Source organism: Trichomycterus rosablanca, chromosome 6, assembly GCF_030014385.1.
Source record: "Trichomycterus rosablanca isolate fTriRos1 chromosome 6, fTriRos1.hap1, whole genome shotgun sequence".
Classification (NCBI taxonomy): domain Eukaryota; kingdom Metazoa; phylum Chordata; class Actinopteri; order Siluriformes; family Trichomycteridae; genus Trichomycterus; species Trichomycterus rosablanca.
In genome coordinates, this window is record NC_085993.1 from 33,314,180 (window position 1) to 33,559,694 (window position 245,515).

The 245,515-nt window shown below is 37.8% G+C and overlaps 7 protein-coding genes and 1 long non-coding RNA gene across 17 annotated transcripts; 2 read left to right on the forward strand and 6 right to left on the reverse strand.

Moving 5' to 3' along the window:
• Nucleotides 1–1,628: 1,628 nt before the first annotated feature.
• Nucleotides 1,629–36,150, reverse strand: calcrlb (calcitonin receptor-like b). Its single transcript, XM_062996864.1, has 13 exons — nt 36,061–36,150; nt 18,040–18,145; nt 16,632–16,779; nt 14,791–14,904; nt 13,879–13,991; nt 12,891–12,982; nt 12,679–12,805; nt 11,547–11,700; nt 10,414–10,474; nt 10,194–10,260; nt 6,863–7,081; nt 3,228–3,269; nt 1,629–2,588 (listed from the first exon to the last, which is right to left on the reverse strand). Exons 2-13 carry the CDS (start codon nt 18,088–18,090, stop codon nt 2,388–2,390), a joined length of 1,389 nt encoding a protein of 462 aa, XP_062852934.1. The 5' UTR covers nt 18,091–18,145; nt 36,061–36,150; the 3' UTR covers nt 1,629–2,387.
• A 46,064-nt stretch (nt 36,151–82,214) lies between these two features.
• gulp1b (GULP PTB domain containing engulfment adaptor 1b) lies at nt 82,215–171,365 on the forward strand. 8 transcript variants are annotated; one of them, XM_062997709.1, is made up of 13 exons: nt 82,215–82,240; nt 129,278–129,342; nt 137,116–137,177; nt 139,712–139,783; nt 141,747–141,845; nt 142,537–142,674; nt 143,057–143,173; nt 151,657–151,743; nt 151,864–152,058; nt 152,246–152,381; nt 152,987–153,081; nt 168,035–168,146; nt 171,310–171,365. In XM_062997709.1, the coding sequence occupies exons 2-12, from the start codon at nt 129,321–129,323 to the stop codon at nt 168,143–168,145; spliced, it is 1,134 nt and encodes a 377-aa protein (XP_062853779.1). In that variant the 5' UTR covers nt 82,215–82,240; nt 129,278–129,320; the 3' UTR covers nt 168,146; nt 171,310–171,365. The 8 variants fall into 8 exon arrangements, with proteins under 8 accessions (XP_062853779.1, XP_062853777.1, XP_062853778.1 ...); XM_062997707.1 differs by lacking the exon at nt 82,215–82,240 and adding an exon at nt 127,173–127,207; XM_062997708.1 differs by lacking the exons at nt 82,215–82,240; nt 171,310–171,365 and adding exons at nt 127,173–127,207; nt 169,772–169,841.
• A 1,357-nt stretch (nt 171,366–172,722) lies between these two features.
• Nucleotides 172,723–178,861, reverse strand: LOC134317287 (collagen alpha-2(V) chain-like). The gene is made up of 14 exons (XM_062998103.1): nt 178,856–178,861; nt 178,719–178,763; nt 178,503–178,601; nt 178,122–178,175; nt 176,542–176,649; nt 176,343–176,396; nt 176,137–176,235; nt 176,012–176,065; nt 175,545–175,643; nt 175,411–175,464; nt 174,225–174,278; nt 174,073–174,126; nt 172,887–172,940; nt 172,723–172,782 (listed from the first exon to the last, which is right to left on the reverse strand). Exons 1-14 carry the CDS (start codon nt 178,859–178,861, stop codon nt 172,723–172,725), a joined length of 894 nt encoding a protein of 297 aa, XP_062854173.1.
• A 92-nt stretch (nt 178,862–178,953) lies between these two features.
• On the reverse strand, nt 178,954–180,007 carry LOC134317049 (uncharacterized). Its single transcript, XR_010013167.1, has 4 exons — nt 179,954–180,007; nt 179,291–179,335; nt 179,130–179,183; nt 178,954–178,999 (listed from the first exon to the last, which is right to left on the reverse strand). It is a non-coding gene; the product is annotated as an uncharacterized LOC134317049 (long non-coding RNA).
• A 248-nt stretch (nt 180,008–180,255) lies between these two features.
• Nucleotides 180,256–199,418, reverse strand: col5a2b (collagen, type V, alpha 2b). The gene is made up of 14 exons (XM_062998104.1): nt 199,272–199,418; nt 185,253–185,465; nt 184,422–184,438; nt 184,279–184,311; nt 184,116–184,148; nt 183,964–184,017; nt 183,758–183,850; nt 182,464–182,541; nt 181,726–181,770; nt 181,552–181,605; nt 181,412–181,465; nt 180,864–180,917; nt 180,719–180,772; nt 180,256–180,321 (listed from the first exon to the last, which is right to left on the reverse strand). The coding sequence occupies exons 1-14, from the start codon at nt 199,360–199,362 to the stop codon at nt 180,256–180,258; spliced, it is 939 nt and encodes a 312-aa protein (XP_062854174.1). The 5' UTR covers nt 199,363–199,418.
• A 6,761-nt stretch (nt 199,419–206,179) lies between these two features.
• Nucleotides 206,180–212,388, forward strand: pjvk (pejvakin). Of its 3 annotated transcripts, XM_062996866.1 has the most exons (7): nt 206,180–206,390; nt 208,444–208,639; nt 209,387–209,528; nt 209,614–209,731; nt 211,291–211,353; nt 212,012–212,038; nt 212,081–212,388. In XM_062996866.1, the coding sequence occupies exons 1-7, from the start codon at nt 206,180–206,182 to the stop codon at nt 212,386–212,388; spliced, it is 1,065 nt and encodes a 354-aa protein (XP_062852936.1). The 3 variants fall into 3 exon arrangements, with proteins under 3 accessions (XP_062852936.1, XP_062852935.1, XP_062852937.1); XM_062996865.1 differs by lacking the exon at nt 212,012–212,038 and having other exon boundaries at nt 211,291–211,434; nt 212,090–212,388; XM_062996867.1 differs by lacking the exons at nt 211,291–211,353; nt 212,012–212,038 and having other exon boundaries at nt 212,090–212,388.
• Nucleotides 212,389–215,826: 3,438 nt separating this feature from the next.
• senp2 (SUMO specific peptidase 2) lies at nt 215,827–229,590 on the reverse strand. Its single transcript, XM_062997715.1, has 17 exons — nt 229,164–229,590; nt 225,048–225,103; nt 224,614–224,726; nt 224,443–224,527; nt 224,267–224,354; nt 223,386–223,533; nt 223,190–223,293; nt 222,942–223,015; nt 222,805–222,862; nt 222,598–222,673; nt 222,334–222,492; nt 221,066–221,197; nt 220,468–220,674; nt 219,999–220,078; nt 219,809–219,893; nt 219,591–219,686; nt 215,827–218,185 (listed from the first exon to the last, which is right to left on the reverse strand). The coding sequence occupies exons 1-17, from the start codon at nt 229,355–229,357 to the stop codon at nt 218,120–218,122; spliced, it is 1,821 nt and encodes a 606-aa protein (XP_062853785.1). The 5' UTR covers nt 229,358–229,590; the 3' UTR covers nt 215,827–218,119.
• Nucleotides 229,591–232,635: 3,045 nt separating this feature from the next.
• On the reverse strand, nt 232,636–243,369 carry gpr155b (G protein-coupled receptor 155b). The gene is made up of 16 exons (XM_062996868.1): nt 242,949–243,369; nt 242,623–242,801; nt 241,909–242,126; nt 241,601–241,769; nt 240,850–241,005; nt 239,728–239,811; nt 239,517–239,637; nt 238,423–238,507; nt 238,229–238,319; nt 237,134–237,344; nt 235,860–235,925; nt 235,654–235,757; nt 235,175–235,270; nt 235,002–235,066; nt 234,255–234,392; nt 232,636–232,791 (listed from the first exon to the last, which is right to left on the reverse strand). The coding sequence occupies exons 1-16, from the start codon at nt 243,367–243,369 to the stop codon at nt 232,743–232,745; spliced, it is 2,253 nt and encodes a 750-aa protein (XP_062852938.1). The 3' UTR covers nt 232,636–232,742.
• Between the last annotated feature and the right edge of the window lie 2,146 nt (nt 243,370–245,515).

Genomic DNA, 245,515 nt, shown 5'->3' on the forward strand with positions numbered 1-245,515 from the left:
GGAGAGTTGAGGTGCACATTTAATTCTGCCGTGATTTGGGCAGCCGTGGTTTTATGTTTTTTGGATACAATCCGGGTTAGCACCCGAACATCCCTTTCAGACAGCTTCCTCTTGCGTCCACAGTTAATCCTGTTGGATGTGGTTTGTCCTTCTTGGTGGTATGCTGACATTACCCTGGATACCGTGGCTCTTGATACATCACAAAGACTTGCTGTCTTGGTCACAGATGCGCCAGCAAGACGTGCACCAACAATTTGTCCTCTTTTGAACTCTGGTATGTCACCCATAATGTTGTGTGCATTGCAATATTTTGAGCAAAACTGTGCTCTTACCCTGCTAATTGAACCTTCACACTCTGCTCTTACTGGTGCAATGTGCAATTAATGAAGATTGGCCACCAGACTGGTCCAATTTAGCCATGAAACCTCCCACACTAAAATGACAGGTGTTTCAGTTATTTTGTCCAACCCCTGTATATGACTATTCAACAAGGGAATTCATTTCATTTATCAATTAATTAGGATTTTAACGTCATGTTTTACACTTTGGTTACATTCATGACAGAACTGGTAGTTACTCGTTACACAAGATTCATCAATTCAAGTCTGAATCTCAAACAGTCATGGACAATTTTGTATTTTCAGTTCACCTCACTTGCATGTCTTTGGACTGTGGCAGGAAACCGGAGCTCCCGGAGGAAACCCAAGCAGACACTGGGAGAACATGCAAACTCCACAAAGAAAGGACCCAGACCGCTCCACCTGGGAATCAAACCCAGGACCTTCTTGCTTTGAGGCGACAGTGCTACCCACCGAGTCACTGTGCCTTCCCCAGGTAATCACCTCTTATATTAAAGTTTAAAAGACCTTACAACAAACGTCACATTGTAATCTATAGGCAATAATATTAAAGTGTTAATTCTTTTGGAAAGGCTTTTCAACAAATTTCAAAATATGACACTGTGGATTCACTGCCGTTCAGGCACAGGAGCTTTACTTACGTCAAAAAAGTGGCTGCTGAAAATAAATGACAAAGAATAAATAAATGACCAGCACTAGTTCTACAATGACTGATTGTAGTTTCTCTGCATACTTTGTTAGCCCCCTTTCATGCTGTTCTTCAATGGTCAGGACTCTCCCAGGACCACTACAGAGCAGGTATTATTTGGGTGGTGGATGATTCTCAGCACTGCAGTGACACTGACATGGTGGTGGTGTGTTAGTGTGTGTTGTGCTGGTATGAGTGGATAAGACACAGCAGTGCTGATGGAGTTTTTAAACACCTCGGTGTCACTGCTGGACTGAGAATATAGTCCACCAACCAAAAATATCCAGCCAACAGCGCCCCATAGGCAGCGTCCTGTGACCACTGATGAAGGTCTAGAAGATGACCAACTCAAACAGCAGCAATAGATGAGTGATCGTCTCTGACTTTACATCTACAAGGTGCAATAACTAGGTAGGAGTGGACAGTGAGTGGTATTTAAAAACTCCAGTGGGGGTCCTGACCATTGAAGAACAGGTTGAAAGCAGGCTAAAAAGGTATGTAGAGAAACAGATGGACTACAGTCAGTATTTGTAGAACTACAAAGTGCTTCTATATGGTAAGTGGAGCTGATAAAATGGACAGTAAGTGTAGAAACAAGGAGGTGGTTTTAATGTTATGGCTGATCGGTGTGTATATATATATTCCAATTCTTGATTGACAAAAAAGAATATCTGCCCTAAGTCTGCCATGGCAAATATCCCTTGGGTGTATGTAAACCTATGACCTAAATTATATTATGGCCATGTAGTGTAAGACACAGACTTTGCACAATATTAACATAGATTATTCTAGATATCCACTTTAAAGCAGTACATTCGATGAATAAAAATGCCATTGTTTCTCCATATTGCGTTCTGACCTTGACTCTGAGTCCCAGTTACAGAATCACTGCATTTCAAACATCAAGTGTAGATTCACAACAAAGAACAGATGGAGTTTCACAATCAACACACCCAGTATAGGAACCAGAAAGTTTTTCTTTCTCCTGAATCTCACAGCACGTCTGTCGAGCGCCAGAGGGAACATAATCCAGATCATAGCTCTTGTAAAGTCTCTTGCGCGTTGCTAATCCCACATGTTGTCCTTTTTAAGATTTGAAACATGGCCAACGGATAGTACTTTCATCAGCGTCTGCTCATTAGTCATGTTGCTTCAAGCCTCCCTCTGGGTTACGCGTTTTTCTTTGTCCTTCTTAGCAAATCATGGAGAAAATGTTTTTGACGTCAAGCAGTTTTTAAAACACCTCTTTGTGCCAAAGTACTTTTAGATACAGTTAGATCCCAGTAGGAAACCATTAAGTAGGAGGCATGAAGTCGAGTGGCTGTTTTCACATGTAAATGTTATCTGAGGATGGTTGCATCCATGTTGTGAAAGCTTTTTCCGTTCAGTGTGTCCATGTGGCTGTCTATGCTGTAGCAGCGGTGCACCTCCGTCATGGAGGAGGTGTTGTAGGATGTTGACCGCAGAGCTTCTGTGTTGGTGAAAGTGCTGCCAAACTGGATGCGGTACTGGTTCCAGTGACGACGTAAAACACCCTGGACCTACAGGACACAGGAATATACAGGTTCATTCTGGGACTAATGTGGTTCAGTCTAGTTTAAACATTGTTGCACTGTTTATGTTGCATTGTCCCTTATTTAACTTTTCATTCACAGCTCAAAACTGTATGTGTGTCCACTATATATAGTCAAATGATGTTGACACATGTAAGCTTGTTGAACTATCCAAAACCATATACATTTATATGGACTTGCCACATGAACATGCAAACTCCACACAGAAAGGACCCGGACCGCCCCACCTGGGAATCGAACCCACTGAGCCACCAGTTTCTTTTCAGCAGACCTTCTCTTTGTGCGCAGGGGCACAATAATGATTGAACAGGTAAGGACTTTCCCCAAATTGTTGTCAATTGTCAATATTATTTTATTAGTCTAATAGGTGAAGTGTTAACAGACTTGTTTTGCTATAGAGTGCACATGTATGTAGCCAAGTTAAAATGTTGAGAACCAATGCTTTAGTGTGTCCAGGCTTAAGGTATCAGTGAGATTTGGTATATGGCAAAATGCACCACCCTGATGACAAAAGTAACTCCTAAAATGGATTGGCTACTTAAATAAGTTTGCCTTGAATTTAGCTTTGCTTTGAATGGGTGGAAGTGGGTTATAGCATTGACTCACCTCTCCGTTGAAGAAACAGAAGATTGTGGCCACCAGGAGACCCTAAAAGTGCCAGAAAAAGAAGTGAGATATCTCAACATCAAAGTGTTTATTACACAGTTTTACAGGCAAGCAACAAACAGATGGCTTTGTACATATAAACTGTGCTTTTTCAATGGGTACATTGGAGGAAGACCAGTGTAACCACTTTTTAACCACTTTTGTTTTTATTATTTCTAGTGCATGCATCTACTTAAAATTTACACACAGAATTTTACTGGACAAAATGTTCGTTAGTTAAACCTATTTTTCCCATAAGAAATACTGTCAATAGAATTAATCTGTGCCAGACCTTCCAAACCATCCCCTTACCTAACCTTTCTAATGTCTTAAATGCTCTTTTTTGTTATAAATACAACTATATTTTCCCTTAAATTATAGAATAGACATTATTGTAATAAACAATAATGAACAACAATACACAGTAGTACTGTACATAAAAAACACACATCACATTTCAGTGCAGTACATGTGCTGTACCATACACCATAATAAATTTCCTTTTTTTATAAAATGTTTCTACCGGAAACAACAATAACTCTCATATTTCTCTATTACTTCTTTCTTTAATTCAATAGTGTTGTATTTTGTAGGTGTAATAGCACGAAAGAATACTTTACTCAGCGGACTTCCTTCTTCTCTCTCACTAACTGTCTCCTCTGTCTGATACACAGTGACAGCTACTGGCAGGAGTAATTATACAACAACAAATGTAATAGATTTGTTCATTTTCTCAAAACTACGCTTTCTTTGCACCAGGAACTATACAGTAGACCTTTGAGTTACGAACGGTTTACCATACAAACATTTTGGGTTACGAACAATCTTTTTCAACTTAACGTACGAACAAATTTCGGATTATGAACCGAAATTTGCAAAACATGTGACATCACGAACAAGTTGACTCCGAGCGTCTCTCTCTCTCTCTCTCTCTCTATATATATATATATATATATATATATATATATATATATATATATACAGTATATATACTGTATATATATATATATATATATATATACAGTATATATACTGTATATATATATATATATATATATACACAGTATATACAGTGAGCGAACATTTGGACAGAGGACAGTGTTTTTTTCGGTGTTTTCTTTATATTTTGTAAAATTCAATATTCGGTTCGTAATCCGAAATTTGTTCGTAATCCGAAATTTGTTCGTACGTTAAGTTGAAAAAGATTGTTCGTAACCCAAAATCTTCGTATGGTAAACCGTTCGTAACTCAAGGGTCTACTGTACAGTTCTGTGAAAAAGTGGCCATCACCTGATTTCTTCTGTTTTTGCTAATTTGGCAACATTAGAGGGTTTTTGAGTATGAACTACCCATTTAAGATCTTGCCACAGCATCTCAATCAGATTTAAGTCAGGGCTTTTACTCAGCCACTCCAAGACCTTTGTTTGGTCCTTTTATTCATTTAGAGGTGGACTTGCTTGTGAGCCTTGGATCATTGTTCTGCTGCATAACCCAACTGCACTTTAGCTACGGGTCACAAACTGACATGTGCACATACTCCTTCAGGATTTTCTGATTGAGAGCAGAATTCATGGTTTCATCAATTATGATGAGTTACCCAGGTCATCCAGAGCATCACACTAGCATCACCATGTTTGACTGTTGGTATAATGTTCCTATGGTGAAATGTGATGTTAGCTTTACATCAGATGTAACACGACCCCTGTCTTTCAAAAACTTCCACTTTTGACTCATCATTTCACAGAATATTAACCTAGAAGTCTTGGGAGTCATCTAGATGTTTTTTGGCAAATGCGTGAGAGGCTTTTATGTTCTTTGTGTTTGTGTCAGTGGTTGTTTGAGCCTTGAAGCTCTACCATGGATGCCATTTTTGTCCAGTGTTTTACTTATTGTGGAATTGTGTACAGTGACCTTAACCGAGGAACGTGACTCCTGCAGTAATTCAGCTGTTCGTCAGTGTTCTTTGTGACCTCCTGAATGAGTTGTCAGTGAGTTCTTGGTGAAATTTTGGTATGCTGGTCACTGCTGGGAAAGCTCACCATTGTTCCAAGTTTTCTTCATTTGTGGACAATGGCTCATACTGTGGTTTGTGGTCCCAGAGCCTCAGCAATGGCTTTGTAACTTTTTACAGACTGGTTGAGTTTAATTACTTTTGTCACATCTTTATGTGGCATCATGTGCTGCTTTTTGAAACTTTTTAGCCTGCCTCACAATGCCAGACATGCCAGTGATGTTTAGATTCAACATGTCTGACAGTAATCATGCCTTGGTGTGACTAGTGAAATTTAACTTAGTTGTTAATTGAATTTGGTTAACTGGTTGATTTATACTTTTCCCACATAAGCAGCAATGTCCGGCTTTATGTGGCCAGATGTGAAGGCTGTTTCTGGATGAGAAAGGCATCAATGCCCCTAACTGGTTCTCACAATCCCCAGACCTGAATCCAACTGTGACCTTATGGACATATCAGTGCATACGATGCCATCAAGTAGCGCCACAGACTGTCCAGGGACTCACTGATACCCTAATACAGGTCTGGGAGGAGATCCCCAGACACCATCCGCTATCACCATCTGCTAACTCATAACATTATGAGTTGCCGTAATGAAATTTGCGCAAAATGCATCAACCTTGAATTGTAACTTTTTACTTTGATTTTCGGTGTAATTCTGAATACAGGTCTCAATGAGTTGATGATTTTGGTTTCAATCTACCATTATCATTACATTATTTTGTTCTCAACAAATTACACAATTTATATCATTAAATTTTTTTACTTTAATCTGTCATTCATCGAGATCCGATGTGTGATTTAAGTGTTACAAATTTTTTGAACAGTATAAATTTGGAAAGACGACAGACATTATATTGAGCCCCAACATACAAAGAAATTATACTCTGATTAGGCATAACATTATGACCACCTTCCTTATATTGTGTTGGTCCCCATTTTGCAGCCCCATACACAACAAACTGCAATACACTGTGTATTCTGACACCTTTCTATCAGAACCAGCTTTAACTTCATCAGCAATTTGAGCTACAGTAGCTCGTCTGTTGGATTGGGACCACATGGACCAGCCTTCGCTCCCTACGTGCATCAATAAGCCTTGGCCGACCCTGTCACCAGTTTACCACTGTTCCTTCATGTTCCTTTTGATAGATACTGACCACTGCAGACCGGGAATACCCCACAAGAGCTGCAGTTTTGGAGATGCTGTGACCCAGTCGTCTAGCCATCACAATTTGGCCCTTGTCTAACTCACTCAAATCCTCACACTTGCTCATTTTTCCTGCTTCTAACATCAACTTTGAGGATAAAATGTTCACTTGCTGTTTAATATATCCCACCCACTAACAGGTGCCGTGATGAGAAGATAATCAGTGTTATTCACTTCACTTGTCAGTGGTCATAATGTTATGCCTAGTCGGTGTATGTGTAAACTTGGAAGTAAATATAAAAGTATTTTAAATAACAAAAACAAAAGCGGTTAAACACTCAATACGTCCTGCTTCCCTCTCCCTACATCAGTTACCTAGTTCTCTCTCATGAGTTTCACACTGACATTGTTTTGATGTTGTCTGATGGCTCTTACCTGATAATGCATTAGAATGTTCATCATATACATGTAGATCTCAGAGTAGAGGTGGCCCTCGAGTTTATAGGGCAGCAAAACAAACTGAATACCCAGGAGGGGAACCAGGATCAGGGTGGCTCTGACTGCTTTCATGTAGAGGCTGGACTCAGCTTGGTGGGTCACCTTCAGCTTGGTGATTAACACTCGCACAATGTTCAAGAGGAAAAAAAGATTTACCTGTAGGAAGCAGACAGAGAGAACAAAAGTATGTAAAAAAAAGGAAAGAGGGTTTATAAGTTATTATTTACTATATTTACTCCTTATTCAGCTTTATTAAAAACAATAAACACACACGATTCTGACCTGCACAGCTTTCAAACACTAACATAACAATGAGTTTAAAATTGTGTCAAAGGTGTAGTGATACTTTATGCCTAACAAAAGTCGAATGATGCAACAAGACAATGAGTGTTAAAGCACACAAAAACAGAATACTTCAAAAACGATCGGCCAACTGGGATCAGACATAAACCAAGTTGATTTGACACAAGAAGTTTATGTCAGAAATCCCAGAACTGTCTAGTTTTATTATAAATATTTTATAAATCATCATCTACAGGAAATGTTATTGCTGTTCTTTCCAACTTGGACAGTTAACGTGTTAAATAAAGTCATGGAAGGTATATTTGTGTGTGTTTTAGTAAAGACAGAATTTGTTTGTCTACTTTTAATGCCCAAACAAAGTTCAAAACTTTTTTTAACAGTTTTTAAACACTTTTAGTGCACCCAGGTGGTGCAACGGGATATTCTGCTAGCACACCAGTGCCAAGATTCTAAAATCCTCAGTTCGAAACTCGGCATTGCCACCGATCAGCTGGGCGCTATCTAGCGGGCATAACTAGCAGTGCCTGCAGGGGGGGATGACCAGAATATGTGGGTGGGGTCTTCAAACGCTGTGTAGGGACCCTGATTGCTGATCCTGCTGGATGTGACGGGCCCTGGCGTGTTTGCACCAAGTATGTCAAGAACTCACTACAGACTTTATTACAGACTGGACTGAATAATAACTCTATTATTTATTTATTTATTATTGCTAGTTATAACTTTTAGTTTAATTTAATTTTGGGTTTGTATGATTTGTGTAAATCTTATTCATTTAAAATATCCTCCCGACCACCCAAGAAGGATGGGCCCTGCTGAGTCTGGTTCCTCTCAAGGTTTCTTCCTGTAATTTTAAGGGAGATTTTCCTTGCCACAGTCGCCCTCGGCTTGCTCAACAGGGGTTTTTGTATCTGTTAGTCCTGGATTTTGTAAAGTTGCTTTGAGACAATGTCTATTGTAAAAAGTGCTATATAAATAAATTTGACTTGACTTGATTGGTGGATAGAGGCACCTGTGCAGAGTGCATGGGTGGAAAAAAGCTCCGTTAAGGGCTGCGTGTGGGTCGGAGGAGGCGTGAGCAGCAATAAACCCTCTTCAACTGCAAAAAATTGGGGATCCCCAGCAGCGGAAGACAAATTCACTACGCTAAATTGGGAGAAAAAGGCATAATATATATATTATGACCACCTCCACCTCCTTGACCACTCGTCCATCTGTTTCTCTACATGCTTTGTTAGCCCCCTTTCATACTGTTCCTTTATAATTATTATTTATTATTTAGGTTGTGGATCATTCTCAGCACTGCAGTGACACTGACATGGTGGTGGTGTGTTAGTGTGTGTTGTGCTGGTATGAGTGGATAAGACACAGCAGCGCTGATGGAGTTTTTAAACACCTCACTGTCACTGCTAGACTGAGAATAGTCCACCAACCAAAAATATCCAGCCAACAGCGCTCTGTAGGCAGCGTCCTGTAACCACTGATGAAGGTCTAGAAGATGATCAACTCAAACAGCAGCAATAGATGAGTGATTGTCTCTGACTTTTCATCTACAAAGTGGACCAACTAGGTAGGAGTGTCTAATAAAGTGGACAGTGAGTGGACACGGTATTTAAAAACTCCAGCAGCGCTTTTGTGTCTGATCTACTCATACCAGCACAACACACACTAACACCATGTCATCGTCACTGCAGTGCTGAGAATGATCCACCACCTAAATAATACCTGCTTTGTGGTGGTCCTGTGGGGGTCCTGACCATTGAAGAACAGGGTGAAAGCAGGCTAAAAAAGTATGTAGAGAAATAGACTGACTACAGTCAGTAATTGTAGAACTACAAAGTGCTCCTATATAGTAAGTGGAGCTGATAAAATGGACAATGTGTGTAGAAACCAGGAGGTGGTTTTAATGTTATGGCTGATCGGTATATATATATATATATATATATATATATATATATATATATATATATATATGCCTGTTATTTCCAAGAAACTGAGCATGTCTAGTTTTACAATGCACCTCACTTACAACACTCACCTAGCAAAATTAAATGTAAAAAACTAGAAGTTACTGTGATTTTGATGGTAAATGATGCTGTAAAAATAGCCCATAGGTATGTGTAGGTCTTTAAAAACACTGCACAGAAGGTAAAAATGGTACAACACAAAGTATCACTAGCTGGTCACTGAGCCTCTTTATGATAATGCAAAGCTTCCTGGGTATTTAGACTACACAGGGGTCTTACTGACAACACATTTAAAGCAGCACAATCTTACAGCAGGAAGTGTTGCTGCGTATCTTAACACTGGAAGTTACATTGTGTTTGGTGTTTAATGAGTTCTGGCCTGTGTTTGGTAATTTTATCCAGGTACTCAGGTTTCCTCCTACATAAGAAAGCATGCCAGTGGGTGGACTGGATTCTCTAAATGACCAACTAATGTGAATAAGTATTTATGAGTGCAGGCCACACATTCAGTTGCAGTGTATGAAGAGTGTTTATGAGACTGTAAGGGAAGGAAGGGGAACTCTAAGAATGTTGGGCTGAAACTTAGGGTGGCTCTTTGTGCTGGGCAGCCAAACTACTCACTCAGTGAATAAATATTTAGGGAAAAAACAACAACATGACAGTTTGTGGTACTGTTTAATTACCGGCACTACAATATGCTTTTGTATTGTATTCAGGCTTTGTACGATGACATGCTTTATTGTGTTTTCTTCTCTAAAATGGTAGGTGGAAAATAGTGACCGTTTTGCAAAAGCTATGGCATTTTATAACATTTTCCACTATTAAAAATAACCAAGGTTTGGTTCCACTATAAATAAATTGTCCATATATTTAAAAGACTTTATCAAAACTGGGAGTAGTATTATCATAAGAAAACATTTCCACTCAGAGGAACAAAGGAAAATAACACATGCTGGTGAAAAGGGCAAAGAAGAAAGGGAAAAAAGAGAGAGGGAACTCACCAGTAAAGCAGCACAAATGGGCCCATGGATAATATAAAGCAGAGATGTATTTGAACTGATCCAGCAACTGCAGCAGAGAGAAAATAAGATACAGATTTTCACCACGTTACCCACCTTGTCCTACTTATCCTACATATAACAACTGTACATTAACAGCTTTAACTGTTTTGGTTTATCGTGCTCTAGGTTCCATTTGTCTTTGCTGTACGTTTGCACTTACTTGTCGTTGTAGTAGTAGCTTCTGGCTATAGCATGTATCATTGCTGGGATGATAGGAAAGCCTAAAAATCATGAACCAAAACAAACACTTTGTTGTGATTCCTAGTTTACTCTATGGAACACAATGTTAAATCTGGCTAGTCAGAAACTGAAGTTTAGAAAATACACAGTGGGTAAGTGGGTAAGGATGTCTGATGATGGCTGAGCATACATGCAGCCTAATACTCAGAATAGAATATGTTTTCAATAAAAAAAGCTGAGATGAATCCAAATAATATTTGTACCCAATTGTGCAAGATTGATATTCCCATACATTAATGTTTCTCGCACTATTTAGACCAAGTAACTATTTAGACCCTTAATTTTCTTTGGGATTAATAAAGTATTTATCTATCAATCAATCCATCCATCCATCCATCCATGTTGATCAACCCAAAACCTCCAATTGATACCCATAGCACAAACACAAAATAAGCCTGTGAATAGGTACTAAATACCATTTAAGTACAAGTTCTTGGTCCTTGTGCCATTACATTATACATTTTTAACTTAGATACATTTTGTTGTGCCACCTTATAATACTTTTTCGAAACCGGCAGTGAGGTCTGTTTTAAGATTAATATCAGAAATCACATGCTCCTCATCGTCAACAGGCAAGTCTGATCTATCATTGGTATTATTCTTCCTCGCATCTGTTACCTGAGGTTTTTATTTTTACTGGCAAACGTGACAAGTACTGAAAAAAAGTGGCAGGAAAGATTTTCTCTTAGGTGTTTGCTTAGTCTTCACAGATTTTTATCAAAATATAGCAATTTTTTTGTTGTGTAGTCATGGTCAAAAATATAGGCACCCATTCACCAGAAAATAGTTACTATTATGTTTATTTCTTTTGTTTGCAATGGATTATGACAAACAACCTGAGAAAAAATTTAATGGTATAATTTCACACAGGACTCCAGAAATTGACTGGATAAAATCTTTCTATTATCTTACTATATTCTATACACACTGAACGTCAATATTCTATACTAAACTTTTCACTCTAATTTTGCCACAATATGCCCATTGCAGATTTAAGAATTCAGGTCAAATAAGTAGTAAATTAGTAAATTATGAGATGTGTGATGTGCTCACCCCAGCCCAGCAGGTAATACCACATGAGATGTTGCTTCTCAGCAAACACAGCCACAACGATCAGTGTGTGTAGGTAGATTCCTTCACACAGCATCCAGAAATACATACAGCCCAAAATATACAGGTGGATAAACATGACCACCTTACAGCTCACCTGTGTATATATGCACAAAAGTACTCAAGATTAGCAACATAGCTTAAAGAAAATATTCATTTAAACAATTATGGTATCATTTGTAATTGAATTTCTAGCAGTTACAGAAAACATACAGAAAATACTTGAGTATATATCATAAGACCACACTAAGACCATGATTTTCGTAAGGTGTATGAGTTTATACACACGTGCAAATTGCATAATCTCCACAAAAATAGTAAACATCAGCCTTTAAAAAATGACTGTCTTTAAAATGAGATAACTATAAAACACATCGTTTCTGGTTATCAGATCTGCCTCTTGTCTGTCTTGACTGACTCCTTAGTTCACTATTACAGCAAATGTGTAAGTCTAGTTTAATAAATGAGGATTTACATACACTCATTTATTGATTTTTAATAATCACTTAATTTTGGTCAGGGTCGCAGTGTGTCTGCCACCATCTGAGAACACCAACCGTGTTTGGCTATTTTATAATGCAATTACTTTAAAATGAAACTGGCATTATTTACCACAAAAATCATTCCACATAACAACTCAAGAAAAATGTGAGCTAATTATAACATGGCATCTATATCATGATTACTTCATCCTCTTATCTTCTATATTCCACTGTAGTAGCTTAAACAGCGTAGAGCGTTTCCTATACTGGCTAGTAAAGCCAGAAGTACAGGACCAAAGAACAGCCTGACATAAAGCGTCAACATTTATATGAAAAATGTAATACACCATTGCAGAATAAAATGAAATCAATGCCTTAAAGCAGCTGAAGGGTGAATCTCTTAACAAGTACTGTGTTTAACTACTTTTTAGATAAATCTTTATGGCATGTTTTATAACTTCCACAATTATTCATATTTAAATAATAAGAACACATTATAAGGTTGCACAAGCAAACCAGCTCAATTTATTTGTAGTCGTACTAAATTCTGGCCAAAGTGTTTATCTAATTACACAAAAATATGACCTACTCACCGGATTAGCTTGTACTAATTCCTGATTGTTGACCACAGCGGTAAACCAAATGATAGTTATAATAGAATTTAGGACAAAGGAAAAGAAGAGGTTTTTATGAAGTGTGATCCTCTGGCAACTTAAACTCCTGGAGTAAAACAAAAAAATGAAATCAGTAAAATGCAGTCCAAAACCTCATAGCAACTGCTGAGTAAAATTATCATCATACTTACTTAAAATGAAAAAATATTGCCAGAGAAGCAAGTAAAGATATCAATGACAATCCATGACCAATCAGGTCCAGATAGTAGAGGTTAACTGTTGTCTAAAAATGAAAAAAAAAAAAAAGTACAAACACAATATTATAGTATCAATTTTAAATGTGACTTGTATATAGTACTTAAGTTTTTATGTAAAAGCAGTGACTGACTAAAAACAAATTGTGCATTAGACTAATGAAATGGAATTTTGTGACTATATAGAATCCTGCAGCATTCTACAGATGTGTTGTTTTTAAACCATGGATTGGTATTAGGGCTTTAAAACAAAAAAATCCATATGTGAGTAGATTTGATGCTTTTCAAAGTTAATCCATGAGATGATGGGAAGAGTGGCACAGCTAGCAACATAGAAACCTGAGCCTTTGGTCAATATCTGTGTGAACTTTTACCCATGTCTACATGTATTTTACCCATGTTTAATATATTTTGATGAGAATGTATTGGTATTACTATGTGATCTGACGTTCAGCCACAATTGTTTTATGTAGAAAGACAACAAGCAAGTCCACCTTTAAAAAGCTCAAAATAAACAAAACTAGCTTTTTAGAGTGGCACAATATGCTTAAACAGGCAGTTCATGCTCCAACGCCCGTTAATGTGCTTAAATAAAAAGAAATCCTACAAAGTTGGCCAAAGTGCTTCCACAGGGAAGTGGAAAACTAATCCCCAGTTATCAGAAGCATTTAGTTGCAGCTGTTGCAGCTAAAGATGGCATCACAAGTTATTACAAGGAATTACATTTCCACACAGTGCAAAGTGGTGTTATCATTTTTAATAAACTGCTTCAATACATTAAATAACTACTTTAAACTGTATTTTGTTCAATCAGGCTGCCTTTGTCATATTAAAATGATTAAAGATCTGAAACAATAAAATGTGACATGCAAAAATATGAGAAAAGGCTGATGTTGCTCAAATAATCTTTCTAATATATACTTACTAGTCTGCGTTCGTTAGTTGCTTGTTTACACCTTGTATAATTAGTCCAGGTTCTGTTGCTTTCAGGGTGGACAAACCAGTGGCCAGAGTCAGTACAGATTTTTGATGCAACCTCTGAACAAACAACAACAACAAATACCTTACTTAACACTTAGACATACAATAATGAAATAAATAAGTGAAAAACCATAACGAGTGCTGGTAAGTTTAACCGACAGTCTCTGCGCCTCTTTTAGCATTAATTTGCTCCAAGTGGAGGAGTGTCTTTATAATCACCGCCTCTTTGGTAAATTGTCACAGGTTTCCCTGTTTTAACCTCAGGTTGTGATGTGTGGCTTGGTCTGGCCTGGATTTTCCACCGGTGCATATGCCCGCATTCTTTATACACTTTTCAGTAAACTCATTTGGCATTGCACCATTTTTCGGCATCTTAGCAGTCACCACGTATGGATCTACGCTGGACATGGGCTGTGTCATTTGGTAGAGTGACTACTATGCCTTTTGTTGTAGCCATGGCCAGTTTTCAAAATTCCTTCTCTTTTTGAGAACTTGGGTTATCACACACTGGTACACTGTGTAGCTAAAAAAAATTTTTATCGTCTCTCCCCACTTTCGGACTGGATTTTTGATTTGGATTTATTTGATACTTTTATTACTCTGACCATTTCGTATATTTTAGTTTTCCACTTTGTTTGTGACTCTTTAGCTTCAGTATTCTTCTGCCTTGGTTGAGCCTCCTGCCATTAGGGTTAATCTTTTAAATCTCGCAGGTGCAGGGCTCCATCTGGCCCCATCATAGTGATGTGTGACATGCCTTGTTACAAAAAGTATTTCTAAGTACTACTACTAATATTGTTGGTTCTATTTTACAATACTTTTTATGCTATGCCTCCATGATCATTAAAGAAAATACCTGAGGTGTCAAAGTCATGGTAGTAATCAGGACAGTGTTGAGTTGCAGTGAGTCCAACCTCAACATCGTCCCAGCACATCCAGCCATCCCATGTACGGTTACACATCAGCCCATCTGTACAACATAGTCAAAAAAAAGTATTTATAGAATGACCTTCTAAAATAATGTATAGAATCAACAGATAACACTAAAAGTTCATAAGGTCATGACAAAAAATTGTATCCCTGCTCTTCTTTCAGAAGATGCACCACTAGATAACTGTTGCACATTATCTTTCATAGGTATGATCCTATATATTAGTATGGAAATCCTTACACAATTGTTGAATATAATAAATATAATCCTGACAGTTTATGGAAATGCAATTGTATGTTATAAAGATTAATAAACAATTACACTGGAAAGTGGCCACAACTCCTAGTTTATTACAAATTCTTTAAGATAATCAGATAATCCACAGTCATTTGTGATAAATGGCCAGTCAGTAAAATAAATTGTAATGCCATGGCAGCAGTCCAAGTGCTCCTTTACATTAGGAGTCATGTCCCTCTGCCCTGCCTAGTTTGGCTGGCAGATGGGGCACAAGGCTAAGTTGTATGTGATCTGTCAAACTTTCTTGATTGACAGTCATCTGTACCTCATAAGTGTTAGGCTGCTTCAAGTGGAAGGTTTCCTATATATCACGGCTTCTCTCTGTCCTATTTGCCAGCTCCTTTGTTGCACACTTGCATTTCTCTGAGGCCGTGGTGCCAGTAAACTTGGTAGGGCTTGACGTTCCACTGATGAGGATTGTCAGATTTCTGGGATCTTGCCCCAGTGTCGCCATGTGTTAGACCTTATGAGGATACCGCCCTGGGAGTCCACTGTGCGCAGAGGCGCACAAATTGGCGTGGCAGGGGTTCTGCTCGTGTGTTGCCAGAACCGGCAGGTTCAGACAGTTTTCTGTCTTTCTTTTTTTAGAGAACTTTAGAGAATTACACATGGCTGGAAAAGTCATATTGTGACATCCAGTTCTCGTTTCTGCACTATCCCCTTTCTATCCACGTTCTCTCTTGAGGGTTTTCATGTCTTTCAACTTTTACTTTTTAATACTAATTTGACCACCACTTTTATTTGCAGCTGCTTCCTTTTTGTTAGTGGCTTTTTGTCACAGTATTGTTCTACCTTGATTAAATATCTGCACATGGGTTCTATTTTCATTCTTGCATGTGTGAGGGGATCCGCCTTGCGCTCTCTGTAGTGAGGCGCATTCCAGCCCTGTTACATAGATAACCTTCAAACATACATTAAAAAAATTTATCTAATTTGATCTGATTTATGAGATTAGTCCAGTCTTCTATAAGTCAAATCTGCTTAATTAAAATATTTATGACTGATACTGACAGGTTTATGTTTGCTGATATTGTCCAGCTACAAAATTCTATATTAAAAGGTGCTGAAAATGCTCACAGTTGCTGTCAGACAAGTATTTGCATGAAAGTATTTGAAACAAGGCCACATCATGAGAGGATGTTTAAGTGTTTGCAGATGAACAATGCATAGGCAGACACACCCAGCAAAATCAAAATCACATTCCACCGAGTCAGTTGTTTGCTTGTAAAACTTTTGTTTTAATAATATATGTGCATTCCATATTGGACCAATTCATACTATACTTGTCTAGAGTTGTGATGTATGCACATAAAAGGAATTTAAAGCGAAATTTCACAGACATCTGCATCAAACATTTAACTTTAAAATTAAGCACAGCCTCACACGTAACATAAACCTAGTTCAGACAGGGTAGATTTGACTGAAAATCCTATGGTATGAAATCTAAAGACAAGTAATGATTTTATTACCTATTTGATTATGGTTGGTGTCCTTTGTAATCTTTTGGTAGCACTCAAACTGGGCCATCATGATCTTGTTACGTGAGAAGTCATTTTCATGAGAGCTATTCTTGGATTTCTCCTGTGTTTCGTTATTAGAAAAGTTTGCCATTGTTAGCTGAAAAAAACATAAACAATCATTTAAATCCTAGAACAGTGACATATTTGCATTTTCCCACTTAGTATAGCCACAGACTGAGTATAGCCACAGACTAAGTATAGCTACAGACTGAGTATAGCTACAGACTGAGTATAGCCACAGACTAAGTATAGCTACAGACTGAGTATAGCTACAGACTGAGTATAGCCACAGACTAAATATCGCTACAGACTGAGTATAGCTACAGACTGAGTATAGCTACAGATACAGACTGAGTATAGCTACAAATACAGACTGAGTATAGCTACAGACTGAGTATAGCCACAGACTGAGTGTAGCCACAGACTGAGTATAGCCACAGACTGAGTATAGCTACAGATTAAGTATAGCCACAGACTGAGTATTGCTACAGACTGAGTATAGCTACAGACTGAGTATAGCTACAGATAAAGACTGAGTATAGCTACAGACTGAGTATAGCTACAGACTGAGTATAGCCACAGACTGAGTATAGCTACAGACTGAGTATTGCTACAGACTGAGTATAGCTACAGATACAGACTGAGTATAGCCACAGACTGAGTATAGCTACAGACTGAGTATAGCTACAGACTGAGTATAGCTACAGATACAGACTGAGTATAGCCACAGACTGAGTATTGCTACAGACTGAGTATAGCTACAGATACAGACTGAGTATAGCCACAGACTGAGTATAGCTACAGACTGGGTATAGCTACAGACTGAGTATAGCTACAGACTGAGTATAGCTACAGATACAGACTGAGTATAGCCACAGACTGAGTATAGCTACGGACTGAGTGTAGCCACAGACTGAGTATAGCCACAGACTGAGTATAGCTACAGACTGAGTATAGCTACAGACTGAGTATAGCTACGGACTGAGTGTAGCCACAGACTGAGTATAGCTACAGACTGAGTATAGCTACGGACTGAGTGTAGCCACAGACTGACTATAGCTACAGACTGAGTATAGCTACGGACTGAGTGTAGCCACAGACTTGAATGCTTCCCCTTTCACAAGTATGCAGCATTATCTCCTACAGTGAGACCCACTATACTGCTTCATGAGTAACCCACCCCTCGTGTGGGCGCCTCAGTTAGCCAGCCTGTTCAATGCCCAGCCAGGTTGTTATTTTTACTGATTTAGATTGATAAGAAATTTTATTGTGAGGGGAGTGGTAAAATCCATAATAGTATCTTTGAGTTCTGCACGAAGAGTGATTATTAAACAAAATTAACTGAGCATTACTGTACCTGACAGGTTGTGAATAATATCGAGAATGAGGTAATCCAATATCGAAACATGGTTCCTTTATTCTGGCTGAGAAACACAAAGTTCCTGGTGTCGGTCCTGAAAATACTAGAGCACAAAGAACAGAAAATAGTAAATCGATCCACCACAGGATAATCCATAATAATCTGTATCTTGCAAAATGTATAATAAGAATATTAGGGTTTTTTGTCTATCTTGATGTAACCAGTTTATTGTATCAGTTATGTGAGCTGCACTAATACAGTTCTAAGGCAATTGTGACTTAGTTAAGGTACTGGACTATTGATCAGAAGGTTAAGGGTTAAATACCCACCACTACTACCACAGATTTTCTTTTGACCAAGCTCTTAATCATCAGTTGCTACTAAAATCACAGGAAAATGTGCTTAATTTCACAGATGTTTTTTCAAAAATTACAGATTTCACGGATTTTAAAACAAAAGTGCCACATTTCACAGCAGTCATTAAATAACACTTAAAAACTGAATGACAGAATTAACAGAAGGGCGGCACGGTGGCTAGCACTGTCACTTCACAGCAAGAAGGTCCTGGGTTCAATCCCCAGGTGTTCTCCCCGTGTCTGCGAGGGTTTCCTCCCACAGTCCAAAACATGCAGTCAGATTAATTGGAGCCACTGAATTGCCCTATGGGTGAATGGGTGTGTGTATGTGTGTGTGTGTCTGCCCTGCAATGGACTGGCGCCCCGTCCAGGGTGTTACCGTGTGCCTTGCGCCCATTGAAAAGCTGTGATAGGCTCCAGCACCCCCCCGCCACATCCCGCGACCCTGATTGGATAAGCGGTTAAGAAAGTGAGTGAGTGAGTGGTGAGAATTAATAGAAGCTACAATACACAGCACAGCCTACCTTAATAGTTCCCTCTCAAAGACCACGCCCTGCGCATGATTTCCACAGAATCGGTTCAGAGTTTTCCAAACCTAGTTTTGTCTAGCCGATTGCTAATGTAAACTAGCGTCTTTAGAGTTTGCTGAGTTTATAAAGAAAAAAAGAAACTGTATGCAAATTTAAAATGTTAAATCGCTAAACACAAACCTTAAATTTTGAATTTCATGGCAAATTGCATATTTTATGGGAAACGGTTCGTGGCGCGACTTTTATGACCGTGAATTTGGTAGTGCCTTACTCATAAGTCACATTAGCTAAAAGCATCTGCCCAGTGTTGTAAATATACAGCAATAATATTTGTATGGTATACTTCTATGGACTTCTGGTTACTAAATAGTACGCCTAGAGAACTTCATGGTTCAAAACACTTTTCTTTTGTCTCAGATATTGCTTGTTTACTATACTATATTTTAGTCAGTCTCTGTCCTGGTCATTGGCCTGGCCAGATATTGTTTTAGTTTCACTGGAAACAAGCTGTTGTTTTATATCCTTTCCCCCCACACACAACTTATCTATTGCACAATCACTAAATACTAACAGTTGCAACTGCTTAATTCAACTGAATAAAAAGGGGAGGCATTGGGGAATTAATTATAATCTGGTGTTGAAACTGACTATTTACAAGAAAAACACTCTGTTTTCTGTTTACCATGAAATTTCTGCTTTTATTATAATGATGATGATGACAATAATAATTGTAATAATAATAACAACAATACAGAAGGAACTTCTTACTGCTTTGATGACAGTCAAAAAAGGTTTTAAAGCAAAAACATTAAGAAACTACATCTATTTCTGTAAGATACCTTTTAAGACTTCAGTTGGTTGAGGTATTTAAAATATTGAGACCTTATTAGAAAACATCAAATATCCAGGACCTCAGGCTAACGCACACCCTTACTGACATATGTGAGTTTATCAACCTCTTTTAAATGGCGGCAACACACACAATGCTTTTAAAATTCCTCCATTGCTTGTGCCTTAAATAGACAGCAGACAATACTGCTGCAGCATCCCTTTTTCAGACAAAGCCAACTATGTCAGTAGAGTGCTCGCTGTGGTCCAGTGACGCTGATGAGACTCAAACTCTGGTCTAGTGCATTAGATGGCTGCACTACACAAGTGCTTAATATTAGGCTTTAAGATGTACAGTAGACCCTTGACTTACGAATTTAATTGGTTCTGAAGGGCTGTTCTTAAGTCAAAATGTTCGTTAGTTAAACCGATTTTTCCCATAAGAAATAATGTAAATAGAATTCATCTGTGCCAGACCTCCCAAACCACCCCCTTACCTAACCTTTCTAATGTCTTAAATTGTCTTTTTTGTTATAAATACAAGTATATTTTCCCTTAATCCTAAATTATAGAATAGACATTACTGTAATAAACAATAATAAACAACAATACACAGTAGTACTGTACATAAAACACACACCACATTTCATTACAGTACGTGTGCTTTACTATACACCATAATAAATTTCCTTCTTTTTTTTTATAAAATGTATCTACCAGGAATAACAATAACTCTCATATTTTTTCTATTATTTCCTTCTTTATTTCAATAGTGTTGTATTTTGTAGGTGTAAGAATACTTTACTGAGCCGAATTCCTTCTTCTCTCTCACTCACTGTCCTCTCTGTCTGATACACAGTGACAGGTACTGGCAGGAGAAATTATACAACAACAAATGTAATAGATTTGTTCATTTTCTCTGTACTGCACTTCAGCTGCACATTCTTTGAGGCCATTTTAATATTGAATTTTACAAAATATAAAGAAAACATCGAAAAAACACCATCCGCTGTTCGCTCACTGTATATATATAGAGAGAGAGAGAGAGAGAGAGACGGTCGGAGTTAACTTGTTCGTGACGTCACGTGTTTTGCGAATTTCGGTTTGTAATACGAAATTTGTTCGTACGTTAAGTTGAAAAAGATCGTTCGTAACCCAAAATGTTCGTATGGTAAACCGCTCGTAACGCAAGGGTCCACTGTATATATGAATAATAATAAAGGAGTTTTAGTGATTACATTGCAGTGGAGTATACTTCAGGTGCATTTCCAAATGAAATAAAAAGTGACAGGAACAAGTTTGTCTCCTGGATGAATTTTTCATAAATGTAGCACATTTATAGTAAACTGTAATTCATCCAGAGCAACAGCTGGTGTTTGGCTGACCTACTGTTCAAACCAGGATTGTAACAGCAGGGCTATAATGAAGCCAAAGGCTAATGGAAAGATTCCAAGCCTAATGGACATAGCAGTCCCATCTATCAATGGGCCTCAGTGGAACAGTGGAAGCAAGAATATCCTGAGATCTAAACTATGAGTTTCACTTATGCCCAAGTTGGCAGTGGAAAAGTAGACCAGGGCAAAGTTTCTTACACACAATGTCTTACAGACAATGATGAACTTTATCATGAAGGAGAAAGGCTATGATGTCCTGGGGAAACACCTCGGTGGCTTTTATAAGTAACCTTACTGTAAGATGTTACTCATTGAAGTCTGTGTTAACAGACATGTGTTGTAATCTTGAAGGCTCATTTCCAGGGCTTTCACCAGTTCATGGAAATCATCAAGGATTACATCCCATGAGAATAAAGGCTAGCATCCAGTAATGACCACAGTTACTACCAGCTACTTTTTATACAGTATACAGTTGTGTAAAAAGTAATCACCAAATTTCCAACTTGTCACAATAAATTATTTCAGATCATTAAACAAAACATTGAAAACACAGCAAAACACAAAAACGGTACATTGTAAACTTCACAAAGTTGGAATTCCATTCACAAATGCCATTCACAAATGTTTTATATTAAAGACCATTAAGAGAAGACACACACATTTGTAGAATGAGCACAAAACAAGACTTTTGAGCACTGAAAGAAAAGTAAAATGATCTAAAATTTTACTCTTATCGCATTTCCTACATCTGGGTGAATTTTCATTTGGAGAAACCCAAAGGATGCCTTTAACCTACAATGTCTGCTGTCAATTATTAATTACGATGAGGGATTGATTGGTTGTAGGGTCTGGTGAATATCAATCGAAAAAGCATTCATTACTACTGTGTAATAAAATCAAATAAAAAAAAACATTCAGAAATTCATGGATTTCAAAAACCAACCAAAAATCTTAAAAGTGCATATTATTTTCCTGAAATATTTTAATCTAATATGTTCAAATTATTAAATCACAGTATCATGCAAATTATAATATCAACTTGTTAACCGAAAAATTAAGATGATGAAGATTTGGTAGACCCTGTGCTAAAATGTTACAAGCACCAGTTGGGATGTTGTGTACAATGCAGTAAAAAAGAGGAATCTGTGATTGTTAATTCTTTTGAATCTTTAACTTCAAAAAAATTCTAATATTTTTATTGATCATCTTCATTATATTTTGTAAACATAAACACATTTTGAATGTTATGCCGGTAATACACTACAAAAAGGTTGGTGTTAAGGTAGACTTTCAGGATTTCAGTTGGGACAGAGGCATGTTTAGCTCTGTGTTCCATCACCTTTTCTATTAATGAGGGATAGAAACTGAGGTTTGGGAACTAAGGACACTAATTGTGTGATTCTTGCTTGATCCAAGACTTCAGCTGCTCAACAGTCTGGGGTCACCATTGTCTGATTGATCTGTTCATGATGCATCATACATTTTCAATAGGAGACAGATCTGGACTGCTGGCAGACCAGTCAAGCACACATGCTCTGTGTCTACGAAGCCACGCTGTTGTAGCACATGCAGATTGAGACCTGGTGGATCCTCCTTTTATACCCAATCATGATTTCCTCACTCGTTACCAATTCACCTGTGTATTGTACAATGTAACCTGAATATTTTATTTAACTTTTTTAATTAATTAATTTATTTAATTTATTTAACTTTTTTCTCTTATTTTGCCTATGTTCAAACTTTTTGGAGTGTGTTGGAGGCATCAATTTCCAGTTGTGTTTACAAAATACAGTGATGCTGATCAGTGAAAACATTGGGGATCTTTTCTTTCTACTTTTGCCTCAAGTTTTTGCAAAAGAAGTTCTTGGAAGAAACCATGTTCACAAAAATGGGGAAAATGTAAGTTTAAAAAAAAAGTAAGGTAAAAAATATCTATTAGGTTCTAGTAAGCAAGATATTCTGTGGTACCCACTTTACCAGCTGTGCCATGATGGCGCCCTGTCGTTTAATAGTTTGCTAAAATAGGTTCTTTGATCTCATGTCATCACATTACTTTGGAAACTTACTCTCAATGTATCACCAGTCAACACCTTTGTAAAAATAGGTAAATGTACTCTTTCCATTTACTTCACAGTGTTAAAAAAATCTTTCTGAGTTCCAGTAAGGTTGCTGCTGTTCACAAAACAAATCAAAATAAAGTCAGAAAAGCAATAAATCATTCATTTACAAGTTAATTCAAAATAAAGTAGAGATCTTAAAAAGATGAATTGTAAGAGCCATGAAAAGTATTCATTCTGGTCTTTTTTTTTTTTTATAAGAGTCACAACCTGCGATCTGTATAAATGACACTAAAACCTTTTAGCTTGGGTCTAATCATTTTAACAATATGTTAATCAAGTCTCTCCAATAGTCAGACAAACATTTAGACACAAACTGCACATTTAAAGGGTGTGGGTCTAAAGGTGGCATGGTGGCTAAATGGGTAGTACTGTCGCCTCACAGCAAGAAGGTCCTGGGTTCGATCCCCAGGTGGGGTGGTCCTCAGCCTGATTGGATGAGTGGTTAAGAAAGTGAGTGAGCTTTCCTAAATATAGCAGCTTTTTTTCTGTCAAATTACCTTTTCAAACACACAGTTCACATACAATTATTGAAAATTATTACAGAATATCATAAATGCATTCTAAACCTTTATAACACGAATTTTCTTGATGCAGTGGTAGACTGTGTTAAGTGACAATGGTTTTCTGAAGTACTCCTGAGTCCACATGTCTATATTTATTACAGTAGGACAGTTTCTCATGTACTGTCATCTGAGAGCTCAAATTAAGCACATTCAACAGTTGTTTCCAGCTTTGCCCCACACGGAATAAGACTCCAGATTCCCTGAACCCTTTTCAGATTATTATGTGTGGTAGATGGTGAAAGACAAAATTAGTGCAATCTTGCATTGAGAAATGTTCTTTTTGAACTGATTGGCAATTCTCCCCTAAAGTTTGGCACAAAGTGGTGAGCCATGACCCATCATTGCTTGTAAAAACTGATCTTTTGGTGTATCCCAATTATCCAATTATGATTCCCTCACCTGTTACCAATTCACCTGCTTAGTATGGAACACTGTAACTTAAATATTCTATAAACTTTTTACTTTTATGTTGCCTCTGTCCTAGCTTTTTTGGGATATATTGCAGGCATCAAATTCTAAATTTGTTTCTGTTAAGAAAATATAATAAAGATGGAAACCCTAAATAAAGTCAAGTCAAATGTAATTATATAGCGCTTTTTACAATGGACACTGGAAATCTTTTCTTTCTACTTTTGTCAGTTAAATAAAGATTCAAGAGAATTAACAAATCACAGACTTTTATAATTGCATGTTACAAAATGTCCCATCTTTTTTGGAAATGGGGTTTGTGGATGATTTCAAGAAAATGTTAATATTCATACACACTGTACATTACTAGACTCTTACGCAATGATACTTAAATAGTACAATATTTATAAGGTTAATAAAGTAAAAGCTGAAATTTGTCAAAAAGAGGAGATTCTTAGCTTTAAATCTGTACCCCTATCCATGTGTAACCTATTCCTTTAGTTTATTTTGGACCCAATAGCATGTCAATAGACCTTAAAAAGATCAGAAAGAATGATTTCTCTGTAAGATGAATATCAGCAGTGTGTTAAGAAAACACAAGGTAGGCTGGCTCTTCTAAAACTCTAAATTTTAACTGCCTCAATGCATCTTGGACATGTTCATGGCTTTGTTGTTGTTTTCCTTTTTTAATCAAGACTTGTCGGTCTTGTCGTGGCCAAGTGTACACAATGCTATGTGATTCTTTTGTTCGGCCTCCAAACATTTCCTGCCTGGACCTGAGAACAAAACCACATGATTTGACTCATATGTGGAAAATTATCCACTGGCTTTTTTGCCTTTGTGGAATGGTAAGGGACATGTTTCCCAGAACTTCAGACAGACATACTGAATTAATAAGAGTGCTTTTATCCTAACATTCATTGGTGTGTGACTCTATTTTATTAGGAAAAGCTTCTCACGGTTTTAAAGAGAACTCAGTCAAGGTACAGATTTACAAAGTAAAGACACCTGAGATAAATCCAGATGCTGAATTGAATAATGATTTTACAGCTGGTTAGAGAATAACTTGGATGTAAAATCAAGGACATATTATTGAAGAGTAGGTGATATTTGATGTAGCTGGGCTAATTATAAATGCTGCTAAAAAAAAAATAGCCACATGTGGTGTCCATTCTTTTAAACCTTCCTTCCTGCTTTCCTTCCCTTATTCCTTTCTCAGAAGCGCTTGCTGACAGCTGGAGAGGAGCATCCAAACAACAATACCAAAAGACTGATTATGATCTAACCTGAATAGCTTTAATGCCTATCTCTGAGCCTTTTGTTACGATAATTTATTATTATATGAAAATATCTTAATACTTAATCTTTGAAAATGTCTTTTTCTGACACCTTGCAATAACAATGTACATCCTACCTGTTGTAACATGACAGGAAAGCAGCATAGCTAGCATAAACCAAATTGCTGATTTAAAGCTTGTCTATTGAACAAATAAATATACGAGGGCTATCAAAAAGTTCCGCTCTTATATGTTTTCGTTGGAAACGATGAGGGCGGGAGGAGTAGTAATTGGTTGTGTCTGAGAGACTGAGATAGCTTATAGTCCGGATTTGGCACCATCTGATTTCCACCTTTTTGGACGCTCAAAGAAGCTTTAAGGGAAAGAAGATTTTCATGTGATAATGATGTGAAAGCAGTGGTGCATCAGTGGCTACATGCTCAACCAAAACATTATTTTCTGATGGCATTAAAAAGTTGGTACGATGCTGGGAAAATGTATCCGAAGGTTGTTTAGGAAATTCTTAATAAACAGATTTTTTTTAAAGAGTGCGGAAACTTTTTGAAGAACCCTCGTATTTAACAGGCCTATACTACATTATTGGATTATAATACTAACACTTTAAGACTAAAACAATGTGGACACCTGACCATGACCTTTTTGAACATGTCATTATAAAACCAGGGGGAACTAATATAGAGTTTATTACATCCCCATTTGAGGATGAAATAGCCTGTGTGGGTGTGTCTGTGTGAATTGGTGCCCATTTTGTCAAAAGAGCATTTCAAGCAACGAGGTCACACGCTGATGTTGGACCAAAAGGTCTGGCTTACAATCGACTCTTCAAGAAAGTAAGGCGGTTGAGGTCAAGGATCAGTGCAGGCCACTGGAGAGTGGAGTTCCTCAACACATCTTGTGGAAATCATGTCTTTATTAAACCTGGTTTGTGCACAGGGACACAGTCAGGCTGGAATAGAAAAGGGCATTTTCCTAACTGTCCCTACAAAGTTGCAGGCATTTTATTTATTGTTACTAGGGATGTAACAATACACTTCACGATACGATTTTTTCCTGATTTTTTTAAAACAAAATAAAATTGAAGACAAAATATGACAAAGTTTCCTTTTATTATTTCTCTTTAAAAAATAAAAAATAAAATACTGTATTTGTGATGATCTTTTATTGATCTAAATAATGAATGCCCTTTTATTTCTGAGGTAGGTACAAACTATGCTTATTGTGTACAAAAAAACTGAAATGACATTTAAAACAAATCCAACATTATATAAATAAATGAATAATACAAATAAAGAAAGTATCCTCACATATATACATTTGGCTGGAAAATCCCCCTACCTGGCAACTTTGTAAAGTGCCGTAAACCAGGCAAGGTGAATAGCGCCAGTGCGAAGTGAATATCGATTAATCTTAAATTAATAACCGATTTGAATCGTAGCACATGTGCATCGATTTTTAACTGTCTTGTGGTGCATCGTTACATCCATAATTGTTATTAATTTTATCCACTTGTTAGTAAGAGGTGTGGTTGAAACATCTAAACTTAAGAATTATGAGGTTTGTCCACTTACTTTTGGCCATACAGCATATATGGATTGACCAGATGGTGAAAAAAAATGGAAGTGTGTTCCTTTGCAAAGGACAAATGTTAAGCAATAATGCTTGTTAATGATATAATATTTGGGGGGGAAAGCCCGGCTAAAATCAAAAAGTTTTTCTTGACATAAATTGACATTTCCATTTATGGTGAGCTAAGCAGATAATCCACATGTCTGACATGTGTCTATTTGTGTAAAATATGAGCCGGTTAACAGGTCACATAAGCCAGGCTGCAAACCTGGTTGCATCCCAAATTAAATATTACTAACTATAATTGCCTGCACACAAGAATTTCACTGTCAGCTGTACTGTGTATGACTATGTATGTGACAAATAAACTTGGATTTTGATTTTTGATTTGACAATATCTTAGAACAACAATGATATTACAAAAATTACAAATATTATTTAGTCCAGTTCTGCAGTTTGGATTGTAGCAGTGGATGCAGATTAAAGCTAAATTAGTTAACTGCCAATGTTAATGGGACATTTTTAAGCACACTGTGCTGTGGCAGCCCTTCAACTTGTCAACCAAAGCAGTGTCTCTCCTATGCTACATGTGCAGCCTGATTCACATAGGTTTTTGGACATTTTATCTTTTATGGTGAACAATTACGTGAACCTAACATAAAAGTCGTATTGTTAGCATGATCACATGTGCCTACATATTGCAGCCCTAATTATGAGAAGTATTAAACAGCTTGTTTTTCCTGCCTCCCTTATCTTTTACTTGAGTTTTTCAGGGAAGGCACAAATTTGTGATTAGGTGATCTGTGTCAGTGATCATGTATTGTAATGTGCATTCTCCTGCCGTGCAGTCTTCATTTAGCAAACATTTTGTGTTAAAATCCTATTATGAACTGGGCTTAGACTGTCACTTATGTGCAAGTACACAAAAATGTAAAAAAATTTATTTACATTCATGAAATTTACCAGATGCTTTTATCCAAAGCAACTTACAGTTGTGAATTAATATATCTCAAGCATTTGCTCAGGAACTTAACAATGGTGACTTTATGGTGGTCATGGTGCTTGAAAGAGCAATCGTTAAATTACTAGGCCAGTACTTTAGGCACGGAGCTGCCACTGCCCTCTATTTCTTTTGATACTTTTGAAAGCTAAAGTAACAGTAATTTTTTTCTAAAATCTATTAATCATTCTAATACAGTGATGATATCTCTTCCTAATGCCTAACATAAAAGCTGAGGAAATGGTTAATAATGAGGGAAAAGTTTTAACTAATTATTCCTTATTGTTATTGTTTTGAAGTTACACTTGCTGACCAGTAATATGCAAGTCTTTCCATATCTATATTGGGATTTCCTTAGGTGTGCTAGGGGTCACAACAGGAAGCTCGAAAGACTGTGACTTATTTGTTTTTCTCTCAGCAACATAGTGTCTCCAGAACAAACAATAGCCATGTTTGCAACTTAATACTCTAAAACTCTAGTCTATTAATAAACACATATTTAATAAATATATTTTTATAATTTTATTATAAATATATGTGTATATATACACCGATCAGCAATAACATTAAAACCTGCTTCTTGTTTCTACACTCACTGTCCATTTTATCAGCTCCACTAACCATATAGAAGCACTTTGTAGTTCTACAATTACTGACTGTAGTCCATCTGTTTCTCTACATACTTTTTAAGCCTGCTTAAGCCCTGTTCTTCAATGTTCAGGACCCCCACAGGACCACCACAGAGCAGGTATTATTTAGGTGGTGGATCATTCTCAGCACTGCAGTGACACTGACATGGTGGTGGTGTGTTAGTGTGTGTTGTGCTGGTATGAGTGGATCAGACACAGCAGCGCTGATGGAGTTTTTAAATACCGTGTCCACTCACTGTCCACTCCATTAGACACTCCTACCTAGTTGCTCCACCGTGTAGATGTAAAGTCAGAGATGATCGCTCATCTATTGCTGCTGTTTGAGTTGGTCGTCTTCTAGACCTTCATCAGTGATCACAGGACGCTGCCCATGGGAGCTTTTGTCTACATATAATTTTGGTTGGTGGACTATTCTCAGTCCAGCAGTGACAGTGAGGTGTTTAAAAACTCCATTAGCGTTACTGTGTCTGCTCCACTCATACCAGCACAACACACACTAACACACCACCACCATGTCAGTGTCACTGCTGAGAATGATCCACCACCACCATTCTGGGAGAGTCCTGACCATTGAAGAACAGCATGAAAGGGGGCTAACAAAGCATGCAGAGAAACAGATGGACTACAGTCAGTAATTGTAGAACTACAAAGTGCTTCTATATGGTAAGTGGAGCTGATAAAATGGACAGTGAGTGTAGAAACAAGAAGGTGGTTTTAATGTTATTGCTGATTGATGTATATATATATATATATATATATATTTATATATACTGTATATATATATATTTATATATATATATAAACACACACTGGTGGGAAACTGTGAGGGCGGGAGGAGTAGTAATTGGTCGTGTCTGAGAAACTGAGAGAGCTTATATTTCGGATTTACGGCCATCTGATTTCCACTTTTTTAAACTGCTCAATGAAGCTTTAAAGGGACGAAGATTTTCATGTGATGATGATGTGAAAGCAGTAGTGCATCAGTGGCTGTGCGCTCAACCAAAAACATTTTTTGCTGATGGCATTAAAAAGGTGGTACGACGCTGGGAAAAATGCATTGGAAAGTGACTATGTAGAAATGTAAAGTATTTTTTTTTTGACATTCTTAATAAATTGAGTTGAAAAAAGTGTGGAAACTTTTTGAAGAACCCTTGTATATATATTTCATGTATCTTGTCATTGCTGCGATCCCAACGCCTTACTAAGAAAGGCCATGCCTCTCGGACATGATGCACAACTGCCAATTACTTCTTTTCACCTGTTAGGGGTGGGGTCTTACTCGGCGCAGTATCACGTGCAGAGACTGTTTTTAAGTTTGCTATATTTGTAAATAATGGTTCCCACTGTGAAGTTTTACAAACCCGAGCCTTAGCGATATTTTTGTAACCTTACCAGACTGGTACATTTTAAAGATTTGTATTTGAATCTCTTTAGAACGTAGCATCATGTGCTGCTCTCGGAAAGTGTAATCATGATTTTGTACAAAAGCAGTATTTATGAAAGGTTGAGTCTTTGAAAAGCAAAGATGTCCAACATGTTCAAAAACCAGGGTCTGTCATGGTCATGACATCTATCTACAGGGACGTCCATGCAGTTTCAACAAGACAATGCAAAACCACATGCTGCACACATCACAAAGGCATGGCTGCAGAAAAAGAGGGTACGAATACTGGATTGGCCCGCCTGCAGTCTTGACCTGTCCCCAATAGAGAATGCGTGAAAAAAATTTAAACGTGTCAATGACAACTCCGTACTGTTTGCACAAAGAATGGGATAAAATAACACCTAAAACACTTAATCTCTTGGTATCCTCGGTGCCAAAACGTCTTTTAAGTGCTGTGAGAAGGAATGACAACTTAAAGTAAAGCTTTACCATCCCAAGTATGAGTAAGTGGGAGTATTCATGAACCCATAAAACTGATTGATTACATGGAGGAACAAAGCATAGTAAGTACAAGGCTAAAGAGTTTCAATTTTATTCTATATATTGTCCAAAATCTCCAAAGTTCCTTAAAAAAATAATTTGAATTAGACACTGATTTCTAAGTAAATAACAAAAAAATGAATCCCCATGTTTAGTACCAGTTTTGGCAATTATTGCAAGTATTATTCACTTGACATCAAGACTCTCACCAAGCAACTCTAGGTCATCAGTTTTCTTAGTTTTAAGTCACTTTAGTGGTGCGTTGGCAACTTTGTTGTGAATTTAAGTATGCCAGCAGAGGGAAGCAGGCTTTTATACAAGATCTTTGCACTGTGCACTAATTTTTTAAATCCTGAAATGCTTCCATCAATCCTGTCCAGTACCTGCTGCTAAAAACAACTTTACAATATGGTGCTACCACCATCATATTTTAAAGGAGAAATAGTGTTACACAGTGTAATAGGTAATTTATTTACATTACAAATATACTGTTATACACTGTTTTTTGTAAGGCCATTTCTCTGGCTGAACAAGACAGTGTTGCCATATTTAATATACAGTATTCACCACTTTAAGACAGACCAAGCTGAGCTCTGATGTGTTTTGGTGTACAGTATTTGAGCTCTCTCTCCATGTGCTTCTCCATAATATCTTTTATCAAAAATTCTTCAAATACTTGTTTTAATGCTTTCTTGACTTCCTTTTGATTTATTTTTTGGAGAGTATATTCTAATAGATCTCACAAAGAGATGTATCTATGTATAGTACTCAAAACTGCTAGTACACAAATTGACTGGGCCAGAAATTAAAGCTAGACTTTGATCTAAGACAATTAAATATGAATATAGTTGCTAAATACTTTTTAAGAGAATTTACTTCATTAAAGAATGTAAAGAAGGACTGGATAAACTTCTAGTAGAAAAACAAAGGGCCGAAACATGCTAACCTGTTGCCCTTCCTGAAGAGCCTAAGGAGGGTTTTATGGGACATTTCTCACACCCAACCTCTCTTGCCCTCTCTGTCTCTTGCCTGGCCCCTGGCTGCTTACCCCTCCAGCCCTTAAATCAGGAAGCTGCCGTCAGTGCTGACAGTTTGTTTAACTTGTGTCCATTTGGGAAACACCCATAGATATCACACCGAAATTTTCCACTTAGTACAAGAGAGCTTGAGATTAAAGGCAACCAGCACCTCATATATTCCATAACCTAATGCTCCAGTGATCTAATGCATTTACTTGGCCCAGAACTGAAGTCTTTGTGAGATTTACACATGACCAAAAATATGTGGACACCCAAACATCACATTATTGTGTGCTTGTAACATCACAATCAAAACAATGTATTATAATATGAAGTTTCCCTTACTGATGTTACAACAGCCTCCATTCTTCTACAAAAGCTTTTCTACTAGACTTTGGAACATTACTATGGAGACTTGCTTATACTAAAGAGCTTGGACTTTTATTTTTTAATTTTACTGATTACATTTGGTGTTCCAACACATCCTAGACATCATAGACTTGTATGAGGTTGAGGTCAGAGATCTATGCAGGCCAGTCCAGATCGCCCATATAAAACAGGCCAAACTGTTCATGTTGTGCACAATGGCAAAGTCATGCTACATCTTAAGATGTTCGTAGTCAAATAATTTTCACAACTGCATGCAATGAAAGCACACAATTCTCTAGAATGCTACTGGATGCTATAGCATTGCTTGAACCGGCAACCTTGAGTTCAGAAATCAAAAACCGTAACCACCGAGCTACCACCTGTGTGTAACACTTAGCATGCACTGTCTGTGGTTCATCAATCCATGCAGCTTATAACAGTTCTATAACATGTGTTATCTATGTCATCTGTCCTTTTCAGATCCCTAACAATAAGTCTAGTTCTGTGGCTTCTGTGGCCTACCACTTTTAGGCTGGGCTGTTATTTTTCCAGACAATTAGGAAGCTCTATATGGGCTGAAACTTGACAAACTGAATTGTGGCAGTGGCACATTTAATAGCTGCAAGCTTGATTTAATGCTTCAGTTTGAAAGAGGTTTGGCTGAAGACAAAACTGCTAGTGCCAAGGGTGTGTACATACTTGTAGTGCATGTTTTACATCTTACAGACTTTTTTGCAGGGTAAATGTCCCCTTAATAATAATTAGAATATTAATAATGAATATTATTATTAATATTATATAATGACTTAATAAATATAAATCTAAAAATGATACATGTAATAAAATTAAATGATGTATTATTTTCTCCTACTGGTAGAAAATGTTAATGCTAACTGGGTTCAAATTTAACACACTACTACAACCTTATTACTAAGAAAACTAATAGCTTCTTAACTTATACTGTATAAATGTTGATGCCCAACTAAGGACACACAACACACACTGTTTTGAACTTGTTGTATATTCCATTTCAAAACCATGAGCATTAATAAATACTTTCCAGCTCCACCCACACGTCCTCCACCTTTTACAGCAATTATAGCCTGCACTCTCTGTAAAAGCTTTCCACAAAACTTTGAAGTGTGCCTGAGGGATTTTGTGCCTATTACGTCAAGGTACTTTATTCTGAACAACAATAGCATTCCGGGCAGCACGGTGGCTAAGTGGGTAGCACTGTCGCCTCACAGCAAGAAGGTCCTGGGTTTGATCCCTAGGTGGGGCGGTCCGGGTCCTTTCTGTGTGGAGTTTGCATGTTCTCCCCGTGTCCGCGTGGGTTTCCTCCGGGTGCTCTGGTTTCCTCCCACAGTCCAAAGACATGCAAGTGAGGTAAATTGGAGATACTAAATTGTCCATGACTGTTCGATATAACCTTGCGAACTGATTAATCTTGTGTAATGAGTAACTACAGTGTCTGTCATGAATGTAACCAAAGTGTAAAACATGACGTTAAAATCCTAATAAACAAACAAACAGTAGCGTTCCAATTCAGCCCAAAGGTGTTTAATATGATTAAGATCAGGGATCTGTGCAGGACACTGGAATTCCTTCAGCTCAACAATCTTTGTGCTTTGTGCACAAGGGCACAGTCATGCTGGAAGAGGAAATGGCCTTCCCTAAACTGTTGCCATGAAGTTGAAAGAATGTTGGACGTATGGGACATGTACACCACTTAGCAACAGAGCTCAAACTAGAAGAAGTGTTCACACCTAAATCTTAAACAGAAGCACTAATCTTCTAAAAGTGAATGTGGCTTAGGCGTTTAAGAGAACCCCCTCTGACAGCATTTGTTTCACATTTGTTGCTTATTTCACAACTTCACATAAAACTTTCTAAAAGTCAAGAAACTTTTACAGCAAGGTCAACAGCCAAAGATGCTGTACAGGGATTACTGAGCCATAGCACTGAGGGTGGCAAAACAGTAGCTGGATTTTACAGATTTTATACGTTTACTGTAAATAACCCTGTAAATGTTAATTAAGCTCTAAACGTGTAAAAACTAAATTCAAAATGTTAACACGTAAACAAATACTACAAACCATACTTTACATTTTACATTTTCAGCATACGCTTTTATCCACATTATACAGTCTAAGCAATTGAGGGTTGAGGGCCTTGCTTAAGGGCCAAACAGTGGCAACCTGGCAGTGGTGGGGTTTGAACCAGCAACTTTCTGCTTGCTAGTCCAGTATCTTAACTGCTAGGCTACAACTGTAACTGTATATACAAATGTAAATGTAAGGTTTTAATAATGCAGTTACACTAAATTACCTATAATATGATGACTGTAATAATGCTGTAATAATAACACAACCATAATAACACAAGTTAAATCTAAACAAAAATAAAAAATATATCCTACCCACAGGCAACATCAGAACAATATAAAATAAAAACAGCTCACTTTAATTACACACTAAATGTTTTCTTAAACAATTTTACAGGTAAAAGGGTACAGTGAGTGGAAAACAAGCATTCAACCACTTTCAAAAATGTCCCTGTGCAAAGTGCAACTGGTTTCATTAAAAAGAAGGTTACCACAAGGTTTCATGCAATAGGTAGCAATTTCACTGGGAGTGATGGAGCTTCTAGGTCCTAAAGTTCTTACTCGTTACACTAGATTCATCAGTTCACTGTCAATGTCAAACACAGTCATGGACAATTTTGTATCTCCAGTTTACCTAACTGCATGTCTTTGGACTGTGGGAGGAAACTGGAGCTCCCAGAGGAAACCCACACAGACACGTGGAGAACATGCAAACTCCACACAGAAAGGACCTGGACCACCCCACCTGGGGATCGAACCCAGGACCTTCTTGCTGTGAGGCGACAGTGCTACCACCTGAGCCACCGTGCCACCCTCCAATCATTTTATTACAGAATAAGAAGAGATGCAGAAATTATTGAACATCTAAGACTGCCATGATATACATGTTCAATCAATTATGGGATTTTAATTTAGACAAATTTAAAGTATTCATACAAATTACAAAATACAAATGACATATTAAAATGTGTACAGAACATAGCTATAATAAAAGAAATATGTTTCACAGTGTCGGAGTGGGTAGCGCTGTCACATCACAGCAAGTAAAGGGCCTGGGTTCAATTTCTGACAGGGTCCTTTCTATGTGGAGTTTGCATGTTCTCCCCGTGTCCATTTGGGTTTTCTCTATGTGCCCCGGTTTCCCCCGGTCCAAAGACATGCAGTCTGGCCAATTGGAGCTACTAAAAGTGTGAGTGTATGTCTGTGAATGTGTGTGGGTGTGTGTGCCCTGTGATGGACTGGCAAGCTGTCCGGGGTGTTTCCTGCCTTTCGCCCAGTGAATCAGACCCAACGTGACCCTGACCAGGATAAAGCGGTGGTAAAATGCACAGTGAATGAATGAATGTGTTATTTTAATTAAAGTACTAGCCTATGTTCAAAGGAAATTAAGTATAAAAAGGTATTCCACAGTATAACAGTGTGCATGTGGAGGTTTAAATAGGGGTCATGCATCCTGTTTTTTGGTGTTTCTTGTTTTTGTTTTTTTTACTTTTGACTTATGTGTAAATAAGATATTAATGTTATAGAAAGGTATTAAGTTAGATAACATGACATGAAATCCTACTTTAGTATTATTTATTCATCATCTTTGAACTTGGGCAATTAGGTAGGAACATTGTGAGTATTATCACCATCATTACTAAACTTATCATAATTAACATACTAGTAAGAAGACAGATGTTGTGTGTACTCACTGTTGACCATTCTCAATGCCTACTCAATTTTGACTAGACTCGACCACCAAACGACAAGGTGCATTTTAATGTGCTTTTCCTTTGAATATGGCAGATAACGTGAAGGCGAACACACTGTTTGCAATAAGGTCAGCATCCCTAAATGTTCATCCGCTATGTTTAACACGGTACAAATAAAAGAATAATGAAACTTACCGGCAACAACGAGTCGATCCAAAAACTCTCCTGATGTGTTTTATTAAAGCCAACAACAGCAACAGCGTTTCAAACAGTCCCAACTTCACTCTCTCACACTCATCCGTTCAACACCTCAACCACTGCTCTTACTGCTCTTACTAATGATAGCTCACTCTCACTCCTTTGTACACACACTCCCTCCACTACACTTCACGTAACACACACACACACACACACACGAACACACACACACACACACACACACACCATCTCACTGTGCAACGGGCGCCCCCGTGAGACCACTACTAGATCATTCCACCTAATGGGTGCCATCTGCGTGTAGTAACTCAACTAAATTAAACTTCATGTTCAACACTGAATCTACAGTAGTAACACGCAGCAGATACAGTACACTCAGAGTATGTATTGGTCAATCTCAGTCAACTTTATTTAATTTTAACAAGGTTTCTGAGGAAGATGGTTGTATATTAATAACAGGACTGAAAATAACATAGAGTTTTTAACATAGAATTTAGTAAATGGGTGATTCTTCAATTGGGGGAACTTTTACGTCCCTAAGTTATACATTTGTGTTGAAAATACTTTATTACAAAACAAATATTTTAGGTATTGAAAGATGATTTTCATTTTTTATGATGATTTAAACATCAATATTTTGCTACTTTGGCCTTGTCCCCAACCCAGACTTTAAAACTTCTCTGCTCTAATAAAATGCTAAAAAGTGATCAATTCATTATAAAAATCACAATATGAGTTTTATAATAACTTATAACTTATAATAACTTCATATTTGTACAACCTATGCATATTTTTGAGCAATATATTACTGTCCCCAGCGTTATCATCATTACCGCGACAGTGTATGGTTTCTGTAGGGAATCATTTGAAGGTAACACTTGTTTATGTTGTAACCATGGAAACAAAGACTTGCAAGGAAGCACATGCCAGCCATGAGAGAAGGTTAACATTTGAATGTCTGGAAATGTGAGTAATTTAATCGTGTATTCCTCCTGATCATAGAGTATATTTATTCAGCGTCATTACCATTTACATCAGTATGGCAGTACTTAACCAAAAAAAAAGAAATTTACACATTATTTATATGTATTTAAAGTGCATCTTGTACTAGCTGTTGACTAGCTTTAGCAAATCCATGGCCTATCTAGTTTTTTTTCTTTAAAAAAAATAAAAATTGTCATTACCGCAACACGTCATTACCAACACATAATGACATTTTGCTATGCATTATCTTTGCTCTAGCATTATCTTGGCATAATTAAAACTAAATTATTCCAAATTTTATTTTTCAAAAGTTAAGATGGTCAAAAGAGCCCGCAATTGAAGAATCACCCAAATACATAAAATACATGAGCATGGAGCTCATTCTAGAAGCCTAAGAACACAGTCTAGTGATTTATCAAATTTTTTTTTTAAATAAATAACAACTAAGAAAAAATGTAGGTAACAGGAATGTACTGTACATTGAGATTAGTCTTTTTAGTCAGAGTTTGTTTGTTTATTGGGATTTTAACATCACGTTTTACACTTTGGTTACATTCATGACACTCATTACACAAGATTCATCAGTTCACAAGGTTTTATCAATCACAGTCATGGACAATTTTGTATCTCCAATTCACCTCACTTGCATGTCTTTGGACTGTGGGAGGAAACCGGAGCTTCCGGAGGAAACTCACGCAGACACGGGGAGAACATGCAAACTCCGCACAGAAAGGATCCGGACTGCCCCACCTGGGGATCGAGCCCAGGACCTTCTTGCCGTGAGGCGACAATGCTACCCACTTAGCCACCGTGCCGCTCAGGGAGAACTTACTTTTGGTCTTCCTGTGGCCCTCAGTATAGACAGATCCTGTACATTTCTGTTTAAAATGTGACTTGTACAATATTTCCAAATATTTCAGAAGGATGAAGATGTAGGGTAACAGGACTGAGTAACCACATTATTATACATTTCTTATAAAAAAAATATATTAAAAACATACAGTAGATGGGATATGGAGTCACCAAACAATGCAAATAAAAAAGGATTGTAAAGTGTAGTGTTTGAGAGTGGGGGCATAAAAAAATACTATTTTTCAGTGATATAGGGAGTTTTTATTTTAATTACGTTTTAAATTATTTATCCTAAATTTGCCATTAGATCAATCTGCAATACACTTTGCTCAGTTCTTCTATGCATATGCACGTCAATTCTTATATACATAATATGTAGAATGTCCTGGGACGGAAATGGCACTGATTCGGTGGAATGGCCCTACTCTGTTTCCATTGTAGCACTAGCATTTTAGTAACTAGAAAACAGGGGTTCTCAGAGTGGGGTCTGGGGTCTGTGACAGGGTGTTTAGGGAATCCGTAACCTTTTTTCCCTAAACTTGACTGAATATTAAAATAAGCCCACACAGAACTTAATGCTTAAGTGCAATTAGCAACAGACTAAATCTAAAACTGCCAAACATAGGAATAATGTGAATTTTATTATATTTGTCATAACTACGCTCTGAAAACAAGCTCATTTCATTTATCAGTACAGGTTAACTGTATCTAGTTGTAATATTAAAACATTGTAGTCAACCTTGCTAAAAAATGTACAATCTTAAATCAGAAAAAGTTGGGACAGTATGGAAAATGCAATTGAAAAAATATATTTTATGTTTTGTCTTGTCAACATAATTTTATTTGTTAATATAAACCTGTTCCTGCATTTCAGGCCTGCAAACATTCCAAAAAGTTGGGACGGTAAAGCATTTACCACTTTGTAAAGTTGCCATTTCTTCTCACAACACCAACAAGACATTTTGGCACTGAAGATTTTAAGTGATTAGGTGTTAGTTTGTCCCATTCTTCCTGCAAACACATATTAAGGAGAGCAACAATACAGGGTTGTCGTTGTCGCATATTTCATTTCAAAATATCCATCTTTGCTTAAAGTCTTAAAGACTCAGCCTTTCATTGATACTGCTTTTGTACCATATTATGACTGCAATAACCTTATGACATCACCTGTTTGAAATCACGTCATTATTTCTTTTATTTATTACTTTATTACTAGTTCTAAACTGCCCCTGTCCCAACTTTTTTGGAAGTGCTGCAGGCCTGACATTAAGAATTGATGTAAAATAACGAATGAAAGCTGTTGTTGTCAAGTAAATGAAACCTGTGCTAGCATCTCCCTCTTGTGGACGAACTTCCACGTGATCAATATGAATAGCTGAGTGGTTTACAAGTCGTGAGGTGCTTTATATCAACAGGGTTAAAACAGTTTAGATAATAAAAAAGTATATGTTTATAAAATGCATCTTTAGTGTATTACCTGCATGAATGTTGAACTTGCTTTACGTACTTTTAGCACAAGTTTTGTTAAATACAATGATTAACTATTATTATAATTATTATTATAAGTAATATAAGTAGTAATATTAATAGTGGTTACTATCTGTGATGTTTTTCCTGCTCATGCAGATGGTGGATTGGCTGCTCTAAATTATTTCCAAGTGTGAGTGACTGACTAATATTGTTGAGTGGATTAGCGTGTTGTCCTGCAATGGATTGGCTCTCTTTTAAGTGTGGGTTAGTGTCCTGAACTGATAAAAGGTCAAATAATAATAATAACAACAACAACATCAATAATAATAATAATAATAATAATAATAACAATAGAAAAAAACTAATATTCTTTAATATCTTCCATGTTTAATTTGGTGGAACAACTGGTAGAGTGTGTTTCACCCAGCATTTATGAGTTCAAGTCTCACTCCTGGTCACTGTCTCCAAAAATTTGTACAGTATGTTTTATTTTTTTATGACTGGCACTTTTTCTATGTCTGTGGCTTATTCTACTGTCATAAGTACATAAAATATAAATTGTTTTAATTTCACCTTGTACATAATGAAGGTTTTGAGTACTTTAAGCTTTGCTTAGCCCCACAGAATGACACAATATATTATGGAATCAGTACGTGTGAAACAGGTGCAAGATATAAAATTTTTATTGTTTATTTAATATTTAAGTATTGTACAATTACCCTTAGCTCCCCCTTTAGCAAATAAAACGATGTTTGCAAACTCCACTGTACAACTTGACCACAGTTCTGTAGTAGAAAAGTGGACGACTTTAAATATCTCTGCTTCCAGTTCGCTTATAATGTTGGTTTAGCAACTGACCTGAAGTATTTTCGCCCCTTTAGACATACCTGGAATCCACTGTTGTAAATATTGCTCTGAAATCTTCTTTCTCAACTGTCTATAGAGGAATATTACAACCCAAAATCAGAAAAAGTTGGGACAGTATGGAAAATGCTAATAAAATATAAATGCAGTGTTCCTTACATTTACTTTGACTTTTATTTGATTGCAGACAGTTTGAACCCATGTTTTTTTATGCTCAACTTCATTTCATTTGTTAATATACCTCCATTCCTGCATTTTAGACCCGCAACACATTCCAAAAAAAGTTGGGACAGGGGCAGTTTAGGGGTGAGGTGAAAAAACGAAATAATGATGTGATTCCAAACAGGTGATTGTACTCATGGTTTGGTACAAAAGCAGCATCCAGGAAAGGCTGAGTCTTTGATGAGCAAAGATGATCAGAGGATCTCCAATGCCAATGTCAACAATGCATGGGAAAATGATTGAAATGTTTAAAAACAATGAACCCTAAGAAAAGATTGGAAGGGATTTGCATATTTCTGCCTCTACAGTGCATAATATCATTAAATTATTCAAGGATTTAGGAGGAATTTCAGTGCGTAAAGGCCAAGGGTGCAAGCTTAATCTGAACGGCTGTGATCTTCGATCCCTCAGACAGCACTGCATCAAGAACAGCCACTCAACAATAGCTGATATAACCACATGGGTGAGGGATTACTTTGGCAAACCTTTGTCAAGCACTACAATACAGAGTTACATGCACAAATGCCACTTAAAACTTTACTGTGCAAAACAAAAGCCTTATGTTAACCATGTCCAGAAGCGGCGTTGACTTCTCTGGGCTCTGAGGCATCTACGATGGACCATCACACAGTGGAAACGTGTATTGTGGTCAGATGAATCAGCATTGACAGAATGGTCTTCTGCCTTCATAGTCTTAATGGCCTTCTGTCTTAAAGTTCTTGTTTTTCTGAGATGTTTTTGGTTTTCGCACTATTCTGTACGCAATGATAGAGACTGCATAAATAAATTGATGTACAGCATATTCACTTCTCCTACAGATATAAAAAAAAAAAAGACCACTGTCCCAGCCAAATCAGGTCTCATCTTTTTTGTAAGGCCTTTGATGTTGATATGTGCTTTCACCTAATGAAAGATTTTAAGATGTGTTGTCAGAAAAACATCTTGAATCAAATTTACTTTATTAGATTGCAATTACAAAGGCAATTAAAGAAATCTCATTCAGCAAAAGCAGTTTAGATTTTATGATTGCTTTTTCGATTCTTAAAAAGCTTTCTTACATTACCGTCTGGCACAACAGAGGAATCCATTAAAAGTTTTTAGAGATTTTAAATTAGGAGGAATGTTTAGGGTGCTGGAAAGTAATTGATGCCTGAAACAATACTACATTGTACAATCTTGCCTGTGAAAATGGGTTCATGGTCTGGTGATGCATATTGAGAAAGCAATTTCCTCAGACAAGTGAGTGTTTTTATGTCATTTAGCTTAAAGGAATGCAACAGTTTATTTCTGTTACTCACATCACTGACTGGAATTGAAACATTACTCCTAGAGTGGAGATGAAGGCTAGGAGAAGTCAAGTAGTTTTAGGACTGCAAAATGACCTGATAGCTGTCACGGTGGGACAGCGGGTAATATGATGGCCACACGACTTTAGGTTCCTTAGTTCAATCCTCACTCATAGTTGTGGGTTTAATCCCACCTCCAAAAAACATACAGACAGAACTACAAAAAAAGATTTTTCATGTTTGATTGTATTTTGTAAATATAAACAAATTGTATGTTATTTTGATGCCATTAATACACTCAAAAATTGGAAAATAAAAAGTGTAATAAATATGTAAGTTTGTAAGCCATTTGTAACCTTTCACAGTAAGCAGGTGGATTGGTAACAGGTGGAGGTATCATGACTGGATCTTTGCAAGCAAGTAAAGTCTGTGGCAAACTTCATGAGAGAATCGTCGGTTCAAAAAGAACATTGAAAGGCAATTTAGGGCTGTCACCATGCAGTGTACACTATCTTGTGAAAAGATTCAGGGAATATGAAGAAATGTCAGTTTATGAAGAAAAGTCCGGTTAGGCAAAGCTGAACATCACTGTAGAATGTGCCTGACCATCAAGCTCTTCATCACTTCTTTGCAAAAATGCTGCAAAGTTCTCTGGGCCTGAGCTCCTCTTAGATGGACCACAGGACAGTGGAAATGTGTGCTCTAATCAGATTAGTCCATGTTTCTAATTGTTTTTAAGGAAAAGCAGACATGAACTTCTCTGTGCTAAAGATACAAGGGACCAGACTGCATTTGCAAAACTGCATTTGTCATGGTATGATTTGCATCAGTGTCCCAAGGCATGGGTGACTTGCATAAGTTACCATTGTCGAGAATGCATTGGGAAAGTATTGGGATTTTAGACAGATATATGCTGCTTTTAAGGCGACAACAAGCTGGGCCTTATCTTGCATATAATACAACAGCTGGGCTTTATAGACATAGAGTGCGTGTGCTTGACTAGTCTGCTTGCAGTTTGGATCTTTCTCATCTTGAAATGATATAGTGTATAATGAAGCAGAGAATCAGACTATGGCGACCACAGACTGGTGAGTAGCTAAAGTCATATATCAAGCAAGAATGAGCAAAAATTCCACTTGCAAAACTGCAATAATTAATATGTTCAGTTTCTAAATGATTAAAAACCTGTAATTAATTGATCTGTAAAATCATGAGGTGATGTAACACAGTGGAAAACATGACTTAGTCCCAGCTTTTTGAGTATGTTACAGGCATCCAATTCTGAATGTGTTTGTAGTAAAAAAATTTAACTCAGACGAAGCCCTTTCCATGAACTCCTCAATAATTTGAAATAAATCATTGAACCTTTAGGGCAGATGTGTCAAACTCAAGGCCTGCGGGCCAAATCCGGCACACCACATCATTTTATGAACTTAAAAGACGTATAATTGTCTTAAAATACACTGTAAAATTGTACATAAACTGCATCTCCCACAATGCATACCGATTTTGTGACCTGCAAAGTGACCGCATCCTACTTCTCCTTCCACATCAGCATTTAACTGGGGCGGTTTTCCAACAAGTGATGTTGAGAGATAATTAAAGCAGAAGGAAGGTAATTGAATGATGGGAAAGTGAATACAAGTTTGTGCTTCAAGAAGAAAAACCGGTACGTCTCTTGTGTTATGAGGCCGTGTCTGTGGTAAAGGAGTACAATATAAATGTAGATATACATTATAAATATACAGTATACATTTGGCATTTTGACACCAAACACAGAATGTAGCCTCCAAGAAAAACAACAAATTGTCCAAGACTTAAAAGGCAGACTGCAATCACAGCAGGATACGTTACAATCTGCCCTTTGACGGCCACCATAATGCAGATGTGGCACTCGTGAAAATGAGTTTGACACCCCTGCTTTGGGGCAAGTTCTGGAGAGCATACTGTAAAGTACTTCTCCAGTTACCCATGGGTGGTGTGTTTGGTCACTAGATGGAGACAAACCTGCACAGTACTGCCTTATGTGCCCTAATTCTGTCAGCTACACCTGATGTCCAAGTATCCCCTCTGTAAAACCTTCCTTATTATTCAACGTCCAGCTTAATATTAATGCCCATGATGAGATGGGTCCTGATGACCAGGGTTTGCTTCGTGCCTTCACTGTCTGTGAAAAACTGGCATGTTTTATGTGTTTTAATGGGTTTCATTGGGCACTCCCATCTTCCAAAAACACGCAAACATTGAATTGGTTACGATTAAATTGACATTAGATTTGAGATAGTGGGTAAATGTGTCAGTGTATGTTTTCCTGGGACGGATTAGGTGCACTGTCAATATAAGTATACCTTACTGCATTTAGTGTGCTTGGATAACATAATTAAATATTAGCTGAGGAAATATACAGTATAATTCAAACAGAAGTGCAAGGATGTTAAAGCTTAAAATGTTGAAGATGTGGCAAATTTTATGACTGTTACATCCACAACCCAGGCTGCTTTTTACAGAGCTTCAGCCAGCAGTTTAAAGAGAGTTAAAGAAGAACAGAATATGTACAATGAAAAGTTATTTTCAAGTTATGTGTGTGTGTGTGTGTGTGTGTGTGTGTGTGTGTGTGTGTGTAAAGCTTTGTGTGTGAACAGATTTTAAATCAGCTTGAGAGTAATCATAAGCCATCATTCTATCTGTCATTTCAATCAAATATTAAACTAAATTCCCATAATTTCTAAGAATCTACATTTATGTCTTGCAGGAGATCAGCTATTTGAACAGCAATGATGAGGTGATAATTTGGGTGATAATCTGGTGACCTTTATAATGAAAATGTTAGTGTTCTTTAAAGATATAACCTTCTGAAGCACATCTCAGTCATTATTATGCTGCGTAGATACCTGCAGAAGACTACCATAACACACTAAAAAGCAAAACGTATGTAGACATTTTATAGTCACATCTATTGCTAGCAGATGTATTAAATCAATTATATAAAACAATATAAAATAAAATAACATATTTACTTTCAACTTTGTGGCAACAGTTTGAGAAGATATATTCCTGTTTCATCATAACTGTGCCCCAGTAGCCTGCACGGAGCTCTGACCTCAACCCATGACCTTGGGATAAATTGGAACATTGATTGCAAGCCCACAGATACACTTCAATTACATTACTTTGCAAAGCACTCATTTTAATCAGAAAACATAAGAATGAAATCTCCTTGTCCTAGAGAACTGGATAAACGAAAAGGTGTACCTAATGATGATGTGCATGGATACAGACTGGAAAACAGGTTCAGGGTCACTGATACAGGACAGGGCATCATATTTTCCCAGGTCCAGGTATATAAGAGATTAAGTGAAAGTGGCTTGGCAAGGAGATTGATAAGAGGCCGGTAAGAGGTCACAACGGTACTAAAATCAGTAGTAGCTGGCAAATCCTAGTTATGGCCATAGTCAAAGACTTCCATCCTTTTTTAATTTCAAGGGTTGGATGAACTCCTGGGCAGCGTCCTGTGACCACTGATGAAGGTCTAGAAGATGACCAACTCTAACAGCAGCAATAGATAAGCGATCGTCTCTGACTTTACATCTACAAAGTGGACCAACTAGGTAGCAGTATCTAATAGAGTGGACAATGAGTGGACACCGTATTTAATAACTCCAGCAGCACTGCTGTGTCTTATCCACTCATACCAGCACAACACACACTAACACACCACCACCATGTCATTGTCACTACAGTGCTGAGAATGATCCACCACTTAAATAATACCTGCTCTGTGGTGGTCCTGTGGGGGTCCTGACCATTGAAGAACAGGGTGAAAATATTATTATATACAGTGTATCACAAAAGTGAGTACACCCCTCACATTTCTGCAGATATTTAAGTATATCTTTTCATTGGACAACACTGACAAAATGACACTTTCACACAATGAAAAGTAGTCTGTGTGCAGCTTATATAACAGTGTACATTTATTCTTCCCTCAAAATAACTCAATATACAGCCATTAATGTCTAAACCACCGGCAACAAAAGTGAGTACACCCCTAAGAGACTACACCCCTAAATGTCCAAATTGAGCACTGCTTGTCATTTTCCCTCCAAAATGTCATGTGATTTGTTAGTGTTACTAGATCTCAGGTGTGCATAGGGAGCAGGTGTGTTCAATTTAGTAGTACAGCTCTCACACTCTCTCATACTGGTCACTGAAAGTTCCAACATGGCACCTCATGGCAAAGAACTCTCTGAGGATCTTAAAAGACGAATTGTTGTGCTACATGAAGATGGCCAAGGCTACAAGAAGATTGCCAACACCCTGAAACTGAGCTGCAGCACAGTGGCCAAGATCATCCAGCATTTTAAAAGAGCAGGGTCCACTCAGAACAGACGACGCGTTCGTCGTCCAAAGAAGCTGAGTGCACGTGCTCAGCGTCACATCCAACTGCTGTCTTTGAAAGATAGGCGCAGGAGTGCTGTCAGCATTGCTGCAGAGATTGAAAAGGTGGGGGGTCAGCCTGTCAGTGCTCAGACCATACGCCGCACACTACATCAAATTGGTCTGCATGGCTGTCACCCCAGAAGGAAGCCTCTTCTGAAGTCTCTACACAAGAAAGCCCGCAAACAGTTTGCTGAAGACATGTCAACAAAGGACATGGATTACTGGAACCATGTCCTATGGTCTGATGAGACCAAGATTAATTTGTTTGGTTCAGATGGTCTCAAGCATGTTTGGCGGCAATCAGGTGAGGAGTACAAAGATAAGTGTGTCATGCCTACAGTCAAGCATGGTGGTGGGAATGCCATGGTCTGGGGCTGCATGAGTGCAGCAGGTGTTGGGGAGTTACATTTCATTGAGGGACACATGAACTCCAATATGTACTGTGAAATACTGAAGCAGAGCATGATCCCCTCCCTCCGGAAACTGGGTCGCAGGGCAGTGTTCCAGCATGATAATGACCCCAAACACACCTCTAAGACGACCACTGCTTTATTGAAGAGGCTGAGGGTAAAGGTGATGGACTGGCCAAGCATGTCTCCAGACCTAAACCCAATAGAACATCTTTGGGGCATCCTCAAGCGGAAGGTGGAGGAGCGCAAAGTCTCGAATATCCGCCAGCTCCGTGATGTCGTCATGGAGGAGTGGAAAAGCATTCCAGTGGCAACCTGTGAAGCTCTGGTAAACTCCATGCCCAGGAGAGTTAAGGCAGTTCTGGGAAATAATGGTGGCCACACAAAATATTGACACTTCAGGAACTTTCACTAAGGGGTGTACTCACTTTTGTTGCCGGTGGTTTAGACATTAATGGCTGTATATTGAGTTATTTTGAGGGAAGAATAAATTTACACTGTTATATAAGCTGCACACAGACTACTTTTCATTGTGTCAAAGTGTCATTTTGTCAGTGTTGTCCCATGAAAAGATATACTTAAATATCTGCAGAAATGTGAGGGGTGTACTCACTTTTGTGATACACTGTATATATATATAGCACTGCACCAACTTTAATCCCTGATCAGGATAAAACAGTTACTAAAATACATAAATACATACTTATTTGGCCATGATACAAGACCAAGAATGTATAAGAAAACTTGTGAACCAGAACCAGAGGAGGCTAGAACAGGTTATATTGGGTCACAGGTTTTGAGATCTGTCAGAAACAAACACGAAATATATACGAAGTCAGTGAAGCAAAGCACCTGAGATAACTTCTATTGATTTTCTTTTCCCTTAGTGCTTTTTCTTCATACTGAGAATTACTCCATTTTCCATTGTACAGGAAGCTGGATTTGTTTCTCTATGTCCTGTCCTAGCTGTCAATCCAAAACACTAAGCAAAGCACGTCTGTATCTTTACAACCGGCTTTAATACATTTATTTTTAACCATCTGAAGAAAAAAGAGGTCTGAGACCTTTTGAGTCCATGACTCATTCTCCTGTCTTACCGTCAGCAATGTTCAAGAGGTTGAAGTCTTTTAGAAAAGAGCTTTAAGAGCTCATTAAAATAGGTAGCATGCTTAAAAGTCCGTGACTCATTCTCCTGTCCTACCTTCAGCAGTGTGAAATAGGTTCAAGTCTTCTAGAAAAGAGCTTTAAGAGCTCGTTAAATAAGTAGCATACTCCAATGTAGCACTGAAGTCTAAAGTTCACATACACCTAGGACATATAGGTACAGTGTATGTAAATATAAGTGCATCCTAATCATTAAGTTTAAGTGTTAGCCAATGACATTACTAAATAAATTATGCTTCCAACTTTTTGACAATACAGTGGTATCTTGAAACTCGACGTCAGTTGGTGGTGGGAGTGGCGTTGAATTTAAAAGGAATCGAGTTTCAAGGTATTTTTTCCCATAAGGATGTATGGGAAACCTGTGCGTTTCCTGGTCCCGTGGAACTGCATATGTTTTAGGCTAATGTAAAATAATGGGGTTGTTTTTGACACTGTTTTTTATACACTAAAAATAACACAAATATAATCTAAAATACAATTAAAAAACAGAAATCAATAAAAAATACAATAAAACATGCACTTTACTTTTACTTCTTTATTGTTTCCTTATGCTTCTTAATCGTGGAGATGCTTGATTTTGGAATACCGTATTTCTTAGAGAGTTCAGTAAGTGCATGAGAAGCGGCAAAACTGTTTTTGCGCTGGCTGTGCTGTTATTTTCAATGGAGTGTGCCGGTGCACAAAGCTTAACGTGACTTATTGTACTAAAACGAGTGAGGAATTTCATGAGTGAAGAGAACTTATGAGCAGCAATAATTAAGAGAGGTTTAGTGTTCCTGTGTACATTAGGTTTAGTGTTCTTTTAGTACATTAAGTCACATTAAGCTTTTTTTTAATGATAAGCCTTTTAGACTCTCTCGGAAAAGCTGATTCTTACAATTTCTTAGAACCCCAAGCTGTAACACAAGTTTAAAAGTAAACAGTGAGGAAAATCCAGCTAAACACAGATACATGTGGAGACTTTCAGAGAGAATTTGATGTTTATTCCACACAAATGCAGATTCGTCTCTTTGATGACGTCTTACCCCACCGCTCAAGCTAAGTGCTAAACAAAACGTCAGCCGAGCACACGTCGAGTTTAAGGGTACAAAGTTCTCGACAAAGGGCGCTGAGTTTCAAAGATTTCAAGTTTAGGGGACATAAAGTTAAGAGGTACCACTGTATTTTGGGAAAGGCCTGTTACTGTGCATGGCTTTTCCCATGTGTAAATATCCAAAAAGACAATGTTTAAAATTTAAGTTTGTTGTGGTGAAACACCAATGACCTGCACAGAGCCCTGACCCTAACCCTGTTAAACACTTTTGTGTTGTATTGAAACATTGATTCCCAATCAACATCAGTGCCTGATCTCACAAATACTCTTTTGACTAAATAGGTAAAATTTCCACAGACACAGTGCATAATATTGTGGAACAATCTCAAAAAAAGAGTGGAGGCTGTTATAGCCATGAAGGAGAAGCCAAATTCATATGTGTATGGTTTTAGAATGGGATGTTCAGAAATCTCATGGTGTCTTTAAGGTTTGTTCTGATTGCGTTACGCTTCACCTCTACTGATACAACCCTCCACCGCTGACTGAGGAGCTTTGCAACTGACACACGCCCCCTCCGACACGTGTGCGGTACCGACTGCATCTTTTCTCCTGCACAAGACGAGTTCATATGCGGATCAGCCGTGTGCACGGAGAGCCACACCCTGATAAGCATTATTCCTCAACTCTGCACAGGCGCCATCAATCAGCCAGCAGTGGTCGTAATTGCACCAGTTATGAGAAACCCTTGTCCGGCTTGTCCCACCCTGTGAACAACAGCCAATCGTTGTTCATGTAGCTGCCCAGCCCAGCCCAGCCGGATGTATTCAAAATCTCAGCTCTGGTGTGCTAGCGTATTTTACTGCTGCGCCACCTGAGTGGCCTAACACATACATCTTTGTCCAAAAAACATATGGGTACCATGCAGTGCATCTGGTACTGTGGATGCCACACAGCAAAAAGGTTTTTAAGGTCCTGGTTCAGTCTTAGCCTCTGGCTGCCATCTGTCGTCTCACAGCAAGAAGGTCCTGGGTTCAATTCCCAGGTGGAGCGGTCCGAGTCCTTTCAGAGTGGAGTTTGCATGTTCTCCCAATGTCTCTGTGAGTTTCCTCCCTCAGTCCGAAGACATGCAAGTGAGGTGAATTGGAGATACAAAATTATATTATATTTACACTTCCAGCAGCAAGAAGGTGACTGCCCACCCAAGCTTTCTTTCCTTCTTCACCTAGAGTAGAGTGCCCAACCAGGTTGATGACACTGTGAAGCATGTCCATGCATGCAGTTTGTTCGGATAACTTACATTTGAGATCATATTTCTTTCTTTTTATTGAACAAAAAGTACGTTCCTGTCATTTAGCTACAAAAAAAAAACATAATATGCATGTTTCTTAAAAATGTATCCACACCTTTTACTTAAAGTGTAATGAGAATCAGCAGTTCTAGAGCCCATATACACTGATCAGCCATAAGATTAAAACCACCTCCTTGTTTCTACACTTACCGTCCATTTTATCAGCTCCATTTACCATACAGAAGCACTTTGTAGTTCTACAATTACTGACTGTAGTCCATCTGTTTTTCTGCATGCTTTGTTAGCCCCCTTTCATGCTGTTCTTCAATGGTCAGGATCCCCACAAGACCACCATTTGGGTGGTGGATCATTTTAAATACTGCATTGACTAACAAAGTATGTAGAGAAACTGATGGACTACAGTCAGTAATTGTAAAACTACAAAGTGTTTCTATATGGTAAGTGGAGCTGATAAAATGGACGGTGAGTGTAGAAACAAGGAGGTGTTAATAATGTCATGGCTGATCAGTGTGTAAAGCAATTTACAAGCCATGTTATTGGGAACTTAAAATATGTAGATCTGTGGTGGTACACAAAACTTTTTTAAAACTTATTCATTGTCTTCTCTAAGCCAAGTGTGTGTGTGTGTGTGTGTGTGTGTGTGTGTATGTGTGTGCGCGCATCTGTTTTTGAACCATTTTCCATATGGCATGTGTCTAACTCTGTAATAGAGCTGCTGGTGCTAGGTTTGTGTGCCAGCCCTCAGCTCCACCTACCACATGACACACAGCAGTTGGCATGATTTCAAATCAATAAAACATGTCAAATCCTGAAGAATAGTGCTAGAACATCAGCAAACATCAGTCATTTCAACTTTTCTTAAATGACTATCAGAAGAGGCCGGGAAATATGCTCCACCCGAAGACGAATGAAAATCTGCGGAGAAAGAAGGACGAATCGTTGGAGTTATAAAGTCTGGCAGTTTGGATGAATCTGACTGACGGGGTGTGAAATTCCCAGGTGAATTGGAACGAGTCTCACTATCATGCTACATCTTACCTTGCCATGACAGACAGTGATGCCTGCTGAAAGGGTCTTTTTCATGAATAGTGAGCACAAGACCATCACAATAGAGACTCATGAGACGTGCGGAGTCGCAGAAAAAAAGAATTCCTCTACCCACTTGACATTGCTGCATGCATAATGCATGATAGCAGGTGTGTAATGATCTTTTTAGTGCACTCAAAGGCGTCAGACTGCTGAAGAAGGGCTCTTCAAATCACATAAGTGCATACTGACGTATAGACAATCTTAATAATTGAATGACATGAGGCATAAAGTAATCAGCTGCAGTTGGTTTGGCTTTTGCTTTCACTTAATTAGCATAATTATTTAAGAGTATAATTAACATATACTGTTTATAGACATGCCAAATAATAAATAATGTTCAATGTTTCTCAGATTTCTTCTAGGTAACAGCAGTCACAGTCTTGTAAGGCTTTGTAAAGATGAAGAAGAATTTCAGTAGGAGATGAGGTATACACCGATGAGGCATAACATTATGACCACCTCCTTGTTTTTACACTCACTGTCCAATTTATCAGCTCCACTTACCATATAGAAGCACTTTGTAGTTCTACAATTACTGACTGTAGTCCATCTGTTTCTCTGTATCATTTTTTAGCCTGCTTTCACCCTGTTCTTCAATGGTCAGGACCCCCAGAACCACCACAGAGCAGGTATTATTTAGGTGGTGGATCATTCTCAGCACTGCAGTGACACTGACATGGTGGTGGTGTGTTAGTGTGTGTTGTGCTGGTATGAGTGGATAAGACACAGCAGCGCTGATGGAGTTTTTAAAGACCTCACTGTCACTGCTGGACTGAGAATAGTCCACCAACCAAAAATATCCAGCCAACAGCTCCCTGTGGGCAGCGTCCTGTGACCACTGATGAAGGTCTAGAAGATGACCAACTCAAATAGCAGCAATAGATGAGCGATCGTCTCTGACTTTACATCTACAAGGTGGACCAACTAGGTAGGAGTGTCTAATAGAGTGGACAGTAATTGGACTCGGTATTTAAAAACTCCAGCAGTGCTGCTGTGTCTGATCCACTCATACCAGCACAACACACACTAACACACCACCACCATGTCATTGTCACTGCAGTGTTGAGAATGATCCACCACCTAAATAATACCTGCTCTGTAGTGGTCCTGTGGGGTCCTGACCATTGAAGAAGAGGGTGAAAGTAGGCTAAAAAGCTATGTAGAGAAACAGATGGACTTCAGTCAGTAATTGTAGAACTACAAAGTGTTTCTATATGGTAAGTGGAGCTGATAAAATGGACAATGTGTGTAGAAATCATGTCATGGCTGATCAGTGTACAAATAAGCAAAGCTTGTTTGTATTTTTCAGATCTGGAGGACTTAGAAGTAAGGTCATGCTTATGCTTATGCTCTGCTGTAGTTAATTAAACAGTGAATATTTCTGTTAGGGAGATAATTAGAAAAATGGGATTTGTTGCACCATATGCACTTTCAACATTTCTGCAGCCTGCTGTTGTATAAGAGCTTTGTTATTAACTGACAAACCAAAGGATCTTTATTGTGTCTTGAAAAAATCTTTAGCACCTAAAAATTATTTATTATTATTATATTTAAAAATTATTATTATAATTTTTATAAATAAAATAAAAAACCAAAGCAATTTAACAGTTTACTGAAATTAAAAACTATTAAAAGTATTAATACCCTAGCTCGCTCGAGTGGTGTACCCATAAAAACACGGGAGCACACTAGAGATGACATCTCAAACTCACCAGTTCGAATCCTAGCTCTGCTACCAGCAGGCTGTGCACCTATACGGACAATGATTGGCTCGTGCACAGGTAGGATTGCTGACGGGATCCCTCATAACTGCTGCAATTATGACCTCTGCTGGCTGATCAGTTGTGTTTGTACAAACGGTTGGGATAATGAAGATGGGTGTGTGATTTTCTGTATGTAAACTGAGCTTCATCTAAACTCGCATTGACAGGTAAAAAGAAGCAGTTGGCTACTGCACAAGTGTCGGAGGGGGCATGTGTTAGTCACGGCTCTCCTCGGTCAGGAGTGGAGGTCAGCAACAGTAGAGAAAGCTAAATGCGACCAGGTAATTGGATACCACTAGATAAAAAAAAAGGGGGAATAATGCATAAAAAGTATACCTCCTTTGCAACAATATACCGTTTGAACTCAACAAATCTGCCCCCACTCAAATTATGTGTGAATTATACTTTTTTTTTTGGGTAGAAATGGCCTAAAAACAAAGACAATTTGTCATAAAAGCATTTAAAACTTCAGGATTTAAGACTAAAAGAGTCGTGCATCTAATGAAAAGAAGGATCTGAAAAAGTGTATTACTAAGACACTGAATATATCCTGGAGCTTCAATTTGGTTCATTTTCCATGCGTGGAGAGCATATGAAACTACAGCCACAGCCCTAGGCCAGGCCAAAACCTTGAAAATTATAAGTTTGACTACAGTAACATGAACAGTTATTCTATAGATATTACTGTAAAAATATGCTAACCAAAATTTTGGTTGCTTGATGAAGGGCTAATGAGAGTGGAACAGTTCTGCTGAAATTATTAGCAGAATGTGCTGCTAACACATCAGCAAGATAAAATCATCCCCACTGTGTAATACAGACAGGCAATCTGGTCAGGGTTGTTAGAGGAAAATAAATCCTGCTCTTTGGCAAAAGCCTATTACTAGAAAAAAAAGTTCAGCATGACAATGATCATTGACCTCTTTGGCAGGTATCTTGTTATAGATAACTGCTCTTTAATTGAAGCGAAACCCCAGCAAATCTTAACAGCTATGTGTTCCAGTAGATTCATCCCCAAGATCAAGGGTAGTGGACATCAACCCAGCCCTAATGTTATTTTGGGTCAAAATAGCCTACTTTTAATTTTTTTGCTATGAATATTATTGCATTGCATTTAGTTAACTGTCTCTAACTGTATTAATCATTGTTCTTTTCTAAAACTCCTTTTGTTTAAACAATCCAACCTAAAACAATAATGTTACAATGAGCTCCTGTGTGCCACGCCCCCCTCTCCTGCCATGCCTCTCACCTGATTGGTTTCCCAGGACTAATTAGCTCCAGCTGCCCTCTATGTAAGAGGACAGCTGGAGACTAGACATTGGGAACTATTTTGGCTCGGTATGGATTCTGTTCCTAGTCATGTTTATAGCTCTTGTTCCTAGTCATGTTTATAGCTCTTGTTCCTAGTCATGCGTCTAGCTCTTATTCCTAGCCATGCTTCTAACTCTTGTTACTACCTATGTTTCTAGTTCTTGTTACTAGTCATGCTTCTAGCTCTTGTTACTACCTATGTTTCTAGTTCTTGTTACTAGTCATGTTTCTAGCTCTTGTTACTAGTCATGTTCCTAGCTCTTGTTTCTAGTCATGTCACTAGTCATGTTTCTAGCTCGTTACTAGTCCTGTTACTAGCTCTTGTTACTAGCCATGTTCCTAGCTCTTGTTACTAGCCATGTTCCTAGCTCTTGTTACTAGCCATGTTCCTAGCTCTAGTTATTAGCCTTAGTTAGCTGTGTTTAGTTTTGTTTAGCATTGTTTTGTTCTGGTTTCGTCTTTTGTTATTAATAAATCCTTGGTTTGTTTACATCTCTGCGTGTGTGTCCGCCCCTTCTGTCTCGTCCTAGCCCCGCGTTACAAATAACAGTTCATTTTTTGGCCTTGTTTGTATTCCTGCCTTAGTGTATATATATATATAAATGCTATTAGTGCTAACATATAAAATGAAACTAAATTATAATAGATAGTTAAACAAATTGTACAGCAATAACAAAAAAGACCTGAGGTGGTGCAATATCTATTGCTATGCAGTAAACAAAACCAGCATTAGGTCTACTCATGCCATTTGCTCAACCACTCTGTCTTGTCTGCACTTTTAATGTCCAATTTATATTTGCATCCTTCCATTCTGATGACAGAGCTAATTTGACATCCCCCTTTTTTCTACTTTGTAGTTAGCTGCATTCATAACTCAGTACTAACTGATGACAGGCTAGTATTGTCCTGCAAGAATCTGAGAGCTTCTTCAAATGAAGAGTCACAACTGAAGACAGAATTGATGTTCTTGCCAAAAGCACATCACTGCAGGACTTTATGAAATGCTTGTAAAGAAAGCTGCACTCATAAATTCAGCCTGCCTATAAGGAGGCCAGTCTAAGACTCCATCCTTTAGCTGCCAGCATTACAGGCCACAGTTTAGTGCATTGAACAGTACAATTAACTGGCAGTTATTCAATAGGAACTAATATGCAATTGTGGCTGGCGGGGGACTATAATTGATGCCGTAAGGTTAACACTGATGATCGAAACAGCTCAGACACTGGAACGCATGAAAACACTCGAACAATGGCTGATTGTTTCTAAAACTAGAGTGAAGTTATACTTTTATAGATTACAATGCAACACTGTTTTGTTAATTCCTTTTTTGTTTCATTCATTCAGCTTCATCATAATTGGGGTAGTTGAGCATCTGTCACCACCTGCAAACGCTGGGTGCCTGTTCTTATATTTACACCTTAGTAACTGTATCATGTCTAAACACTTGAGTAAAATTACAAGAAGGAAAATATTGGTGACATTATAGAATAGATGTGAATCTGTCATTGATGTGCTGTTATGTCTGATAACTGCATGGTTATTTTACCAAACCTACAGTGTATCACAAAAGTGAGTACACCCCTCACATTTCTGCAGATATTTAAGTGTATCTTTTCATGGGACAACACTGACAAAATGACACTTTGACACAATGAAAAGTAGTCTGTGTGCAGCTTATATAACAGTGTAAATTTATTCTTCCCTCAAAATAACTCAATATACAGCCATTAATGTCTAAACCACCGGCAACAAAAGTGAGTACACCCCTAAGAGACTACACCCCTAAATGTCCAAATTGAGCACTGCTTGTCATTTTCCCTCCAAAATGTCATGTGATTTGTTAGTGTTACTAGGTCTCAGGTGTGCATAGGGAGCAGGTGTGTTCAATTTAGTAGTACAGCTCTCACACTCTCTCATACTGGTCACTGAAAGTTCCAACATGGCACCTCATGGCAAAGAACTCTCTGAGGATCTTAAAAGATGAATTGTTGCGCTACATGAAGATGGCCAAGGCTACAAGAAGATTGCCAACACCCTGAAACTGAGCTGCAGCACAGTGGCCAAGATCATCCAGCGTTTTAAAAGAGCAGGGTCCACTCAGAACAGACCTCGCGTTGGTCGTCCAAAGAAGCTGAGTGCACGTGCTCAGCGTCACATCCAACTGCTGTCTTTGAAAGATAGGCGCAGGAGTGCTGTCAGCATTGCTGCAGAGATTGAAAAGGTGGGGGGTCAGCCTGTCAGTGCTCAGACCATACGCCGCACACTACATCAAATTGGTCTGCATGGCTGTCACCCCAGAAGGAAGCCTCTTCTGAAGTCTCTACACAAGAAAGCCCGCAAACAGTTTGCTGAAGACATGTCAACAAAGGACATGGATTACTGGAACCATGTCCTACGGTCTGATGAGACCAAGATTAATTTGTTTGGTTCAGATGGTCTCAAGCATGTGTGGCGGCAATCAGGTGAGGAGTACAAAGATAAGTGTGTCATGCCTACAGTCAAGCATGGTGGTGGGAATGCCATGGTCTGGGGCTGCATGAGTGCAGCAGGTGTTGGGGAGTTACATTTCATTGAGGGACACATGAACTCCAATATGTACTGTGAAATACTGAAGCAGAGCATGATCCCCTCCCTCTGGAAACTGGGTCGCAGGGCAGTGTTCCAGCATGATAATGACTCCAAACACACCTCTAAGACGACCACTGCTTTATTGAAGAGGCTGAGGGTAAAGGTGATGGACTGGCCAAGCATGTCTCCAGACCTAAACCCAATAGAACATCTTCGCGCTCCTCCACCTTCCGCTTGAGGATGCCCCAAAGTCTCGAATATCCGCCAGCTCCGTGATGTCGTCATGGAGGAGTGGAAAAGCATTCCAGTGGCAACCTGTGAAGCTCTGGTAAACTCCATGCCCAGGAGTGTTAAGGCAGTTCTGGGAAATAATGGTGGCCACACAAAATATTGACACTTCAGGAACTTTCACTAAGGGGTGTACTCACTTTTGTTGCCGGTGGTTTAGACATTAATGGCTGTATATTGAGTTATTTTGAGGGAAGAATAAATTTACACTGTTATATAAGCTGCACACAGACTACTTTTCATTGTGTCAAAGTGTCATTTTGTCAGTGTTGTCCCATGAAAAGATATACTTAAATATCTGCAGAAATGTGAGGGGTGTACTCACTTTTGTGATACACTGTATGTTCCTTTATGTCTGGTTCCTAAGTAACAGGTATGGCCCTTTTAGCTTTTGCAAAAAGTTTGTCACTTTTGGTCAGACTGTGAAGAAGAATGGAACATTAGTAGGGTCAATTCTGGACTTTTTATCCAACAATTAGGAAATGTCATGCAAACGATGAACTGATAACTCTTTAATTGCATAATACAAATACATGTTGGGAAAAGGCATATCAACAGAATTATTTCTAGCTAACCACACCTAATTCAGTTGCTTTATTAGTAGTGTACAACACTGAATAGAAGATACCATTCAGCCTCAAAACAATATGTATAATATGTAAAAATGTATTAAAGTGAAATGAAAAGGTAGGGTATCAGTGTGACTGACACTGAAAGATTGGGTGCAAAATGGGTCTTTGGGCCCTAGGTTCAATTTTCTGGTTACCTTCCACATTCTAAAACATTTTCACTCTAAATTACCCCTTTGGTGAGTAAGTAAGTGGATGTCTGGTGCCTTGTGATGGATTGGCATCCTGTCTAAGGTGTCTACCTGCCTTAAGGATTTTAACTGGCTGTCCAGATCCACCAATGGACTTTAAATGTGGGATCTCTGACTTCTGTGCTGCCTGTAATTCTGCTGACATGGTACCAGGTGGGTTTCCTGAATTTACAGACTTGATGACATGGGGTTTTGTAACTACATTATTAATGCCCAGGATCACTGGTAGGCAGATTTCCAGACCTCATCAAGGCCTGTCTTGGACTTCCTGATGTCATCCACCATAATTTAACATGTGGATGTGATTTGGACATGTGGATAATTCAGGACTGAAATGTTTACTATAAACACCTTTAAATATGTTAAATTAACAATATATAAAAGTACAACCCCAAATCAGAAAAAGTTGGGACAGCATGGAAAATGCAAATAATTAAAAAAAAAAAAACACACACACAAAGGGAAGTTTCCTAAGTTTCTTACATTTACTTTGACTTTTATTTCATTGCAGACAGGATGAACCTGAGAAATGTTATGTTTTATCTGCTCAACTTCATTTCATTTGTTAATATACCTCCATTCCTGCGTTTCAGACCTGGAACACATTCCAAAAAAAGTTGGGACAGTAAAACATTTACCACTTTGTAATGTTGCAATTCCTTTTCACCACACTTAAAAGACATTTTGGCACCGAGGATAACAAGTGATTTAGTGTTTCAGCTTTTATTTTGTCCAATTCTTCCTGCAAACACTTCTTAGGATGTGTAACAGTACGGGGTCGTCATTGTCACATTTTCATTTCAAAATTCTCCACACATTCTCTATTGGGGGCAGGTCATGACTGCAGGCAGGCCAGTCCAGTACCTGTACCCTCTTCTTCCGCAGCCATGACTTTGTAATGTGTGCAGCATGTGGTTTTGCATTGTCTTGTTGAAAAATGCATGAACGTCCCTGGAAAAGATCTTGAAGGCAGCATATGTTGCTCTAAGATCTCAATGTACTTTTCTGCATTAATGCTGCCATCACAGAAGTGTAAATGACCTTTGCCAAGTGTACTGACACAGCCCAAGACCAAAGACGAAAAGACCTGGAATGCTGATTCATCTGACCATTACACATTTCCACTGTGTGATGGTCCATCCTAGATGCCTCCGAGACCAGGCAAGAAAGGCTTCTTTTTTGCACAGTAAAGTTTTATGTGGCATTTGTGCATGTAACTCTGTATTGTAGAGCTTAACAAAGGTTTGCCAAAGTAATCCCTCACCCATGTGGTTATATCAGTTATTGTTGAGTGGCGGTTCTTGATGCAGTGCCGTCTGAGGGATCGAAGATCACAGCGTTCAGCTTAAGCTTGTGCCCTTGGCTTTTACGCACTGAAATTCATCCTAATTCCTTGAATCGTTTGATTTTATGTACTGTAGAGGGAGAAATATGAAAATCCCTTCCAATCTTTCTTTGAGGTACATTGTAAACATTTCAATCATTTTCTCACACATTTGTTGACAAACTGGAGATCCTCTGATTATCTTTGCTCATCAAAGACTCAGCCTTTCCCGTCCCAACTTTTTTTGGAATGTGTTCCAGGCCTGAAATGCAGGAATGGATGTTTATTAATAAATGAAATGAAGTTGAGCAGACAAAACATGAAATATCTTGGGTTCAAACTGTCTGCAATCAAATAAAAGTAAATGTAAGAAACTCTGTGTTTTCATTTTATTTGCATTGTCTATACTGTGCCAACTTTTTCTGATTTGGGGTTGTACCTTAGACCATTAATTCCTAATCCAGGTACCTTTACATTTACATTTACTTTTTCAGCATTTAGCAGACGCTTTTCTCCAAAGCGACTTTACCCTCTCCAGAAATCCCTGAATCAGCTAGCCTAAAAAACTAAAGCAAAGCTGGCATTAAACACACTGAGATATGTGATGGGAGAAATAATAGGGCACTGTCAAAATCTTTGTGCATTCGTCGTTTGTGCATTCAAACGATCCTTTAACCTTACCTGTACTGCACTTATGAGGTGACTCACGACATCTGCCAAATATTTCTCATACCGTATCAGTCATCCATAATACGATTGAGAAGTTGATTGCAGTCATTTATAAATCAGGTTTCTGTTTGTACCAGCACTGCTGTTTGTCACAGAAAATTTTTAAATGACAGTAATTACAATGAATGATGATCATTATAATGACTATTATAACAGCAATATCATTTGTAGTAAACTTGCATTTAAAACTGTAGCCGCCCACATCCATTATGGTTAAATTCTAGTCCCTTATATTAAAATACTAATAGGCAAGTTGGGTAAAAAAGGTCAAAAATACAAGACATTTTAATCTATCCATTAGTTTGTGGCTGGAGCCACACGGCTAAAAATCATTATGTATGAGGATAAAAACACTTGGACCATCTAATGGTGTGTGTGCCCTGAGGTTACCATTACAAGCAACAAAATTATCCACATCCATTTAAGAGAAGTAAAAGAAACACTTAGAAGTAATTTGTTGACTAAAAGGGTTCTTACTTCACCTCTGTAAAACTGGTGCTCATTTAAGTTAATAAATTAATAAAACTCAAAAGCTCATTTAAGTTAATAGATTGGCTGTAATTGTCTACCTTTTATTAATATCAAATCTACTTTAAAAGCATTTACATACACCGATCATCCATAACATTAAAACCACCTCCTTGTTTCTATACTCACTGTCCATTTTATCAGCTCCACTTACCATATAGAAGCACTTTGTAGTTCTAGAATTACTGACTGTAGTCCATCTGTTTCTCTACATGCGTTGTTAGCCTCCTTTCATGCTGTTCTTCAATGGTCAGGACTCTCTCAGGACCACTACAGAGTAGGTATTATTTAGGTGGTGGGTCATTCTCAGCTCTGCAGTGACAATGACATGGTGGTGGTGTGTTAGTGTGTGTTGTGCTGGTATGAGTGGATAAAACACAGCAGCGCTGATGGACTTTTTAAACACCTCACTGTCACTGCTGGACTGAAAATAGTCCACCAATCAAAAACATCCAGCCAACAGCGCCCTGTGGGCAGCGTCCTGTGACCACTGATGAAGGTCTAGAAGATGACCAACTCAAACAGCAGCAATAGATGAGCAATCATCTCTGACTTTACAAGGTGAAGCACCTAGGCATGAGTGTCTAATAGAGTGGACAGTGAGTGGACACGGTATTTAAAAACTCCAGAAGCGCTGCTGTGTCTGATCCACTCATACCAGCACAACACACACTAACACATCAACACCTTGTCATTGTCACTGCAGTGTTGAGAATGATCCACCACCTAAATAATACCTGCTCTGTGGTGGTCCTGTGGGGGTCCTGACCATTGAAGAGAGAAAGCAAGTTAAAAAAGTATGTAGAGAAACAGATGGACTACAGTCAGTAATTGTAGAACTACAAAGTGCTTCTATATGGTAAGTGGAGCTGATAAAATGGACAGTAATTGTAGAAACAAGAAGGTGGTTTTAATGTCATGGCTGATCAGTGTATCTCTTTGTTTGGCTGTATTTTCATCACTGTGTGGTGGTTTCACTTTTAAACTTGTGTTATGCAGCTCAGGGTTTTGTGAAACACTGAGAATTGGCTTCTTCAGGAGAGTCTTTAATGCTTTACATGGCTTAATGTACTGAAAGGACGACACTAAACTCAGTTATTACTGGTTATAAATGCTCTGTTCTGCTAAAATTCCCAGTCGTTGTTTTAATACAATTAGCCACGTTTTTCATGTTAAGCATTGTTTGTACTGCCTTGGTCGCTTTTACCGCGTCATATCAATAAGTTCATCTCAATGGCACAGCAACGCAAAAGTGAAAGCACCCTAACCTCTACAACTTGACACTCCCACAGATGATGTCACGGTTTGTGCTAAAAACCCTAGTTTTCTTTGGATCATTTGGAACGTTTGCAATTCAGAACCTCTATTTTTCTATTTATTCATGGATTTCCCCCCTTTTTCTCCTGATTTACACAGAGGCTCATCACCCACCTCTGCACAGGCGCCTTGGTCTGCTAACCAGGGTCCTTGCACAGCATTTGAAGACCCCACCCACTTATTCTGGCTTTTTCCCACATAGCAGACTCTCAGTGGCGTAACTAGGAGCTCATGGGCCCCAGTGCAAAGAAAAATGTTGGGCCCCCTCAACAAATGTCATACTTATATAGTTATTTTAATATTATTTTACTTTGTTTTTACTTTCGTTATCGCCGCACTTTACCTCTAGCATTAGCCACTTGATACTAGAGGGTCATTTACAAAACTAACTGCAGAACGTCCGAACGCACATGTATAAGTCAGGTGCTGCATTCTGATTGGCTGAACTGAATGTCACTCACATAACGCCGCTACAATATTGTAATATAATAACAACGAGCTGGCGAGTGCAGCCAATAAGTGCGGTGGGGGTTGAGTTCATGCCGTGGAAGGCCCCCTTATGCCATGGGCCTCAGTGCACCTGCACCCCCGGTAGTTACGCCCCTGCAGACTGCTGCAGGCACTGCCAATTGTGCCTGCTAGATAGCGCCCAGCCGACCGGTAGCAGAGCTGAGATTTGAACCAGGGTGTTCAAAACTTCAGTGCTGGTGTGCTAGCAGAATATTCTGCTGCGCCACCTGGGCGCCTAGAACCTCTTTTTTTGGGTGGAAACACGCTGAACCAGTTTAAAATCAAGTTTGCGAACCAGTACAGAGCTTTTTCCTCGTCTGTCAAAATGGGCTATATGTCATCCAACCTTCTCTCTCTCTACTTTTCTTTATTTATCAGCTCCTGAAAATACTCTTTCCACCTTTTTAGTACACATTCCTCATTTGTCAGCACATTCCTATCACTATCTGCATCATTTATTATTCTACACTGCTGTATATTCTTCCCAGCTCTGTTCCTCTGTCTGGCCAATCGGTGCAAGTCCTTTTCACCTTCTCTAGTGTCCAACTAACTATCTAACTACACTTTCACATGCCACCACCTGTCAGTCTCCTATCTCCTTCAGGTTGTGACTCCTGCATAGGAAATAGTCCACCTGTGTGCACTTTCTCTTGCTCTCTAAAATCATCTCATAAATCTTCTATCTCCTCTATCTTACAACCTACTTGTGGGAAATATGAACTGATGACATTCATCAACACTGCATCAATTTTGAGCTTCACACTCATCGCTCTATTAGACACTCTTGTCACCTCCACTATATTCTTGATATACTCTCCTTTCAAGTTTACCCTTACCCCATTTATTCTCCCATCTACATGGTAGAACAGTTTAGACCCACCTTCAATGCTCCTAGACTTACCTTACTTACTTTCCTTTTCTCTCTTTGCTGTAGAACATCCTTTCCCCCTCTCCTTCTCCATGTCTTTCCTCTTCTCCTTCTTTGCCCAACGTGTAGCACAGTTTCCACCAGTACCCTGCTGATTTGGCACAGTTTTAATGCCGTAAGCCTTTTCTGACAAAACCTCCTTATTTACCCAGGCTTAGGACCAGCACTAAGAGTGCACTGATACATGCACCCCCAAAGGCTAGGTTAAACGTTTTAAATGAATGAAATGAATAAATGAATTCTAACTATTTAGGTGCCCCTAGAGCTACAGGGTTAAGGGTCTTGCTCAAGGACTCAACAGTGGCAGCATGACAGAGCCAGGATTCAAACCAGCAATCTATCTCTCTACTCACTAGGCTACCACAGTTTTCACTTTTTGGCTCACTTTTTTGGGTCACACTATATGTAGTTCGTCTGAATAATCAATCTTGTATACATGTATTTTTTATTTAAAAGGTAGCAGTTTACCAACAACTGTATTATAACGTTCAAGAAAGAATTGGGTCCACCTTAGTGCCTGATTTAATATAAAGGCTCGTCTGCCTTCACACGCATATGAACTTGAGTGACATCCCATTCTGAATCCATAGGGTTTAATATGATGTCGGCCCACCCTTTGCAGCTATAACAGCTTCGACTCTTTTGGGAAGGCTTTCCACAAGGTTTAGGGGTGTGTTTATGGGAATCTTTGACCATTCTTCCAGAAGCACATTTGCGAGGTCAGACTCACAGTCTCCGCTCTAATTCATCCCAAAGGTGTTCTATCAGGTTGAGGTCAGAACTCTGTGCAGGCCGGTCAAGTTCTTCCACACCAAACTCGCTCATCCATGTCTTTATGGACCTTGCTTTGTGCACTGGTGCACAGTCATGTTGGAACAGAAAGGGTCCATCCCCAAACTATTTCCACAAAGTTAAGAGCATGAAATTGTCAAAAATCTCTTGGTATGCTGAAGCATTAAGAGTTCCTTTCACTGGAGCTAAGGGGCAGAGCCCAACTCCTGGTAAACAACCCCACACCATAATCCCCCCTTCACCAAACTTTACACTTGGCACAATGCAGTCAGACAAGTACTGTTCTCCTGGCATCAGCCAAACCCAGACTAGTCCATCGGATTTCCAGACGGAGAAGCGTGATTCGTCACTCCCGAGAACACATCTCCACTGCTCTAAAGTCCAGTGGTGGCGTGCTTTACACCACTGCATCCGACGCTTTGCATTGCGCTTGGTGATGTAAGCTTGGATGCAGCTGCTCGGCCAGGGAAACTCATTCCATGAAGCTCTCTACGCTGTTCTTGAGCTAATCTGAAGGCCACATGAAGTTTGTAGGTCTGTAGCAATTGACTGTAGAAAGTTGGCGACCTCTGCGCACTATGCACCTCAGCAACCGCTAACCCGCGCTGTCATTTTACGTGGCCTACCACTTGGTGGCTGAGTTGCTGTTGTTTCCAATCACTTCCACTTTGTTATAATACCACTGACAGTTGACTGTGGAATATTTAGTAGTGAGGAAATTTCACGACTGGACTTGTTGCACAGGTGGCATCCTATCTCGGTACCACGCTGGAATTGACTGAGCTCCTGAGAGCGACCCATTCTTTCACTAATGTTTGTAGAAGCAGTCTGCATGCCTAGGTGCTTGTTTTTATACACCTGTGGCCATGGGAGTGATTGGAACACCTGAATTCAATGATTTGGATGGGTGAGTGAATACTTTTGGCAATTTAGTGTATTTGTTTATGCAATTTCAAATGGAAAAGTGTTAAAACTATTAGCCAAACAGTGCAGTAAATGTGTGTACCCAGCATTGGATGATTGTGCAATCGATCTGGAGCACTTTAGCATCCCTAGACACCTCTCACTGTGTACTACAGACATGTTCGACTGCTGCCCAATATGAAACACTCTGTGGAAAGAATCTGCACTCGATCAATAAAAGCTTTTATCAACTCTCTGTTTTTCACAAGCACAACACAGCATGGGATTAAATCTGCTGTAGGATGGATGCATCAACACAGTTCTAAAGTTACTAAGGTGACAGTTAAAGTCACATTTACTTGCAAAGTGTCGTAATGACTTAGAATTGATGAGACAGTGTTAATATACCTTTGCACCCTGTGCACGTACTCTTTTCAGCACCCATAAGTTGGATATTCAAGTACACTGCCTTGAAAAATAGCTTTTCCAACTTCTTTATTCACACAAACAGTTTTTTCTCCTAATTCAGTCATTTCTAATTTCCTTTTGCAATTACTCTGATGCTTGCACCACCCCTTTGTTGGCTGAGGAAAACCACAGAATAGCAACCATGTGCAGTCAACAGCTGCTTCTCTTCCCACCCAGCAGTAAATTTTCGAAGAGAGACATGCCATATAAAGAGAGTAATGCTGTGCCCCATGTGTATTCTCCACAACTCGTTCTGGCACCTGAACTCAACAGTAGAGATTTTTGTAGCAATTTTGCAGCAGTAATAAGGAAAAACCCAGTGCAACCTGGTTGATTGGGTTGAACCACTAAGATTTTAATACAAGACCTCAAGCTCTCCATGGGGGTGAGTTTCAGACCACCACACTGCATAAGTGCCTCACACCTTGTGATTTTTAACAATGAACTATAAATAAAAACTTTTTTTAATCATACACTTACTGATGACGTTTAGTTAACATTTTATATGTATTTACTAGGGCTGGCACCGATCCGATACTCTGAATCAATGTTAATAACACTTAATGTAAATAAGGCCATTGTTCGTGTTTAAAGCAAATAACACACAAAGATACGCTCCAACAGAGTGTCGCTTATTGCCAGCTCACTCGGCAACTGCCGTAACAAGGTGCGTCTTGATGACATCATTAACATGTGCCACTGATCTACAACTCATCTGCAACAGCCGTTCAGAAATTAAAACACACTTAGTTTTAGCATTTTAAAAAATCATCTACTACTGCCACATCTAAATACAGTTTAAACACAGTAAAAATCATCTACTACTGCCACATCTAAATACAGTTCAAAGACAATGAAAATCATCTACTACTGCCACATCTAAAACAGTTTAAACAGTAAAAATCATCTACTACTGCCTTATCTAAATACACTGTTTAAACACAATAAAAATCATCTACTACTGCCACATCTAAATACAGTTTAAACACAATCAAAATCATCTACTACTGCCACATCTAAACACAGTTTAAACAGTAAAAATCATCTACTACTGCCACATCTAAATACACTGTTAAAACACAATAAAAATCATCTACTACTGCCACATCTAAATACACTGTTAAAACACAATAAAAATCATCTACTACTGCCACATCTAAACACAGTTTAAACAGTAAAAATCATCTACTACTGCCACATCTAAATACACTGTTAAAACACAATAAAAATCATCTACTACTGCCACATCTAAATACACTGTTAAAACACAATAAAAATCATCGACTACTGCTACATCTAAATACAGTTTAAACACAATAAAAATCATCTACTACTGCCACATCTAAACACAGTTTAAACACAGTAAAAATCATCTACTACTGCCACATCTAAATACACTGTTTAAACACAATAAAAATCATCTACTACTGCCACATCTAAACACTGTTTAAACACAATAAAAATCATCTACTACTGCCACATCTAAATACAGTTTAAACACAGTAAAAATCATTTACTACTGCCACATCTAAATACAGTTCAAACACAATGAAAATCATCTACTACTGCCACATCTAAATACACTGTTTAAACACAATAAAAATCATCTACTGCTGCCACATCTAAATACACTGTTTAAACACAATCAAAATCATCTACCACTGCCACATCTGAATACACTGTTTAAACACAATAAAAATCATCTACTACTGCCACATCTAAATACAGTTTAAACACAATAAAAAATATCTACTACTGCCACATCTAAACACAGTTTAAACACAGTAAAAATCATCTACTACTGCCACATCTAAACACTGTTTAAACACAATAAAAATCATCTACTACTGCCACATCTAAATACAGTTTAAACACAATAAAAATCATGTACTACTGCCACATTTAAATACACTGTTTAAACACAATAAAAATCATCTACTACTGCCACATCTAACACCGTTTAAACACAATAAAAATCATCTGCTACTGCCTTATCTAAATACACTGTTTAAACACAATAAAAATCATCTACTACTGCCACATCTAAACACTGTTTAAACACAATAAAAATTATTTACTACTGCCACATCTAAATACACTGTTTAAACACAATAAAAATAATCTACTACTGCCACATCTAAATACACTGTTTAAACACAATAAAAATAATCTATTTCTGCCACATCTAAATACAGTTTAAACACAATAAAAATCATCTACTTCTGCCACATCTAAATACACTGTTTAAACACAATAAAAAAATCTACTACTGCCACATCTAAATACAGTTTAAACACAATAAGAATCATCTACTACTGCTCTATCTAAATACACTGTTTAAACACAATAAAAATAATCCACTACTGCCACATCTAAATACAGTTTAAACACAATAAAAATCATCTACTACTGCCACATCTAAATACAGTTTAAACACAATAAAAATCATCTACTACTGCCACATCTAAATACAGTTTAAACACAATAAAAATCATCTACTACTGCCACATCTAAATACAGTTTAAACACAATAAAAATCATCTACTACTGCCACATCTAAACACTGTTTAAACACAATAAAAATCATCTACTACTGCCACATCTAAACACTGTTTAAACACAATAAAAATCATCTACTACTGCCACATCTAAACACTGTTTAAACACAATAAAAATCATCTACTTGGAGGTATAAATGATAAATCACTCACGCTTGTCCCGGCTTGGAGATTTCACATCCTCAACGATTAATCCATTTGTTTTATGAAATAAAACAAATGACACCGTTTTCTGTTTAGCCACAGATGTCCTCCTCAAAATACAGCAGGGTTTAATAATCTAAAATGAAATTTTAATGGAAAATCTCAACTCTGCATCAATTCTAATTGATCTATCGCATTTGATTGACATTCACATCTTCCAATTGTAGACACTTTGGACAACACTCCGTAAAGCGAGATGTGTTACGTGAACAACAGCTTGATTGTTAGTGGAACCAAAAATGCTGCTAAATGTTCTGTGTGTAAAAGTTAAAATAAAAACAGCAGTTTTGCATAAGTGTGATGTTGTAGGTTCTGTATTTATTCCTTTAGAATATTTGTTTCACAGTGTGAGCATTGTTATTTAGATAGCTAGTTTAACCATGGTGCATTGAGACATGTATTATTACTGCTTAGTTGTTTGAGAGGAGAAATGACGGTATCGGATTGGTATCGGCAGATACTCAATTTGCAGTATCAGTATTGGTATCGGAAATAAAAAAGTGGTATCGAGCCAGCCCTAGTATTTACTCTCCTGATTTAGTACTTGCTTAAGACACCTTTGCCAGTCATTAGTTTTCTTTAAGTTCTAAATAATTTAGTTCCATTTCTCTTGACACATTTTTATAAACTCTTGTTTGGCAGTGGTGGTGTACAGTTATTTTAAGGTCTCTCAAGTATTAACTGGGATAAGGTAAAGGCATCAATTTTCTTAATTTCATTCCACTTTAATGTTACTTCAGGTCATAACATGATGGCACCACCACTGCATGTTCTGCTTCAGCCAAATGCAACCAAATGTTGTTGTTTTTTTTTTCTATTTTATTTATGCATTTTCTACCCAATTTAGCGTAGTCAATTTGTCTTCCGCTGCTGGGTGATCCCCGATTGCAGTCGAGGTGGGTATATTGCTGCTCAAGCCTCCTCTGACCCTCGTGCATCCCTTAGCGGAACCCTTTTGACCTATGCACTCTGCACAGGCGCCTCTCTATCTGCTAATCAGGGTCCTTGCACAGCGTTTTGAAGACCCCACCCACATAGTCCGGTCATCCCGCCCTAGCAGAAATGTGTCCGCTGCAGGCACTGTCAGTTATGCCCACTAGCTGCCGCCCAGCCCACCGGTGGCAACGTCGAGTTTTGAACTGAGGAATGCAGAATCTCGGTGCTGGTGTGCTAGCGGAATATCCCGCTGCTCCACCTGGGCACCACAAATGTTTCTAATAACTGAAGATTAGTATTTTACATTATTCTACATTTATTATGGTCCATTCTCCTTTGCATTACTTTGACAAGACTGGATTGCTTAAAAGCATTAACATTTTGGTGGCACAATTAGATTAGGACAATTACATTAAGGTTAGAACAATTACAATTTGGTTAGGACAATTACATTTTTACGTAGGTTGTATAGGTGTTAAATACCATTTGTTTGATTAACAAATGTATCAATTTAAAACAAGGCTTTGTTTCCTAATATTTTTTTTTCAGCTATGCTCATAGTAATGTAACATCATGACATACCATCATGACACAATATGACAGCAATATTTATAATGCCTTATTAAAAAATGGATAAAATAGTGGCTGTAAAACAAATGTTTTTACATGTCACTGCAGTCCTGTGCTTTACAGCTTGGCTTTTGGCATTCAGATATGAAAGCAGCATAGGATTCATTCCCATTTCTTAGTGATCTGCTTCACTGAACTGCGATGCATTATGACCAAAGGGTACAGTCTGAAGAATTTGAACAATGGTTCACGGTGAAGGGGATAAAGAGAAAAGGGATTTGAAGTACCAAACAGGCGGTTTGTCTTCCTTGGGATTATAGGTGTCTTGCACTGTATTGCATTAACAACACAATCTATTGTAGGTTTTACACAAAACAATTGATAACCAGTAATATAAAAATCACTGTCTACATTTTATGGCCAAAATTTGTGACCACTTGATCATAAACTTGTTGAACATCCTATTACAGCTCTTTATCACTATAAAAGCCTTCACTGTTTTGGGACAGCTTTTCACAAAACTTTAAAATGTGTCTGTGGAAATTTCTGTCCATTTGGTCTGAGGAGCATTTATGAGGTCAGGCACTGATATTGGACAAAAAAGTCCTAGGTCACAATCAGTGTTACAATTTATACCAAAGGTGTTCAGTAGGGTTGAGGTCCGGTCTCTATGCATGTCTCTGAACAAACTCACCAAACCATGTCATGTGCACCTTTCTTTGTGCACAGGGGCACCTTTATACTGACACAGAAAAAAAGTCTTTCCCAAACTGTTGCCAAAAAGTTTAAAGCATACATTTATTAAATATAATTTATACATCTCTTAGTAATGATTGTGGGTAAAACAAACACCTAACTCGCTCTCCTCAATCGGGGCGGGGATCGGCATCAGTAGAGAGGAAGCGTAATGCAATCAGGTAATTGGGAAGAAAATGCATAAACAAAAAAAAAAAGCACAAATATTAAATAAATAAATTAAAAGTGTCCTACTGGGTTCTTACAGCATAACGTTTATGTCTAAATGCACTGTTATTCACTTCAAACCTCTTACTAGGTTAGCTGGTGATATTAATAATACATTCAATGTCTTAGTCACAAAGAACATCCTATGTCCTACATAGGGAGTAACTAAACCAAACAAAGGGGTCTTGTATGCTATTTGTGAAACAGCTATTTCGAATCTGCCTCTAATGGGTATTGATTTGATTATAAAATTCAATCCAATGTAAAAATGGTTTGTTTACCCCTAATAAGTCTTTGTTGAGACTACTGTGACACAGACAGACACACACAGGAATCCACTTAAAAGCAAGCTAAAAGCAAGTCCAAGTTTTATCATTGCCAAAAGTGCACTTGAACTTTAAAAAGGGTCTGTTCAAATAAATAGTGAAGCCACCATCAAGTCCACACAAAATTTACAAAGAAACATGAAAAGGTAAGACAAGACATGAAATAAAAAAGATTTTTGGACAAAAGAATGTGTTAAAAACACAATGGCACTTTTGATTTCAAATTTGATTTGTATGTACAAAAAAACAAAACCTCTTATACAGGAGGTATTCTACCTTATTTGCTTTTGTTTGTTTGTTTATTAGGATTTTAATGTCATGTATTCAACTTCATATCTTCAATTCATCTCACTTGCATGTCTTTGGACTGTGGGAGAAAACCCGAGCTCCCGGAGGAAACCCACACAGACACACAGGAAGGACCAAGACCACTCCACCTGGGAACTGAACTGGGTACCATCTTGGCAGCAGTGCTACCCACTGAGCCACAATGCCACACAAGATTTGCTTTTGTGATTTACTGCTGGTGCATATATCTACTTTCAACTGACACAAAAGGAACATAAAATTAATTGGGGGAAAAAGAATTCAGACATGACAGATTAATACAATTAATACTTGTAATTGTTGCCCATTAAGTCAAGTGTCTGCGGTATAAAATTATTAAAATTTTCCATAATTTTGTATCATTTGGGCTTATCATTTTGGCAAGCTGCTTTCAATTTCCCAAGGTTACAAGGGTCCTTTTACTAGACTTGCAATGGATACAATTTCAAATTATGATTTATTTAGGAGAATGGCTAGGTCTAAAGCGCACCTTCACCATCTTTAAAAAAAAAGAGTTATTTACATTTACATTTTTAACATTTAGCAGTCACTTTTATCCAAAGTGACTTACAGTACAGTGTGTGTCTCCCTGTACACAAAGCTGATCCGCATATGAACTTGCCTCGTGCAGGTGAAAAGATGCAGTCAGCTACTGCACACGTGTCAGAGGGGGTGTGTGCCAGTCTCGCTCTCCTCAATCAGGGCGGGGATCGGCATCAGTAGAGAGGAAACATAATGCAATCAGATAATTGGATACACTAAAAGTTGGGAGAAAAAGGGGAAAAAATGCATAAACAAAAATATATTAAAATATAACATAATATTTTATGATATGCAAAATGATGCAAAGTTATGGAAATTGGTAATAAGTTTATACCGCAGACACTTGACTTAATGGGCAACAATTACAAGAATTATTTGTATTAATCTGTCATGTCTGAATTCTTTTTCCCCCAATTAATTTTATGTTCCTATTGTGTCAGTTGAAAGTAGATATATGCACCAGTAGTAAATCACAAAAGCAAATCTTGGGTAGCATCGTGGCTCAGTGGGTAGCACTGCTGCCAACATGGTCCCCAGTTCAATTCCCAGGTGGAGTGGTCTGTGTCTGTGTGTGTTTCCTCTGGGAGCTCGGGTTTTCTCCCACAGTCCAAAGACATGCAAGTGAGGTGAACTGGAGATCTAAAATTGAACACATGACATTAAAATCCTAATAAACAAACAAAAGAAAAAACAAAAGTATACAATCTAGGCAATTGAGGGTTAAGGGCCTTGCTCAAGGGCCCAACAGCAGCAACCTGGCAGTGGTGGGGTTTGAACCAGCGACCTTCTGATTACTAGTCCAGTACCTTAACCGCTAGGCTATGACTGCCCTACATAGTTATTTGTAGCTGTATGATTTGGCTTGTGGGCGGCACGTTGGCTAAGTGGGTAGCACTGTCACCTCACAGTGAAAAAGTCCTGGGTTCGATCCTCAGGTGGGGCGGTTCGGGTCCTTCTGTGTGGAGTTTGCATGTTCTCCACATGTCTGCATCGGTTTCTTCCCACAGTCCAAAAACATGCAGTCAGGTTAATTGAAGACACTGAATTGCCCTATAGGTGAATGGGTGTGTGTATGTGTGTGTGTCTGCCCTGTGACTGGCGCCCTGTCCAGGGTGTTAGTGTGTGCCTTGCGCCCATTAAAAAGCTGGGATAGGCTCCAGTACCACCACCCCCCACGCGACCCTGATTGGATAAGTGGTTAAGAAAGTGAGTGATTTGGCTTGTAGAAATGTCCATCTACTGGAAAAAAGAGTAAACGCTACTCTAATATTTCACGATATAACAATTCTTTTTTAGCTTTGTTGTGTAATTCCAATTTTTTTAAACATGGGGCTGGAATATCACCAAAGGTTTGTCTAATTTGACTAATCCGAGCACATTGTTCCTAAAGTGTTCTGATTTGTTCACCAGCTTGTGAGCTAATTTTAGACCTGCATCCCTGTGCTTCATTTATTTATTTATTTATTTGTTTATGTGTGGGCTGTGGTACCGTTCATTACTTATAGTTTTCTGTGCATGCACTGTTTCTGTTTTGGTTCATTCTGCAACTATTTCCAGATGAGCTCCTGCCTTTTCATATTCTATAATTAATCTAAATCATATTTGCATGGTGTACCTGTCCGGGGACAAATCTGTCATTCAAATAACTTACCATTCTGGGATTATTAAAGAGGTATATTCTTGCTTTGGCTCTGTATATTTCCTGTAGATTTGTTTAATAACTCAAGCTTTGTTTAATAATTCAAGCTTTGTTTAATAATTTGAGCTTAATTAAAGTTTAAGTAAAGAACCCTAAGAATCTTATAAAATTCCTATAACATCATTGTTACTCTACTAGTTACATAAGCTTCAGATCCAATTAAGAAGCCACTTATTGCTATGCATCCTTTAGTGAGTGTTCCTTATTTTTTTGTTGCTGTCTCTCTTCTAATTAGTTTTTCTGGGTAAGTGGAAGAGTGGGTCGAAGTCCGGGCAGCATATTTTTCTGCAATCAAATTAAATTAGAGCCTTTTTTTAAAGATGCACTTGCAAACTCAAAATGGAATGCTCACTAGAGACCAATCAGGCAAAAAAAAGAGTTTTTATATGAACTACAAAAGTTATGGAAACCACCATAAACAGATAGGTGATTGGGAATTAGCTTTGATATTTGAATGTTTTCAGAGGCCCAAATTATTTACCCCTATATACAGCAGAGTGTATTTGCTCAGCTCTCTGTTGCATCCAAATTCTGAAACTACATTTTACAGATTACAGTTTACACATAGTGACTAGAACTAAGAAAAGAATCTAACTCTGCAGCTGTGTGGCACTCATTTTATCAGCTGTGCCACCTTGATGCCCACAAAATACAGCTTGTTGTATTACCAGTTCATGTTTCTTGTTACTTCAAGAGGTGACAGCACTTTCCTGAAATTTAAGCCATGTAAATTAAATAAAGATTTTGTAACAACAGCACAGTTTTAGTTCAGTAGGAATTATTAGCATGATTTTATGCATTTAAAATTACTAAGACTTATTAATCCTTAATACCCAATAATCAGTGCACCTTTTACTGCTAAATAATGTAGATCAGCAAACTGCTAAAAGCTTCAATTAATCATACTTAAAGGTATTTTATGATTACTATGACATTTGCTAACACTAAAATAGAGAATAATTAATATGATAAAAATGATGCATATAGACAGCAAAATAAGAGGAAGTCTCAGTAGTAGATTTCTCTGGCGGACTTGTTCATAAGATAACAAAATAAATACACTTTAGCAGGCATTAACAGACATTAAATATATAGAATTCATCAAATTAACCTAAATCACAGTACAACTCTATATACTTAAGTGCAAAAATGTGTATCTTTTATGGATTTTGAATAGAAAAAATGACATCTATTGAAAAATTTAGTAACAATAAAAGCTATTTCAAAGTATAAAAGTATACTTTATCAATTTTCATCCTACAGCAATTTAAAGGTTTTTATTTCAAGTTACTATAATAATAAACAAAAAAGCTTAATGTTGATCCTCTGTTTTCAAACCTGTGATCTACCATCATGTAACACATATTTCAAGAAGAATAAGCAAACATTGGCCAGGCTATGTTCTGTTCAAGCATGACTGTGTGGTGACTGTACAATTGAGGTCAAACTTAACCTAATATTGTTAATTATGTAATGTACACTGATCAGCCATAACATTAAAACCACCTCCTTGTTTCTGCACTCACTGTTCATTTTATCAGCTCCACTTACCATATAGAAGCACTTTGTATTTCTACAATTACTGACTGTAGTCCATCTGTTTTCCTGCATACTTTTTAGCCTGCTTTCACCCTGTTCTTCAATTGTCAGGACCCCCACAGGACCGGTGGTGGATGATTCTCAGCACTGCAGTGACAATGACATGGTGGTGGTGTGTTAGTGTGTGTTGTGCTGGTATGAGTGGATCAGACACAGCAGCGCTGCTGGAGTTTTTAATTACTGTGTTCACTTACTGTCCACTCTATTAGACACTCCTACCTAGTTGGTCCACCTTGTAGATGTAAAGTCAGAGACGATCGCTCATCTATTGCTGCTGTTTGAGTTGGTCATCTTCTAGACCGTCATCAAAGGTCACAGGACACTGCCTATGGGGCGCTGTTGGCTGGATGTTTTTTGGTTGGTGTACTATTCTCAGTCTTGCAGTGACAGTGAGGTGTTTAAAAACTCAGCATTACTGTGTTTTATCCACTCATACCAGCACAACACACACTAACACACCACCACCATGTCAGTGTCACTGCAGTGCTGAGAATGACCCACCACCTAAATAATACCTACTCTGTAGTGGTCCTGGGAGAGTCCTGACCATTGAAGAACAGCATGAAAGGGGGCTAACAGCGCATGCAGAGAAACAGATGGACTACAGTCAGTAATTGTAGAACTACAAAGTGCTTCTATATGGTAAGTGGAGCTGATAAAATGGACAGTTAGTGTAGAAACAGGGAGGTGGTTTTAATCTTATGGCTGATCTGTGTATGTTGTATAAAGTCCAGTGATGGCATAGTTACCTTGAAAAAGTAATCTGATTACTGATTACTCCTTTAAAAAGTAACTTAGTTACTTTATGGATTACTTGATTTTAAAAGTAACTAAGTTAGATTACAAGTTACTTTATTAGTTATATAATGCGGAATATTTCAAAGATATTCCTTTGCAATACTTTATCATTTGGCTGCCAACTTGTGTGTACTGATGAGACTCAATTGAATCCCAGAACATGCTAGTGTGAATGCATGGAAAACTAATTTTAATTTTCTTTCAAGAATATGATACAGACTGACCAACACTATTATGCTAAATCAGCATTGAAAATTGACTTTACTTTTAATAGCCTTCTACAATTCTTTTAAATAGAAGTGTTATTTACCTGCTATTAAATTGTTTTCCAACAAAATCCGCCCAATTTGGCGGATAATCGCCCAATCTGGCAACACTGGAATGCGCAGAGCCAGCTGGCGCTTTTACTCGTAGCCCGCCACGAATACTACTAAATAGTACTACTGTACTTCTGTAATTGTGTTGGTGGTTGACATTTATGTTGAGTGCATTACTGCACTGTTTTGGTGAAGAACTACTCATCTGAGGTGCGCTGCTCCTGCGTGCAGAAATGCTTCCGCAAAAAAATTGCCGGCAAAGCGGTAGTGGGGGGGCCAGGGGGGTGGCCGAAGATTACTTTATGGTGGCCATGGCAACCACTGGCCACCCCCTGGCTCCGCCCTGCCAAGAAGAAAGCAAAAATATCTTTTCACTAAGGAAAATGACAAAAATAGTAACGCACAGTAAATTGGATAAGTAACTTTAATCTGATTACTGGATTGGAAATAGTAACGCGTTAGATTACTCGTTACTGAAAAATGTGGTCAGATTAGAGTAACGCGTTACTAAGTTACGCGTTACAGACCATCAGTGATAAAGTCACTGTACTTGTGGCATGATCTATAAAATACTTCTTAGCAATTTAAATTTACAGTGCTTAATGACTTATTTCTGCCAATATAAATAGTGGTTAGTTTAACTGTACTCAATAAAAATAACATGAAACAGGAACCAAAAAACAAGCCTGCCATTACTTTGAAGCTACTGAAATGTATCATTGTTCACAGTTAAACAACCTCTAGACTAAGAGGTTGCCTTTGAGGGGTTTTCTATGTTTTTGCCATGCCTGTAAGGGTTTCCACTAGGTTCTTTTCTCTACCCTCTCCAAGAACATACTAAGTGGCTAGTCTCATTTACCCCTTAGTGTAAGTGACTGTGTTAACGCATGAGTGTGAGTTGCCCTGCAATTATCCTGTCCAGACCCACTACAACCCTGACCAAGAAGAAGCAGATTCTGAAAACAGGACTTTACATTCTTATTGTGGTTTATCTAAGAGAATTGGTTCAACAGCTACTCTTTCATTTGTAATTCATTAAAATTCCAGACCACAAACAGTCTTTAATTGTTTCATTATGCTTTTCTTACCTGCATTGCTGTTTAAATGTAGAGTGACAAACTGAAAGAAATTTTACTTCAATCATACAACTAAACAGTAGAACCGACAATTATAAAATGTCAGGCTAAGAATATAAAATAGAACTATTTTCTATATATACAGTACAATCAAACAGGTGATAAATAAAATACCCCCTAGTCAGTATTTTATTCTAAAAAGCTAGTAAAGAATAAAGCCATCATTTGCTCTCAAAACAGTTTTAGTCCTTGAAATGCTGTCATATTAGTACTGAATGTTTTGTATTGTAATGTTGGTGCAGTCTGCACTCCAGAACTGCTTAGGTTTAATGTCTGAGGAGCTCATAAAAGGAGCTTGATTTTCTTGCGGTGTTTATTAACCCATTGTCAAAAGATTAGCAATATGTATAGGGCAAGCTGTAGCCTAGTGGTTAGGGCACAGGACTGGTAATCCAAAGGTTGCTGGTTCAAGCCCCACCACTGCTACAGTGTATCACAAAAGTGAGTACACCCCTCACATTTCTGCAAATATTTCATTATATCTTTTCATGGGACAACACTATAGAAATAAAACTTGGATATAAGTTAGAGTAGTCAGTGTACAACTTGTATAGCAGTGTAGATTTACTGTCTTCTGAAAATAACTCAACACACAGCCATTAATGTCTAAATAGCTGCAACATAAGTGAGTACACCCCACAGTGAACATGTCCAAATTGTGCCCAAAGTGTCAATATTTTGTGTGACCACCATTATTATCCAGCACTGCCTTAACCCTCCTGGGCATGGAATTCACCAGAGCTGCACAGGTTGCTACTGGAATCCTCTTCCACTCCTCCATGATGACATCACGGAGCTGGTGGATGTTAGACACCTTGAACTCCTCCACCTTCCACTTGAGGATGCGCCACAGGTGCTCAATTGGGTTTAGTCCATCACCTTTACCTTCAGCTTCCTCAGCAAGGCAGTTGTCATCTTGGAGGTTGTGTTTGGGGTCGTTATCCTGTTGGAAAACTGCCATGAGGCCCAGTTTTCGAAGGGAGGGGATCATGCTCTGTTTCAGAATGTCACAGTACATGTTGGAATTCATGTTTCCCTCAATGAACCGCAGCTCCCCAGTGCCAGCAACACTCATGCAGCCCAAGACCATGATGCTACCACCACCATGCTTGACTGTAGGCAAGATACAGTTGTCTTGGTACTTCTCACCAGGGCGCCGCCACACATGCTGGACACCATCTGAGCCAAACAAGTTTATCTTGGTCTCGTCAGACCACAGGGCATTCCAGTAATCCATGTTCTTGGACTGCTTGTCTTCAGCAAACTGTTTGCTGGCTTTCTTGTGCGTCAGCTTCCTTCTGGGATGACGACCATGCAGACCGAGTTGATGCAGTGTGCGGCGTATGGTCTGAGCACTGACAGGCTGACCTCCCACGTCTTCAACCTCTGCAGCAATGCTGGCAGCACTCATGTGTCTATTTTTTAAAGCCAACCTCTGGATATGACGCCGAACACGTGGACTCGACTTCTTTGGTCGACCCTGGCGAAGCCTGTTCCGAGTGGAACCTGTCCTGGAAAACCGCTGTATGACCTTGGCCACCATGCTGTAGCTCAGTTTCAGGGTGTTAGCAATCTTCTTATAGCCCAGGCCATCTTTGTGGAGAGCAACAATTCTATTTCTCACAACCTCAGAGAGTTCTTTGCCATGACGTGCCATGTTGAATATCCAGTGGCCAGTATGAGAGAATTGTACCCAAAACACCAAATTTAACAGCCCTGCTCCCCATTTACACCCGGGACCTTGACACATGACACCAGGGAGGGACAACGACACATTTGGGCACAATTTGGACATGTTCACTGTGGGGTGTACTCACTTATGTTGCAGCTATTTAGACATTAATGGCTGTGTGTTGAGTTATTTTCAGAAGACAGTAAATCTACACTGCTATACAAGTTGTACACTGACTACTCTAAGTTATATCCAAGTTTTATTTCTATAGTGTTGTCCCATGAAAAGATATAATGAAATATTTGCAGAAATGTGAGGGGTGTACTCACTTTTGTGATACACTGTAGGTTGCTTCTGTTGGGCCCTTGAGCAAGGCCCTTTACCCTTAGTTGCTCAGACTGTATACAGTACTGTAAGTCGCTTTGGATAGAAGGCGTCTGCTAAATGCCGAAAATGAAAATGTATAGTGACAGTATTATTGTTTAACATGACAACATACTTAAGGAAAAGCATTTGCACCATGGTGTGCACCTAGAAATAGACAGCAGGCATAAATACTTACCACTAAAGTAGATAGTGCTACCCCATGTGTATTTTTGTGTATAGGTTGTCGAACAACAGCTAAACTGTCTTTCCCCTCTTTATGCAGCCTACTATGACAGGATGTGTCCACTTACACTTTTGCCATGCCACATTCTATTATTCTATTAATGGTGAGCTATGACTATACCTGGCATAAAAGAACAGCTGAGTTCAACATTATGTAAATGGACATTATATTCAAAGATTGACTGTCAATTTGCCATGACCAAGCTCAAAGGAACTGTTCCATGTACTTTTATTAAGTTCAGTCAAAGTAGCCTTATGTATATGAGCACAAAGGAATCACTAGGGAAGGAGCAAAAAAATAGCTTGCCACACCAAAAAAAACTTGTATTATTATAGGACATTCTATGCCTCACAGCAAGAAGGTCCTGGGTTCGATCCCCAGGTTGGGCGGTTCGGGTCCTTTCTGTGTGGAGTTTGCATGTTCTCCCCGTGTCTGCCTGTGTTGCCTTCACAGTCCAAACACATGCAAGTAAGGTGAATTAAAGATACAAAATTGTCCGTGACCGTGTTTGAGATTAAAATTGTGAACTGATAAATCTTGTGTAACCAGTAACTACAACCCCAAATAAGAAAAAGTTGGGACAGCATGAAAAATGCAAATAATAAAAAAGTTGCTTACATTTACTTTGACTTTATTTGATTGCAGACAGGATGAACCTGAGATATTTTATGTTTTGTCTGCTCAACTTCATTTCATTTATTAATAAACATCCATTCCTGCATTTCAGACCTGCAACACATTCAAAAAAAAGTTGGGACAGTAAAGCATTTACCACTTTGTAATGTTGCCATTTCTTTTTTACCACACTTAAAAGACGTTTTGGCACTGAGTATACCAAGCGATTTAGTGTTTCAGCTTTTATTTTGTTCTATTCTTCCTGCAAACAGTTTTAAGATGTACAACAGTACGGGGTCGTCATTGTTGCATTTTTGTTTCAAAATTCTCCACACATTCTCTATTGGGGACAGTTCAGGACTGCAGGCGGCCCGGCCAGTACCTGTACCCTCTTCTTCCGCAGCCATGCCTTTGTAATGTGTGCAGCATGTGGTTTTGCATTGTCTTGTTGAAAAATGCATGAATGTCCCTGGAAAAGATGACATCTTAAAGGCAGAATATGTTGCTCTAAGATCTCAATGTACTTTTCTGCATTAATGCTGCCATCACAGAAGTGTAAATGATCTTTACCAAGGGCACTGACACACCCCATACCATGACAGACCCTGGCTTTTGGACTTGTTGCTGATAACAGTCTGGATGGTCTTTTTCATATTTGGTCCGGAGCACACGGCGTCCATTTTGTCTAAAAAAGACCTTGAATGCTGATTCATCTGACCACAATACACGTTTCCACTGTGTGATGGTCCATCCTAGATGCCTTCGAGCCCAGAGAGGTCGACGCCGCTTCTGGACATGGTTAATATAAGGTTTCTTTTTTGCACAGTAACGTTTTAAGTGGCATTTGTGCATGTAACTCTGTATTATAGTGCTTGACAAATGTTTGCCAAAGTAATCCCTCACCCATGTGGTTATATCAGCTATTGTTGAGTGGCGGTTCTTGATGCAGTGCCATCTGAGAGATGGAAGATCACGGGCGTTCAGCTTAAGCTTGCACCCTTGTCCTTTACACACTGAAATTCCTCCTAAATCCTTGAATCATTTAATGATATTATGCACTGTAGAGGGAGAAATATGCAAATCCCTTCCAATCTTTCTTTGAGGTACATTGTTTTTAAACATTTCAATCATTTTCTCATGCATTTGTGGACAAATTGGAGATCATCTGACCATCTTTGCTTATCAAAGAGTCCTGGATGCTGCTTTTGTACCAAACCATGATTACAATCACCTGTTGACATCACCTGTTTGGAATCACATCATTATTTCATTACTATCCCTAAATTGCCCCCGTCCCAACTTTTTTTGGAATGTGTTGCAGGCCTGAAATGCAGTAATGGAGGTTTATTAACAAATGAAATAAAATTGAGCAGACAAAACATGAAATATCTCTGGTTCAAACTGTCTGCCATCAAATGAAAGTTAAAGTAAATGTAAGGAACACTGCATTTTTATTTTATTTGCATTTTCCATACTGTCCCAACTTTTTCTGATTTGGGGCTGTACCTGTCCTGTCATGAATGTGTAAAGACTGATTACACCTTTTATGTTCTAATTTCTTTAAATTCTCATTTGTATTTTTATTTGTTCGATCACTAAAAGCTGATTAAGCCACCAATTTAAATAGCAAAAAGCAGTCATAATAATTCACTGATGTTTTTTCTGTTCCCATTAAGTCTGTATTGTGTGATTTAATCAGCCTCTGTGTACAACACCACGCTTTTACATGCAGGCAGGTCGAGAGCTGTTTTTAGTGCTCTGTGGTAGAAATGCGCTGGTTTAAAAGGCTGCGTGACGTCATTAAACTTTTTAAGCGGATCGAGTCAGCAGAGGAGTAGCGGGAGCGCGCAGTGACGGGAGCGCGCAAATGCCTTCAGAAAGAGGCAGCGTGAACGGAAAACAGCGTCTTTACCTGTGAGTATTGTTTTCATATTTTGCTTTAAAAGTTTAAAATAATACACATGCCTGCTTTTGAGTTTGTTTTTGTCAACTTAATTTGCTTCACAATGTTGCGAAGTTGGGTATTTACCTGAAGAAGTAAGGTGACAGTTACAACTGTTCAGCACATACACTGTAGAGGTTAAAACATGATGATTTTTGTGCTGTGTTCGTAATACCAGACCTGCAAACTAAATACAGTTACTAATTGTTTATAAGGACTCAGCTGCCAAAGTACGAGAGTGTTTAAGCATGTAAAGTTCCGTACTATTTAATAATAATCGCATAAAGGTTGATTATTTTAAAGCAGCTCAGGTGCACTTATAGATGAAGCAGAAAGCAGTTTGGAATTCATCCACTAAATATCAGATTTTTTCTGATGTGATATGGCAGGATTGTTTGCAGTAAAACGAATACTCACAATCAAGGGTGCTGCCAGGTTTTTACTGGGCCCCATGAAAATTAGAAGAACCAGAATCACGTTATTTTGATTCACATACGTTATACATACACTGATAAGGCATAACATTATGACCACCTTGTTTCTACTCTCACTGTCCATTTTATCAGCTCCACCTACCATTTAGAAGCACTATAATATAAGTATTTCTACAATTACTGACTGTAGTCCATCTGGTTTTCTACATACATTTTTAACCTGCTTTCACCCTGTTCTTCAATTGTCAGGGCCCCCACAGGACCACTACAGAGCAGGTATTATTTGGGTGGTGGATGATTCTCAGCACTGCAGTGACACTGACATGGTGGTGGTGTGTTAGTGTGTGTTGTGCCGGTATGAGTGGATCAGACACAGCAATGCTGATGGAGTTTTTTAACACCTCACTGTCACTGCTGGACTGAGAATTGTCCACCAACCAAAAACTTCCAGCCAGCAGCGCCCCGTAGGCAGCGTCCTGTGACCACTGATGAAGGTCTAGAAGATGACCAACTCAAACAGCAGCAATAGATGAGCGATCGTCTCTGACTTTACATCTACAAGGTGGACTAACTAGGTAGGAGTGTCTAATAGAGTGAACAGTGAGTGGACATGATATTTAAAAAAAACCCAGCAGTGCTGCTGTGTCTGATCCACTCATACCAGCACAACACACACTAACACACGCACCTAAATAATACCTGATCTGTGGTGGTCCTGTGGAGGTCCTGACCATTGAAGAACAGGGTATGTAAAGAAACAGATGGACTACAGTCAGTAATTGTAGAACTACAAAGTGCTGATAAAATGGACAGTGAGTGTAGAAACCAGGAGGTGGTTTTAATGTTATGTACATACGTATGTTACACAAACGAGGAATGTGTTTTGGTGGTACACATAATAATACACATATATGACATGTAACATATTTAACAGACCAGGCAGCACGCAGACTGTTAACAAGTATTTAACCAAGGGAACAACTGTGGTTAAGAAGTGTTACAGCTCTGGGGGAAAAGCTGTTAGTATGTCTGGTTGTGTTTGTTTTGATTGCCCTGAGTCTTCTGTCAGATGGAAGTGTTTGAAAAAGGTGACGTCCAGGATGAGAGGGGTCTGCTGTAATTTTGCCAGCGTGCTTCAGCACTCTGCTGTTGTAAATGTCCTGGAGTGTTGGCAGACTACATCCAATGATCCTCTCCGCTGTCCTGATTATACGCTGGAGTTTGGCTCATTCTTGTGATGTGGAGGATCCAAACCAGATGGTAGCAGATGATGTGAAGATGGACTCGATGACTGTTGTGTAAAACTGGATCAGCAGACTCTGTGGCAGGTTGAATTTCCTCAGCTGTCTCAGGAAGAACATTCTCTGTTGAGCCCTCTTGGCAATGGAGAGTGTGTTCCTTTCCCACTTCAGGTCTCTGGATAAGGTGGTGCCCAGGAACTTAAGTGACTCCACCATCGAGACCATAGAGCCATTAATTGTGAGGGAGGGTAAGGAGGGGGGGTTGCACCTGAAGTCCACCACCATCTCTACAGTCTTTTGCTTGTTGATCAGCAGGTGGTTGCTGCTGCTTCTTTCTGTAGGCAGACTCATCACCATTGGCTATGAGGCCCACCAACAGTGGTGTCATCAGCAAACTTAAGGATCTTTACAGCTGGTTCCTTAGAAACACAGATCACACCACCAGCCCAGGCCATGGCAACCCTGAAATTATAACACTGTGCAGACATGCATGCAACATTGTGCATACAGTGAAATTCACTATTTGATGCAAAATGATATCCTCTATTAAAATGCTAAAGTCCATCTTTTACAGTTTAAAGTTAATTTTAATGGTAAAAGTCTTGAATGGAATTTCTTTCTTTATGTTAATAAATAAAATAAAATAAATATAACAAATATACATTCACCTATTTAAGTAAATTAGCATTATTGTCTAAAGAATTGTAAAAATAAAAAATAAAATAAAAACAGTAGCAGATTTTTGGACGAATTATGTATATCCATAGGTTTCTTCCACTGTGGGTCTTGATTGTGCGCAACAAATTTTATGGCAACCCAGCCTTTACTTTGGAATGTATCTCAGTCTTGTTTTCCAAGACTATTGGCTTGTGATCCAATATACAGACTGGAGTCAGCCTAGTTTGTTGATATGGGGATGGGAAGACAGGGCTGCTGAGCCTGAAGCTGCATCTGTTGCGCCTGGCATCAGGAACAACTCATTTAGTATGAATAGCTCGTTAAACTTTGCCTTCATTGATTAATTGTTGGCCAAAAGAACAGCGAAATAAATGCTCTGAATGTTTCTGTTAACAAATGTTAGAGGAGCAATAGTAGCAAAAAAAGACTACATTTCTAATTTCCACCATTCACATAGGTCAATTTCCACCATTCACAGACTACCCCCTCACCCTTAGTTTTCTCTGTCTTAGGTCCCCTTTTTCTATTTTTAGTAGCCAGGTTTTTCTTTAAAGTGAGACATGAGGCTGCTTATTTTCAGTTCACAGCTAGGAAATATTGTTTATGTTTGGTTTGTCTGTAAAATCTTTTGGAAATCTTTTCTTTCCTCATTGGTCAGTTAAATAAAGATTTAAGAGAATTCAAGAAACAATATAATACAATCACATATTCTTTTTAGAGCATTTTACAAAATGCCACTACTTTTTTGGAAATAGGGTTGTATGTATTTTTAAATTACCTAGCTAAATTTAAAGTGATTTTCCCGTCTTTTGACTTATGAAGACAAGCAAAACAAAGTGACAGAGAAAATATCCCAGATTTTTATTGTAGAGCTGTTGTTGACAGTTAAAACTTTTATGCATTTGTAATATAAAATGTTTTCAGTTTCAAAATCCTTTATAAATGATGATTCTGGTGCAGTTTATTGCTTATTGTTTTGTGTAACTGTTGTATTTGCTGCATTTAAGTTGTCTTGCAAGGCTGAAAACAATATAGAATAGCAGTGACCTCCAATCACCCAGATGGCACTGCATGCCTCTGTAATGAATAAAACTGTATGGACTTAAAATACTTCAGAAAATCCTTGTCAGTAAACACAATTTCTTGCTGCATCTGCAAGTGCAATTTAACATTTTTCTATACCAAGCAAAGCTATATATTAACAAGGTCCAGAAATGCCACTGAAGTGAAAACGTTTGCAGTGGTCTGACCAGTCCACCTCTATATTAGTGCCAGTAGTATGGGTAACTTGCACATCTGTGAAGACACCAGTAATGCTGTGGGGCTATCTATGCATTTTCAAGCAATAAATGCTTCCATCTACGTCCCTGCTTGTTTCAGCAAAACAGTGCCAAGCCAGGATTTGCGACTCATTGATGTCTGTTTTATTTTTCATAATTTCCATGGTCCCAACGTCTTAAAAATTGGGGTAGTGTTATTTAATTTAAATTAAAAAGTCTGGTTAGTTGCACTTTGAAGTGAACTTAATTCTGTAAACAATAAAGACAATGATAAAATATATGTTATAGTCAGAATGTTGGTTGTTAGGGTTCATATTATGAAAATCTTACTATTTGTACAAAATAGCTAAATGAATTCATATCTCAGCTCTAGGCTTTAGAGGTCTTATAGTTTATACACAGGTGAAAGTTAAATAAACTTTCTGCTTCCTTCAGCAATTTTACTCCTTTGTAGAAATTTAATGCTTTGACCTAGATTTTGGCTTCCAACCCCCAGCTGTGGTCTAGACAAAATTTTGTCTGTTTGTGTATATTTTTGGTGAGGATGTCCTTGAAAGGGCAAATGTGATGAGAGAAGGGAAGATTTCCGAATCTCAAGTTGGCTTAATGGCCTTAAATTTGGCAGCTAGTGTTGGCAGTGACAATCTTCTCTTTTCCCAAACACACCTTTAATGTCTGTTTTGAGTGTCTTGATGACTTAACAGTAAACAAGAATCAGGATTGATATAATAAATAAATAAAAAGTCTATCAGGGGGTCTATATTATTTATGCTTCTGAAACACTGTAGCGAATCTGATGGTGCTTTTTTCTATTTAGCTCCAGTGCTTAATTACCCATGAATAATTTCTATATGCATACTTGGACTGTGTACTTATCTTAAACTGCCATAAAATTAATTGTACTCTTGAAAATATGTGACTGTTATCTAATGAACAATAATACACAGACGTATTTGCATAGGCTACAATAACAAATCAGAATGAGTAGTTCCAGTGTTGAGTATTACAGTTTTATTAAATCTGTACATACTGTCAGCTTTAAATTTATCTGCCCCAATGGTAAAGATGGTTAAAATGCTTAAATGTACAAATTATTAAAGCACCTCCATATGAAGAACTTTAATGCAGAATGTACTTGCAAACATTATAGCACTTAATATTATATTATATACAGTGTATCACAAAAGTGAGTACACCCCTCACATTTTTGCAAATATTTGATTATATCTTTTCATGGGACAACACTATAGAAATAAAACTTGGATATAACTTAGAGTAGTCAGTGTACAACTTGTATAGCAGTGTAGATTTACTGTCTTCTGAAAATAACTCAACACACAGCCATTAATGTCTAAATGGCTGGCAACATAAGTGAGTACACCCCACAGTGAACATGTCCAAATTGTGCCCAAATGTGTCGTTGTCCCTCTCTGGTGTCATGTGTCAAGGTCCCAGGTGTAAATGGGGAGCAGGGATGTTAAATTTGGTGTTTGGGTACAATTCTCTCATACTGGCCACTGGATATTCAACATGGCACCTCATGGCAAAGAACTCTCTGAGGATGTGAGAAATAGAATTGTTGCTCTCCACAAAGATGGCCTGGGCTATAAGAAGATTGCTAACACCCTGAAACTGAGCTACAGCATGGTGGCCAAGGTCATACAGCGGTTTTCCAGGACAGGTTCCACTCGGAACAGGCTTCGCCAGGGTCGACCAAAGAAGTTGAGTCCACGTGTTCGGCGTCGTATCCAGAGGTTGGCTTTAAAAAATAGACACATGAGTGCTGCCAGCATTGCTGCAGAGGTTGAAGACGTGGGAGGTCAGCCTGTCAGTGCTCAGACCATACGCCGCACACTGCATCAACTCGGTCTGCATGGTCGTCATCCCAGAAGGAAGCTGACGCACAAGAAAGCCAGCAAACAGTTTGCTGAAGACAAGCAGTCCAAGAACATGGATTACTGGAATGCCCTGTGGTCTGACGAGACCAAAATAAACTTGTTTGGCTCAGATGGTGTCCAGCATGTGTGGCGGCGCCCTGGTGAGAAGTACCAAGACAACTGTATCTTGCCTACAGTCAAGCATGGTGGTGGTAGCATCATGGTCTTGGGCTGCATGAGTGTTGCTGGCACTGGGGAGCTGCAGTTCAATGAGGGAAACATGAATTCCAACATGTACTGTGACATTCTGAAACAGAGCATGATCCCCTCCCTTCGAAAACTGGGCCTCATGGCAGTTTTCCAACAGGATAACGACCCCAAACACAACCTCCAAGATGACAACTGCCTTGCTGAGGAAGCTGAAGGTAAAGGTGATGGACTAAACCCAATTGAGCACCTGTGGCGCATCCTCAAGTGGAAGGTGGAGGAGTTCAAGGTGTCTAACATCCACCAGCTCCGTGATGTCATCATGGAGGAGTGGAAGAGGATTCCAGTAGCAACCTGTGCAGCTCTGGTGAATTCCATGCCCAGGAGGGTTAAGGCAGTGCTGGATAATAATGGTGGTCACACAAAATATTGACACTTTGGGCACAATTTGGACATGTTCACTGTGGGGTGTACTCACTTATGTTGCCAGCCATTTAGACATTAATGGCTGTGTGTTGAGTTATTTTCAGAAGACAGTAAATCTACACTGCTATACAAGTTGTACACTGACTACTCTAAGTTATATCCAAGTTTTATTTCTATAGTGTTGTCCCATGAAAAGATATAATAAAATATTTGCAGAAATGTGAGGGGTGTACTCACTTTTGTGATACACTGTATATATTATATTTCTTAATATTTGTCAGTTCATAGGTCCTCTTTTGTGGACTTTTTTAGCTTACTCTACAGCAACAGCAGGGGTGCCCACCTTTTGTGGATTGGGATCTACTATTTCAGTCGACAGGTCATTGCGATCTGCTTTTTAAAAAGGTTCGCCTCATCGCTTCAGTTGCCTATATTGATATTCAGCTTTACAGGGCAAGCGACTGAAAAATCACGCTAACCTTATTCTGATTATTTGCACTGGATGGTGTCAGCCAGGTGTTCATCAGTAAGCGTGGACCGATATTTAGACATTAATTAATATTTAGATATTAAATGTATGTGGGAAAAGGCTGTTTCACATAAGTAGGTTCATCCAAAAAATTCATTTTTATATGTTTGGACATTTTACCTCAGCCAGCAAGTTCCAAAATTGTCAGCAGAGGCCCTTGACTTCATATGAATGTCAGATTGAAGGGTTAAAATTCTCCGTCAGCTTTTTCCAAGTATGAATGAGTCCAAGTCTTTGCAGTGTTATTGCCCGAATAGAAGCGTTTTTGTTTTCTTTGTGCTTGGTTGCGCACTCATCTTCACAAACAGTGTAGGTTACAAGAGGAAAAATGCAACTGGCTACTGATGAATGAAAACTTTCTACAGTAGATTTGCAGTGCTTTAGGTGGGCTGAGGCGTAGCTGTGGTACCAAACCGCAAATTAAAGAAACAGTGGCCACATTTCATGTGAATCACGTTGACCTGTTTGAGGGAGGTGTGATCTACCAGTGTGCACTGTGCGATCGACGTATTGGGCATCCCTGCTCTACAGGTTTGGTCCAGTGTGGTATAGGTCAGAGGACTGAAGTGGTCATAGGAAAGGTTTTATTCCAATAATATATGTGTGGATTTAGACCTCTTCTTTGTGTCAGTATTCTGTTCCAAAAATGAAAAGAAAACTACATAAATTGTCTAAGAAAGGTGTTGGGCCAGCACAAACCAAACACACTGAGTGTTTGTTTCCAAAATGTTTCTATTTACACTCACTAAGCTGTTTATTAGCTGGAACAATCAGATATTCTTAATTCATTGATTATTTTATAAGCTACACCTACCATCCAGATGAACTTGTGGGTTTGCAATTACTGACTGTTCCCCATTTATCAGTGAAAATGAACAAATGTTATTTGGGTGGTGGGACATTTTCAGTACTGCAATAAAAGTGTTTGTTGTACTTGTACTTAGGGCTGTCGCGCTAACCGCAATTTTGAAATATCGCGGTATAGACCAGCCAACCGCAGGGCATGCCAAGCAACCGCAACACCGCGATATTCACATTTTTTCTTTCTTTCTTCTCCTTTTTTTTATTGTTGCAGGTCCATCTTGTTTTATACGCTTACATTCGTGCGTAATAAATGTTAAATAAATTCATAATGAAAATGAGCTAGGAGCGACATTTTCCCGCAACCTGTTCTCATGCGTTGCTGCTGAGTGTCGGGCTTTGTGTTTTAAAATGTAAACAATCGCAACAGGAATTATAGGCAAGTTTATTAATGATTAAATTGAGTTCACACTCAATAAATACTTGTAATTTAGACTATATTTAAACAGCCTTGGCGAACTAAAACACTTAATGACGGTTAATATAGCATTGCAGCCTGCAGATTCTCTCTTGCTGGCTTGCTGGAATGATTTAAATGCATTTTTTCGTTGAATAAAAATTTATTGAAACGAATAATAACTTGAAACGTAGTATATATTGTTATGTTAATTATACCTACTAAATAGATGGTTAATAGTGGCGCGATAACCAGGCTAGACTTTCTCTGATCTCTAAAGTCGCATGCAGGTTCAGTACATCTACAGTGTATTAATGCAACGAGCACCATCAGAGAGGGTTTTAGTGCCGAGGGGAACATCACTACCCCACTCAGATCCTCTCTAAAACACATCAGGTGAACATGTTGGTTCGTCTAGCGCGCATGATAACGCAGGTTTAAACTCTTACAGACTTTATTCTTTATTCTATTTTTTTACCATATTTTGATTAGATGTGCATTTAAAATATTTAGCCTAAACACTTTTTTTTTGTTTCACAGTGTATATCTAACCTAGGCTAGAAGCTTATTTAAACCTTTTTTTAATAGAGAAAAGACGCGCATCCCTGCTCTGTTCTGTATTTAACAATAGCCTAAACACGCATTTCATTGGTCTTAAAGCCGTCTCATCTTTGTCATTATAAAGCAATAATATATCGAATCATAGCCTAACAATAAAGCTTGTTTATATAGCTCTAAAATCCAGATCAATTAAGTAATTTTCAAAAACAACAAAAAAATGGCGATATAACCGCATACCGCGATATTGAGACAGGCTGAATACCGCAAGGGGAAATTCTGTCACCGCGACAGCCCTACTTGTACTTAAGTGTAAAAGTGTTTTTTATTTTATTTTATTCATTCTTAATGCTGGGAGGGGAATAGTACACCAACCAAAAACACAAACCCAGCAGCAGTCTTTGATATAAAGTGTCCACTGATTAAAGACTAAAATCTCAGAAGGGAGTGTAAACAGAGTGTGTTTTTAATAAAAATGCTAGTGCGTTTAAAGAGTTTTAAAAACAGCATTAAAAATATATACCCACAAAAAGCATCTGTATAGTTGATAGCATTTACATACATTTAGGGGCATTTACATTTAGGGGCAGCTGTAGCCTAGTGGTTAAGGTGCTGTGGTCCAGTAAACAGAAGGTTGCTGGTTCAAACCTCACCACTGCCAGGTTGCTGTTGGGCCCTTGAGCAAGGCCCTTTACCCTCAATTGCTTAGATTTTATAGTGTCACAGTACTGTAAGTTGCTTTGGATAAAAGTGTCTGCTAAATGCTGAAAATGTAAAATACATACACCGATGAGGCATAACACTGATTATCTCTTCATCACGGCACCTGTTAGTGGGTGGGATATATTAGGCAGCAAGTGAACATTTCATTCTCAAAGTTGATGTTAGAAACAGGACAAATGGGTGAGCGTAAGGATTTGAGCGAGTTTGACAAGGGCCAAATTGTGATGGCTAGACGACTGGGTCAAAGCATCTCCAAAACTGCAGCTCTTGTGGGGTGTTTCCAAGCTGCAGTGGTCAGTATCTATCAAAAGTGGTCCAAGGAAGGAACAGTGGTCAACCGGCGACAGGGTCCATCCCTACACTTAGAAACATATCCTTAGATTCTGACGCTATTTAAGTCTTTCAAATGACAGGTAGTGAGGGTGAAGTAAACTCCCAAAACTGTTCTTTTGCTCAATTTGCTTGCTACTAGGGTCAATTTGGAACAATTCACTAAGTGTTGCAACCAGGACAGGTTAGGCAGTATTGACTGTGGTACTTGTCAGCCCTTTTTTTTATTTCTGTAGCCTGTTGGTGCTACAACAATGTCTTTAAGTAACCACAGCAGCTTTATATTGCAAGAAAGCTAAGCAATGACAAATGGGAGTTTATGCTAGTGCTTCACAGAAAGTTACAAAGATATTTAGATCATTGTCTGAATACTTTTATGTTCAGTGTTTAACTGATACCTAAAGATAGACCTTTTTTTTTTGGCAAACTTATATCAACCACAAATTTTGTTGTGAGGCTGTTTTCAATTGAAACCCAAAGCCATGTTGCATGAGCAATCCATAGCAAAGTCTTTGTGTTCCCTGCAGTTAAAAGATCAGAAATAACCTAAATGTGTACCTGTTACATTATGTATAACATGCTCTGACTACTGCAAACAGAGAGATTGTTAGGTAAACCCCTCTGTGTGCTATTAAATAATTCTCATTATTTTGTGTGGGGGATGAGATTAGCAGTCAGAGAGATGTGCTTTGTTAAAAAAAAAAAAAGAGTAAAATGTTTAAAGATTTATATTTTGTAACCGAAGGGAGTAGAGTGCTGCATAATCTAAAATTAAATGTTTTCTTATATGGTTATTAAATCCATATAATCTGTAAATAAGAAGATTATCACATACACATTAGTCATTCGATCATTGTAGATATGCCCGTTGAACTTATTGACCGATCAGCCATAACATTAAAACCACCTCCTTGTTTCTACACTCACTGTCCACTTTATCAGCCCCACTTACCATATAGAAGCACTTTGAAGTTCTACAATTACTGACTGTAGTCCATCTGTTTCTCTACATACTTTTTAGCCTGCTTTCACCCTGTTCTTTAATGGTTAGGACCCCCACAGGACCACTACAGAGCAGGTATTTTTTAGGTGGTGGATCATTCTCAGCACTGCAGTGACACTGACATGGTGGTGGTGTGTTAGAGTGTGTTGTGCTGGTATGAGTGGATCAGACACAGCAGCGCTGCTGGAGTTTTTAAATACTGTGTCCACTCACTGTCCACTCTCCTACCTAATTGGTCCACCTTGTAGATGTAAAGTGAGAGACGATCGCTCATCTATTGCTGCTGTTTGAGTTGGCCATCTTCTATACCTTCATCAGTGGTCACAGGACACTGCCTACGAGGTGCTGTTGGCTGGATATATTTTTGGTTGGTGGACTATTCTCAATCCAGCAGTGACAGTGAGGTGTTTAAAAACTGCAGCAGTGCTGCTGTGTCTGATCCACTCATACCAGCACTAACACATCACCACCATGTCAGTGTCACTGCTGTGCTGAGAATGATCCACCACCCAAATAATACCTACTCTGTAGTGGTCCTGTGGGGGTCCTGACCATTGAAGAACAACATGAAAGGGGGCTAAAAAAAGCATGCAGAGAAACAGATGGACTACAGTCAGTAATTGTAGAACTACAAAGTGCTCCTATATGGTAAGTGGAGCTGATAAAGTGGACAGTGAGTGTAGAAACATGGAGGTGGTTTTAATGTTATGGTTGATCGGTGTATATGCCTGCACAAACTTGCCATCAGTAAATGTATTTTTAGAGGTATATGCAAACCCCCCCCCACCACCACAAAACAAACCTTCAAAATATTGAGTATAAACAGTATTAAAAAGTCTGTTATAGGCTGTGGTCCTGTGAGTAGACTTGAAAGAATAGCACTCTGAAATGGAACCACCCACAGCAGCTGTTTGCACTTTTGTTTAAATCTGATTTGAGGTACACTGTGAAAGAACAAATTGTGAGCTGCTTCAAACAGTACTTTGAGAAGCACTCAGGTGTTGCAGCACACTTCTGAGATTTAAAAAGTCTCACTGGCTACTCTTGCTCCTTTTACAACTGGAACCTTGTTCAGGATATACAGTAGCAGTTAATGTAATCATATGACCACCCTTCTAACTTTGACTATGGTTAATTACCAGAAGGTCCTTTGACTTCTATAAATTGTGAGGTGGCTCATCCTACAGTGTATCCTGATGTCATCTTTTTTTGCACCCAATAATGATTAAGCCCTTCCAGGATTACTTTTTATGTGGCTTGATTCATGCATGCCAATCTGACTAACCAGCCTTGATGAAGCACCCCCAGATCATCCCCATTTTTTCACCAAATTTTACAGTAGTTGTGAGACACTTTACTTGTAGGTCTTTCCAGGACTTTGTCTAACTGTAAGATTACTTGGAGTTGGCCCAAGCTGAAAATTAGACTCATTAGAAATAATGACCTTACTCCAGGCTTCTACAGTCAAATTTTTACAGTCTCTTACAAACCTCAGACTGTCTCCTCTTTTGTTTCTTATTGATGAATGGCTTTTTTGCTGCTTTGCGATAGCACCTGGATGCACTGTAGGATGATCCCACATACAGCAGCTGAAGGACCTGCTGGTAATGTCCTGGTACCAGATACCACAGGACTTCTTCAGATGTCTTGTGAAGTTCATGTCTCTGTGGGTCAGAGCTCATTTTAAAAGCATATGAGGCAATTGGTCCTAATATTTTGGCTTAACACAGTTCAGCTTTTAAAACAACAGTCATAAAACGACACTGGCATGGCTTGGTGCAAGTCTCTGAATGCCCTTACCTAAAACCTCTCAAACAGCTGTGGAAAGTTTTAAAGATGACAGCTGAGCGATGATCACTATCGAGTCTGACAGCTTCAAAAAATGTTGTGAAGAATAAACTGCCCAAATCCAGGTGTGCAAAGCCAGAAGTTTCAGAAAATGATGGCTGATCGTTTATTATAGGCAATTTCCGGTATGGCCTAATACACAAGGTGTCTGTGCCAATGTTACTAATTCAGTGATACCTTGTAACTCAACGTCCCCTAAACTCGAAATCTTTAAGACTCCATACCCTGCATCGAGAAATTTGTACCCTTAAATTTGACGTGTGTGCGATGTAAACATGTAGTTACATGCGATATAGTATTTTTTATTGATTTTAATTGTATTTCAGTATTTTTGATATTATATTTGTGTTATTTTCAGAGTATAGGTTTTAAACTAACCTCATATTTTTACATTAACCTAAAATATATGCAGTTCCATGGGACCATGGATTAACAGGTTTCCCATACATCCTTATGGAAAAAAAAACCTTGAAACTCAATGTCTTTTAAACTCGACACCACTCCCAGAACCAAGTGACATCAAGTTTCAAGGTACCACTGTACTCCTGCTTTTTCCTGGTCAGGGTTATTGTGGGTCTTATTTCTTGGGGAAACACTTGGTGCAAAACAGAAAGACCCTGGGATTTGGCCATCCCATAGACCTAGTCAATTTTGCAGATGCCCAGCCAGCCCCACTGTGCCACCCAATTGCCCTCGTACTGATAGGATTTTTAACACTTAAGTTTATCTTTACTCTAGTTTTATATTTTTTCAGTTTGTGTCTTTAGAGTTTTTAACACTTTTGTTTCAGACATTTGTAAGTTTCACTTCTCCCAGTATTGAGGTCATGAGGAGCGTGACTGGCTGGTTCTGAGTTCCCTCTCTAATTCACAGGGTTTTTGCAGATGTTAAAGGTTCACGTTTGCTGCAAGTGTGCCATCTCATGTTTTGCACTTTATATGCTAATGAATGAGAAACTCTCTTTTAGTAGACTTTGCTGCAAATTCAGTTTAACATTACTTCTGCAAGGATGACTATCTTCGAAAGTAGTTCAAGAACTCTCATTTCATCTTAGCCAGATATATTTATTATTGGTGTAGTGTGATGTTCTTCTGTCTCAGATGACATTTTGTGGCTGTTGATAATGATGGCACCACAGCAATTCTGTACTTCTGTTTTTGTTTTATTCCTTAGTGAGTAGTAGGGATGGAGAGGTATTAGTAACAAATATAAATGCAATCATTACAAAAATACGACTTTGCTTTTCCATAGCCACATGCTGAATATGTGCTATAATGAAAACTAAAAGATCCACTGCATGGATTTAATGTCACTCGACCTCTTAAAAGAACAAAGAATACATGTAGTTTTGCATTTAAAAAATGAAATGCTAAAGCATTGAATACAGATCAGCTTGAAATGAAATCAACTCACATCTGTATTACATTTCACTGTGTGATGCTTTGAATGTGCCAAAAGAAAACACTGTGCAATCATTGTATTTCAGTCCAAGCAGTGGGGTACAAAAAGTAATCATTGCCCAAGTTATGTTATTTGGGTTTGTAATGAGTAGGGGCCTACTAAATTCACTGGAAAATGTGCTTAATTTCATGGACCTCATTTTTCAAAAATAATTTTTAAAGAAAAGTGCCACATTTCACATCAGTCATTAAATAACACTCATGAATGTGAACTAGAACATCAGGAGTCATTGCGAGGCTCTGTCTCACTCGTCTGTGTTTTCACACCCCCCCCCCTCTGCGTCCACAGAATTGGTTGTGAGTTTTCCAGACTCAGTTACCTGAGTAGTGTTTTTAGCTGCTTTGACATCTATAGCATTTTGACTAACCGATTGCCAACTGAATTGTCGTAGGATTGCTGGTGTAACAGACTTTTCTGGGGTGTAGTGTACTGACAATGTTTGATGTATGTGTTTATGGATTGAGTGCATTTTGTCCCCTTGAGGATTCCATAATCAGTGGAAAAGTGTACTTCTCGAAACACATGATAATCTCTCTGTAGTCTGTGCTGCGCCTCAAAGAACAAGCCAGTAAAGTATTATGCTCATTATTGTTTGTCTATGTACAGTTTATTTCTTACTTTATGAACTCAGCAAACAATAAAGACGCTCGATTACACCCAGGACTGCCTCATAGTGCAGTTTAAGCAGTAAACGTAAGGCACTTGAACGCTATGCGAATGAAAAAAACGTTAAATTGTTGGGCATTAGTAATGAGGCACCTAAATGACAACATTTAAGACAGTGTTACGAAAGGACATATGGAAGGACTCAGCAGACAACATCACAACATGGATTGCAATATCAGGGACTAGTCTGCTACAAACTAGACTGCTGCCTTAAAGGAAGCTGACCCACCTGTGTAGCCAACCATTGCAAAGCGATGATGGCATAGTGACGTGCCATGAGTGGGTGCAGGTTTGTCTATGGGGAGTAATATTTTGTATTCATAAAAATGTATAATTTAGCGCCCAGGTGGCTAGCACACCAACACAAAGTTTCTGAACTCCTCGGTTCGAAACCCAGTGTTGCCACCGGTCGGCTGGGCGTTATCTGGAGGCCATAATTGGCAATGCCTGCAGCAGATACTAATTGGCCACCTTATCTGCAGAGTGGGGACCGGACTGTGTGTGGTTGGGTGGGTCTTCATACGCTGTGTAAGGACCCTGATTGGCGGAAGAAACGCCTGTGCAGAATGCAGGAGCGAGAAGAGGAGGGCTGTACACGTGTCGGAAGAGGCGTGTAAAGCGACGTGCTCTCCTTGCAATGCAATCTGGTATCTCTCAGCAGCAAAAGAGAAATTGAGTACGCTAAATTGGGAGGAAAATGGGGAGAAAATGCATTTGGATTGGCTGCTCTCTTGATTGCATCTAGGTACAAGTCAGTGAATAAATTAATCGTGTGTGTTAAGTTAATAATGCTTAACTTACAATTTCTGGTTTGAATTCAATAACTACAGTATAGCTTAATTTGTGTATGTTTGCATTGATCTGACTTTAGTATCACACGTGGTGTTTTATGGAGTGTGTCATATTTAAACCTTGCTAGCATGTGTATCTGTCTGTACTCTGTGATGAAGTAATACTTTACTCCAGTCAGGATTAGCAATAGCTTTGAACCTTCAATGTAAGGGGTTTGACAGTGGAATGGTTTGTTTTCCCTCATTTTTCCCTCATCAGCTGACTTTATAAACCTTGTTATGCTGGGAAATCCTTGTGCTTTAGAGACATATGGTAAACCAGTAGGATTTTATAAAGTAATAACTATTTTGTATGCAGTTGGAAGTTACAGCCACATGCTGTGTGTGGAGCAGAATGAAAATTTACAATGCAGATGAGTTGCTGAAATAGTAGAATGAATTAATGTGGGAGTGAGCAATTTTTAAACAATTTATTTTCATGTTTTTTCACTGCTTTACCCTGGTCATGGTTATAATGGGTCCCCCAAACAAGGCAACAGAACAGTAAATAACAGAGTAAGTAACACATAAATTACACTTTTTTGGATACACTTCCAATTGTTTAGTTTTTGGCTCTAAAATGATTGAACCCCAAATGTCTGTTTCTCTGCATGCTTTGTTAGCCCCCTTTTATGCTGTTCTTCAATGGTCAGGACTCTCCCAGGACCACTACAGAGTAGGTATTATTTGGGTGGTGGGTCATTCTCAGCACTGCAGTGATACTGACATGGTGGTGGTGTGTTGTGCTGGTATGAGTGGATCAGACACAGCAATGCTGATGGAGTTTTTAAACACCTCACTGTCCCTGCTGGACTGAGAATAGTCCACCAACCAAAAATTTCCAGCCAACAGTGCTCCATGGGCAACGTCCTGTGACCACTGATGAAGGTCTAGAAAATGACCAACTCAAACAGCAGCAATAGATGAGCGATCGTCTCTGACTTTACATCTACAAGGTGAACCAACTAGGTAGGAGTGTCTAATAGAGTGGACAGTGAGTGGACACAGTATTTAAAAACTCCATCAGCATTGCTGTGTCTGATCCACTCGTACCAGCACAACACACACTAACACACCACCACTATGCCAGTGTCACTGCAGTGTTGAGAATGATCCACCTAAATAATACCTGATTTGTGGGGGTCCTGACCATTGAAGAACAGGGTGAAAGAAGGCTAAAAAGGTATTTAGAGAAATTGATGGACTACAGTCAGTAATTGTAGAACTGCAAAGTGCTCCTATATGGTACGTGGAGCTGATAAAATGGACAGTGAGTGTAGAAACCAGGAGGTGGTCATAATGTTATGCCTGATCAGTGTATACTAAATGGCCAAATGTATATGGACTCCCCTTCTAATTATTAAGTTGAAGTTTTTTATTTATTTATAATTAGCTAACACATGTATAACGATCAAGTATATAAAATACATTCATCCAACTTTGTGGCCATTCCTGTTTCAACATTGCTGTGGTCTCATGCTCAAATCGCCTGACCTCAATCTCATTGAAAACAAATTAAAATGTTGATTGCAGGGCAGGTCTTTTCATTCAGCATCAGTACCTGACCCTACAAATGCTCTTTTTACACCACAGACACACAATGATGATCTTAATTGTTTTTTAAGACTGGACAATTTACTTGTATTTTCAGCATGAACTTCACCACCTCTCGGTCAACTCATTCTGCAGTACCTGGCTGTGATTTTGTAGTCTCCTAATTGGACCCTGGTGTTTGAATGCTTTAAAAATACATCAACTATGCACCTTTCTGAATGAGTCTCATGTCTGATTAAAGTCACCCTTTTATTTCTAGTGAAGCATAAAAATCAGCTGCTCAGCCTTTAAGCTGACTCTGTAAAAATTGTAACCAAGTGACAGTTTGCGCTCAGTGCCAAGATGCTTATGACCGTGCATACAAATTACATTATCTTTAATAATCCAATATCATGATACAGCTATTTAAAACAGCTATTTTATCTTTATAAAATGTTATAATTAGAAACAAATTCAAATCAGTCAAACATAGACCGATTGTGCATTATGCATTTGCATGTTGTGCAGTACCTGTGTATGTGGTGTATGCAACTGTGACATATTGAAATATTTAACCAGGAAACAAAAGAAAGAACAATAGTCACTAACGAAACAAAATAAATTGACAAAACAAAACCAATCCATAAGTCACACCCTGAAACAGAACTCAGCATTTCAGTAAATGCGATTACTTAGAAACACAAGAAAACAGAGGAACAGACATAAGAAGTATCAAAAGAGTGCTTGTGAAGTCTGCCAACTACTAGTCCACCAGTGAGTTATGACCCAACGCGACCCAAACGCTCACCAGGAGAAAACGGAGGACCAGCAAGCTGTGGCAGTGGCTAAAAAACCATGCTGTCTATGGAAAACTAAAGGATGTCTACAGCAGCTACAGTAAACACAAAGCCACTACTGTTTACTAAAAAAAACCTCAGCTGAAGTATGCTAGCAAGGACGTCAGTGGAAAAGATGGGTCGTCAAAGAACACAGCCCAGGAAATGTTTTGAAGTATAGTTCTGAGAGAACTTTACTTTCTGTCAACCTGTGATGGTTTGGCAGGTCATGCATACTGTGTTTTAATGCTTTTATTTGTTTTCTTCTTGCCACAAACATTTCTCAGCACTAGCAACTGGCACACAGTAAAACTGTCAGTTCACCACCAGTATTACTACTGAATTTCTTTTTCAAATGCAGGCTTCTGAACTTTTCAGATGATTGTTTTCCCCCCAATTTTGCTATCATTACTTGTCTATCTTCAAAGTGGATCACAAATGTGAGGGCTGATCATGTTTACAGAGTCCATGGGATGCCCAGTGAGCTGGTGTTGGATAGGTACCAGACATCACTTGTCAGTTCTAAAAAGCCCTCTGCCTGTATATAGGGGAAGTTGAAAGTACCCTTCAGTGTGTCAAGCTTCGGCCAACACACAGTGGATTATTAATCTTGATGAAAATTAAGACACACTATAAAGATTAAAAAATACACGAACAAGGGCTGAAAGCAGACGCTTTTATCCAAAGTGACCCAGTACTGTGACAGTATACAGTCTAAGCAACTGAGGGTTAAGGGCCTTGCTCAATGGCCCACAGTGGCAACCTGGGAGTGGTGGGGTTTGAACCAGCAACCTTATGCTTACTAGTCCAGTACCTTATCCACTGGGATACAACTGCCCTGAATGAATGGTGAATTAACACAAACATGTACCAATTTGAATTGGTATGTGGCTAACACAGCTGAACTCAGTAATTAGAAGGAGTGTCCACATACTTTTGGCCATAGAGTGAGCTTTTGTGGAGTAATGTGTGTCTGAATTTTGGGGGATTAAATCCCACACACAAAACAGATGGCACACAGCGTTACGAGAACCTAGCCAATGGGGGGACACATCAGTGCACCAATGGTGCCGGTCCCAAGCACAGATAAATAGGAGGGTAGCATCAGTAAGTGCGTAAAAACTTTGCTAAATCAAATACGCAGAGAAATGATCCACTGTGGCGACTCCTAATGGGAGCAACCAAAAGGAATCATTCATATTTAGTGTATTAAGTAGGTGAATCATATAAAATGACCAGTTAATGTAGGTGCAACTTAAATGTAAACCTAATTACACTATATTGCCAAAAGTATTCGCTCATCTGCCTTCACACACATATGAACTTGAGTGACATCCCATTCTTAATCCAAAGGGTTTCATTTGATGTCGGCCCACCTTTTGCAGCTATAACAGCTTTAACTCTTCTGGGAAGGCTTTCCACAAGGTTTAGGAGTGTGTTTATAGGAATTTCTGACCATTCTTCCAGAAGCGCATTTGTGAGATCAGACACTGATATTGGACGAGAAGGCCTGGCTCACAGTCTCCACACTAATTAATCCCAAAGGTGTTCTATCAGGTTTAGGTCAGGACTCTATGCCAGTCAAGTTTTTCCACACCGAACTCACTCATCCATGTCTTTATGGACCTTGCTTTGTGCACTGGTGCGCATTCATGTTGGAACAGAAAGGGGCCATCTCCAAACTGTTCCCACAAAGTTGGGAGCATGAAATGATCCAAAATCTCTTGGTATGCTGAAGCATTAGGAGTTCCTTTCACTGGAACTAACTCCTGAAAAACAACCCCACACCATAATCCCCCTACACCAAACTTTACACTTGGCACAATGCAGTCAGACAAGCACCGTTCTCCTGGCAACCGCCAAACTCAGACTCGTCCATCGGATTGCCAGACGGAGAAGCGTGATTCGTCACTCCAGAGAACACGTCTCCACTGCTCTAGAGTCTGCATCCGACGCTTTGCATTGCGCTTGGTGATGTAAGGCTTGGATGCAGCTGCTCGGCCATGGAAACCCATTTCATGAAGCTCTCTACGCTTTGTTCTTGAGCTAATCTGAAGGCCACATGAAGTTTGGAGGTCTGTAGCGATTGACTGCAGAAAGTTGGTTACCTCTGCACACTATGCGCCTCAGCATCCGCTGACCCGCGCTGTCGTTTTCCGTGGCCTACCACTTCATGGCTGTTTTCAGTTGCTGTTGTTTTCAATCGCTTCCACTTTGTTATAATACCACTGACAGTTGACTGGAATATTTAGTAGCGAGGAAATTTCCCGACTGGACTTGTTGCACAGGTGGCATCCTATCACGGTACCACACTGGAATTCACTGGAGCTCCTAGAGTGACCCATTCTTTCACAAATGTTTGTAGAAGCAGTCTGCATGCCTAGGTGCTTGGTTTTATACACATGTGGCCGTGGGAGTGATTGAAACACCTGAACTCAATTATTTGGAGGGGTGAGTGAATACTTTTGGCAATATAGTGTATGTTGCCATTAGATGCATTTACTTAAAAAAGTTTTAAACATTGATGTTAGTGTGATTCAGCACTTGTTTATTCTTGCACATTTCAATCTTACTTAATTGCTGTATAATTTATTGTAATAATACAATCGAATATTTAGCTATATAACTTTTAATGCACTAATATTTTGTTGAACCAGAAGTCTGTTAAGCTGTAATTATCAAACTCATTTTGTGGCAATGAATAAGGGTGCTAAGTGAAATTGCGATTAATGATAAAAATTATTTAATTTGCTTATTGACTCAAATGAGCAGGGTAATTAAAATGTTCTTTTGTGACTTTGCCAAAGATTCTCCTCCCTTAGGATCCTTAGTCTGAGCTAGTCCAACTGAAAGAGAGATAAGGGCTTTTTCTCTGTAGAGACACATGCAATTATTGATATCTAAAGCTGTTGAGATGTGTATTGAATGTTCTGTGCACTGGAACAAAGATAAGTGCCATCATTAAGCCTTATTGTGCTGTCCAATAATCCAGTATCATTTTATATCCCCAAAATTAACTAGAAGTCCTCTGGTTTCAGTATGAACCAAGCCCTCTTGAGCAATCAGGTCAGTTGTGCTTCTTTGTAAGACCTGTTTTTTTTCTGTGGATCAGGCATTGATTCTCTGTAATTACTTGCTATTAACTGAAAGTAGATATGTAGATAGAGTCATCTGGGTGATAGTTCAGAAACTTCTCTTTGTGAAGGCATTCAAAAGGCTTAAATCTTCTCATACCACTCTGTGTTTAAAACTGCATTCATTAGTATCCAGAATGCATTCCTACTCTGGGTGACCAAAGGTATGTGGACAACCCTCTTAATTACCGAGTCTCTGTGTTGCAGTTGTATAAAAGCAGGGTCCACAAAGACATGTTGACAAACTGTGTGGAGTAACTCCAGTGGCCTGCACAAAGCCCTGACCTCATTCAGTAAACACCTTTAGATGAATTAGAATTAAATTGCCAGCCAGGTCTTTTTGTCCAGCATTAATAGTGCCTGATCTCACAAATGCTCTTTTGACTACCACAGATACTCTACAAAATCATGTGGAAAGCTTACCAAGAAAAACAAAGACTACAGTATTATAGCAGCTTCATATTAACTCTTTGGTTACATTCATGACAGGACAGGTAGTTACTAGTTACACAGGATTAATCAGTTCAAGTTCAATATCAAACACAGTCATGGACAATCTAGCATCTCCAGTTCACCTCACTTGCATGTCTTTGGACTGTGGAAGGAAACCGGGGCTACTGGAGAAAACCCACGCAGACATGAGGAGAACAAACTCCACACAGAAAGGACCCGGACCGCTCCACCTGGGAATCGAACGCATGACCTTTTCGCTGTGAGGCGACAGTGCTACCCACCAAGCCACTGTGTCGCCTGCCAATGCTTTATCAAAAAAATGTCTACGCCCATGGTCCAGTGATCACATATTATATTATATTACATAATATTTAGTGTACATCTGAACTTAGCAATTGTATTAGGTCTCAACCCAGGCAAATGCTGTTGATCTACCTGGCATTTTGTCTTTTGGTCTTCCTTTACACGGTTACTACTACATACCTAGGTAAATGTGACTGTGTAAAAGAGGTTAGGGGAGGCACGGTGACTTGGTGGGAGTTTGCATGTTCTACCCGCATGTGTGGGTTTCCACCTAAAGCACTCCTAGGTGTGTGTGTGTGTGTGTGTGTGTTTGCCCTGTGATGGACTGGAAACTTGCCCAGGGTGTTTCCTACCTTTACCAGTAAATCACACCCAATGTGGCCCTGAATAGGATGAAATGGTGGTAAAACAGACAATGATTGATTGAATGAATGAATAAATTAATGATTGACTGATTAAATGAATGAATGAAAGAGGTTATAGCTCAAAATGTATTGTGTGCCATTTGGGTGCACCGGCTTTTCTGGATCATGCTGATGCAACAAGTTTTTCTTTGTGGAGAGCAGACAGTGTAGAACAGGGATTTTCAGCCAAAAGAATGGGTTGCAGAGAAAAATAATAATAAAGTAAACTAAACACGAACACCCCCTTGTGGAGGCTTTAGGTTACCTCTCGTATAACACAGTGGGACCAGATTGTACAGAGAAATAGAAAGTAAGATGCATTGCTTGTGTTGCATGAACAAAATGTGGGTCGCTTGAAAAAAAAAACCCTGGTCTAGAAAACTGTCAGGCCCAAAGGAAATTCACATTACAGGCTGAACAAATGTTTGTTTAATGAGAGCTAGAAGCATATCTAAGCAATTAAAGTAGTTTACTTATTAGACGCCACATAAATATGTATCCATGCAATACTGAGGTCTCCACAACATTTTAATTTTTTTCCACAAATGATAGATAATATCAGCTTTAAAATGTGTCTTGAACAGTGCTGCTTATGAAGAAGTGAAGGCATTAGACCTACATAACCTGCACTACAGATGTGCACAGTGAAGAAGTAGAGAGGCAGCCAAGTCAGACTGGGAGTGTCTGTCTGGCCACATACCAAATTAAATAATCTCCCCCTCCCAGGAAGGGCGCCCATTTTGTGCTCACTTTTCACCAGTTTCCCTCCGGTGTGCTTGACTTCCCTTTTTGGGAGGAGAAAACAGGAAGAGGTATGCAGAAAAACACAATGATAAAACATATCTAAGATTTACAAGGCTATGCTCTGTTTTGTTGTATTGTCTAAGTTTTTTGTAGTTTCTATAGTAATTTTTGTCACAATAAATAAAAGACTATCCAAGTGCTGAAGCTGAAGTGCCAATACTCACAGTTTACGCTTCACAGTTTAAGTTTCAGCTCAACAATTCTTCTTCTTAGATATCACATCTAGGAATGGAGTTTTGGAGAATGGTGAGGTCCTGTGAGCTTGCAAGTATTATTAGTAAGACATTTCTTTTAATTTAGCAAAAAGAATGTCTCAAGCTTTCTATAATAAAGGATTTAACTAATTTCTGGGAGTGTGTTTGGCCTCTACTAAACACTTTGGTTGAGCTTGTAAACTGACTTAACCAACCTTTAAATATAATCATAAGGGGGTTGGAAGGGGTGTAAACTGCATTTCAAAGCATTCCCTGTGCCTTGTTTCGCCACACCTGGGAGCAATGCTGTAAAAGCATAGCTAAGACTCAGCTCTGGGCTGGTCTTCTGACTTCCTGACATACGTCCATGTCTCCTTCTGTAGCTCCTTTGCTAGTGTTTTTCAGTTTTGATATCTAGAAATCAAAGCTGAATGGTATACCATGGCAGCTTTCTGGTTTCTGTAATTGCCAATGGCATCTTTCTGTTCTCAAGTTTTCCCCTGGGTCAAGTAGCAGTTTTAGCTGCTACTGCTTCCGTGTTCCGCCGTCTTTGGGTGTGGACTAAGTAGCTGACCCGAGCGCTCCTTGTGTGGAGTGCAGTTTATGCTCCTTTAACATGGTTGCATAGATTTTTGAGTCCTTCAGGTTGTGGCTTATGGACTGGTTTTACATTTTCATTTACATTTTCGCCATTTAGCAGATGCTCTTATCCAAAGCAGCTTACAAAAGTTCTTCCACAGTAAACATTTCCCTACTCTAGTTTATGTTGACAACAGTCTGAGAACACAAATCTGCTGAAACCATGTTAGAACAAAAAAATGAGTTAGCTTGCAGGCATTATGCACTCTGCTTTCTTAAATGCTAACATTGCTTACATAAAAGCTAAGAATTACATTGAATATACTGTAATTAGAACAATGACACTTCACTGTTGACATTTCACTCATATCTACCTATGACCAATGAAGACTAGCACACGTCTTCTCTTACAGTAAGTAAAAGTGTAGTGTAAGTTGCCCTGTGATGGGTTAGCACCATGTCAAATGTGTATTCCTGCCTTTCCAGTAGGTGTCGGACATAACATGAACCTGACCAGGATAAGGCAATTAATGACAGATATACACTGATCAGCCATAACATTAAAACCACCTCCTTGTTTCTACACTCACTGTCCATTTTATCAGCTCCACTTACCATATAGAAGCCTTGTGTAGTTCAACAGTTACTGCCTGTAGTCCATCTGTTTCTCTGCATGCTTTGTTAGCCCCCTTTCATGCTGTTCTTCAATGGTCAGGACTCTCCCAGGACCACTACAGAGCAGGTATTATTTGGGTGGTGGATCATTCTCAGCACTGCAGTGACACTGACATGGTGGTGGTGTGTTAGTGTGTGTTGTGCTGGTATGAGTGGATCAGACACAGCAGCGCTGATGGAGTTTTTAAACACCTCACTGTCACTGCTGGACTGAGAATTGTCCACCAACTAAAAACATCCAGCCAACATCCAGCGTCCTGTGACCACTGATGAAGGTCTAGAAGATGATCAACTCAAACAGCAGCAATAGATGGGCGATCGTCTCTGACTTTACATCTACAAGGTGGACCAACTAGGTAGAGTGTCTAATAGAGTGGACAGTGAGTGGACACGGTATTTAAAAACTCCAGTAGGGCTGCTGTGTCTGATCCACTCATACCAGCACAACACACCAACACACCACCACCATGTCAGTGTCACTGCAGTGCTGAGAACAATCCACCACCTAAATAATACCTGCTCTGTGGTGGTCCTGTGGGGGTCCTGACCATTAAAGAACAAGGTGAAAGCAAGCTAAAAAGATATGCAGAGAAATAGATGGACTACAGTCAGTAATTGTTGAACTACAAAGTGCAGTATAACCAAACAAAAATGTGGAGCAAAATGAAACAAAATATCTCAAGGTCAGTGCTGGTCACTGCACATCGATTTGTAGGTGCAATTTGTGTAGGTGTTTTTAAGTTGGTAATGTATGTAGCAGACTCTTTCCAAATACACTAAACTGTCACTTGAGGTGAATAATGTTTAGCTGCATCTTCTGTTAGCTATAAAAGTCAGCAAACTTGAGAAGTCATTACCTCAGGTAAATCTAGGACATCTGTGTAGAAGTTTCTGTTGAGGCTATTTCCGTTCCATTATCGGCTGCATATAAATCATTATTAGGATTTGAAACCAGTTTTAAACAAACCATCAGCCGTGCAGCATATGCCACCCATGGTTGGATCAATGAAACATAAGGGATGAGCCCAGACTGAAGACACTGCACTGAAACAGTTTTATGCTTATAGACTGTGTGCCGCACAAATGCATGTGTTCTGGGGATCTGGGTTCAATCCTCATTTTTGGTCACTATCTGTTATGGATTTCACAATGTCTTCCCAGTGTTCCCTTCCAGTACAATGACTTTCTTCTGTGTTTTTTCTCATTTATTACTAATAATAAAAGCCAATTTGCTTTTAACGGGGCAGTGGTTGCCGCAACATGGGTCCTGGCTTCCATTCTTGTCTTTATTCACTGTGTAATGAGATTTACACATTTTCACATCTCTGTGTGGGTCTTCGTCAGGGACTCCATTTTGTTTTTACCCAGCAGATGGATTATCTACTTTACAAATGCCTCTTGGTGTGAGTTAGTAATTATATAAGGGTGTGTTTCACTATATTAGCAGCGATCATGCTGTATAACACTTCACTGGTTCGGGACATTATTGAACACTGAGCCACTATCAGGATAGACTCAGGGAGCATAATTTGGCTCTCTGTTTATGGAGCCTACATTACATTACACAGCTGTTAATATTTACTGCAAAGAACACTTTACAACTGTTTAGTATTTTACATATTATTTTTAAATATTTTAAATATAAATTTTTATATTTATATTTGTAAATATTTTTCATACTATGATTATTCTTTTGTATTGTATATATTAGATATTTTATTGGGTGTAACTGGGACCTTGGGTCATAATTTCGTTCCACCTCATGTACCACATGTGATGTGAATGACAATAAACCCTCCTTGATCCTTGATCCTTGATATTACATATTGCATCTGATATTTACTGCAATTACAAGTTTTCTATATTACATTAGATATTACATTCTATTTATTTAATTACATAGTGTTGTACAATAATACTTGTGTACTTTAATATTGAGCTGCTGTAATAACTGACTTTCCTTATGGGATTAATAAGGTGATCTATCCCTCCATCCATCCATCCACCATCTATCTTTTAGCATTGGTTGTGGCGAAGCACCTAAACTCATAGGAGGGATGTTCACATAGTCATGTCCATATAATAAACATTAAACACTGCATATTCCTAAACAAATAATAATAATAATCCATTTTATGTATGGCACCTTTTAAAACACTCAAGGACACCTTACAAAAGCAATAAAGTAACAGACATCAATAAACCATTAAAATCTAATAGAAAAACCAATAAAGATAAATACAATAAAATCAATACAATCTATACAACAATAATTGTTTTTACTTACATAAGACATGCAGAGACTATCCCTTGTAACTTTGGAGACAGGATTATGGTATTGTCAGAATGTAAAATTGTGATCTAAATTAATGTCACATTTTTGGTCAGATAATTTCCACTCAGTTATGGGAAATGCTTGTTTGGTTCTTTTTTAATTTATTCAGAGCTTTTTTCCAATAAAATGTTTGTGTGTGTCTGTGGGGGTGGAGAAGATAAAAAGGTTAAGTTATTTGAATGGTAAGCATTAAATTAAAAGCATGGTAAAGAAGATGCAAACACAGATGGCCTTACAGAGGCAGATGAAAGGTGGAGATATACAGTGGAACTAGTGCATCCATCACGCCTCAAGCTATTAGTAGAATAAATAGCTGTGTGTGCATTTCAGTGCCTGGTAAAATCCAGCACATAATGTGCATTTTTCACTTGTGATATAAGAACTCCTCTGGCTTGTGATGCTAACCTTAACTATGGTTCATTCAGAGAGACAAATGATACAACAGCCCTTAATGTCATTTACCAATATAAATCATGCATAACCAATTGATTAGGGCATCCACTACAAGCACCATTTTAATGTATCAGCTTGTGTTTGTCTAGTAGAATACACAATATGGACAAAAGTATTGGGACACCCCAGCTAAATTAAATTAATGTGATTAATCCACAACAATTGCTAACAACAAATATGCCCCGTGCTCAAAGCATAGTCTATAAAGCCGTAAAAAAGCTTGGTTTAATGAAACTTCAGTAACCTGCACAGAGCCCTGATCTCAGCCTCACTGAAATAAATTGAAACAGCTCTTTTGACTGAATAGGCACAAATTTCCACAGACATATTTCAAAGTTTTGTGAAAAGCCTTCTCAGAAGGGTGGTTGTTGTTATAGCTAATACGATCGCATTAAAGTCATTCCAATTTTTAAAGTGGGATGTCCAACAAGCTCAAGGTCAGGCGTTCAAATACTGGTCGTATAGTGTAGGTCAAAATGAAAAAATTGGATTAGAGATTTTACTCAGCTAAGCAAGTTTATTGTTTCTAATCCTTTTAACTTACTACAGCTAGACAATATAATTGATAAGGTTGACAGTAATTACTTGTTGCAGTGTGGCATTAGGATTAAGTTACCAGGTCTGCTTTTTTTAATAAGATATAGGTCTAAATTTAGAATTGAGTTTCCTCCATGTGGTGAGGAGAATTGTTCACATTAATATTTCTGGACCTCTTAGCTTTTTGCTAGGAAAAAAAAATGCCTTTTCAGTTTAAGCATTTTTGCAGATGAAAGCAATATGATTATTACAGTAGGATTGTGTTAGCCATACCCACTCCTAATACATGTAAAATAATTTGATGAGTTTAGTGTTGAGGAAATGGCCTCACAGACCCCTGATCTGATGTTATTGTTTGCAAGCCAGGTCAACCTCATTGCCTTCCTTTTTTGACAGGATGTGCACACACACACAGAATTCAGAATCTTGTGTAAGACCTATTTAAAAAATTAGAGGCTGTTAATGGCTGCAAAGATAGGCCAACTTCATTTAAGCAATAGAACACGAGAGGGAGTGTGTTATCGCCTTCGGCTCGTGCCTGCGACCAAATCACAGCCGTGATGTTATTCGCGATAACACACGACCTCAAGTGTTCTATTGCTTTTATACAACAGTTTTTACAAAATAAAGAAAGAAAATAAATCAAAGAAGCCCTGAATTTCATAATAAATATGCTTTAATATTGACAATACCTTCCGCCAAAAAAGTAGTTCCACAACGAATATAAAGTTTAACACTACAAAGCAGACATCCCAAGTTGCAAAAACTCATTTTAGGGAGGTAATAACAAGAAGAAGAAGAAGGCAAGAACCTCCGAAGGGAAAAAAAGAAATAAAAAACCTCTCACACACACCAAAGGATATACGGGTGATAACAGAACTCTTAAGAGCTGTTAACTGGGCTATTAAGCGAACTGTTTGCGTTACAAACACATTAAAGTTCCCTACATAGTGCACTAGATTGTGTATCAGATCGCGGATTTATGTTCCCTACACAGTGCGCTAGATTGTATATCCGATAACGGATTTAAAACGCGATCGGGAATAAGGTCTGTGTCGCCTGCGTGCACGTTTGTGTGCATGAAGCTTGTTATTACTGGCAACGCGTCAGCGGAGTAATACAGTTGTGGTGTGAAAAGGCCGTGCTGTTATTACGAATATCAGCACGGTTAGAACGCTTCTCAGCCAATCAGATTGTAAGGTCGGAACTAACTGTTGTATAAATGTAGACTAATGATTTTGCAGAGGAATGTCTAAAAATCCATAGGTCAGGTGACCTACTTTTTAGCCATATAATGTATGTTCATTTTCATTAAGATAGTCCTGTGTTTCTTTTATATAAATAATTTACTGGCTTGTTTTGAATGCTACATTGACTAAATGTGTTTAATGAAAAGTCATTTTTATACAGATAGTATAACATGACAGCTGGTAATGTAGTTGGGCATTGGACATAGAAGAGTCGTGTCCTTCTGCATTGCCATTTTAGACGGCAGAGGGGGCACTGAGGCGCAGAAGATTCGTGCATCAGATTTTCTTAATTGACTTTAATTTGCTTTAAATGGGAGCTTTTCTGAATATCACGGTTACTCCCTCTCACACTTGCCAGCTTCTTCATTGGCAAACCTGCTATTTTTCTGAAGCTGTGAGATCAGGCTTGCTCTGGCAAAGCCAGCAAACGTATCTCTTTGTGGGAACTTATCCAGAGTCATAGCATTTTGACCTCATGACGGAGCTCCCCTGGGAAAGCGGACTGCCCCACAGTTGTCATGACGTCCCGTTCCCAGGGTGGACACTGCTCATCAATGCATGTTAATGCAAGGATGTACCAGTTGCCGCGTTATTGCAATGCCGCATGTGCATTGCTGGTTTTGGGTGGTTCTGAGCATCCAATATTCTAGCATCCATGTTCTAGACACTTTCCCTAGTCAGATTTTTTTTTTTGTTACTTTGTTTACATTATTTGGCCACCTTATTATACTTTTCCACATTTCACTTCATTTTTATAAACTGCTTTATCTTGGTCAGGGTTGCGGCAGCCCCGGCTCCACTGGGAAACATTGAGCACAATGCAGGATTACCCAGGACAGAGCACCACTTTATTGCAGGGCTTCAGTAGCCCAGATCGTAGTGGTGGTGGGATAGCATAATAGACCACTGTGCCACCCAAGTGCAATTTATTTATTTTCTTTTACTTATTTTTTATTAGTTGTAATAATAAAATAATGTTTGACCTATTATAGATCTGTGGGAGCCTTTATTATATTTTAAATATGCACATTGTGGCCCGCTCAGGTGGCGCAGTGGTAAAAACACACGCTGGAACCAGAGCTGGGATCTCGAATACATCGTATTGAATCCCAGCTCTGCCTGAACAACGATTGGCCTGTTGTTCAGATATGGGTGGGATTAAGCCGGATAGGGTCTCTCTTTTTCATAACTAATGCAGTTACGGCCTCTGCTGGCTGATTGATGGCGCCTGCGCAGACATGAGAAAAGAGTGCTCTCAGGATGTCTCTCCGTACACAACGCTGAGCTGCACTGCACTTGTCAAAGTGTAGGTGATAAGATGCATACGGCATGCTGTGCACGTGTCGGAGGGGGCGTGGGTTATCTTCGTTCTCCTCAATCAGAGCAGGGATCGGCATTGGTGGAGAGGAAGCATGACGCAATCTGGCAATTGGACGCGCTAAAAGGGAGAAAAAGTAAATAAAATAAATTAAAAATATGCACATTGTGGTGGTAAAAGAAAATATAGTTTAGGGCATATTATATAAATATAGTTATAGTAAATATTATAGGAAATATAGTTTAGGGGATATAATACTTTTTCAGGCTCTGTGTTTTAATGGTGTGTTTTTACCATGACTAAATAAAAATGACATTTGTTTATGTGTGTGTGCCTGTGGTTGAGTATTCCTCGGCCTGTGTGTGTGTGTGTGTGTGTGTGTGTGTGTGTGTGTGTGTGTGTGTGTTACAAGGGCAGTGTTTGTTGTTAGCCTGTTTTATTGCAAAAAGGGGTCTTTACTTGGCATGAACTTATAAGTGCAGTTTTGTTTTCAACCAATGAATGCTCCTCTGAATGGAAAATAGTAAAACTGCACCAGCTTAACTGAACGAAAATAAATGTCACAGCATTGTGCAGCATTGTCTTTCATAAGAAACAGAAAACCAATCAGCATAGTACATAAAAGGAGATTAGGACACTGCATGATATATGGACATCCAAACAATAAAGGCGTTGGCTCAGTTTGAATAGGTGCACAAACCTAAGATGAATGGCTGTCATTTATTTCCTATTAAATTCCTGAATTAACTCATTTAGCTTAGCATTAAAGAAGGACAGAGGTGGGTTATATACACTGTTCATTTTTTTACATTATTGCCCTTAAAATATACAAGTGTGCTTTTAGTACTGTACATTATAGTGTACCCTAAGAAAAGCCATTTTAAATTCTTAATATGACATTTCTAAATAAGTAATACTTTATGGCTAATGTTCTAGCACTAATGTTGGCCATTAAGGCCTGGCTTTCATTCAGCATTTCATTTCATATGAAAGGTGCTGGTTGGGGTGATATGGTGGTCAGTCTTCTTGTTTCACACCAGTGTTGGTAAGCCGCTTCTTAATGGAACTTACTTCAGACATCACATTTTCTTTGCTTTATGATGCAATGACTGTGGGAGTTAGGGGTTAGGACTTTGTTGTGTATATAATTATAGCCAGGTCTGGCATTACACATTGTGAAATTAGGCTTGTGTGTGGCTGCTTAGCCTTAGAAGCATAATTTAGGGGGTCCTTTTCTTGTATTTGAGTTCAGATTGTTCCATAGTACATGCTTTTACTCTCAGGGGTAGTTCCTTTATGTGAAGGTTTATGCCTTACCACATCGCTAGCAGTTGTTGCTAGTTTTACTCTGTGTATTAATAAAGCTAGTTTTTGATGCTAATGCCATATATAGAAAACATCTTGTCCAAATTGCACCTGGTTTTATTTTAAATAATTTGGCCATTGCTTGGAAAGGTAACTTGTATAATGGTGAATGTACTTTATGAAGTTCTCAGAGACAACAATAGAAAAAGCAAACAATGGGTGTGTTCGAAAACCTAGTGAGCTCCCTACATAGATGAAAAGATGCAGTCGACTACTGTACACGTGGATTAGTCACAGCTCTCCTCAACCAGGGTGGAGATCAACATCAGTAGATAGGAAGCGTACTGAAAATTGGGAGAAAAATAAAAAAAAAGATTAAAGTGTAATGTAAATTTGAATATATACAAATATAGAATTATAAAGGAACATACAAATAACTAAAGGACTACAGATTAAATGTTGCAATTTAAAAAGTATGGTGTGCAATGGTGCATTGTGCAAATCAAATACTACCATGTGCTGTCATACTATTAAGTGTTTACGTTTGTAGAGCTGAAATACTTTACAATAACTATTTGCATTTGTTCAGGGCAGCTCTTGCAGGGCAGTGAATTCATAAAGTAACTTGTGCCATTACACTGCCACTGTTTGTCTAGGAAAATTACATAAATGCTTGCCTGATTTCATGCACCTGTGTGGCTGAACTAGCAAACACTTAAATTAGAGCAATGTCCCCAAACGTTTGCCCATTTATGTACCATATTTACCTACAGTACTTGTATAGTTTAAAAAACCCAAAAGGGAAAGGAAATGGTGTTTAAACCAAATAAGCTCATTCACAGTCTTATTATTTTGCAGGGTAAATTATAAATTAAGGTGAACTGTTGATTCAGTTAGTGAAGATACAGATCTCTGGGTCTTTAATGAAAGAATCTAACTGTGGCTGATGTTTCATTATCTTTAAATGACCATTTTTATGCCATTTGAGATTTAAATGCACTTTATTTAAAGCTTATTAAACTGCTGAAGACAGACTAATTTTGTATAAGAAGACATAATATACAGAGATAAACCAGGAGGTACACAGATAAACCAGGAGGTACAGAGATAAACCAGGGGCAAAGGCTTCTTCTGGTATTCTAGCAACAGACTGGTGGGGAAGAGAAGCGGAATACAACATTTTAAAATTGTGTTTAGGGGACGCTAGGGAAATAAAAGCTACAGTAAGAGAATTATTTGTTAAAAAGTAAACAAGTAGCTCTGTTTAATCTGAAAATAAAGGAATCGTCTAAACAAAGTGTACCTTAGGTTCGCCTAGATACAGGGGTCTAGAGTGCGACCAATTTGGTCGCATGTGCGACCTAATTTCTCAATGGTGCGACTAAGAGAAATCTGAGGTCGCACCGGTGCGACCAGCCGTTCGAGGGAAAAGTGTCCGCGACTCTGAAAGCCTTCCTGTGGTTCAACAACAGACACACATTAGGGCCATATTGCGGTATAAACCAGGGGTTTTCAACCTTTTTGGACATGCGCCCCGATCCGTTTGCCGACCGCGAACTTGCGCGCGCACGCACACACACATGCACGCGCAAACTTGCCATCCACATCCCATCTGAGCCGATTCTATGAACACATGATATAAACTCGTGGTTCACTTTCGTAAATCGTAAGCGGTTCTTGCTTTTGATGTAGATGAGAGCAGAAAACGTTACAGAGCCAAGCAGAGGCAAAAGTACATCAATGACTAAGTTGGTTGGTTCAGGATCATCTGCTTCGTCTGACTAAACTTTTAGCCCACAGTCAGAACGAGTCTGACTCGGTTACCGCTCTGTGGTAATAGCATTAATTAAATAATTAAATATCATGGTAATTTAGCCTGCGCTTTATACGGTAAGCGAGTCACACATAATGTTCCAGTAACTGGTGTTTATTTAAAACCGCAACATTCATTATAACAGTAAAAGAGTACTAACACACGTACTATAACAGCACTCATTGTTTAGTCACCGATTTATCTTCACAGTTAGCCCTATTTTTAAACTGGATAACATTAAACTTAATATTGCCTATATGGACAGCGATTTAAAAACAAAAACAAACAGTGAACCTGTAAAACTGCAGTGTTAAATGCGCTGTGGTCGAAAATTTTGGTGCACCTAACTTTTGTGCTGGTGCACCTAAAAAAAAGAGTTAGGCGCACCAGTGCAACCAGTGCAAAAAGTTAGTCTAGAGCCCTGCCTAGATAGCCCAGATAATTCTCATTTAAAGCAGTCAGCAAACATTAACGAACTTTGGGCACAAAGGTCTTAAAAGTTGTGACATGTCATGCATTATCATGCCTCAGGCTTGAACGGAAATAACTCTGGACGTGTAATGAAGGTGGTGCACCTGGTGTTGTGTAGCAGTTATAGTTCATCCACAATGTGTGTGCATTAGCTGCACTGCGTTCATGCTACCAACTAGATCACACAGGAGAATAATGATAGTTTAAAACTGTGTTAATACTAGGGCTGTCGAAGTTAACGCGATAATAACGCATTAACGCAATCTCAATTTAACGCGATTATAAAAATTAGTGCCGTTAACGCAAATTCTAGTTCATGTTGAGACTTGACTGGTAGAACAAAAGTTTTAATGTCGGACTTGCCACCGTTTTTCATTTGCGGTTTGTTAACATAATGTTACCGAGCGTCGTAGTGTCGTAGTAATGCACTTGCATAATAAAGAAGCTGCCAGTCCTCCATTCACGTAACGCTAGGACGGACACTTAAAAATCCTCCTTTTGGAGTGAACTGGTTTCATTTTTGATCAATATTATTTACCATTGGCTCAGGTACATGTCAAAACAAATGCTTTGTATTTCATTGGTTTAACAGCCTCATTTCACTGCTTACAGCGCTACCACTGGCCAATCGGAGAAGGTCCGCCCTCTAAATGCTAGTCTGTGATTGGGTGGTTGAATTTCGCCCGCCCTCTCTGTTTTGTAAACACCGCTACCTGAGTCAATCACTCAGCTCTCATGATCAGGAACGCGGTGAAAATGCCAAAAAGTAAACTTTTGAGGCAGCGATGAACGGACCTAAATATGAAAAGACACAACATTTAGTGAGTAAAACAGTCATTTGTTATATAATTCTTGCTTAAATTGGTCAAAAACTCTGTTATATGGGTTCTGGATTCATTCTGTGTTGCAGTAGCATGTCCCCCTGTTCCTAATATGATGTCCGGCTTTTTGGGGTGTTATGTCCTCCTTTTTGTTACTATGAATCTGGCCACCCTAGTCTAAACACACACAGTTCATGTAGAAACGTCCATTAAACCACTGGATAGTATTACTGCCTAGTATGTGAGTGAATAAAACAGTTTTCTCTTGTCCCAGCAGTTTTTAACATCAGTACATTTAGCATAAAATGTGTTCACCATTTTAACTGTAACATTTCACTTAAAAATCCTTGTTTTCTATAACATTTACACAGATTTTTTTTAATGCGATTAATCGCGATTAACTATATGAAATTCTGAGATTAATCGCGATAAAAAATTTTAATCGTTTGACAGCCCTAGTTAATACTGATAAAGATGGATTGCACCAGCTCTAATTATAAGCAGGATTTAAGTGCTTATACAGTAGTACCTTGAAACTCGACGTCAGTTGGTTCTGGGACTGGCGTCAAGTTTTAAAGTCGTTGAGTTTCAAGGTATTTTTTCCCATAAGGATGTATGGGAAACGTGTTAATGCGTTCCATGGTCACGTGAAACTGCATATATTTTAAGCTAATGTAAAATAAAAATATAATATAATATAAAAAACACTGAAATACAATTGAAAAACAGTTAAAAATCTATACAAAAATACAATAAAACCTCAACTTTACCTTTACTTCTTTATTGTTTCCATACGTTTCTTGATCTTGGAATACAGTATTCCATAGCAAGCTCAGTAATTCACATGAGAAGCAACAAAATAGCTTTTTTGCTGGCTGTGCTGTTATTTCCTATGTAGTGTGGCAGTGCACAAAACTTAACGTGACTTATTGTACTAAAACAACAAGTGAGGAATTTCATGAGTGGAGAAAACGTATGAGCAGTAATAATTAAGTTAAGCTTTTTTTAACGATAAGTGTTTTAGACTCTCTCTGAAAAGCTGATTCTTACAATTTCTTTCACCCTGAGCAATAACACAAGTTTAAAAGTGAAACAGGAGGAAAATCCATCTAAACACAGATACATGTGGGTGCTCTCAGAGTGAATTTGATGGTTATTTCACACAAAAGCAAATTTGTCTCATGTTCGCACTTTGATGACGTTTCACTGCACCACTCTGAACAAGCGCTGAACCAAACAGCTGTTCACTATTAATTTGAAATTAAATAAATCTTTTTTTTTTTTTTTTTTAAAGCTAAACACAGAGTTCAAGGGAAAAGTCGAGTTTAAGGGCACAAATTTCTCCATGAAGTGCATCGAGTTTCAAAGAATTTGAATTTAGGCAACGTCGAGTTACAAGGTGCTGTATAAAGTTAGGTGTAATTTAGAAATGATTGCTGTAATTGCTGTGTAAACGCTTAGCGTAGTAGCCTAGATTTGTAATTACTAAAATGATAGCCAGATTAGCTGTGTACTTGTTTCAGCAATTGGTTATTGTTAATAGAATGTGATGTGGTTTTGTTCCTTGAAGCTTTGTCACCCACTGATACCAAAGTTTATCTGTACACTACTCTTTTTTTGGTGAAGGTACGTAGTATAGCATACACATCTGAAAGAAATAGCTAACTGGCTATGTTCTTTACCTGCCCTAGTAAAATATACAGACTGGGTAACAAATATACACCAACAACAGAATACAGAAAAATATCAGATGTAAAAATGAGAGTTTGCCTGTAGCAACAGAGGTCTCACCACCTCTGATCCAGCAAATGTGTATGACATTATACCTACACAATTGGTTTTGTGGTCCGGTCCAGCTATTCTCCACACATTCTGGAGTTCAGTTTGTTCAATTCAAGGTTAAGGCTAAAAAGAAATGTGCCATTCTGGAATGCTTTATTTTGCGCTTGGTTACCTAGCAGTATGATATACCTCAGATCTCTCAAGATCTATCAGGAATGTATAAATTCCTTGCATAAAAAGTGCTAATAAATTCCAAAGTTAGAGCACATATTTATTAGAAATGACTGTTCACAGTGGCAATCCTGCATGATTGGGTTCATAACATCAGAGCCTAGCTTCTCTCAAGAGCATTAACGTTTTAAATTGTACCAAAAGATGTGGTATTGTGCCATTTATAAATGAATTTAATATGCATTGGATTCACTTTGAACTGAGCTTTTTCCTGCTCTATTGAATCAGAATTTCTGTTAGTGCCACCTCACAATGATTTCTTACACAGTCCTGACATTGTTCAGACAATTTGTTTTCAAGTTATTATGCAACGACATTAGAAAAAGGAGACACTGGTTGAGCTTTACATTGATTATTAAATGTGTTTCTTTATTAAGGTGTATTTCATGTTCATCCTTAAAAGTTCATTCAAATCTCATTCTTCCACTGAAGGATTCACACACAGATGTCTGTTTAAATAGCTAACAAATGTTATTCTGTTTACATGCATACTCATCATCTGATTATTAATTTTCATAATTTGCAATTCAATTCTGATATCAAAGCACTAAGTATTGTCACAGCAATACCAATCTAATACTAATATCTTTAGACAAGCCTGGCCTACTTAATGCAAGGACGTTATCTGTGTCATTTCATGTGAGCATTGAAAATGTCAGTGGTTTGGTTCAGATAATACGTCCGGTCTGATTTAATACCAGTCCATCTACTTTAGATCTGCCTTCATGTAAATTCTTGGTAATAAATGAGGACATTTTTGGAACACAGTTTGCTCTTATATCTTAAATCAGATAATAAGCATAATAATCAGATTATTTAGCACATGTATGTCCTTAATTAATTCTGTTTTATTTCTGACACTGGTGAATGACAGAAAACACTGTTTTGAGAAAAGATCTTCCCACAGGCTGTATTAAACATGGTATTTCACATTGTTTCACTAGCATCCCTGAGCACCATATTAAGTTTTTTATGGTTTACAAACATAAAAAGTTTTGTGAATGTGTGAATGCACTCAACAGGAATTTAGCTACCTTGATTCACACACATTAAGATGAAATGTATTTTTAGAATTTGAAAAATAATCATTTAAAAGTTGTCAACATTTTACATGTTATCATCAGCCATATGTTGTTTAATCATGTTGTTTAAGCTAATAAAACCAAGCTGAAAGGTTTTAAAGCATTGAATACACATCACACTGTGTTCAGGTGCATGTGTGTGTGTGTACAATATTCTCAAGTAGTTTCCCATCTAAAGACATCCAGTTTAGGTCTGCTTGGGAGAAAACAGTTTGTAGGTTGGTCTTTAACAGTGTTAAAGCCTGAATAGATTCTTTAATGTCACATGTATTGTAAAAATAGTTTTGACAAAAATTTAATAGTAAAAATAATGAGTGGGGCAAATAGTCTATTGCGCTAGCTATCAGCCAGCGGCGTGTCCACACTGACATGAATGGCTATGTGTATGGCGTGTTGTCTTGTACCTACTGTTTCGCAGTGAAACCGGGAATCTAACCTTTATTTTTTTTACAGTGAGGTAATGCTGCCTGATGTGAAATGGTTGGTAGCAGAGTAAGTAGCTATGTAAACTTAAAAATTAAGTCAATGTAAATATTTATAATAAAAAAAAAACAATAATTATTACAATAATAAACATTTCACATTTTATGTTTAGTTTATGAATGAATTAATCTTTTAAGAACAAATTAATAATCATAATTAATTATTTTAACAGAGCCCATCCATTATACTTTCTAATGAGAAGCACATTATCACTTAATCATCTCAGTAATATAATTTCTGACAGAACCATTTTACACAATAGACACATAAGTGTGTGTAACACTGGCTGATGAAATTAAATATGGTTTCTCCTAATTCTTAGTTCTCTGAACAGGTGGAAAACCAAATGGCACAGATTTGTGTTGCACTAAGCTGCAGGCAAGAATTTTAACTTAACGTGCATGAAGCAATAAATAAATAAATAAAGCGCACACTCATAAATTAATGTCTGACTGTAAAATATGCACACTCCTTAGTGACTCGGGCAAGCACAGTATTCCACCAGGGCGACGACATTATCATGCAGAAACAGGCACAAAGATTAGATGGAAATTATTCAAATTGACTTCAAACAATCTAAGCGGGTGCTTGCAATCACCACTTGGATTTATGAACCTGCATCATTATTTTGGAACACTTTATCTTGGCAAAAGAGTGTCCATTGATGCGCATAAGAACCACAAAAAAGCTGGCATGCGTCTTTGTGCAGGATCATTTGACTGATTTTTAATAGGCTTTTGTCTTCAGGCTGATTTATAAAGCTCTTAATGCTCACTTAATTCTGTTTCTATGCATTACCCGCTTACTATACATGACAGTTTACTCAAAGTCAAATCTGCTGACAACTTGGAAGACAGGAATTTATTTCAACATTTTTTTGAGGTTTTAAGTTCTGTTTAAACAATCGTCTGGAGGTACAAAGTGCTGTTTGTTAATAGAAAATGTTCCAGATGCTCCAGGAACCACCAAAAACAGGTCATAAATCTGTCACCACAAATCTGTGCCATTTGGCTTTCCACCTGTTCAGAGAACTGAGAACCAGTAGAAACCAGATTTAATTTTATCAGCTAGTTTACGCCTCTTTTTATGTGTCAATGTAAAACGTTTCTGTCAGAGGTTATATTGCATATTAAATAGTATAAAAGATATGCTCAGTTAATTTTAATGCTTATTCACAGTTCTTAAAAGATAAATTAATAAATAAACTAAACCCAAAATGTTATTTTTTTTATCACGTAATCTTATTTTTTTATAAATATGTGAAGAGCATTGATACATTGACTTAAAGGTTACATAGCTTTTTTCTCTGGCACCCAACATTTCACATCAGGTAGCACCTCACTGTTTCACAAAGGTTTGAAGGCACAAGGAAGGAATACCCTTGACAGGGTGCCAATCCATTGCAGAACTTCAGCCATCCCACTTTCCTTAGATATAGCTAATCATGTCTGACACCCAGCCAACCGATAGCTAGAGTAAAGGACAGCTGTCAAACCTGAGCGCTATTATTATCTTTACATTTTAATTACAAGATGCTAAAAAACAACTGTCTCAGTCCACAGTGTCAGGTCTGGTCTGTTTTTGGCTTTGTGTGCAATCACCTTTGGCTTAATTCCAGTCAGGGCAGCTACAGGAATCCAGTGAATATCGTTCAGCTGGTTTAGTCACGCTTTTGGATAAAGGATGTGTTAACTATATAAAACATATGCTTTTTACTTTGCAGCAGCAGTGTGGGCAGTGCTCTTTTATGTTCCAGCTTGAGTATGCCCCTGTTCACAGTGCGAGGTCTATAAAGATATGGTTTGACAAGTTTAATGTAATGCAAGTCTAGTTGTCTGTACAGTTCCCTAACCTCTCTAACCTCAATCGCTGAACACATTTGGGTTAAATTGGAACAACAACAGGGCCTGACCTCACAAATAATCTGGTCACAATATTTATTTCATTTCAGTTTAACTAACGCTATTTAAGTCATGCTGGTGTGCTGTGCAGTAAAATGAATTGTTTAAAGACAGAAATATTTCAAAAAGTTATATACTCAGCTTATTGAGTGAGTGAATTGATGGTTAAAGCATCGTCTCACCGTTTACATGTACACTGGACTCAGAAGGTATTTAGACTTTCTGACATTTGATTTTAAATTAATATAAGAGCCATTAAAATTCATAAAAATAAAAACTAAGGTCTCTTATTCACAAAAGTACTTATATCCTTCACTCAGTAATTTGTACAAGTCTTTTTGCCAGGAATTAGACTTTGAATGGCATTGAATGGCACTCGTCTATAAATCGCCATATTCAGGTACCTCCACAGATGTTTGATGGGGTTTAAGTTTGGGCTCTTTCTGTGCCACTTAGGGACATGTAGAGACTTGCCCCAAATCCAATCCAGTATAGTTTTAGCTGTTGCAAGGTGAACTGTCACCTCAGTTGGAGTTTGCAGGAACACAGGAAGAGGTTTTTTGAAGAATGGTCTTATATTGGGCTGAATTCATCCATTCCTTCTATTCCTTAAATCTTACCAATCTCCCTGTTTCTGCTGCTAAGAAACACCCAATGCCATGATGTTGCCACCTGCATTTGTTAGCCATAAAGATTCTGAGATTTCCAGTGACAATTACTGCACTCACCTTTTTCTCTGAATGCCAGAGTTCTTCACATGCTGTTTAGTACAATAGAAACAGGCTGTCATGTGCCTGTTTTAGGTTTACAGTTTCTTGCATCTTGCCATTCTGCCATAAATGCCTGATTTATGGAGTGCTGCAGAGATAGTTATCTGTCCTTAAGGTTTTCCCATCTCTGTACAGTCCATTTGAAGCTCTTTTAAATTAATCGTTGGGTACCTTCATGACCAAGACTCTTTTTGCCCAGATGTCCAATCTGGCTGGATGGCCAATTCTAGGAAGGTTCATAATTACTTTTTCCATATCAGTTTTTTCAGTGGTACTCAAAGCCTAAGATATTGTTTTATATCCTTGCCCTTAACTACATGCTTGGCAGTGCCCTAATTGCTTCCCTTAACTGTTCATATAATTAGATTACATGCACAATGAAGCACATCATGATGTTACCTTTGTGTCTGCTTTGGAAAAGTTTGAATGCTAATTTAATAGCTGCCAAGAATCTTGACTGAGCTGAGATGAAATGTTGCGCTATAAGTCAACGTATATACCTGTTCATTCATCACAAACAGCCGATTATGCCTACTTACATTTACAGACTTTTAAATATTTATACAGTGTGACAACTTTTTACGGTTCATGTTTTGTCAGTGGAAAGAAACTTTAAGAATTAGGTGTGAATGCAGCAGACATGATATTATTTATAACATTGATACTGATGGTAACCCGGGGCAGAAAGTGGTTGTGTTAGAATAATGACATTTTGATGACGATGTTGTCGTGCTGGTAGTTTATCCAATCTAAATAGTTTCTTCTATTTCCAGTCAAAATATAGTGTTTATTGCCAGTTTAGAGCAGGGACATTTTTGTATTAATATTGATGTATTGCTTTCTCTTTGTGTATTAGAGTTTCAGGTTGCATTTGTTGATGCAGCAGCAGACTGCGTCAAGTGACAATGTTTTTCTAAAGTACTCACAAATTCATGTGGCTATATTTATCACAGTAGCATGACGGTTTCTCAAAGGTCTGAGAGCTCAAAAGTCATGCACATTCAGCAGTGGTTTCCTTACTTTGCCCTACACAAGCTGGGATTTGTACCTAAATTATTTTACAATATTAGGAATAGTAGATGGTAAAGGACAAAAAATATTGGCAATCTTGTATTGAGAAGTGTTCTTTTCTAAATAATTGCCAATTCTCTCCAAAATTTTGGTGAGTCACGACCCATCATTGCTCGTAAAGACATTTTATCATTTTATACAATTATTATTCGCTCACCTGTTTCCAGTTCAACCACTTATTGTGTAACACTGTGATTTGTATATTCTATAAACTTTTTACTTTTATTGTGCCTCTGTCCTAACTTTTTAGGAGTGTGTTGCATGCATCAAATTCTAAATGTATTTCTTTTTACAAAACACAACAAAGTTGATCAGTGGAAACAAAGGAAATCTTTAATTTCTACTTTTATCAGTTAAACAAAGATTCAAGATAATTAACAAATCACAGGTTCTTCTGTTAACTGTGTTTTACGTTATGTCCCAACTTATTTAAAAATGTGTTTGTATATTTTTAACTAAGCAAATAAAAAACACAACAGACCTTTAAAATATGCCATAACACAGGCAATCAGTGTATATCTGGTGAATGTCCTACATCACCTTTCACTCTAGCTTTAATGTCCTGGGAAACATGACAAGTAATAACGTGTGTAATGTCCCCTAAAGTTCTCAGTTTCTACCTCTATGTTATAAAAATGGCCTAGAGCTATGCCAGCAACTGTGATGGATAGCTTATTAAAAAACTGACAGCTAGAGTCATCGGGATCTGAAACAAGTCAAGTAGTAGCTTACAGAAAGCTTCCTGAAAAGACCTAGTCTGCCATTTAGACTTATTATAACCACCACCTACATATGACACACACTTACAAAAAAAAAGGTTATTTCCAGTAATGCACAGACCACTAGTTCTTAATTTCATTAATCAACTAATTATATTGTTCTTAAGCACTGGGATTCAATTACAATCCCCAGCTAATGGACATTATATGGACAAAAGTATTGGGGCACACCTCTCATTGCCACATGTGCTCAAAATCAAGCACCTATCCATGCAGTCTGCATTTATTAACATTTGTGAAAGAATGAGTCATTCTAAAGAGCCCACTGAATTCAAGCATGGTGCTTTAATAGGATGCCACTGATGCAACTTTAGTTTATAACATTTCTTCCCTCGTAAATATACCATGATCAACTGTGAGGGGTATCATTGAAAAGTGGAAACATTTAGGAACCACAGCAACTCAGCCGTGAATGAAAGTTGCTGAGGCGCATATTGCATAAAAGTTGCCAACACTCTGCTGGCTTAACAACTGCAAAGTTTCAAATCTTCTTTGGCATTAACATCAGCACAAAAACTGTGTGCCAGGAGCTTCATGGCATGGCCGAACAGCTGCATGCAAGACATCACCAAGCACAATGCCAAGTGTCAAATAAGGTTTTGTAAAGCACTCCACCACTGTACTCAGAAGCAGTGTAAAAGTGTTTTGTAAAGTAATTATTTACTTAGGCTTTAGCCTAGGCGAGGGTAAAGATGTCTTTAAACAGTCTTTTGTGACTTTTAGGATGACATGGGGGGAAAAGTTAGGAGTTGGGGAAAAATCAGCCATGGGTAGCTTTATGATGTTTTACATGGTACACTTTTGCTGTAGAAATGTTGGAATAAGTGCTTGTAACCTTTTTAGTTTTTCTGTAGACCAAACAGATTTTTTAGAACAGATTGGGGCTGGCTTCTTTACATTCCGATTGCTAGTCAGGTTATGACACTCCCCCAGGAGCTCTTTACCCCTACAAAATCCCTAGTGCTTACAAATAAAACATGACAGATTACCTCAGCATTTTTTTACTACAGTATGTTCATGGCAGAAAACATGATCAGTTGTAGTTTATTTACATTGTAACAACTAGGGCTAAAATCTTGCCGCATACTAGGATTCTACCTCATTAAGTCATCTCCATCTCAATACAGAAAACAATTTATTGTTATTTATTAAAATAAAGTTATGCAGGTACAATTAATTTATTAATGATTTTGTAAAAACAAATGTGACCTCATATGTATGTCAGATCACTGCTTGACTTTTATGGTAAATTTCAAGATGGTGAGACATTCTTCTGCAAGGCCAGCTGAAATAAAGACTGGTTATGGTCAATTACAATTATTCCAGTGAATTAGTGGCTGTGACTAAAAACATATTGTCCTTGAAAATTGGCAATTAAAAACCATTACTGTCAGTTAAATAAAGTTTCAGTGGAATTAACAAATCATAAAACATATAAATGCTTATTCAGAGTACATACAGACACACACACACACCTATATACACAATTATATATATGTATATATACACCGATCAGCCATAACATTGAAACTACTTCCTTGTTTCTACACTCACTGTCCATTTTATCAGCTCCACTAACCATATAGAAGCACTTTGTAGTTCTACAATTACTGACTGTAGTCCATCTGTTTCTCTGCATTCTTTGTTAGCCCCCTTTCATGCTGTTCATCAATGGCCAGGACTCTCCCAGGGGCACTACACAGTAGGTATTATTTGGGTGGTGGATCATTCTCAGCACTCCAGTGACAGTAACATGGTGGTGGTGTGTTAGTGTGTGTTGTGCTGGTATGAGTGGATCAGATGCAGCCGTGCTGAAGGAGTCTTTAAATACCTCACTGTTCCTGCTGAACTGAGATTAGCCCACCAACCAAAAATATCTAGCCAACAGTGCCCTGTCTGATCTTATAAAGATCTTAAAGATGACCAACTCAAACAGCAGCAATAGATGAGCAATCGTCTCTGACTTTACATCTACAAGGTGGACCAAGGAGTGTCTAATAGAGTGGACAGTGAGTTGACACGGTATTTAAGAATTCTAGCAGCGCTGCTGTGTCTTATCCACTCATACCAGCACAACACACACTAACACACCACCACCATGTCAGTGTCACTGCAGTGCTGAAAATGATCCACCACCCAAATAATACCTACTCTGTAGTGGTCCTTGGAGAGTCCTGACCATTGAAGAACAGCATGAAAGGGGGCTAACAAAGCATGCAGAGAAACAGATGGACTACAGTCAGTAATTGTAGAACTACAAGTGCTTCTATATGGTGAGTGGAGCTGATAAAATGGACAGTGAGTGTAGAAACAAGGAGGTGGTTTTAATGTTATGGCTGATTAGTGTGTGTATATATATAATTGTGGATTTGTATTTTTTTACTTATACCTTACCTAAGATAAAAACTCAAAAAGTCATAGATCTAAAAGGTGTAAAAACCTAGATAAGGATACAAGACTATCTAAAAGACAAAGATATCTCTGATCTACATTCTAAATATTCTCACAGAAGTTGATAATCAAAAGATATACAACTACATTACTAAAGCAGTAACACTGCACTCTGGGCTACATGATTACCTGGAAACACAGAAAAGTGACAGACTAGAGAAAAAAAAACAAAAGAGTGCCTGGGTTTAACTTTGCCATCTTTGCCACTTGCAAGATATAATCCAAAACAGAGTTTAACATGCAGTCTGACTTCATACTGACACAAAACAGCTTCCATTTGGGATTTTAATGCATAACAGTTCTGTCATTCCTGATTTAAATAATATACATGCATAATAGAGTTTTTGCTGCTCTGATTAGAATTGCAGTGCACGTTCTCTAAAAGAATATGGCACATACGCTATAAAGATGAGCCTCAAATCAGTGGTCAGAGCTCTTGTGTGTGTATAGATCTCTACTTTCACCTACTTCAAATCAAGTGTCAGCTGTTAAAAATGAATTTAAATGACCTTTTAACCGACAACATCAATTGAACAGTGACATGGTTATCAGTTAACCAATTAATCATTGACATTGCTTGCTTAAAAACCCACATCAGAGTTAAAATAAAGTAAAATGTCTTAGTTAGTACTGGTCAGTACAGTTAACTCTCCAGCATGGACTGTGTATGCTCATGTGTATTCACCTCAGTTTTATTCCCCAGACTTTCAGCACAATTTGAATTCCATCTGCCAAGTACGATTTGATCCACTTTCTGTAATGAAAGATGATTTAAATGAGTTTCTGCTCCTCTGCTTCCTCTTCAGTGCACTATATTTTCCACCTCAACTTTAAATGACTGTGTCAAGAGTGCTTTTATTTTGAGGCTGCCAATGTGTCCCTGGCCATGAAAATGTAATTAAACATCCATTACTTTTCATTTCCAGTTTTTCTGCTCTATTTAAATGTATTATACGGGCACATGTCTGGCAGCTCCTGATGAAAATGGTATCTCTAGCTCTTGGTAAAAGGATCCATAATGTCTTCGCCAAAACACTTAAAGTACATTTTAATGGTCTAAAAGTGTGAATGATGGACTTGTTATTCCCCTTTTTGCTAATGACATTGACTTACTATGATTAATTTAATCATGTATCTTTTGTTGGCCAGTCAATTTAACAAGTCACATCACCCTTTAGTGATTAGTAATTCTCGTGTTTTCTTCTTAACAGATATGAAGGTTGTCTTTTAGTTAAATTCCCAAATTTTGCATTAATTTTATTAAACAGTTCACAATTTCCTTAAAAGACAGCAGAGACAGAACCAAAATGAGACACAAACAGGTGGTAAGACATACTATTGACTAGCAATTAACCTCCTTAAAATAACCAAGCAAACACACTTGTATGGTACTTTTAAGCCAAGCTCCTTTTTACTGGAGTTTCAGTTTTTTTGGCCACTTCTGTTTATGCTGTATTACACTTTGTGTTGCTAGTAGGTCTAGTGTGTTAAGTCGATCTGTTCTTGCATGCTATTAAAGCAGGCTTTCTGTAATCTCAGATTTGTCTATTCAACAAATAGTTACCATCGCTCCAGAGTTCAATGTCCTTTCAATAAAGAGTGTTTACATACTTTTGGACATGTACTGTATATAAATCCAATCCACAGCTGTAGATCAGTAATGCACATAATGATAACTAACACAAAAAGAACTTGCACATACAGGGTAGAAATTACATTAGGCCAAGATGCCATCATGTTCATGATGTATCAAATAATTTAAAGATTTAAGAAAATAACAGGACTGAGCAGCTTTAAAGAAGCTTTAACTGGGATCACATTGGGGATGTTGCTCCAAACACTTATTGCAAACACATTAGCATTATTATTTTTTCTTCTGTGTGCTTTTTTAGGTTGATCCACACCAGATCAGTCCAGCCTCTCTCTCGCTTCACAATGAACTTCAGCAGGAGGAAAGGTAGGACACCTGGCAGCACTGATTTGTCAACTGCCAATCGCTCAAAGTCTGATTGATTGTTTTTTGTCCTGTTGTTAATTCCTTGTTTTCAGGGGTTTGTTGATAGGGCATGCATGAAGACTGATATGACAAGGTGCTCTAAAAGTTGCAAGAAGAAACTAAACACTGTGCTGAATACTAGACTTGTTACTGTGTGAGCATAATTTGGCTTTTCAGTGTTTGATCTGCCAGATCGTCCATCCATCCATCCATCCATTCATTAATCCATCCATCCATCCATCCATTCATCCATCCATCCATCCATCCATCCATCCATCCATTCATTTATCCATTCGTTGATCTCATAAACACTTTCTACATCGAGCATCCCTCTCTAAATGTTGATGCTTATGCTTCATTCTAAATTTAAATTACTATAGATTTAAAATACCGTTATAACAGCTGTCAGCCAAGCTATTTGATGAGTTTATGTTGTCTGTCACTTTTTAAAAGGGTTTAGTTGAGAAATTAAACAGAAATGTATTCATATTTTAGTTTTACTCACCTTTAAAACATTAATACCATGTTTTGAACCATTAGAGCTGCCGGCATTCATCTCTTCCAGATTACAGATATCATACCGATATTATTGTTTTTCATTTAATTTTTATCAACCACTTTATCCTCGTTCAGAGTCAGGTGGGTCCCTGTCCAGGGTAATCCCAGTAACATTTCACCACATCACAGATGGTGGTTAAATCCTTTTGGAGTGCTACCTGAAATAATTGCTTTAATACAGCAGCATTAAAGCCGCATTAAATTTTAAATTGGCTATATGTTTCTAAAATCCTTTGTGTTTTGCCTGCTTTGAAGAGTTATGTGTAGTGCCTAAAGAATTCTGCTTTTAAATGAGTTTTGCCTTTATTAAAGCAATAAAGTATATTCCAGACAATATGAAATACTATTTCATTTTAAATTACTTTAGTAAATATCAGGACAGCAAGGTGACTCAGTGGGTAGCACTGTCACCTCACAGCAAGAGAGTCCTGGGTTTCATTCCCAGGTAGAGTGACCCGGGTCCTTTCTGTGTGGAGTTTGCATGTTCTCCCTGTGTCTGTGTGGGTTTGCTCCAGTTTCCTCCCCAGTCCAAAGACATGCATGACAGACATGAATTGTACATGACTGTGTTTTACATTAAAGACTTTAAAGTCTTGTGTAACCAGTAATTACCTGACCTGTCATAAATGTAACCAATTTGTGTAAAACATTAAAATCCTAATAAATAAATTAGTAAAAATCATTTTTTTCAAAAAAACCCTTTGAACAAGCCAAGGGCTACAATGGCAAAAGCCTCAAGTAGCAGTGTAAAACTGAACTAAACAGACAGATCTGTGATCCTGGTTATCCAGTTTCCTGCTGGGGATAAACCTTGCATGTGTGTAAACTACGTACCTAACTGTTTGGTTACATTGCGTATTTAGTAAAGTTTTTCTTGTGTTGCTGCTGCACTTGTAGGTGGTATTGAATATTTTACAGATTCCGTTGGGATTTGCTGGTTGAATGAAAGCATCGAGTCCAAACACATGCTCTTTCTCACATACTCTCTGTTCTTAAGAGGACAATAATGGTACTTTAATGAGGTCGATGTTCTGCAGGAGTGTTTATGAGCTGGTTGTTTACTTTTATGGACCTCCAGCGAGTTAACAGACACTTCAATGCTTTGCTAAATTTAAAGGCTCTGATTTTATAGTAAAGGATTTGTTGAATATATGTAGTCATTAAAGTCTGCATGATTCATCAATTTCCTTTTACATTTATTGGTATGTTTATAGTGATATATTCTAATGAAAATTATAAAACCCTGCATATAAATGAAGTACCTTTAGTGTCCTCAGGACCCCAAAATACAGAGTTCTGGGGGAGGGGGTCATTTTGGTGAAATCAATCGTGATGCCGGGCTCGACCCGGTTTGGTTTTCCTCAGACTAAAGTTTGCTACTGATCACATTGACAAAACAAGACTTTTGAGAAGTTTTCTGGTTATTTTACATAAAAAAATTTATTTGGGCGCCCAGGTGGCGCAGCGGGATATTCCGCTAGCTCACCAGCACAGAGTTTCTGAACTCCCCAGTTCGAGGCTCAGTGTTGCCACCGGCCGGCTGGGCGCCATCTGGCGGGCATGATTGGCAGTGCCTGCAGCAGTTACTAATTGCCCACCGTATCTGCAGGGTGGGGGCCTGACTGTGTGTGGGTGGGTAGGTCTTCATACGCTGTGTAAGGACCCTGATTGGCTGAAGAGACGTCCGTGCAGAAAGCATGGGTGAGAAGAGGAGGGCTGGCATGGGCGGTGACATGCTCTCCTTGGCTGCGATCTGGTGTCTCTCAGCAGCGGAAGACAAGAATTGAGTGCTCTAAATCGGAAGGAAAAATGCATTAAAAAAATGCATTTGGCTACGATTACCAGAAGGGGAAGCAGTTATGCAGTTAAACCCAACACTGCACTACAGTGCTCCGAGAAACTATTTGCCCCCCACCTGATTATTTATATTTTTGCTAATGTCACATTTAATTGTTTCAGACCTTCCAACTAATTTTAATTTAGGATAAAAACTACACAAAATGAAGCTTTTAATGATCATTACATTTATTGAAGATAAATAATTATTTAAAATCTGTATCACCCATGTGAAAAAATACTTGCCACCCTTGGCAGTGACAACTGCTATCAAACATTTGTAATAACTTGCGATGAGTCTTTCTGTACAGGGATTCTTTGCAGAACCTCTTTCAAAAAGTTCTACCTTTGATGGGTTGATGTGTTCTTGGGGTAAATTTTGGTAGGTCGGCTACACCTGGGAAGATTGAGCAACTGTCTCAGAACAATGGCTTTTTAACCCTTTCCAAACTGGTAGATTTCAATAATTTTGCTATGCATCTCTGTTTAAATCTCTTTAGAATGTGGGACAATGTGCTACTTTTTGACATCTTCCAGCCTGCTTCACAGTGCCAGACAGGTTTTATTTAAGCAATGTGTAGAGTCAACAAGTCTGGCAGTTATCATGCCTGGGTATGGCTAGTGAAATTGGCTAGTTTTTAACTGAATTTGGTTAACTAGTGGATTTAGTATCTAAGGGGGAATTAATTTGTCATATAAGGCCATGTAGAAGAGAACACCAATACAGTGCTTTTATCACGAATTCCATTCACAATGAAATCATTATTTAATTAATTATCTAATATTACATGTCATTTGATAATTTAATATGCTAAAATCGAATTTGGAAAGGGAGGAAACATGTTCATAGCACTGTACATAGTGATAAAAGCACTGTATTTGTAATCTGGTTCTGGTGGATAGGCTTTAATTTGCTTTCTGATAGAGGTGTCAAAAAAAAAAAATTGTTCCTACTGACCATGAACTTCATTTTACAAGGAGCCTGATTATAAAAAGTGTTACGGTATTGGTCTTTGGCTCTGGGGCATATTGCCCTCTCCTTCTAAACCCAGTCTGCTGACTAAGGGCTAGATTGGCTCAGGTTGTGATGCTGACCGCTAAAACGTCCATTCATTTCATTTATCAAAGCCTATTTTCTTTTTTTAGACAGAGTTAACAGAGACACAGAGCATACAACCTGTTTATCACCCTGTACACTGGCAACAACCTGATACATCATACATTTTCTCCAGGGAAAAAACAGGTAGATGTTCAAGGTTATATAGAATTTATTGTACTGATGGGCAACATTTGTTCTCAGTAAAACAAGGCTGTTTTTAAAAGGGAGTTTTATAGTCAAGTTTCTTTTTCAGTATACACACACAAGGAGATTAAAAATTCTACAAAAATATAAGCAAAGGTAATAAAAGCACAAACCTGTCTTACTTTATACCATAACATAAACTGGACTTTTTTTTTTAATGTTTCAAGGTGAACCGTGTTTAAGGGCATAGCAGCATATGTCAAACATGGACAACCAGCACTAGCAGAGATGGTTCAACCTGCTGTGGAGTTTAGTAACAGTCCAACCTGCTGTGGAGTTTAGTAACGGACCAACCTGCTGTGGAGTTTAGTTACAGATAAACCTGCTGTGGAGTGTAGTAATGGACACACCTGCTTTGAAGTTTAATAACAGTCCAACCTGCTCTGAAGTTTAGTTACAGTCCAACCTGCTGTGGAGTTTAGTAACAGTCCAACCTGCTCTGAAGTTTAGTAACAGTCCAACCTGCTCTGAAGTTTAGTTACAGTCCAACCTGCTGTGAAGTTTAGTAACAGTCCAACCTGCTGTGGAGTTTAGTTACAGTCCAACCTGCTGTGGAGTTTAGTAACAGTCCAACCTGCTCTGAAGTTTAGTTACAGTCCAACCTGCTGTGAAGTTTGGTAACAGTCCAACCTGCTGTGGAGTTTAGTTACAGTCCAACCTGCTGTGGAGTTTAGTAACGGCCCAACCTGCTGTGAAGTTTAGTAACGAACCAACCTGCTGTGAAGTTTAGTAACGGCCCAACCTGCTGTGAAGTTTAGTAACAGTCCAACCTGCTGTGGAGTTTAGTAACGAACCAACCTGCTGTGAAGTTTAGTAACGAACCAACCTGCTGTGGAGTTTACTAACAGTCCAACCTGCTGTGGAGTTTAGTAACAGTCCAACCTGCTGTGAAGTGTAGTAACAGTCCAACCTGCTGTGGAGTTTAGTAACAGTCCAACCTGCTGTGGAGTTTAGTAACAGTCACACCTGCTGTGGAGTTTAGTAATGGACCAACCTGCTGTGGAGTTTAGTAACAGTCCAACCTGCTGTGGAGTTTAGTAATGGACCAACCTGCTGTGAAGTTTAGTAACAGTCCAACCTGCTGTGGAGTTTAGTAACAGTCCAACCTGCTGTGGAGTTTAGTAACAGTCCAACCTGCTGTGGAGTTTAGTAACAGTCCAACCTGCTGTGGAGTTTAGTAACAGTCCAACCTGCTGTGGAGTTTAGTAACAGTCCAACCTCCTGTGGAGTTTAGTAATGGACCAACCTGCTGTGAAGTTTAGTAACAGTCCAACCTGCTGTGGAGTTTAGTAACAGTCACACCTGCTGTGAAGTGTAGTAACAGTCCAACCAGCTGTGGAGTTTAGTAACATTCCAACCTGCTGTGGAGTTTAGTAACAGTCCAACCTGCTGTGGAGTTTAGTAACGGACCAACCTGCTGTGGAGTTTAGTTACAGATAAACCTGCTGTGGAGTGTAGTAATGGACCAACCTGCTGTGAAGTTTAATAACAGTCCAACCTGCTCTCAAGTTTAGTTACAGTCCAACCTGCTGTGGAGTTTAGTAACAGTCCAACCTGCTCTGAAGTTTAGTTACAGTCCAACCTGCTGTGAAGTTTAGTAACAGTCCAACCTGCTGTGGAGTTTAGTTACAGTCCAACCTGCTGTGGAGTTTAGTAACAGTCCAACCTGCTCTGAAGTTTAGTTACAGTCCAACCTGCTGTGAAGTTTAGTAACAGTCCAACCTGCTGTGGAGTTTAGTTACAGTCCAACCTGCTGTGGAGTTTAGTAACGGCCCAACCTGCTGTGAAGTTTAGTAACGAACCAACCTGCTGTGAAGTTTAGTAACAGTCCAACCTGCTGTGGAGTTTAGTAACGAACCAACCTGCTGTGAAGTTTAGTAACGAACCAACCTGCTGTGGAGTTTAGTAACGGACCAACCTGCTGTGGAGTTTACTAACAGTCCAACCTGCTGTGGAGTTTAGTAACAGTCCAACCTGCTGTGAAGTGTAGTAACAGTCCAACCTGCTGTGGAGTTTAGTAACAGTCCAACCTGCTGTGGAGTTTAGTAACAGTCACACCTGCTGTGGAGTTTAGTAATGGACCAACCTGCTGTGGAGTTTAGTAACAGTCACACCTGCTGTGGAGTTTACTAACAGTCCAACCTGCTGTGGAGTTTAGTAACAGTCCAACCTGCTGTGAAGTGTAGTAACAGTCCAACCTGCTGTGGAGTTTAGTAACAGTCCAACCTGCTGTGGAGTTTAGTAACAGTCACACCTGCTGTGGAGTTTAGTAATGGACCAACCTGCTGTGGAGTTTAGTAACAGTCACACCTGCTGTGGAGTGTAGTAACAGTCCAACCTGCTGTGGGGTTTAGTAACAGTCCAACCTGCTGTGGAGTTTAGTAACAGTCCAACCTGCTGTGGAGTTTAGTAACAGTCCAACCTGCTGTGGAGTTTAGTAACAGTCCAACCTGCTGTGGAGTTTAGTAACAGTCCAACCTGCTGTGGAGTTTAGTAATGGACCAACCTGCTGTGAAGTTTAGTAACAGTCCAACCTGCTGTGGAGTTTAGTAACAGTCCAACCTGCTGTGGAGTTTAGTAACAGTCCAACCTGCTGTGGAGTTTAGTAACAGTCCAACCTGCTGTGGAGTTTAGTAATGGACCAACCTGCTGTGGAGTTTAGTAACAGTCCAACCTGCTGTGGAGTTTAGTAACAGTCACACCTGCTGTGAAGTGTAGTAACAGTCCAACCAGCTGTGGAGTTTAGTAACATTCCAACCTGCTGTGGAGTTTAGTAACAGTCCAACCTGCTGTGGAGTTTAGTAACAGTCCAACCTGCTGTGGAGTTTAGTAACAGTCCAACCTGCTGTGGAGTTTAGTAATGGACCAACCTGCTGTGAAGTTTAGTAACAGTCCAACCTGCTGTGGAGTTTAGTAACAGTCACACCTGCTGTGGAGTTTAGTAACAGTCACACCTGCTGTGGAGTTTAGTAACAGTCCAACCTGCTGTGGAGTTTAGTAACAGTCCAGCCTGCTGTGGAGTTTAGTAATAGACCAACCTGCTGTGAAGTTTAGTAACAGTCCAACCTGCTGTGGAGTTTAGTAACAGTTCAACCTGCTGTGGAGTTTAGTAACAGTCCAACCTGCTGTGGAGTGTAGTAATGGACCAACCTGCTGTGGAGTTTAGTAACGGATCAACCTGCTGTGGAGTTTAGTAACAGTCCAACCTGCTGTGGAGTTTACTAACAGGCCAACCTGCTGTGGAGTATAGCAGTGGGCTAAGATCGCAGAATCATGTCCATCTGGACTGTCAGCACTGGCCAGCAGGGGCCATGGAGGCACAGATGATGTCTGTGCCAGCCTGAGGTTGGCATAGGCTTATGTTACTTGGAGTCAAAGTTAACTGATAATATGGACTTTAACCTAGTCAATAACTATGAATGGTGCTAGTTAGTTTAGTATAGTAAATGTGAAGCTGTACATTTTAACTGTTTTTCCCAGTGTATTGCAACTGGTAGTGAACTCACCTGTTTGCCATTTGCATTTGCTCTATTTGCATAGATCTATCCTTTATTGATACTGATTTGAGAATGAGACAGTACTATTATTCCTGCTGAAAAGTCCAAGAAAAACCTTATATTCAGATTAGATTTGCAAGGAATTGTGTTCTGTCAGCTGTGTAGATTTTAAAACCGGTTATTTTTTAAATGTACTGGGTGTAGGTGAATAGCATCTAGTAAAAGAAGAACTCAGTGAAGTGCCAACATTTAACACTAATTGTACATTCAGTAACAAAGTACTTATTTCATTATTTTCTCTGGAACTGGAAGTGACTTTTCATGAACTCTACACCAAATGAACAGCAAGTGTAAGCAGTATTTCTTGCTAATGTTGAGACAGTAATTGTGAGTCATGTGTTTAGATCTGTGTTATGTGTCATTTTCCACTTCCTGTATTAGAAATGCTTTCCAACATTCAGCATTTAGACTCTAATGCTTTGCCCTATGCTTTGTGTTTCTGTGAACTGTTTATTATAATCAAGTTTTTGCCTTTTGCAGATAAACCTACCATGCACAACCCTGAGGCTCTGGTGAATAATCATATAGCCTACAGTGCTAAGGTAAAGTACAGATTGAAAACTATTTTTTATTTTCTTTATTATGAGCTTTCTGTTGTGTGTGTAGCTCTACAAAATAGCATTTGTTTTGATGAAAGTTTGTACCCAGAATATTTTAATATACTTATTTGAAAGATTCAATCTGCAGTCATTGGAGCAAACCTGAGGAAAGGTTTACTGCACTGCAGACACACACACATAGAGAAAAGCAATTCATCACCCTACCTTTATATAGGCAGTCCAGTTGTGTACTGTAAATTGTTGATACATATTGTCCTTGGCAGTATTTTGATATATACACTTCTGGTCTGTTGCTGAAATGATGGATGTGGCCAGAGAAAGAACAGCTGTAAATGTTTGAAAAAACTAACCGGAGCTTTACTTTCTTTTTATTACCCTCTCTTGTGCAGTCAGCTAACAACCCGCAAACCTCCTTTTATTATCAGATAATCAATTACTGAATATCTCTACTAAGCTCTGCTTGGATTTCTTTTGTTGCTACATCTTTAACCATTTAATGTTCTTACAGATTTTTACAGCAACAGCAAAACCATAAGGACTCTGGCTTATTTTTTATTGCTTAATAGGAATCATATGATTTTCAAAATCCTGTGGACATCTCATGTGTGAGATTTAGTACAATTTAGTCAATTTACACTGCTCAAAAAAATGAAGGGAACACTTAATCATTACAATACAACACAAAGTCAGTTAAACTTCAGGGATATCAATCTGCCCAGTTAGGAAGCATAAGCGATTGTAAATCAAGTGCTTTGGTGCAAATTAAAGTGACAACAGGTGCACCGGAGAGGCAACAGCAAGACAACCCCCAAAAAGAAAATGGTTTTTCAGGTGGTGTCCACAGACAAGTAGTCTTTCCTTATCCTTCCTGACTGATTCTTCTCTAGTTTTGTGTTTTGCTAGTGACCTTGTCACTACTGGTAGCATGAGGCGGTACCTGCAGCCCTTTCAGGTCAGTGATGGTCTGGGGAGGCATATCCTTGAAGGGTCGCACAAACCTCCACAGTATAGCCAACAGAACCCTGAATGCTATTAGGTACCGAGATAAAATCTTCAGAGCCATTGCCAGACCTTACGCTGGTACAGTGGGCTCTGGGTTCCTCCTGGTGTAGGACAATGCCTAGCCTCATGTGGCAAGAGTGTAGTCTGGGAGGACATCCCCCAGGTGACCATCCGCCGTCTCATCAGGAGCATGGCCAGACGTTGCAAGGAGTGCATACAGGCACGTGGGGGTCATACACTCTACTGAGTAACATTATGAGTTGCCGTAATGAAATTCACAGAAATTGGATGAGCCTATGATTTCAATGTTTTACTTAGATTTTTGGTATGAATTTGAGTCCAGCCCTGCATGGGTTGATGATTTTGGTTTCTATTGACTGTTGTTATGTCATTTTGTTCTTAACTCATTACACACTTTATATCAGTAAAGATTTGAATCTTTCGTTCTTCAAGATTCGATGTATGATTTAAGTGTTCCCTTAATTTTTTTGAGCTGTGTAGTACAACAGAATTTTGACGTAATGGAAATGTGTTCTTCATGCCATTCAGAAGGTGCACTCATTTTCATGAAGAACTTCACTGAACTAATTTGTCAGATTGCAGGGATATGGACCATATCAAATATATGATGTAAAGAACACAAAATTAATCTCAGATTTAAAAAATATTATAAAACATGTATTTAAATTTCCCTATGGGATTAATAAAGTAAGATTTTTTTTTAATTGCCAGATTTAATAAACCAGAAGCAGGTCTTCCGTGAATTAGAAGCTGCTGAAACATACTGGACAGTGTCTATAGACCTACTGCTGCCAAAACAATCCACTGGGAGGTTTACTTGTCAGTGCGATCTCAGTGCCAGTCCCAAGTACAAATAAAAATAGAATGGTTGCATCAGGAGGGGCAACCGATGTAAAAACTCTGCCAAGTCTGGTATGTGGACCAGATTCACTGTAGCGACCATTAAATACGGTAGCAACTGAAAGAAAAAATTGTGGAAGATTCTTAAAATGAATAATTGTATTCTTTTTATTCAGTCTTACATGAATATCAGAAGAGTCATTCAAATCTCCAAAATGCCATTAAATGCATGTAAAAAGTCTATGTAAACATTTGACTTGAACTGTATGTGTTGTATTGCCAATATAAATAACATTATATAAAATAATATAAAATATATAATACAGTTTCTATATAGACGGGGTTCTGTGTTTATTTACAGCTTCACTTCTGGGGTATTTAGCAACTATCCTATTAAGCTTTGTCTATCCCTTTCAGTGAGCTTCATCCTGCCACCACTGTGCTCATGCAATTTGTCCATGTTTGACTTTCACGGCCCCGAAATGAGATTTTCTCATTTTTATGACTGATGCACCTAATGATGTGGCTTTTAAATCCCACATATCAAACTGTCAGTTGTCAGAGCTCTTTTTTGGATGAAATATGAAACAGACTGTGTTGTTTACATTTATTAAATTTAACATAAATTTATGTCATGATTTGTACACTTGCAGTTTTTGGGAATCACAGAGGTTGACCAACCAAAAGGCACCGATGTTGTTCGAACAGCTGTGAGGAAACTAAAGGTAAGTGTGTGTGCAAAATAAAGAGCACATCATATACAGAATTTACAGTCCATTCAAATATCCTCACACTTTTTTTTAATTTTCTGAAGAGTTTTTATGGTCTGTAAGCTGTAACCTTGCTACTGATTAAATGGCAATCTGCAGTCATTTAATCTGGAATGTTTACTTGTCATTTGAGTTTTATAGGATTTATGTGTGTTAGAGGAGCAACTGCATTAAGGGTCTGACTTTAATTATCTCAGTGTAATGGCTTTATATTTCAAAACAATGTGTAATAAAATATGTACCAATTCATACATCATTGTCCATTAGTCTCCTACGATAGTGGAAGTTGCTTCATCATTTTTATAGTTCAACTATAAACATTTCTCATTAGGCCACACATTAAAATGACTATTAAGTACAACATTAATAAGACTTAATAAGACGCCCAGGTGGTGCAGCCTGATAATCCACTAGCACACCAGTGCTGTGATTCTGAACTCCCCGAGTTTGAAACTCAGCACTGCTGCCAATCAGCTGGTCGCCCCCTAGCAGCAGACAAAATTGCCAATTTAAGTCTGCAGGGTGTAAAAAGACTGGCCCAAAAAAGTGGTTGCTGTCTTCAACACTGTTCAAGGACCCTGGTTAGACGCCAGAGGTGCCTCAACCAACCAGCAGAGGTCACTTTTGCAGCAGCAATGACGAACCCTGTTGACCTCTCTCCCTGTAGCAGCCGTGCTTGTTAGATACCCGATAGCACAGCAGGGATTCAAACTCAAGCTCTCAAGATCTCAGTGGTGGTGGGCTAGCATTAGATTGCTGCACCACCCAAGTCCTTTTTTTGCCATGTTTTTGTTAATAGTTATTATATCTGCCACATTTTTCTCAGAGCAACTACACTAGGGAACAAGCAAGTTTTGCTTTTTTTTCTATATATAAAGTGACCTTTCACCTTATTTAGAAAACATTCTTAAATATTTAGACTTTATATTTGGGGTTACTTTTTATTTATTTTTACATATACATATTTATCACTATATTCATGTTCCTCAGGACGTCATGTAATGACCCAGCTTTGTTTGCAGGAAAGTAAACCCATATTACCTTCCACCTCCATATTTTACTGTGAATAGGGTGTTCTTGGGATTATATAAGCAACTCCTCACTCTCCAAACAAATACTGAAATGTTGAAAAAAATTATTGTTTTATTTGACTATTGATCTGATCTGGCTGAAGTTTAAATGTGCAAGTTTCATAGGGACTGTAAAAAGGGAGATTATTGTGATGTAGTTCATTGCTTATTGTTCACAGTTTTGTTTTTTGTTTTTTAATTGAGTGCTTTTTTTTCTTGTATTTCCTATAAGTCTTGGAGCCTGTTTTAAAAATCTTGTATAATGCACCAGTTTCAGAAAGATTAAAGGTTCCACTTTTAGAATATTGAGCCAGTTTTGCTGACAAAGATGTTTAGAATGCTTTTTTCAATTAAATGTTGTTTAAGAATTTTGTCCCCAAGAATTTTAGGCAGCTCATTTACCTTTATCGTGGCAAGTCATTGTGTGAAATCCTTCCAACCAATGTTTTCTATGTGCTGCATACCATATGTTTATCATTAGTAAAGTGACTGAACACATGCAATAAATGTTTAACATGTTTGTTAATGGTAATAAGATTTTGGAGTGAGTCTTTGGGAATGTTTGCCCATTTAACCAAAGAGCTCTTGTGAGGTCAGTCATTGATGTTAAATAAGAAGCCTGGCTCATAATCTATCTTCATATTTATTCCAATGGTGACCAGTAAGATTGAGGTCATTTATGCAATCTTACTGGAGTAGGAGTTGATGTTGGCTTTGACACTCTCTGCCACCCTCTTCTGGTTTCATGATATAGTGCTGATCATTTCTACTGACTGTTAAAAGTTAATAATTAATATTATTGAATGTTCAGATTCTACAACTGAAATGCTTGTCTTTGCTTTCTTTAGTTTCAGAGGCATATTAAAAAGTCAGAGGGTGAAAAAGTTCCCAAAGTTGAGCTGCAGATCTCCATATATGGTATAAAAATACTGGATCCAAAAACAAAGGTACTAAGCACTCATCATAGTTGTGGCATGGTGTTTATGAATCATTGAAGACCCAAAAATGCAACACTGCTGTGATAATAAGGGCTAGATGTACTAATCTTTAGCAGAATAAAGTTTGAGCCATTTGCATATGTTAGCTGTATACTTTACATCATTTATGTAAATTATATAGAACAAATGATTCACAAAGGACATCAGTTGGAGACATTACAGTGTAGACTCAGAAACGCCAGGATGTGTTGTGTTTGGGGGTGTTACTTTTTTATTATTATTTTATTTTGTTTATTTATTTATTTTTTTAAACGAGAAACTGTTAAAAACAGATAAAAAACCTAACATGCATATATGGATGTTACATATCAGAAGAGAGTCACTAATAATTTTAGACAGTAGACTAGGTACACTTGTTAGATAGGCTTGTGCTACCACAGTAAATGTACATTATAACTTAGAAATAATTCAAAAAGTTCATAGTTTGTTTCCCATGGATTTTGTCTAAACAATGACATTTACATAAATTTATATAGAAAAAACCCACATATTTAATTGTAATAAAATGCAGCCTTCCAGAAAATCTTAGCAGTGAGTACATTGTTTTTGTCTTTTTGAACACACATTTTTTTTGTCCACCCAGTTCTCAGTTAACGTAAAACACGTAGTAAGCGTGTAATTGTGCCTTTATTTTCTCTAGGATGTTCAACATAACTGCCAGTTGTATAGGATGTCTTTCTGTGCTGATGATAAAACGGACAAGCGAATCTTTGCCTACATCTGCACCGAGCCTGACACCAAGAGGCACTTGTGCTACGTGTTCGACAGTGAGAAATGTGTATGTCTGACATGTCTTTGTATAGGATGCACATATAGTAGTGCTACACAGGTGCTCTTTGTAGGTTGTTGACTGTAGTCATTTGCCATACACACTTTTTTCACATCCTCTTCCCTGTGAACAGTGACTGCCACTGTTGTGCTAACACTGATTCACCACTCAAGTAATACCTGCTCAGTGGTGGGTGCTATAGTGTTCCCTTGTCAGTGAAAGACAGGGTAGAGAGGGCTGACAATTTATGTGTAGCATTAGATGGCTACAGTCAGTAAATGTATACAATTTATCATCATTTGTTATTACCAGTTTTTATTATCATTTTATATTTTTATATTACATTTATATTATAATTTTTTCTTTGTTTTTTTGGGATTGGCTGGTTTAGGCGGAAGAGATTACCCTTGCCATTGGACAGGCATTTGACCTGGCATATAAAAAGTTCCTGGAGTCGGGAGGAAAAGATGTAGAAACAAGAAAACAGATAGGAAACTTACAGAAACGGGTAAGTGCATGAATAAATAGTGCATAAAGGTACTGAAAATCTGAAATAAATTTGGCAAAAAAAAAACTACAAAAAACAAGACAATAAATAACAAACTCTTAGTTGTAACAGACTATATATAACAAACTCTAAATTGTAACAGACTATATATAACAAACTCTAAATTGTAACTGACTATATATAACAAAGTCTAAATTGTAACAGACTATATATAACAAACTCTGAATTGTAACAGACTATATATAACAAACTCTAAATTGTAACACACTATATATAACAAACTCTGAATTGTAACTGACTATATATAACATAGACTATATATAACAAACTCTGAATTGTAACAGACTATATAACAAACTGAATTGTAACTGACTATATATAACAGACTATATATAACAAACTCTGAATTGTAACAGACTATATATAACATAGACTATATATAACAAACTGAATTGTAACAGACTATATATAGCAAACTCTGCATTGTAACTGACTATATATAATACAGACTATATAGCAAACTCTGAATTGTAACTGACTATATATAACATAGACTATATATAACAAACTCTGAATTGTAACAGTCTATATATAACATAGACTATATATATAACAAACTCTGAATTGTAACTGACTATATATAACAGACTATATATAGCAAACTCTGAATTGTAACTGACTATATATAACAAACTCTGAATTGTAACAGACTATATATAACATAGACTATATATAACAAACTCTGAATTGTAACACTATATATAGCAAACTCTGAATTGTAACAGACTATATATAACATAGACTATATATAACAAACTGAATTGTAACAGACTATATATAACAAACTCTGAATTGTAACAGACAATATATAACAGACTATATAAAACAAACTGAATTGTAACAGACTATATATAGCAAACTCTGAATTGTAACTGACTATATATAACATAGACTATATATAACAAACTCTGAATTGTAACAGACTATATATAACAAACTTTGAATTGTAACTGACTATACAGGGGTTGGACAAAATAACTGAAACACCTGGTTTTAGACCACAATAATTTATTAGTATGGTGTAGGGCCTCCTTTTGCGGCCAATACAGCGTCAATTTGTCTTGGAAATTACATATACAAGTCCTGCACAGTGGTCAGAGGGATTTTAAGCCATTCTTCTTGCAGGATAGTGGCCAGGTCACTACGTGATGCTGGTGGAGGAAAATGTTTCCTGACTCACTTCTCCAAAACACCCCAAAGTGGCTCAATAATATTTAGATCTGGTGACTGTGCAGGCCATGGGAGATGTTCAACTTCACTTTCATGTTCATCAAACCAATCTTTCACCAGTCTTGCTGTGTGTATTGGTGCATTGTCATCCTGATACACGGCACCACCATTGGATGCACATGGTCCTCCAGAATGGTTCGGTAGTCCTTGGCAGTGACGCGCCCATCTAGCACAAGTATTGGGCCAAGGGAATGCCATGATATGGCAGCCCAAACCATCACTGATCCACCCCCATACTTCACTCTGGGCATGCAACAGTCTGGGTGGTACGCTTCTTTGGGGCTTCTCCACACCATAACTCTCCCGGATGTGGGGAAAACAGTAAAGGTGGACTCATCAGAGAACAATACATGTTAAACATTGTCCACAGCCCAAGATTTGCGCTCCTTGCACCATTGAAACCGACGTTTGGCATTGGCACGAGTGACCAAAGGTTTGGCTATAGCAGCCCGGCCGTGTATATTGACCCTGTGGAGCTCCCGACGGACAGTTCTGGTGGAAACAGGAGAGTTGAGGTGCACATTTAATTCTGCCGTGATTTGGGCAGCCGTGGTTTGATGTTTTTTGGATACAATCCGGGTTAGCACCCGAACATCCCTTTCAGACAGCTTCCTCTTGCGTCCACAGTTAATCCTGTTGGATGTGGTTTGTCCTTCTTGGTGGTATGCTGACATTACCCTGGATACCGTGGCTCTTGATACATCACAAAGACTTGCTGTCTTGGTCACAGATGCGCCAGCAAGACGTGCACCAACAATTTGTCCTCTTTTGAACTCTGGTATGTCACCCATAATGTTGTGTGCATTGCAATATTTTGAGCAAAACTGTGCTCTTACTCTGCTAATTGAACCTTCACACTCTGCTCTTACTGGTGCAATGTGCAATTAATGAAGATTGGCCACCAGACTGGTCCAATTTAGCCATGAAACCTCCCACACTAAAATGACAGGTGTTTCAGTTATTTTGTCCAACCCCTGTATATAACATATATAACATAGACTATATATAGCAAACTCTGAATTGTAACTGACTATATATAACATAGACTATATATAACAAACTCTGAATTGTAACAGACTATATATAACATAGACTATATATAACAAACTCTGAATTGTAACAGACTATATATAACATAGACTATATATAACAAACTCTGAATTGTAACAGACTATATATAGCAAACTCTGAATTGTAACTGACTAACATAGACTATATATAACAAACTCTGAATTGTAACAGACTATATATAACATAGACTATATATAACAAACTCTGAATTGTAACAGACTATATATAACATAGACTATATATAGCAAACTCTGAATTGTCACTGACTGTATAACATAGACTGTATATAACAAACTCTGAATTGTAACAGACTATATATAACAAACTTTGAATTGTAACAGACTATATATAACAAACTTTGAATTGTGACAGACTATATTTAACATAGGCTATATATAACAAACTGAATTGTAACAGACTATATATAGCAAACTCTGAATTGTAACTGACTATATATAACATAGACTATATATAACAAACTCTGAATTGTAACAGACTATATATAACAAACTTTGAATTGTAACTGACTATATATAACTTAAACTATATATAACAAACTTTGAATTGTAACAGACTACATATAACATAGACTATATATAACAAACTCTGAATTGTAACAGACTACATATAACAAACTCTGAATTGTAACAGACTATATATAGCAAACTCTGAATTGTAACTGACTATATATAACAGACTATATATAACAAACTCTGAATTGTAACAGACTATATATAACATAGACTATATATAACAAACTCTGAATAGTAACAGACTATATATAGCAAACTCTGAATGGTAACAGACTATATATAACAAACTTTGAATTGTAACAGACTATATATAACATAGACTATATATAACAAACTCTGAATTGTAACAGACTATATATAACATAGACTATATATAACAAACTGAATTGTAACTGACTATATATAACATAGACTATATATAACAAACTCTGAATTGTAACAGACTATATATAACAAACTCTGAATTGTAACAGACTATATATAACATAGACTATATATAACAAACTCTGAATTGTAACTGACTATATATAACAGACTATATATATAACAAACTCTGAATTGTAACAGACTATATATAGCAAACTCTGAATTGTAACTGACTATACAGTGTATCACAAAAGTGAGTACACCCCTCACATTTCTGCAGATATTTAAGTATATCTTTTCATGGGACAACACTGACAAAATGACACTTTGACACAATGAAAAGTAGTCTGTGTGCAGCTTATATAACAGTGTAAATTTATTCTTCCCTCAAAATAACTCAATATACAGCCATTAATGTCTAAACCACCGGCAACAAAAGTGAGTACACCCCTAAGAGACTACACCCCTAAATGTCCAAATTGAGCACTGCTTGTCATTTTCCCTCCAAAATGTCATGTGATTTGTTAGTGTTACTAGGTCTCAGGTGTGCGTAGGGAGCAGGTGTGTTCAATTTAGTAGTACAGCTCTCACACTCTCTCATACTGGTCACTGAAAGTTCCAACATGGCACCTCATGGCAAAGAACTCTCTGAGGATCTTAAAAGACGAATTGTTGCACTACATGAAGATGGCCAAGGCTACAAGAAGATTGCCAACACCCTGAAACTGAGCTGCAGCACAGTGGCTAAGATCATCCAGCATTTTAAAAGAGCAGGGTCCACTCAGAACAGACCTCGCGTTGGTCGTCCAAAGAAGCTGAGTGCACGTGCTCAGCGTCACATCCAACTGCTGTTTTTGAAAGATAGGCGCAGGAGTGCTGTCAGCATTGCTGCAGAGATTGAAAAGGTGAGGGGTCAGCCTGTCAGTGCTCAGACCATACGCCGCACACTACATCAAATTGGTCTGCATGGCTGTCACCCCAGAAGGAAGCCTCTTCTGAAGTCTCTACACAAGAAAGCCCGCAAACAGTTTGCTGAAGACATGTCAACAAAGGACATGGATTACTGGAACCATGTCCTATGGTCTGATGAGACCAAGATTAATTTGTTTGGTTCAGATGGTCTCAAGCATGTGTGGCGGCAATCAGGTGAGGAGTACAAAGATAAGTGTGTCATGCCTACAGTCAAGCATGGTGGTGGGAATGCCATGGTCTGGGGCTGCATGAGTGCGGCAGGTGTTGGGGAGTTACATTTCATTGAGGGACACATGAACTCCATTATGTACTGTGAAATACTAAGCAGAGCATGATCCCCTCCCTCCGGAAACTGGGTCGCAGGGCAGTGTTCCAGCATGATAATGACCCCAAACACACCTCTAAGACGACCACTGCTTTATTGAAGAGGCTGAGGGTAAAGGTGATGGACTGGCCAAGCATGTCTCCAGACCTAAACCCAATAGAACATCTTTGGGGCATCCTCAAGTGGAAGGTGGAGGAGCGCAAAGTCTCGAATATCCGCCAGCTCCGTGATGTCGTCATGGAGGAGTGGAAAAGCATTCCAGTGGCAACCTGTGAAGCTCTGGTAAACTCCATGCCCAGGAGAGTTAAGGCACTTCTGTGAAATAATGGTGGCCACACAAAATATTGACACTTCAGGAACTTTCACTAAGGGGTGTACTCACTTTTGTTGCCGGTGGTTTAGACATTAATGGCTGTATATTGAGTTATTTTGAGGGAAGAATAAATTTACACTGTTATATAAGCTGCACACAGACTACTTTTCATTGTGTCAAAGTGTCATTTTGTCAGTGTTGTCCCATGAAAAGTTATACTTAAATATCTGCAGAAATGTGAGGGGTGTACTCACTTTTGTGATACACTGTATATAACAAACTCTGAATTGTAACAGACTATACATAACAGACTTTATATAACAAACTGAATGGTAACAGACTATATATAACAAACTTTGAATTGTAACAGACTATATATAACATAGACTATATATAACAAACTCTGAATTGTAACAGACTATATATAACATAGACTATATATAACAAACTGAATTGTAACAGACTATATATAGCAAACTCTGAATTGTAACTGACTATATATAACATAGACTATATATAACAAACTCTGAATTGTAACAGACTATATATAACAAACTTTGAATTGTAACTACAGGGGTTGGACAAAATAACTGAAACACCTGTCATTTTAGTGTGGGAGGTTTCATGGCTAAATTGGACCAGTCTGGTGGCCAATCTTCATTAATTGCACATTGCACCAGTAAGAGCAGAGTGTGAAGGTTCAATTAGCAGGGTAAGAGCACAGTTTTGCTCAAAATATTGCAATGCACACAACATTATGGGTGACATACCAGAGTTCAAAAGAGGACAAATTGTTGGTGCACGTCTTGCTGGCGCATCTGTGACCAAGACAGCAAGTCTTTGTGATGTATCAAGAGCCACGGTATCCAGGGTAATGTCAGCATACCACCAAGAAGGACAAACCACATCCAACAGGATTAACTGTGGACGCAAGAGGAAGCTGTCTGAAAGGGATGTTCGGGTGCTAACCCGGATTGTATCCAAAAAACATCAAACCACGGCTGCCCAAATCACGGCAGAATTAAATGTGCACCTCAACTCTCCTGTTTCCACCAGAACTGTCCGTCGGGAGCTCCACAGGGTCAATATACACGGCCGGGCTGCTATAGCCAAACCTTTGGTCACTCGTGCCAATGCCAAACGTCGGTTTCAATGGTGCAAGGAGTGCAAATCTTGGGCTGTGGACAATGTGAAACATGTATTGATCTCTGATGAGTCCACCTTTACTGTTTTCCCCACATCCGGGAGAGTTACGGTGTGGAGAAGCCCCAAAGAAGCGTACCACCCAGACTGTTGCATGCCCAGAGTGAAGCATGGGGGTGGATCAGTGATGGTTTGGGCTGCCATATCATGGCCTTCCCTTGGCCCAATACTTGTGCTAGATGGGCGCGTCACTGCCAAGGACTACCGAACCATTCTGGAGGACCATGTGCATCCAATGGCGGTGCCGTGTATCAGGATGACAATGCACCAAAACACACAGCAAGACTGGTGAAAGATTGGTTTGATGAACATGAAAGTGAAGTTGAACATCTCCCATCGCCTGCACAGTCACCAGATCTAAATATTATTGAGCCACTTTGGGGTGTTTTGGAGAAGCGAGTCAGGAAACATTTTCCTCCACCAGCATCACGTAGTGACCTGGCCACTATCCTGCAAGAAGAATGGCTTAAAATCCCTCTGACCACTGTGCAGGACTTGTATATGTCATTTCCAAGACGAATTGACGCTGTATTGGCCGCAAAAGGAGGCCCTACACCATACTAATAAATTATTGTGGTCTAAAACCAGGTGTTTCAGTTATTTTGTCCAACCCCTGTAACTATATATAACATAGACTATATATAACAAACTCTGAATTGTAACAGACTATATATATAACATAGACTATATATAACAAACTCTGAATTGTAACAGACTATATAAAACATAGACTATATATAACAAACTCTGAATTGTAACTGACTATATATAACATAGACTATATATAACAAACTCTGAATTGTAACAGACTATATATAACAATATTTGAATTGTAACTAACTATATATAACATAGACTATATATAACAAACTCTGAATTGTAACAGACTATATATAACATAGACTATATATAACAAACTGAATTGTAACAGACTATATATAGCAAACTCTGAATTGTAACTGACTATATATAACATAGACTATATATAACAAACTCTGAATTGTAACAGACTATATATAACAAACTTTGAATTGTAATTGACTATATATAACAAACTTTGAATTGTAATTGACTATATATAACAAACTTTGAATTGTAACTGACTATATATAACATAGACTATATATAACAAACTTTGAATTGTAATTGACTATATATAACAAACTTTGAATTGTAATTGACTATATATAACAAACTTTGAATTGTAACTGACTATATATAACATAGACTATATATATATATAACAATCTCTGAATTGTAACAGACTATATATAACAAACTAAATTGTAACAGACTATATATAGCAAACTCTGAATTGTAATTGACTATATATAACAAACTTTGAATTGTAATTGACTATATATAACAAACTTTGAATTGTAACTGACTATATATAACATAGACTATATATATATATAACAATCTCTGAATTGTAACAGACTATATATAACAAACTAAATTGTAACAGACTATATATAACAAACTTTGAATTGTAATTGACTATATATAACAAACTTTGAATTGTAATTGACTATATATAACAAACTTTGAATTGTAACTGACTATATATAACATAGACTATATATATATATAACAATCTCTGAATTGTAACAGACTATATATAACAAACTAAATTGTAACAGACTATATATAACAAACTCTGAATTGTAACAGACTATATATAACAAACTTTGAATTGTAATTGACTATATATAACAAACTTTGAATTGTAATTGACTATATATAACAAACTTTGAATTGTAACTGACTATATATAACATAGACTATATATAACAAACTTTGAATTGTAATTGACTATATATAACAAACTTTGAATTGTAATTGACTATATATAACAAACTTTGAATTGTAACTGACTATATATAACATAGACTATATATATATATAACAATCTCTGAATTGTAACAGACTATATATAACAAACTAAATTGTAACAGACTATATATAGCAAACTCTGAATTGTAACTGACTATATATAACATAGACTATATATAACAAACTCTGAATTGTAACAGACTATATATAACAAACTTTGAATTGTAACTGACTATATATAACTTAAACTATAAATAACAAACTTTGAATTTTAACAGAGTATATATAACATAGACTATTTATAACAAATTCTGAATTGGGACAAGAGAAAGAATTTCATTGTACTGTACATGTGTATATGTATATGACTTATTTTCCTGACAATGTTCACTTATAATGTAGTTATAAATAGCTTTCAGTTAAAAGGTTTGCCCTAAAACTGTATGTATTATGTTTTAATAATAATAGAAGGGTACTTGGTTGTGGTCTTAGTTTAAGTTCATCCAAAACGTTTTACACCGCTGCTGTAGAGTATGTTTTTTTGATTACTATGAAAATGTGTTTATTTTGTTAGATTCAGGATTTGGAAACAGAGAATTCAAAGCTCAAAAAGCAACTCCAGGACCTGGAGGAGCAGCTCAGCTGTGCACAGTCATCATCCGTATGTTCAATTATTTATATAGATTGTATTTAATGTACAGCTTTTAAATCTATATGCAATTGCTACAGTTTTTTTCTGTTTTTTGCAGTTTTGCATGTTAATTTCTCTACTTCTCTACAGGCTTACATGTTATCATCCATGCTTTCCTGCTCTGCTGAGAATTTCACCTCACTATCCTCTTTCGAGATTTCTTCCGTCACGCTAACGCCTGTCAGTTCACCTGATTCCAACCAATCAGTAGGCCTGCTCACGCCGCCCACTGCTAAACCGAACCTCCTTCTGCCAATCCCTGGCTCCAGTATTCCTCGACCTTGTGTAAACCTGTTTTTCTGCTTTGCTGTTATACTGTATATGTGCATAGATTCATAGACATGATATAGAGCTGACTGAGTTACATTAAAACATTGTTGATTTAGTGGAGCACACTTACATTTCTAAAACATATTTTATTGCTTATATTTTTGTGAGCAGTAGTAACCTAATGTTTGTGTGCTGTTGATAGGCTGGAAGTTTCCCAGTAAAAATGCCCTCTACAGACCTATTTGACATGGTGCCATTCACTCCCGAATCTTCTGTGTTAGAGATGCCAGTGTGTAATGGTACACCAACTCTAACTTCACTGTCTCCCAAGAACAAATGTGAGTACTAAAATGTATTCATGAGTGTAGATTTAATTAAAAGTAATTAAAAAAGACTGTAATGAAAGGGAGGGAAGTCTGAGAATATTTAGTTAAAGCTGGCAGCCAGACCTTCCTTCTTTATTGTGTAGATAAGAGTTGTGGGTGCCATTATTCATCTTATTCAAGAGATGGGAATGATGGGTAAATTATAGTCAACACACACACAAACCCAATTTCCAGAAAAGGTTAAAAAAAGTCTGTCATTTGTTAATCCCCTTGAATATTTAGAAACTGTCAAAATAGTACAAAGAAAATATTTCCACTGGCCAACTTAATTGTATTTTGTAAATATATTTTTAATTTGATGGCTATTATTGTTATAGTGTAGTGTTGCTTTGTGTTTAGTTATGTGCAGCATGCCCACTTACCATGGAGACTGGTGAGGTGTGGGGATGGTACTCCTCATTATGCATTAATTCACTCCAAATAAAAGTGTTTCTTTCTACCATGCTGCCCCAGAATGTTTGCTTGCTGGCAAGTTGCTATGGTTTAAGTAAAATAAAGGACTTTTGACCTGATGTATAAGAAACAAAGCATGATCTTCCAGTCTGTCTGTCCTGCAGGTATAGATCTGTTTGGAGCTGTTCCTTTTGACCCTTTTACCAGCAGTCCTGCAGACTACTCTCCAGATATCCAGTCCAAACTAGATGAGATGCAGGTGAGTTCATTAGTTTACGCTTAACTGAACATTTTTAAACAAAATGTAATTTTATTATAGGACAGGAGTTTATACTGGTATTACACATAAACACATTTAATGTTAGTAGGTCAGGTTACATGTTCTATGAAATAAAAAAGCACTCACACTTAAGTGGGATTATGACTCAATTTCTAATGTATGCAAGAATTATGATATCTTGTGCCAGTAGCTTTAATTATGAACAGAAAAAAATATCTGTCAACATCAAGTATTATTGGCAGCTAGTATATCAATAGATAAAAGAAAATAACCAGGTTGTTGGCTTGGGTGGATTTGTTAAGATATTGCCAGCATAATTTGAATGTAATATTTAAATTTTTTAATTAATTTATTATTATTTGTAGCGTTGTTTTGTTTTTGACACCAATAAACACCCCAAAAAATATGAGAGACTAAAAGTGGAATATGCAGTGCCCTAAAAAAGTATTTGCCTTTATGTCATTTCTTCAGTTTTTGCATATTTATTACAGGGTTTTGTAACAAATAAAAAAACAGTTTTTAACGATCATTTAATTTATGACAATAAAAAGGTTAACCAACGCTAACATGCCCTGTGTGAAAAAGTAAATGCCAGCTTGGTCACTTAGTAAAGAAATATAATTAATCAGTTGGGTTTACTTATACCAAACACACCTCAGGCTTGAATACTGCCAGCTCTGTTAAATCAAAACATCATTTAAAGAATACTTTCAGAAATGCATTTGACTTTGGGTTAAAAGTTCTTAACAAGCAGCACTTGCAAAGGTCTTTCCAAGGCTCTGAGACTCCAGCAAACCATATTATAACCACAGAAGTAGTATGAATGCAGTGTTATGACACAGACCTATTTAAAGTATTTACTTTTAAAGGTAAAATTTTTTGTCTTTTTTTGAAAAATAAAAAATAATGTTAATAGTGAATATTTGTTTATTTAAATACAGTACAATGTACATCACTAATTTATGATGTATGCCTATTCCCAAAGGAATAACTAAATTACCTTGCTGTTTTTCTCACCCCTGTTTCCCATTACCCTTGCAGCGGCAGAGATGGTTTGTAAAATGTTTGTGTTTTTGTACATCAGCAATGTCATATCCCATTCTCTTTTCCACTCAGAAGCATTTTAGAGTTGAATGTGTTCACAATTGCAATCAAAGCCTTTGTGTTTTTCATTAGTGATGCTGAGCATGAATGATTTCACATGCAGAACACGCAGTCTGTCCTTCACTCAGAGCTGTAGACCTCATCTGAATGTTTAGCATGATGTACCGAAGCATTTAACATAATCATGCTTTAGGGAACCAAAGTGATTGTCAGTGACTGACTATGATATAGAACAATAAGTGGATGTTTAACAAGTGCTAAATTCATTGCCAAGTCTGATCTACACATGCATTCATTTACCTATCCTTGTTTTGTAATGATTCTCTGAAATCTGAGGGACCCTCAGAACTCTGGGGAGGTAAAGACAGTTTGCCAAAAAAAAAACCTCAATTTAATAAACCAGTTTTTGTTTTAATTCTTTTTTTTTTTTTTTTTTTTTTTTTTTTTTTACTTTTACTTTACTTTTTTTTATTACTTTTTCCAAAGTATGAATGCATTGGTAATCTAAAATTGCAATATTAAAAAGTTTTATTTCTCGTATTTTAAAATCTAAGCGATATTTTTTTTTATATGCACTGCTCTAAAAATAAAATTACGCTAAACTCCTTTTTTTTAGATTGGATTGTTTTAAACATGTTAAGCTAAGTTTGTAAGAAATTGTTTTCAGTTAATTTACAAGGGTGACTAGCATATTTGTTTGTTAAAATATCAGAATAATACAGACCATCCACAGAACAATTCATAATTATTATGTTACCCTATACTGGTTTAAACAGTGTGTGCAAACCTCTCAGTCTTAATATTTTGTGTATGTTTTTTAGGAGGGGTTCAAAATGGGTCTGACTTTGGAGGGCACTGTTTTCTCTCTGGATCAAGTGGACAGTCGATGCTAAAGTCGGCAAGCATTTGCGTTGATGTATAAACTCAAACAGAGATTTTACATTAAACTTTGTATAAAGTATAAACTTTAACAAAGCACTAGAACAGCGTGTACAATTTATTTTTATACTGTACAAAACGAGCCTAGTGAGATACATGTACTTTTACTAAACATTAATTGATCTGAAGTGTATGATTGAGGAACTGTTAGGAGAAGTCACATGGGACCAGCCATGACAGAGTTTGACAGAGCTTGAGAGGATCTGCCATAAAATCCTAATTCACGGATGTGAAAATCGCGTCACGGACCATGAAATGAGGCATTTGACGTGATATATGCAATTTGCTGTAAAATTTAGAATGTAAGGTTTATGTTTAGCGATTTAACATTAGCATATGAAATATGAGGTGCAATATGAGGCAGTCCTAGCAATTATACGGTAATTAAGTTAGTGTAACAGACTTTTCTGTGGTGTAGTGCACTAACAATGTTTGTTATTTTGTCACTTTGGGGATTCCACAGTCAGTGAAAAAGTGTGCTTCTCTACACACGTGATCATCTCTCTGTAGTCTGTGCTCAAAAGAACAGGGAGGGGTGTCAAAACAAACACAGTATTTTTGTTTTAAGGTAGGCTGTGCTGTGTATTGTAGCTTCCATTTATTCTATCATTTAATTTATAAATGTTATTTAATGACTGCCATGAAATGTGGCACTTTTGTTTAAAAATCCGTGAATTTGTGATTTTTGAAAAACGAGGTCCGTGAAATTAAGCACATTTTTCTATGAATTTAGTAGAACCCTAGCTGCCCAAATCCAGGTGTGGAAAGCTTGTAGCGACCAATCCAAGAAGACCTGTAGCTGTACTTGATATCAAAAGGGGTTTCAACAAAGTATTAAATGAAGGTTGTAAATTTTTACAAACATTTTAAAAACATTTTCACAACATCATAATAGGTGATTAAGTTAGGCTTGATGGGTAAAATAGCAATTATAACCATTGAAAATCAAACCCACAACACAGTAAAGTGCACAAGGGGTCTAAATGATTTCTGAATCCAGTTTATGGTCATAATTGGTAAGCATTTTAATGCACCACAAGAGAATTCTGAACTGTGTAAGTATGTAGTGTGGAACTATGCTGTTGCACTAATTAGACACACTAGATATACTGGTTATGTTAAGGTGTGTTTTGTATTGAATTTGTGTTTCTTTTAGTTCCAGATTTTTAAAAATATATTGGCTTTTCAAAATTTAAATTTGGGTTTCCACACTCAACTTTAAACCAAAATTCTTAACGAGGATTCTTTCAAGTCTGGTCCCATGATACTACAAGAAGATTATTAACATACCTTCACTGTGTAAATTCTTTTCTGGGCTTCAGGTTAGTCATTGTAGTGTTTGGCAGAACACTGTACTTTAGTTGAAAAAATACCAAGGGATGCAGTATTAGTAGTAGTTTTGATGTAACTGGAGGGTCCATAAACTGTTTTTAGATTAATTTTCCACTTATTTTTTAGTCATGTTTGCATTTTCTACAGTAATGCCTAAGTACACAAAAACATCCTTCTTTAGCATTCCTGCTGTTTGTGTAAATACCTTTTTTGCAGAATGACTGTAATAATATTTACACTGTGGATTTTTCACAATATACTTTTGGTAAATAAAGAATCATTCAGCAAACACATCTTTTGCTGTTGCCTTTGACTTAAGGGTTGGTTTTGGATTTTTTTGGTCAAAACCCATCAGGATATTTGTTCTCATGTTTAGCAGCTTTAAAAATATTTGCTTACAGGTACAAATTCAGTCTCTGTGGCATCTTTTGGTGGACCACAAACATCTAACTAATAAGGACAGAAGGGTGTATCTACTTCAGTTAGGTTACTTGTACTGATGCAACGGAATTTAGATTTCATGTTTATAAAGGTCAACATTTATTGCTGTCCTTGTTTGAGAGATTGTACATGTACTTTTAGTAAACTTTAATTGATCTGAAGTGTATGATTGAGGAACTGTTAGGAGAAGTCACATGGGACCAGCCATGACAGAGTTTGATAGAGCTTGAGACGATCTGTAATAGGACCCTACCTAATTCACGGACGTAAAAATTGCGTCACGGACTGTGAAATTAGCCATTTCACATGATATATGCAGCTTGCTGTGAAATTCAAAATTTAAGGTTTGTGTTTAGCGATTTTACAATTTTTTACTCACGTAGCGTATGAAATATGAGGTGCAATATGAGGCAGTCCTAGCAATCATACGATAATAAAGATTCACTAAATATTAATAGCACCTTAAATAATGGCAGTACCACCAAATGGAAATGAGTTAGAAAGTCTTCTGTAGCCAAAAATTATAGTCAACAGGAATCATGCACTTGAAAGGACATGTATGTCTTGGGATTTACATTCTTCGCAGCTATTTAATTTATGACTGACTGGCATACCAATAGCAGGGAGACAGCTAACCATATGCTTGCTTAGGATCAGGGACCCTCTGGGAGGGCTTTTAATAATGTTTTGGAGCGTGTCTTTAGGAATTTCTTCTTATTCAGTGAAAAGAGCATTTGTGTGGTCAGGAACTGATTTTGGACGTTTTTCCTTGGGGTTTTGAGTTTATTGGACCTGGATGCTGAAATTTTGCTTTGAGACACCTGTTTGAACTCAGTAATTAGGACAATTAGGACATAAAATGCCCAATCATTGTCTCTATTAATGATTAATTAGTGCTGTGTGTGTGTGTGTGTGTGAGTAAACTCCAAGTTGGCTTGGTCATTTAACAGAGAAATGCAGTGTGTTTTGTACACAGCCTCCTGTAGCAATACACAGTGAGAGGTGCACTCAATCTGGCACTGCTGCCACCATCCTGATAATCTTTAAGATCCTCTTTTGCACTTAGCATTCTGCTTATATGCACGCTGATGCCTATACCGTGTCCTATTGATGCTATTCTGGGTGGATTTGGCCAGATGTCAGTTTATGTTTTTATTAAAACAGGGGCATTACAGTTTCCTGAAACACTGATGGAAAAGTCCCATCAGCTAAACATTAGCTTCTGTTGATGCATCAGGATTCTGCCACTACCACATCTGGCAATTTGACAAGGATGTTTTTTCTGTGTAATTTTAACTAATTTGGTTTATGATAAATGTCATTAAAACTTTTCAATTGCCATTGCGAATTGGTAGAATGCTAAATCTCAACATAATTGCTGTGCCACAGTGATTAATCATTTCCAGCTTAAATCTAGCAGTCCCAGGCTACACCAAATGGGTATGGACACACAGACTTGATCTTTTCTATATTGTAGTGATACAGTTGATGTCAAATGTTGGTACACACTTGTTTGTCTTGAAATTTCAATCATTTTGAATCATCTAATGATTTTTAAATTATTTTAAATCAACGGTTATGTGACTAAATCATTTGAAACACCTTTTTTCACATATTAGCTATAATTCCAGTAATAAGCCACTGCTTCAAACTTTGTCGCTGATTACATAGACAAACAAAATCTTTCTTGCATGGCAGCCTTTTAGATTTTAAAGATATAAAGCTCGTCTTGACTGTGGAAAATGTCACACGTTTCAGCAGCTTCTAACTAATGACAGACCCAGCTGTTTTGGTTTTGTTGGATTACTTCCGACCATCCAGTTTACATGGTCTCTTAACATAATGTGACTTTTTTCTGACCTTGGAAACAGGCCGCTGTTCCATGTTCTTTGTATTTAAAGACAATTGTTTGTAATCCTGGGACATAATGTTACTTAGAAATATCTTTAAGTGACATCTCTGACTATGATAAGTCTAGACTTGAAATTAACACAGAGCAGTTACTAGTCATAATCAGTAACCAGATATTTGGAGGCCAAGCCACAATGTTAAATTACATTAGAAAACTGGGCGGCACGGTGGCTAAGTGGGTAGCACTGCCGCCTCACAGCAAGAAGGTCCTGGGTTCCATCCCCAGGTGTGTGGAGTTTGCATGTTCTCCCCGTGTCTGCGTGGGTTTCCTCCGGTGCTCCGGTTTCCTCCCACAGTTCAAAGACATGCAAGTAAGGTGAATTGGAGATACTAAATTGTCCATGATTGTGTTTGATATAACCTTGTGACCTGATGAATCTTGTATAATGAGTAACTACCGTGTCTGTCATGAATGTAACCAAAGTGTAATAGATGATGTTGAAATCCTAATAAACAAACATTAGAAAACTTTGTACACAAAATAAATTATCTAAGTTACTGTGATTATATATTTTACCAAAATAAAAAGAAACTGCCATACATTGACATACATTATAGAGGCCAAAAGTATGTGGACACCTTAAAATCTTTAAGATGTTTTAGCCACACCCACTGCATGTGGATACAATTAATTATATGAAATAAATGACATGTTTCTGACCTTGTGGAGTTTGAGACAGGTTCTTTCTGTTCCTTCTCCATTAAAATTGTGCCCCGTGTGCAAATCTTTTTATGGGTTTGGTGTGGAGGAACTCCACAGGCCTGCACAAAGCCCTAATTCATATTACAAGCCAGACCTTCTTGTCCAACACCACTGCCTGATACATTAAATGGGTAAATTTGCACAGACATTCTTTAAAAAATGATCTGCAAAGAAAGAGGCAGCTCATGGTTTTTAAATAGGATGTCCAACCATCTCATGGTCAGGTGTCCACATATTTCTGGCCATATAGTGTACGTGTTGCCTACAAGTGCATGTTAACTTTTGACTGTTCCACTTGGTGGGATTTTAAAAACATAATTAATTTATTCTGACTTAAAAGTAGGTTTATTGTGTACAAAAATAGTTCAGACCCCTATAGTCATATAGTGTTATAGTAAGCATGCACATATGAATGATTACATCATAGACAAATACAATTATTCTTTATTGAGACACTGTATGGTCATTAACGGGAAGTTAAAAACTATTAATATCAGTTGTTCCAAATGCATACAATGATCCCTTACTGATAAAAGCACCATCTTTCCGAGGTAGTGTCCAATTTGCAGCTTAAATTTCTAATTCAACACAAATAAGTTCTGAGGGGTTTTCTTTGGATATTAAAAAATAGAAATAAGCTTCATAAGCATTCAAATAAAGTAATAATTTACATTGACTCATTGTACCAATCACCATTTCTCAAGCATCACTTCTCTAGCACCTTTGCTCTTTTGTTAAATATGACAAAAACAGACATTAACAGATATTAAAACAAAGTGGCCATAACGTTAAAAACGTATCATACTCATTTTTGACATTACACAGCAGTGTAAGTGGCACATGGATTGTAATAAAAGACCTATAAATTAAAAGTTCCACACAGTCTCTTATAAATTCATACACCCCAAGCTAGTAGAAGTCCTTAGTAAAGTGCTAAGGTAAAAAAATCACTGCTGTGGCTCATCAAGGCACTTATGAACTGTCCTAAAATAAATACTGCACTGGCAGAGTTCTGACGTTAAGCTTTTTGGCTTGCTGCACAGTATCAGCGGGTAGCTGAAGGATCACAGGGTTGTTTCCTTAAAGACTTCATGAGAAGCACACCGGGCCGATATCGATGCCAAACTCCTGGTCTGCTCGGCCCACGTCTACTGGCGCCATGTCCACAATAGGAAGCTTTGATGGATTTTGTGTCCGATACTCAAACACAGTCTTGGCCCACTCGGAGCTGGATTTCTAAGGCACACAAACAGAGAAAGCAGAATTAGGGTAAACTCTGGAGGTGGATGTTCCAAAAACACTGTAATTAAATTACGCACTGCCTGGATTTAAATTGCTTGCCTTTAATATGAAACTGATCAGGCTATAATTAAATAACGTAAAGTGTACTGCTGCTTTACTGTGCTGGACTGAACCTCAAGATATTCAAAACTTTGAAATAAACGTAGGTTATTGCATTTACCTGTCCTATCCTTACAGAACTTCTTGAAAGAGTTATTGCTTAGAAAACTGTAAGAAGCTTGTTTTGTTTTGTTCTGCCACCATTTGTTTGACTGCCAGGCACCATTTACAGTCATTAAGAAATACCCCCTCACCACCACCACCCCTCACTCCGCCTATCCAATCAATCATTTATTCATTATGTGTTTTACCATTACTTTATTCTGGTCAGGGTTACAACAGGTCTGATTCATTGGGTGAAAGGCAGGACTGGTTGTCAGTCCATCACAGGGCACACACACACACACACACACACACACACACACACACAATCACACCCAGGGCAATTTGTAGTAGCTCAAATTGGCCTGACTGCATGTCTGGAGCACCCAAAAGGAAAGAAACACATGGATACTGGGGGAACAGGCAAACTCCACACAAAAAAAACCCTGTCTGCCCTGCTGGAGAATCAAACCCAGGTCCTTATTGCTGTAATACAGTATATGTGGGCCATGAAATGTTTGCAGGAATTATACGGTATATTTATTGTTAAATCTGACTGATAGTTTGAATATTTATTATCATATTTTACAGATGTGTGTGGCTGACTTAACATTTCCTTCTTAAGTCCAGTGTTTAAAGGTTTAACATGCTGTCAAAACAGTTCTGACCTACCGAAACATGGAATGTACAGGACTTTATAATGAGTCCTGTGGTATGTGATTCCTGGTGCCTTATCTTCCATGAATAATCAATGCAAATGCATTTGCTGCATTGTCTGATGTCTGTGTGCATCACCATCTTTAAAAGAGCAAGAGTAGTTCTTCTGCCAGATTCCATAGTCTTCATGTCCTCTGTGAGTCTTAACCGAACAAGAACCTGTCTGCGATTCATGGTTGGTGGGTACTCACCACAACTGCCTATGGGCACCCCCTGCAGTTTCGGAGATACTTTAACCCAGTGATCTTATTTTTCTGAGGTGCTTCAATCCAGCCCTTTTCAAAGTAACTTAAGTCCTAATGGATGATCATATCTGTTGCATTTAACATGTTGAATAGGACTAACAACCATCAGCCCAACATTTAATATATACCCGACTGTCACTATTATAAGTGCTTTTCCACTGATAACACAACAGACCATTCATTTCCTGTGTGATACACTGTGATTGATCATTGCTTTCTTTTTTCATGAAATGATTTTGAAGAAAGCTCTGGCATTACACAGCCCTTTCTAATCTAAAAATAGCCTAAGTGGCTGTTCCCCTTTAAATTTCAAAATTCACCTACCGAGCAGCTGTCCTCAGTTACTTTGTACTTGAGTCTGTTATTTCCAAATGCTTTAATGTCCATCCCATCTGCAGACTTGAGAACAGCAGCTTTTTTCAGATTGTTGTTCTTGTCGTCCCTGTAGGCGACGCTGTTTTTGCAGTGGTATGTGATGGTCTGCACTCCCTCTTTAGAAAGCAGACGCAGGAACCTTAGCTGTACAGTCACTGTGTTGGGGGATTCCTCTTTACTTCCATAGGTAAACTAAACACAGCGATTCAAATAGGAAAGTAAAGCATCAAAACTATAACTTTGATTATGAATGAAAATAAATCTCTTTTGTCTTTACATTGTTTAGAGTAAATTGTGCTGAAGTGTAGGATCATGTATCTGCAGTAGTTGCTGCAATTTAATATTGCAGGGCTAATTAAAATTTGTAATCCAAAAGGTACACTTACCTTCATTCCTTTGTTTATCGTGGCTCCGTACCATACAGGTTTTGGTGTGCTGGAGCGTGTACTCCACCAGTTTTTGCGTGGAATGCTGTTTGGATTGGCAGATATACATGTCTCACCAGTCTCCATATTGCAGAACACCTGGATGGCATCTTTTAAACTGCCCTCATTAGGGTCTATCCAGTAATTACCTGCAACACATTTTTACATATTAGATGAAAAGAAACAGTAAAAACACATTTTGTAAATCAGAACTTTTTTTTATTTAAAAAGTAAATGCTTTGTTAATAACAGGTTAAACTACTTTTTTAAGACAGTGACTCTAACTAAATGCTGTCGATAGTTAGTAATAGTCTCTCACTATTTAGTTCAAGTTATGACCTTTAATACATCAAGCAGATGACCTTACATTTTGCAAGCAGATGATCTTAAACTTTGCTCAAGAGTTTTCTTATGAAATCTGGTATTCTTTGATTCTTTAATAATAGAAGTCGTCCTAGCCCTGACACAAGTAAAGCACCCTCACAACATTACACAACCACCACCATGTTTGTTGGTAGATTGTCCTTACTATGACATGCTATATTTTTCTCAATATATTTTCTCCAAATTAATGAGAACCTTGTTGTCCAAAAGGTCCAGTTTTATTTGTTTGTCATTTGAACATTATCTCAAAAAATGTGCTTCTTGCATATTTTTGCATAAAATAATAACATATTTACTGGGATCTTGTGTGTGTGTGTGTGTGTGTACACAAGGCATATTATGTGTGGAAGGCAAATCTCCCATTAGCTTATAGAAGTACATCCTTGTCTTAATAATTTACTTTATCCAAAACTGTGCAAATCTCAGGCAGACATGACTAATAAACCCAAGCATCATGCAGTGTTAGGATATACACAAAAGTGGACATGACAGTCCCACATTTTAAAAACTAAGCCTAGCACTGCTCCTCACCGCTTTTCTTCATTGGGTAGCACTGCTTCAAGTCCTGACAGGTGCGTGCTGGATGCTCACGGCTACCATCAGGGCTCTTCATGCTGTCCAACTGACTACTCAGAGCCTTTAGTGAGACATGAACACCACTGTCCATGTGAGCAACATCAGGGCTTTTAATAGGCATTGCCTCATCCTTGTTATACTCTGGAAGGGAAGAGTCTGAAGTCTCAGGTTCAAAAAGGCCAAGTTGAAAGTGATCCATGTTACCGCTGGGGGGTCCGGGCGGACCAGGGGGTCCTGAAGGGCCAGGTTCACCTTGAGGGCCCTAAATAGAGTATAGAAAAATAAAGTTTAAATAAAAAGGTTGAGCCTAAACCCATGAGTAAAATATATTTACTAAGCAAAGTGAACATTTTGTTTTGTGCACTACACTGTAAGTGAAAGAAGGAAATTGTCAAACTAAGGAACAAATTCACTAAACATTTAAAACATGGTCAAATATTTCTTCCATTCAAATTTATTTAACCAAAATGTGTATGGTTTTAACTAAAGACTGTTCATAATAGATTTACTTAGACAAAAATAATGTTTTCTTAACCTACTTTTAATTTTAGGCCAGTAGAGGAAAGGGCTTAATTGATAATATATACAGACCTTTAAGCATGCATTGCATTTTATAGATAAACAGCCAATTCCCTATTCTGTCAAGCTTCTCACCTCTGGTCCAATATCTCCAGAAGTGCCCCGAGACCCAGGTGACCCCAATGGTCCAGTAGCACCTGTTTCACCTTCCTTACCAGGGGGTCCGACAGGTCCTTGAGGTCCCTACAAGACAAAGACAAAAACATTAGTTACAGTGTGAATAACAGAGAATTTACTATTTTTATGTACTAAGGTAGACAATAAATGCCTGGTTTATTATTTTGTTGAAATACAATAAACAAATTATTTACAAAGATCTAGAGCTGTATAATCAGTCCTTTAAAATGTGGGACTACTTTTTGAAGCGCTCATAACTTCAAAACCTGAGCTTATCCAATTTCAAAAACATAGGCATTCATTTAAAGATACCCATCTACCCTTAGTGAATAAAACAGACTTTGTTTTATTTGTGCCCATTTAGTGAAAACAGTGTTTGTAAAGTCAGGCACTGCTGTTGGCCTGACTCATAAGTGACATTCCAATTTATCCCAAAGATGGTCAGTGGAGCTGAGGTCAGGGCACTGTGATGGCCACTGGAGTTTTTCCACACCAAACTTGACAAACAATGTCTTAATGTACCTCACTTTGTAGACAGCGGGTTATGCTGAAATAGGAAAAGGACTTCCCTTAACTGTTGCCACAAAGTGAAAGTATTTGGTTTATCTCATTTTAATTTCCATATCTGTTAGCAATGTGGATGTCTACATACTTTTGACCATATAATGTAGATGGATAGATAGATGGATGGGGCCAGTGTGGTTCACATGCATACTGCTTTAATCGATGTTTGTTTTGATGCTAAGAACAATTTCACATTTACAGGAAAGTTTAGAAATTATACTACTTTGGGGGACATTTTCCTAGAAAAACCTGAATGGACAGCATTATACTCTATCCCATAAATAGTTAGAGCAGTGAACTGTCTCTAATGATACTGTCTTTGTAATGAATTACTTTTTTTCCATTTTGCTTGTACTGTTTTGCCCTAGTTGGTTGAAACAGCATAAGGGTAGTCTTTTCTCTCATTAATCTTACAATGATGTTAATTTCTAAATGAAAATAACGTTAAATTAAAGTTAAATTTGTAGTGTTGTATATAGTACTATTATATTAATATTATATATGGTCAAGCATTTTAACTATTTGTTAAAGGCCACAACAATTTCACTTATAACAATCACATATAAATGACAAAATGAGTACCTAAGCTTACAATACAACAAACTTGCATATACTGTACCCAGTAGCCAATAACAACCCAAAGTAGTCTTTTACAGGTAACATATACACAATACTTACTCTTTGACCACTTGGTCCGACAATTCCTCTTTCACCTTCATCTCCAGTAGCTCCCTATGTTAAGAGGAAAAAGTTGATATCTTATAATCAGAACCATCCTTGTTAAACTGCATGTGTAAAATTATGTCATAAGAAATGTTAGGAGTTTTTATTCTACTATCCTATACTTACAGGTGTTCCCTGCACACCTTGCAGTCCACTAAATCCACGGTGACCTTTTTGCCCCCTCTCTCCAGCAAGTCCTTGTCCTCCTTTATCTCCTTGAGGACCTTGAGGTCCCTATGGTCAATTAGATCACAGTAGAAAAATGATTTTATCTGATTCAGTTGATTTCTTACAGTGTTTGAGAAGAACATCTTCTAGTTTGTAAATCCAGCCATTTTAGTCACACCAGTTGCTAACAGTTCTATAAAATTAAAAACGCAGCCATGAAATTCCAATTGGTAAACAATGGCTTGTACTAAATGGTTTAATACTTTTTACATGCTTTTAAAAGAAAAAAATCAGGTAATCAAATTTCTGCAGTTCTTAAGCAGCCCTGGTCAGTTGTAACAGATATAATGTACATCAAGGCTCAACAATAGCTCAGCTACTATAAAGCAGACTCTATATATGCTCACACAATGAGACTACAGAGTGCTGAAATGTGTTGCATGTAAACCAATGATTTAAAACAGATCGTTATAAACAAATGGTTTTCCATGCCAGGACAATTTACTTTGCCCAACCTTTTAATGTTTTGTGGTTAAATGAAAGCAAAGCACCAGCCAGTGTCATGTTCCAATGTCAGTTTCAAAATCTCTTGTTGGTTATTCACATACCCGGGTGGCGGAGCAATGAATTACGATAACCTACTGCGACTGGGATCAAGGGCGTCCTGTCTCGGTGTGTTGCTGCATTGCAGCCAGTGGTTCTGGGAAAACTAGACCCACTATGATTATTTAGGATAAAGCAGTGGTAAAACAATAAAATAAAATTAAAATGGAAAATTTTTAGTTGGCCCTTGTAATAAACTGATGCCTACTGACTGTTTAAAATGTGTATTCTGAATGTTGAACTGGCACTGTCCAGAATGTTTATGCTCATCTTATTGTACTACATTACTATCATGTTCTCTGTGATGTGTTTTATAATTAACAGGACACTATAAGCTTTAAGGTTAAAGCTATAAAGTTAACTGTCAACTAATCACTGTCAGTTATCAGTTAAAAGACATTGGCAAAATGTGCATCCCTTGGCTATAGTGTTTATTTGAATATTTAACCTGTTTGCCCCTGATGCCTGGCTGGCCAGCTGGACCATGTGGACCTCTTGCACCCTGTAATAAACAAAATTACATAATTTGAATTTTAATTCAAATAAAACATGATACATTGGAAATTATAAGTTATATGTAAAATATGGTTTATAGGTCATTACTTTTTCCCCTCTTAATCCAGGACCTCCTGGTGCTCCAACTGGTCCAGGGGTTCCTGGACCCCCCTGGGCTCCTGGCAGACCCTCAGGACCAGCATCTCCCCTATTTCCCTAAAAATAACACATTTAGCAATTTATCCTAATTGTGATTGAATTAGACAAGCTGAATCACCTGCATTACATCATCATATAATAACATTTTTATTAGAAAATAATTGAATTACTTACTTTGACTCCAGCAGCACCATTAGTGCCTGTAACTCCATCTGGTCCTGCAAGACCCTTTTAAAGCAAAGCAAAACACAATGCAAATACAATTCTGTCATTTAAAACAATATAACTAAACAAACTCTGTGTGGTTGACATGACAAACCTGTGGGCCAGGATCTCCTCTATCCCCAAGTGGTCCAGGTAGTCCAACCAGGCCTATGCCACCTTTAACTCCCTGAGGGCCCTTGGTGCCTTGCTTTCCAGGTGGACCCTACAGGATGAGTCAAATTTTTGTACATACTTAGAACTGACACAGTAATCCAGTGAAATATGTATTTGACAGGGGGTGTATAAACTGTTTACAGCTTTTACTCTTTATTATCTTAAAAAATGACCAGCGGAAATTGATACTCTAAATATACCAAGTGAAAACATGTTTATTGGTTTTCTCAGCTGAACTTCTTTACTTGGTATGTATTTTGGATGCAGTAGACTCCAGGTGGTTCAACAGAGCAGGAAAATACATTCCTGAGCAAGAAAGTACATTCATTCCTAGGCGGAGAGTTTTTTTTTGCAATGGATTAAGGATTTACATTCCATAGATTTGAAGTACACACTAATGAGGAGAACCCCAAGTGTAAAGCTATTTCTGACAGACAGCTACATTTACTAAACTGATGATATAAAATGTAAATCTGTGCTAACAGTCTATCTATATTTACTGTTCATTTTACTAAAGCTGTAACATAGTGATTGTCTAATCATACTTACAGCAGGTCCAGGAAGGCCCAGCAATCCACGCTCTCCTCTCATACCAGGCAGACCCACCAGTCCTCTCTGCCCTGCGGTTCCTGCAGGTCCTGGAGGTCCATCAGGTCCCTTGAAGTGAGAAAAACTTAAAATATTTATCCAAGGCTAGGTCCGCAGCAGTAGAGGTAGCGAAATGCAATTGGGTAATTAGATACTACTAGAGTGGGAGAAAAAATGGGCAGGTGGGTCCATCAAAAATATATTAGTACTGTCATGCACCAGCCTAATGCAACTTAATTGACACTAAAGAAATCTGCTTTAATTTAATTGTATTTACATTTATACTAGATTATTATAGGATGTATTTTTGGCACACCAACCAGATATTTGCATCTAGTATGTATTGAATTACTGACTGTAGTCCTCATATAATGTCCAGTCCAAATAATAGGGAGCATCACAAGACCATTGCTGACCATATCTTATTTTGGTGGTGGATCATTTGCAGCAAAGTGCTGGCACTGACCATACTAATGACAGTTTGGTACTAAAAATTGCAGGTTCAAGGACTATTTTCAAAAAATCAGTTGCAGAATCTTGCTTCATCTGCCATGCCAGTTATGGCCTACAGAGGGGACAAGGAGGCACAGGTTATTAATCTGTAAGTTTCTCTTAAATGGAAGATCACCTGCGCCTCATTGAACATTAATTTGCATAAGGTGGGAGTGTTTCTATATATCACAGTTTCTCTCTCACAGAATTGCCAGCATTTCTATACAGAAACTGCTTTTTCTCTGGAGCCATGATACTGGGCTTGGTTTGGTCTGTTTTTTTTGTTGGTGTATAAAGCTGGCATATAAAGCCCCAACCGTTATGCTGACCCCACACAAAGGTTTAGGTATCACTCCTGTATTGCCAGTCTCAGCTTGTTTTGAGGGTTCCCTATCTTTTCTGTTTTTTAACAGAACAGTTTGTGACAAGCAATTCTCAGGTAATTCTCAGTTCTGCACTATCCCTTTTCTTTCCACTTTTTCCTTTGTATGCTGCAGATGTTTTTGTGTCTTTCATTTGTTACTTTATTTCTGTTATATTGGTGACCCCTTTTTATGGCTTTTCAGCCACAGTATTGTTCACACTTGGTTAACATCCTGCACTTGGGTTTATTTTCATTCTTGCAGGTGCGAGGCTACACCTTATGCTTTAGTAGCAAGGCGTGACCCGCCCTGTTACAGACACACAAAATTCTGTCAAAGTTGGTCTTGTGGTTTCTTTTTATTGATAAATGTCTTGTACAAACTGTGTAGCTGATAAAATGCCAAATGAAAGTGGGTGTGGGTGTACCTAAAATGTACAATAAATGCTTTAACAACTTAAAATGATATGAATAAAATTACTAAGGAACTAAAGTACTTGAAACCTGTAGATATCTACCCTCAATGCTTCTTTGCAAAGGACAGCACAGGGAGCCCTGTTGTTCTGAGGACCAACTATATGCTATGTGCCCCAAACAAACAGTAGGAGTTGCTGTTTTGTGGGCAAAAACATAAGTGTCCACTGTGATATGGGAGTGTATTTGTAATTGTAATTGTATTTTATGTTCAGGCTTGTTGTACACTTGATAACAGTGATAAAAAAAATTACGCATACCATAATTTTAGCTATATAGTCCCATTTCCTGTAACAGTCAAAAGCTGGTTAAACTACAAACTGCATCTTGCTTACCGATGGGCCATCTTCTCCAGAATTGCCTTTATCTCCAGGGCTTCCAGCAGGTCCCAGGTTTCCACGCTCTCCTTGACGTCCAGGGCCACCAGGTTCTCCTGGTACTCCAGGTTCACCCTTCTTTCCAGGGGGACCTTGTGGACCAGCCTCTCCAACTGGACCCTGGCAAGAAAGACAGTCAGTTCAAAACCAAAACTCATTATGCCGATAATACAAACCCCATTTCCAGAAAAGTTAAGACACTTTCTAAAATGCAATAAAAACTGCTGTTGTACATTGTAGAATTTAGAATTAGGCCTATTTGTGGATGCTCCTTTTATACTCAATCTTCACGACCTCACCTGTTACCAGTTAAACTGCTACCTGTGGAACCCCCCTCCGCATCAACTTTTTTTGAGTGTGTTGCATTATATTGATTTTATTTTATTTAAAAACAAAATACAGTTAGGTTTGTTAGTGTACTTTTTTATCAGTTAAATAAAAGAACAACAGGATAAGAGAAAGATTAACACATGCTGGGTTGCAAGTGAAACACTGCTTTGGAAGCACTTACAGCAGAGCCAGGTTGACCCACTCCCCCTGGTAATCCTGGAAAACCACTAGAGCCCTACAGACATACAAAAATAGTACTGAGTCCAAGAGAATGACATTTTTGAGCGTATCATGAAAAACCTTCAATGTAAGACTTACAACAGATCCCTGACTTCCTCTGGCTCCTTTCAGTCCAGTTATACCCACACCTCCCTACAAAAAACACATCAACAAATGTTTCAAAGTGCTCTTCCAGTGATGGACAGGAGCTTAAACTTCATTGCTTCACCATTAGGACATTATAAGTTCTGTAGGTCCGCTCAGACCTGTTACATGTCCAATAGAATACATTTAAACATAATTTAATGCCAATTTATAGGTATTTTGTGTGAACAGAAATCAGTTTCAATGATGGGGGCTAAGATCAATGTACAAATCACTGGTATTAAGACATATTAAATCATTAAATGTTTCCCTTGACCAACCTGAGATCCAGGCTTTCCTGACATTCCCCGTGGGCCTGAAGCTCCAGCCTCACCCTTTGCACCTGGCTCTCCTGCTTCACCTTTTGTACCAGGCTGACCATCAGGACCCTGTTAAAATGAACAATAACATAACTCTTCTTGTAGGTAAATATAGCACAGCATTTGCCATATTTCTAAAGGAAGGAAAGGAGCTGTATGGAAGAATGATGAGTTTATATACTCACGGGACTACCAGCAAAGCCAGGTGGACCAGGGGGACCAGGGGAACCAGGAGAGCCCTAACATACACAATGGTGAAATAAGCTCATCAGTGAACCTTTGTTATATTAAAACATTCTATTGTAATAATAAAAAAAAAACATGACACCTACAGCTGATGCTCTGGAACCTGGTGGTCCAGAAGGTCCTTTGGGACCTGTCTCTCCCTAAAAAAAATTTATTCAGTCAAAAATGAGAAACAGAATTTTACAACTCATGGCAATGTACAATGTCATAGGTTAGAATAAACAAATAATAAAATAGCAAGCAGGTTTAGTAGGACTGTGTTACCTTTTCTCCAGGTGGTCCAACAGGTCCAGTGGGTCCAACAGATCCAGTAAGACCCTGCAAAAACGGTAAGGTTGCTTTCATTGTTGAGTAAAATACAATGTGTTAATATTGTAGATATTGACATTACTTACACGTGCACCGTCAGCACCAGCAGCTCCCTCAGCTCCTGCCATACCTGTTCCACCCTGAAACATTCAGACAGGATTTTAAAATAATCAAGATACCAGATCCGGGATGCTTTTAAACATTGTTTAAGCCTTGTATTGCACTTCTTAAAGATGCTTCTTTAGGTCAGCGCAGTGGGGTTGTTTGTGAAGTCAGTGTTTAAATCATGCTTAAACGCTTAGTCATTTACAATTGTAAATTGTGAAAAATAACAAAAAAAACTAAAAAGCCACTAGTAGACTGTAAAATCAAAAATGCTTTAGGCTTTATGAAGTTCATTTTAAATTTTTTAGTTCAAGCTGTTAAGTCACACTTACCCGTTCTCCTTTGGGTCCCCCAGGGCCTGGAGTCCCCCTTTCTCCAGGCATTCCCTGCAGCCCGGGTGGGCCTGGTTCTCCGACTTTTCCTGCCGGTCCTGCACTACCCTGAAAGACATAAAAAACACACATTAACAGGGTAGCCAACATAGCAGAGATGTAGCATTATACCTGTTATAAATAAACAGGTATAAATAAATAAAATACAAGGACAAATAAAAAAACAAAGATAGCCAGACATGTGGTCAAAAAGTCACTTTAGGGAGTATAACAGCAATTGACTTAATAATTAATTATACATGGTCAGCAGTAACAAACTGATGACAGCAGCCAACAGTTTACAGTCAATTCAAATTGCATTTTGATTTTTTAATTGCTTTGTCACACCAGAAATATTATTTCTACAAATTCTACAATATACACAGATTAGTGGAAGATAACTAGCAACTAGCAAAATTAGTCTCTATTAGTGCACCTGATTAGCTAACCAATTTGTGGTGATGTATTCAGGTTTATTTGTGCTACTTTTATTTTTCAATAGCAATTTAATGTGTTCACTTTTACTCCCTTTTGCAATTTTTTTCTTTAAATTTAGACTTCAACAAGTCTAATTTGAAGTCAAAACACCAATGTAGTGGCATTGGTGTGCATCACTGGTTATTGTATCTGTCACTTTAGAGCTATTCCTTTATGCTATCATAGCATATGCATTATCATTATCATTTATCCACTAGTGTTTTCATGTTCTGTTGTAAGTCTTAGTGATTAACCTTAGGTCCATCATGTCCTGGTGCCCCAGGACTTCCCTTAGACCCTGGAAGGCCATTCGGTCCTATTGTTCCTCTCTCTCCTGGGCCCCCACGCTCTCCCTAAGGGGCAAATAATAGGTCTGTAATATTATACAGTATATGCATGGTAATGTTGTAACCAAGAAATGCTGATTTAGTATAAACTTACTCTTGGACCAATCTGACCAACAGGTCCCATTTCTCCACTAAGTCCCTAAAAAGTAACATCACATTGTTATGGCAGTTTACATATCCAATGTATAGAAAACCATATTTTAGCAGAATATGTCGGAAAGACAAAAAAAGTGCTGCACTTACTTCATCACCTGGCTTCCCTGGCTCTCCAGGTGGTCCTAAGGATCCAGGTAAGCCCTAAAAAATTCATTTTAATTTTAAAATGCACCAAAGTGATTGATTGCTTAAAGAATTAAGCTCATGCTTCCATATCAACTGAAAGTTCAAAATTCAGGTCTACTGTGATGCTGTCATGAATGCAATTTGACTGCAAAACAGCTTTATTAAGGTGCTATACTGTAATTAGCCCCTGGTGTATGAAAGAAACACCACAAGTTTGTGAATTTTCTGCATTGCAAATGTAGCTCTCTAACCACTAATTAAAGGGCTGTATTTAAAAATGCATTTGCCTACTCATTGACAATCTTATTAAAATGCAACTGCAGTATACATCTATAACACAGACAAGCACGGCATCAATACACTCAGTAAAAGTTGCAAAAAACACTACAGCATTATTTGTTTCTTTGTATACCTACTAATTTTGTCTACTGGTATATGAATATCTAGTACCGTATTTTCCGCACTATAAGGCGCACCGGATTATAAGGCGCAGTCTCAATTACGGGGTCTATTTCTGTACTTAACACATACATAAGGCGCACCGTATTATAAGGCGCATGCTAAAACATACGGTCTACAAAAAAAAGGTAACGGAAGCAAAGGAGGCGTGGCGGAGGTAAGCGTACGTACGTACGTATTACGTAATGTTCTCTGATTGGTTTATCGCTGCCAGCGTACGTAGTGTACGTATTACGTCCCTGTGTCAGCGGGAAATGGTCCGATAGTCAATCAAACGGAGCGCTTACCAAAGTCGCACAACAACATTTTTACAGATTTTGGAACTCAGTGCACACATAAGGCGCACCGGATTATTAGGCGCACGGCAGATTTTTGAGAAAATTTAAGGCTTTTAGGTGCGCCTTATAGTGCGGAAAATACGGTAGTTATTATTAACAAACCACAGACTGACAAAAAAAACAACAATAATACCCTAGAAAAGGTTCTCAAGAAAACATACAGAACACTAACAAATTGCACCATTAAATAATTTTAGCAGCAGGAGCATCGCAGATCCTGTACCATTTACAAGATCATGTACATGTGCAATAAATTACGTCAGTCATATAAGTTTCAGTACAGTTTCAGTTTTGTTTATTTGCGTGTTTATTGGAAAAGTGGAGCACAGTTCTTGATTTAGTTTACATACCTGAAAGCCTATGAGACCAGGAGCTCCCTGTTCACCTCTTTTTCCAGCAGGACCCTGTAAACATAATCACATATTTAGATCTGTAAGAAAATAGTACAAACAAATAAATACATCTGTAACCTAAAACATCATGACAAACATAACACACTTACAGGTGGTCCATGGGGTCCTGCAGCCCCCTCCTCTCCATCTTTTCCATTGGGACCCTGTGAGAGTAAGACACAATTTCCATAATAGTGATTTTAACTTTTTTTTTTAATAAAATGTATTTATAATTGTCTATATTCATACTATAGTTCTATGCAAACATTTAGGCCCCCCAGTTGGTTAATTTTTAATAACTTGAAGTAGTATCTGTGGAAAACACTTAAAAAAATGCAGTTTATTTGTATAAAAAATTAAGAGACCACAGCTTTTTTTCTTACATTAGTATCTTTACATGTATGGAAGCCATTCCATTCCAGTGTTTATCTCCTAAGGTATGGTTATCCTCTCTGATGAGTTCAATTTTCAGCTTGGCCCAAATATTAGTCTAAATGCTTTCAGTTTGGCCCAACTGTTAGACAGAGACGAGGAGAAGCATAAAGCCACAGTGGTCGAGGATTGAGATAATCTGGGGTGCTTCAGCAAAGCTGGAATCAGGCAGACTTGTGTTTCTTAACTCTGGACTGTGTTTTGACTCTAAGGACAATGCTTCATGCAACAAAGCCAGGTCAATCAAGGTGTGGACGGAAGACCACCAGATCAAGATCCTTTTATGACACCAAAACTCTAGACCTGAACCCCACTAACAAAAGGAAGAGGACAATGGATGGTCACAAGCTATCAAACAAAGCTGAGCTGCTTGAATTTTTATGCCAAGAGTGAAGAAAAAACCGGTGGAAAGCAAATATTGTCTTCTGAGCACTTCTTAAGTTCATCTATAATTATAAAATATAAAATATTCATACCCTTTGCTGTACTCTAAATTGTGGACAGGTGCATCATGTTTGCTTTAATTATCCTTGAGATGTCTTTAGTGATTGTGCCCAAGGAGTTTTTTTTATTAGTGCACAGCTCTTGTTTCTCAATCTACAGTCTTGTATTGCTTTGCATACTGTGAAAAAGACACTCTTTTTCAATTAGTTTAAAGGTAAGGTTCAGTTTTGATGGTTTTTCTATGCAGATTTCATTAAATCATTAAAAATGTAAAACGTTTGCTGCAGAGGTTGTGCTTAATTCTTCTTTTTTATTAATAAAATATTTAATTAGACAGAGATGTCCAAACTTTTGTATACTATTTGGTTAAAGAAAGTGAATAATAAATCATTATAAGCGTTGACATTCGACAATACTCACTCTTTGTCCTGGTCCTCCTGGTGTTCCAGCCTCTCCTGTTTTTCCTGGATCCCCCTAAATTTTAAAACCAATGAATTAGCTAAGAAAAACATATACAGAATACAGATTGTTTTGTAAAGTTGTTGATGAATTACACTGAAGCCTTTTGGACCAGGCAGACCCATTATCCCTGATGAGCCTCTACCTCCGCTGGACCCAGCAGGTCCAGGACTACCATCATCTCCAGCTGCTCCCTGTAAAGGAGAGTCAAAAATGGTAATATTATAGATATAATACACCAGTATTTAAGTACAATTGTGGGACGGCACGGGTAAAAATGGGTAGCACTGTTGCCCTACAGCGAGATGGTCCTGGATTTGATTCCCAGATGGAGCAGTCAGGGTCCTTTCTGTGTGGAGTTTGCATAACCCCCCAACCCCCCCACCCCCAAACACACACACACACACACACACACTTGTCTGTGTGCTTTTATCTTAAGCAACATAGCTTCTTTATTATGCAACTGCCCAAAAAAATGTTTTGTTCTCATGCATTTATTAACAATAATAAAATTCATTTATTAATAATTGTGCCTTTTAAAGTCCTGATGAGCTTATGTTACCTGAGGTCCAATTTTTCCATCTGGTCCATGGGCTCCAGCAACACCACTCAGACCCTGCAGAGGTAAAAATATGAGTGTAATGGCAACATACATTAGGAGAAAAGAGGTTATTGGTCATTTCTTACCCTTGCACCTGGAAGCCCTGGTTCACCTGGCCGACCAAGATCACCCAAAGCGCCTTTACCTCCTGAAGTGCCTCCTATGCCACGATCACCTTGGGCACCCTAGTGGCAAAATAATAGCAAAATCCTTAGGCTATCAAGCAATAATATAAAAGCATGATAAATGTAGTTGGGTAAATTATTTTTATATAAATGATTGAATCTTTTACCTTATGTCCAGGTAAACCATCAGCACCTGGGAAACCACGAATACCTGGGGCTCCCTAAATAACAGAAAACAAATGTGTTTTTTTTGGTTTTACTAAACAATATACCAGATTCAACATCTTGCAAACTGCAATCCTCTGTGATGTACAATAATTAACAATTTATAATGGTTATGGCAAATCAGTTAATAATTTTCCTTACTCTTTCTCCTGGAGAGCCAGGTGGTCCCATGGAACCTGGATCACCTCTTGGGCCCCGTTTACCTTCCTCTCCCATTGAACCCATCTCTCCTTGAATTCCATATTGTCCCTGTGACACAGACAAGCTTTAACAAAACAGCAATTAACTACCTATTAACAATTAAAGTGTAGTTAACGTGTAAATTACTAGATATAGGAAATTCTGGGAGCATTTACACAGTAACTATATAGGTAAAGAAACTGAAAGTAATTTGATCAGCAGGTTTATGTGATTTGAATAATGTGATTATGGAAAAGCTCACAGTCCGCATAAGTCAGTAATTAGATGTTTAAAAATATTGTGTGAAGAGGATGTGTAAAAATTGTTCACAAGCAATAAAGGTTATACTTTCCATTTTAAATTAAGTTGTATATATTAAATGCATGGACTAAGAAGTGCTAGTACATTTAGTTACAACATTTAGTAACTCATTTTAAATCTATATAGTTCATGTACTCCAGTATATTTAATATGAGAAAACATCTGCTCTGTATATTTTTTATTTGCATTTTACCCAATTTTTCTCCCAACCTAGTCATGTCCAATTACACAATTGTATTTCTTGACTGCTGCTGACTTCCACACTTGACCCAGGAGAGCTGTGACTAACACACACCCCCCTCTGACAAGTGTGCAGTAGCCGACTGCATCTTTTTAACTGCACAAGACAAGTTCAAGTGTATGAAGTTGTGAATGAAGTCATGAATGAAGATCTGCATGTGGATCTCTTGTAATTGAATTGTGGCAAGGCATAAAGCCGGACAAAACAATATATAAAACCATATCTGAGTGTTCCACAGTGGCTTTAAAATTTTTGAAATGGAAGAAACTTTGCAGAGCTTTGAACCTTCCAAGATTTGCTGTCAAATAAGGCATTCGAGTAAGAAGGGCCTTGATCATAGACATAAGAAAACCCAACAATCTATTTAGAAGCACTCAAAAAGTTTTGTTCAGGGACAGGAGAACCATCTATGCAGCACTCATAAACCAGTCCTTTATGAGTGGCAAGACAGAGGCCACTGTTAAATAAAAGACATATGACAGCTCACTAGGAGTTTTGCAAACAGCACATAAAGAATTCTTACAGCATAAGGAAAAAGATTAGCCAAAAATTAAGCTCTTTGAGGACTAAGGCAAGTTTTATGCATAATTGTCAGTTGGCATTAATTGTGTACAACTAACAGTGTGTTGGTTAAAACCTCAACCCCCCAACATTGTGCAATGGAAAGATATGGTTTAAAAGGTTTTCATTATGGAAAAAATTACAGCAAGGTTACAGCTAAGATCAGATAAGTTTAACAAAAAATGGTTACCAATAATGCTTGAAATGCAAGAACTGTAATTACCTCTTTTCTTAATTATTTGTTATCACTTTTTTTTCTTTTGTACTTATGAATGCATCTCATACATGTTGGAAGTTGTATGTATTGTTTTGTGTGATTAATAAAAAATCAGTTAAAAAGAACTGTGTACAACTGCAGCACAGTGGACATCAAAAGAAATTTTAATTAATTATTCAAAAATAAATGTTTTAAACTTACAGCTTCTCCTTTACTTCCATGTTCTCCTTTAAATCCGGGAATGCCTGCATCACCCTATGACAACATGAATGCAATATGACTGCATGATCATTACTCAGAATGACTTTGAAATGATTTTTACAATGAAAGTCATGTTTTAACTAATAAAATACCATTAAAATCTACAGAATACAATCTTTTGAATCAAACTCACTAAATGGGTGAACCAAAAAATATTAATTTTAAGAACACTTTAATACTGTAACAGTATGCAACTAAACCACCCCAAATAAACAAAAAATAGGCTTGTTTACTAAAGTACAACACAGACATGATGAATGTAAATGATGCCCCTGTGATAAGATCTAGTGCCTTGGTAAAAAAAATAAAACTTGTCATTACCACTTGACCTTTGGCACCAGCAAGTCCAGTTTTTCCCTGAGGTCCAGGTGGTCCAGGTTGCCCAATCAGTCCAACAAACCCTTGCACGCCGGGTGTACCCTACATCAAGATAATCATAGATGGCACACTTGAGAACAACACATAACTACAGCAATTAAGTTTAATTACCTAAATCAATACATATGCCAGTTTTTTTAATAAATAGCTTAAACTCACTGATGGTCCTTTTGTTCCACGAGAACCATCCAGACCAGCTGGCCCCTGGAAAAAAAAACACATGCATTTGCTCCTGAACATTTATGCATACTAGTAGTAAATGAGTGGGCCCCGAAAGGACAAATGTTGAAAATCACTGGCATAGTTCATAAGGACTGGCCAAACAGGGCAGACAGACAAACCTGTTTTCCTTGAGATCCCTGAAACCCAGGACGTCCTGAGTCCCCTCTTGATCCCTGTGCCCCACTTGCACCTCGAGGACCTGTAGGTCCTGCCTCACCCTACAGAATAAAAGTAATTACAATTACACATATTCATTTCAATTATTCTATAACCTATGATTCTATGATTAAGTGAAATTTACTAGAGTTGATAAAAAAAAAAAAAAAAATTTAAACTAGTCATGCTAACCTTCATGCCAGGACTGCCAGGAAATCCGTGTGCTCCAGGGATTCCAATGGGGCCCTGTAAAAAAATAAAACATTATTAACATCAAAAATAACAACTTTTTCAGAATTATTTTAATGCCAGTCTGTGATTTTCATATGTAAAGTATAAAAGAAATTACTTACAATTGGACCTGTCTTTCCAGGATTTCCTGCCATACCACGTTTTCCCTACAGGAACAGAATAATACATTTACTCTTCATATGTAATAACAGTATAATAATGCGCTTTAGCTTTCGGTTAGTTTTTTATGCCAATACTCTCCTTATTTAGTATTAACAAATTCCAAGCCCAGCTCATGATGCCTATAATTGGTAAGTTTTACCCACCAGCTTCCATAATACCAACCAATCTGAATGGACTGTATGGGCTAGCGTTCATGCAACATCATAGTGCAACTGAATATGTAGTAATACATGATCTATTCTGTACAAGCTCAGACTGCTAGATAGGATAGGTGGAAGATGCACAACATCTTTTTAAGCCAATGAGAAAGGCCATTGTCAGTAATCTTGGTTATGGTTAGTATTAACGAGATTCAAACCAATAATTTTGCACCACTCAGGAACATGGCAAGTCTTACAATGATTGACAGGAAAAAATATTCCAACCCACAAAGCAGGGCCAATTAAAATTTCCTATCAATTAGTTGCCAGCTTGTAAATTTGTGATTTCCTACCAATAAGGTAAACAGTTTACTTAAAAGCTTTATGAAAACCAAGTCTAATTAAAACAACACAAAAGTTGCTAAAAAAGGTTTTTTAAAATGTTTATTAATATCATCTTACTGCAGGTCCACTAGAGCCAATCCGACCCCTATCTCCAGGCAATCCAGGAGGACCCTAAAAAGTCCAAATTGGCATGTTAGTAACACTTCAGATTAAAGTCAATTTGTGTGATAACTTTTTGCATAATTATATTATTATAATTGCATTATTTTACATACCATTGGACCGACAAGTCCTATTGAGCCTTGGGCACCTGATGCTCCCTAATATAAAACAGGTTTCTATTAACACACACAGCACCTAAATATAAAGTATAAAGTGTGTAATGTAACAGCATTGTATTGCTGAAAATACAGTAGGCATTACACCTGTAATATATCTGACCTTTGATCCAACAGCACCTGGCTCTCCTCTTGATCCCTGTGCACCTAAATGTCCCTGAAATTAAAAGCCATATTAATTTTTCATATTAATTTTTTTATCTTTTTACTTTCTTATCAATTCAATAATCAATTCAATGAGTTCATTTCGATCAATAAATTCTTAAATAATTAATTATGTTTTCATGTATACAGTATATTTCACAGTGCAGCGTTCTATCATATATTTGTTTTGTAATGCTTATGAATGTTATTTGGGAATTCTTTAAAGAAAATTGCTAAATGGTCTGTGCCAATCCCTACTTAACTGATAAAGCCAAATAAATGATAGAATACTAACAAAGAGCAGCAAATACAACATTTATATTTTAATTAAGTAAATTATGTAATTTAAGCATTTAATTTATTTGTTTAAAACTTTTGTCAATATGCAGCTCAAGCTCACCCAGTGGCCTTTAAGTCCTGGAAAACCTGGTAAACCTGGAAATCCTCTGGACCCCTTAAAAATATACGTCATTTAGAACATTTACACATCCATAATGCATTGAACTTTATTATTAGAATAATGTGAAATTAAGAGACTGATTTACCTGAGACCCTGGTAATCCATCTTCTCCTTTTTTTCCTGACTCACCAGGTTCACCCTGACACAGAGAGAAGAAACATGTCAAGAGGAAAATAAAGCTACACTGTGCTTCACCCCATTTTACCCCACCTGTTGCTGTGTTTGTGAATGTGTCAATTCTTTGTATACCTTTTCCACCATGGACATTCACAAAACAGGATATTAATAATGTTTGGGTGGTGAATTATTAATATCCCTGCAGTTGCTGGGATTTTTAAATACTGTTTACACTCACTGGTGTCTTTATGGGGAATAAATACCCTGTTAGCCCTTGTTCTAGGTGTACAGTTAATGACTAGACTGTTTATACAACTATAACACACCAAGTCATTATCATGACAGTGTCATTGCAATGCTGAAAGTCCATGACTTAAATAACATCTGATGGGGGCTCTACAAGTGGGGGCTCTATGAGTGTTTAAACAAGTTGACAACTTGTGGTTGAAAATGCACATGATCATAATCATAAAATTAGGGATAATGTTAGGTGTGAAAACTTTTTGGCATACTTACATCTAGGCCAGGTTTTCCAAGTGGACCCTCTGGACCCCTTGGTCCATGTGTACCCTTAAAAATAATAATAATTTACAGTGTTTACCTGTATTAATTTAGTGATATTGCAGTTACTTAATACAATGTAAGTATCCTTTTACCATGGGTCCAGGATCGCCTGGTTCTCCAGGGCTGCCCTGTGCTCCAGTCGGGCCCTGTTGGACACAAAAAGCACAGTTGCATTATAAAGTGTCTGTTCTGGTTATAATATGTACTAATGAGAAGGGGAGATATATAGGTATAAAAGATGTCAGCTATTAATAGTTCAGACTTACAGGTGGACCTGCTGGACCTTGATGTCCTCTTGGTCCTGCTTCACCCTGATTCAGCATAATAGGGGGAAATCAAAAGTGGATTTTTTGCATATATTATCAACAATAACAATAAATAACCAAAAACTAAGTTCGAAATTTTGTTATAATTTTTCTGAACACAATAAAAAGGATTAATTTTATTACAGTGCTGGCGAGATACTGGCTGATGGTCTAATGCGTTAGCCCACCCCGAGTTCTATCTCTCTAGCACTATTTTGGCTTGCTGGCCACCTACATATACATGACTCGCTATGTCTGAGTGGGAGTGCCAAAGGGATTCCTTATTACTGCTGCAATTGCGGCCTCTGCTGGGTGGTTGGGGCATCTGAACAGATATAATAATATATCTGAATAATGAAGAGCAGTGCCTATATCTCTGTACATGAAATGCTCTCTGTCTGAACCCATCTTGGGCAGGTAAAAACAAGCGTTTGGCTACTACACACGTGTCAGAGGGGTGTGTGTGTGAAAAATACAGAAAAACAGTGCATGAGTGTGTGTGTGTGTGTGTGTGTGTGTATATGTCTGCCCTGTGATAGACTGGTGACTTGCCTGGGGTGTTCCCTACATTTTACCCAATAAATGAGACGTTGACCAGGATAAAGTGGTGGTAAAAAAGACAATGAATTAATTAATAATAAAATAGTGTTACATCTGTGGTACAAAATTCTTTATCTGTAATATTTAAATTGGTCTTACAGGTGATCCAGAGACCATTCCTGCCACTCCTGCCTTGCCGTCATGGAATCCTGAGGCCATCTGAGAGGTAAACTGACTCTGTATAAAACATATATTACAACCATTAAAATGAAGTGTATACACTATAGTATCCAAAGGATTTTTTTTTTTTAATAAAGCCCACGAAAAAATCCCATTTCTAACCTTAAGTGTATAACTAATATAGAGCTAATATTTTCAGAGTGGAGTTATGCATGCATTATCAACTACAAAGTGGTCAATACATAATAAAAATAGATTAATAAGCACGCACCATATTTACCAGGCAACAGCTCTGCTATTTGCTTAAGTTTAAAGGCCATTTGAAAGTCTGTTCTTCTTTGATGGGTAATTATTATCTTTATTATTTATAGCATGACATTATGTTAAGTTTGAGTTAACAATGATAAATATTGGTAAAAATGTTTAGTATACATCACTGCAACACAATATGTAAGGCGTATGCCCTTATTTCTTGTTGACATAAAACACAATGATAAGTCCATGTGCACTAAAATGTGTGTACCTAATAAACATCATTCATGTTGATCAGGATTTTGTTGGGTCCTGAGGCTACCCAAAACACTGGGCACAAACCTCAATGTGGCAAAATGGGATTCCCTAAATCATAAACAAAAAGCAGATGACAACTTGTATATGTTGTTATTTATTTGGGAATTGACAAACCAAGTCTTAATGGACCTCACTTTGTGCACAGGGGCACAGTAATGCTTAAACAGGAAATAAACCTTTCCCAAACTGTTGCCATTAAGTTAAAAGCATATTTTTTATATGTAGTTGATTGGTTAGCAATGGGTATAACTATAACAAGGGTAACATCTGGACTTAATAATTAGGAGATTTGAACACATACTTTGTGCCATATAGGGAATATTTTAAACTTAAATCACCAATTATGATCACTAAAAGTGGGTGTAACCCACTTTATGTTGCAGCTTTGCTTTAATAATTGTTTTCCCTGCTAAATATCTGGTCCATATTGGTATTTAACTAGCCAGGTAGTTTGGGCATAGTTAATATGAGAAAAGCATTGCAACAAGATTGGGTGCTTCATTTGTTTTTTTATTTATTCAAACAACACTATAAAGAAGATTAAATGTACACTTTTTTAACTCATGAGAAAACCATAATACATTTTGTTTACAATTATTTTAGAAAGTCAGTTTCTATGTCTATTTGTAGAGCTGTTAAGGCTTCTATTTATATACAACCTTACCAACATAGAACATAAATCAAATAGAAGCAAAACACTCACCCCTGGTAATGCAGACTGCCCTGCTGGACCTGGCCGACCTGGTATTCCTGGTACACCTGGTGTACCATCAAAACCAGGTGGACCTGAATCACCCTTAATAGGTAAAAAGGTGTCAGTGTAAGATTTCACCAAAATTTAACAACAATATAGAGCTGGAAAACTACATCTAATTAAAAGTCATCAGATGATTCCAGCATACAACATACCTTTCTCCCTTTAAAGCCACGATGTCCTGGCGGACCGTCTTTACCTGGGTTGCCCTATTTCACACAACACATAAACACCAAAACCAATCAAGCAAATTTCTGTGTCTGTATTTTTGTGTCAAAAAAATAAATAAATAAATAAATAAAAAGACCATTGCTCCAGGTCGTCCAGGTAGTCCAACAACCTGGGGAAAAAAACACACACAATTCTAAAATGAGTGGTGAGTTGGAGATAAGTGAAAAGGTTAGATCCATGCTATAACCTGACTTAATGCATATTGATCCCACTTAAATTAGAATTTTCTAGATACTTACAGTAGGAATATCACCAGGCTCTCCTTTTGGTCCCTTAAAATTGAAAAATGAGTAAATGAGTAAAAATGCATTAGAAAAAGCAAGTAATTGTAAAATTAAAATGTTACTCATTAAGGAATATGACGTATAGTGTTTTCACATACCCTGAGAGACATTACCTCTGAAAGAAACAAAACAAAATTTAGCATAGTTTAAAATAACGTTACAAAATAGTATAAAATCTAAAATTTACATTTACAGTTTTTAGGAATAATACTGGATTAAGATGCAATTACAACACCTTATAATGGTACAATAATTTGTTATGATGCTTTTTTTTTTTCAAATTCCCCCCCCCCCCCATTTTCTCCCCTAATCTGGTCATATCCAATTACCCTGTTTGCGTGACGCTTCACCTCTACCGATACAACCCTCCACTGCTGACTGTGGAGCTTCGCAACTGACACACGAGTTTATATGCGGATCAGCCTTGTGCACGGAGAGCCACACCCTGATCAGCATTATTCCCCAACTCTGCGCAGGCTCCATAAATCAGCCAGCAGAGGTCATAATTGCACCAGTTATGAGGAACCCTGGTCCGGCTTACCCACCCTGTGAACAACAGCCAATCATTGTTCATGTGGCTGTCCAGCCCAGAGCTGAGATTCGATACGATGTATTCAAAATCCCAGCTCTGGTGCACTAGCGTGTTTTACCGCTGCAGCACCTGAGTGGTTAAAGTTAAATTGGTTTAATAATATGATAATAAGTTACAATGTTACAATAGTTAGTGTACCGTCATATTACAGATTAGTAAACTGTGTATTCTTAAAGCAGATGGCAAAAACATATCCCTAGAAAATACGTTTAAGTGAATGAAATTGTTGATTTTACTTCATATACCAGTGGAACAATAATGAGCTTGTCTAGCACCGCTATACCGTCCTAACTAAACTCATGAGGGCCCTCTAAAGGACATTTTGAGTATCGCTCACCGACTCGTCCACGAGCACTGGCAAATCTTTCGCACACAGGGCAGCACTCTCCTTCTGGTACTGTGACCTTCTCGCAGCCCTTCAGTTTCTCACAGCGAATCTCTTCACACACAATGTTGCCTTTGTCACAAACACACAGCCTGCATGGATCTGGCTTCCAGATGGCGTTATGTTTGTACGTCACACCTCCGTCTTTACAGCTCTTTTGGGTTACTGGATTTAGAAAGCAGGAATAAAAAAGTGCAGTTAGATGTGGGACCAAAATCTGTCCACTCCATTTAATATTAAATGTGAGGGTTTTTTTTTTTTACTTCAGTGAGTTATTTCCTACTGTTTTAAATAACTCCCTAATAGCCTAATCATAGTTTCATTTTATTTGAAACAAATCAAACTATAAAGAAACTTTAATAAACACTTAGTGTAGATTCACAACTCTCCTTTTTGTGGCTGAATGAATAGTCATTTAGCACCTCATTTCTTATTTGTGACCATATAAATAGGGTTAGTGTGAGCAGGGCTTCTGTGGAGCAATGTGAAAATGTAAATCATTATATTTATATATAAATAACTGTCAATGTAGTTTGATCAGGATTGGGTAAAACTGACAATTTAAGCTAAAATAATATAAACAATTATTATTATCACTATCAATCTTATTTTATGAGAGCACACTAAAGTCAACAGAAAATTACACAATTAGTTGCATTTTATGTGGTAATAAATTCATAAATGAGCTTACTAACAAACGTGCTTTTTGGGTTCAACTCCAAATGTGACACCACTGACAAACCAGAAGAGGGCAGAAAAGAATCAAAAACCCTGATGGCTGACCTCTAACAGATATTTTACAGCTTCAGCTCTACTTAGTGGTGACACTGAAGATTGTGGTACATTTAGCTGTGTCTGTAGAGGATATATCCCATTTCTCTTGGTCTCTATATATAGTATCTCTGTGTAGCTGAAGTTAAAATAATACAGAAGGCTGGTCAAAATCTACCTGTCTAAGTCATAGATTGAGCTAAGCAGGCTAATCAAGATTTTAATGTTGATTATCCTTCCACCAATAAAACCAAGGCCAAATCATCTACCCCACCCTGTAATTATGGTCTGCAGCAGATGTGTCAGCCACACTGGCACTGAGAGTGGGGCCATTCAGCACTGCACACCATACAGAGAACCACATTAAAGTTTAGGTTGGGTCCAATGCAGGCAATATTGTGGCTTGAAGATTCTGGTCTATAATCAGGGTATAGAATTATGTACTGTATGTGTAAGTAAATGGGTAAGTGTGTGCAGTTTTGCCTTGTCTCTAGGTGGCGCCACATACACTGCGACTCTAGTGTAGGTGCCTATGATAAATTAATTTAAATGTATTAACAGCAAACAAATGTAAATAATGCTGTTACACCGATCAGCCATAATATTAAAACCACCTTCTGGTTTCTAAACACACAGTCCATTTTATCAGCTTCACTTACTATACAAAAGCACTTTGTAGTTCTACAATTACTGACTGTAGACCATCTATTTCTCCTCATACCTTTTTAGTCCACTTTGACCCTGTTCTTCAATGGTCAGGACCCCCACAGGACCACCACAGAGCACGTATTATTTGGGTGGTGGATCATTCTCAGCACTGCAGTGACACTGACATGGTGGTGGTGTGTTAGTGTGTGTTGTGCTGGTGTGAGTGGATTAGACACAGCAGCGCTGCTGGAGTTTTTAAATACCGTTTCCACTCACTATCCACCCTATTAGACACTCCTACCTAGTTGGTCCACCTTGTAGATGTAAAGCCAGAGATGCTCATCTATTGCTGCTGTTTGAGTTGGTCATCTTCTAGACCTTCATCAGTGGTCACAGGACGCTTCCCACAGGGCGCTGTTGGCTGGATATCTTGGTTGGTGGACTATTCTCAGTCCAGCAGTGACAGTGAGGTGTTTAAAAACTTCATCAGTGCTGCTGTGTCTGATCCACTCATACCAGCACAACACACACTAACACACCACCACCATGTCAGTTTCACTGCAGTGCTGAGAATGACCCACCACCCAAATAATACCTGCTCTGTAGTGATCCTGTGAGAGTCCTGAGCATTGAGAAAACAGGGTGAAAGCAGGCTAAAAAATATATGTAGAGAAACAGATGGACTACAATCAGTAACTGTAGAACTACAAAGTGCTTCTATATGGTAAGTGAAGCTGATAAAATGGACAGTGAGTGTAGAAACAAAGAGGTGGTCATAATGTTATACCTGATTGGTGTATAATGAGTAACACTGACCAATTCCATTATCACAGTAAAATTTTACTTTATGCTAATATTTACATTTAATTATTTGGTATATGCTTTAATCCAAAGTGAAGTACAGGTAAAAGCTTTCTTCATGGACTCAGCAGTGACAGCTTGGTGGTACTGGAATTTTAACACACAACCTTTAGTGGTCTGTAAGGCTAAAACAAATAGTTAGTTTTGTTAAACTCAAGTTAGTGCCAATGTCTGACAACAGATCATTCATATGAGTAACTCTGTCATGATTTAAGTCACAATGTCCAAACAGCAAAGGTTCTTTTAAAATCACACCATTCTCACTTTACTGAGCACCCACAATTCACAAAACTTTAAGTTCCGCTACTGCAGTCAAAACTGAAGCCACCCCACCCCACTGTAAACAGGATATTTCATAATGACCCATCCTGACTTTACATTGTTACATTATATCCAGTAAATTAAAAATGTGTTGGCAGTAGTTCAATTAACTGTTTTTTATGTTTACACTTAAGTGTCAAATATTTATAAGCGTGATTTTTGGTAACTTGGGGGCAATCAAAATTGGGGAATTTTGTAAAATGCAATAAAAACAAGGATTTGTGCTAGCCCACCAATGCTGAAGTCTATGTTTGAGAAGGAAAAAATCAAAAACTCTTTGCTGCAATACAACTGTGGCCTCTGATCAAAGTGCTTACATGTGCTTAGCGTGTCTCTAAAAAGCAATTCAGCTCTCTCTAAAACAGGTAAAAAGATGTGTTTGGCCACTACGCATGTGTGAGATGTTGTATGTGATTCTCTAAACCCTTCTCAGCCAGAGCAAGTGGGAAGCAAGGAAGGGGAGGGGGGGATGATGTGTTGGCTACCCATTTCAGTTCACTTATTACAGTAAGTAGGTGAATTGGTAACAGGTGAGGGTATAATAATTGAGTATAAAGGGTGGCAACTTTAAGCAAAGATGGGTCTTAGCTCACTACTGTGAAAATCAGTTTAAGAAAAACATTGCTCAATGCAAAGTTTGTAAATTATTTGGGTCTTTAACCATCTACCACACATAAAATTGTAAAAAGATTTCAGGAAGCCAGAGAAATCTCGGTCTATGTAGGGCAAGACCAAAAATGTATGTGACTTATGAGCCAGACAGCACTACATGAAAAACCATCATGATTTGAGTCCACTGCTGCATCAAGAAACGCAACCTGAATTTCTGTTACACAGAGGAAGCCATTTATCAATTTCATACAGAGACCGCTGAGTTGTCTAGACGCAAGCTCATCTTAGACAGTGGGAACAAGTACTGTGGTCAGATAAGTCCAAGTTTCAGCTGGTTTCCAGAAAAAATGGACGTAAAATTCTCTGTGCCAAAGATAAAAAGGATCATCCAGACTTTGGTTAAGGAAAGGTGCAAAAGCCAACATCTGTCATGATATGGAGGTGCATCTGTGCCTACAGCGTAGGTGATTTACATAAGGCGTATATTGGGATTTTAGATAGACACATGCTGCCATCAAGCTTAAGTATTTTGCTGGGAAGTCCATAATTATGTCAGCAAGGCAGCCAGGCCTTATTCAACAGCATGCTACAATAGTATGGCTTTGTAGACACAAATTGCATGTGCGCTTGCCTGTCCTGCCGGTATTACTGATCTGTCTGCTGTTAAACATATATAGTGCATCACAAAGAGGATAATCAGACAACGGCAACCACAGACTGGCTCTATCCCAACAGTTTTGGATTTGTTGCAGGTATCAAATTGAAAATTAGTTCATATTTAGAAAATATAATTAAGCTGGTCAGTAAAATCATTGAAAATATTTTGTCATATAAATATGCTTTAAGAAAAAGCTTTAAGAAAATGAATAAATTACTGATTTTTATTGTATTTTGCAATATGTCCAAACTTTTCCTGAAATTGGGTTTGTATTAAGGAGTTTTTGAATTTTTTATTTTTTTTTAGACACTTTTCAATTAATTAGATAATTAAAGCAAGATGTTTATTTTTAAAATCAACACTTTTCTTAAAGAAGGGCTGAAAAAAATAAAGTTAATCTTAATCTTATAATTGTAAAACACTCGCTAGCAGAAATGTACATCCAAAAGTGTGTCTAGCGTTTTATTCACAGACAGCAATTAAAGCACTCTACCACAAAAATCCTAAAGCAAGAAGTGTATAATTCATGGTTTCATTTTTACAAAAACCCACACAGAAGATGATAGCCTTGCATTCTCTGTGTCTTCTTTAAACTGGTAGCTATGCTTGTCTGTGAATTTGTGGCTTAAAGCCAGGCAGTAATAACTTAGTCTGACTCTCCAGGAGGCTCAGACTATAGATCAGAAAGAAAATTTGTGTGATTATAGCGGTATCAAAGGCATGGAGGATCCTCATGAAGGATTTCACTTTCATTGTAAAGCACCTTTGGTGTTGAATTCCTGCTATGGAAGCTGAATCATGTACTGAAGATAATGACAGATTTTGGACATATTATTTTGTAGAGACTATTTTTAGCATCTGTCATGCTAGTTTATGACTGTGGTTGTGATGTTGTGCATAATAATACAGTCATGGTGCTTCATTTACTGCTGCTTTAAAAAAACAGTAAAGATCTCACATAAAAAGAAAATTGCATGCATTTACTATTAGTCAGTCAATAATTGTCTAAAACTATGTAGAATAAAATTATGTATATTCTATACAGTACAACTGTCCTTTATGACTGGGCAGATTGCAAATACTGTCTTATACCGCGATCAAAATAGAAATGAAAGCTATGAGTTGCTTTTTACAATATTTCTAATCCCCATTTTGACTGAATGTGCACAAATGTTTACAGACACACTCCAAAAAAAACCTTTAAGGGAAAACCTTTTCAAAGAAGTGAAGGCTGTTATAGCTGCAAAAGGGTGGGGTTTTAGATTTGAATGTCCAAACAACTGGAGGTTAGGTATATGCATACTTTTAGCTATATACCATAGATACTTGTAGAACAAACAAATACAGAAGACCCTTGAGTTACGAACGGTTTACAATACGAACATTTCGGGTTACGAACAATCTTTTTCAACTTTAAACTTTTTCAACAAAACACGTGACGTCACGAACAAGTTCACTCCTACCGCAAACATTCGGACAGCGGACGGTGTTTTTCCGGTGTTTTCTTTATATTTTGTAAAATTCAATATTAAAATGTCCCCAAAGAATGTGCAGAGGAAGTGCAGTGGTGAGAAAATGAACAAATCTATTACATTTGTTGTTGTATAATTACTCCTGCCAGTACCTGTCACTGTGTATCAGACAGAGGGGACAGTGAGTGAGAGAGAAGAAGGAATTCGGCTCAGTAAAGTATTCTTTCTTTCGTGCAATTACACCTACAAAATAGAATACTAAATAAGGAAATAATAGAGAAATATTATTAGATTATGTTATTGGTGTTTCTGGTAGATACATTTTACAAAAAAAGAATTAAATGTATTATGGTGTATAGTACAGCACACGTACTGTACTGAAATGTGGTGTGTGTTTTATGTACAGTACAGTACTACTGTGTTGTTGTTGTTTATTATTGTTTATTACAGTAATGTCTATTCTACAATTTAAGATTAAGGGAAAATATACTTGTATTTATAACAAAAAAGACCTTTTAAGACATTAGAGAGGTTAGGTAAGGGAGTGGTTTGGGAGGTCTGGCACGGATTAATTCTGTTTACATTATTTCTTATGGGAAAAATAGGTTTAACTAACAAACATTTTGACTTAAGAACAGCCCTTCAGAACCAATTAAATTCATAAGTCAGGATTCCACTGTATTCTATAATAGAAATTACAAATAGATAGCAGGCCAACAGCTAGCAGGTAATTTTCCCTATAAGTAAAAATGTGTGTATGACTGATTTGATCTAAAACTGAAAATGTTGTTGGAAAAGAATTTAAAATAATGCTATGTGGATCCCTTGATTATGAGTGCTCCAAGTGCACGAACCAGAGTATAAAATATTTAAAAATATATATAACAAATAAAAATCTACGAATTCTGCAGCTCAGTCCCAGGCACCTGCTTCACTCAGCCTGAAATATGTATAAAACGTATATTTCCAATGCCTAAAAAAGTAAAACTGCAAGTACCAATTTAGTGGGAGAGCACAGGCGTTATTTTAGGGAAACCGCAAAACCCTCTATTACACGTTCTGCTGAAGTTCAGCCTGCACGCTGCTTTTATTCCTGTCTTTAAAATAGACACACCCAGAGTCTCCCATACTCTGCAGTATGCATTCTGTGATATACAGTAAATACAAAATGTAACTTTTAAAAGTTTGTAGAGCAAATTGTCTTGTCATTTTGTTTCCTGACCTCCATTAAAGATTTAAAGGTTGCCACATGTGGTTCCTGGCAGCTTTCTATTAGTCTTGATTACTGAAGGAAATCCGCATATCATTCTTTAAGCTTGTTAAGATAATTTCACAGGAAGCAGAAATCCAGAAAATAACAGACTTAACAATGCTTAGTAATAAACGTGATCTAAAACCAGATGACCATAGATGTGTAGACAATACACAAATTTCATATCATACAGATTTTTTAGCCATTCAACCTGTTTTTCCCACAAATGTTATACTTGTACAACCATCCCAAGTATATTTTCCATTCACCCATTACTCACCCAGTAAAATTGGGTTATATCAATTATAACCAAAATAGCTAATAATTATAACATGACCCATTTTTTTTATAGAAGAAGGGAACGCCTTAGTTTTTTAGATATTATATTGCATTACTAGCCAAATGAAAGGTTAATTTTCTTCCCAGGTCACACTCCTAGCAAACTAAGAAACTAAAATATAAAGTGGTTATTCTAATTAATGAAGCCAAATATTTTTTATACAATAACACTGTTCTTACTTGTCTTCTCAGAAGACGTACTAATCAAAAATCAAACTAAGTAGTGTAACGTTGAAACTTAATAGCTTAGGCAGTTTGGACTATTGTTTTCAAGTCATCCCCTAAAATATTTTTTTGCAGGTCCCAGGTCTGGAATATCGGCTACCAGGAATGTGTTGTTAATCTGGTCAGGCTATTACAGCATTAACATGCATGTGACAGTCCAGTCACATACATTTTTATTGTTTGTTCTTTTCTGTTTCATGAAAATATACCCTTTATTTGTTTATTAGTGTTTACTATTTTTGTAGTATATCACAATTTTAATATAGATTTTAAATTTAACTCCGTATGAATACAACATAATACAAATAAAGAAACTAATTAATTTTGCAAACATTGTATACAATTTTTTATAGATTTTCCCACTTAGGGTTCTACAGACCCACAAGCCCTGAACATTTAAATTCCCAAATGCATTGGATTGATTTGAAAAATGTAAGGCAACAGACTTTATGGACAGTTTTAAATTTGCTTAAAGCTTAACATTCAATTTGACAGATCAGTCTAGTAAGTTACAAAATATCAGGCATCTCAAAGTTTTTATTTAAAGTTATTTGTTTCCTTCTTTAACCTAAAAGTCAATGCAGTGGTGTAATAATACACATAAGTGTAACTGTACCTTATAATGACTTCCTTTTGAGGAAGCAGTCCATATGATCATACACATACTTGTTTAACCCCACACAGCACACTGACTGTATGGGTGTGCCTAAACATCTCTACTTGAGCTGTAGCCTGACCCAAAATTAACAACATAGGAAAACCTGGCATCAGTAAACACAGGCCCTAGATAAACCTCTCATTCCTCAAACTTAAATAGCTACAGGCTGGCACAACTCAAAACCCACTTTCCCAAGGGCCAGTTCTGGAAGCACTAAACAGTTTTAAAAGTGTCTCTGCATATAAACATTTGACTAAGCTAAAGTCAGGCTTGGCAGTCCTTTTGCACGGCTCAGCTTCATAAAACAATTTAAATCTTAATGGTCCATGAAAATAAAAACATTCCTGTTTCTAAGGTGTAATATTAAATCTAGGATCAGCAGGGTCAGTGCGGCTAATGTGCTGTGTGGTTGTGTGTGAAGGTAATAATAATAATAGGTTTTACATATGCAGTACCTTTACAAAGCTCAAGACCATTTTACAAGGATAATTATAGATGGTATATGTCTAAAACACATGGATTTACAGTAAAATCCTAAAAAACTAACAAAAAACGTTTTACCAACCATCTGAGTGTTTACTTGTCTTCTTGTCATTCAGTGGTATTTTGGTCAAATACTATTTTGACATAAATGTTCATTCACAGGGCGTCCGGGTGGTGCAGCAGTAAATTACTAACACTAGCCCACTATTGCTGGAATCCAGGGTTCAAATCACCAGCATTGTGTGTTGCTGCCTTGCGCCCAGTGATTCTTGGGAAACCAGACCCCCACTGTGTTAAGGGACCAAGATGAAGAGATGGTTAAACATAAAAATGATTTAAAGAATGTTCTGTTGACTATTATATTTTTAACAAGTTTCCAATTTCCTTAGTTATAAAGTGTTTACTTCAGTGTTGCTTTGACATCCTTTACAGTTGAATCATTCAGATAAGCAATTCAAAATCACTCTCTACTGTAATCCATTTAGAAATTAATGATGACCAAACTACCAGTTTCTGATGCTAAAAGGTATTCCCATTTCATATTGCCACCATCACCAAATTTTACAATATGGATGGTGCAGTATGGACAGCTGACATAACTTGATAAATTCATGGTATACTGAAAATTCAGACTAAAAAGGTCCATTTAAGTCCATCAGAGCGCAAGCATTACTACCACTTTATCTGTTAGACAGTATTTAGCAAATTCCTTTAGTATTATCTTCCTAACAACACTTAAATAACGACCCATTCAATGTAAAACCCTGAATATGATTAATATGCTTCAGTCACAGACACTGATTTCTGCTGTCAAGTGTCAATTTGTGTCACAGTAGTCATTCAAAAATGTTTACAGTGATTGTTTGACCTGGGTTTTCACAGATACATATTGTGGCAAGCCTTTTTTTAAAGAGTGCAGGCTGTTATAGTTGCAAAAGGGAGCAACTCCATATCCATATATTGATTTTCGATTTTGCAGGAAATACCCCTAACAGGTTGCCAGCCTATAACAGTGCAGACAGACAGACAGACAAACACACACACTCACACTTAGGGCAGTTTTTAGTAGCTCCAATTGGCCTGACTGCAGGTCTTAGGACTTGTGAAAGAAAACCGAAGCACCCAGAGAAAAACCCACGCAGACACAAAAAAAACATGCAAACTCCACACAGAAAAGACCCAGGCCACCCAGCTGGAAAATCAAACCTAGGCCCTGCTGTTGCTGAGGCAACAGCACTGCTCACCGTGCCATTATGCCACCCTGCTTGTATTTATTTATTTATTTTATTTTTTGACTGTGCCTTTTTATTTTTATAAATTAATTAACTATTAGCTATTAGTAGTTAACAATTAGGAGCGAATGTTTATTAAATCAAATATCCTCTAGGCCACCCAAAAAGAGTGGTACCATATTGAGTCTGGTTTTTCTTTATGGAGTTTTTTTCCCACTGTCACCCTCAGCCTGCTCATTAGGAGTTTTGGACCTGCAATGTGTTGTTTTGAGACAAATTCTAAACAGTGTAAAAAGTGTTATACAAATAAATTTGACTTGTCTTTACAATTAGTTAATTAATCAGTTTTGGTCTCATCTAATAATCACTTCTGTGTTACTGTATTATGCAGCAATCTGATGGTCTAGCCCACCATCACTCCAAGCTCTTGAGTTCAAATCTCAGCTGTACTGTTGAGTTTATATATAACTATATAGCTGAGATTCAAACTCAAGAGCTTGGAGTGATGGTGGCCTCCCCTCATACTGGTTCGTCAAATAATTAATTCTCTTTAAAATTTTCCCGGGCAAATTAATCCCAAGTCTAAGTGGAAAAAACATGTTTTTCCCCTGTGCTGACTACTTTTTACGGTAAAGTTAAATTTTGCATTTTGCCCATACAAACATCCCTGCACGGTCACACCTTGTGTCTCTGCTGGAGGAAATGTGAAGTTTGATGCATATCCAATAAAAATATTAGCCTAAAAGCCAAGGGCTTCATTTAGAACCTACTGCTTCTCTAAACAACACAAAGTATACAGAGAAATGTACCACCAAGCACAAAAACGTCACTGTTTGCAGCTGCCGTTTTACGCCATATGGCCAAAACTATGTGGACATGTGAGTATAAGTTTATTGAATGTTCTATTCCAAAACCTTGGGGATTTTAGAAAGGAATTCATCAAGTTTAAAAGACTGTCTGTGGAAGCATTTGTGAGGTCAGACACTGATGTTAAATTAAAAGGCTTAGCTTCTAATCAGTGTTCCAGTTCATCTCAAAAGGGTTCAGTGTGGTTGAGGCCAGGGCTCTGTGCAGGCCACCTAAGTTTCTCTACACCAAAATCATCAAACCTTTCTACATGGGCCTTGCTTTGTGGAAAGGGCACAGTCTTACTGGAACAGGAAAGGACCTTTAAACACTTTAATGTCAATGTTTGGAAAAGAATAGTGCTCCAACCAAAAAAATACAGCCAACAGTGTCCTGTGATCAGAAAGTGTCCAATGATTAAAGACTATAGGAAAATCAACACAGTGAAAAATAAACAAAAACCCTGTAATCTCTAAATGTACTCCTACTACAAATACAAACAGGACATGTGTGCCTAATAAAGAGGACTGTATGTTAAAACAGTGTTTAAAAATCTTAAAACACCTGATACAATGATATCAGCACAAAGATCACCACCCTGTCATTACATGCGGTGCTGAAAATAGTCCATCACCAAACATTATTTGGTCATTAGTGGTCCTATGGGGGTCCCTTTTGATTGACAAATGGGGTACAAGGGGGTGACAAAGTGGCTACAGTCAGTAACTGTATGTCCATAAAGTTAATCTGTATAAAAAGTGAATGTACAAACCAGATAGGTGTAACGTATAAAGTGTTTAAAAAGTACGATTTATTCCATCGGTATGGGCCTAGTTTTGTGCAAAGAGGGCAGTAATGCTAGAAATAAAATGGGGCTTTTACAAACTCCTGTCACCAAATTGAAAGCATATATATATTTTTTTTTTCTTTTAATTGATTTAGACACCTGTTAGCAACTGTGTGGCTAAAACACCTGAACTCTGTAATTAGAAGTGTCTACACACTTTTGGCCATAATGTAATGGACAGCACACTATCAGCTCAGCTAGCCATATTTGTAATTTAACATATAAATCAAAGCCAGCATTAACACCCCTTAAAATGTCATGACTTTTCCAAAACTTACTTTGTTTAATTGTTTTCCAGGCTCTCGAAAACACTGTTACATTTAATGATTTTCCCATGATTTTTATAACCATACAAACCCTGCACATAATACATAGCATTTATTGTTTTAGCTGGTATGTAACTTAATAGCTAGTGTTGTAAAGTGTATAAAAATAACGGTGCTTCCTGATGGCATTGACAGGCCTATGATCTAGACTTCTGGGACTAAACTCCTAATTTAGCAGCACCAGAAAATGTTTTTAAAGTGATTCCACACACGAACATCTTCGGTGTCCCTAAGGGCCTTTTGATGGATGGTGCTTTAGACATTTTTGTCACATTGCCACAGTGAAATGAAAATGATCTAACCATAAAGATCATAGTGTGTTGTCTTCTTTGTTTAGTCTGAGCCACGACAAACTGAGTATTTACACTACATGAACAAAAGTGTTGGAAGACCCCTTCTATCTTTTTGAATTCATGTGTTTCAGCCACAACAATTGCTAGCAGGTATAATAAATCAGTTAAATGAAGAACATTTTATGCCTCCAACTTTGCACCAATAGGATGGCCCCTTCCTTTTCCAGCATGACTGTTCCTGTGCACAAAGCAAGGTCTATAAACACAAGAAGAAATGCTTGGTTTAAAGAAACTCCAGTGGCCTGCACAGAACCCTGACGTCAGCCCCACTGAACAGCTTTGGAATTAACTTAAACATCAATTGAGCCTTTCTTGAGCAACATCAGTGCACAGCCAAACAAAAGCTCTTTTGACAAAATGAGCACAAGTTCCCACAGGTATACTTCAAAGTTTTGTAAGACGCTGTATCAGAAGAGTGTGGAGTAGATGAGTAGCTGAAAAAATTAGATACAGGTCACTCTATTTTAATACCTTTTTTAAAAAAAAGTTCATGGTCAGGTGTCCAAATACTTTTGGCCACATAGTGTATTTTTCCAATGAAGGCATGCTTGTAGAAAATTGTTTCTCATTTCTGGCACCAACATCTTACACAAATTAACATCTATAACAAGCTTTAGCTAAAAGGGAAGTGAAAAGAAAACATTTTGTTGATGAGCTTTTTTGTAGATGGGGTGTGTTGGTTTTACAATTGGATTGTTGCTTTAAGATTGAGTACCGTGGATCCTGATTGCACTGACAGGCCACAGAATGGCCAACATGCTATCGCACAACACCCATATTAACCCTTTGATGCACAACCTGGGTCAAAAGTGACCCAACTGAGTTTTTATTTTCTATATCTTTGCAATAAATTAATTTTGTCATTCAAGCTTCCATGAATTCCTCAATTAACTTGTTTTTGATCATCACAAATCCTTATTTCAGTTTTATATTTTTTACTTTTTTAATAAAAATCATTTTTGTATCACTACCGTTCTAATGCACAACATGGGTCAAAAATGACCCTTATGTATTTACTATGGAATTTGACAGGAACTACTGACATTTGTAAGCGTTTGTAGTCAAAAATATATTTACTGATCTTTTGAAAGACAACCAAAGATTAGGCTCTTGAATCTTGAATATATCCAATACTATTTGCTTGCTAGCTGTTTACATATTCTAGTATAGATAGCTTTTATTAGCTAAGACAGCAAATACATGAATAACTGACTAATGTGCATATGAAAATATTCTTGAATGGATGAATATGGGTCATTTTTGACCCATGTTGTGCATTAGAAGGAGTTTGCTTAGCTTGTGCATCAAAGGGTTAAAAAAATAAATAAATTTTTTCATTTCATTTTCATGTTTTACCACTGCTGTATCCCAGTCAGGGTCGCAGAGGTACTGGTTTCTCCAGAATTACTGGGTACAATGCAGTAACACCTGCGTTTGCAGGTGGCATCAGACTTACTCTCTTAACTTTTAAGAAGCTTTTAGTGACAAAATATCTCAGGTGCAACAGGTAGATTCACTACTGTAAAGTGATAATGGAACAGCATTCTGCCCTGGGTGACTTGTGTTTAAATAATGAGATCTAAATAAGCAGACTAAAACAGTTGTTGGATGATGACTGTATAACTCTAAACAACTTTGTTACTACCTGTAAAATTGTTTCAATTGGTAAATTGACTGGCTTACATAAAACAAATTAAGCCTTAAATTGCAGGTGAGACATTACATTACCATTAGCTTAAATCACTGGTAGTAGTTAAAAGACAGGCCTATGTGAAATAAAGTTTAAAAGTTGAATAAATATACAAATAAATATATACAAATAAACACGTAATATCGTGACCTAACATGACGTGTAAGCAACAGTGACATTCAAAAGCAACCTTATAGTTTTTCAGTGGTATCCAGAGAACCTCTTAGGCACTTTTACAGTTTTATATGGATTTATTTATGTAATTTTTGCATTTAAATAACGTTAAAGCGTGTATAAACAGTAAGCAAGCAGCACACGAAGTACTGTGCTTATTACAGATTACATTTGTATAAACAAGCTATGCCGCTGTCACTCACCCGTCTTTGGTGCTTTACATGCCACCCACAGCACCTGAGCCAGGGTCAGCGCCAGCCACACGGACGTCCTGAGGTAACGACTGCTGCCCATTGTACCCCTCGGGACACTCGAAAAGCCTTGAAGGGGTCCAGCCGAGGATAGAAATCCTCCTGTATGGCTTCACAGACGAATACCCGCTGCTTCCCTGCAGTCAGGCTGGCAGTCAGCAGCAGAATCCTGTCAGGCTTTACTTCTCCACAGCACTGTCAGTACCAACTCCATCCTGCGCGCGCTCACCGTGATCTAGCTCCCCCGCGCGCCCCCGCCCTTCATCCTGCCTTCATTTCACAGGCGCAGCCCTTCATCAAGCATCAGTCTGAGGTAAAATAAAATATACTGAATTAAAGTTATAAAGTTATATTGAGAGGGAATAAATAAATAAATAAATAAATAAATAAATAAATAAATAATCTGCCTTGAATTAGCTGCTGAAGTGCTGAGCTTGCTTTACATTTACTTGTTTGTTTGTTTGTTTGTTTATTAGGATTTTAACGTCATGTTTTACACTTTTGGTTACATTCATGACAGGAACGGTAGTTACTCATTACACAAGGTTCATCAGTTTACAAGGTTATATCAAACACAGTCATGAACAATTTAGTGTCTCCAATTCACCTCACTTGCATGTCTTTGGACTGTGGGAGGAAACCGGAGCATCCGTAGGAAACCCTCGCGGACACGGGGAGAACATGCAAACTCCACACAGAAAGGACCCAGACCGCCCCACCTGGGGATCGAACACAGGACCTTCTTGCTGTGAGGCAACAGTGCTACCCACTTAGCCACTGTGCCGCCCTTTTACATTTACTTACATTTAAATTTAGCTTTGCTATTTTGTAAATGATTACATTAAATTATTAAATTACATTATTAAATTAAACAATTAAAAGAATATTATTATATTAGATACACTACTTTTTATTTATTTGATTTACTTTTCATATAAATTACCTACTAAACTCCACTTTGCAAAATCTATATCACCCATGTGAAAAATAATTGCACTCTGTGAGCTGGTTTTGCCCCTTTACTCTGCAACAACTGCAATCAAAACAATAACTAAAAAAAATTTTCTTTTGCATAGCTGTGTCAAAATTTTGGACCACTGTTCTTCGCAGAATTGCTTACATTAAGAGTAACTATTTACTAACTATTTAAAGTCCTCCCACTGCATCACAATGAGGTTTAAGTCTTACTTTGCCACTAAAACATCCCATTAAATTCTTGTCTTGTTGCTTAAACAGTGTCTGTCTAAAACAGACACATCACACCTGATTTTTTTAATTTATTTTTATTTTTTTACCTGTCATGTGGTGGTAAAACAGCCTGCACCCCTGTCAATTGGCTCTCGCTTCCAAGGGTCCAATAAACAGCAGGGATTAAAGCTAATCCAAATAAATGTGTGCAAAAGAGAAATTAATTGCAAATGAAATTATTTCCATATGCCATGTTTGTTCCAAAGTGTAGAGTGTAGGATGTAGAGTGAGTGCCTCACAGCAACACAGATCTTGAGGACCAGGATTTGAACTTTACCACCAGGTGGTGAACAGTGAGGTGATGCAGGAGTATTTCTTTAAGCTGTCTAGGAAAGGAATACACACTTCCTAAAGATTTCTCCATGGGATATTATGGGCTGTTTTGGTTTTTAAATGGTACACCATGTTTGTCTCTATGACCAGGGATGCTGAAACCAGCTGTGCATAAGATGATAGAGGATGTAGATATATCACCCTGCCTCTGGAAACCAGGTCATGTGCAGACTGCGGGAAACAGCAAAAGGAAAAAGTAAAAGGAGAAAAGCAGCTGTAATGTTCTGGGTATTTAAGGGGTCAGTAAGCCCATGCATCACATAAGAGAAATCCTGTTTTTAAACTTTGTTGGTTCATGTGTTATGGCCTATTTTTTGTACTTTAGTTTTTAATTTCATGTTGTTTGGGTGTGCAATAAAGTTCTGGGGCAAATTTTCCAAAAACATTAACCAAGTGTAGTAAAGTGTATTTTACTTAAATGTTTTGAATTACATTCTTACATTCTTCGTGATCTTAAGATACATAACCTATAATGCAAGCCTAGGACAACAGTAGCAAGGAAAAAATCCTAAAATGTTATTAGTGGAAACTTATGAGATCAATTATAATGACTAATGCTTCTTTGGCTACCTTTAGCAAGTGTTTACTGTGATAGTCACTCTAATAATATTTGTGCTACAATGCTTTCAGGAAACTTAGCAGTGGCCATTACAAAATGGAATCCTTTCGTAACATTGTTGTCGCAAGAAAAGCATAAACCCATTTCCAGAAAAGTTGGAACAGTAGATAAAAATGTACATAAGCCGCTCAGGTGGTGCAGCGGTAAAAACACACGCTGGAACCAGAGCTGGGATCTCAAATGCATTGTATCGAACCTCAGCTCTGCCTGCGAGCTCTGCTGGCTGATTGATGGCGCCTGCACAGAGATGAGAAAAGAGTGCTCTCAAGGTGTGTCTCTCTGTACACAACGCTGAGTTGCACTGCACTCGGTGATAAGATGCATACGGCATGCTGCCCACGTGTCGGAGGGGGCGTGGGTTAGCTCCGTTCTCCTCAATCAAAGCAGGGATCGGCATTGGTGGAGAGGAAGTATGACACAATCGGGCAATTGGACGCGCTAAAAGGGAGGAGAAAATGCATAAAGAATTTTTTTTTTTTTTAATGTACATAAAACAGACAGCAGTGGTTTGCAAATCCTTTTTTGAAATTGATTGAATTTTTTTTGTCATAGGCAGAGAAGCCGGTCATATTGTGACAAATAGTTCTGCACTGTCCCTTTCCTTTTCGCTCTCTCCCTTCCATGGTGCAGATGTTTTTGTGTCTTTTATTTGGTAGTTTGTTTCTCTTATTTTAGCCACACTATTCATTTACTTTTATTCCAGCCACAGTATTGTTCTACCTTGGTCAAGCATTTTGCACTGGGTTTATCTTTTAATCTTGCAGGTGCAAGGCTTTACCTTGTGTTTTACTTGTGAGGTTAATCTCTTCCTGGTAGAAGAATTTGTGTTTTCTTAATTGTCTTGAACCTTTATTTAACTGATAAAGGCACAAAGAAAAGATTTACAATGTTTTAATATTTTCACTGAGCAAGTTAATTGTATTTTGTAAATAAAAGCCATGTTCACCACAATGTTACATTACATTTCCTATTAATAAAAATTGACAATGACAGTTACAAACATATATGATGATGCTCAAACTATGTGTACATCTGAGCATGACCTTGCTGGACATCTAGCCAGTTGGCCACTTCACACAGGTATGAAAGTTCATGTTTTTGATATGTTTTTACAGTAGTACGTTATTATCTTTATATTATAGTTATTAATTCTTGCAGTAATTATATAACATCAAGGAAAATGGTTTTTTCAGCTAATTTAAAAATATCTTAGCTAAGCACGTAGGCACAGAGGTCTACCCTGCCAACACTGAGATTCGGGCTGAATCTCAGCCAGGCATCTACACAGATGATTTGGTATGATTGAGGGGGATGGCCAAAGCCCTCCAGTGGTTTGGCATCCAGTCCAGGGTGTTCCTGCCCTGCATCTAGTGATTTCCCAGTGGGACTACACCCACCATGACCCTGACAGGGATAAAGTGGTTGATGAAAATGAAATATCTTTGGTAAAACCAATTATTATTTAAAATCCTCAATTATTGCCCCAGCTGGTGGGAAAAAACATTATGCCGCTGTTTTATGCACCTGATGGCAATGGTTGTGGCTGACACATCTGAACTTAATAATTAGAATGTCCACATACTTTTAACAATGTTATGCATCTCCTTAAACTAATAACTCATAGAGAGCAAAGGGCATTTGGATATTTTGTGTCACTACTATTTTATGATACTTTGTAAGTGAGCATTAATATCTCATTATTTATCATAAATCATTGAAATGTTTTGCAGAAAAGCGTTGTGATGTTCTGCCATTGTACTGTCTATCCTGGCAGCATAATCTCCTCTTTAATGGAATGAACAGATAAGTAGGACATGTTCACTGGGAAAGTGTTTAATAAATAAGTGCACATTCATGGTTCCTATATTTCAGCCACAGAGTAAATCCAGGAATAACTTTGGGTGGTCCACCTAAAGATAACTTTATTTGGGACACTCCTTAACCAGGAAATGAATAGTGATGGGCCAGTGACCGCATATGATGATCTACGTGAAGGACTGTTAGCATACCTCACCCTCTTTCATCCCCACCTTAGAGATCTGTCAAAGAGGACATTCAGCCAAAATGGGTAGGTTCTATTTGTAGTTATTTTCAGAACAGCTTCAGGAGAGCACTAATAAAGAGAATTATGTGCCATTAGAGCTTTTCCTTATAACTGCGTTGGTTGGTCTGGATCTCCTCCAATTTGAACATGCCATATCTCTATAATCTCTAAAACTAAATACAGCTATAAACAACAAACGCAACCTAAAGTTTCCCTGTTATTTATTTTTCCTTTTTTTCGTTTGGTTGTACTAAATTAAGCTATTTGTTCCACCCTCCAAAATACACATGCCTATTTACCAACCTTATCGTCATAACTACCTGAGTAACACTCTGACCTCTGGGATGTTCCAGACATAGTCCACAATGAACCAGTGTAAACTCTGCTTGTTTTCCAACAGACAGCACTTTGTGAAAATGCATTTAAAGACTCAGATATTTTGCTAAATGTTCCTCAAACAGAGTCTGGCTTTACTTTTCCCCACCCAGTAGTGAAATTACAGGCAGACATTGCGCATGATGTCATACGTGAGCCACTTCTTCCATAAATAGGCCATATTTGCTCTTTTGCGAATGCAGCGTTGTTTTAAATGGCCACCACTAGCAGCGGGCATATAATGTAGTAGTATTTCTACATTTTTAAGTCTATAATTACTTACCAGTGCAATCCTATATAATATAGTTTACAATGCCTTATAATTTTCTTTCTGCATATTTTGTAAAAATAAACCAGCCCTGAACAGTTAGTGATATACAGTTAAGGTCAAAAGTTACAGGACATGTATGTAAAAAGAGTCAAATGGGACATGAATCTATTCTGTAACTGTTCACTTTCTGTAACTAGTTGGATTACAATCTTTTATAAAGCATTTATGAATTTTCTTTTTTATAACTTAATTTGGGTTTTTCTTAGAATATAAATGCAGCAAGTTCAATTATTTATTTGGTGATGGAAAAGTTGTACATTTCCAATCAAATTTCATATATCATATATATTTAAAATACAGGAGAACCTGTGGGTGTATTGTGAAAGGCTTTCCTTAGTCCTCAGACTTGTGGTGAAAAGACTGGAGATATTTTTACTTCAAGCAAAACCAAAAGACCAGATGTTACAGATCATACAAATGGACATGTGTTTAATCCATGGATGCTTTATCAGAACATGAGAGGGTTGTTAGTCTCTACTTAATACAATGTGGTGTGCTTACTGGTACATTATCCAACAAGTACTGAATGTTGCTGTTGTTGGTCTATATAACTAATACTTTCATAAATATTGTAACAACCAATGTTTTAAGCCACAAATCAGATTGGCTGAATGCCATATGACTGAAAATAATATGTTTTGTGTTCAGCCCAATTAATTAACAGCATTCCACAATAAGCAGGAGAACTGGTAACAGTTGAGGGATACATGAGTAAGGAGGATCCACCAAAGGATCAGACCTTACAAACATTGATTGGTCATGGCAAATAATTTCCCCATCTACCATTGATAATATTGTGAAAAAATTCAGAGAATATTAAGAGATCCTAAGAGAGGGCTCGTATCAAATGGTCCGAAAGAACCATGGAAAAATGTGCTGTGGTCAAATAAATTTTTTTTTAAACAGATGTCGAGTTTTCTGCACCAAAGATAAAAAGGGGCATCCAGACAGACTGCTAGCAAACATTTGTCATGGTATAGGGGTGCATCAGTGCCCATGACATAAGTGGCATATATGTGTGAAGGTGTCATTGATGCTGAGGCATATATTGGGATTTTAGAGAGATACATGTTCCATCAAGGTGATGTCTATTCTCATGTGTCCTGTCCTGTAAAAAGATACACAAAAAGACAGTCAGAAGATCATGCCCTGATATAAAAAAATATTTAGTCGCTGTTGCTGTATCCACGTAACAGAAGTGTTAATAGAAGGGCAGCAAATAGAAAACTAGGGCTCTTCATTTTGAATGTAAGTAAGTAAATTAATAAATAAATATATGCTAAAAATCTGACTTTTGCAAAAAGACCACCTAGATGTTTAACAATACTTCTAGACTGATGCTCTTTTGGATGCACATAGTGCCATGAAATAGCATGCAATTATTACATTTCAAAATGACTTATTGCTAAAATACTGACACTACAGTACAATACAAGATTTCACACAGTATTAGCGTGTAATGCACTGTGAACAATGTACAGAAAAGAAAACAAAAACAAGTTGTATTACTAGCTCAAGGAGAGCATGTGTTTTTATTTACTATTATTGTTATTATAATGCCATTCTTGAGCAATAAAAGCACAACTGTAAGTAATTACATGGGTTTTACAAACTTTCAAACTGTAGTTGTGATGTGTTTTTGTATCAGGCCATCTAACATGATGCTAAAGTTAACATAGTCAAGCAGGAAAGAAAAGCACACTGACAAAGGACACCTATATCATCTTACAGTTCCCTGTTCATTATTTATTACCTGTGTGGCTGAGTGGCCATGGTGCATCTCTCTCCTGTCATTCTGCTTTCTGGAAGTAACCATGTTGCCTAGATAGACTCCATCACAAACCATAACATTTAAACAGGGACTTGTGTTACACTGATTCAACATGTTATTTAAGGAATAAGTTTTTATCATGTTTGCAGCAGCTACTAAGAACTTTGTGAAGCAGGTGGGGGACACAGGGCGGTTGATTCCTGTTCCAAGCCTCAGCGAGGCAGACCGGTATCAACCCCTTAGCCTGGTGACCAGAAAAAGGAGAAGACATTTTTGGAAGAAAACCAAGTATGCTTCGACCCCATTCTCACTGAAAGACATACTCGTAGGAGAAAAGGAGATTACTGCAGGTACGATATTAACAACTTTTATTTATTTTATTCAACTACACCATTTAAGTGGAAGAAAGGGGTTACATAAACATGTAAGGAACATTTAGGTAGCAGTCTTGGGATTTTAGTGATTTCTGCAACTGTTATTTTTCTGTGATTACAGCACAGTATTGTTCAAAAAAATGCTCATATGTATGTGTTCTCTCATAAATATATTGTGGGTTTTATAAGAGTACATTTATATCACAAAAACAGGTCTGTCATAAATTAGAAGCTGGTTGATACTGTTAACATTCAGGCAACCTTTAAAAGCTTTAGACCTGTTTTAGTGGTTCTTGAAGTAAACTGAAATTTCCCCATGTTACCATAAGCTTAGCTTATGTGACAGTTCAGGTTATTTTGCTGATCTTGGGAGGAGACCACGATTCCATGTACTTTGCATTGACACTAGACCTATGTACCGTGGGTGTATTACATTGTACTTTTTTTTTTAATGTTTAATGTTTTTTTATGATAATTCAGCAAAAATATAAAGTTTTCCATGCAATTAAATGTACAGTATAGACAATTTATGTAGTGACATATGACATATGTGGTATGTTCACACTGCAAAATGTGAAGATGTTTAAGGGGTTAAATACAGGTATGGCACCAAATGCAAACTAAATTCTTTTTATTGTGATTTTATTAAACAAGGTCCTTTGCGGCCTCCAGAGTTTAAATAAACTAAAATAAACAAAAGTGTAAAATCGCTAAAAGTAAAGGTGCTCAGATGGCAATAAAATATGCTACGCTAGCCCACCAGTGCTGAACTCTCAAGCACAAAGAATCGGATGTCAGCTGTGTTGTCAGCCTACACAAACACATGATTGGCTGTGTAAAGAAGTACAATGACTGAACAGGGTTTCCTCATGGCTGCTGCAATTATGGCCTCTGTGGGCTGATCGATGGCATCTGCATGATGAGATGGGGATGGTGGAGATTGGTGCGTGACTCTGTGTGCCCATAACGGATCGCCATATGAAAAGATGTGATCAGGGCTGTGCACATGTCGGAGGGGGCAAGCAGAGACGAATTATGATCGGGTGATTGGATACAACTAGATTGGCAGGAGAATTTAAAAAAGAAAAAGAAAATTTAAAGTAGATCCACCCATAGTAACTCAAGAGAGTCAGGCATTAAAGGTAAACAGGCTTTTTCTATATTAGCAACCAAGAGGTGGAATGAACTTCCCCTTACTGTTCGAACAGCTGAGTATATTGCTGTTTTTAAGAAACAACTAAGACCTCCATCACCTCTTTACTAGGCACTTAAATGAACCAAACATGTGGCTGTAACTTTAACTGACAGTTAAAGCAGGTAGTTTACTGTCTTTCACCCAATTGGACCCACAGCAACCCAGACCAGGTGGTTAAACAGTCAATGAATGAATGAATGAAACTGTTTTTAACTTTATTTGATCATATTCTTCACATCTTTCCACTTATTATAGGACAATTATTATTATAAGAACAATAAAATACTGACCAAAAATTCATTTTGAGTTCTGGTGTTTCAGCAACACCCATTACTAGCAGGTATATAAAATCAAACAAAAGCCTGTTCAAGCCTGACTGTGCCCCTGTGCACAATGTGAGCTTCATAAAGACAAGTTTGGTGCGAAGCAACTCCTGTGGCACACACAAATCCCTGACCTTAACCTCAATGAATCTCCTGTGGGATAAACTGGAAGGTTGATTACAAGCAAGGTCTTTTCATCCAGCATCACTGCCTGACCTCACCAACGCTCTTTTGAATTAATGGGCTCAAATTTCCACTGACACATTCCAAAGTCCTGTGGAAAGCCTTCTCAGAAAAGTCAAGGCTATTTAGGTCACAAGAATAGTAGGATTACTACATATTACTGGCCATTTTGAATGGTACGTCCAATAAACTATAATAAAGAGTCAGGTGTCCACATATTTTGGCTATATAGTGTAAGTAAAAAGCTGACAAATGCATTAGTACATTATTACAACATGCACACTGATTATGTGAGACTTGTAACTCAAAGTATATATCTGTATTGTAGGAGTGTCTTCTTACCAGCTTCTCAACTATGAAGACAAGTCAGATGTGTCTCTGACTGGACGCCTGGGCAACCATCTCATTCATGAAGTGGGCGTAAACATCAGTGGTTCAGACTCTGTGGCGGTCAAAGCTTCTTTTGGTGTTGTAACTAAACATGAGGTGGAGGTTCCTACTTTACTACGAGAGCTGAACTCAAGGTATTGAATCTGCAAAAATATAAGTTACATCTCAGATGTAAGAAAATGTTATTCTGATGAATTTATTGTCTTATTTATTTTGAGTTTTTACTTTCATAGAAAGTTGGGTCTACACTTAGGGCCTAATTCATTAAATACCATGGATGTATAACCATTGCCCATTTTATCAAGTACCACTGCCATGTATACTTATGTACAATTAATACTACCAGGCCACTATTATGCCATACATTGCTGTGCTAAAATGAGGTTAAATGAGGGGCACACAGCTACATATTCTGAAGTCCTGATTTAATTTGGAGTTTTACTTGTACACCCTGTGACTGTGTGGGTTTTATCCAGGTATTTCCACCCAAAACAGGTTAATAATTAATTGACTGCTCCAAATTACCCCTATGTGAGTGAGCGAGTAAGTTAGAGAGTAAATGTTTAGTTTTGCAATTAACCGGTGCCCTGTCCAGCATGTATTCCTGCTCTACACCCAGTGTTTCCAGATGGTGATTGACCTACCATAAACACATCAAACCATGTCGTTATAAACCTAATTAAGTTTGTATAGCTGTTAGTAATGGGTGGAGCTGAAACACCTGAATTGAATAATTAGGGGTGTCCACATACTTTTGTCTATATAGTGCGTGTATACATACACATATACCTAATAACATATCGAGAATAATTATTTAATAAGTATGATTATCGTTTTGATTTCTCTTTGTATTTTCTTAATGCCATATCTTCTCTTTTTAGAAAAGTTGACCTGGATCACTGTCTGGTCCGCCAGTCAAGGGAAAGTGGACGAACTGTGCTTTGTGTTGTCATGGAAAGTATTCGTACCACACGCCAGTGTTCGCTCACCGTACATGCTGGTGTGCGTGGGACTACTATGAGGGTAAACACAAACATCTGCTAATACATAGAGTTAGGTACTCATGTATGCTATCATACAAGACCACTCACATACATCTCTCCTGTAGTTTCAGATAGACAATGGTCATAATCCTAAAGGCCGTGACAAATCCATCGTTATTCCAGCTCACACTACCATAGCCTTTAGCATATTCGAGCTTTACGTGCGACTTGATGGACGTCTAGGTAAGTTGCAAAGGTGGCAATCTTAACACATGCTTTCTTCCAAATTAAAGTATATATAATTACTAGCCACTTTATTAGGAACATCATACTTATACTGTGTAGGACCTTGTGCTCTCAGAACAATTCCAATCTTGCCATTAATTTAAAGTTTTGGGCCATTTCAACATAATTGCATCACGTAATTGCTACAGATTGGCCAGCGGCACACTCTGCTGAAAAAGAAATGTTGCATAATGTATTTTTCTTTTTTGATGGAGGGTAGTTTATTTTTTGTACCATACCACAGTGAAGACATGTATTATTTGATCAGTTAATTAAACTGTTTCTAGGTTTAAAATAGTAGATAAATGTGAGTGTGTTGCCAGGAAACAATTTTTTCTACTGACTACATTTTAAAATAAAATAAAAAAAATCTCACACTCATTACCCCTCCCCTTTTTAAAATGTATTTTGGAGGACATTTTTATAATATACACTGATCAACCATAACATTAAAACCACATCTTTGTTTCTACACTCACTTTCCATTTTATCAGCTCCACCTACCATATAGAAACACTTTGTAGTACTACAATTACTGACTGTAGTCCATCTGTTTCTCTGCATGCTTTGTTAGCCCCCTTTCATGCTGTTCTTTAATGGTCAGGACTCTCCCAGGATCACTACAGAGTAGGTATTATTTAGGTGGTGGATCATTCTAAGCACTGCAGTGACACTTACATGGTGGTGGTGTAGAAGTGTGTCTTGTGCTGGTATGAGTGAATAAGACACAGCAGCGCTGATGGAGTTTTTAAACACCTCACTGTCACTGCTGGACTGAGAATAGTCCACCAACCAAAAATATCCAGCCAACAGTGCCCTGTGGGCAGCGTCCTGTGACCACTAATGAAGGTCTAGAAGATGACCAACTCAAACAGCAGCAATAGATGAGCGATCGTCTCTGACTTTACATCTACAAGGTGGACCAACTAGGTAGGAGTGTCTAATAGAGTGGACAGTGAGTGGACATGGTATTTAAAAACTCCAGCAGCGCTGCTGTGTTTGATCCACTCATACCTGCACAACACACACCAACACACCACCACCATGTCAGTGTCACTGCAGTGCTGAGAATCATCCACCACCCAAATAATACCTGCTCTGTGGTGGTCCTGTGGGGGTCCTGACCATTGAAGAACAGGGTGAAAGGAGGCTAAAAAAAGTATGTAAGAAATAGACAGATTACAGTCAGTAATTGTAGAACTACATGGTTACTATATGGTAAGTAAATCAAATCTGGATTTGATTTTACACCAAAACGAATAATTTGGTCTGACAAATGCTTCTCTCAACATTTGTAAGGCATAATCTACTTTGAAGCTGAATCTTTACAAAATAATGTACACAAATAATAAGTCTACAGTAAACAAAAAAAAGCATAGGATGCACATCCATGTTTTGAATGACACAGGTTGACAACTCTTGTTTTAATAGCATTCAAAGCAGGTGGCACATGATGAATATTAATGTGGCCCTGCATGTATCAACACCTCCCCTTACTTTTTTTATCTTCTGTCCAGATATTTGTGTAGCACCAGCATCAGTGGGAGGTTTCGAGAGGGAACAGATCCGTGAGCAACTTGGTGGATTTGTTGGCAGGTTTTCAGTAGGCAGACTGCGCAGGTTTCTGTCAGGGATTATTTATGGGAACCCCTTCAGAGCAGGTAAAATGACAGCATCCTATTACAGCTAATGACAGATGATACGTCTGCATTTCTGTCATGATGAACTCTGTCTTCAATTATAGTGCTGAGGTTAAATGCAGTCTGAGGATATTTAAATGAAAAATAGTTTTGGTGATGAACAGTTTTACAGACCGTGCGATGAAAAAATATTTTAAACTAAAATATTTTAAATCATTAGATAAAGATGGCAGCTGCTCGTCATTCAGTCTGAGAGAGCTTGAGAGGATCTGAATAATGAATAATGCGATATCCTTTCCAAACATAGGTGTGAAAAGCTTGAATTGAAAATTTGCAGCTGTAATGACTGCGAAAAGGGCTTCTACAAGTTATTGAATAATTGGATTTTTTTTAAAATAAAAAACAACCCTATAAAAGTTTTACTTTGTCATTGTGGATTATTACGTGTAGAAACATGGGTAAAAAATGCAAATATTTAATCTATTTGAAATCAAATCCACAACACAAAGTGTGTAATAATTCAAGGGGTCCTAATACTTTTTGAATCCACTGTATGTAACAACTGTTCTTCAGAGAAACTTAAGGCAATTTAATCAAGTTTTTAAATTATTATTATTAATACTGTATAATGATTATAAAATGTAATTTATAGGGTCACATTTCTCACTCTCTACAGATGACAGAACGTTTGAGGAGCTCACTCACTCGGACATGTATATGGACGACGTAGCAGATTACTATGAAAAAGCAGCCAGCATGACTGACTTGTCTATGTCTTACCTACGTGAGGACAAGCACACTCGAGTTAACCTGCTAAACCACAACATCCCTAAAGGCCTATGCTCTCTCTGCAGCATGAGCCACCAGCGCCGGGAGACTGTCTACGGCTGCCTCGAGTGCTCCTCTGGTGGGCAGAAGTATGTACGGTTACACGCTGTGCCATGCTTTGATCTGTGGCACAAAAACATACGGTAAGGAGTTGATGGCAATAGTCCCGGTGCTAATTGACTGGCTTTTGGATACTGGAAAAGCTTAATCAGGGACTGTAGGAGCTGTGGAGATCATTTAAATGACTAGGATGGGTTGGAACCAGACCTTATGTTTCTTGGATGCTGGTGGTATTAATGGCCTTAGTCTCAGGTTTGTTTGTTTAACCCTAGGATTTTAACTTCATGTTTTACACTTTAGTTACATTCATGACAGAAACGGTAGTTACTCATTACACACGATTCATAAGTTCACAAGGTTAAATCGAACACAGTCATGGACAATTTTGTATCTCCAATTCACTTCACTTGCATGTTTTTGGACTGTGGGAGGAAACCGGAGCTCCTAGAGTAAACCCACGCGGACACGGGGAGAACATGCAAACTCCACACAGAAAGGACCCGGACCGCCCCACCTGGGGATCGAACCCAGGACCTTGTTCCTGTGAGGCGACAGTGCTACCCACTTAGCCACCGTGCCGCCCTAGTCTCAGGTTAATAAAATAAAAAATGACAGTGTGAAATGGAACTACACATTTTTAATTATATTATTTATTTCTTGGACACTTCAGGGTAAGCTTGTTTATTTTGGACTGGAAATCGTTGGTCACAGAAATGGACATGCTTTTTATTTTACTATTTTAGCCACACACATAGCCAAGGGATGCATAAAAACAATCACACAGCCATGAAATATCAATGGACAATCATTAAGCCAGCAGGTCCTCTTACACTCACATATTCACCAGTTGCTACATCCCCATCATACAAAGCAACCTGAATAATTAGGGTATACTAGTAAATTAACTAGTGGGTCATGTAAGGAAGAGCAGAAAGAAGTTGTCCTATTTTAGGTAAGAACTAGGCCATGTTTTTGTTTTCATGAGTAATGCAGCCCAGCATGATGAAGATAATGCAGTAAAAACCTACTTACCCAGGTTAGCATCTTACATTGGCCACCTCCACTGACCAAAATGTCTTTGTGTTATAATTACTGTAGTGGATTGGCTTTATCATTTTTTGTCATTTTTGAAACACTAATAAAAGCAATTGGCCAGTGGGTTGTAAAAGTATCTTTCTTCTGCAACAGGCTTTAGGTGTAGCGTGTAGTGTTGCTAGTACACAGTTTCAGGGTCCTATGGACCTGGGTTAAAATGTTACATCCGGTCTTTGTGAAGTTTTACGTTCTCCTTGCATTTGCATGAGTATACTTCTACCTTTTAAAAAATGCAATTAGGTGGACTGACTGATGTAAACTGGATTTGTTAGACCAATCAACCTTCTATTGCACTGAGGTCCAATGCTGATACCTGCTTGCTCATTGTAGTTTTTTATAGTGGACAGGAATTTGCAATTGGCACTTTTGACTGGCCCATGACCACACATTTGCATATGCAGAAGAATTTGAGACACTGTGTGTTGACAGACTCACCTCATCACCAGTATTAAAATTATCTGCAGTTTAAGTCACATTAGCTCTTCTGTTGGTTCATCACAGACACCATAACTCTCAGGTCCGTTTGCATTACATAGTCTTGGCTGAGCAACAGTTGTTGTGAATTGTCCCTCCTTGGACCACTGTCAGTTGGTACTAACCATGGTGTCTTTACACATCCCTTGCTGTTTTGGAAATACTTCAAACCAGTCATCTGGCTCTAATTTGGCCCTTATTAATGTCAGTTAGACCTTTATGTCACTATATATGATGCACTAACATGTGTAGTACAAGTAAATACCATCAGCCCAACATTTAATACAATTCACTACGCAATCAAAAATATTCACCCCCCCCCAGAAAATTAGGTATTATAGCTCTACATTTTACTTCACATTAAGTTTTTTAGTTAATCAATGCAGCAAAGAACTAAATGAATGATGTATGTTAGTAGCACCATATTTTGTTAAAACTGCCATGTCACTACTATTCAAAAACTACATAGTATTGTGACCTACTTCTAGTCTGTATAGGCTAACAAGATTAAACCATTGGAAACTCAATAACGTCCCTTATTTGCCTCAGCTGTGATGTGTTATATAAACGCAACCCAAAGATTCAGGTGTTCAAGGTGTGTTGCAACCATGGTGGAAACTAAAGAACTGCACAAAACCCTAATGAATTCCATTGCACCAAGATGGCAGTGTTGACTGTAAGACCAAGGCATCCCAAGTACACTTTCAAGTAAACCAAAGCTTGGCTAAGGAATCAGTCTTGGAATATCCTGTAGTGACCTTCCCAATCTTCAGATTGAAATCCCATAGAAAATCTTTGGTGGGAACTGGTGGCAGTACGTCTCCTGTTGAAAATGCATGGAGCGTCATAAAGATGAGAATCAGACATTGGCAAGCATGAACTGTTGAGCAGCAGGAATGTGGGAAAATTCTACTTGTAAAACTTTAGTGTCCTTAGTTCACAAACCATTAAAAAGTCTAGGAAAGGTGATGGACCAGTGTCATACCAACGTTTTGAAGTGTGTTGGAGGCATTACATTTTACATGTGTTTATGTTTAGAACATACAGTGAAAATAAGAAAAACACTGGAAAACTTTTTTAACTTTTGTCAGCTCAATAAAGATTCAAGAGAATTAACAAATCACAGATCCTTCTTTATGCTACATTTTACAAAATGACCCAACTTTTCTGGAAATTGGATTTTAACTTAATTATTTTGAATTGGGGGGGGTAACACTTCGCATTGAATACCACCAAAGTAACCATTTTTGTAATAACATCTATTAATTTTGTTTCTTTACTTTCTTATACAACACTGAATCTAAATGTATCGGGGCTGTTTCACAATTACATTAGAAACTAGACATTGCCTGTGAGCAAATACAGTGTTACCTTGAAACTCAACGTCAATTGGTTCTGGGACTGGCGATGAGTTTAAAAGGCGTTAAGTTTCAAGGTATTTTTTCCCATAAGGATTAATAGGAAACCTGTTAATACGTTCCATGGTCCCATGGACTTGCATATATTTTAGGCTTATGTAAAATAATGGAGTTGTTTTTGACACTTATACACTGAAAATAACACAAATATAATATAAAACACACTGAAATAAAAAGCTGATTCTTACAATTTCTCAGCACCCCGAGCTGTAACACAACTTTAAAAGTGAAACAGGAGGAAAATCCAGCTTAACACAGATACATGTAGAGCTGTCAGAGTGAATCTGACAGTTATTCCACACAGACGCAGTTTTGTCTCATATGCACACTTTGATAACATATTACCACACCAAGATTTTTTTAAAGATTTTGAGTTTAGGGACGTTGAGTTACAAGGTACCACTGTATAGACTACAATTTTTCTTAAAAGGTGACAGCTCCACCTGGTGGTAAAGAGCGATCACAACATCTAAACTTTCTCACCTTCTACCATGTATGAATGTACTGTACTTTGCAGGATGTGGATAACAAATGACAATTTCTTCTCCAGTTCTTTATTACTTAAAAAAATAATTACCAACCTTCTACATGAAACAGCATATACAGTAGACCTCGACATCTCTTTAGTAATGCACACAGCAAAACAATCGCATTCACATCACACTCCTCATTCTCACCATCACTTGTAAGATAATATATGCAAGCCCAACCAAAAATGAACTTATATAACAAGCCTCCTGCTTTCAGTTTGCATAAAGTAGAATAGAATAAACTAGCATGAAGTAGTATTTTTGATTTGCAGATACATCCAGGAAAAAAATGGTGTAGAAATTGTAAAGAGTAAGAATCTTATTCATTTATTCAAGAAATCTCCATTTTAATTCTCAACTTTATTAAATCTTGGCCAATACGAATAGTAATCCAATGCATATAGTATACAATTAGAAGCCACTTCCACTTTAAAAGACTTTGAAGTCAGATCCAGCATTGTAACATAGGATTAGCCCAAATATTAATTTTAGGATCAGTAGATCCTTAAAACAAATATGTTTGGCAAAAATGTTGCAACTTAATAAGGTAATGCAACAAACAGGCTACAGATGAAAATGCTAACTGCAAACCGCTCAAGTTAAAGGGCATTCCACAAGCATGCACAGGATGAAAAAGAAGAAAAAACCTCTCTATTTGGCATCAGTTACACTGTTGTGGTTCCAGCTCATAACTAAACACTTGCATTATAGGTTATAATCTGTATTATAGACGCAGATTTAACAGCTCATTAAAGATAAAAATAACAATTCCTCTGCCTTGCTATTGCACACCAGAACTATACACACAGCATATAATCAGTAGCGTTTCTGTAGTGTTTTAGTACTTAATTCTCATTAACTGGGAGAGGTGCAATCTCTGGACACCTTGCAATTTACTATGATTAGAATTCAGGGACTGCTGTTAAAAAGAAAAACAGTTCTAGGTTGGATTGTTTTCCCCTCTTAGTTTGACCTATTCTTGCTGTTTACTTGGCAGCTTTGTATGTTTAAATGTTTAAAAAAGGAGAACAGTTTATTCAAACAGTAGTTTATAACTATTCACTTTGAGATCCAAGCTAAGAAAAGCAAGAAATAATTTGCTTTGCATACACCAACAGCCATCAAGAATCACTGTAGATCAAACAGACGTTTTCAATTATAATTAGTGTTTGGTTCTTGTGCTGTAACTTGGAAGTCACAGAGCTAGTATAGTCACACACTACCATAGTTTTTAACAATTTAATTTAATGCTTGGAATGCAGATCAGGATGCTGCTCTTTCTCTCCCTATTCCACTAGATTCATCAGGGTGATGCTGCATTAGAAACCCACAAAGTAAATGTACTTTTAAACAATGTTTTTAAAAAATCCACTTTAAAATCTAGATATGTGCATTGATGAATAGTTTTACTAGATAATTAAGTTCTCACACCTACTATCTGGTCTAATTAGTACTGCAGATTAAAGTACATGAGAAAGAAAGCTTGCATCAAGGCACTTTGAGGCTGGGTTTACATATTTGCACATAAATAAATATTGTTGATTCCACTACACAGCTCAAGTACCAAAAATCTCATATACATTCACTTCAGACATTGCTTACGGTTGCTGTAAGCAACTATAAAATGTTTACTTTTCACACCCAGCTGAATTGACTAACACACTCCTGACTCCTGTAGCAATAAATAGTTTGTAACTATGAAACATGGTGGCCAGTGTCTAAAATTAATTAAGGTTTAGTGCACATGACCACGTCAAGAAAAAAGAAAGATTGTGCAAAGTTTCTGCTCCCATGTTTATGATATCAAAATGAAAATGTTATTCGACATCTTTTTAGTAACAACCTTCACACAATATTTACATCAGTCAACATAAAACATGTTCACTGCATAAAATTACCCGTTAGCCAATCAGATTGGAGGAGTATAAAATATAAAGATGTTTTACCTTTCAACTTAACAGCACCTTAAATAGACCGTCCTGCTTACTATTAGTGTAGGCGTATGTCCTCCGACTATAGTCCAAGTTTAGAAACGAGACAGAACACATACAGAAACCCCTGGGGGTGATACGAATTCCAGGAATGACAAAATGCTTTGAAAAAAAAAAATAAGAAAAACTCCACATACCGATTCATCTAAACAAGGTTCAATCCTCTGCCTTAATGTCCAACCTTAGACCAATTTAAACAAACAGGGCAGAGATGAAACAGGCACTACAAATAAATCTCTGAAGATAAATGTGGAGAATAAATATAATGTGGTCCAAAGCTTTGGTCAAGTTCAGTCTGTCAATTAACCTCCTACTGGAGCAGCTTCTGATTCAGAATCTCCCAGATCATCGCCTTCCGGAAATAGGGCATGTGACACTGCAGAAAAAAAGATGCAGTCGGGTGGTTACCCAAAACATTCAAAAGTTTCCACAACTATCTGATTTAAAAAATTTGATGAATAATTATTCTCGTAATAAAAATATTGAATTTAATTTGTCGATTTTTTCAATAGAAAATACAAACTTTTTCATAAGGCATATAAATTAAAATGTTTTGTCTAAATAAAGGGTTTTTGTTGTCAGGCCCTTGGAACTACAATAATAAACCAAAATAGTAGAAACAGCCTCCAGAAATGAGCATAGCATCTATTTCATCAATTATGCATGTCATGGATATACAGCGGATATTTACACAACCCTGTTTAAATGCAGGATTTTTGTGATGTAAAAATGAGACATTTTAAGAATCATTTCAGAACTTTTTCCATCTTTAATGTGACCTATAATGTGTACAATTCAATTGCAATTGGCATTCATCTTCACTTGGCATTCTTTGCCCAATGAGCTTAAAAGCTGTCATTATGAGGGCATTTTATATGTGCAGCCCTCTTCAGGTCACCCTACAGATTTTTTATTAGATTCAAGTCTGGCCTTTGGCCAGACCATTCTAAAACTTCTGGTGAAGTCATTCTTTTGTTGATGTGGAGGTATGCTTTGGTTGTTGTGCTGAAAGGTGAAATCTTCTTTAGCAGAAGCCTATAGGGTTTGTGCCAAATTGACTGATATTTGGAAGTGTTCATAATTTCCTTCACCTTGACTAAAGCCCCAGTTCCAGCCAAGGAAAAACAACTCCAAAGCATAATGCTGCCACCACCACGCTTCACTGTGAGTATGGTGTTTTTTGGTGATGTGCAGTGTTTTTGCACCAAACATACCTTTGGAAATTATGGCCAAAAATTTAAATCCTGGTCTTATCAGACCATAACATCTTCCCTCATGCTTTTGGGCCACGCTTGAATGTTTATCTTTGTTTGTTTATTAGGATTTTAACAGCATGTTTTATGCTCTTTGGTTACATTCATGACAGGAACGGTAGTTACTCATTACACAAGATTCATCAGGTCACAAGGTTATATCAAACACAATCATGGACAATTTAGTATCTCCAGTTCACCTCACTTGGGGATCGAACTCAGGACCTTCTTGCTGTGAGGCAACAGTGCTACCCACTTAGCCACCGTACCTCACCGTTTATCTTTGTAAGAAATTACTTCATCCCACCATACCCCACAGCCAAGACTTCCACAACCAGTGTACAGAGTCTACAACCAGTATTAGCCAGGCCAATGTTGATCCATTACGGATACCCAGTATCAGAGTTTTTGTTACCTTTGCCTAAATGATCACAATTATACTTGCAAGACATCAATGTGTACACTGCACCAATGCAATGTATTACACAAACTATTCTACCAGTGCAAACTAGAGAGCATGTGTGTTACCTGTCTAAAAGTACAGGGATGTCCACGGGCAAGGTAGTCAGCATACTTGCATGCAAACACACCACAGTCACTCCCATTCTTTTGCTGAGGAAGTTCCTGTAATGATACAAAATATCATTTTAATGATTAGGTGTCATCAGGAATAACATTCAGCAGATAAGTAATCAAAAATTCTAACAACCAAATTTTTAACTTTTAATAATTGTGTTTAATCTTACAGATGCCCGTAAGCTGGTCACTGTCCACTTCAAGACTTCCAAATCCTTTCCTTTCTTAACGTTGCACTCCTCCTTTAGATACATCCTGCAAAAAACGTTAACATTAGAGCTAGCTTAAAGTGCAAGCTTAAATAATGCTGTCTGAATAATGCTCTGTTATTGCACATATAGAAAGAGCACTGTCTCTCACAATATCAGGTCACAGATGTCTTCATGTCTCTGGCCCATGGAGTCAAATGACCGCACAGATTTTCTTCTGAAGTCAACAGCCTTCAACAACAAGGAGACAGATGATTCAAGCACAAACAGAAACTTAGGGTTCTATTCTTTTTTCCAAAGATAGAAAAGACAAATCATTGCAGTAAAAGTGGCTGCATCACTTGTGCCAAGATTTCCATTGGTTGATCAGATATCTGGTTAAATAAATTATATATGCTGAATAGCCACCATGAAGGGAATACAAAAATAAAACTGATAGTTTATATCAGACTACTATTTTTGAGTATAATGTATGCACAAAATAAAAGAAAATCCTATTCTTTGCCTTAACGGATCAACATATTCTATTTATGTTTCATATATTTTGTAAAGTTACCTTAACAGTTTTGATAAAGAAATGTATAAAAAAAATGTGAGTAATATCAGAACAGATGACTTACTGCAAGAGACCAGTGGACACCCAGGTGGAGGGGGATAAGGATTACATCGTACAAAAAAAGATCAACAGCCTTGGTCCAACGACGGACAGCAGCATGGCCACCCCCATGAAGCTTGGGGAAGAAGAAGGTACTAAAGCAGTAGACCTTCAAAGCACCCTCATCCTGCTCCGAACGTGCCATTACTAGGTTAAGGTAGAAATTTATCACCTAACAGACAGACACAAAAGGCAATGATTTAGTACTATACCTGAAGTTACATTAACAAATAAACCCAATTCCAAATAAGTAAACTAAATAAAATGTATTAAATATATTATACACCGATTAGCCATAACATTAAAACCACCCGATTGTCTCTACACTCACTGTCCATTTTATAGGCTTCATTTACCATATAGAAGCACTGAGTGTACAAACAAGGAGGTGGTTTTAATGTTATGGCTGATCAGTGTATATGTACACACACTTATAACTTTTAAGATCTGTTTGCAGAACAGAAAGTAGTCCTGTACTGTGTTGTAAGAACCACTGCACGTTTATTTGCAAGCTCAATAATTTATTAAACATATAATTTTCGAACTGTTCCATCTTATCTTACCTCATCATTGAGCCAGCAACCCTCCCGCAGGGTTGCCAAATCTCTCTGTGTAATGCGCAGTTTGAAAGCACTGCTTAGAACCAGATTTGGATCTCTCTGTGCTAGAGCAGCACTCACCTCCTGCTGCATTTCCTGCAACACATCATACACGAAGAGCAGCAAGTATTAAGCATTCTAGGTTTTCCTAAACACTGTATTGGGAGTACAGAAAAGAAACGTGTAAATATAAACAGTAGCAATAAAAAATTATATACTGTACTGGTTGAAATAAATCACATCATATTGAAAATGGCTATACTACATTTTCATTAAAACAGTAAATTATGCTGTGTTGACCTAAACAGGCTAAGATTAAATCATCAAAGTAAACTGTAAATTGTTTAAGCTTTCACAGTTTTACAACTTAAACATCATTGTCTAGCGTGTGTGTTGACTTGCTTGCACCATTAAGTTATAACCCATTTTACCCAAAGGGAATTGAAATGCTTAGAAGTCACAAACAATTGAATAAACAAAAGTAATTGATTGTAGATGTGGCATTTCTTCCAAACATGAATTTTTCAGTTTATCCTACTCCACACTCACCATTTTACAACAAATACCAAAGGGGCTCTGGCTCATAAAGAATAATCCCAGTTGTCAGTTTCACCTGCTTACGGTTCATCCAATGCTCCTAACCATATTATAAGACACCATTTCCACCCCAAATACACACCAGTAATGTTTTACCTTAACCACTAACTAGATAACTGTCAAATAATTAAAATGTTTAATTAATGTCATGTAAACATAGAATTAAATTTTAATTACAAGTCTATTTTAAGTTTAAGAGCGAATCATATTTTGAATCATATTCTCCACAGGAAAAGGGCAGGTATTGAGCAAAAATCCGACTCAGCAGAATCTAAAACCAGTACACTGCCACTAGTCTACTGGTCTACTGGCGCTTTTTTTTTTTTTTTTTTTCCAAGAAAATAGTGTATTCACATACGCAGCAGCGTTTATCTGCAATAATTAACCATATGCCCCATTTTTAGACATGACACGGATAAGTGTGTTGGCTAGTGTTGCTTCTGTATTGAAAACTCAACCATGGTATTTTGGATTGTGCATTGTTATATTAAAGCCATCGACATGTTGCACTGTGTTGTTTTTAAATGACAATCATTGGTCAGTAAATTTGGCCAAATTTGCAATTACATTTACAGATTGTATCTAAGCAAATCTGGAAGGTTTTGCATATGGTTTTAAGGCTTTAAAGTGCTCACCTTAGTCAACCTGGGAAACTCCTCATCACTGCACCTCCCTGTGTCAAGGAGCGATTCAGACCTTATTTGCACTGTTTGCTGGGACAATGCACTTGGTTCTCTCTCCTTTAGGTTCAGCCTTGTTTCTACTTCTACAGACAAATCTACGTCATCTACTGGCTGGAAAATCAGACATTACACTTCTTTAGAGCCACAACATACCACAGTTCATACAGGATCAACTTACACAATGTAGTATGGTATTAAAAGTCATCAATCATTTACCTTGGCTCTGTCCAAAGACTGATCTGGTTTGTAATTCCTAGAATCACTGACCAGGGCACTGCTAGTTATAACCAGTCTGCAAGTTAAACATGGTTACAAAAAAAAAAACATTATGCCATATATAAAAAATCTTATGCCAAATCATATAAACTATAAAAAAGATAAACAAAATCAAAAATCCTCTACTACAAGATGAGTTAAACCTGCCTTTCTCTGGTGTGATTTGCTGAAGTTGGATCCCTCCACATGGGCACATGGGGGTTTACTACAAAACAGAAATTAAGGCATGATATTAGACACTCTAGGAGTCTGAGAAGAAGAAAGTCATGTCAAGCCTAGTTTACCTTTAATTGGTACAGGTTTGCTGATCTCGGAAAGACGGCCAAGAGATTTTGAACCATCCGAGGGAAAAGTAGTACTAAAAGATTAAAATCTGTCAGTAAGCCAATAATGTCACTTTTTCACTACAGTACTAGCGTTCATGAACTTTAAGTCAATTTCTTTTACAAAGTCATCAGTTATATCACACCCTAGGCACACAAATTGACAAAAATAATGAATAAAACATAAGTGATTTAGCATGTGTTCCTACTTTGGTGGTTTGCGTCCAAATGGTAGTGGTTTATTCTTTGAGTACTTCTCAGAGACCATCTCCACCAGCCTCCTGTAGTGCTTTCGATCACTTTCCTTCAAGGCCTAAAATATAGGGGAGTTCCGAATACTCAACGGATGCAACTTTAAATAAGACCTATTTTAGCTAAGACGTATGCATGTCCCGTGTAATCTACCTCCTCCACAGCGAGGCAGTGTTTGTGCGTTCGACTGGGTTGACCTATCTCAGGAAGTCCTGGACGTGATGGAAGCAGCTGTAACGACCTCCTCTGTGGCCGATCTCTTGGTCTGTCCTGGTTTCCCATATACAGCATCGCTCCTCCACTAAAGTATTTGTGAATATTGAAGATGTGAATGTTATTAAGCTTTTGTAACTGTTTGCTGTGTTAACCTATTTTCTTTAACTACAGCATTAAGACTTGTTGGTATGAATCTCAGTGATGTATTTATTTTGATGGAATACTATAAGCTTGTCAAATGACAATTATAAATTAAATATGGCAAATTTTGCATTCATATTTGTAATAATTTTATAATAAATCAGCATTATATTTCCTATAATCCATCAGGTTCCTTCTTGTTGTTTGGTTTAACGCATAAATATCTCTAGAATATTAGTTTGTTAGTCAAATCTGTTTTATCTCAAATAATCTGATTTTTTTTATTATTGTTGTATTTGTGAAAGCAGCATATATTTTACTGAAAATATGTTTTGTAATCATACTAACACCGACCTTCTAAGAACTTATTTGTAAATCGCAGCATTATTTGGGCCAGCATACATGCATATACATGAGCTGAATAACCTGATTACCAAGCAAATATCAAGGTGTCTTACTGAAACTTATAAGTGGAATAAAATGAAGATGATTAAAGTATGCTGTTTACATTGCCATGTAAATAATCAGATTACTGCCACAACCTGCCCTTATTAGTTTACATGTTAACACACTGGAATAACAGGGCAATAAATCGATCATGTCAGATGAACACTAATATTGTCTCAGTAAAAAAAAAAAAAAGGTATTAGTGCAGCCCTAGCATTAGGTATACTCACTTAGGTTTCCTTATCAGGGGCTGTGCACCCACACAGAAATTAGGAACAGTCTTCTCTTTATTAGTAAACCCCATTTCTTTCTGTTTCTCTGAAGAAAAAATAAGGAGGGGGTGAGATAAGTATTGAGTGTCATAGTGAATGAATGCACAACAAAGAATTGCACCGGCAAAGCTTACCCATTTCACCATTTCCACTGATCATCCACTTATTTAGAGTATTGCTATGAATTTCATCAATTCCCATCAAAGAAACATTTTCAACCTGTGTTAAAAGAACAAGGTAAATGAAATTGCAGGTAATCACAGTGATATGCTCATGTGCACAGTGCTCATAGAACTATAACAAACCTGTGCTTGTCTATAATCTTTGTCACCTCCATGTTGGCATGACTTGTGTTGTCGCAAACGAAGCAGCCCAGCAATCCCTGCAAAGGTCTTCTTGACAACTCTGACAATCACATCTGCAGAGTAAAGCATTATGTTTGGGAGGTTCACAACTGACACAGTGAGAGATACAGTGCCCCCTTCCCAAATTTCTTTATTTTTGTATATTTGTCAACTGTCAGCTTATCAAACTACTTTTAATATTACAGAAAGATGACTCAAGTAAACACACAATGCTTTTTTAAATGATTATTTCATTAATTAAAGAAAAAATGCTGTTCAGCCATACCTGGACCAATGTGAAAAAGTAATTTTACGTAGCACTTTACATTAGGTCACAATACACTTAAAAGCAGACAATATGGACATCTTTTCATAAAATAAATAGGCTGAGCTACCTCGTCTTGGTCTTTTGATTTCCAGGTGGTCAGATGTACCATCAGGAGAATGGACACTGCATGAGTCAGGACAAATATATACATCATTAATACACTGCAGGTGTGTAATTATGCATGTGTTGAAATACAGGGGTTGGACAAAATAACTGAAACACCTGGTTTTAGACCACAATAATTTATTAGTATGGTGTAGGGCCTCCTTTTGCGGCCAATACAGCGTCAATTCGTCTTGGAAATGACATATACAAGTCCTGCACAGTGGTCAGAGGGATTTTAAGCCATTCTTCTTGCAGGATAGTGGCCAGGTCACTACGTGATGCTGGTGGAGGAAAACGTTTCCTGACTCGCTTCTCCAAAACACCCCAAAGTGGCTCAATAATATTTAGATCTGGTGACTGTGCAGGCCATGGGAGATGTTCAACTTCACTTTCATGTTCATCAAACCAATCTTTCACCAGTCTTGCTGTGTGTATTGGTGCATTGTCATCCTGATACACGGCACCGCCATTGGATGCACATGGTCCTCCAAAATGGTTCGGTAGTCCTTGGCAGTGACGCGCCCATCTAGCACAAGTATTGGGCCAAGGGAATGCCATGATATGGCAGCCCAAACCATCACTGATCCACCCCCATGCTTCACTCTGGGCATGCAACAGTCTGGGTGGTACGCTTCTTTGGGGCTTCTCCACACCGTAACTCTCCCGGATGTGGGGAAAACAGTAAAGGTGGACTCATCAGAGAACAATACATGTTTCACATTGTCCACAGCCCAAGATTTGCGCTCCTTGCACCATTGAAACCGACGTTTGGCATTGGCACGAGTGACCAAAGGTTTGGCTATAGCAGCCCGGCCGTGTATATTGACCCTGTGGAGCTCCCGACGGACAGTTCTGGTGGAAACAGGAGAGTTGAGGTGCACATTTAATTCTGCCGTGATTTGGGCAGCCGTGGTTTTATGTTTTTTGGATACAATCCGGGTTAGCACCCGAACATCCCTTTCAGACAGCTTCCTCTTGCGTCCACAGTTAATCCTGTTGGATGTGGTTTGTCCTTCTTGGTGGTATGCTGACATTACCCTGGATACCGTGGCTCTTGATACATCACAAAGACTTGCTGTCTTGGTCACAGATGCGCCAGCAAGACGTGCACCAACAATTTGTCCTCTTTTGAACTCTGGTATGTCACCCATAACGTTGTGTGCATTGCAATATTTTGAGCAAAACTGTGCTCTTACCCTGCTAATTGAACCTTCACACTCTGCTCTTACTGGTGCAATGTGCAATTAATGAAGATTGGCCACCAGACTGGTCCAATTTAGCCATGAAACCTCCCACACTAAAATGACAGGTGTTTCAGTTATTTTGTCCAACCCCTGTATGTTATTGAGACAGTGTCTTGTGCACTACAGTACTGCTTGTTTGCTTAATAGACACAAAAGCACTGCATATGTGTGATAGAATGTTTTTCCCATTCCATTAAAGTAAACTGTATTGTTATTTAAAGAGGTTAACAGTTGTGAGTTAAGGATAAAAGGGAAAAAGCAATAAAACTGCCACGATTTTGTGTTGAAAGTGAAGGAACAAAGAATGCCTTGTCCAAGAGCAACAGTTCACTCTTTTAAAGCTTGAATTTTTTTAAGAGAAAGGCAACTCTTGGTGCAAAAACTACAAAAGAAATAACTACAACTGAAGCTGCACCAGGATTACATATGCAATGCTAAAAACACAGTAGGTAGTTCCTCTTTTATTTCCAGGTTAATAAAAGACTGTCTTGTTGTATATGTCATTTGTTTATGTAACAAACAGACTACTAAGTAGCTCATGTAAGTAGCACTAGGTTTACCATAATCGGATTACAGAAGTGCATGTAAATCCAATAATTGTATTATGGCCATTATCTGATTTCTTGGAATAGTCTGACTAGTGTGCGCATGTAATTCACTCAGTTGTGGACCACTAAAACTGACAGTTGATATATATTAAATAGGCTTATCCATGGAATTTTTAACGTTTGCAAATTTCGCCATTGTCTGATTCTCCTCTTAATGATGCACCATACAGTTTCGATAGCTGACAGATCAGGACATCTCCTTGATGACATCATATGTCTCACTAAAATCCCAATATATGCTTCTGCATCAATGGTGCCTTCATATATATGCAAGTCACCTATGTTGTTGCCACTGATGCACACCCATACTGTGGCAAAGTCCTTCACACAAGTTGAAATGTGGACTCATCAGACCACAACAAACGTTTGTATTCGGGATAACCTTAAGCCCAGAGAATTTTCTCATGCATTGGTGGACAGTGTTAAGTGGCCAATATTTTCTGAAGTACTCCAGAGTCCATATGGCTATATTATCCCACCAGCATGATGGGCTTTTATGCAATGCCCTCGGAAGGTTCCAAGGTGATGCACATTCAATAGTTGTTTCCAGCCTTGCCCTACACAGACTGAGATTAGCTTTATCTTTTTACAATATTATATACAGTAGATGTTGAAGGCCTAAATTCTTTGAAGTGTTGCACTGAGAAATGCACTTTTTAACGTTACTGACAATTCTCTCACAAAGTGGCAAGCCATGACCCAACTTTACTTGCAAACACTGAGCTTTTAGTGGCTTATTCAGCACTTATTGAATGAAATGTTTCAAAACAATGTAACTTAAACAATCTAAAATATTTGCATGTATTTATTAACAGTTCATTAATATAGACCGATCAGCCATAATATTAAAAGCACCTCCTTGTTTCTACACTCACTGTCTATTTTATCAGCTCCACTTACCATATAGAAGCACTTTGTAGTTCTACAATTACTGACTGTAGTTCATCTGTTTCTCTACATATCTTTTTAGCCTGCTTTGACCCTGCTCTTCAATGGTCAGGACTCCGACAAGACCACCACAGAGCAGGTATTATTAAGGACCACTGACATGGTGGTGGTGTGGATCAGACACAGCAGCGCTGATGGAGTTTTTAAATACCATGTCCACTCTCTGTCCACTCTATTAGACACTCCTACATAGTTGGTCCACCTTGTAGATGTAAAGTCAGAGAAGATCGCTCATCTATTGCTGCTGTTTGAGTTGGTCATCTTCTAGACCTTTATCAGTGGTCACAGGACGCTGCCTGTGGGGCGCTGTTGGCTGGATATATTTTTGGTTGGTGGACTATTCTCAGTCCAGCAGTGACAGTGAGGTGTTTAAAAACTCCATCAGCACTGCTTTGTCTGATCCACTCATACCAGCACAACACACACTAACACACCACCACCATGTCAGTGTCACTGCAGTGCTGAGAATGATCCACCACCCAAATAATACCTGCTCTGTAGTGGTCCTGGGAGAGTCCTAACCATTGAAGAACAGCATGAAAGGGGGCTAACAAAGCATGCAGAGATAGACTACAGTCAGTAATTGTAGAACTACAAAGTGCTTCTATATGGTAAGTGGAGCTGATAAAATGGACAGTGAGTGTAGAAACAAGGAGGTGGTTTTAATGTTATGGCTGATCGGTGTATATCCCAAAACAACACTTAATAAACTTGTTTGTTCATTTGGCGAAATCCATGTTCCTCATATTAATCGCTGAAATATTCACTTAAGTGTGTTTAAATATTTTAATTTATTAAGTTTTCATGTTAGCTCTGTTATTACAGCTTGATGGATCTGGTCACAGAACGATACAAGAAATGCCACCGCTGGTTTACAATTTTGTCTACATTTTAATTACCGGGCATATGCTGTAGAAATAAGATAAATGTACAATTATCTACATTAAAGTTTACTGTAAGTATAATAATTTGTTAATGCTACCTGTGTAGCATTAAAACCAAACTGTGTTTGCTAGTTAGGCTAGCTATGCTATCTAGTTAGCATCTGGATTCCAAATTCTTCCTATTTTCATAAATAGAGCACTTCAACGAGTGTAAACGTCATTTTTTTCATTACAACAGGTAGGGCGCCTATAGAGTGAACTACGTTACATATGGGACACAACAAAAAAGTAGCACGCTAACATTAAACCTTCATGGGTAATGTAAGCTAGTTTTGTCCTCAAATTAAAGCTTGGGTAATGAATGAAATACAGTATTATGATTATAAACACTAACCTTTGATAGTTACGCTTGGCGGCTCTGGTATTTTCTTGTAGCAATTGTTGTGGTTGAGAGGGAATGGTGACGGTGGCTGGTGTTGATGCTGCTAATGGCGGGTTGTCCACAGGATAGCTCGTAGAATTCCCTCCAGAAAAAACAGAAAACGGCACGAACAGCGACGACAGTCCGTCAACTATCCATTCATACATCACAAACCACCAAGAAGAATAATTCACAGAGCCTGTTGGTAATGCCAGGGTCTGATTTGATCTTATCCAAACAACAACACTTCTGAGCTACACAAACTGCGACACTTCAGTTTAGTGCTCGAGCTCCATGCATGCGCCTCCGCCAGTCATTAACCACACACTACAGCCGCCTGCCGTCACAAAGTAATATTAGCCGTCCTTGTGAAGGAAAAGTGTCATCAACAACCACTAAATAACTATGTTTTCTATAAATAATATCATTTATTTAATGTAGAAAATGCAAACATTATTCCAGGTAACCACAGCTAATGTGTTACACCGATTTTGGTGACAGTCGAATTGTGTGACTGTAGATGGCGCTGTTTCGGAATTGAATTAGATTTATTTGTACAATGAAAATTGTCCCAAAGCAAATCGACGGCAGCAGCGGCCAAAGTTTATCATCTATCAGTTCAGTCTGTGGTAAAATAGTGTGGTGATGAGTTTCTGGACATTGTTTGTCATTATCACATCAAGCAGTGTTGGTATGGCAGCCACAAGCCTCTGAGCTTCAGCCTCAGGTGGGGAAAAAGGTTAACGTCTGAAACATTTGGGGGTGAAAACTGAACATGTGATATAAAAAAAATCATAAATTAAACGATGTCAGTTGTGCAGAGCACGCCAGCATCCCTAAAACAGCTACACAGCCTAGCCACTAAAAGGTGGGCTGCCACTTTGGTGCTGTTGGAGGGTTGTGTCAAAAAGGGCATAAAACTATGACATATCAGGTATGCGGACCAGAATTATCTGCTGCGGTGACAGGATCAGAGTAACATATCCCTGGTTTATAAAGTTTAATAAAAAGCCAGAGGACACAAGTACAAGAATCCCGAACAGAGGTTGAAAAGTTATTCCAAAGTCTACCCCCTTTGTTTTTTCATAATTCTATGAACAAGAATTAGCCCTACAGCTTGTAAACAAAGAAAAAATGCTGCCTTGTTAAGCTCAATAATTCACTAAAATATTGTAAACCAAGGTCACATAGTGCTTTCTAGGTAAGTAAAGGCATTTTGTAATTAATGTGGAATTTAATTGACAGCAAATACAGATATGATAGTATAGGACCCTGACCAGGATAAAACGGTAATAAAACAGACACTGAATGGATGAATGAATGAATAATCTTGAAGCTAGGTGATATAAATGAGGCAAGATGCCCACTGTTCCCCACAACTGAGCTAGGTGTTACAAGAAAAGCATTAAGGTTTAGAACCAGGTTAGAAAACTTGTCCTTTATGGCCTTGGATCTAAGAGTAATATCTCAGTTGATCCGTATTAAGTAGAAGAATGTTACATGACATCCGTCTTTTATTTCTTTTACACAATCTTTAATCTTTCTAATTGTCTGGATGTTATTAAGTTTAACTTATATATTGTCTGTCATCTGCATAGCAATGGAAATTGATGCATTGTTTATAACTTTTCTAATGGTAGCATGTAGAGTGTAAATTATAGAGGTCCCAATACTGACCCTTGTAGAACACCATACATTATTTTGCAGTTTTAGAGCATTATTATTTACACAGACAAATTGGTAGCAGTCAGTCAAATAAGAATAAAACCAAGAGTTTTTAAAGTTTTTAAACCAACAGGTGTCCAAGTAGATATAAACAATAAAGAATGTTTTAGCTCATTTTGTTCTTTTTGTTTCCAGGAGTGCCAATATTTGTAAAGAGAACTGTATTTAGCTGAAAGCATGATGTACAGTATGTTAGAAAACTGTTTCAGTTTACAAATGAGTAACACTGGTAAACAGATCACTACCAAGTGAAGAACAGACAACTTCAAACATATTTATTTCAAAATATAACCATGTAAAAACACAAACAACTTTTAGGATGTAAACATGGTTATCAAGTACCATAATGCACCTCAGGATTACAAACAACTTAAAATGCATACTTTTGTAAATGAGAAACACATTAAGATATTTTTAACAATTAAAAAAATGTGTAAATTTAAACTTTGTAAAATAAATGTATAATAATTGCATTATTTATCACCACAACTATTAACATTATATAACAAGCAGAAGAAGAACTCATCTCCCAAGAATCAATGTACCAGCATAAGGTGCGAAGGTGCATAGGATGACAGTGCAATTAAGTCTGTGCCATGTAGAAATGTTTATCTTTTTTGGAGTTTTGACTGTATAACCATTCCTCTTTACACAAATGTAAAATCGTTTTGCATGTTTTGCACTGGCTGAGACATTGTTCTTTCATGAAGTAACGCAGTGCCACTTACCTTGCCACTGCACTACCTTGATCAGATTCACCGCTATGTTTTTTACAGCTTTGTAGCACTTTAATGAAATTTAAAGCACCGGTTTTGCAATGTATCATCTGAAATGCTTGAATGGCATGATACGTGGCAAGTGCAAATTTAGCCTTGTAGTTACAAGAAGTGCAAAATGATTATCATGTTTATTGTCCAAATATACGGGTTAATGTTTGCATACAATATTAAGGAAGATGTATGTCATGTTGGTTCCAGGAACTGGATTAGGTTTAGAGTCTTTTGTGCAAGAAATAATGCCCTGTTCTAGAACTGCCATCAAGCCAGCTTTTGTTGCTAATTACATGGACAAAGAAAAATCAGGAACTTACTTTTACTTGCATAACAACTCTTAAGCCAGTTGAAATCCCAAACCTTTGTCAACTCTATTCGACCTTCCAGTCAATAGAGTGGTCAATTGTGTCTGTTGAGCATCCAACTAGGCCGGTATTAAAAAAAACTTAATTTTACAGTTCAGTGCTTGCCTACAATAGAAAGAATGTGCTGGCAATTATGCCAACTGGCATGTCAAAACTTCAAACAATATAGGAACAATATGTTTACATTTGAAGCTAGATCTTCCTCCTGAGGACCTAAACTGAAGCAAATACTGTTGTGTAACTGAAAAATGACTTTTTACTAAATTTGTGTCCAGTAGACATGCTCTGCAAGACTTTCTGCCTTACTAACTGTAATTCCAGGAAGACCAGGAGAAGAAAAAACATGCACTGATCCCTTTTAAAGTCTGGCATTCCATGTGAGAATTCCAGCAGCACAATGTCTAGTAACAGAGGAACCATTATGTTTGTTTAAACTTCTTCAAGCTAAAAATTATTTTCAGTAAACTATGTTTACAGTCCAGTCAGTTTAGTTTACTGATGTGCATTGCTGTTAAAGAATTTCTGTTTTCATCATTAGAAAAACAAACCAAAGAAACAAAGTGATGCTGGATAACTCCACCCTGCTGCAGCTAAACCCACAGAGCAAAGCAACGTCCCTGACTTTGACTACACCTACACGCAGAAGCCAATCAACAAGCTCACGACCCAGCAACCAGCCAGCACATCTGTCATAGTAAGGATTCACCCACAGATCCTGAGAGAGATTCAGCAGATTCACTGAGAGAAAAAAAGAGGAAAGAAAAACAGGAGGAAAAGAAGAGAAGAAAGTTGTGTTATGATGTTCATGCAAAGTGAGCAAGTGAGAGAAACAGAAATACATTATCAGCTGATAGTTCACTGTTCAGGGTGTCCTCAAAAGTATTAAAAGTGCTGCCATATCACTACACTGCTGTGCTCTTTAAGCTGCCTGCAGTAGATTTAAAACAACAATGCTTGCCTACAAGGCCAAAAACAGACCAGTCCTGACCTACCCGATCTACCAGAGAGCACTTATTAAACCCTGTTCTGTACCATGTGCCCTTTAAGCCACAAGTCAGGCCTGTCTCGATCCACCAATCAGAACTCAAGACAAGCATTAAGTTTTTTGTCTGTACTGGCGGCCAGGTGGTGGAGTGATCATCCCCGTCTGTTGGAACAGAGTCTTTTGACCTCTTCAAACTATGACTAAAGACTATCATCACCTTTTTACTAAGTACTTTAATGGAAACTAACCTTCCTTGCAATTCCAAAAGTCTCTTATCTTACCCGTGTATATTTTTGTGTTTTAACAGGGTTTTATCAGACTTTTGTTCTCAGACTGTTGGTACTTGTACTGTAAAAATATTTACCAAGAAAGCACTTTTGTAAGTCTGATAAGAGTATCTGCTACAAAAACAAAAACTGTTTAAAACATGTGTAATTTCACATCATATAATTTAAGACCACATTTTATGATATAGAATACACACACATTCTTACACGTCACGCCCCAAAAATTTGAATACCTTACCATGACCTTGTTTGGCAACCTATTCTAATTAGAAGGAATGTCCAGATACACCACAAATTCAAATTCATGACATTTTAGACAAATAAAGACTTAAAGGCAAAAAATATGAAAAGGGAGCAGAAAGCAGGACTTTTCTGGCAACCACAGAGCCAGCTAACAAATCTGTGAATACTTTCCAAACAGAAACTCACACATTTATATGAATTTCCCTTTTTTCATCTTGGACTAAAAATGGACTGATCAAACGTTCTAAAAACATGGCCACACACTCTTGTTGGTGTACTTTATTTACTGTAACCTGTAAAAATTAACAAAAATTCTGAAACCCTGAGGACGGTTTGGAGTTCAAATTCAACAACCAGCAACATATTTCACAAATTAAATAGAATTTAAAATCTGATCTACTTTATATTGCCGGCTTTGTTTAAGGCTAAAAAGCAAGTGCCTATTTTTAAAAAAGGCCAAGATTAACATGAATCCCGTTCTTAGAGAGACATGATTTTTTACTGTATACATGGCAACCTCATAGGGTCATTTGTTAAATTAAAATCTAAATTTAATGCCTTCTATACAGATTCATTGTGTGTAGAAAAGTAGAACTTTTCCAACATATCTTTATCTTTTTAGCTTGAGTTGCCAATGTATACTATTATCTCTTAATACAGACACTTACTTGTATGTGCACACAAACCTTCTCTTGTGAACAACATCCTGCACACATTTGTTTCTGTGGTATCGGACAAACTGGGTGCAGGTCAGACGGATTTCTTCAGGAACTGCAGAGGATGCAGCACTCACATCCTGCCCTCCACTCCACAGTGCTGCCAGCCTACTCATAAACACATAATAAATAAATTATTGAATGGACAAACAGATCTAATCCAGCTCTTAATGACTTATGTCTGTTTTAAACTAATAACTACCACTTTACCTCTACCTCTTCTAAAAGTATAACTTTTAAAATGTGTATATGTACCATGTAACAGTTCACAAAAACATTACATTATAAAAAAAGGACAAATATCTACTATAGATAGACTATCTATTATAAAATAACAATATATTTTCATATATTACAGACAGATCATTGAATAGACATGCAAACAGACAGACATACAACACCATTTGCAGAAAACTTGGGACATTTTGTAAAATTTAATAGCTTTGTTAGCTTTTAGAACATTTATTGAACTGAGAAATGTACAAAACATTTTCAATGACCAGCTTAAATGTATTTTGTAAATATAACAAAAATCTGAATTTGATTCCTGCAACACACTCAAAACAGTTGGGACAGAAGCAGGGATGGGTTGATGGAAAGATATCATACATGACATAAATAATCTAAACAAGAAAAGCATATGTAAATGAGGACACTTAATTCACTTGACATTGGTTATGTCTGGTGCAACAATCACAATTCTTTTTTTACACTCACCTCTTTTTGAATGGTAGAATAATAAGATGCTCGTCCAACCCAAATAACCCAAATGAAATTAAACCCTGGGGAAAAAAATCACCATATTAAAATAGTATTTATTGAAGTCAAATATAAACTTAAATATGGGTTTCAGTGTATATAGTCAGTGTATTCAGAGTATGCTTCCATACCTGTCCATAATTGGCCACAGCACAGAAAAACTGCAGTTCAAGGTAGAGTCGGCCAGGATTAGTATTTAAAATCCACCAGAGGCAGCTGGACAGATTCTATTAAAAAACAACAAAAAAGATTCAACCTAAAAACCGCAACTGTTTTTCAAACTCCTAGTCCAGTGGTTCTCAAATGTTGTAGGTTAAGTACCACTTCTGTGTAAACAAAACCGTATGGTAACACTGTACAGGTTCATTTTGCAAAAGAAAAACTGTTGGGCCAACAATCATGACCTGCCTGATTAGTACCAGTTATCAGCTGATATTTGGGTATCATTGTTTTATTGACGAATCAAAAAATATGGGATCAGTGCATCTATAATGATTAATCCTGCTTTCAGTTATCAGTGTAAACACTGATTAAATAAAAACTATTTTAATGTTATACACTACATGGTATTTATATGTTTTGCTGGTAGCACACGACAGCAGCAACTTACTGCTAGAAGTCCGATCATTAACAGCAAACACAGAAGCACATGACGAGTCACCTGCCTCTCCTCCTGTATCAGTGCACATCTGGATGCTTCAGGCAGTGCTACACCTATAAGAGTACAGAACTACAGTAACTACACATGTTAAAAGCTGCAGTGTATTGGTATTCACACGTTCCATTCAGAATATCTTTCAAAGTAACTTTACTTGCCTGTTGATGGTGCTGGTGATTCATTTAAATGACCTGCTCTGATTTCGGATATGGAGTCATCATGATCTGAACCTAACACAAAGGTTTGCATTAATCTCAAAACAGTACAGTCTAAATATTGACTGAGACTTATTAAGACTAATAATAATATCTGATATCTATTATCTAAAATCTTTATTATCAGCAGTATGTCCAAAATGGCAGATTGGGAGTTCCACAGCAATTTTTACTGTCACTGAAAAAATATAAAAAGCATAGTGTGTTCCTCTGTATGTGTTAAAACTCCATAGAAATCCTATAAGATCCCTGCTCAGCCAACAACAGTGTCTCACATGCAATAGGGGTTGCCAGTCTAACAGGAAATTGGAAATGTCTAAATTGGGACAAAAGGGGAAAACATCCAAAACAAGTGATACTTAAATATAAAAGCAGGATCTTGTAAATGTTTAGTTTGAGTTGAGACTTGCATTAGAAAAATGCATTAGTTAATAATCCAGCACCTTTAGAGCAATCATCAAATCATGATTGCACAGACTTTAGGTATTTTACCCTCAATAGTAAATATTGGATTCAGGAAGCGATACTAAGGTCGGGTCGCAGTCTAATGTGCCAAACAATACAGAGACCCGGGTTTGAGACTCAGTGTTTTTATCAGCATGTTTCTCTGTAGAAATCTGTTGCTGAAAATAAGTGCAGGTGGCTTCACATGTGCCAGAGAAGTCTAAGTCTGTCATGGAATGAAAAAGAATTAGCGCCCATAGCATGGGTGACTTGAAGATCTATAGGGGCACCAACAACAAATGCTGCCCTCTAGACAACATTATTTTAATGTAATGGCACCAAGCCACATTCTGTTGGTGCTAGACTGGCCTGCCTGCAGTTTACACCTATCTCTTACCAAAGAGGTGAGGTGCGTTGTAATGCGCAACAAACAGTAGTACTATGGTAGTGTGGTTTGGCTTATTGTCTTGCTGTGCATTATTTATTTTTTCTATTAATACTCACCAGACTGTCAGATCACGCAACAAAAAAGTACTGCCCTGTCACCATCACATAGTGTTTTATTTGAATTACACTACAAATACCTCTTATAATTCAAGCTCATTAAACTACAAGACTTTCTGCCAGTATGTAAGTCTTCCAAATGATATTCAGCAAATTCTTCAAAAGCAAGTCATTTATTTTACTAACCACTTTATTCTACTCAGGTTTGAAGCTCATACAGCACTAGGCCTATCAATAACATAAGTAACTGATACAAAGAGGTAAAATACCTGCTTTGGTATTGCAGTTCGATCTTGTGAATTCAGCTGCATTATGATCCTGGGGTTGAGTCGGGCTCCTGACGTCATCTGTGATGCCTGATATCGCACTCTGCTCAAGGATCTGATAATAATGCTCCTCCCGAGTACCTTGACCAAGGCCCATCAGAGACACTCCACCCAAAACAATGCTAAAACTTAACACCACCACACTGCTCACAATCTAAAAGTGAGAGGAAGCAGAATGAACATTTATGTAGTTTGTGTAAGTCATATGCACCACCTGATCACCCATATACTTGAGATGTGTCTAGTACTCATCTGGAATCCACAAGTTACAATCTGAAAAGCCTTGCCTTTCTTGCACAAGATAAACCGCTGATCCATAAGATCAAACACTTCCAGTTTTGATTAATGTCTCCCTAAAATTGTTTTCCAAAACTCTGTAGGCCTATCCTGATTCCTTATGTGTTTTCCATTCAATGCTTCTTGTGCTTCTTGGTCAAGAGTGTCATGAGTTGTGGAGTCCAGCCATGAAGTCCTTGCTATCCTGTATGTGTTTTGCAGTGACATAGGAGTGTTACTTTGTTGTTTGTTGTTATAAGACCACTAGGGCCTCTGGACAAAAGTTTGGGCTTTCTCCCACGGCCAGGTAGGTTTGCTGTTGTGCCATAATTTTGGAAATACTACCAATGGTGTCGACAGAGTTGTTCAAAGTTTTGAAAAATAAGTTATTGCCTATTATAGCAATGAAATTATTTTCTCTCTTAGCTTATGTGACTGCTCCTTAGGTTTAACTATGGTTGCAAAACATATTGAACACTTCCATCTCTAGGTGGTGTTTATATAACACATCACAGTTAAAGCAGTTTTTATCAGCATTATTATGTAGAGGTTGAGTAATTGTGGCATGACAGTATTACCAATATATTTTTCTACTCTAAAATACTACGTACTTCATTTTCTCTGTTCATTTGCTGTATTTTGCTGTATTGTTCTTTTTAAATTAGAAAACAAAAAGTGGCCAAGTGTGCTTAAAACACACTGTAAACGCATTTAGTGTACAGATGTACAACCACATCAGAAATGTAACAAAACAGCATTTACCTGCCATTTGCCATAGAAGAAGGCAGAGTCACTGGTATTGTTTACTCTTTCACCCACAATAAGCAACAAGCCCACAATCACAAATGGTACCCTGCAACATAAAGTCTCATTAACGTCTCACACATTATATAAACATGTTGTCTTCTAAAAACTGTTTTCTACTCCACCCCACACAAACACAGATACACACTCACCCCCAGCCCAGGAGAATAAAGATGATGGGTCGAACTTTGAGCTGTTCATTCTTCTTTAGCAAAGCCAGAGAGAACGCTAACAGACCTAGAGCAGAACACACAATCTACACAACTACACAACACAGCAGAGCACAGACTAATCACGACTTCAAACAAAAACAACATAACCAGCTGTCATTACCAGTTTACACTCAGCAGTATACTCTCCCATTTTTAAGAACATCTGAACACCTGCTCTTTTATGTACTCATCAAATTATGAGTTCAGCTGTGCAATGCATAAAAGCATAGACATCAGTAAAATAACCTTACATCAAATGTCATATTAGCTGCTGTGCCTGGGTGGCGCAGCAGTCTACATTAGCCCACCACCGCTAAGATCGAGGAGGTTCGAATCTTAGCAGTGCTAATAGCTGACAGGGCATCTGGGGGGTTATGTCCAAAGCCCTGCGATGAATTGGCATTTCTGCGTTGCACCCAATGTTTCCTATTGAAACAGGACCCACCATAACCCTGACCGAGGTAAAGCATTTAATAAAAAAAAATCATATTAAGTGGAACATCTGATCTGAGTGACTTTCATTGTTGCATAGTAGTTGGTACCCGCAATTAGAGTGGCTGGATTAAATGGATTAAACTGACAGTGTTGTGCAAAAACATCAGTAAAGTAGCAGTTCTACTGGCAGAAACATCTTTGTTGATGATCACAGTCAGAATAGCTGGACTGTTTTGGGCTGTTCACTCAACCAATCCTTACAGCTGTGATGAGTAGAAAAGCATTTTAGAATGCACAACATGTCAAACCTGGAGGCAAACATTCTAAAGTAAGTCTAGAAAAATAGTGCCTGCTAACCCTAACCCTGCTTCTTATCTCAGTTTTTGCTTCACCTTTAAAAGGCAGGGTCTGAATTTAGCATAAACAGCATGAATGAATTGACCAAAAGCTAGTCTGAGGATTTTCAATCACAATTTTTAATTCACTAATGGCTCCTTCTATTTCACTATGGCCATTTAATTCACTAATGGCTCCTTCACCTTGTCATAAAGCACATCTCTAACTGGTACCGTGTGTGTCAGTGTGTGTTTGACCATTACCTGTCCACATATAGGTGCTATAGAGAGATCCGTAGAGCAATGTGAAGGTAAGGATCTGTCCCAAAACATTATCCTTCTGATTAACAAACTTCCACACACTCATTGCCAGACACACCAACAGCTATGATAAAAAAAACACACAGTTTTCAAAAACACACATTTGACAAAAGAACATTGTGTTTAAAAAGTAAAAGACATTAGCATTACCCACCTGAGCAAGAAAGAGGTTTGTTGCAAACATATGCGGCAACCTCCTGAACTTCTTGCTGAGCACCATGACAGCAACAGTCCATACCTATTATACAAATGTATTACAAAATCCACACAAACAGCAAAAAAAATAGCACAGCATAGAAGGGCAAATGTCTTTTTACTTGAACTATTTTATTCATAATTAGTGTAAAACTGTTAAGCATTTTGTATATAATCAGGTGCATTAACACAAACATACACATCTATGTCAAGGCAGCCTTGGGATTGCATTAATCCACTATATTGTCTAGGAATGTGTTTGTGGAAATTTGCACTCAAAAAGGCAGTCAAAAACCATTTGTAAAGTCAAGCAAAAAAAAAAAAAACATCCAACAAAAGTTTAAGGGCGGTCAAAGTCCTTCTTGGTCAGCTGAGGCTGTCAATGTAATGGGGGAACTGGACATATCTAAATTATAGGGGATAGTCTTTATAGGCTTTGCTTTATGTGCAGGGGCACAGTCATGCTGAAACAAAAAAGGGACTTCCCTAACCAGCTGAAAGCACACAATTACAACATAGCAATGAGTGAGGCTAAAACACATGAATTTAATAATCAAAAAAGGTGTGGGTATTTCTGGGCATATCCACACCTGGGCATTGTACGGCCCCCCGGCCTTAGCTGGACCGTTGAGTGACCAGCCTGCATGAGATCAGTGGTAATTAGAAATCAGACATAACAAGTGAACATCAAACATGCAATACAATGTCATTGTTCTTATTTTGAAGGGACTGTTATTTTTCCAGTTTACCTAAATTTGTATGTTCGTGCGTGTGTAATGTGTAACACCGTAATGTGTTAGCGAGTAGAACTGTGAGTGCGACTGATACAAAACAAGACATGGACTTTACCTTTTCAATCAGCACAAGTCAGATGTAAAACCTGCACATTTTGTTCAAAACGGTTTTCGTAAAAGCATTAAATAGTTTAATGATGTCAATGTTATTTGTGGCCCCTTGCAAAATTTAATTGCCAACCCCTGGCCTACACTGTAACTGGCCCTCTTACAGTGAAGCTCAGCTGGGCTTGGTCACAAAATCTTATTACTCATCTTTGCTGTAAATAAAACCATTGCTTACTTACCAGGAAGACAAAGCTGATAATGCTGACGTTAAAGCTGACCTCCTGCAGCTGTGAAACCAGATGTGTCACCTCCATCCGGGGTATAGAGAGTAACCACGCTGACAGGTACATAATGGGTGCAGACAGCAAAGTGCTGATAACCATGCCTGAGGTCACCTACACACAGACACATAATGCACACATAATTAGGATTGCAGGAAATCTTCTTTCAAAATCATTAATATAGAATTCAAAGCTGATAAATCTAACCACTTAGAATGAAACCACTTCCACAATTATGACAATATGGGCTACATGAAATATTTACACACAACCCAAATACCCAACCCAAATAAATAAGGTAGAAACCGTTCCTGAAAATGGTGGAAATCCATCATATACATATTCAGTCATTCACCCACACCTATAGCGAATTAGAAGCAGGCAATAAACCTTTCAGAGAAAACCAAACGTCCAGAGAAAACACAGGGAATATGGACACAGACAGCAATTAATAAACCCGGTCCCAGGACTCAACACAATAGACAATTAGTCTATTGTGTCTATTAATATTTCTCTGCGTATTCGGTGTTACATTTGTGATGCAAAAAGCACGACCAATAATTAACAACAGTACTAGTAGATCCACAATAAGCACCATTAAGTCCTGCTAATACAAATGAAACTTTATAATGCACTGCTGTTCAGTGGACAAAGCACAGTTCTATTTTTCCGATGCTAAATGATACAGCATGGTACGAAATATACTTACCACCTCCAACTGCATGTTGTATTGACTGGCATAAATTGCTACACTGGGTGCAGATGGAAATATGCCGTATATAAATGCATAGTCCGAAAGACTGCTGTGGTTCGATGAACTAGAGTTATCTGTATCCAGGAGCTCCAGCATGTCCTTACACATCAACGGCATCAACAGCCTGCACAGTTACATACAAACACACAACACAAAAACTTGAACATAGGATAATCCTCTTAGAACTTTTTGACACATTAAAATAAAAATGCGAATGCCAAAATATTTAAGCAATACACACATATACAGACAAACATTCTTACAGTTTGGCCGTGATGAGTACTATGAGAGTGACCCCGGTGGAGCGAGTGGGACCTGTCTGCCCCACCATCGTCAACCCTAGGTAAAACAAAGCTGCCCCTCCAAATGAATCTGCCAATCCATCCACAAACTCTCCCAGCAACACAGGGACATGTCCATCAAACAGAAAGTGACAGACAATCCCAACCAGGACCATGAAGACAATCGGATTTTTAATTACCTGCAGACCAGACAAAACACAGAAATTAATTAATTAATTAATTAATGAGGTTTACAAGAAGCACAAAGGAATTTACTTTTTTCTGACAATATTCCATTATGTTAAGTGTTCAAACAATAAGGATAAATAAGTATTCAACCACTTTTACTCGTTATGGAATACAAACATACAAACCCATTTTCCAATATAGTATTTAATGTTTTACATAATTAACTTTATTAATAATTGTAAATATATGCAACAAATAATTGGAATAATCCCTGGAGAACAATCCGTGTTCAGCAGCACACATACACTACCAGCACAATACAAAACAACACTAGAACAAAATACCCATATTATACACACTGTCTAAGTCTTGTACGTATAATCCTGCAACTTGTGTATATACTTTGCTTCCGTCTGCTTTTTGGATAGTTGGTATTTTTTTCTTATGTTCCATGTTTGTCTACTTTCTTTTAATTAACACTAAATTAATGCCTAGGCAAACACTCACCCGCAGCAGGACAGTGGAGACAATGTGAAGTTTGCTTTGGTTGTGGTCAGGGCTTTGCCTCCAACACTGGAGCTCACACAGAAAAAAGCCCACTGGATTCAGAAGCATCAGGGACACCGGAGCAACCAAATACAGATACTGCATATAGTCAGGGTGTGAATTGCGGTATAGAGCATCCACTGAGAAAAAGAAATAGTTAGGTTGATGGGGTAGAGAATTTAACCATGTATATGCAAGAGTTTAGACTGCATAGACTCTCTACGTTCCTTGATTGGGTATTTGTTTGTTTTGTTACACTTACAAAATGTTTATTTTGTTCCACTCACCTATGGGATATCCAAGAGCAAAGTCATTACTCTGTGTGGCAAAGATGGCAAACAGTCCGGCTTTCCCAAACCTACTCTCTGAACTCGCCACCAGCAGTGTGAGAACACATACCAGCATAAACACACACACCTTTGCAATCAGCACACTCCACAGAAATGACCACACTACATTATTAAACTGAAGCTGCACCATGTTTTTAAAAAGCAGCGCAGGAAGTGCAAAGCATGACACAAAACTTCCCAGGCTTTTAGCTTGTCCCACACTGACAATGTCACTGCGACCTGCCACATAGCCACACAGAATAATGCCGAAGCATTCAAGCAGTGCGGGAAAGAGCCTGTCAATTGACATGGCAGTCGCTGACAAAGGATTGTGCGTGATGTTAAGACCATGGATGGAGACATAATGGTTTTCTTCCATGTTGTCATCTGGCCCACCAAGAGCTTAGGAACGAGGGGAAATCTACAAAAGAAATACATTTCAAGAAAATTATAACATTTCAGAACTGATCATTATATAAAATGCAACATATGTACAGTAGAAAAGTATTTAACAACTTTCTAGTGCATGTCTTCACTTTAGTTGTACATGCATAATGTATTTCAATTTTAGGAAGTTTTAAAAGCAAAAACATAAGTTCTAGATATCAATGCTGCAAATTCTACCTTGTTTTAATATAATAGACATTGCAAAAGGTTGGGAACATTGCAGTCCTGATAAATTCTTGGGAAAATGTGCTTAATTTCCCAAATCACAGATTTCACAGATTTTTAAAGAAATGTGCCACATTTTACAGCAGTCATTAAATAACACTCATAAATTGACAGAATCAATGAAAGCTACAATACACAGCACAGCCTACCTTAATAGCTCCCTCTCAAAGACCAAAACCGTCCGTGTTTTGACACACCACATAATCGGTTGGAAGTTTTCCAAGTTATCTGAGTAGTGTTTTTAGCTGCTTTAGACTTCGACATTATGTCTAAACAATTGCTAATGTAACCGAACGTCTTTTGAGTTTGCTGAGTTTATAAAGAAAGAAATAAACTGTACACTGACAAATTATCAGGAGCATAATACTTTACTGGCTTGTTCTTTTGAGCACAGACTACAGAAAGATGATCATGTATGTAGAGAAGCTCACTTTTACATTGACTATTGAATCCCCAAAGGGACAAAATGCACTCAATACGTAAACACACATCAAACATTGTCAGCACGCTACACCACAGAAAATGCTGTTACACTAACATAATTGCCGTATGATTTCACGGTCTGTGACGTGATTTTCACGGCCGTGAATTAGGTAGGGGCTTACTGATAAAGGATTAGATGATTTCCAAAAAATTATTATTATGATTTTATCTACTCATAATTTAAAAATTAACATTTATATAGATATTGATTTTCAGAGGGCTGAGTAAAAGGAATTTATTGGAACACTGAGTTTGAGCGCCACATTCACTGGGTTTGTAATTATTGTGTATGTAAACTTTTGTGGGTACAAAGCAGGTGTGCATAATAAATTGGAAAATCTTGTGAATTACTTGAAGATTGCCCACATGATACAGAAAAGCACAGCTATTACTGATGTTATTTTTTCATTGTTATTAAATGTTATTTTATGTACCAGACCTTTTTTAAAACATCATGTCATTAGCATGTTGCTAAAACACATAAAATGTTCTGACAATTTGACAGGACTATGGGTGGAGCACTGAATGATAACACGGGGACAGAAAGGATATTGTGAGTTCAAACCTACCTTTATAAAACAGTTTTTATAGGTTTTTCTTTTCGAACCAGTATTTTTTAATAAACATATATGTCTTTTTCACACTGTAACACCATAATATTTACTACCCTCAAACGTATCGCGCGAATGTATAGCCATCTTCAATCTGCTGGGGTACGTCCAAAACCGCATACTATCATTCTAACTAGTGCGCTACCAAAAACGTGTAAGTGGACAGTATACTATTCTAACACACTACTAGGTGGTTTAGTATGCCGTTTGGGACATAACCTTGAAAACCGTTATCCACCATAGTCTAGCCTTTGATTGACGTTAGACTTAGCCTATAATATTGTAAACTACCTAAGCGTCCCACCCATCTCCTCCATCTATTGGTCGACGTTTTCACAACCCTGATAGACGTAGAGCAGTCGGCATAGCAAAAACCGGGTTATTCATTCCATGAGAAAAAAATATTTAAATAAGGTGTAAATAAAACGATAGCCTTCAGTGTTTTACAGTGTTGTATAAAGCTCTCAGTATTAATGCTTGAGTAAAAGTAACAATACCTCTCAGATAAATGACTTAAAGTAAAAGAGAAAGTTAACCATGGGAATCTACCCAACAGTAAAACACTTCAGTATCCCATATTATTTTTAAAATTAATTTTAGGTACACAATGGTACCTAATAAAGTGCTCAGTGATAACCATAAGCTACTATCTGCATTGTGTCCGCTTTAAAAAATATGTGGTCACACTGTTTTATTAGTATTTCAGAATCGGTTCAGTATTCTAGAACTTTCCCAAATGATATGGCATTAGTCAGCCTC

Excerpts from the sequence above, each read along its gene's own strand:
- calcrlb (XM_062996864.1), bottom strand. The coding sequence starts at position 18,090 with ATGTTTCGATATTGGATTACCTCATTCTCGATATTATTCACAACCTGT. Across the intron at positions 10,475-11,546 it reads GTATTACCTGCTGGGCTGGG|GCTTTCCTATCATCCCAGCA; the intron begins GTGAGCACATCA and ends CATGATTTTTAG. Across the intron at positions 3,270-6,862 it reads ACATTCTAATGCATTATCAG|GGTCTCCTGGTGGCCACAAT; the intron begins GTAAGAGCCATC and ends TGGCACTTTTAG.
- gulp1b (XM_062997709.1), top strand. The coding sequence starts at position 129,321 with ATGAACTTCAGCAGGAGGAAAG. Across the intron at positions 151,744-151,863 it reads GCTGTGCACAGTCATCATCC|GCTTACATGTTATCATCCAT; the intron begins GTATGTTCAATT and ends ACTTCTCTACAG. Across the intron at positions 152,059-152,245 it reads CCAGTATTCCTCGACCTTGT|GCTGGAAGTTTCCCAGTAAA; the intron begins GTAAACCTGTTT and ends TGCTGTTGATAG.
- LOC134317287 (XM_062998103.1), bottom strand. Across the intron at positions 178,602-178,718 it reads GTGGAACAAAAGGACCATCA|GGTACACCCGGCGTGCAAGG; the intron begins GTGAGTTTAAGC and ends ATCTTGATGTAG. Across the intron at positions 176,650-178,121 it reads ATGGAAGTAAAGGAGAAGCT|GGACAATATGGAATTCAAGG; the intron begins GTAAGTTTAAAA and ends TCTGTGTCACAG.
- col5a2b (XM_062998104.1), bottom strand. The coding sequence starts at position 199,362 with ATGGGCAGCAGTCGTTACCTCAGGACGTCCGTGTGGCTGGCGCTGACC. Across the intron at positions 184,018-184,115 it reads CTGGACGACCTGGAGCAATG|GGCAACCCAGGTAAAGACGG; the intron begins GTCTTTTTATTT and ends TGTGTGAAATAG. Across the intron at positions 180,322-180,718 it reads CAGGACTTAAAGGCCACTGG|GTGCACAGGGATCAAGAGGA; the intron begins GTGAGCTTGAGC and ends AGGGACATTTAG.
- pjvk (XM_062996865.1), top strand. The coding sequence starts at position 206,180 with ATGTTTGCAGCAGCTACTAAGAACTTTGTGAAGCAGGTGGGGGACACA. Across the intron at positions 208,640-209,386 it reads CTACGAGAGCTGAACTCAAG|AAAAGTTGACCTGGATCACT; the intron begins GTATTGAATCTG and ends TTCTCTTTTTAG. Across the intron at positions 209,732-211,290 it reads GCGACTTGATGGACGTCTAG|ATATTTGTGTAGCACCAGCA; the intron begins GTAAGTTGCAAA and ends TCTTCTGTCCAG.
- senp2 (XM_062997715.1), bottom strand. The coding sequence starts at position 229,357 with ATGTATGAATGGATAGTTGACGGACTGTCGTCGCTGTTCGTGCCGTTT. Across the intron at positions 220,675-221,065 it reads GTTGCTGGCTCAATGATGAG|GTGATAAATTTCTACCTTAA; the intron begins GTAAGATAAGAT and ends TCTGTCTGTTAG. Across the intron at positions 219,687-219,808 it reads TGACCAGCTTACGGGCATCT|GAACTTCCTCAGCAAAAGAA; the intron begins GTAAGATTAAAC and ends GTATCATTACAG.
- gpr155b (XM_062996868.1), bottom strand. The coding sequence starts at position 243,369 with ATGGAAGAAAACCATTATGTCTCCATCCATGGTCTTAACATCACGCAC. Across the intron at positions 242,127-242,622 it reads TCTCCACTGTCCTGCTGCGG|GTAATTAAAAATCCGATTGT; the intron begins GTGAGTGTTTGC and ends TCTGGTCTGCAG. Across the intron at positions 241,006-241,600 it reads ACAACATGCAGTTGGAGGTG|GTGACCTCAGGCATGGTTAT; the intron begins GTAAGTATATTT and ends GTCTGTGTGTAG.